Below are 288,358 nucleotides of genomic sequence, written 5' to 3' on the forward strand. Positions count from 1 at the left end.
GTTGTCACACAGGTTGTCACACAGAGATCTCTTCTCGATCCTCCCAGAGTGCAGGACACGAAATAATGGGCTCAAGTTAAAGGAAGCCAGATTCCAGCTGGACATCAGGAAAAACTTCCTGACTGTTGGAGCAGTACGACAAGGGAATCAGTTACCTAGGGAGGTTGTGGGCTCTCCCACACTAGAGGCCTTCAAGAGGCAGCTGGACAACCATCTGTCAGGGATGCTTTAGGGTGGATTCCTGCACTGAGCAGGGGGTTGGACTCGATGGCCTTGCAGGCCCCTTCCAACTCTGCTATTCTGATTCTATGATTCTGCAGTCCAGATGTCTTCCTTCAAATGCGCTTCTGAAGTGAGGATGCTGTTCTTGCATGTGATAGCAAATGCAATTGCTGCCATCGCTATCATGTGGAATGTAGTTGAGTGAATGTTATTTCAGTGAAGTAAACAAACCACTTGACAGTTTTTAGTCAAGGGAACTTACCTTTATAACTACGGCTGTTCAGTGAAATTAGACTTTCACTCAGTTTTACAAACGTCAATGCGATTAAACCAGTCAAGTGTTCACTGAATAGAAGTCTATCAATTTCCCCCACAGAACTCTTGCCATAGAAATCATCACCTCACAAAGACTCCAATAAATGAAATTTTTATTAAATATAGTCTTCTCCCTCTAAAATATAAATATTTTAAACTAAATTCTTATAAATCTGGAGTAGCTCCATAGAGTTCATTCTATCAACCTCAACCAAATATGAGTCGGTCCAAAATCTGTATTTAATTTGTCTATAAATATATAACAATTTTTCTCTTTGCAAACTAGTTATTCACTTATTCTTCATATTGTAATCTGAGCACCGTAAATTACATGACATACTGTGTCACTTAATAATTGATAACTAGTAGATGAACTTTGATTATTTACAATGCAGATAAATCTATAATATTCCAGTGATTTTTGTTAAGTGTTTAAAGAAGTAGTGCAGTATAATTTACATATGCATTGAGTTTCCCTACAATACAACGTTCTGGTTTTATTCTCTGACTTTCTGTCACTCAATTTCATAAATACCTTCCGTTCGTGACTGAAGATATCTCGAGGGAAGAACTTGTAATTCCTGCTAGGTTGGTAAGCATGTAAGTTGGTATTCCTCTGCATTTGTATATTTGCATGTTCCTTAATTTCTCGCAAAAGGCAATTTAAACAAAAATCACATACCCACTATCATCCCTTAACTGACGGACATTGACATTTTCTAATGCATTTATGCAGAGCGTCTGCCTGCAAAGACGTTCCTATTTACTTCAGTGTAAGGAAGAAATCTATCTCTGGGTGCATGGCTGCTTTAATTCCCTTGAATTGAAATGTGGAAGCCCATTCCAAAACAAACGCCATGTGCACAATGAAGTGATACACTAGATCCAACAACACTTTCTTAAATTAATTTATCTCAATGTCACAAGAATCATGCTAGTTCATTTATGGAAGACAAGCTAAGTCATATAACTACCTAACAGGGCTGGTGCACATGTCTTGCTCCCGCTACCTTAATCATATTTAAGAGATCAATCCCTCTGTGGTTTTCCCACGTCTACCTTAACCCACAGTTAAGAATTAAACAACGTCAATGGTAGCCATTATTAATGCTGACCGAGTTCTCTCAATCAGCATTCAATAATAACCAGCTTCAAACTCTGATTGAAAGGAAATCCTGGCTAATGCTAAAACCAGAGGGCGTAAGATCTTTTTACTGTGGTTAAGAAGAGCAGGAATGTTATATCTGCCATGACCTTATCCCCAAAGTTATATTGCACAGTTATCATTGGAGTAATATGGATTCAGCTTGGTGTCTTCGGTATGCAGAACAAGATAGTTTCCCAATTTAGCATAAGTACAAAAACAACCCTATAGAGCAGATTGGATTTATTTACTGCATCCCGCTTCCAGAGAACGCAATTAAAATGAAACATAACTGAGTTCCCCTTTGTCTACCAATCAAAGGCCATAAATAGTGAAATCTTAGTAGAGTTTCCCAAAAGTGTGAATAACAAGGATAACTATAACACTTCAACACACACCCACCCCAATATTTTCTTCCTTTTTTGTGTACAAAATAGGGTTTTAGTGTTGATGGCTTTGGGAGCTGTCATTCAAACAATACTGCTTTTGAGTAATATGAAACAATAAACATGACACTTAATCATGAGGGTAGGCAGCTTCCCTGGTGCTGTCGCTGTTCTTAGCTGTCCAAATCTATATTTTGGGACAAGAAACAAGCAAATGGGAGTGACCTGTATAAAAGAGGGAGGGTGCTGCTTAAGCTCCTGTTGCTCTGCAGATTGGGGAGGGAGGGGTTAACAGGGCTTTTTCCTGTGTCAACTCTTGCGAGAGGCAGTCAGTCAGTAGAGAGGACCACTGTTGCTGGGCTTTTGGCCCATGCCAGGGTTGGCCAATGTTTTAGTCCTGCTGAACTGCACACCACGACCTTCAAGAGAACCCTAACCCTTTACACACACATTACATATTTTTTAATCTTAATTAAAAACAGTATTAATGTCACAGCTAATTAGAGGTAGAGGCCTTGTGGGTCTTCATGCTGGTTATATACCTTTTGAAGGCCAGTTGATAAGGGGAAAGGGAGGGAACTGATTCAATGCTTCCTTTCCTAGGTGAAGCCTGCAGAGCATGTGCTGAGCGGAAAGTCCTAGAGAAGGTTCAAATTCATCCTTCCTCATCTAATGCCCTGTGAAATGGGAAAAGGCCTTGAAGGGAGTGCATTAATCCCTCCCTCCATTCCCAGGCGAGGCTTACAGAGCATGAGTGGAGGAGAAGGCCCCATTATCCCGGTCCTAATTCACGTCAGGTGACTGCGGGTACCCCAAAACAAGCAATACTGATTATCTTCACTGTTCTCCAGGCCTTAGTGGCCTCCTCCTTTTTCTCTGTGCACTGTGCACATTGATGGTGCTATATAAATAAATAATAATAATAATGGGTTCATTTGTTCCTTTTTGGCTGAGCCTCCCCTCCCCTCTCCACACTGTTCACAACTCTTGAGCAGTCTTTGGCAGCCAACAACCCCTCTCCTTCCCATGTTCTCCACACCTCTTTGGCAGCTGCTTGCCTCCTCTCCCTCCATGCAACTTTAACAGTCTCCCCCCCCTCTTTTTCCACCTGCATACTGGCCAAGCCTCTTCAACTACTTCTAGGTGGCTGCAGAGGGCAGGGATGGGATGGTCTCTGGGCATCTCAAGGAGCTACAAACAGCACAGATGCCTTTGGGGGCTTAAGAGCTGCAACTGAACTGTCAAAAGAACCACACAGGACTCCTGAACCAGTTTAGCCATCCCAGCCTATCCTCAATTCAAAATACAGACCCTCTTTTAGAATTTCTCCAAAAGGCCTTATCATTTCAGCTGCCTTCATTGTATTTCCTTGATTTCAAATGCATCATGTACCTCAGTGATACTGGGGTGGGTGTGTCTGTTAATGCACACAGTATCGCTATTAACTGAGCAGTTCCATTTCGGAAAAGTAAGCTTGGTTCATTTTATCAAGTGAATGTGCATGGCAGCTCCTCCAACCCAATCATTCACTGTGCCCATTGTAACCCTATGGACAATTTCAAGGTCCTCTTCTGTGTTTGTGTGTGTATGTGTCTCTGTGTCTGTATGCCCCCCTTGGCAGTATTGCCTTTCTGCAGCAACTCTGACCCTTGGCCCTGGGAACTGTGCCGTTTTATAAGATGCTCACAGAGCCCTGGGAAAACACACAAACATGGTGGACTTCCAAACCATTTCCACTTCGTATTGCATTCATTGTCTGGATGAGCAAACCACTCAACCTGTACGTTAATGGAGGGAAAGTGGTATTTTCCTGGTGCTTTTGGAAAACAGAAAGGATGGCTCAGTGGAGAAAAAACCTTCCATTGTACACAGGATCTGACAACTCTGGTTATCAAATCCTATGTGGATGAATGCTCACTATATTGCTCTATCTGCTTAGACCTTACTTATAGTGGTTTTGAAATTTCCTACCCTCAAGGATCGCTACCTGCATCACATTGTCTGTCAGGGCACACTGTCGGTTCACACTCCCTGATCTGTGTGTGTGGGGGGGGGAGGGGGGCAGCAGCAGTCACCCCACATGAACAGAGAGCGCACACTGGCTATGCATTGCGGGAGAATATATGAATTGGTGGGCATGCTTTTTGTTCAGGGAAACTTGCCCACCATTATCAGTCTCTTCACTGAGGAACCCAGGAGTTTCTCAGAACCTACTTACTGCTCTGTAACACTAATATAGGCACAGTTAAGAATCTCAAAATGCCACCGTGTAGTATTAAGCTATTACTCCTTCAATACTCCATTTTGCCTTTATTTACAGTGATCCATGTTGTTTCCCTTGCAATAAGCGTTAGTTGAAGCAAACGTTCCTGAATTTTAAGCTTCTCGATAACTCTTATTCTTCTGTGTCTAATTTTTATAGCTGTTCCAAACATGGGCTTTGCCCAGAGCTTAAGCCCCTGTGCAGAATAGTTACATGTCTCAGCAGTTCCAAGTGTTGACAACTTTAGTTTGGGCAAGTAGCTCTACTTTTTTTCCTTGCAAAACTGATGGACGGTACTTATGCTACCAACCCAAGTCTTGTAATCTTGGCTGAAAGGAATGAATGAATGATGAACACAATTGGCTTTGGACAAGAGTGGAGGTCCAGTTGCTGAAATTAAGAGAGAGAGAGAATGAGTTTGTGAGTGGACTAAGCTAAGAACATACATAGAATAAACTTTGGGTTTGATCCGAAAATGTTCTGCTCATGGAAAGAACCCTTTTGACCCAATCCACTAAATGTATTTGTTTAATCACAAAAATCTGTTTTTTGCAGTATCACGAGAGTAAGGCCACAGCCAGCGTGAGAATATCATTTTCAAGTATTTGTACATTATATGGGGCTGGGGATGCTAAATCAGACAGGTGGGGCCCTATAACCTTGCTAACAATGTAGCCCCAGGATTGTACATATGCAGCCCTGTTAGAAAAGTAGCAACTGGGGGGGGGACTAAATGTAGCATTTTTAATTCCCCTCACAAACAGTTCATCTTGCTCTTGCTGATCTTTTGACAGAGCTCCGCTTATCCAGCATTGACAGTTGGATCGAGCGGGTGAGAAGGAAAGAGAAGTCTGTTTCCAACCTAGCATCTGGTTTCAAGGAAAATGTACCCCCACTGGTTTGTGGCAGCAGCTGCCCGTCTAGCTAGCGATAGCTGCAGCAGCCTGCTTCCGGATGTATATTGCCTTTAGCTGAAAGGAGGTGTATACTGGTCCCTTGGATAATCACCCCAGCCCTTCCTAAGGAAAGTTCAACATATCTTCTTAAGCAAACTCTATTATATGGTTGCTGTTTTTTACCCTTAAAAACACACACGTCCCTCTCGACTGTTCATTCCCCCTGTATAGTGGTGGAGCAAACTTTAAAACGGCTAATTAATTAACTTTGTTAAAGGGCAACCTGTAGAGAAGCAATGCAGATTTGGTTCCTTTGCATAACTTACTTAGGTTGCCGTTTTCCTTGGTGCAGAATTTGGGTTGGCCGAATATAGAATTTTCTTCTTTTTAAAAGTGCGAAGTATGCATAGTCTTGAATACTAACTGCAGTGATGCAAGGATCCGTTTCCTGGTGCCTAGGAATTGTGGCATGGAATTTGTTGTTCCGAGTCTTTCCTACATTCCTAAGCACCTGGCTAAGGGCACAGCTGCCTTCCCCAGCCTCATGCCTTCCAGATGTTTGGGCTGCAACTGTAATCATCTCCAGCCAGTTGTAGTCCAAAACAACTGAAAGGCACCAGTTTGGGGAAGGCTAGACCACAGCGATACCCTAACTCTGTAACAAAACTGGTGAAATGCTGAAAATGATAACAATCCATATCCAGAGCTATGTGGAAAAATAAATATCCACTTACCATTTCGCCTTCTTTTCCTCCAAAGTCTAAATAAAGCATCCGAATCCCATCGTCTGAGGACATTTTTAGCTTCTCATAGGGAAACTGTAGAATAGTTTTGGGAAAGGCACCATCTTGAGGTTCAGTTGTGAGAGAGAATCCGTGGTCATAATGGATGGTCAAGCGGCACTCCTGGTTTTTGTATGTGCAAGCTGGACAAGGAGAAGGACAACATCCACCAGTGGATTTGGTGCCCATCAGAAGCAACAGTAGCAATAACAAAAGACGATGAACCCAATATGACAAGGGCTTTGAACCCTTTGGCTCTACATGGCACAGTAGCTTGGAGATGGGGGACTAATTATATTTAATCTTGTCAATTGTTGTGAACCGCCCAGAGAGGAGCTGAAGAAGGAGGAGGAGGAGGGAAGACGGGTAAAGTTCCAGATGACTGGAGGGGGGGGGTTAATGTTGTCCCTATCTTCAAAAAGGGCAAAAAGCAAAAAGGAAGCACATGGGAACTTTAGACCAGTTAGTCTGACATCAATCCCTGGGAAATTTTTGGAGCAGATTATAAAGAAGTCAATCTGTAAGCACCTTGAAAACAATGCAGTGATTACTAGACGCCAGCATGGATTTGTCAAGAACAAATCCTGCAAGATTAATCTGATCTCATTCTTTGATCGGGTAACCTCCCTTGTGGACTGTGGGAATGCTGTGGACACAATATATCTTTATTTTAGCAAAGCTTTTGCAAAGTACCACATGACATTCTGATCAACAAACTAGTTAAAAGTGGGCTAGATGGAACAACTATTTGGTGGATCCACAGTTAGCTACTGGTTCCCATCTATTCAGCACTCATCTTGAATATTGTGTCCAGTTCTATGCACCACACTTCAAGAAGGATGCAGACAAGCTGGAGGGGGTTCAGAGGAGGGCAACAAGGATGATCAGGGGTCTGGAAACAAAGCCCTATGAAGAGATACTGAAAGAATTAGGCATGTTTAGCCCTGAGAAGAAAAGATTGAGGGGAGACATGATAGCACTCTTCAAATACTTGAAAGGTTGTCACACAGGTCTAGGATCTCTTCTTGATCCTCCCAGAGTGCAGGACACGGAATAATGGGCTCAAGTTATAGGAAACCAGATTCCGGCTGGACATCAGGAAAAACTTCTTGACTGTTAGAGCAGTACAACAATGGAACCAATGACCCAGGGAGGTTGTGGGCTCTCCCACACTAGAGGCCTTCAAGAGGCAGCTGGACAGCCATCTATCAGGCATGCCTTAAGGTGGATTAGATTCGATGGCCATATAGGTCCCTTCCAACTCTATTATTCAAGGAGGAGGAGGAGGAGGACCCTAGCTGAAAATAGGTTCCAGTGATTGCAACAAGAAGACAACACGGTACAAAAATTTCAGCATATTTGATTGATCACCAATGAGAACGGAGGAGAAAAATGGAAGGCAGCTAGTAGCACTGAATGCAGCTATATTTTGTTTAAAAGGCTGGGAGAGGGGAGTGTCTAATAGCCTTACTGAATATGGGTTTATATGGCTTTCCTCAGACACTATAATGTTTTTGGGCCAACATTAGTTTTAGGTGTGGCTATGGGAGAGGTTTCAGTCTATAGGCTAAAAATTGGCACCTGTTAGGATACCCGGGTTTCAAACCAGGAATATCCTGGTCTGCACACTAGAGTCTTTTATGGCAACTGCCAGCTCAGGACTTCAGTTCAGCCCATAAGGACTTCCTCTGTGACATTCAGCATATCCTCTGATCTCAAGGACTCACCTTTTATTATTCTGTTTGTCTGCAGAAGGGGAGAAGGAAGCAGGGCTATTCCATCCGCTCCTTTTCTCCCTCATCTGTCACCTAGGGCCAAAGCAGACATTACTTTAAATCTATATCTAGCAACTGTGTGGCTTTTCATTTTTACCCTTGAGTAGATACAGGGGACCCAATCCAAATCTTAAAAGTTGTCTCCCCCCGCCCACTGCTCACACTAGGGTCCTGACCCAGATCAGGTCATCTATGCCTACTGTAGAGTAAAAAATTGGGGAGAAATATAGCTGCTAGATACAGATTTAAAGTAACGTCTGTTTTGACCTCTTGTAGTAGCCATTCCATCAGGCTGCCTGAATTGTTTCTATCCCAGAACTGTTAACTTTTAAAACTGGTGCCTGACACTGCTTTTCCCCCTCTTCTTTCTCACTCCCTAATCTACACCAAGCAGGATATTGCACTATGAAAGTGGTATGAAAGCAGTATATGCTATGTGTCAATGGGCCCCAACTGTTGTCAGTGTACTTCAATACCGCTATAAAGCAGTAGTGTGCCTCCTGCCTCTTATAGACCGCTTTCATAGTGGAATATCCTGCTTGGTGTAGATTAGGCCTCAGTGTGTTGTGTCTTTTAGACAGCAAATCTGAAGACAAAGAATGACTTGGGTTTTTAAAATCCATCTGTAAGCCTCGGAGCCTTTTGGCGAGGCAAAAGGCTCTTTAACCCCTTCCTCATCAGTATGAAGAGCAACTGATGCTTTGACAGAGCCCTCCTTTTTGCACCTTGGACAGTCACTCCAGGAAATAACAGACCAAGGGAGCCTTTAATACCCCCTTGCCCATGAGGACAGCAACTGAGAAATGCAATCCTATACATGCCTACTCAGAAGTAAGTTTTATTTTTTATTACATATATATCCCACCTTTTTTCCTCCAAGGAACCCAAGGCGGTGTACATAATCCTCCTCTCCATGTTATCCTCACTACAACAACTCTGTGAGGTAGGTTGGGCTGAGAGTCTGTGAGTGGCCCAAAGTCACCCAGTGGGTTTCCATGGCCAAGTGGGGACTAGAATCTGGATCTCCTGACTTCCAGTCCAACACCTTAGCTTTCATCCCAGGCAGATGTGTACAGGATTGCAGCTTTAACCTGCTTTATTTATTTATTACACTTATATACCGCTCCCATAGCCAGGGCTCTCTGGGCGCTTTCCTTTGGGAGATGCACCTGCAGTTCCTAAGAGTTCTACCAAAGTCTCTGCTGCTGTCAGACTGATTACCAGCCAGGGTTCTATGACTTTGACTCACCGGTTGTGATTTCCGTGGAGAGCTCTGCTGCATTGTGGCAACCCTGAACTATGCTCCGAGTCCACAGAGAGAGGTCTCTGCTAGTATCCGTCTTGAAGAGATGGCTTTCGATCCCTTGCCGCGTGCCTGTACGAGTAGCGAAGGACAGGTCCACCCCGGACTGTGGCGAGCCTTTCCCAGGCCCTGAATGCACCAACCTGAAGACAAATTAATGAAAGAAGACATTACCACTAGAGGAAGGGACCATAACATAGTGGCAGACCACATGTTTGGCATGCAAAAGGCTCCAGGTTCAATCCGTGGCATCTCAAGTTAAAAAAGATTAGGTAGGAACAGCCAATTGGGAAAGACTCTACTCATTAAGGTAAATCCAGGTCCCTGAGGGATACCATTTGGACCCCTGTAGCCAACTCAGAAGGAATAAATAAAAGTGTCAAGGACCTCAAAGGGACTTCCTTCTATTGCCTTTTCAAAACAGCACTCAAGCAAAGCTGGCTGTTCTTCAGGGATGTAACTGGCTGGTTGAGTTACATCTCCCATTTATAACACGGTTTCTCCACTGGGTGAGATGAGGATTCTCATCAGCTGAAACAATACTCCATTTGGAAAGGCAAAAGAGCTGATCGACTGGTTCAAAAAAGTTGTGCCTGAAAAAAGCTGGGTCTCCTTGGCAGCTTACTGAGGTTCTTCAGGGAGAAGATCGATAATGGAGGACAAAGTTCCGCAAAACACACCTTGTCCACTCCCTATCAATCTTCCTCTGCAGTGTACGGCTGCAAGGATACTGGATGCATTAAAGGGTGTGCCCTGTATGAACAAGGCGTGTGACCTAGCATATGAGTATGGGTCTGGATTTATATCCTTTAGTATTAGATTTCATACTAAAGTTTTGTGATGTCAAGATGTAAAGCTAGACATTTCTGTTCCCTAAAGGCCCTATAGGTTCCTGTCAAGCACCTGAAATATATTGTCTATTACAATCAACGTTTACCTTGGAGGTTGCATCAGGCAGTCAAGATCTGACTGCTGAACAGAGATTATTCTAGGTTTTCTTACAAAAGCTGTTATAATATCTAGAAGTGGTGTAACAATGGCTTGAGAAAGTGGAACATTTCCTGGAGCACTAACGAACTCAGAAGCTGCAACTGAAATGATTAATTGGGACTGTTAGGAAAAATGCTTCTCCCAGTTTCTGAAGTGTCGTTTAATTTAAAGATGATTTCCTCAATGCAGAATGTGTAAGTTTCTTAAGTATATGCCAACTGATCAAAGCTATGTAGTAATCATTCTGCTCCAAGTCGACCGGCTGTGCCTTGCAAACCCTCATATGTAATTTTAATAAGTAATCTAAAAGCTGATTTGCGCTCTCCACACCAAGGTACATGCATGTGCCAGAAATGGGGAGAAGTGTGCATGGTCTCCTCTGCATCACTCTCTGAATAAATAAGCTTTATCTATATATAATTTGAAGTCTCTGTTTGAATGCCTCTCTTTCATATAGAGGGAGCCCTGTGGCTGTAAATCAGGCATCATGAAAGACCCTAGAGCATAACAGACAGACTGGGTTCAGACAACACCACAGTCCACCGTTGTTTAAATAGTCTACCATTGACTATTGTGTTGTCTGTCGAGCCTTTCCCAGAACTAACCAATGCACATAATCAACGGTTGCAGAGTTGACTATCTGCACAATCATTGATTATTGTGTTGTGTGGCGAGCTCCATTGACTATTTCACATGCCTACAGAGTCGCGAGGCAAGGCAGAAACCCCTGTTGCTCTTGCCCAGAGGGGCTCTGTAGGCATGTGTCTGCCGTCCCGGGGTGCGTGTGCAGAGCCACTGGGTGCGCCACTCCAGTATGCAGCTCCCCATGTGCTCCCAGGGACATGCATGTCAGGCCCTGGGTGGAGCAGGGTGCCGCGATTGGTGGAAGGATTTCTCTCATGGTTTGATGTTACATGTCAAGCTGTGGGAGACATCCTTCGCCGCCCCGATTGATCCATTTTGAAATGGGGTCAGGGGGATGGCAGGAGAGCTTTTTCCATCCAGGCGGGGTGGTGGTAGAAACGTCTCTCCTGCTTCTGACACAAAGACTGGGCAGGCGGTGGCGCAACGATCTCTCTTGAAGCTGTCACAAGCAGGACAGATGCCCTAATGGCCATCCTAGCTGGGGATTGTGGAGGTTGTTGTCCAACCCATCTGGAGTCCCGTCAGGTTTGAGACGGCTCTGTTTCATTTTTAGGAAACTTTCCTTTTCAATCTAAATCTTCCTTCCTGCAATTTTAATCCCGTTGCAAAGCAACGCGAAAGATATAAATGGGAAGATTTCAAGAAAACTTTTTGGCTGATAGTGCTACTCCCTATGACTTTCTGGAAACAACGAGCTGTTAGAAAAGAGACTCCACCTCGTTTTACAACATCTTTCCTCACAAGCTGATGCTTTTTTAAAAATAAAAGGCCAGAGAGGCAGCTGGGATCATGTTTCTGTAGCCACTCAAGGTAGTCAAACCAATTTAAAACTGTTTTGGGGTGGGGTGGGGTTTGGGGGGGATTCATAGCATATGAAAAATAGCTACAAACATTTGCGCATGAGTAGAACAGCATTAAAGAAAGTCGGAGCATTGATTACTCTGTGTAGGAGCTGTGTGTACTTTTTTAGCTGTTCAAGGAAACAGAGGCCATTTGAAGATCACTGAAGAATGGATTAGGGATGTGCTCCGCTCCGATTAGGAGCGTAGAAGCAGTAGCGGATTGGCCTGCTCCGCCTTACCCAGAGGCGGAGTAGGAGCGGACCGCGGACCCCCTAGAAGCAAGGCGAAGAGAAGCGCCCATTTTTCGGAGCTCCTAGTTCAGGCGGAGCGCTCCGGTCGCCATCTTGAAAACATTTCGCCATAGGATTGCATTGCGGCAAATAATCGCGCATAACTACGTTGTTTTTGAAGCTATCATTCTGAAAATTCTTGTGCACAGAGAGTCGTGGATGGGGGTCATTTTGAGACCACTCTCACCTCTCTGCATTGTCTGGGTCGCGTGCTATATTTTTGTGAAAATCGGGTCAACCGCGCGGCTCAAACGGCGTTTTCGGCTTTTCGCCCATAGGATTGCATTGAGGGAAAGAATCGGGGATAACTGGGGGGGGGTTTAAGCTATCATTCTGAAAATTCTTGTGCACAGAGAGTCATGGATGGGGGTCATTTTGAGACCACTCTCAACTTTCTGCATCGTACGGGTCGCGGGCTAGACGTTTCTAAAAAATCGGCGGGAAAAATACCTTTTTCAAAGGGCTGAGGGGCAGAGTCAGCTCCTGGTCATGATGATCCCAAAGTTGGAGGAGGGCATAGGCAAAACAGGTAACTTGGGATTCTGGGAAACTTCTCTTTCTTCATCTGAACGGGCTTTTCCCCGTGTTTTTTAACACAGTAGCCCCACCAAATGCACAAACACAACCTGAAATCATATACTAAGCCAAGAATAAGAGATAGAAACACAGCACTGCTCCCCACCCTAACCTTGGTGAACAACTGAATAGATGTGGTGCAAGGGGATGAGCTCCCCTAGGGCATCTCATCGTGGACGTGCCCCCACTCTCTCCTGCACTGGAAGGCCATTAGAGCCTTCCAAAGAGAGTAAAACGGTGGAGCAATGCCTATCATGAGTTGAAGTGAATGGTCACTTTTCAGTGGTGGAGCAATGCCTGTTATGAGTCAAAGTGAGCGTTTTACTTCTTCTCAGAGCTGTTGGTGGCTGTCAGTGTCTTGAACTGGCAGCTACTTCCCCCTCCCCCGGGCACGTCCCCCTATTGCTGGTAAAAGACAGATATAGCCTTTTTAAAAAAATTCTTCTTGCTGTTTATTGAGCAACACTGCTGCTTTTAATTCCACCCCTCCTTTGTTTATTGATTGATTTATTCCATTTTATATGCATTACTGGCTTATTCTTGGCTCACTTCCTTATGCCCCCAGAAATGCCAGCTGCATGCCTGCCTGCCTTCCCCCCTGCCCACCTCGCAGGGATGTTGGGTGTGGGGTGCCCGATTTTCAAAAATTCGCCAAAAATCAGGGGATGATGGGATTGCTTTGAAACTTGGCGTGCGTGTGTATATCCCCATGAGGTGTCATGGTGCCAAACATGAGGTTTCTAACTTGAACAGAAAAAAAGTTGTATAATTTTTTAGCTTTCAATGCAAGCCTATGGGGGGGGGGAAACGGAGCTCCGGATCCGGATCCGGAGCTCCGGGCGGAGCGGAGCGGAAGTGGGCGGAGCGGGGGCGGAACGGAGCGGCCCGATCCGGAAAATGGCGGATCTGCAAGTGAAGCGGAGCGGGGGGTCCGTGCACACCCCTAGAATGGATGTAGTACAGAGAACTAGTGGTTGAGAATAAAGGAGCTGATGATTGGGTACAGACCTCAGATTTCACCTGAAGGTTACTCAGCTGGAGAGGCTTTCCCAGGTAGAAGCATTTCCCCCAACAGGCTGAAATGTGCATTCTGGAACTAACACATGCCAGTAGAGGGCACAGGAGAGCTAAATGTTCATTTTATTTGGTGGGTATCCTAAGAAGAGACTTGTAGGCTGCGCATTCTTAAACTTGAAAGGGAAGGATGAATCATTCTCTTTCCAATCCATGTCACCCTTTCCTGTGGTTCACCTGCATTAATCTGCAATTTTAAAAAATCTGCACAAAAGTTTGCATTTCATAGAATCATAGAATAGCAGAGTTTGAAGGGGCCTGCAAGGCCATCGAGTCCAACCCCCTGCTCAATGCAGGAATCCACCCTAAGAGATCCTGGCCCTCCTCTGTGTGACAACCTTTTAAGTATTTGAAGAGTGCTATCATGAGCGAGGAGGAGCTGAGGAGCCTTATGACAAAGGTGAAAGAAGAAAGTGCAAAAGCTGGGTTGCAGCTAAACCTCCAAAAAACCAAGATTATGGCAACCAGCTTGATTGATAACGGGCAAATAGAGGGAGAAAACGTGGAGGCAGTGACAGACTTTGTATTTCTGGGCGCAAAGATTACTGCAGATGCTGACTGCAGCCAGGAAATCAGAAGACGTTGACTTCTTGGGAGGAGAGCAATGACAAATCTTGATAAAATAGTTAAGAGCAGAGACACCACATTGACAACAAAGGTCCACATAGTTCTATGGCTGCGAGAGCTGGACCATAAGGAAAGCTGAGCGAAGGAAGATAGATGCTTTTGAACTGTGGTGTTGGAGGAAAATTCTGAGAGTGCCTTGGACTGCAAGAAGATCAAACCAGTCCATACTCCAGGAAATAAAGCCAGACTGCTCACTTGAGGGAATGGTATTAAAGGCAAAACTGAAGTACTTTGGCCACATAATGAGAAGACAGGATACCCTGGAGAAGAGGCTGATGCTAGGGAAAGTGGAAGGCAAAAGGAAGAGGGGCCAACCAAGGGCAAGATGGATGGATGATATTCTGGAGGGGACAGACTTGACCTTGGGGGAGCTAGGGGTGGCGACAGCCGGCAGAAAGCTCTGGTGTGGGCTGGTCCATGAAGTCACGAAGAGTCGGAAGCGACTGAACGAATAAACAACAAATCATGTCTCCCCTCAAACTTCTCTTCTCCAGGCTAAACATGCCCAGTTGTTTCAGTCTCTCTTCATGGGGCTTTTTTTCCAGACCCCTGATCATCCTGGTTAAATACATCCTTTTAATATAATTTCTGTCAAAACTATTCATTTCTAGATTTGTCTCTCAAAAGACACATTTTGATTTTTTTTAAGAAATCACTGAGTGAAAACATTCAGGAATTGTAAAAACTGATGGATAACTTAAGTTCTAATCCACATCCTAGTCAGGGTAGTGCAGATCAGGTCAGTTCATATTTGAATCCTCAAAGACTGGAACTCCTCAAGCATCTCTACATGCAAAGGATTTGGAACATGGTTAGGAAACTGATGTGTTGCCTATCTTCATTTTGCCTGCATCCTGGAGTTTCCAACATTTTTACAAACATTTATGGTTCAAATTAAATGCATCTTTGCAATAAATGCAATTAGCATCAGCTGGACCACGGTGGAGTGGAAATTTAACCCTTTCCCTCTCCCCATTGGGGTCCTGAAGAAAAATGCTTGTTGTGATGCTGGCATTTGCTTTGATAGGGGGGTGGTGGTCCCCCATTGGCATCAATGGGGGATTTCTTCCCAATGTAAATAGCACCTCAAGAGTAGAAATTTTCCTCAGGCTTGGGGGAAAAGGAAAGGGTTAATTTCCCCCTCGATGCCTGCTATGACCCAAAAATGATCACCCACCCAGTTGTTGTTTGCATTTTTAATACCTGCCTGTTAAATGCAAGGACAAATTCTAAACAAACTTTTTAAGAAAATCAACAAACTTTTTGTAATAATAAAAACAGTGACAACTTCTGATCTACCAAGTCAAAGGCCACGTTTTGTGGCCTGATCAGTGACTAACAAGACTTTGTTTAGGTCCCAGGTAGGCAGCAAAACCAGGAGGTTTAGTGAACTCCAGAAAGCAGCCACGGAGCTGGTGGGCTGTGTTCAACTGGATGGGATAATGGGGGCTTTAGTTTATTGGCCGAGCACTTCAAACCCTAACAGGAGTAAGCATTCTTACACTTGCATTCACACACACACACACACACACACACACACACACACACACACACGCTGTCGCACATGACATGACATGTACAATGTGGGGCACATGCATTAAACTACTCTTTGCCTTATCCCTCACCCTTCTCTTTTCCTGCGATGCTCAAACTTTGAACTGTTCTGGAATTTCAAAATTTTCTGCACATCTACACACTGCTCAAGCTTTGGTTTAAAACTAAAATGAGCAAAATTGAACTGTAGATCTCTATTCATAAGCCCTACACTACCATATTCTTATATAACGTTGAATTTTAAATTATTTCTTGCTGCAAGCTACCCTGAGAACTCTGTTCTAGGGCAGCCTTTGGGTATTTCTAATAAAAGAAACAGACAAACTAATAAACAGATCGATAAATAAAGTGATATTTTTTTAAAGTATTAATATTATCTACATTTATTTTCACCAGTATGGCCAATCCAGTTGTTCTGTTTTGTTGATCTGCAAATCACTCCAGAGATCTATCAGTGCATCCCAATCTACCTTCTTACCTTCACTAGGAAAAAAAAAATCTTATCACAAGCATGCTTTTCCGAAGGAAATGGCTGGCAGAGGGAAGAGCATGAAAATGTCAAAAAGGAAGATCCAATATGAGGAAAGTTTCTGGAGGACTTGTCGATGCCCAGAGCCAGGCTGCTTCAGCAGTGCCAGCAGTCTTAATTCCAGAAAGTGAGCTGTAATAACATGTGGAATGCTCTCAAGCGGAACTACGTACACATCAAAATAACGTTACAGAATCAAGCACTAAAAGCACGGTTCCAAAAGCAACACTACCACCCAAAGAAAGCAAAGTTTATAGGCTTATATGAAGTGTTTTGAGAGAATAAATACAGATTTTTCTCTCTCTCCCTCTGTTACATGACACACACACACACACACACACACACACGATGTCAGGTTCTTTGCATGGATAAGGAAAATGCACACAGCAGGGAGTAGCAGGCTGAGTCTCTGCCACATGTTCAAATGCATATCTGCTTGTATGTGATAAGGAGCGCTTTTTCATGAAGACATTCAACTCTTCATAGAATCATAGAATAGCAGAGTTGGAAGGGGCCTACAAGGCCATCGAGTCCAACCCTCTGCTCAATGCAGGAATCCACCCTAAAGCATCCCCGACAGATGCTTGTCCAGCTGCCTCTTGAAGGCCTCTAGTGTGGGAGAATCCAGCAAGACAATTTTTATGTTCTCAGATGAAGATACATCCCAGTGAAACCAATGGGGCACATGGTGCAATCTTATACTCACTTACCCAGGAGTAACTGCCAATGAACTCAATCTTACTTTAGAGTACACATATATAGGATTGTGCTGTTAAATATTCAGTAAAAAAAACAACTAAGTCCTATTGATGTCAATGGGAATTAAACACACTCAGTACTGTGAAGGCTGTACCCAAAGATAGATGACTGCCGGGTGAAATTCCACACCCAGGAATATTTAATTCTGCAAGTTTGCTGTGAGCAAATGTATGCAAATTAAACAAATGGCATAGTTCTGGGATCCCCAATGCAGTACCCGCAGGGCCCTCCAATAGTACCCACAAAGTTCTACACCCCCTGTTCCCCTCAAAAACTTGAAAAATGTTAGGGTACTCTTTATTCTCTCCCTTTCTAGACTCTAGCCTTGCTCTTTCTCTCCCCTCTCACCCTTTGCCTTGCTATTTATCCGCCCCTCTCTATCAGCTTCTAGACTCAGTACTTCTCTCCCCCACCCCCTGCCCCTCCTTAGCTCACTTTTGACTAGCCAGGCCCTCATGGCAGCCATTATGTGACTAGCCACATCTTCTGTGGGATCTATTTTGTGGTGGCAGCACTTTCTCAAATTCCCAAATGTCCCCACGGATCCAAAAGTGGGTACGCCTGACATAAATGTTACTTGATTCCTCTTTCCCCAACAACGCCCCACCCACTTAACATCACATGATGAGGAGGATCCAGAAGAGGGCCTCAGATGAAGAACCACAGTGATGAAATTAGATGTCCTTGCACACATCACATCCATCTAGCCCAGCATTCTGTTCACACCCAAGCAGGACATGAGTGAAACAGCACCACTCAGCTCAAGTTGATAGTTGCCCTGAGACTGCAGAGCTGGAGGGAAGCCAACTCTGGCCTCATCCGTTGGTCAGAGAGGACCAAAGGCCACTGTGAGGCTGCCTTAAAGGTAGAACATTGTCAACATTATCATTCTTATTTGCATTTATATCCCAATTTTCTCCTCCAAGGGAACCCAAGGCGGCGTACATAATCCTCTTCATTTTATCCTCACAACAACAACCCTGTGAGGTAGGTTGGGTTGAGAGTCCGTGACTGTCCCAAAGTCACCCAGTGAGCTTCCATGGCTGAGTGGGGACTAGAACTCGGATCTCCCGACTCCCAGTCCAACACTTTAGCCACTACACCACACTGGCTCATCAGGACGAAAGGGAGACCAACCTCACCCTGTACATCAGCCAAATAAGGAACAGCTGCAAGGAGCTTGCTTCACCCTTATTATTATTTTATTTATTATTATTTATATAGCACCATCAATGTACATGGTGCTATATAAGGGTACATGTACCCTTCCCTTCCAGAAAGAACACCTAGAAACAACTTTGAAACTAAGAACTAGTGTTTGAGTTTGTTTGTTTTCTCCTCCCTCCGAATTCCTTTTCCTTTTGTGTCGTGCCTTTTCGACTATAATCCTGAAGGCAGGGATTCTCTTATTATTAATCTTTGTAAACTTCTCTGCTCTTTTCCGACTTAAGAGCAGGATAAAAATGCTTTAAATAAAGAAATAATAATAAATATATTATTTCTTTTTAAAAAAATCCAAAACGAAAAAGAAAAAAAAAAAAAAGGAAAAGAAAGGTAAAAAAAAGGAAGGTACCTGGTAGCCAGCAGAGGATAGGAATGAAGAGGACTAAACCACGCTTCCTTGATTCGTGGCATGCTGTCATACATCAAGAGATCCTTCTCCGTCAGTACAACAAGCGCTGCCTTCCAATGCTTGTCGTTCTCTCCCAGGACCTGGGGAAAAACAGAACAAGGAAAGATATGAGGAAATTGCAGCTGCCAGTCAGAAGCAAGAACGTGCTTCTGGGAAGGCAACCGGTTTAAGTGAGAAGGGCTATTTCAATGACTAAACCCCTGTTTAGAAAACAAATTCATTTATTGGCAAGCTCAATTCGTCAGCAACCATTCAAGCTATGGGAATTTAAACAAAGTGCTTTTCGGTTTATAAAGGGTATACTTCCTAAGAGGTACCCTATTTCTTTGATTCTAAGATGCACTCCCCCCCCCATAAACACCTCTAAAAACGGGCTGCGTCTTAGAATCGCGGCTGTGTCTTAGGTTTTTTTTTCCTGTTGGTGGTACTGAAATTAGTGTGTACCTTACAATCGATAGTGACTTACAATCGAACAAATACAGTAGTTGTATTTCTGGGGGAAATGTGTGTGTGTGTATAATATTTCAATGTATCCACAGACCAACTATAAAGAGAAACACACAGAGAGAGACAAACACAGACACAATTTGGCTGTTTGAAAGAAAAGAGTCTATGACACATGGTGCGAAATATTTTGATTATGTATTATTTTTAATCTCTTTGCCATTCGATGATTGATTGCATCCAAACTTCTTTCTTTCTTTCTTTCTTTCTTTCTTTCTTTCTTTCTTTCTTTCTTTCTTTCTAAACTTGTTTCAAGCCCAGGAGATAGTTGTCAAATTCTAAATACGAAACTAATGGAGTTCTTATTGGCTGAAGTAAAGGAAGCTGCAATGCAGAAATACATAACACAAATCTACATTTCTCCACCCCTCTCCCAGCTACATTTATAATCACCCAAACTCACTGAAAGCAAGGTAATTTCCAGTGCTGAAGTTGATTAGCACAGACAGCCGTAAACACAGGATGTTGGCACTTTCAACACAGCAGGAAATTGGGCTGCGTTATACCTTTGACCCTGATAGCAATGAAGGAGGCAATACTCGAGAATTATTTCAAGAGGAAAACGAAAAGAAATGAGCTGCTGCGTTTTCATTTCTAATCTCTTCCTGATCCCAATATGCTTGACAATGCCGGCTTGTGCCGCTATCAGATCTGGGCGTTAGCCAAGGCATCCCAAATCCCCCACAGGGCACAATATGAACTGCTGTACATACCTAACAAAAACAAGCAATGCAAATAGGGACGGCAGGGGACGGGAGCTCACGCAGCTTCGGCTGTGGGGCCATTTCTGTGCTAGGAGCCTGAACGCTGAGGGAGACATCAAGAGGAGCGGGAGATAAAGCGTGGCGTCCTTTTGTCTTGAGCTGTAGAGCAAGTGGCGTTGAGGCCCTGAGGCAGTTGCTGGAGATGGTCCCAGGCTGGTAATTCCAGTGGGGCATGAGGACGTCAAGTCCCTGCCTTGTCACACTTGTGCTGACTGAACTAGAAAAGGCCTATCGTGCCAACTGGAGGAGGAAAGAGCAAAAGAGGTCGGAGCAGAGGCCTTGGGGACGTTCTCCACCTGGAGATGCAAAGGGTGTTGGGTGGGGTTGAGATAAGGACATGGTGAACCTGGGGGGTTGAGCAGGAAAGACGGAGCAGCCGCAGCAGGATGAGGAAAAGAACTGCAGCAAGGATGATTGAAAGAAAATGAGCTTTCTCATTAAATGAAGCACGAGGAGGAAGAATATTTCAAAACGACTTCTGGGCTAAAAACCTCAACATTTGGTGGACATTTAAGACCCCATCACGCATGGCAGGGCTGGTCCTACCATGAAGTGAGCGGATGCGAGCACAGCAGGCGGCGGAGTCTGGGAAGAGTGGCGCTCTCCCTCTCCAAAGGGTCTGCCGCTTCTTTTGGACCTGCCGGCTGCCTGCATGGCGGGCCAGCTGGCTTGCCCATGCAGGCAGCCGGCAGGACCAAGAAGCAGCTACTCGCTCACTCCTTTGTGCAGAGCCCCCTCTCTCTCCACACTCTTCCTCTCCACACCGCTCAACCCAGCAGGCCCCACCGGCCTGGCTGCTGGCCATCTTTCTTTTCTTTCCACATGTACATGCGCTCGCCTCCCCAACAGGCTGCCTGTAAGGTGTTTCCACCTTCAGGAGCTGCGCGGCCCCTGCACGAGGTCGGGCAAAGTCTCATGAGAGGTCCTGGAAGTTCCCTGTCATTGCATGTCTTCTCTGGTCTGGCCCTCAACACCCATGCATTTAGCATAAACATCTGCATAGGTGAAGTTTGAGCATAGATTTACAACTCTTGTTGAGGTCTATGCGCATAGGCTTCACTTATGCAAGCATCCACGCTAAACACATGGAGGTTAAGGAGAGAGCCAAGGAGGCAAGTGACCTTGCAGGTGAGGACAATGCCAAGGCCCCAATTTCCTTTGTCCATGTGGAGCACCTTCCCACATTGGATGTGTGAAGGGGGCTCCAGTATATCACAGAAACCCAACTTATTGCAGGTGATTCCAAGACATATTTGGGCGTTGGCACAGTTTCTAGGGGGCACTGCCCAGGCCTGTTGGACCACACTGTCCTGTTTCAACCGAGGTCTGTTTCTATAGATATGAAGTGTTTCTTTTGTGGGGGGTGGGGTGAGATGGGGTGGGGTGGTAATGCAAGCATTTGGTCCCCCATCTATAGGCTGCAGTGCAATAATCATGAAACAGACTTGCCACCCCATCTGCTGCTGAGCAGAACTAGGCCTAAGGGTGTGACCTAAGGCACACCTATCTCTTGCCTGATAAACTTCAATAAGCTTCCCTGAACACCGCTGAATGAGAGATTGTTAACGGGGATTGGTCAATATGAAAACATTACATGAGTGCTTTGTTGTCTGCACTGGCTTCCAGTCTATTTCTTGGCCTATTTCAAAGTGCTGCTATTAACCTTCAAAGCCCAGAGAGCCTCATGTGTCACCTACACTGTGGTCTTTTGGGCACCAGGTGAAAACATTTTCCCAGCCATTTTTGTTCTTTAGTTGTTTTTAAATCTATCATCTATCTGTCTTATTACATTGCTACTGTTTTTTCTTTAGTTTTATACTATAGTGTGTATGGTTTTAATTGTGAATCTCCCACAGTGCTTTGGCTTTGGGCAGTATAGAAATGTAATAAATAAATAAATAAATAAATAATAGAGATGTAAAATTTACTATTATCGTTGTTGTTGTTAATAATATTCCTCCACCCCCTGCCTTTTTGGGAGATCTTCTAGAGACAGGATTCCTCTGCTACTTGGCATATGAGAGATGACAAGGCTGCCCCAAAACTGACATGTACATTCCTATTAAATTTAAAGTGCAATCGTATGCAGCTCTACTCAGAAGTAAGGCCCATTGAGTTCAATGTCACTTACTCCTAGGTAAGTGTGTATAGGATTGTCGCCTTAGGGCTGGGGCATGCTGGAAATTATAGGATTTTTTCCCCTGTCTAAACAAGCATAAGACTGCGCCCTTAATGCATTATCAGAGACAAACATCCATCCTTCCATTATTTGAAAAGTAATGACAGACAACTCTTGATGTTTAGCAGAAATCTATGTAATGCACTAGGTGTTTTACAAAAATCATTTCCTACCTGACATTTATGTGGAGTTCTTAAAATTCAATATGCACACCACAGACAGATCGAGTGAAGTGCAGTATTATTTCCTCCAGATTACTGAACGATGGAAGATTGTTAAGGTTGTCAATCACTAAACCGGAATCCTATTAAGAAATTACATGCTATCTGCAATGGAAACTTGAAAGTTTGATGCTTTTAACTTGTATTTCCATACTTCAGGGTGTTATCCATATTTTTTGTTACGCTGTTCCATGTCCTGAAAGACCATAACCCTGTTACATGTGGATCATCTGAAGAACACAGGTAGATGCCTTATACAGAGTCAGACCATTTGTCCAGCTAGCTCAGTACTGATTGGTAGTGGTTTTCCAGTGTTTCAGACAGGGTTTTCTCCTATCTCTACCTGGAGATGCTGGGAACTGAACATGGGACCATCTCCATGCAAAGCAGGTGTTCTAACACTGAGCTATTTACAAACTATGTTCAGAGCAGGGCAACGAGGATGATCAGGGGTCTGGAAACAAAGCCCTGTGAGGAGAGACTGAAAGAACTGGGCAAGTATTCTTCAAATACTTGAAAGGCTGTCACACAGAGGAGGGCCAGGATCTCTTCTCGAGCATCCCAGTGTGCAGGACATGGAATAATGGGCTCAAGTTACAGGAAGCCAGATTTCGGCTGGACAGCAGGAAAAACTTCCTGACTGTTAGAGCAGTATGACAATGCAATCAATGACTTAGGGAGGTCATGGGCTCTCCCACACTAGAGGCATTCAAGAGGCAGCCGGACAGCCATCTGTCAGGCATGCTTTAAGGTGGATTCCTGCATTGAGCAAGGGGTTGGACTCGATGGCCCCTTCCAACGCTACTATTCTATTTTCCTTCCTGAGCACAAAGGAGGTGAGCTTGAAAAAAGTTCCCCTCTGGCAAGTAAATATCAACTGAACTTGGCCTTCTCCTTTGTCCTTATAGTTGTGGGCAGACAGGTAAGGGAAAATCAGAAGGGAAGAGTGATCTGTCTCAGGCCCCACAGTTTGACCATCAAAGCTCCCTTCTCTCTTCTGCCTCCCATTGAATGTGCGTATTCTCTCCTGGTTCACAGTAACTTTAGCTTGATGTTACATCTGAATCAAGCAAACTATGGTAAGTATAACCAATAGTTTTGGAAACCCGGTTTAAACGATATGCCCAGTTCAGACATAACTCACAGCCATCACAAACAATAGTTTAGCAGTGTCATCTGAACAGGCCATAACCTTCCCCCCGCTTTTTTTTTCATTCCCCCTTACAATAACAACAACGCATAGCAAGCATTCATAGCATTTTACATTCACTGGGTTAGATCCAGGATCTGCCTTCTGAGAGAGAAAGGGCTCTATTCGCGCAAGATCCTTCCACACAATTTTGGCTTTGGCTTAATTATGTTGGAAAGTCTGCTGCAACTTACAGCCTTATATAGATCAATCCTGATAAGATGGAAGCTCTGTGGATTGGTGGTTCCCGAGTCTGGGAATTGGGTAAGCAATCTGTTCTGGATGGGGTTGCACTCCCTCTGAAGAAGCAGGTGCGTAGCTTGGGAGTACTCCTAGATCCCTCTTTGTCACTAGAGGCCCAGGTGGACTCCATGGCCCGGAGTACTTGGGGTTAGTTTTGGCTGATCCACCAGCTACGGCTTTTCTTGGACAGGGATAACCTAGCCACAGAAGTGCACACACTCATAACTTCCCAATTAGACTACTGCAACACACTCTACATGGGGCTGCCCTTGAAGATGACTTGGAAGTTGCAGCTAGTGCAAAATGCAGCAGCAACACTGCTAACTGCTTTATATTGGGGAGACCATGTAACACTGGTCTTAAAGGAATTGCACTGGCTGGCTATACACTTCCGGTCAGAATTCAAAGTGTTGGTGATGACATTTAAAGCCCTAAATGGCTTGGGACCTCGATACTTGAGGGAGCGTCTCTCCCTATACATGGCTGCCCGAGACTTGAGATCTTTTGGAGAAGCTCTCCTCTGAGTCCCACCAGTGTGACACATACACTATGGTGGGACGTGGGAGAGGGCTTTCTCTGTTGTGGCACCCCGGCTGTGGAATGCCCTCCCCTTGGAGGCCCGACTGGCGCCAGCATTGGCTTCATTTCTGTGCCAAGTTAAGACATGGCTTTTTAACAAAGCCTTTGAGGGCTAAATTCACCAAGCCTGGACATAGTTTTAACTGTTTCAATTGGTTTTACTGTTTTTAAATTCTATACTGGTTTTAGCTTATTAATGGTTTAATTTGTCTTTAGCTGTGTATATTTATTGTTTTATATTGTTTGTATGATTTTACCTGTACGCCGCCCTGAGATCCTTGTGGTATAGGGCAGGATACAATTATTTTAATAAATAAATAAATAAATATAGAGAAATGTAATACATTTTTCCGCTTTGTTTTTATGGTATGGGACCTCTGGATCTTGATAAGGCTTAGGACCTCAGTCCATCTTAATCAAGCCCTGCCCTTACCCCTTTCAGCAGGGCCTCCTAACACTCTGTGCAGCATTTTCATGGGGCTGGAGAAGCTACCATGGAAAGGAGGGGGCGTGGAAGTCCACGTCTGCCACTGCAGTTGAACCAGTGTAAATCTGGATCCAACCCTTTATCTCACTCTTTCTGGAACACACTAGCCTTCATAATAAACAAGCATGCTCTTCCATCTCAACCCTACCAATTAAAATGTCTTCCCAAAGCTTCAGTTGATTAATCTACCAATTAAATAGAGCAGCACTAATCCCCATATTTGTAAAGTTAAATATATACATATACACATACTTTAAAAAAAGTAAAACTGCTGGGATGGGCAGAGCGTTTCCTTCTCCTTTACTTGTGTTTAGATCTCTGAGTCAGATCTTCTTTTGGAGCCAACTTGCTGGTCACGAGTCATTTGAGGTAACAGGTGCATAACAATTATCAGATGGCATTTGGTTCCTACTTTAAATATTTGGGGGATTGTTCATTCCTCTGGATATGATCCCAAACCGCATCCCAGGCCCGCTGATTACTCTAGTAAATATTCAGGCAGCAGTAAAATGTGCTTTTGAATGGTCTAAGGAGGAACTCATGCTAGGTGCTTTTCTGGGCTAAATGAAAAAGGCTGTGTGTAACCAAATGTCAAATGGATGGGGTGGGGAACCAAGGTAGAAAGCATCCTCCTGTAAAGATAAGCCGGCCGTAACCTATGTCTGTTTTGGCTGCAATGGTTAAACATGTCATTCTGGAAAAAACTGCCGGAAGCTGAATGGTCTCCTTTGGATGGACTCTTCAAATACTTAAAAGGTTGTCACACAGAGGAGGGCCAGGATCTCTTCTCGGACCTCCCAGAGTGCAGGACACGGAATAACTGGCTCAAGTTACAGGAAGTCAGATTCCAACTGGACATCAGGAAAAACTTCCTGACTGTTAGAGCAGTACGACAATGGAATCAGTTACCTAGGGAGGTTGTGGGCTCTCCCACACTAGAGGCATTCAAGAGGCAGCTGGACAACCATCTGTCACGGATGCTTTAGGGTGGATTCCTGCATTGAGCAGGGGGTTGGACTTGATGGCCTTGTAGGCCCCTTCCAACTCTGCTATTCTATGATTCTATGATTCTATGAAATAAATGAAATAAGGATCCCAGAGGGACAGACTGATCCACAAACCTTTTAAGCCACTATGCTTACATCTAAGCTCAGCTTGCTCCTATTAAAGTCAATGGGGCTATTCAGACAACACGCTAAGCCATGGTCAGGCTGCTAACCCTTTTGCAACAAATGGCTAGTGAGCATGTTTAAACTGTGTTTATGCAGCCACCGTGGTTAGGAATGGTTCACAAGACACACTAAGCCATAATGTTTAGTTCAAAATGTTTAAACACTGTGGGTCTGTGTGCCATCTGAACAAGGTCAATGAAAGTGCATTGGGTAGTATCCAGTTGCTGGCAATACACCAGCATTAAATGCATCATACCATTTGGAATGACCATTACCACAGCAGGTAGCTAGCACAACCCAGGAAACTACCTGAAACTACAGCTTCCAGAATGGGACAAGCCAGTGGAACTCCCTTCCACAAGTTCCACTGACTTGTCCTGTTACAAAAGTTGTAGTTTTGGCTTGTTTCTGGTTGTGCTGGTTGCCGTTTCTGCTAGTGCACTGGCAGTGTTGCATACTGCCCTTCGTCTTAAAACCAAACAACTCGAATTTATTGAATGGCGGAAATTCTTGACAGCTTCGCAAGCCATGAAGTTGGAATAGTGACCCTCAACAAATAATGCCCCTGGGTAAATCTTCAGACTTGGTTCATGCTCAGCCATCCACTGGGATTCCCCTTTTCACATTAATTAAAGAATTTGCCAAAGAAGTTTATTTCTGGCCTCATTCACAATTGGCAGTGTACTCTTAATTGTGCAACAGTCTAGGCAGAAGATTCTAGAAGGGGATAACATTTCCCAACCTCCAATCTCTCTCCTGGCATCATTAAGAAACATATTCAGGGCAGGACCATAGGTGTGTGTGCATGTGTGCCAATTGTAACTTTTTGCTTTGTGTGTGTGATGTTTAAGGCCAAGTGCTGACAATTGTCCTCTGCTGTAATCAGCCTTATTCCCGCTTCATTTTTTCCATGTTCAAGTTTCTCTAGCTTTTTCTTCATGAGGCCAAGATCTTCCTGGGGGCTGCTTAACATGCTCCTTCAAAGACTTCTTTCACTGCTCCTTGCTTCTCTGTTCCTAAAATATATTTGAGCCATTGAAATGCCTTTGCTTCATCTTGCCCCCATTATGCTCGCTGCTCATAGGTCCGGCGTTATTTCTTCATCTGCCCTCCTTTCAAAGGTTTCATGGGGAGAGATCATAACTCAGCCATGTCAAAGGGCTCAGGTTCAAACCTCTGAGTGAAGGATGTCAGAGACTGAGAAAGACCTCTGGATGAGCTCCATTTCAAAGGATTCTGAACTGGGCAAGGCACCGTTTTCCTTCTCTTACTGATGGGTGCTTTCATGCTGCCTGCTTTGCTTGTCTCCTCCAAGTCCCTGTGTCCCACTTTCTGGCTTTGTGCCCATGTGAGTCTATGAAAATAGCTTAGGAAAGCTTAGCTAGAGAGCTTCCTATTACATCCATTTGTTACTGCAGGCTTTTCAGTTTTAGTTCCTGTTTCGAGAAGCCACATTCTTTGGTCCTTATCAGTCACTGTGGGCAGCACAGGCACAGTGGCCTGGAACGGCATTTGGCACGCCGGCATTGTGCTTATTCTAACCTTTGCGTGTCTGACATTCTGCTGCCGTCAGATTGTTTCAGCCCAGCCTCGTGGCTCCTTCCCTGTGTGGTTAAGCACACAGTGTTTGTTTCCTTTCCTAATCCTTAAATCGAGGTAAATGTCAGAGAGGAGGACGTTGTTGTGTGCGCCGGGATTCTAGCCTGGATCTTGTTGTGCGGTGGTGAGCCAGCTGACGTCTGGAGGTTTCTACGTGGGGATCAGTCATCTTTTTATTAGAGGATGTCTGGATTTACAAGCTAAAAGATAGGCGGTGAAGCAATGTTATCTCATTTTCTGGAAACGGGGGCTGCATGCATAGGGGAGTGAGGCAGGGAGGAATGACAACGATAAGGATCCAGGTCTGGAAGGGGAGACTCCAAAGACTGAGAGTGGGACAGGCCCTATCTCACCTTGTATATGGCATCGGTGGCTGGCCCAGTCTTCCTCTGCTGCTTGCAGCCTCCAATTGTAAATCCTCAATGATGGGGGTACGTCACCAAGCCTGGGGGTCCTCTGAGGACATTTGCTGTGTTTGTCATTGGCATGTCCAGCCACTCTTCTAGCACAGTGGGCTTAGGCATGCAAGCACGCGTCGCTGCATTTAATGGTTCCCCGAGCACAAGATTATACACCAAGCGAAGCACAGAAAGAATAGTACACTATGGATAAGTAGGGTTGTAAGATGGTTTGGAAGGATCAGAATGTTGGTAGGTGCGAGAGTTTGTTTGGTACAGGGTCTATGGTTGGTTCCCGGAGATCCTCCTCTGGGCAGTGGTGGTGCGTCCTCTGAGTGTTTCCGAAGCATGCAAATTCTCAGCTATCTCACGTCTTCAAGAGGGCTCAACATCTGCCCGAACTTCAGGCCAAGCCAGATCGTGCAGCTTTTTAGCAAGCAATTTTTCTCCTTCTCCTTTCAGTCAGAGTCATTGGCCTACTTCCGACATAATGCTAAACCGTAGTTTCGTATAGAATCATAGAATCATAGAATAGCAGAGTTGGAAGGGGCCTATAAGGCCATCGAGTCCAACCCCCTGCTCAATGCAGGAATCCACCCTAAAGCATTCCTGACAGATGGTTGTCCAGCTGCCTCTTGAAGGCCTCTAGTGTGGGAGAGCCCACAACCTCCCTAGGTAACTGATTCCATTGTCGTACTGCAATAACAGTCAGGAAGTTTTTCCTGATGTCCAGTTGGAATCTGGCTTCCTATAACTTGAGCCAGTTATTCCGTGTCCTGCACTCTGGGAGGATCGAGAAGAGATCCTGGCCCTCCTCTGTGTGACAACCTTTTAAGTATTTGAAGAGTGCTATCATGTCTCCCCTCATTATTAAATGAGTAAGCAGTAGCGTGGCTTGGGCTGGCACACTATCCCCCTCCCTTCTCGCTATGTTCAAACTGGGGGAGGAGGGCGGAAGAGACACTGGTTGCTTTAAATTACTGTTTGTTCAAACCAGCCAAGAGGCTCAAACTGTGGTTTAAGATCCTGGCTTGTTAACAAATCAGAGTTTAAACTAACCAGAGCTCACCCCAGTTTGGATGTAAGTGGAAATCCTAGTTAGTTTAAAAGTGGGAAGAGATGCCTTCAATCTTCTTCAGCTAAAGGGGGCGGGCAGATTCCTGCCTGTGAAATGAGAGCTTTGAAATATATCAAAATTATGCCTACTCAAGTCATTTGTAACCTTTGCTTCTATACCCAAGCACGAGTCAACATAATTTGTCTGTGCTGATTAGTTTCCCCTTTGGATCCAACTCTTCTTTTCTCCGATCAGGGCTAGAATTACACTAGTGCTTTTTATTGATATTGAACTGCACTGATAACCTTGGTGGCACATGACACATTCTGTGTGCCGCGTTTCTAGCATGATTTCCCATTTTTTATTCCGTATTATCCAAAATGCTGCAACAGATGTCATTGTGTGTGCTACGTGAGGGATAGAGCGTCACCACAATTGGATTGCATTGTAGCGTCATGATACAAGGTTTAGATCTGGCCCTGGAGACTGAGATCCAATTCATGTTTGGTTTGAGGCATGCTTGCTTCTCTCCTGGGGGCAGCTCTCATATTGTGTTGGTATGCATAAATGTCCTGTATTCTGTGGGCTGTCTGAGAGCGTCATCAGACAAGCACTCAAATAAGGGCCTCCACTGAAGTTGTTGAGGAGGTAACCTTAAATTATCCTTGTCTCTTGATATTGCAATTATTATGAGTTTGCACATGCAAAGAAGCCCAAAGCTTTCAGTGTGTGTGGAGGAGAGAGAACTTAAAAAAATATCTAGGAATTCCATGGTTGTGTGCTACACTCAGCTTGAAGTCAAACATTAGCCAATGGAAAATATATGCACCATCTCCATTGGCGGTAAAGCCAATGAAGATAATGCTGACCTACGACTTAGTATTGCATGTGGGAGACTCAGGGTTCCCCCATTCCTCCAACATGGTTGCAAGGAGGAGATCAGAAGCTTTCACTTCCGTCTTCAACTAGTTGCAATTATTCGCTATACCTGGATCCTGATAAACTGTGAAAAGTGTTAACCACAGTTAGCAAAACAAACCAACTTCAAACATGGTTTCTGATATTGGCTTGTTTCAATAAGCTATTGTTTAAATCAGTGGTCTTCAACTGCTCCAGACCTGAGACCCACCTCGGATTCTCAACCTGCAACCACTTTCACAATTTCTCCATGCCTAACATGGTGGCAACAGCTTTGCCACAATCCATGTGGACCGATCTCACAATCTATTTTTGGGTTGTGACCCACCAGCTGAAGACCACTGGTAAACTACCCACAGCTTGGCTTGGTTTGTACATAACAATGAATTGTAGTTCATTTTTAAACCAGGAAGCAGATGGTTCCAATCTTCTTGTAGTGGCTATGCCAGAGGAGGAGAGGGAGAGCTTGAGCACAAAGCTATCCAATCCTGTCCCCAAACTATGGCTTAACATCACGTCTGGATGCAGCTATTGTCTTACTATATCTAACATTCAAGTTCTCCTTCCTATTTCACAGCCGATAAATTCCCTCTATGATGTAATCATCTAAAAAAAAAAGTCATAAGAGAACAAGGGACAGAAAATGGCTTGTTTTCTCTCCCTTGATTACACTGCACAAGCAGTAAACCTGCGTGCTGCATCACTATTTCAATGGCCCACTTCAATTAACGTGCCAGTGTGGTGTGTCTTTCTTTCTTTCTTCTTTAAAGCCCTCAGGTGATCTTGCAAAGTGCTTTGCATCTAAACCACCTGAGGTCTGAAGTTAATGTGCACACCATACAGCCCATTAGCTGCACATTACTGTCCAAGCCGAAAATAATAATATTTTCCCCGTATATGATTGATCCAACAACACATTTAGTCTTGGGACTCATTCTCAAATGAGAGTTTGTCAAAAGAAAAGAAAAGAAAAGAAAAAGCAAAGGTCAGCACCTTGGCAGAATGTGTGTGTGGGGTTTTTTTTTGCTCTGCATATTGAAAGCTTTTGCTTTTCAAACTAATCACCCGGGGGACGTAAGAATGACAAGTAATACAGAGCCTCATTAAAAATTGAGAAAAGAGATACAGGGGGGAGGGAAAGAGGCTCTGTTGTTATCAATTCCTTTATTTTTTTCTTATCTTCATTCAAGTACATTTCATGTGAAAACTAGTGAACAGACCAGGATTTACATGGGGGCTGTCTAAGCGTTTGGAAAGCCCCGGGGTGGGGGTGGGTGGGTGGCGGCGTGATGTCAATTATGCAACGCCACTGCAATCGCGCACCCACCCCGAGGCTTTCCGCCAAAGCTGCGGAGAATAAAAGACAGGGACTTACCCAAGAAAGCCCCAAAACTTTGCTCCAGAATCGCAATGGAGGCATGGCCAGGCAGTGCCTGGTGCAAGGCGACCTCGATTCGCCTTCCACCAGGAAGGGGGGGGATCCGGTGCCTGGAGGGCCACCTAGAAACCCCGTGCTCCTTCCTCGGCCTCAGGATGACCTGATGCCACCCTAGAGTAGAGAAAGTGTGGGGTTGAGGAGTGAGGCGGCGCCAACCCGGCACTGTGAAGACCCCCCCCCCCCGCTGGATTGGAATAGCGCTTAATTTGGTAAAGTGAAGCCTTCAAGCAAATGTACACAGCTGTCAGATTGGCCACAGTGTGCCTGCCTCATCTGAGTGAAGGCACGCCCACGGGTATGGCCCCTACCATGGTGTACTCCCATAGTCCCCTTATTTATTTATTATGTTTTATACTGCCTGATAGCCGAGGCTCTCTGGACAGTGCACAATTAAAACCATTTTTTAAAAGCATACAATAAATTTAAAACTTTAAAAGCTAAGAGAGCAATATAAAATCAGATAAATTACAGTCCAGGGAAAGGCTGTGTGAAGAGGCACATTTTTAGGAGGCGTTTCAAAGCGATTACATTTCCGCCTCCCGAACCGCACCAGGGAGGGTTTTCCAGAGGGGGTCTGGCCACTCCATTCTCCTGAGGCAGGATGTCCCCACAGCAGGGGAGACGGGGCAACCTTATGACTGTGTCCCTTGGCCTACTAATCTCCTGTAGCTTTGAACTGCATGCAAAGGTATGTGCTGGTTAGGGGAAATTGCGTTAGTGGCTGAAGATATTACTGCAGGTTTCAGAAACGTAGGCACTTTGAAAGTAGTTAACATGAATTAATGTCTTTTAAAACCAAAACCAAAATAAACCTGAGGTTCACATATTTGGGGTCCCCTTAGTATGCATGCCATGTTTCAGGTTTCTAGTTTTCATGGTGTTGATGGACAGACAGACAACCTCTTTTATTGTTATAGATCAGTGGTTCCCAAACTTTTTCAGGTAACCGCCCCCTTGGTTCCACAAACTCATTACAGCAGCTAAAACTGCAGGAGCCCTGCCTTCTTTTGTACCTGAAAAACAACACATCCCTGCTGAAATGTGGATTCACATACTTTTTTCAGTCTGTGTGTTGCTTGCCCAACACCTTAATATATTTTAAAATGAGTTTATGATGATGTATTTATTTATTAACATTTGTGTACCCCCTCATTTGCTGAAAACCCATCAAGGCAATTTGCTATGTTCTAGGCTTTATGGAGCAACTGTCAATAAGTTAGTCCAGTTTGTAACCATTATTGACGTGACCTTTAATATGTATATTTTTACCAGTTCATAATTGCTAACATTTCTGCCATGGCTTGAAATCCTGCTGTAAAAGAGGCTAACACTAGCCACAGCAAAGGGCCACTATCCAGCAAAGCTACAAGACGCAGCGCTCTCTCTTTCTCTCCCTCTCCACTATCATAATAAAGACCCAGTAGGAAATGGGTTTAAAAGGAACGAATCCTTGCAATCCACCAGGGCAGGATTTCTTTGAATTATTATTATTATTTATTTATATAGCACCATCAGTGTACATGGTGCTGTACAGAGTAAAACAATAAAATAGCAAAACCCTTCCACATAGGCTTACATTCTAATAAAATCACAATAAATCAATAAGAAGGGGAAGAGAATGCACCAAACAAGCACAGGGTAGAGTAAAACTAACAGTATAAAAGTCAGATCAAGATCAAGTTTTAAAAGCTTTAGAAAAAAGAAAAGTTTTTAGCTGAGCTTTAAAGACTGCGATTGAACTTGTAGTTCGCAAATGTTCTGGAAGAGCGTTCCAGGCATAAGGAGCAGCAGAATAAAATGGACGATGCCGAGCAAGGGAAGTAGAGACCCTTGGGCAGGTACGAAACATGGCATCAGAAGAGCGAAGAGCACTCCGCCAGGTTTTCCTTTTGGAATCATGAAAGCTAGAAACAGAGCAGAATCCAAGGGGGCTCTTCTTCCCACACTGATCATAAGAACATAAGAAGTGTCATGCTGGATCAGACCGAGGGTCCATCTAGTCCAGCACTCTGTTCACACAATGACCAACCAGCCATCGGCCAGGGATGAACGAGCAGGACAGGGTGCAACAGCACCCTCCCACCCATGTTCCCCAGCAACTTGTGCACACAGGCTTACCGCCTCGAACACTGGAGATAGCACACAACCATCAGGGCTAGTAGCCATTGATAGCCTTCGCCTCCAGGAATTTATCCAACCCTCTTTTAAAGCCATCCAAATTGGTGGTCATCACCACATCCTGTGGTAGTGAGTTCCATCATTTAACTATGTGCTGTGTGAAGAAGTACTTCCTTTTATTTGTCCTGGATCTCCCACCAATCAGCTTCAAGGGATGACCCCAGGTTCTAGCATTCTGAGAGAGGGAGAAAAATGTCTCCCTATCCACATTCTCCATACTATGCATAATTATGTACACCTCTATCCTGTTCCATCCCATCAATTTCATTGAGCAAGTGTCCATCATCCTTTGTGCAGCAGCAATTTAGCTCTTCCAGGGCAACCCGAAAGTGCTTGTTTCTGGAAGGAGGCAAGTCAGTGGAGCTCACATAAGGGAGTGCCGCTGACCTATCTCCTTCCAGAAACAAGCGTTTCTACTCATTTGGGGGCTTCCCCTAAGTGCTAAATCTCTCTTGCATCAACAGAATTGGTGGGACCTACCACTTTCAGAAGGGAATCAACAGGGCAGAAAATAATCGGAAGGCGCATAAGCACCCTGTTAGATTCTGCCCATAGTAGTATTTTAAAAAAAAAAATCAGGCCTTTAAAGCCCTTTAAAAAAAGACTGTCAAAGATGATAGCTGTAGCAATAAATAATGGGAAAACCCCACTCTAGTTTGTTTGTGACGAAGAATTTCTGACATTCTGTGCTCAATACCATTTTAACAGCATTGACCTCCAAGAAGATCTGAATGGCACAAGTCACTTGAACTTGGAGTTGAACTACAAACACGAGATGCATGCCACACAAAGGGCAACACCTCCCTCCTCCGAACCAAAGTGTGAAAGCATCACACTTTGGCATCAGCTTTCAATTCTGGGTCCTGTCCAAGTTCCATACCTCTCAAAGCCCTAAATAGGCAAAGAGCTCCATGGCCGCAGGGACCAGCTTTCTCATGCTAAGCTGCTAATCAAGAACACCGAGTCCGCAGACCCAGGGCAGTAAGAACAGCTGAGATACCTTGAAGTTTCAACGGGATCATTGCTATTTATACCACCACCTCCGACTGCAAACCCTGAACAGTCTCATCAGGATATTTTAAAAAAATGCATGCTACCCTGACTATTAATGCAACAACAATGCATCAGAACGGATGCCAAGCACCAGGGCCATTTTGCAAATATTAATCCAGCAGAGTCTTATTCTTTCTTATGGGGAGTTCAGTATTTTGCCTTTGGAGTCCATGGACAAACCATTCAGGCATTAGAAAAAATTGCAGGAAGCTGAAAGAAAGCCATAGAACCAATAGTAAAGTATTTCTAGAGGAGCGGCTGCCATGTTAGTCTGTTGCAGCAAAAACAACAGAGAGTCCTGTGGCACTTAATAGGGCAGTGGGGAACCTATGGTTCTCCAGATGCTGTTGGACTCCTATTGTATCAACCCCAGCTAGATTCATGGTAGTTCAACAACATCTGAAGCTGCCTTTAAAGCTTATAAATTCATTCAGGCATAAGCTTCCATAGACTAAAGCTCATTTCATCAAATGCATTTAGTGGTGGGTATATATAAAACATGGCTTGTGCCATAATAACATGCGGAGGGAAGCATCAGCCTTACCTTTTCTGCGAGCCAACCGAGATGCCTGATCTCTCGGCCTCCAGCAATTCCCGCTTTGCCCAGCTGATCTTTGACCTCTGAGATGACCTTAGGAATGAGGTCACTGATGCATGAGTGGATAGCATGGAACCAGGCTTGGGCTGTGGCTGAATCCTTACTCCTTAAAACCAGGGTGTGCTTTGCATCGGGCGAATGGACCTCAACAAGCCTGGAGAAGGAAAATAGGAGAAACAGGAGGGAGGTGAGAGTTATTCTCAAAATCACTGAAAAGCAGCCCAATGCTATGAGCAGCTTTGCTGGGCATATAAGCACATAAAACCTGCTGCACGGTGTCCTTCTGCATGACTGGTGATTTCAGAGAGATCAGCCTTGCAAAGCCGCCATCCATGTTTATGTGATGCCAGCATCTAGAACACTTTAGTAATGAACAAATCAAATTGGGGAAGGGGCATAGCTCTGTGACAGTACTTTGCATGTAAAAGGTCCTGTGATCAAATCCTTGGCATCTCTAGTTAAAAAGTGGACCAGAATACTTGAGAGTATACTTTCTCCCTTGTTCCGTCACTGAGGTCATCAGATGAGGCACTCTTGGTAGGTCCACATGTGTAGAGCATTTAGTGTAGAAGCTCCCTCTCTGTAGAATTCAGTGTTCAGCGTGTTCCAACATTGCTCTGTTTTCAGCATCTGCTAAAGCAGGAGTGGGCAGAAGGTGAAAGATTTTGCTGTTTTAGATTTCAGCTCCCAGCATTCCTGACCATTTGGCCATGCTGACAGGGACTTCTGGGAGGTAAACTCCAAAACATCTGGAGATCTATCTTTTCTACCCAGCCCTGTGCTAAAGTCATTCTTATTTAAACAAACTTTCCCCGACTGAAGGCCCATCCATGGTTTTATTGATATAATTGCTATATTGTAAATATTTTTACATTTTGTATTTTGATATCGTTATTGTTGTTCACTCCTCTGGAATTGTTTAGATGTAGAGTGGTCTGTAAAATGAATTAATCAATCAATGAATCAAACAATCAGGGATCAGGTCTCTGATTGAAAAAGTGTCTCTTCTACACCTAAGGGTTATCCCAGGAAAATGGAGAGATCTTCCCTGCCTGCTCCTGGGATCCCCTGTGTGGCATTTGGATGCATAGGAACGATCCCGGGATGATCCCGGTATATAGGGCTGGCGTAGACATGCCCGAAGTCTAAGATCCTGGACAGTCATTGTTAGTCAAAGCAAATCCTACTGGGCTAGATAGATAAATAGGTTGAGTCTGAGTACTATCTGAAGTTAGTCCTTTGTAGAATAGACCAATTACAATGAATGAGACTTAAGTAGATCATGACTAACCTAAGTTAGTTGTGACTAACTTAAGTCTCATTCATTTCAATGGGTCAACTCTACATCAGACTAACATTGGATACTACCCCTTGTATAAGGCAGCTTTCTATGAACCCTAAGAGAACAATCTTACACCTGTCTATGCAGAAGTAAGTGCTATTGAGTTCAATGTGGCTTACATTGAAAGTGCAGGATTGCAATCTAAATGTTTTGAAGCATAGAATTACTGTCCTGTATAACTGAACTTCCAGATGATAGTTACTTGGGTTCTTTATATATATATATATATATATATATATATATATACACACACACACACACACACACACACACTAGCTGTACCCTGCCACGCGTTGCTGTGGCTCAGTCTGGTTAAATTGAAAAGAAAGAAAAGACAAAGCAGATGTTTCTAATATGTTTAATTTCACAATGCTTGTGGATATACAATATTTTTAGTTGTTCCATTGTCTGTGTAGATATAGAGATTGTCTGGTTTGCTGACTCTAGAACACGCAACATATAATTGTCCATGTGAGAAGCAATCTGTGTCTAGATCTAAACCGCACAATTCTAAAGATTGGCCCTGAGCTTTGTTGATGGTGATTGCAAAGGCCAATCGAATTGGGAATTGCAATCTCTTAAATTGAAATGGCATATCTGTTGGAATCATAGGAATGCGAGGAATGAGGACATCTTCACCTTTGAAAGGTCCTGTCAAGATTGATCTCCGACTATAACAATTGCCACTTCGTCTATAGTTGGAGCATTGAATCTTCGCACATGTTCTCCAGCTGTCACCATGAATAACAATCTTGTGTGTATCAGATGGCATCATGTCAACTGCTGTTTTGAACAAATGTACTAAATTGTTTTTTTCGTGAAGTAGCTGTTGCAGTTTTGAAACGACGGACCTTTTTATGCCGGTATAAATTCCGCAGCGTGCATTCAATTCATCATTGCCATCACCAATGAAATACATTTGTAGGAATTTATGTTGACTACCTTGAAACGGAAGGAAGGAGCCGGCTTTATGATAAATTTGTCCTTTGACTTTGAAAGTTGGCATAAATGGAGCTGGGATGATTTCTGCGCCAAACGACGTCATTTGGAAGCATGAGTTGTATTTCCTGATGTTAGATAGGAAGTGCTTTGATTCTGCGGTATATCCGGCAAGCAAAGTTTGTAATGGCTCTGGTGGTTCTCCAAGTTGAGGCAGTTTAATTTTTCCAGCAGCGCAACACATTCCTTTTGTTTCTCCATTAAATTTAAGAGCCTTGCAATAAGGACACACTTCAGTCACAGTGCCGATGAGAACATGCCGCCTCAAACTATAATCATCAGCTGGGTTGTACCGGAATGCAAGGCGATTGTAATCGTGTGATTGTTTACCACGGAGTCGTGTTTGACGCTGATGTGCTGTTTCTCGTTGACGTCTTTCAGCCACTCTCAGCCTGTCGCGTTCATTCTGTTGAGAACAAAGCAGATCTGAAGCTGTAGAACGCAATTGCCGTGCTTGCAACCGTGCATCCTCAAGTCTGGCTGAACGTTGCTTGGCTGGTTCCTTGGCACGTATTTGAGGCATTCTTTTTCTTTTTTTCTCGTTTGCTGATGCCCGTTCTTCCTCAGTCTGATTTGCAATTTCTCGTCGCAGTGCTTCCGCTCCGCGAGTACGACGACCTAAGTGTGATCTTCTGTGAGGCATTATTTGGATGAAGTAAAGCAGATTGTTTGGTTTTTAAAAAAGGATGTTTTTACGGTGAGAGGGTTAGTGGAAACTCCTGGCAGTTACCTTTCTTCAGAACGTGTAACTGTCACAGGTGTGACATCTATATTCACTCAGCCAATTGCGAGAGTACATGCAAATAGGAAAGGAGGCAGAGGGAGCGGATTGGCCTACTGGTTGGTGATGTCACAATGATCAGCAGGACTGGTTTTGAGGAGGCCTATTTCTTCGATTTTAAGATAAACCTTTGACCCCATAGAGAACATAGTTACATAACAACGCTCGCGTATTCGAATGCAACATTGTGTCAAAATTTCAAAGCAATCGGTGAAGAACTTTCGGAGATATAACGTCTGTTTCGAATGGACATTTTTCCAATCTCCTACGAAAGAGTGGTAAAATATTAACATTATACAGACCCTGCCAAGAAAGAATCCTGAGAACCAAGTTTTCTGTACTCTGGAGCTGGAAATACAAGTTAGATGGCTAGTTTTACACTGTGTTCACTTCTTCCCTGAAAAGCATAAGAACATAAGAAGAGCCCTGATGCTGGATCAGACCAAGGGCCCATCTAGTCCAGCACTCTGTTCACCCAGTGGCCAACCAGCTGTCAACCGGGGACCAATAAAGCAGGACATGGTGCAACAGCACCCTCCCACCCATGATCCCAAACAACTGGAGCACACAGGTTTACTGCCTCGGATACTGGAGGCAGTAAGCTCACAACCATCAGCAGCACCAGGAATGGTTGATGGCATGGCAAAATAGCAATTCGGAGGAGGGGTGGCCACACAAAAATCTAGAGCAGCCTTCCGCAAACCATTCCCCTCCAGATGTGTTGGACTGCAAACCCCATCATTCCCAATCAGCACTGGGAATTGTAATCCAAAACATCTGGAGGGCACCAGGTTAGAGAAGCCTGTTATAGATCATTCTTCTACCTGGCTTTCCAGTACAAATACATGAGTATACTGAAGAAAGTCACCCATGTGATGTGCAAAGGCTTTGTACATAGGGAGAACTTGCCAACTGATGGGACAACTCCCAGTCTTAAGTTACCTGAGATGTGGTGTGCCTTTTTGTAAGACTGATTGGCTCTCTGTCCAAGCCGGCTACAGAAACACGACGTTATGTTTATCTGCAATTTGGCGCTAAAAGTTCTCTTTTTAATCCCACCTCCCACCCTCTTGCCTGGACATATTTAAAGCTGTAGCACAGCTGTGTTTATTCACACACTCCACTGCAGTTATGTAAACACTGCATATAGAACGGTTTCTGATAAAGCCCACGTCGACCCAAAGGAATTATACGTTTAAGCATTACATGATGTATGCCGTGCTCTAGTCTGGCCATCCATATGAATGATATCACATTTTCACAGAGACCATTTGGCTAGCCTCATACGAAAAGGAGAGCGGGGGAGGGGGGATCCTCTGTTTCTGTAAAAGCACAGTTACCAATGGAAATTTCCCAACATTCCTTCTTCCTGCTTACAAACAACTCACTTAACTTTATTTGTTGCATTTTTATATTGCCCAATAGCCGAAGCTCTCTGGGCGGTTCACAAAAATTCCGAAAGAATTTTTTCCATTAAAATCCAAAAGACTTCCAAATGCCCTGTGACAGATAAGAAGGGCCAAATGTCACTCAAACTCAACTCTGAGGAATCAGAATTCTGAATTCTAACTTCTAGCTGTGCATTACAAAGACCTTTTCTGGAAGGTAGATACACATTTAAACATAATCCTGTGACACTATAACTAAAAATTCCCAAATCTCTTACCAAAGGCCAGTTGCCATGTTGACTTCCTTTCTCTGCTACAGAGATGCCACCAGTTAGTAACTCACCTGACCAGGATAAAGCCCTTTTTCTAGGTCTACCTGTTTTTCTACTATCAAACATAGGGAGAGACTATAAAACAGCCTTCCCTAAGCCTGGTTCCCCACCCCCACCCCAGATGTATTGGACTGCATCTCCCATAATTCCCAGACAGCATGGCCTGGGTTATCTAACATGTGGTCTTCAACTGGTGACTCATGACTGATAACTAAGTTCTATGTTGGGCTCTGCTCAAAGATGGTCCAGAAGCCACAGCTTCTTTGGAATGCTGCTGCCTGGGGGCTGGTAGGAGGGATCCAGTTACACCTATCCTAAAAGTGCTGCACTGGCTGCCCATGAGTTACTGAGCCCAATTTAAGGTCTAGCTTTTAGCACAGAAAGTCCTCAATGAAAGCAGTATGAAAGTGGTATATAAGAGGCAGGAGCCACACCAAGCTAGATATAGCACTATGAAAGTGGCATGAAAGCGGTATATGGTATGTGTCATGGGCCTCAACACTTGTCAGTGCACTTCAATACCACTATAAAGCAGTAGTGTGGATCCTGCCTCTTATATACTGCTTTCATACCACTTTCATCATGCTATATCCTGCTTGGTGTACATCTGGCCCTAGTCTGCAAGTTAAAGGAATGAGTTAACTGGTTAACGGATGGGAATTTGGGGGCAAAGGTAGCCTTAGGATCTCTATAACCTCTCACACGCTTGCTTGAGTAATGGCACACAAAACGGACTGATCAAACTGTTCTTGAAACACTATGCTGTACCTACATCTTATGTGCAAGAATATTGTGAGTAAGAGCTGCTTTTCTTTCTTCACTAAAGAAAGGTGTGTTGTTGTGTGTCTTTAGCCTTTTGTGTGCACATGGAACTGATGAACGTTCATCCTATTCTGACTTTTGTTTTTTCTGCTAACTGCCTTTTTAATAAGATGCATCAATATCAAATAATTCCCATCAGTACCTGAAGGAATGCCTCCCCATTACCAGCTGACTAGGGCTCTCCGATCTGCAGGAGATGCCCTGTTCATGGTCCACCCACCATGAATGAGGTGAGGAGGGCAGTGACTTGAGAGAGGGCTTTCTTAGGGCCAGTTCTGATAACATGCAAACCCACCATGGATCGCTCAAAAATGCGATTCAAGTTGGATTAGCAGGTGGTGTGGAAGGAGAATTCTCTGAGTGCCCACGCCTGCTACCCACCTTCTGCAGGATGGTTAGCGGGCATCCATGGTGGTTCCTGTGTTGTCTGGAGGGAAATCCATGGGGTTTTGGCTTTGTTTCACTGGATGAGTGGAGAATGGTGGCGACCATAGAGTCCATCGGCAAGAGCGACTGTCAAAAGGGCTGAGTTTTCCTTGTGTTAATGGAAAACAAGCTGTGGTTTGTTGCCGAGATTCAGTGACGTAGCGGCAAAACAGGAAAAAAACAGCCCTTGTTTGCTGCTGCACTGCTGAATTCCTTCTGCTGAATTTCTTCAGCAAGTCCAGCAGTGTGCCAGTGGGGAGGGGGAATGCAACCCCCAGTGAGTTTGGGGGGGGGCAGAATTGGCCCCCGGACGCCTGGAACTTCCCCACCCCTGGTTTATTGTAACCTGCAAATGAGTCATCAGATTCAAGCACCTGCCGTACGATAGGATATCCTGTATGTAAAGCAACAGCTACTTCGCTACTAACGAGATGCTGCGATGCACAGAACTTTTCTGCGTAGAACAGCAGCAGGCAGGAATACAGACGCTGTTTTCACAACAGAGGCATTGATATTATGACCAATGCTATTTAACGTGTTCATACATGATCTGATGTCCTCCGGAATGAACAACGCTGTAGCCAAGCTTGCAAATCACGCCAAATTATTCAGGATAGTGAAATTTCAAGGAGGCCACAAAGAGTTCGAAAAAGATCTTTCCAACTGGGTGAACGGGCAATAGAAAGGCAGATGAAATTCAACGTTAAGTGACTGCAAATTGATGCACGTTAAAATGTCTATGTAGCCATACCTACACAGACACACACACACACACGTTGGAAAGAGAAAAAGGAGGAAGTAATTCTTTAAACATCACTTATTCATATCATGTTAAGCAAACTTAGTGGGACTGAGTGCCCATTAGTTTGGATGGCTTTTAAAAAGCCAGTGTGGTGTAGCAGCTCCAGTGTTGGACTAGGACTTGAGAGACCCAGTTTCAAATCTCCACTCACGTTATATAGCTCATTGGGTGACCTTGGGCCAGTCACCATCTCTCAGACTAGCCTTCCCAACAGGCTGGTTGTGAGGATAAAACATGGTGAAGGGGAGAACCATGCACACTGCCTTAACCTCCTTAGAGCTAAGGTGAGATATAAAAGAAAGAAATAAGTAAATAAACAAATACGTTTTATTCATTTTTTGAAAAATTGTACCCTGCCTTTCTTACGAAGCTTCCTTATATCAGGCCAGAATCTTTATCCATCTAGCCCAATGTTCTTCACTGTAATGCCCAAGAGTCACAGGTGGCTCCTCAATCCTGTCAAATGTAGCTCTCCACCTCTCTCTTTCTCTCTGTGTCTCCTTGTGGTGGAGCTTCTAAGGCCTCATCTACACCAAGCAGGATATTGCACTATGAAAGTGGTATATAAAAGGCAGGAGCCACACCAGGCAGGATATAGCAGTATGAAAGCAGTATATGGGATGTGTCAATGGACCCCAACAGTGCACTTCTATATCGCTATAAAGCAGTAGTGTGGCTCCTGCCTTTTATATACCGCTTTCATAGTTCAATATCCTGCTTGGTGTAGATTAGGCCAGGGCTCTTTAGCTTTGCCTTGCCGTCTGCTTTAGTGCTGAGCTGGTTGCTGTGATCTGGGCTTCCTGAGGAGGCTTTAGGGGTGGGGAATCAGGATACCTGCCGCTTGGGAGGGGGAAGGGAAAATGGAGGAACAATTAGCCAATTAATTGTGGTGGAGAAAGAGTCCAAGAGGCAAAGCAATCATGGCTGGATAGTTAAAGTTCTGCACTGTACAGGTGTTGGAGGTAAAACTGAATGTGTGGCCCAAGAGTCAGCTACGTGGACCTTTGCTGGGAGATTTTGCAGCAGTGAGTAGGGCAGAAGACACTCTCAGTGATGAGAAAAAGATCTACCCCAACCCAAGGGCCAGGTAAGCCTGCTGGAATTTGCATTCCCAGTGACTTGGTGGCTGACTGTTGAGGACTTGCTTGGACAAAGTGTGTGTGTCTGTGTGTGGGGGGGATGAATAAGAGAGACTGGAAAAAGCCTACAGCCATGTCTGGTGCAGAGAGTAGCTTATTACACCATTTTCAGAGGTCCTAGTACAGAGGTAGCCAATTAAAAACAAAACAGCCTTCTAAATTTCATTACTGAGCTCTATTCTAACAGTGGCTAGGATCTGTTGCCTGGTTACTGCCTTCTACTGGTGCATTCGGAAGCGCCGAAAGCAAAGGCAGTCACACTCACACTGCCTTGGATGACCATGCCGCCAACAGCGTCTGGGAGCAGTTGAATCAGATCAAAAACCCTGTAGAGAAACACAGCTCCAATCCAAGACTATGAAAGCAAGAACTCCAAAACTGCCCAAATAAGAACACACAACTCGAAGGTGGAGGAAGACGACACGGACAAACACAAGGAGAAACCCGGTTTGCCAAAGAGGCAACATACCCACTAGCAGATAGAGATGGAAAGCCACCCAAAGGCACACAAGACACCTGAACTGGACGGACAAACAAACAAGACAACCAGGACTTGGAACGTGCACAGAGTTTAAACCAAATGCTATATTGTTTATGAATGGGGGAGAGAAAGGAGACACACCCACCCCAACACACACAGCACCCTAGAGGCATTGTGGCTCTTGCTTGAAAAAAAGAGAAGATCACAGATCTACCATCCCAGGACTGTTTGTCCTGACTGCCAGCGGCTTTTTAGGATATTGGGCAGATGCCCTTCCCATCACATCACCTACTTTCAATTCGAGATGCCAAGGACTGAACCAGAGCCTGTCTACATTCAGCAAAGCAGGTGTATCTCCACTCAGCTAGAGTGGAGAATAATGAATAATGATAATGGGAGGACTTGTTCTCCAATGAGTGTTTATATAAAAAAAAAGATGAAGAAGAAGAAGAAGAAGTAAAGGTCAGCACCTTGGCAGAATGCTTTTGCTATACATGTTGAAAGCCTTCGCTTTTCAATCTGATCACTGGGGAAGGTAAGAATGACAAGCAATACAGAGCTTCATTAAAAATTGAGGAGAGAGATGAGGGGGTGGACGGGGAGGAAAGATGCTCAGTGGCGATCAGTTCCTTTTTTTATTGTCTTCGTTCAAGTACATTTTATAATATACTAAGCATACAAAGCTGTCTTATATCAAAGCACTGTAGTGATAAAATTTGAAGCCCAGCCGTCATCATGATAGTACCCATAGCTATGACCCAAAGGCCAAAATACAGGCAGTTGTGTTGATATATATCTACAAACCAATTCTAGCAGTTTTCTTCTCCATTTATTTAAAATATTTCTCGGCCGCCTTTCAGCCTACCCAAGGCGACATACAACAATAAAACGTAATGAAATCGATGCGGTATTAGAAACGATAAATACACAGTAAAAACTGTAAGAATACAATAGAACAACCAACATATCAGAGGAGAGCTAGGGCAGCATCCAAGAGGCCTCCCGGTCTTTTAGGAGGAGTGCAACCCCCTCGCCACCAGGCCTTTAATAAAGCAGTTGGGTCTTAACTGCCCATTCAAGACCAGGAGCGGATCTACACGTCGTACTGAAGGTGCTTGCGTGCGCCTCCAGTGCACCCCAAAACGATTGTGTAGATCCTGCAGAAGAGACGGAGGAAGAGGCGGAGGAGGAGGCGGCCCTGCATCGCCCCTTGCGAGGAGGAACGGCTCCGAGTGATTGACATCGTTGGGGCCTAGAGCGTCCTTGCCGCCGCCACCCACCTCCCCGCCGCCCTCCTGCTGCCAGCGAAAGAGCCATCCGGGGCAGAGAGCTCGGCGGAAGAAGCCGCCGCCCCGCCTTCTTCCGCCCCGGGTGGCTCTTTCGCCGGCAGCAGGAGGCCGGCGGGGAGGTGGGCGGCGGCGGCAAGGACGCTCTAGGCCCCAACGATGCCAATCACTCGGAGCCGTTCCTCCTCGTGAGGGGCAACGCGGGGCCGCCGCTGCCTCCTCTGCCTCTTCTGCAGGATCTACACAATCGTTTTGGGGGCGCACTGGAGGCGCACGCAAGCGCCTTCAGTACGACGTGTAGATCCGCTCCTGGCCTCCTGAAAATACTTTGCGTTACAACAGGGACAGCTATATACTGTTGCTGAGAAAATCCAATTCCCACCTCCACTCCCAGCTATTGTGAGGATTGCAGCTAAACTCAGAGGGAACAGGGAAGCCTGAGGGAGTGGCAGATGATGTCAGCACCCCTGCTAATAAAACAGAGTTGGTACTGCATCCCGGTGAGGCCCGGCTCCGCTACATCACTGCTCATACCAGGTTAGACTATTTGTCTACCTGGCCCGGTATTGTCTGCTCCGACAGGCAGAGACTCACTCAGGTGGTCTTTCACAAACACCTGCAACCTTTTAACTAGAGATGCCAGGGAGCGAAACAGAGCTCTCTTGCACACAATGCAAAGCAGGTGTTCTAACACTGAGCGATGGGCCCTCGCTGGATGAAAACGAGCAAGCTTCAGCCCAGCTCCCAGAAGTCTCTATCACTTAGCTGCGTCTCCTCCCCAAGGATTATTAGATCATGGGTGAGATGGACTAGAACCGTAGCCTCCCATAATCAAAGCAAGATAGTATTCATCCTCCCTGGCTTTTTTTATTTCAAAAACAGTATGGGTATTGGTGTGACAGTGCAAATTTAGTTTTCGTTCTCCTCCCCACATCAAATGAACACTTGATTCTGAGAGGCAGGATCACAGCCTCCCCCAAACACACACACACACACACACACACACACACACACACACACACAGAAACATTGTTTCCTAACGTGATTGCATTTCAGATGGGGTCACCAAAAACTGTTCATACCCATTTATGGATGCAACCATACTTCGAAGATATATCAAAGACAATTTCCAGACGTATTATTATGTGCATAACTTGACTGTAGGCTCTGCCAGCCAGCCGATTTTGCTTTTATGGACATGGCCAAGTTGCATTACTAGAGAGAAATTTGTGTCAAGGGCCGTATTCCAAAATAGCAGTGCTCTCCTCCTAGGAATAGCATGGTGTGCTTAGGGGCATTGAGGCAAGACAAAAACCCAAGTTCTACGCCAAGAACATTATGCAGATTAAGCAACATGATTTGCGTTGGCTGTGCAAATAATTTATTTTGATTCCAGTGTTTGGGATTTCACTGGATGGGTTCCTCTTTTAAATGCTTCTAGAGCATAGTGGCAAAAGTAGGAGTAATTTGCATATCGCCTCCTATGTTACCACCTCCCCTCATCCAGCCCATTACAGAGTCTAGGCACTGGTCCAGGATCTGCACAGCCTCACCTGATTCAGTTGTCACAGGAAGATAGAGTTGTGTGTATAATCAGCATATTGCTAGCATTTAGCTCCAAATCTCCTAATGACCGCTCCCAGTGACTTCATATAGATGTTAAATAACATTGGGGACAAGATGGTACCCTGCACCACCCCATAGCTCAAATGCCAAGGGGCCAAGGAATGCTACTCTCTGAAAATGACACCGTAGGTAGGACCAGGACCATTGAAGCACAGTGCCTCCGATACCCATCCCACAGAGTCGATCCAGGAGGATACCATGGTCAATGGTATCAAAAGCCGATGAAAGATCGAGAAGAATTAACAAGGTTGCACTCCCCCTGTCCCTCTCTTGACAAAGGCCATCCATCAGGGTGACCAAGGCTGATTCAGTCCCGTGACCAGATCAAAACCAAGACTGGAATGGGTCTAGAATAATCAGTATCCTCCATGAGTGCCTGTAGTTGCTCTGCCACAACCCTCTCAAGTACCTTCCCTAAAAATGGGGTGGTTTGCGAATGGACAGCAGTTGTCTAGTACCATCTAGTACATAGAAGGGTGGACTTCTTCAGAAGTGTTCGCAGTACTGCCTTCTTAAGATCGCACTACATGTGTGAGTGTGTGTGAATAGAAGCACAATTTGACCCCATTCAACATTCTGCACTTTGTTGTGACAATCCCTGATGGACCAAGGAAGGTTAGAAAGCCAAGAACAAGGGTAGACAATCTGATGCCCTCTAGGTGTTGCAGACTTCAACCACCACAATTCCTAACCATTGGCCATGCTGGCTGGGGCTGATGGGAGTTGTAGTCCAAAACATCTGAAGGGTATCATGTTGCCTACCGCTGGCCTAAAACAAATGGATCAGGAAAAGTTCCCTCCCTAAAGGTGGACACAACTGAGGCCATCAAACAGAAAATAAATTCATCCATAAATGTAATGATCTCCATTAACAATAGAATTATCAATATCTTAACTAGCATCAGCAGATCCTGGCAACTGAATACTGATCTGGAGTAGCTGTATAAGCTTCAGGAGTCACTTGAAGAGTTTTGTAAAGACTTTGCCCCTCTTACGTGGAAAAAATATCAATATAGAGCAGAGCAAGGTTTTGCATACTTTTTGATGTTGACCAGAGAACATCAATTAAGAACTCATAGTTTCCACAGGAAATAAAAGCTACAAGAACTGATAAACCATCTTAACGCGTGGGAGAGTCAAAGCACTTATTTCCTGCTAATTGCAAAGGTTATTAAAGTTAGTAAAGGTTGTACGTAAGACAGAGTATTGCCTCAGGCTTGTTAGAGAGGTAAGCTTTATGTGCATTCTTGTCTAGGTCTGGGGAGCCAAGTTAAATTTTGGACAACAGAAGGGCAGAGCAGGGCCTTATTTGGGGAAAAAATAGACCTGGCTCCACCTTTGTTCCACTCATGGCAATAGCCTCAATAATGGATTGGAACAACAGGGCTCCACCCACACCTCATTCCCAGGTGGTCTCCCCTCTAAGCACTGACCAGACCCCAAACTGCTTAGCTTCAGCAAAGCGGCTGCTCCATGTGCTTTCAGACCATGACCTGGGACAACGTCCACTGCAGTAGGCAGGGCAAAGGGCTGGGTAAGAACAGTGTTTCTGCTTGGGGAATGTGGCTGCTGTGGATGTGTGGCATGCAAGTGGGTGTAGCTGGAAAAGGACAGCTACACTTCAGCCTTCTGTCCTTGCCTCCAAACCTTTAGCTAGTTCAGCCATTCCCAACGTGAGCCCTCCAGTTGTGTTGGACTACAACTCCCATAATCCCATTGGGAAATTGTAGGCCAACACATCTGAAGGGCCCCAGGTTGGGAAACGTTGAACAAGTTGTTGGGCCTGTTCAGACAACACGCTAAACCATGGTTAGGTCGCTACCCCACTTGCAGCAAATAGTGAGCGTGTTTAAAACCATGGTTATGTGGCCACCATGGTTAGGAAAGGAAAGGTTCACATGACACACTATGCCATAATGTTGAGCTCAAAATGCTTTAAAGGTTGTTATACAGAGGAGGGCCAGGATCTCTTCTCGATCCTCCCAGAGTGCAGGACACGGAATAACGGGCTCAAGTTAAAGGAAGCCAGATTCCAGTTGGACATCAGGAAAAACTTCCTGACTGTTAGAGCAGTACGACAATGGAACCAGTTACCTAGGGAGGTTGTGGGCTCTCCCACACTAGAGGCGTTCAAGAGGCAGCTGGACAACCATCTGTCAGGGATGCTTTAGGGTGGATTCCTGCACTGAACAGGGGGTTGGACTCGATGGCCTTGTAGGCCCCTTCCAACTCTGCTATTCTGTGATTCTACTATGGCTTAGTGTGTTGTCTCAACAGGGTTATTAAGAATAGATTTAAAAAATGGCAGCTGAGTCAAAGACGTGCTAAAGCTTTGCAATATACAGCTGTTCTACTAGCAAAGCTCTGAGAACAGCTGCTTTTTACCTTCCTGACCTTCTCCTCAAATGGGAAATAGTTCAGCTTTCGCATCCTTTGCCCAGAGAAGTGTTGAAAGACAGTGGGTTCCAAGCCAATTTCTTTAAAAGCCTTTGTGCTAGTCACAAACAAAAAGCCCATTGATGTGAAGGCAAGAGAGGGGGGTGTTCTCTTTTCACACACACCCCTTCCCTGGCTTCAGTGGTTCCTTCCACCCCACCCACCCCACATCTTTTTGTTCAGCAACTGTGGAAGAGAGCATCATGTTGAGCTGCCATGTGGTGTAATGCAGCTGGTTCCACACATGTTACAAATAAGGGTCAATGAGTTTGCCCTATTTTTAGTGCCGGGAAGCAAATGCTATGGAAGTCTCATGCACCTGGCAAAACACCCTCTTCATCACAACAGTTAAAGCTGCAGGAGCCTTGCCCTCTTTTGTATCTGGTCACCATAATATAGCTTCTGCAGCTTTAACTGTTGTGATGAAGAGGGAATTTCACCAGGTGCTGCATGCATCCAAATGACACCTGCTGAAATTCCCTTTTCTAAACAACTGTTAGAAACAGGAGCCCTGTCCTCCTTTCCATGTGGCCACCCTATTATTAACCTTTCAGCAGCTAAAAAGTTCTTTTAGGGGTGCTTTAAAATTTGTACATTCACTTGTATGGATAATATCCCTGTATAGGAAAGATCACAAGGACTATGTGTGAACCAAAACATGTGATGCTTGTACATCTATTTTACATGTGCTGAGAAACTTCAGCCAGTGACAACTTCTTTGTGTGTATGTTCACACAGTGAAAGAGACACATGTCTGCATCACATGGTCTGGATTCTTTTTCTTACGTGCAAATCCTATGTAAGAAATTTTTGAAGTATCCTAGTCTTAAGAAACTCACTCAGCAGTGATGAAGCTACCTGTATTTCTTAAGATATGTCATTTCCTTTTAAACTGGAGTCAAAAACTTGCCAAACCGGCTGCAAAGAACACCAAGAAATTTTTAAAGAACACCAAGAAATTCTCGAATAGTGGGTTGTTAAAGCATTACATGATTTACACCCAATTAAATTAATCTGGTGAATTACTTTCATCTGACTGACTTAAACCAGTGTAATGACACTCCCTCCTTGCCAGTTTTCAGGGTTCTGACACTCAAAATGTGTGAATTCCAATTTACCGACACTTTAAGTGTAAGGTGTAGATAAATTCATATACAGCTTTTCAGTGTTAGAAATAAGAATACTTTATCCTATGTAAACCACCCAGAGAGCTTCAGCTATGGGGCAGTATACAAATGTAATAATTAATAATATAATAATACAGCAAAACTCCTGCAAGTCCCAGAATTCCCCAGCCAATAAAGAATATGATGAATACAACCAAAAAGAATATGATGTCTACTCCAGTTGTATTTCCTACTCCACCGCTGCCTCCAAGAGGCAGTTCTCTCCCTTGTTATCACATAATGTACCAAGGTTTTAGGTACAAACTTTGCATCTAAAATCCACATGAGAATCAGTGAGCGTCTACATATTCCACCGAGGAAAACTGGAACACAAGAAACTGCCTTAGACTGATTCAGAACACTGCTCTATCTAGTTCAATTTCTCCTGCTGAAGGGAGGGTTTCAGATAGGAACCTTCTCCAGCCCTACCTAGGGCTTCTTCACACAAGTGAAATAAGGCACGCTCATGACTGGCTATTCACGGAAGTTTGTGGGTCCTTTTGATGATGACGTGAACCTCCTGCACATCTCCCGCTCCTTCCCCCAGTTATTCTGTTTTTTTAAAAAACCTTGGATATCCCAATTCTTCTGAAATATCTCGGGATTTTCTCCTATGTGCAGAGGAAGTTGTGCTACAAAACACCCACTAGAGGGCACTGTCCCATTCAATACTATGAGCATTGAGAGGAGGGGAAGTTTTCAATTACAGACTACATGGTTGCCCCTCTCTTCCATGTAATTCAGCTCATCACAATTGAGGAAGAGAAGCAAGAAGCAAAGCACCGGTAAGCAAATGTGGTTTCCCTTCCATCTAAAGAAGCCCTTAAAGATGCCATGAATTAAATTTGGGACCTTTTGCATGTGAAGCTTGCGTTCACCCATTAACAATCGTCTTTCCCCTTTACTGTACATTGCCATCACGCACCTTTCATAGGACACCCTCACCTACCTGCAATGTCTGGCTGTGTTGACATGGTGGGGAGAGATGCCAGGTTTACTGCAAAGGGCCAAGCAAGACATGACAGCAGCAGTTCTACAAATTTAAACTCAGAGTTGCCCCAATCCCATAGAAGGAGGGGGTGATGGATCCAATTTTAAAGGCAAAAGAAGAAGGCTGAATCCACAAGTCAGTTCCTCAGGACGACCCTTCCTAAAGGCAACCCAAGAGCTGAAATTTTGCATCTCATGGAGAAGATTATTCCATACCTTCTCCAACCCGCCCACCACTACCCTCAAACAGCCTAGCTGGGGAGAGTCCAGCAATCCAAAACATAAAAGAGCTGTGCTGGATCAGACCAAAGACCAATCTCAGCCTTCTACAGCCTGGTCTCCTCCAGATGTGTTGGCTGGGAATTATGAGAGTTGCAGTTCAACACATCTGGAGGGCACCAAGTTGAGGAAGGCCGGCATATCTAATCCAGCATTCAGTTCCCACTGTAGCCAACTAGACACCTATGGGAAGCCTACAAGCTTCAAGGAATGAGGATCCTGCAAACAGCCCTCCTGCTGGGGGCTTCTGTCAGGGAAGGAGTAGGGCTTTACTCTCCCCCAGCTGAGGAAGGTGCTGGGGATGGGGAAAACCCAGACTGGGGAAGGATGTAGCTCAAGGTCACTGTGGCGTTACACCCCACAAGTCAATTCCCAAAGGTATGTCTGAGTTTGTAAGTCTGTGGTTTTTAGAATGTTGGCCTGAGTGGGCGGAGTTAGAATGTCTTGGGAGTGGGGAGGAGTGATATATAAGGGAATGACGGAGGGGATTGAGGGTTCTTGTTCTTTTCAGGGAAACTTTTCAGGGAGACTTGTTAGGGACTCTTAGAGTCTTTAGTGCTCTCTGTATTTATGGTACTTAAGTTCTGGGAAATTTGAGAGTCAGTGTAGTGAGTGGTGTCTTTAGAGTGTGGTGTGCACGTAGTGGATTATATTAATCAATACTGATAATAAAGAAAGTTCAAGAGTGATTGTGTGAGAAAAAGGAAAGCGCGAATGTGAATGAGTGACAGGATTGTATGAAAGGGTTCAAAAAGGTTTTTAAATGTTGTTAGTTGAAACAAAGCTTGTGAACTTTTAAAAATAAATTTTGATTGTTTTGTTTTTAAAACTACCACAAAAATCCCACGTGTCTGTTTGGCATTTATCATCTTACGTTTACACATATAACGCCCACTCTGACAATCATTCACGTAAGCAGATATAACTCACAGCGCATTATTATATATATTAAAATCCTTTCTCCAATTTAAACCCCTTTCTCCACATAGTTTAGAGGAAGGTGGGTTTTATCCCTTGCCTCAGGCGTATCAAGTGGTGGTGCTTGGCTTGAGTAGGGAGTAGCCTCGGCCAGGTCTGTTGTTCAGAGCCTGTGTCACCCCATAATAAGTGGTGGCAGCCGTGAGGTCTGTTGTTCAGAGCCTGTGTCGTGGCAGTCACCTCTGTTATAAGATATGCACTCTAAATCAATTTTTAAGTGTTTAAAAGGGGTCAAATGCTTTCTGACTCCCACCTCTGCAACTCCCCTTACCTGTTTTCTGGATCCGACACAGTCATGTTCCGTGTAACGTAGCACATTTTGAGTGGGATTGTTTTCTTGTCTCTGTGGATGGAGAGAGACACCTGAGACAGGGGATCGGTGGATGCGTTTCCCAGACGGGGAGACTCAGGCGGGGGAGTCTCCCATCCGATTTCGGAAACTGGCGAGCCTTTCTTCACGTAGGGGGTGGCTTCACGCATGTACTTCACTGTAAAAGAAAAATATAAAAAGAAAGGTTAGGAAAGAAGGGAGAACGAATAAATGTTAAGCAAACACAGAAATGCTCTGCAAGCTATCAAATCAAACACTACTTCACCAAATCATTAGATTAGCCTTCACTGACCTTGTGCCATAAAAACATAGGAGGCTGCATTGTACAGAGTCAGTTCATTGGTCCATTTAGCCCAGTATTATCAACACTGGCTGGCAGCAGCTCTCCAGGGTTTCAGGCAGCTATTTTTCCAGCCCTACTTGGGAGATGCCAGCAATTGAACCTGGGACCTTCTGCCTGAAAAGTATGTTCTCTATCACTGAGCCATGGCCATGCTGGCTGAGAATTAAGTTAGGGAAGGCTGCATTAAATTAATGATTGCTTGCCATGAGTAGAGCTGTGCCATGCTGCCCACTATTGGCCTGGATGTTCTTCCTCTTCTCTGTCTCTCAAGACACTTCCTTTCTCCTCAGGGCACAATCCTATGCATGTTAGACAGGAAAAAAAGTCCTTCAACTCCCAGCATGCCTCAGTCAGCATGGCTGGCTAGGGTAAACTAGAAGTTGTAGGACTTTTTTTGTCTAAACATGCATAGGATTGTGCCTTCGGATATTTTTGCAGTAAAGTGTCAAAATGATGCAAACTCTCCTCTTACTGCCACCACAATGGACTGGATCTCTCTTTTTTTAAAAAAAATCCTCCTACACTTATAAAAGCACTCTTTCAATTTATTATCATGGACTCCAATGAAGTCCAACGAGGAAATAGTAAGATGCAGTTGACCATGAGTATAATGTAATGCAAAAATACAAACTATGGTACGACGTGGACTACTTTTTAATAGAAAAAGGGGTACAATTGTACAGGGATCATATCTGGAATCTGTTATGATGAATCCCAGTTTTAATTACACGGGGCCCAGCTACCTTACTCATTCTCTTCAGCTCAACAACTCTTGAAGATACGGATTTTCAAAAGCCTTACTGAACTGCAACGTTTTTAGGGGATTTTATTGGGCAGTGGGGTTGATGTAGAGTTCAGCTAGTGCAATGGCTAACAGCATAAACTAAGAGCATAAGTTCTTGCTTCAAATTTCAGCTCAGACATGAGTATATTTAAGCCTCAATGTCCATAAAAGTTTTGCATAATGAGGATAACAAACTAGCATATGTGGAGGAGTATTATAAAAAGCCATTTTGTTGTGAAAACAGTATTACTTAGACCTGGAGGGAAAGAAAACCACTAATGTCAGAACTGTTGCTGAACCTGCTAGTAATTTAGCAAACCTAAGTTATCAAACAGACTACTGCATATTACTTTATTTTAATATTGCCTTACTGATAAAACTTAAAAGCAGTGTGCAGTGCATGTTCACACATACACACAATTAATGGACTCCAGAATTGTTTTTTACTTTGTTAGCCAGCTCAGCAGCAGTTCTAACAGGCAAGAATTTATCTTCCTACAAGCGAATCAAACTGGCATTCAGAATGGATGTCTTCATTTAAAACGTAACAACCGTACAAACACAAAGGAGACACGCTTCTGGCCTCACAAAGCTTAATGCTTCATGAAATAACTTGGACCAGGCTCTTTAAAATGCAGAAGATGAGAGGCAGAGGGAAAAATGGAGGGAGGGCATGGAAGCTGGAGTGATAGATCGAAATCTAAACAACGGGCTGGAACATTCAGATGTGAATGCAGTTCCCAGGACATCATGAACAAGAGGAAAGATTGTTCCATTTTACCCTGCCAAGAAGCCCAGTTTCCATATAATTCAGGAGTGACACCACTAGAGCAAGGAGGCCTTGTGAAAAGACGGTAAAGATGCTTTAAGGCAGGCAGGTGAGGTAGAAAACAAACGCTTTCAATTAAATGTAAGCTGAAAGCTGTCCCAGAGGGCATGCTGTTCCTGCCCTTTGAGGGAATGTATAGCGCCCATGTACCATAAACTACAAATACAGTTATGCTACCTAAACACGGCATATAGATATGCTCTTGCCCATAAATTTGTTCAGAGATTTTTGCATCTTCGTCTTGATGCTGTAGCACTGTCAAGGCCTCAGGAAGGGTCAGGCTTCAAGCAGTTGGGATCCAGGGCCGGGGTTTCAGAGACGAGGCACCAACTGGGCCAGAAGTAGGTGTGTACAGTGGAGGCCAGTGGCTCCAGTGTCAGTGAATCCACTCCAGGTTTCAGTCAGAACTGCTCAGAACTTCTGACTGGTTCTGACTGACGCAGCAGATTAAATAACCATCCAACTGATATGGAGCCACTATCAACAACCCATGGTTAAAAAAAATGTGCCATGTTTTCAACATGTGAACCAGGGCAATATATACACATCAGAGACAAGTTGTTTAGACAAGAACAAACTCTGAGACTAGGCCTTGACAGGACCTTGTGGACCTTCAAGGCATATGTGGTGGGTGGGGTTGCAGGGCCATATAGGTGGAGTTCTACATGTATAGTTCCTTCTCATGCACATAACAGAGGGGAGGGTAGCCTGTGCAGACAGGCCCAAATGCTTGGTAGGAAACAAGGGGCCAATCCCTCTGTGTTCTGGAGACTTCTGCACATTATAGAGAATTCATGGGAAGGCCAGAGTCTGTCTTTTCCCTCAGCCTCTTCTGAATTCTCTGCAATGCACGGGAAAAACAATGGGAGGAGAGGAGTTTCTCATAACGCTTGTTCACAAAATAGGGTTGCCAGAAAAAGTTTCCTGGTTGCCATGTTACCTGGAGACCACATTTGTGAAACATTGGCCTTAGCTAGACCTAAGGATTATCCCTGGCAAATGGAGGGGTCGTCCCTGCCTGCTCCCGGGATCCCCTGTGTGTCATTTGGATGCACAGGGATGATCCTGGGACAATCCCAGGATATAGGCCTGGTCTAGCCATGGCCAAAGTCTCTATGTCCGATAAAAGTAAGTGAGACACCACGAGAAAGTTAGCAATAGAACAAATATATTGGATATATGCAGTTCACATAGAAAACACAACACAGATCCATAATACAAAAATGTTGGCAATAAAATTACTATAAACCAGGATTAAGTGTAACAAACAGCTCTGAAGGTTCATAGAAATCCAGTGAAGAAATATATTGTTGACAGCTAGCCAATATTTTTATCACCTCAAAGAATCTACATTTACCCATCCATCCATCCATCCATCCATCCTGCCTTTCCACTTTAAAAGCATCCAATGTGGTAAGCAACAGTTTAAAAACCAGATTAAGATCCATCACACAACACTTAAAACACACATGGCATAATCAACACAGACAGAGAGAGCAGATAAAACTAATAAAACCCCAACAAAATGATTGTACGTGATGGGATTGAGGTATGTGGGTTGGTAGCTGCCCATGTTACAAGTTTGTACCGGGCCCAAAGTTGAGTAAATCGGAAAACAAGAAAGAGGATGTAGCTCAGTGGTAGAGCACATACTTTGTGTGCAGAAGGCCCCAGGTTCAATCCCCAGCAGGTCCAAGTAAGGCTGGAGAAATAACTGCTTGAAACTGCTGCCAGCCAGTGTCGATGATAATTCAGATATTCTTGAAAACCACAATACATCTAGCTCACATTCCTGAGCTAGATGGACCAAAGTCTGACTCAGTAAAATAGGGTGCCCATATGGAAAGGAGGACAGAGCTCCTGTATCTTTAGCAGTTGAATAGAAAAGGGAATTTTAGTAGGTGTCATTTGTACGCATGCAGTTAAAGCTGCAGGAGGATAGCTAGAGTTACCAGATACAAAAGAGGGCAGGGCTCCTGCAGCTGTAACTGCTGTGATGAAGAGGGAATTTTACCAGGTGCTGCATGCATACAAATGACACATGCTGAAATTCATCTTTCAATACAACTGCTAAAGATACAGGAGCTCTGTCTTCCTTTCCATATGGGCACCCCAGGTAAAAGGCATCTGCCTATGTTTCTAAGTTCTAAACAATTATTACATTCACTGAGATCTTTTAATTTTTTAAAAGGGAACATCTAAAAGTGCAAGGCTAGGAAATTGGTTAACAACAACAACAACTACACACACTCAAACTGATTAGCCCCAAAGGGCCAATTTCCACTTTAAAAGCTGAAACTCCATACTACAAATTCCACAGGCTGACATGTATTGATGGCCACACTTTGGTTTCCTATCACCTGGATTCTTGTTCCATCAGGAAGTGATGCATTGTGGTTTTTGAGGTTTTAAGTTCAATAAAGTTGATCAGGCGGGGCAGGAATCATGATAGACTATCTCACACCAAGTCTTTTGACAGCAAAACGTATCAGAAAATGTCACAGTAGATGTCTACCCTTAGCATGTAATTTGTAGAAAGAGATTATCTAGCACAGTGGTCTTCAACTGGTGGTTCGCGACCCAAAAGTGGGTCTGAGATCAGTCCGGATGGGTTGTGGTAAAGCTGTTGCTGCCATGTTGGGCAATTATGAAATTGTGAAAGTGGGTCTCATGTTGCAGGTTGAGAATCTGGACCAGTTGACCATTTACTCAATCTAGCATTTACTCAATTTTTACCTGATCTAGTGGCACACAACCACGTTTAGTAAAAAGTGCTGTCTAAAACTCACACAGCTGATCCTGCAACCCCTTCTTGGCTGAGGCTTGAAGCATCACATACTAATTAATAATCCATGGTCTCTTTGTGTATGGCAAATTAAAATCTGCGGTCAAGCAATTAAAATTCCAGCGTTCCGTTCGTTCCCCCCACCACTCTGAAAATGACAGGAAACAAGCAAGCGGCAGTTGAACGAATTAATCTGCTGGCATATGTTGAGAGCTTTGTATTTGTTGTTTGATTTGCGAGGCAGCCAGCATAGTGTTCAAAAGAGCACTTCATTTGCGCACAATTCTGCCAAGCCCTCATCTCCACAATTAATCCTTTGTTACTATTCACAGATGACATTTTGAAAAAGCAGAAGGAAGAAAAAGCATGCTTCTAGCAGGGGAAGTCAAACTGGCAAATCTGATCAAATCTATCAAGTGCCTTTTTCTAAGAGGCTTCTGGAACGTCTTATATGACTCATGCAGGTTAGCCGAAAACAAAAATGGGGGGGGGGGAACCAAGAAAGAAAGACTTCGGGCTACCATGGATCATCTTTGTTCTTATGGTATGAAAGCAAAAGGAACAAAGCACCTTAATTTGATCAAAGAGGATCCAGGATTTTCAAGCGCTGCAGGTGAAGTAAGGAGAGAAGTACATTCTTCGTTTCAGAATCTCCACTTCACCATCAAGTTTATGAAGTGTCAAAATAACATTTTAAATAAACGCTGGGAAGATTTCCATTCCAAGGTGTGTGTAAACTAATGAAAAATGTAGTCAAACAAAAACCTTCGCTGAACACACATACCTGGTGTTCACTCATTCAAGTTCCTCTCTGCTGGTAAACACTTTCTAAGGGTGCAATCCTATGACCACTAGACGTTGTATGGTTTTCTGCCAAACCAACTGGTACATATATACATTTTATGTTCCTAAAGTAACATAGGGCCTTGCTAGACCCAGTCGAAAATCTGGGGGAGAGGAGGGGAGAACTCGTGTTATGACTAACGCGAGATCTCGCCCTTATGCACACGTGAGCCGTGACGAGGAGGAGAGCCGTCGCGGCCGCCATTTTTTATAAAAAAGCGGCAGCAGCCAGGAAAGGTAAGTAGGGGGTTTTATTTTTAAAAAAATTATTCTCCCCCCCATCCCCAATCTCGTCGCCCTGTCCCCCTTCTCCTTCCCCCCCATCTCTCCCGCCGGGTCTGCTCTTTACCCCCCCGGCCCCCATCTCCCTCCCGTGATTTCTCCCCCCCCCAGCCTGATGGGCACAGCGCTCCTATGGGAAAAGCAGCGGACCGGTCCACACACCCGCAGTCCCAGCCTCAGCCCGACCTGAGGCCGGGACCGCAGGAAGAACCGCACTACAAACGGTTCCGGTTAGCGTGGAGCCAGGGCGGCTCGAGTCCTGGCTGAGGCCGGGATCCCCTGTGTGTCATCTGGACGCACAGGGACAAGTACGGGCCTCGCACCACACTAGCCTGTGGTCTAGCAACAGCCATAGTGACTTTCAATCTGTAAAACGTGCTAATATTGCATTTTTTCAATTTCCCCCCAAAAATCCTTTTTTTTCCCTGGGGGGCGGGGGGGGGGGAACAGACACCCGCCCACACACGTTTTTTCCCATGGCTTCAAAATTTCCAGAAATTTTACATCTCTACGCCATGCCTATACAGGCGATGCATGACAGCGGGAGCATGGAGGAGAGGATCCCCTCCATGTTCCAGCTACATAGCATAGTTGGCAGCTTCCAATTTTGGAGGCTGGTGACGATCCGGATAGGATTATACCCTAAGATACCCCCTCCCCAAATAACCATACCTTAACGTGCTGCAGATGGCCTGCGTATGGCCATATCATAAAAAATATACACGAATTATGTTATGGCAAAATCTTTTGTTCTATTGAAGCCAGATGTCAAAACGAAATCCAATCACCATGGGATTCCGACAAACACATGGAGTTCCAAACCGGGGGCTACGTTTTCTTTCTTGAAATGGGGGAATATTCAGTATTCCAAACCAGTGTAACCCAATCTTCCTTAAGATGGTGCCCTTTAACACCATCAGCCCCAGCCAGCATGACCAATGGTCAAGAATAGTGGGAGTTATAGTCCAAAACATCAATAAGACACCAAACCAAACAATCCACCTTTCCCCACACCATGCTCTAAATCAGGGGTAGGCTACCTTTTTTTGACCTGTGGGCACATTTTTAAATTTGAGAAACTGTCCTTGGCACTACCACAACATGGCTGCCATGGGAGACATGGCAAAGGACAAGTAACCTGCGCAAAAGACTGCGTACAAGCCAACACACAAAACAACTCCTTTGAACCCTCAGTTTTCTGCACCAGATGGGGAACACATCTTCTTAAACCAGAGTCTAAAAGCCTGCCTATATAGACGATACCTTCCATTGACCTTTGGTGCATGACAGAAATGTGTAGACTAGCGAAACCCCAACCGTTACAGAAGGCCAAGTATGCTGCTACCTTAGCAAAGTATTCTGAGTCAGAGGCCCCCAGTACTGGGTAGTTAAGAGACTGCTAACGCTACACAAGTGCTACACAAAACCTATTTCTGTTCCACCTAGTCAGATCAGCAATTTGATTATTCACCAGGGACTTGTCCTTTGCTTAATAGAAATGCCATAAACCAGGAGATGAAACATATTAGTTTCAGTATGTTTGAATGAATCTCAAATATTTGCAGAGCAGCATGGTATAGAATGATAGAAGTTACAAAACAGGACAAAACGGAGCCGAAGATAAAATTTTCTATTCATGGGTCTCCAGCAGTAAATTCAAACTCTTTCTTGGTTGCAAAGCAATTAATTGTTCCTGCAACTGCAGTGCTGGTATTTTATTTAAGCATTTGATTTAACGTTTTTCTCCCAAGGTGGCAGATTAGAGAATCTCCTTTCTCCATGCCAAGAGAGACCATGCCTGTCTGTACTGAGAGTTTCTCCATGCAGTGAGAGGCAAGAGCGATCTTTGTGCATGGAGAAAGTGTCCCTCATGACATCAGAGGGTGGGAGGAAGGGAGGGAGGGGCTGCCCCTGACATCACCTGGCCCCTTGGTGGATGAACTAGAAGGCAATCCGTCCCTGGGGCCAGAACAGTTACCCACCCTTGCTGTAGATAAAATAGTACACAATTATTTTATTATGACTATATAATAATAAATAACGTATATAAAATCACACAGAACAATAGCTTCAGCAACCTTGGGCAGACAACAGCAGAAACATTATGGTAAAAAAAACTTTCAGAGACAGAGGAAGAGCGAGAGCAAGAGAGAGAAAGAGAGAGAGAGAGATTCTAATAAAAACACCCCTCAAACGTTTGGCCAAACAGGATTGCTTTGATTCTTGAATAATAATGATGAAATGGCCTGGGAAGGGTATTCCACAAATGAGGTGCCACCACAGAAAAGGCCTTTTCTTTGGTTGCTGCCTGCCTAATTTCCAAAGACCAGGAGAACCAGAGAAAGACCTCAGAACACGATCTTAAAAGTTGGGCAGGTTCATGTGGAAGAAGATGGTCCTTCAAATGGTGTGGTCCTAGGCTGTTTCATGGAATAATCTGCATCCCACAAACTTCACCATGAGTTCCAGAAAGCAGAACGAGGAAAAGAATAGGAAAATGTGCCCGGCTAAGTAAATCTAGGCAGGTTTTCATTCTCTACAAACACATTATGCAATGTGAGTGTTTTACTAAGGTTGAGTCCTGCTGTTACGGTAACCCATGGTCCTTCTTCCTGATCTTTGCACACGGTAGGCTCTTTATCTGTATTATATGAGCTAACACGTCTGAGCATGGAGGCACCTGCCATTCCATATCAAAAAGACTTCTTGGCAATGAGTCAATATTTATCTTGCCCTCTGGCAATCTCCATTTATCTCAATTAGCCTTGCTGTATGTTAGAAATACTGACATAGGTTACAGATAAACCATTATTACAATGTACATATAGTAATAGCTAGCAAATTTCATTATTAATTAAACGTGTCTTGCTTGGTCATCTCAAGGACTAGGAAAAATGACTTTTGGAGTATTATTACGAAATACATTCAGACTGCTTGAAGATAACCCATTAGGTAAAATATTAATTGATTAAGAGGGGGAAAGGTAGCTAAACCCTTCCTCTCACTCTACTCTCCTTTTATCTCTTCTTTTTTCTTTCCTTTTTTAAGACGCTGACACTGCAAGCAGGAATTTCAATCACTGAATAAAATTTTGTACAGTGCCTAGCCAGGGTCCCTGCCCCTCTCGATTTTAAATTTATTTCATAAGTTTATTTTTAGTACTAAAAAATTAAATGAGGGGGGTTGTCTATACATCTTCTTTGCCCCAAGGTGGCTGCGTGGTAGCACTGCATTGGTTATATGACACAGCCGCCACCGCACAAGGTGGAGTATAAAGTGATGCTTTCCCCTGGAGCTCCGTATTTAAAAAGTCAGGGACTTATCCCAACTTTTCCCTTTGAAGTGATGTCACCACGGCCCTTCCACCATGTAAACTCACCCCAGTGTTAAGCTGGGAGTGTTCTGGGGTGGATGGTGACCACTTATTGGTCACCAGAATCCGGGAAGACAGCATATGGCAGGCCTGATGCACCGGAAAGCCTGCACTGCCTCTGCAATGAAAATTACCCACTGCCACCCCGCAGCCAAACTGCAGGATTTAGCACAAGTGTGTGTAAGAGTGCAATAGATGGAACTGCTCCCATTGAATAGGATAGTGTCCAGCATTAGTTAAAATAGCCCAAACACTTTCTTTATCCCTTGCCAACTAGAAAAGACATTAGAAGAAAAGAACAACGCATCGGTTGTCATGTGCAAGATGACCTTTAGGGTCCTTGCCACAGTAAATCAGTGTTCCAGTTTTTAAAGGACAACACTGAAACCCTAGCTTTCAGCAAATGTCACAATGAGATAAACAATTTAACATTTATAATGTGTCTCATCGCTAATGTTTCAAATTTCACTCACCTGCAGACACACACACACACAAGCGAACGCACATGCACACACAGACACTCTCTTGTAAAACAAGTCTAGGGGCAATAAAAGGTTGACACACTGCACTACTGACCCGTTACTAATAAACAAATGGGCTGTAGCAGACATGGTTTGGGTACGGATGGTCCCAGGTTCTATCCCCAGGACCAGTCAGCAGATTTCTGCGTGATATCTAAAATGGCCAAGCCCAGTCAATTGACAGTAATGGGTAGTATAGTATCTTATTCAACCATATAACTCAGTTTCAAACCATCGTTTAAACCTGGTTTATGAATCTTTGCTTGCTTGGGAGCAATTAACTTTAGTTCCTGGTTCACATAGAAGGGGAAGCTATTAGCCAGGATATGCACGAGAATTGTGTGGGTGCACCCAGGTCCCTAGCCCCGTCCCTTCACATGCAAGGGGAAACTAGCTAGGAAGCTGCACACTGCTCATGCATATCCTGGCTTACTTAAGCCAGGATATTTGGCTCAGTGTTACATGCTAACACGGCCAGGTTTTTCCCAGTCAACATTTTGTTTTTGCTTTTGAAAAAATATGTGGCTGCAATAATTGAACGTGATCCAATTGTGTTCAAAGAGATGTAAGCCCAGGAGGTATTCACAAGGGAAAATAGGAACTAGGCAATGTTTCAGCAGCTCTCTGAACTGCCTTAAGTGGGATTACGAAACACCTCTTTGCATGCTTTTTTGGAAAGGTTCTGTGCCCATTCTTCTTCTTGTATATTAGCAGTTAAGAGTTATTTACTTATAAAATGTCTTAGCCACTTTTCCAGAGTTTGCTCGAGGGATATACAATACAAAACATAAAACTATCATGAAACAAGCACTCTGCTCTGCAAATCACAATCACTTTAGCAGGGATTTCTGCCCAACTCATGGCTTCCCAGTGCCATCCTAAACATAAGAATACATTTCTCTGTCCCACGTTGTTGTCTCTCATCTGTTAAAAATAATTTTATTTCTTCCACCAAGTTCTAAAAATGATACTGTAACGTCCACATAATCCAGCTTGTTGTGCCACTGTCCCTTATCAGAAAATCACTGCAATGCAAAGTCCTTTAACACCTGTCCTTCCCAAATCTTATCTTGCTATTATTATAAGGTTGATAGTTCTGGGTGTTGCATTCCATGTGAAAAAAAACTTATGTGTAACTTTCTCGACAAAGAATACAGAAGGCTAGTGCCATGAATAAGAATCAAGCGGGAATGCTTTTCCTGGACTGTACATCTAACTGCTGCAGATGGAAGGACTGCGTGACTGAATGTTAGGCTTCTTGTCAGAAAGGGGGGAACCCTCCCTGCATGTAGAAAATTAGTATGCCCTTCACCCTGACATGTCACTTCTCTATGTGCAGGGAGAGTTTTCTGCATGTGAGAAACAAACATGTAACCCCTGCATCTGGACCCCAAAGTGGGCCATTAAAAGTGTTGCCTCTTGATACTGGTGACTGAATTAATACGTCAAAAGTCAGAGTCAGAAGAGACAAAAACAAAAGATGTCCAATCTCCTCCCCAAAAGCAAGAAGAGTTACCTAATGGCCAAAATAGTCATGATGCAAGGAAGCCACAGCTGTTTATTTATACATCTGCAAAGAGGGGATGGGGTCTTTTAACATCAAAAGGGGTATATTCATGAGAGGGTAAAGTAGGGTGAACAAATGAAAAGGAGGGCAGGGCTCCTGCATCTTTAACAGTTGTATTGAAAAGGGAATTTCAGCATGTGTCATTTGTATGCATGCAGCACCTGGTGAAATTCCCTCTTCATCACAACAGTTAAAGCTGCAGGAGCCCTGCCCTTTTTTGTATCTGGTCACTCTAGCATAGCTCCTGCAGCTTTAACTGTTGTGATGAAGAGGGAATTTCACCAGGTGCTGCATGCATACAAATGACACATGCTGAAATTCCCTTTTCAATACAACTGTTAAAGATACAGGAGCCCTGTCCTCCTTTCCATATGGTCACCCTGGGGGAAGGGAACCCTCTCCTGCCTCCATCTTACCTTTCTGTGCTTCATCAATTTAGGCACAGGCACTTTTTCCCCAGGCCAGTTCTGAAAACAGACGTGAAAAGAGCTGGGGAGTTAGGTACCAAAAGTGATTCAAGTGCCTATTTTGGTTGCCACAAGAAAGTTCAGGAGCACCACCTCACACTCTGTGTAATGGTAATCCTCCAAACAAAAACAAGCATAAAATGCCACGTTTCAGCCTCATGCCTGTGATCTCATGGTTGACCTGAATCCAGTAACTCTGAGCATGAGATCAAGAATACCAGAGATGTCAAAAATCAGCAGGTTGAGCATTGCATTTCTAGTGCCTGTATGCATTCACACCCCTTTTGATACGAAAAGCAGAAATTGTACTCTTCACTTTATATATAAACAGAACAGAACAGGTTTGGCACAGAGTCAGTCTTGATTGTCCTGATGCATGACCTTTCTTGGAAGAGAGGAAAAGGAATCTCCTTGATCTCTCAGCGGCTTTTGATACCATCAACCATAGTATCTTGTTCAACTGGTGATGTGGGCTGCCGCTTGGGGCTATGGTGATACACTGGTTCTGCATAGCTGAAGGGGTGGTTTCAGAAAGTAGGGATTAAGGGATTATTGCTTGACTCCATGGCATTGGAGCTGTGGAGTCCCACAAGGTTCTAACATCGCCCATGCTCTTTAACATCTACATGAGGCCGCTGGGTAAGGTCATCTGAGGATTTGGCATAAGGTGTCATCCGTACGCACATAACGCCCAGCTCTACTTCTGTTTGTCATCAGAGTTGGGTGAGTTTGTGGAGGGGATGAGTTGTTGGCTGGTCTTGGTAATGGACTGGATGAGGGCCAATAAATGGAAGCTGAATCCTAACAAAAATGGTACGCGGTTCCTGGATCCGGGAAGGTGGCGTTCAACCTGTTCTGCATGGGGTTGCACTCCCCCTGAAGGAGCAGTTATACGACTTCGGGGTACACTTGGATCTAACACTGCAACGAGCCAGAGCACCTTTTTCTACCTCTAGCCTGGTTTGACAGCAGACAGCATACCTGGATAGGCCTGGCTACAGAGATCCATGCTCTGGTAATCTCCAGGTTGGATTACTGCTATGCGTTATACATGGGGTTGCCCTTGAAAACAATTCGGAAACTCCAACAGAATTTGGCTGCTAGAGTTTTGGCTGCTTTGTCTAGGTGGAGCCATATTACATCAGTTCAGAATGAGCAACAAACGAGTTATTCATTAAAAGTTCTAAAGTTCTAGTATCTGAAGGAATGCTTCTTTCTTCATCAGCCTGCTTGTGCTTTAAGATAATCAGAGAAGGCCCTTTTCTGTATGTCACCTATAAGGAAAGTACATGTATCATTTACTAAAGAGTTCTCTGTGGTGGCACCCCGGCTGTGGGTATTCCAAAGTTGTACAGTTTTGGGGATCAGCTTAAAATCTTTTGCTGAGTCATTTTAAATTTTAAATGGTACTTTTAACCTGGTTGAAATGGTTTCTATGCCTCTCAATTTTTCCGTATTTAAGTGTGCCACTCTGAAATCCTCTTTTGGATGAAGGTGCAGTCCATACATTTTAATAACGAACAAATGAAATAAATAAAATAGCTGCGTCTTGGTTTTGATGCCTGTGAGAGTGAGTGAAAGAGAGCGCGGGGGAAAACATGCATGGAATTTGGGCCCATATTATTACTTCTTCTGCTCATGTCCCATTTTAGAACAAAAACCCAGCTGTAGTGTTAGTTCAACCAATCAGGAGTGTTGGTAAAGCTGCACCCTGTTCAGGAAGGGAAAAAAAGGCTTTTTTTTTATGGTTCAATCAAACGTTGTGTGAATCTTTATGACACTATCTAAATCAGTCTTATCTTTGTTCTTTCCCACATGCTGTACCTCATCCTCCGTGCCTCATCCTCGCATTGTGTTAAAGATGAAGTCAAAATCTCTCCAGAGTCATTTAAAAGACAAAAAAAAAAAAAAAGAAAGAGAGAAGGGGAGAGGATGTCGGAATGCATCCAGGCAGATAGCAGAGTTCCACTTTTGCTTTCCCTTCTGGAAATTTTGCTGGTTACAAATTCATTTAGAGAAAGGCACAGAGGCAGGTTTGGCATCTAAGGTGTGCCAAATACAGAAGGTTATGTGTAAACCTCCTCATTTCCCAATTCCCCTCTAAGCACACTGCCCTTACTGTTTGAAACAAATGCCACGGACATGTCGTATTCCACAATTCCATACACACAAACAGCATAAATTGCAGCTGAAAATCCCATCTCTCTCCCCCCCCCCCCCCGCTTTTTTAAAAAAGAAGTAAAGACCAAGTTTCTAGCCCTTATGGTCGAGACAGGTTTAACAGCGGCCCGGTCTGAACGTAACAATAAATCATACTTAAGCGAAGTCACATGGACCAAATCCAGCCCTCCCTGGTTCCCAGAGGACTACACTCCCCGGCCCTGGTCGAAGCCCCCTTTCCCAACCACTGAACATTTGGTGGTTTCCTGGCTTTTGTTCAGTTTTTTCCCATTCCCAAAGCTTGAAACATCTTTCCCAAGGCTTAGTTACTGGCAGTAAGAGCTTCAAGTAAGAGCCTCCATGTTGTTTAGGTTTTTTTATCTTGTACGGGTTTCAACTTTAAAGGTGGCTTAGAAATAATGTTCGATGGATAGATGAATTAAGTTATAATATGCTTGGGTTTCTTGGTGGGGTTTTTTGTATTTTTTTCCCCCTTTGCCTTCAGCAACCTCGCCGCCACCACTGGAATGCAGACCCCGAGAACTTCTCTAAAACTGAATTTAGCCCATTTTCCACCCTTGATTCAGCATTACATGCTCAAGCTTGCTCTCTCTGTCTGGCTCATCTCTCTGGCCTTTGCTAGACTACCTGGAAATCCGGGCGGGAGGAGGGGCGAGCCCCGCGATACAACTTTCGTGGGCTGTCGCCCTAGTCTTCACGTCAGACGCGACGGGCTAAAGGAAAGCCCTGTCGCGTTCGCCATTTTTTAAAAAAAATTAAAGGGCAGGGTGCTCAGAAGTGAGAAAAGGTAAGTTGTTTTTTTTTTTAAAAAAACCAACTATTTCCCTGCTCCCCCTACCCTGCCCCGAGCGCTGTGGACCGTGCGCGGCTTCTCTTGGCTCCTTGCAAGTAATCGCCGAAGCCGGGAGAAGCCACAGAATGGGCCACATGCTTGTGGTCTGCCCGAGACTGTGGGAAATATCGGGCTACAAGTGGTGCCTGTTATCCCGGGGCAAGGGAGGGTTCATCCCTGCCTGAGCCCGGGATCCCCTGTGCATCAGCCCAGGATAACCCCTCGTCTAGCTACTGTCTCTCTCTCTCTCTCTCTCTCTCTCTCTCTCTCTCTCTCTCTCTCTCTCTCTCTGGCCTTTCTTTCTTTCTTTTTCACTGACTCCTAATTTCTTCCTTCCTTCCTTCCTTCCATCTCTGGTTCCTCTCCCTCTCTTTTTCCTCCCTGTTAATCCAATGGAGCGATTCAACTATTGCTTCTAACGGGGAAAGGAAAAGAGAGAGAATTGGCTGGAGGAAGGCCAAGGGCACCCTCTGTCAAGTATACATTTGCCTCAAGGGTCCTTAGTGTGAGGGGGTGGGGATGGTGGATTTTGTTCCTCCTCTAGCCATTTTTTGGCAGGGGGGCATTTCCACACTTCCCCAGCCGCTGTGCAAATAAAGGAGGGAAATAGCTGGGTGGGTGCATCAGCCTAGTTTGCGGATGTAGTGACACCTGCAGGTGCCTGCATTGGGGACCCCTACACTAAACTATGGCTTGGTGTTACATCTGAACATAGCCAATGTATAAGCCAAATGGTATCGGAATACGTTTTCCAGGGGGTAGAGTTTCAGTGCCATGCACAGCTCCTTGCAGTTTCCCCTAACTAACGGAACAAGTTGTGGAAAATAAGCACACAAATAGGCAAATTAGTTCAGTTTGCATAAATTATACAGGATACAGAATTTAGCTTTTCTTGGTGCCAAATGTGAATTTCAGTTTAGCTCAGAGTACACATAGCCCTTATAATGGCTATGCACTTTTACTCTGATGAGAGAGGGATGAAATTCCATTGAAAGACACAATGTTTTAAGCTCATGGTTTTAGATGGTCATTTCCGAATGAATTAAGCAACAAATCCATTTCTTCTGGAATATTTTATTGGTGTTGATAGGAACCATTTCTTTTCTCTGGATGAGAAAACAAACACAGAATAATAATAATAATAATAATAATAATAATAATAATAATAATAATAATAATAATTGTCTTCCAACACTTTCCAGAGGGAAACCGAGGCCTGATTTATACAGGATACAGGCTATGGAGAAAGTCTTTAGTTGTGAAAGCAATCCATGTGAACCAAACCATGTTATACATAAATGGGCCAGCAAAGAGCATGCAAACATTACACACAGATAGCAAGTGCATGTAAATGTGTTCATGTATAAAAAAGCTTATGCAGTTAAGGGCATGTAGCCCACAACCTGTATATATCAGATCTGATCCTCAGTCCACCAAATGCAGTGGGGATAAAGTGGCAGAATGCCAGGGGTGAGAGAATAAACAGTGCCATTTCAAGACTATAGATAAGGAATACCTCCCTTGAATAGTCCCTTGCCCAAGAAACTCCCTGCAAATAGAAAATTAGCAGGATCAGGGAGGAAGTCTCTTTCCCTGATGTACTGTTTGTGGGTCCGGTGTTGTGGTTTTTTTAAAAATGGAACATATATATATATAAACCCACTCACCTGCATTTTGAAGTGGGGTACTTCATTCCTCCATCTTGGCATTTATTTATACCCTGCCTTTCCTCCAAGGAGCATAAGACAGTGTGCTTGGTTCTTCCCTCATTTTATCCTCATAACTCTGTGAGGGAGGGAGGCTAAGATGAGAGATAATGACTGGCACAAGGTCTGAGCATCATGGCTGAGTGAGGATTTGAACGTGGCTCTTCCCAGTCCTAGCCCAATATTCCAACCATTATACCCCACTGTTTTTCAGCATTCTCCCACTTCATTCTCCTGAATGTGCAGACCAGGCTGATACACCTGATGAGATGTGGTGAGAACAGTGGAGAAACATAGCTAGCAAGAAGCAGCCAGTATTTTGCTTCCACCACCGCAGTCCCTTCTCCCTCTCGGTTTACCTCTCTTAAGTAATCTATGCAGGTTCTGCTTAAGGAGTATAATTTATACAGGACACAAAAATCATCTTTCCTTGGGGTAATTTGGGATGCAGTGGCAAAAAAAAATATGTTTGTGACTCCCTTAGGATTGTCACATATTTCCATTAATCTAACCACATAATCCTAGATAAAGAACAATATATAACCTGATTAAACAAATGGCACACAAAAATGATGCTTTTTCAACATTTATTTATCCACAACTGATTCAACATTCAAAATCCATATGTGAAAAAGTATGTGAACCTTTAGATTCAGTACCTGGTGGCGCTCCCTTGAGGATCAATGACTTCAAGTAAGAGTTTCCTGTAAATCTTGGTCAGTCTTTTACATTGGTTTTCAGGAATTTTGGCCCATTCCTTCTTACAGAACTGTGTCAATTCAGTGACATTTGAGGGCTTCTTTGCATGAACAGCTTGCTTCAGGTTCTGCCACAACATTTCAATGGCACTTAGGTCCGGACTTTGACTACGCCATTCTAAGACATGGAATTTCTTATTCTGCAGCCATTCTTTTGCAGATCTGCTTGTATGTTTAGGATCAACATCAAACATTCAATTTCCATGTGTGAAAATGGTATGCAAACCTTGTTGCATGACCCACCTTTGGTTAAGTTCAGCTCACGGATGGATGGCCTAATATTCTCCTCTAGAATCTTGATACATTGCAGAATTCATGGTTGTGTCAATGATGGCAAACTGTCCTGATTCTGAGGCAGCAAAGCAGGCCCAAACCATCACATTACCACCACCATGCTTGACAGTTCGGATGAGGTTCTTCTGTTCAAATTCAATTTGTTTTTAGCCAAACATAACGTTCCTCATTGAGGCCAAAAAGTTCTACCTTTGATTTGTCTGTCCAGAGAACATTGTTCCAGAAGTCTTGGGGATTATCTATGTGATCTTTAGCAAACTTCACATGGGCAGCTATGTTCTTTTTTGAGTGTAGTGGTTTCCTCCCAGCTATCCTCTCATGAATAACATTCTTGTTCAGTCTTTTTTCTGATTGTTGAGTCATGAACACTCATATTAGCCAATACAGGAGTGGCCTGCAGATCCTTGGATGTTACTCTGGAGTTCTTCTTGACTTTCCTGTATGATGCACTCATTTGTTCTTGGAGGGATTTTGGTAGGACAACCGTTCCTGGGTAAAGTGACTGTGACCTTGAACCTTCTCCATTTGTATATTATCTGTCTGACATTGGATTGCTAGAGCTCCAGATCCATAGAAATGGTTTTATAACCTTTTCTAGACTGATGAGCAGCAGTATAGCCTCAGAGAGATGTATTTTGATCCTGGCATGACGTGTTTCCACACAACCATATGATGAAGACCAAATTCAGAAGTTTTCTGACCTTTTATAGGTTGTGGCCTCCCAAACTCATCCCTGAAGATCTACCTAATTACTTAAACACCTGATTCTAATTAATACCTTTAATTCAGCAGATGCAACCAGAAGTTACTTATTTTTGCACATACCTTGACTCTTTCGTACTCATTGTTTGCCTAATTTATATGTTGTTTTATTTCGCAAGGCATGGAATTGGTTAATATAAACCCTATTGGATATTAGAAAATGACTGGTTTTGATTCACAAAGGCTATCATGGTAAAACTATGGAATTTCCATAATTATCATTAGGGTTCACGAACTTTTTCTCACTATAGTACCTTAAAAACAGTGATTTATTTTATCGCAGTATACTTACATCACTGGCTATAAGCTGTAATGACAGAAGACATTAGTGCCCTTGTGCCCTTGTTTATAACAAACGCTAGGTACTCAGTACATCATCTGAAGCAGAGGACAAGAAGAGTTATGGAACATACAGTGATAAAGCCAAAACAAAAGGCAGTGGGAGACTAATGCTGAGTTATGATTACCAACTCATACCAATTATTGACTACTAAATCCTGAAGAATCACTAAAATTACACCAAAGTAAAAATAATAACAACAATGCAGGGCCTCCCACTGCTGCTAATTTAAGACACTGCCCCTGTGACTAATCAATATGAGCAATTTCTAGAACATAAGAGGGATGTGTGAAATATTCACTCCATCATTTTTTATGGCTTTATACAATTTGCACCTCCCAGACCCAACATAGATACAAACGCAAATTATAGTCGGAAATCTATAAATTTCCAAGCTGGTGATATGTTCCACCAAAATAGAATAAATGCATTCGACTACATGCACACATCTGAGAAATGTGCAGAGAAAAAGGCGTCCATTTCCAAATTGTGCACTAACACACTTTAGGGGCATGCAACCAAAAAATATGTATGATCAAAAATGCACACAAAAATATATACATTTAGGTATGCATTAATGCATACATTACAAAATATGTGCATTAAATTATATGTGCATTTGCGGGAACTGGCCAGATCAAGCTTGACTTTCAAAACCCAACCATCTCTGAAAGACTAAAATTAAAAGTTCATCCACTCCGAGGCTCAGGCAGCCAGAGACGGAGCTGACGTGGTTGATGACATGAAACTGGGGCAACATAATAGAGAATCATCTGGCCAACCCTGAAGTCTGGGGATGATATCAGAAGCACATAATGGGTGGTACAATGGAATGCATTAACAACAGAACAACAACTGGGCAGGCAAGGGAAGGGAAGGAATGGAGCAGTGCCAATGGGATGCCTTGGGAAAATGCCAGGCGCCCTCAAGAGATGAGCCACCAGAATTTGAAGTGAAGAAAGTTAGGGCCTTGCTAGACCTGCCGGCTTACACCGGCAGGGAGGCAGGGCCAAGGCGCGCGACCGTTAGTGCGTCTCCCCCAGGCTTCCACACGTCGGATGCGCAGGGATGTCGCGTCCCTGCGGCGTCCGCCATTTTTTTTTTGCTTAAAGGGGCCGGGTGCGGCCCGAAGACTCCAGAGACGGTGAGTGTTTTTTGGGGGGGGTTGTACGGGGGGGGGGGCGAAGGATGGCAGGGTGGGTGGCAAGGGGGCAGGGCGGGTGCGATCGCGCCGCGCGCCACCCAAGCAAGCAGCCGAGCGGTGCTTGCCCGGGCAATGCCTGGCATGGGGCGGCATTGCCCGGGCAAGTGCCGCTCGGCTGCTTGCTCGGGCGGCGCGCGGCACGATTGCACCCCCCCTCCCCCCTTGCCACCCACCCTGCCATCCTTCGCCCTCCCCTCTCTTCCCTCCCCCGGGCCGATGGGCACAGCGCTCGTATGAATCTGGCGGCAGGTCCGCAGCTTAAGCGAGGAGCCGCAAAAAGCCGCGGAAGTCCCTAGATGTTCCCCAGCTCCGGCCTGAGGCCGGAGCTGGGGAAAAGGCGCGCCATAAGCGCATTCGCTTATGGCGCATTGGAGGAGGCCTCAGCGCGGCCTGCCGCCGGATTCCCCTGTGCGTCATCTGGACGCACAGCAGGGAAACCGGGTCAGAAGGCGCGCTAAGGCCTCGTCTAGTAACGCCCTTAGAAAGTCGTCTGGATTCCCAACAGATAACTGAGGCCAGTATTAAATCAGCAACCAGGCAGGCCACTTTTTCTTCTCTACAGCCAAAGACCTGGGTTGAGGGTGCTTGACATGGAAGAATCTCTCCCATTTCTTGAAGAATGTTTTCCAGAACAAAGTCCCTTTAGAGACTATCCTTCAACGGAAATGGGTCCCCCATGCAGCCATCCCATTTTGAGATGCAGGCTTTTGGGATAATAAAATCTTTTCAGAACATAATGCAAGGATGCAGAACCTCTTTCATATTGAGGACTGAATTCCATTTCGGCTAAGCTCTTGGTGCCACATTCCAATGGTGGGCAGGGCCAAAAAAGAGAGACACCTGGATAGTTTAAGCTTTTAGGAGAGGCATTTCACTCTTTTAAAATGGGGTGGGGGAAAACTGCACAAAAGCCAGGAAACACCAAATGATTAATAGCCGGGAGAAAGGGTTGGGGCCAGGAGAAGGGGGCATGGACTTTTTGGGACCCTCCAGAGAACCAGACTGGGATTCCCATTGGGCTGGATTTGGCCCAAGGACTGAGGTTCTGGACCCTTGATGTAAAGGCTAAGCTAGGTATCAAATACACACACACACACACACACACGATTACTAAAAACTACCAGGCCATGTGAGTATCATCCATTCAATAAACAGGAAGCTTAGCATATGCAGTAAAATGGAAGATGCAGAACAAAAATGCCAGTTATCAATGGAGGTCTTGGGTGCTTCCAGATGAGTTTTTTTATTATGCAATTGCCTTCTTTATTTACAGAATTTTACCGGAGGGGTGGGGTGGGGCTGTTTACTCAATGACATCTTTCACTTGTAACCTTGCTGTATTTTCCTACCAATTCTTCCATCTTTTTTCTTACCACAAATAAATAAATAAATAAATAATAATGGCAACAGGAAAAAGTCACAATTATTCTGTTAGTCATGTCAGTCACCGGCACCACATCAAAAAACTATGCAGAATACCTTCAGAAACTGGGCCTATCAAAATACATCCACACCGACATACAGAAAGCAATCATACTTAAAACATGTTCAACGGTCAGAAGACTTTTGAATCAGTAAAAAACAGTATGATTTGGCAAAGCCCGTCATGTCCATCTAGAAAAACCATCACAAGTGAAAAAAGCGAAATAATAATAAAATATGTTTAGGAGAAAAAGACAGAACTGCTGCACAATGCTTTTGGCTTGGTAGTGCCAGGAGCCATCTGTCTGCAAGCACCCTTTTAGATCAGAGAATCTCAGTCATGACAATCAGATTCACAAAACATTGTGGTTTTTCTGGCCACTACTGCAAAGAAAGCTGCTTTGGCTCAATTCAAAGGTAACAACGATGAACTTTGCTATTTTAAGAACAAGCAGCAACCAGTTTCAGGCTGATACACTCCGCCTTTTCCTTCTTCTTTCCCTCATGCATGAGAGGAGCAAATCAGAACTTCCACTTCCAGTTTCATGGTTTGTTTCATCCAAGTGCAGAAAACTATGGTTTGTGCAAGCCGTGGTTTGAGGCCCTGATTTGAGGGCAAACTTATAGTCTGATGTGACATTACAACTGAACCTTTAGCATGCATTAGGAAAAAGTCTTTCACCTGTTTCTTCAAATGGGAAGGCAGGTAGGTAGGCAGGCAGGAAAGAGGGAAAACAATCCTAAAATAATCTATATTCCCAGAAAAATACTGTTTAAAATCAATAGCCAACAATACCTTGTGAGTCTCATATATAAAACATCATATATTTTCCCGTGTGCAAACCACACTGTACGCAGTCATCCTGTTTAATGTCAGGGCAAACAGATCTAAGAAAAGGGCAGATGCTATCCATTAATACAAAAGCATTTATATGCAGTAAAACACATTATTCCAAGGCAGACCTGTTGGGACCCACCAAGCCAAACTCTGTTATTCAGCCTGCTAGGTGCTTAACAACTACTTTGGTTTTATACCTCTCAGCAGGGTTATTCACCCTGGGTGGGCTGCCATGCTTGGCCAGTGCATCAAATTTAGTTTGGAGGGTTACAAATTCTGTGGGCCTGATATATGGAAACAGTGGTAACAACAAAACATCTAGTGATATTACATCCACAATATTATTATCACTTTGATATGTGTGGTGGCACTATTATGTATTGTATTTCTTAGGAAAATCTCAGATCACCATTTCTTGGTAGCTGGAAGTGCCCTACAAAGATAAGAACACTTGAAGGGAAGTTGGACAACAAACAATGTAAAAAACAAACAATTAAACACTATGGTCAGTTTACCATATTTCTTTTGAAGTGCTACATACCCCTGCTACTAAGGCACAATGCAATCATAAGGCTTAACCATGGCTAATGCTAGCCATGGTTTGCTGCCTTACTTCTGATTAGGTTTCAAAGCATACAGTGAACCTATGGCTTCGTTTGCCAGGCTAGTGTGCCTTTTCCCGAGACAAATGCAATACTGAACCCGGTTAAAGAAAACAAACCATGATTAAGCATCATGTCTGCAACATGTGACCTAAATATAGTTGAAAAGATGTGCCTCTTGGCAAAATGAAAATTATTTCTCTTTTTCTCTAACTCCAGGGGACAGTGTTAAGTGGATTCAGTGCTTTGGTGCAGTTCCTTCTGAAGTATTTTGTTGACATATTAATGCTGCTCTTTAATACCAAGCCCAGCATAATCAATTTTCAGTTGAAGTGATGACTCATGGAAAATATCTGCTAACATAAAATAGAACAACTGCTGTGCTGTACATGGAGTGGAACAGTGGACAAAGCAGACATGAAAGGCTCAGCGGATTCCACTGGATCAGAATGTGTTTCGATTTCAACTTGAAAGACATTTTTTTAAAAAAAAAATCTAAGAAATTGCCAGCTAATTTACACAGTCTTAAAATGCGGACTTTGAGGATCTAGAAAACAGTAAAATTGGAGTAATTATAGATAATAAAGTTTCCAGAACATAGCTGGTGTAGCATAGTGGCCACAAGCATGAGAGATATGTTGGCTGTAACTCTGTACAGGAGCTCCCCCTACTACAACATTTTGTTGCAGGTCCTAAGTGTCAATAGGTAGTAGCCCTTACAGCTAAGAATGGAACCATGATTGGAGGCAGTATCACCTCTGATTGCCAGATGTTGAGGATAAAAGAAAGCAGGGGGTAGCTATGTCAGTCATGCTATGCTATGCATTTTTGTATACATTTTTGCCTTAGGCAGACTTTTTTTTTTGCAAGCAAGCTTCCTAATATAATGTCTCTTTGAATGCTCTGATTCATTTTTTTATTGTAGAATTCCATTGCAATATTCAGAGAAGAGCGAAGTTTGACAGATAATTTTCAACTTGCATGCAGCTTCAAAAGTGTGAAATTATACAATTCCTATGCTACGTTTGTAAGCATCCTAGAGGCTTACTGGCTACCAAGATGAATTTTCCTGACTGCCCACATACATATATTCAAAATTGGGACTTAGCTGGTCATTCTTTTTTGACTGCTTTCCCATTGACCAATTCTCATGAAACACAAGGAAAGCTTTTGACAAAGATTCCACAAATAACAACGGTTTCACTATAATTCAAAGTCAGGAGTTTATAGTCTGTAAAGTTTTTTTTAAAAAGAATCTTCTATAACAATGTATAATAAAGAATTATTTTTAATATCAAAAACATGTCAAATATATTTAAACAAACATAATTAATTGCAAAGCGGAGCAAAATGAAATAGGAACATAAAAATTCTCTGTATACTTTAATAAAAACAGGTGCAGGCCAAAGTACATTGATATGCCATTAACGTACAGCCTACAAGCAAATCATGAAGGGGTTACGAGATACCTACAGTTAAAAGTAACCCAGTCAGAATTTAGTTATTGCTTAGAAAGGTAATGCCTAGCTGTTGAATTTAACAAAACAACATTTAAAAGTCTCTATACACCCTAATAAAAACCTGTGCAGCCCAAAGTACAATAATATGCTAGGAACATAAAACCTATAAACAAACCAGGGACAGACTGTGGAGCAACTTGGCATCTATCTCCCTACAACTACCTTTTGCCACGAAAAACTCTACATTGCTATGAATCATGCGTGCTCATTGGCAAACCTCAAGATTCAAGTCATCGATGGACCAGAACAAAGACATTACAGTGGTCACGCTGGAGTTTATACCAAGTACATTTACGGAAGTATTGTAAAGATAAATGGAAGTTTTGTATTTTAGGAAGTTTTGTAAAGATAAAAAGATATAATGCTTTGAACGTTACAACAAACGCAGTTAGTTAAGTTAAACCTTTCATTAGATTTGATTTTTTTTTGGCCATGAAAATTCTGATCAAGCAAGGGAATCATTTACATACAAGAAAACTCCCCATAGCAGAGGGGCACCAACCTGAAAAGAAACAGAATCAATCCATGTTTATTTTCTTTTTAATTTTTTTGTGGTGATTGCGCTAAATTTTAAGTCCTCAGTCATTGAAGTCTTGTCCAAAGTGCAGCCCATTATTTATAACAGACAGTGTGGGTCTTCGTTTCAACAGGGAAAAATACAGAACAACAGGACGAAATGAAAAATAAAGGGTCTTTTTTACGCGCCTTTGATGTATGAAGGCTGGCAGCCCAAATTCCCTAAACCAATATCACAACTGTAATTCTTATGTGGTTTCTTGATAGTCAAAAAGCCTCGTGTGGCGCAGAGCGGTAAAGCAGCAGTTTCTGCAGCTGAAACTCTCCCCACAGCCTGAGTTCGATCCCAGCGGAAGCTGGTTTCAGGCAGCCGGCTTGGGTCGACTCAGCCTTCCATCCTCCCGAGGTCGGTAAAATGAGTACCCAGTTAGCTGGGGGAAAGGTATTCACGGCTGGGGAAGGCAACGGCAAACCACCCCGCTATAAGGCCTGCCAAGAAAACGTCAGTGAAAGCTGGCGTCCCTCCAAGAGTCAGTAATGACTCAGTGCTTGCATGAGAAGTTCCTTTCCTTTTTCTTTTCTTGACAGTCACTTTCAGTGTTGCATTAAGACATTTCCACAACCATCAGTAGGATGCCAAGGGATGTCGACTTGGAGTCAACTTGCAGCAAATACAAATTTGTGGAGATCTGGTGGACGGGCTGCTCTCATGCTCCAGGACTAACTAATCACCCAGGGTCACAAAACGTATTTACCAGCAGTTCAAACCTGGGGCAATTTTGTCTACCTTGGAGCTCTTTTGTCTCACCCTTGCGATGCATGCCTTAGCTTGCTTTCAGCAGAACCCAACGGTTATCAGTGAACTTCAATACATCTATAAAGCAGTAGTGTAGATTGAGCCTGGGTTTGGTAACATTTCTTGACTAAGGAAAGCATACATCATCCTTCCACAACCTGGTGCCCTTCAAATGTGTTGGGCGACAACTTCCATCATCCCCAGCCAGCATGGCCAATGACCATGCTACCTGGGGCTGATGAGTTAAGTGTATCACCTCTGCAGGATGTTAACTTGGGGAAGGCTGAAATGCACAATTTTCTCTGCTAGTTAGCAGGGGGCAGGAATGTCTGAATTATGAGGATACACACACACAATTGTGGCCCCTTTACAGTCGATATCACAAAATAAATTTATTACAAACATTTCTTCAATTAACACCTGTTCAATGTTTCAGCTTTTGGTCATTGGATTGTTAATATATATGAAGATACTTTAGGCTGACCATATGAAAAGGAGGACAGGTCTCCTATATCTTTAACAGTTGCATAGAAAAGGGAATTTCAGCAGGTGTCATTTGTATATATGGAGAACCTGGTGAAATTCCCTCTTTATCACAGCAGTTAAAGCTGCAGGAGCTATACTAGTGACCAGATTTAAAAGAGGGGAGGGCACCTGCAGCTTTAACTGGTGTGATTTCACCAGGTTCTCCATATATACAAATGACACCAGCTGAACTTCCCTTTTCAATACAACTGTTAAAGATACAGGAGCCCTGTCCTCCTTTTCATATGGTCACCCTAGATACTTGATAAATGTATGTATAACACACACACACACACCCCACATATATGCGTGCATAGTTCTTTATAGTTGGGATAATGGATAAATAGATATACCCAACTACAAAGAAACAATCCAAAATCTTTAAGAGGGCAGGGCTCCTGCAGCTTTAACTGTTGTGAAGCAGAGGGAATTTCACCAGGTGCTGCATGCATACAAATGACACCTGATGAAATTCCCTGTCCTGCTTGTCATATAGTTACCCTAGACTTGTGGCTTCAACATCGGACCATGGCTTGTATTCTCCACTCTGCCCTCTGCCTTGCTTAATATTCTGCCTGATGAAGAATTCTGGAGAATTTGAAAGCTTGCTAGCTATTTTGCATCATTTTGGTTAGTTGTAATAAAGGTATTGCCAGACTGTGGATTTTGCTTCTTGTTTGTTACAGATTGACACAGCTTCCTTTGTTTTGTTTTGTTTTAATAAAAGAACAATTGCTGATGTTTCAACTTGCAGTTTGGGGGGGGGTTCTTTAGAAAAGGGCAATTCAGGCAGTTTTGCTACCTAGTCCTCAACAAAGAGCATCATCAACAAGATTATGATGCTTCCTTATTCCCACTGGATCATTAAGTGCTAGCATTGTGCTGCAAACATAGTTCATAAAATGGAAACTTTGCTGTTCTTTAATTGTCTCCTTTTGAAGGGGGTGCCTGGATCTAATCCATAAAGCCATTTTTAAAAAGCAAACTTTAAAGAACTCCAGGCTTGCATAGAAAAGGAACACTGATGCCATAGCTAGACGAGGGGGTAAAAGGGCAACGAGCTCAGGATTTTATGATCGCGAGATCGTCATCCCCGGTTACACCCAGCACGCAACATTGGAGCCGCCATTTTGTTTTTATCGGAGAGGGAGTGCACAAGCGCTCTTCTGCAAAACGGTAAGTTTTTTTTAAAAAAAATAATAATTTCCTCGCTCTCCCCCACCCCACCCCCGATGGGCACAGAGCTCCTGATGCTATTCGTGAGGAGCCAGGAAAAACCACGACAGCGGGCCACACTTTCTGCGATCTTGGGATCATCCCGAGACTGTGGAAAAACCGCGAAAAAAGGGTAGGGTGATATCCCGGGAAAAGGGAAGGATCATCCCTCCCTGCTCTTGGAATCCCCTGTGCATCATCTGGACGCACAAGGACGATCCAGGGACGATACCCAGGGTATCACCCCGTCTAGCTATGCCCCAACTCAAGAATTACCTACACAACCCCAGGGAGCAACATTCAGATTCACATTTCGTTCCAGGAGGTGCTAACTGGGTAAATTTTGGTCAAAAACAAACTGAAACAAATGTCTCATGCATCCCTAGTTATCATGTTCTCTCTGGCTCCAGAGTGAGCCCACCAACCAGTCAACCTATTGGTTTCCCCTGACCTCTTGGAGCTAGAAAGGTGGTTGCAGTGCTGCCCTGCCAAGGATATCTGAAGTGCCTTTCAGAGATTTAATGCACTAGAAACAAATAGTGGTGGGTGAATGTAAGATGGTGGCTATCTGGCAGAACAGCTTCTTCAGTTGGTCGTTGGGTCCTTTTTGGGTCCTTTTGGGTTCTTTTTGGGTCCCAGTGCATGGTCTTCTGAAGCCACATGATGCAGCAACCATACAGAAGCTAAGCAGGTCTGGTCTCTGCCTGGGAGCTCCATGGACACCACCTTGCACTTCACAATGGAAGAAAGTTGGGATATACATAGAAGAAATAAATAGAAGCTCTACTGCTCCCTCCCCTTAACCCTGCATCACAAGCTCTGCTGGTTGAGAATGGGTGTAGTATAAAGGGAACTGTGAGCCACTAAGTTCTTAGTTCAAATCTCACTGCAGCCACAAACTCAATAGGTAGCCTCAGGCAACCTAGGCTGTAGCTAGACCTAAGGTTTATCCCAGGATTGTCCTGGGGTCAAACCTGTTCATCTAAGTGCCACACAGGGCATCCAGCACTCAGGCAGGGACGAACCCGGGATGATCCTGGGATAAACCTTAGGTCTAGCTATGGCCCTAGTCTATCCTCAGCCTCAGTTCACCCAACTGCAGAACAGAGATGGTAACAACACTGGGTCTTTTTAAAAATGGACTGAATCTCAGTTTGGAGTGGGAATCTCTCAATACAAATTGTACTTTTGCATGGCAGGAAACTAGGCCCAATATCAAAATTTAACACCTGCTCCACCATTTAAATTGCCAACATGCCTTATGTACAATATGCAAAATTATTTAATCAATTAATTACTTAAAAGTCAGATAATCCATTAAGAAGGCTCTACTGAGTTGTCAACATTCATTTTCTAATAATTGTTTTAAATCTGCTGCTGCTTCCTGCCCAGAGTCTTTCTTCTACAAGTACAAAAAGGTATGGCAAATCACATACAATATCACTTGACAGAAGTGTTTAATGAATTCATGGAGGCGATGTGGAGGAAGATCAGACACATGCACAAAATCAGACATGCTGTGATGACTGTACTCAGTTATTTTATTTGGAAAAGCTACCCATTGTGATGAACTCAAAAGTTACAGAAGTACACCCAATGTAATAAACAGTATTAAACAAATACTATTGTAATGGACCATAATGTACACAGTGCACAGAGATTAAATATTAAATGTTTAAACAATATTTAACACCTATAATGTACTATATGCATAAGTAATAAAAACCCTTAGTTTTCCAAATATCACAATCATATGAAATTTATTACTTTGGAAAAAGCATAAAAACTGTTTTTTTCTTGTAACTTTTAATATATGTATGTATGTATTTATTTGTAATAAAACTCAAAACTTGCATAATGCTTCTTAATAAAAATTGCTTGCGACAAGCTTTCTGCTAAATGCCACTTAAGAGGACTAAAATGCCTTCGACCCAAAAGAGTATTATCAAGTTTTCCCGTGATCCAGATCTCTATAACTAAACTGTACCATATTCCTTCTCTGATCCTTAAGGGTTCTGCATTGTTTAACTGTTGGCTTTGATATTCTGAAAAACAGAGAATCAGAGCCATTGTGTATGTTTCTTTGTCCCAGCATCTCCAGAACCTTATGCACGAACTATTCACATGTAGGACATTTGTGTGGTGCCACTACATTGTAATGCTCCTAGGTTTAGCAATGCCCCACAACCTCCCAAGCACAGAGGTTTGAATTTCTACTTGTCAGAAACTGCTCTCACATTGAGGCTCCATGCGATCCGGACACCCAACATCACAGGTATCCAGATCATATTCAGTCCCAACATTTTTATTTATTTTATTGCATTTATATCCCACCTTTTCTCCTCCAAGGAACCCAAGGCGGTGTACCTAATCCTCCTCCTCTGCTCCAGTTTGTCCTCACAACAACAACCTTATGAGGTAGGTTGGAATGAGAGCCTGTGACTGGCCCAAAGTGAGCTTCCATGGCTGAGTGGGGACTAGAACCCGGATCTCCCAACTCCCAGTCCAACACTTTAGCCACTACACCACACAATCGCCTTCGCACAAGTAGAACTTCCTATTCAGACATATGGACTCAACAAAGGAGCAGAAGCACGACATCAGGGTTTGAGTTGGAGCATGTCCTTCTTCTGGGCTACATATGATTGCCTTACATGCAAGTAACATGTGCACAGTACTTAGATGTAATCTGAAAAACAGCATAGGACCTATGAAAGCATTATCAAACTATGTCTGCCATCTCACACTCCATCTTAAGAGTGTGACTAGACTTCATGGCTTTAACACCAAGCCAACTTCTTCCACCTCACCTTCCCACTTTTACTTAGCATTCAGCCAGGATTGGCCCTACCATTAGACAGAGGGAAGCAGTTGCCTCAGTTGGTAGATGCTAAGAGGCAGCAGCAAGGTAGTAGAGGAAAAACGTGTGTGCCATATAGCCTGCTGAGTGCTTCCTAAGTTAGCCTGCTGCACTCAGGTGCAATGTAGGATTCTGTCCCATCACCAATATTGAGGAAGATTCAACTGCCATTCCAGTTGGCTTTTGTAGATGGAATGGGAGGGGGCACCATCTTGGCCTTCGTTCAGGCATCAAAATGTTTTGGGCCATCACTGCATCCAGCCTGATAGACAGTTCTAGAGAACCCAAAAGCTTGCTCACTGTTTTATGACATTTCAGTTGGTCCTAATAAAAGTACTGCCCTACTGTGGATTCTGGTTTCAGGGATAACTGCATATATACCATATGTGTGTATGTGCGTGCATGCACCCTCTTTTCCAACTGCTGGCAAAGTACTGGGGATAAGAAAGCAGAACTAGTCTTACAATAACGAACAAGATTATGAAAATAAAATACAGTATTCAGAAATGTTTCCCTAGCAAACTAAAAGTGAAGGAATAAAAGGGGGAATATACGAAGCAAAGTCATGGCTAAAACAATGGAACCATTCTGCTTTTCAATGTATCCAACAAGAATCCGCAACATATATCAATGTCCGATCAGCCCAGCCAGATCAAATGAAAGAGAAGATATTCTATACTACGCATTTCATTCCCCTTGGAGTTCATTTTTCCGATACATGCATTTTTTAATACATCTAACCTAAGCTTCCTCTGGATTCATTCCTGTTCGTATGCTTCATCTTATGATGTTTTTACACTGATCAACTTCTGCACTGACAGAAAACACAATGAAAAGCACAGTTTAGGCTTAACATTTGAACAAGGGTGATATTCTAAATGTGCATGTAATTCCAATCCATTTTAAAGGTTTGAAACGCTGAATTACTTCTCCTCGCTCCAGGCTTCCTTTTGTTCTTTAATGGATTATTTACTAAAACTATAAGATAGCACCAGATGACTTGTAGATATTTAAAAAGGAAACCAATTAACTTAATGTAGTCACCACCTTTGAAGTCTCTGAAGTTGGCAACATGGCCCTTTTATCTTTTATATAAATATATATGAACTAAAGACAGTTGCAAAAGCTGGTCTGTTTGTTTTTCCTAACCCGGAAATTAAGAAACATAGGAAATTAAATCAGAAATCCTACTAATGGATTTTAAGGTCAGTGGTTTCAAAAGTGCCCTTTGATATTTCTGTGCTGGCAGGGCATAAAGTGATCTATTGTTTTCTCTGCTATCTGAAATATTATGTCCATGTCGGTCACAGGTTCAACATCCGTAAAGAGAGATGTAGCATTACGGAGCTGTGGGGCTGATTTAGAAATGTTTTCACTGTCTTGTTTGGATGTAATGCTAAACCAAGGGTAAACCCGGTGCCTTCCAGATGTTTAGGAGTACAGCTCCCATAAGCCCTGACCACTGGCCATACCAGCTAGGGTTTAGTTTGCTGCGAATACATATGTTGGGGAAACCATGGCCCTTTCTACACCTAAGGATTATCCCAGGAAAATGGAGGGATCTTCTCTGCCTGATCCCGAGATCCCCTGTGTGTCATTTGCATGCGCAGGGATGATCCCGGAATGATCCCTGGAAAAAAGGCAGATGTAGAAATGGCCTATGTCAGCCAATACTTCTTGCTAATGTACTGATGGAAATCCTCATCTGACTTTTTGGAAACCCTGGGGAAGAAGGCTCTGGCTATAAGCATTCTCATTTGTCAGCAGGGTGTATGAAGCTTCAGGCACTGGCTTATTGTTACCTCACTTCAAATCACACATTATTGGGAGAGGGAGATGATGAGCCATCACTCCTTAATTAGGCTGGAAACCATTTAAATGTATTTGATGCAGTCCTTCCAGGACTATATCACTTCAGAATGCAAGTGGGATAGATGACATTACATGTGTGAATGCCCTAACATGATGTCAAAATCTCCCTGCCCTATGCAAAAGGTAGCACATCAGGGACAAGACTGGCTTCGAACCTTCTTCCAAGGTAAATAGCTTTCTACAAGCAAAGAACTTTTGACCAGAGGGAACAGTCAAACCGGCCATCCTCCATCATTAACTATTTCTGAAACAGTTTCAAGTAGACTCTACCACATTCTTTTGCTGAACATTTGAACTAGCTTAAAGCTAGAACTCCCAAAGCTGTTGCTTAATGTTTATATAGCACCAACCGGGTTCTTGGCACTGTTACTTAGTTAAATACTTCAGCTTAACTTGGATCAAATGGTATGCTACACCCAGAGGCCCCAAACCCTCTACAATCAACAAAAGAATGTCAGAAAAGGAATACAACTAGCTGGCTAAAGAAACATGAAAGTACATTACTGGCCACACTAGAAGGATAAAGAAAAGCACACATAGCCCATGTTCCTTTTGCATTTGCTACTGTAGTTTACTTACTTTATTCTTCTTGCTCAATGACCTCACAATGGAATAAACGTAAGCAGAAAGGAGAGTTCAGAATCCTCATAACAAATTAAATGATACTCCTAAAACAAGAAGTGGTTGGGATTTGACTGCAAACAATATTTTTCAATGGAGAAAATCCATACATTTGGCTGAAACTCATAAAGAGTTGATGTCATAAGAGAAAGGCTCTTTCTACACCTAAGGATTATCCCAGGAAAATGGAGGGATCGTCCCTGCCTGCTCCCGGGATCCCCTGTGTGTCATTTGGATGCACAGGGATGATCCCAGGAAAAAAGGCAGGTGTAGAAATGGCCGAAGAGTGGGTATTGGTTAAGATAAGGAAAACTGTGGAATACTTTTTGGATGGTCCCAAAAAAGGCCTACACTCTGACAGGGCCGGCCTTACCACAAGGCAGAATGAGGCAGCTGTCTCAGGGAGTGGGTGTCTGGTGCCGTGACAAGGTGTTGGAGGTCATGGCTGTGTTTACCTCATGGCCTATCTTGAGCCCCAAAGCTAGCCTGCTGCCCTCAGGTGCAATGGAGAACTCTGTCCCATCACCAGTGCTGAAGTTGGATTCAACTTCTAGTACAGAATTCTGTACATGAAAGAGAGGCAACATTTTGTCCTTTACCTCAGACAGCAAAATGTCTCCTGCTAGCCCTCTATAAAGTCATCTGAAGATGCTCCTGTGTTCTCCTCCACTCTACTTCCTAGATAGGAAGTAGTAATTTCTCCATGATCAAATGATAAGGTCCATATGAAGAAAGAAATCAAGAGCAGGGTTATTGAGGAATCCAGGGTTATTCCCTTATTCAGGAATCATAGGGCAGCTTCTAATGGTGTCATTCCACAAACTCAAATAGTGCTAGCAGACCTCTGCCAAATCTTTCCATTGCACAAGCAGCTGCCCATTGACCCTGCACAACTGGTTGCACAATGAGGTGCACAAGTGTAAAACACCACCAGTTGCACAGTATACTGCTATAAACATAATGTTCAACTGCTTGCACAACACTTTGCACAAATCCCGGGGTCGTCCCTGCCTGCTCCTGGGATATCCTGTGTGTCATTCACATGAACAGGGATGACCCCAGGACGATCTCGGGATGAACCTTAGGTCTAGCTAAGGCCATATACAGTACATCATAATTCTTGTGACATGCACCCAAATGCCTTTCTTATGAAAAGGCCTCAAGATTGGATTAGAATTTCATTTATGTGGAATCCAATTCTGCTCCTGGTTGAAATATTGATATTATGTGCTGAGTGAAACGGCTGAGAATTCTCCAGAACTGTGGTTTAAAACAAAACAATTTCTGCCTTCGGGGAAACACTTCTGCATTAACCCATCTTCAGCAAAACCTTTGAAAATTACAGAGAATTCTGGGGCATATTCTAAGGCAGGTTCGAGCAGACTTCAGGCTTTTGGGATCTATTAGAACCCTGAGGTCCATTAACTGTAAATAATGGCAGGGGAAGCCAAACAGAAAAATATTGACTCATGGGGCAGGGACAATTACCTTCTATATGCACCCCATAAGCCAGGGGTGTATCATGTAAAACAACTCAGCTGGCACATAACTCCAGCTGAGTTATCTCCAATCTCAGGGGGGTCGGGATTCCTCCAGGGAACAGGGCATGGAGGCCAAGCCCTGCCTCTAAGAGCAGGGATGGGCAACTTGCAGCCCTCCAGATGTGTTGGTCTATAACTCCCATAATCCCTTGCCATTGATTTTGATGGCTAGGGCCAAAACAGTCCAAAACATCTGGAGGGCCACAACTTCCTGCCATAGAGGTGTTGGGAATATTGCAATCTCATCTGCAAGTTACAGTAAAGAAGTAGTTTGGCAGTTAGGTAGTTCATGCATAGGATTTTTGCAACATAGCTAGCCTACATGTGATTTCTTGCTCCGAGCTGCCTCCTACCCCCTACACACACAAAGGCCGTAGCTAGACCTAGGGTTTATCTCAGGATTGCCCTGGGGTCAAACCTGTTCATCTAAGTGCCACACAGGGCATCCAGCACTCAGGCAGGGATGAACCCAGGATGATCCTGGGATAAACTTTAGGTCTAGCTATGCCCACCCACCCACCCACAGAGCCTTCCTCCGTTACTGGGAGCACATGCTTGCTCTCTGTCCTGCCTGCATTATAGAACACAAACAAAATGGACTGAACAAACTCTGATTTGAAACTATACACGGTGACTGCATGATGTGCAAGAATATTCATAAGTAAAGCTGCTCTCTTCCTTTAATAAAGAAGTGTATGGCCTCTTTTTATTGTAGCCTTTCAAGTGCATGTGGCACTGGTAACTGCTCATTCTGTTTTGCCTTTTGTTTTTCTCCGCTAACTGCCTTTCTAACAAGAAGCAGCAATACCACATAATCCCATGAAGAGGAACCTCAGGAGGCTCTGTGGGCTGCGTTGGTGGTAGGCCGGATGAGACCTGCAGGCCAAGGATTCTGAACTCCTGCCATAAGCCTTACCCCTAGGACAACCTACATAAACAGCATTTCTACAGAAAAAAATCCTGCTTCTTGTTGTTGTTATTGCTAAAACAACTGGGAGACAGAAAGTCTTGCCAATCTAGTACAAATCACCCAGTGTGCTACTTGCAGAGCCTACACTATCTTTTGTCCAACTCTGTCTAAAGTACATGGTCAGTTGAAATGGGGCCCTGTCCAAGCTCATTGGGCCTCACTGTTGCCTTGATTAAATTGAAAGCAAAGTGCAACCGCACACCCAGGGCACCCTTGTGGCTGCATTTTGCTGGTGAAGGTCACTAACAGAACAAGCTGCCTTTCTGGGAAGCATGAGTGCTATTGACAAAGTCCTGATAAACTTCGGAGGAATTGCAGCATTTCCTAGAAAATAGTTTAGAAAAGCAACAACAACAAAAATAGTTGTCTAGAAATGTAGGCGCTTGAGTGTAGTGATGGGGATTTGCCCTACTTCTTACAAACATTTATAGGATGCCCTAGCTTGGCCAACAGATATCTCGTACTAATTGGAGAGGGGAGGGGGTTTCCTCTTGGGATGCGCCACTTTTCTTGCATGAAAATAGTGACTTTTAAAGGAACAATTAGATAAATACACAGAGGAAAGTCTGTTGGTGACTGCTAGCTGTGACTGACAGATCTGCAAACTTCATTTCAGTAACCACAGACCTTTGGCCACCAAATGGCTGAGTCTAGGACAAAATGGTCAAACAAGGCCTCAGCTGTGGCTGCAGGATGGCCAATGTGCATGCACTGTAGCAGGTTTGGCCACATCAAAAACACTGACATGATAAAACTTCTACGTGCAGGGATTTATTTATTTTTTTATTTATTTATTGAATGAAGGCTCAGTCATGTGAGCACCCATCTATAGTCTCAATTGATATAGCCTACACACAGATGTTGCAAGAACTAGGCTTTCATTTATCAGGGGGGCTGCCATCTTTTTGGGTTCTCAATTTTGAGAGGGTGTCATGGGCACTCTCACAAAATGGCTGCCAGGGTGGCCATACCCCATCACAAAACACTTGTTTCCCATAAGGCAAACTGGAGAGATTAAAGCAAACGTGATTTGCCTAAAAATCTTAGTATAAGGTCTGAGCTCCAAAACAAAAAACGACGGTTTTGAACCCAAATAAAGATGGTGCTGGAGAGCAGCCATGCACTTTTCAGTATGACAGCATCCCAGTTAAAAAATAATATGCTTTTAAAATCTTAAGAAATGTAATAAAAATCAGGAGAGGCAGAGAGCCAGGCAGGCACTAAGAGAGGTCTCCGTGGACACATGGGTGCCAAAACAGAGACCCCAGATCTATCTTATAGCTATTTGTCCAGTCACCACTGACAAGCAAGAATTGACTCCAGGCATCCATTCCGGTAAGCATTGGTTTCTTTTCCTGCCTCCAATTGCAGGCAATCAACTGACTACAAATGACTAGGGCCGTTTCTACACCTGCCTTTTTTCCAGGGATCGTCCTGGGATCATCCCTGTGCATGCAAATGACACACACACGGGATCCCGGGAGCAGGCAGGGACGATCTCTCCATTTTCCTGGGATAATTCTTAGGTGTAGAAAGGGCCTCAGATAGGTATGTCCGGGCAAGTATGCTTACAGGCCATGCAGACATGGTAAGGATAAATAATTTCCCCCTGTTTTCTCCCTCACTCTGTTACAATTAGTTAGCAAACGATGCTAACCTCGCTAATTTCCCTCCAGTTACTGTATTTTCCAGCAATGATTTTTACTACCTTTATCTGCAGAACAAGCTGTCACTTCCTTCGCTTGGGGTTCAAGATCCAACAGCGTAATACCATGTTACTGACAGGAAATACTGCATTATATCAGACAGCTTTTGGCCCTGACAACGCAAACATTCCACAGTTTATTACAACTGGCTTATGCTTATTCATTCTCACCAACTTCCCATGCGATAACTGGGTGGCTTAAGATCTAACCGCATTAAGAGGAGGATTCCAGAAATTCCACAAGGACAGAAAAACACAGAAAAGTGTGGCTGAGAAAGTTATGCCTGGTGCTTTCTGCAGCTTCTGACAACAGTACCTATTTCCAATCTGCAAGAAATCAACCAAGGAATTCACAAAGTGGCTTATCTATGTATTTATTTACAACATTGCTACACCGTCCCCTAACATAATGTTCTCTGAGCTGCCTACAATAAACAAACATAGAAAGAATTTAAACACAAAGTAGAGCATAAGAATAAAACGTCACAGCAAATATATATAAAAGAAAACTCACAGCACCCCAAAGATTTTAAAGCTCAGCACCCCAAACTGCACGAATGATTTAAGAGGCTTGGGTGAACAGAAAGGTCCTCGTATGAACTGAACAATTTTCCAATGAAAATTAGGTTAATTTACATCTGGTCATTTGCATGGCGGGGGGGGGGGGGGGACAGTTTTGTGACATATCTCTAGGATTTTAGCTGCATTGGAATTGCTGGGAATGCTATTGAGAAATTGCTAACCCATTTCTCTCGTAGAAATATAAGTTGTTTTTTATCAAATGCCAAGTGAAAAACCATTCAAAATGTTTAATGATACATAAGTAAAAACAGTGATTGTACTAAAGAGAAGACACACAAGAAAGTCCACAATGAATTCTGGGGGATTGATATAAAAAACTAATTGGCAAAGAGCTCTGCATAATTTCTAAAGAAGAATGCAGAGTGACTGCCCATTACTCAAGGTCAAGGGTTATTTGAGGAATGAAGAGTGTTGGATGGTAAAACAAAATTACTTTATTGATTATAGCAAAAGCTGTGCTTAGTGTTTACTTATCAGTTAATGGTTGATAATTAATGGGCAATAAATATTGTACAAGATATACACTATCAAATCTAAAATACAGATGTTTTAAAAGGTTATACAATTAGATTTTAAGTAGTAAATTTTTGAGATGGGAGTTGTTTCCCCAAAGATATGAATTAGAATCAATCTTGTCTAACATGAAATATATATGTTAACCTTAAGCCTTGTTCTTTTGGATCTCCGACTTCCCTTCTGAGGTTGGAGAGCTGTCTCCAATGGCCGAGGGATTTTATGAGCAATCCTATGGTCCTTGGGACGCTCTCCCAGGGACAACAGGATTGCTCTTTAAGTTATTATAAATAGTTAACTGGAAGCCCAGTGCTTCTTAATTAAAGAATTGTAGCTCAGTTATACTTAACAAACTCTACAACTGTTTGCATTGGAATGTTTTCTATTACAAATTAGGTTAATTTGAGAAGGGTCATTTGCATAAAATCTTCCGATGCTCTCGTGTAGAGAGATCTAATATACTATGTTTATTTTATTTATGTTTAGTAAACAAAGCACCCCATGTTAATGTGGAAATGAGACCAAACAGACTTAGGAATGAACATATGTCACAGACCAGAAATAGACTGATCCATCCATCTAGCCCTAGCCTAGTTGAAATGTAACAATGGTTTAGCATTATGAGAATGAGCATGCACAAGTCTCAGGCTTGTATGCTCCCGGGCCCCTTGCCTCCTTCATATTCAAGTACCTTGAAAGCATCTGCTTTTGAAGTAGTTCCTGTGCAATGGCCAAATGTGGGGAATTGTGGTTAGTTATCAAACCAGGATTGTGACCAGATTCCAAATAATCTAGTGAGCTTCTGTAACTGAATAGTATTTGAACCGAAGTACCTTCCTATACTGAGGTCAGCACTATTCACTGTACTATACTGGATCAGAGCTTCAATGCCCTACACAGAAAGCAGAAATATGAAACATGCAAAGCAGGATTCCCCAATCTTTTTGAGTCGGTGAGCATATTTGGAATTTTGAGAGAATTCCAGGAATGCTCTCACAAAATGGCTGCTATAGGAAGAGGTAGCCCCTTCATAAAATAGCTGCTGTGGTGGACAGGACCCACCACAGAACTCTTATTCCCCATAAGACAAATTGGTGAGGCTAAAAGAAAAGTAACTTGCCCAAGAACCTACGTACAAGGCAGAGGTGGGGATCTGAGCTCAAAAACACAAAGCCATTCTTTTGAATTCAAATAAAGATGGTGCTGGAAGGCACCCCTTCGCTTTGCAGCATGCCAGTCTCCCACTGAAAAACAATTAATTTAAAAAAGATCTCAAGAAATAAAATTAAAATCAGGAGAGTTAAGGCATCTAGTGGGTGCCAAGGAAGGTGTCTATGGGCTCACTGGTGCCTGCAGACACAGGCCATAGCTAGACCTAAGGTTTATCCCTGGATCGTCCAGGGGTCAAACCTGTTCATCTAGGTGACACACAGGGGATCCAGTGCTCAGGCAGGGGCGAACCCTGGATGATCCCAGGATAAACCTTAGGTCTAGCAGTGGCCACAATGTTGGAGATCCCAAACGCAAAGGATGCAGACATATGCAAGTTTGCCTGTCTTGTATTATTCATACCAGTCACTGAATCTGTTACCCAGGCACATAATGTTTTAATCTTCTTTCTAAAATCCACACACAAATCCACTAGCAGCAATGCTAATAACTCAATGTAAGGCAACTCCTAAAAGTCTTAACTGGTTTCTCAGCATTTATTAAGTATGTAGGCCCATGCCCCCCACACAAGAAAAAAGGAGGGAAATAATGTAAAGAAACAAAGGCAGCTCTGCAAATTAGTGCAATGCCTATGTATAACACAGTGTTCCATAAGCCAAACAACAAAGCAGGGGTAATTCAAATTCAGACAGGCTGTTCTGGGTCTCTTAACTGAGAACAAAAACCTTAGCAATTAGAGGGCCCTGCACAATCTTAGGATGCAGCTGAACAATTCTGCATATGGCATAAACCATGGACTAGTATATATAGTTTACATTCAGGGCTGGCCTTCTGCACCTTAATAGCAACGCACCCTGATCCTATTCAAGTTTAAATCAGAAGTCAGCCCCACTGAGTTCAATGGATCTACCTCCCTACCCATGCGTAGGACGAATGGAGCCTTAGGCAATGTAAACATAGTTTCTTCATGTATCTATATCCTGCTTTCCTTCCATTATGAAATTTAAGGGGGGCTCTCTAGCATTGTACTTCTCGGTACAGGTAAGTGGACTGCTTTTAATCTTTCTCTTCTTGGTAGAATTAATGCCATAAATAAGAATATTAGTCCTAACTTTAATTTTTTCTTACCCCAAAGGTCCCTGTTTTATACATCTGATACAATATGAAATGAGTGGGGGAAAACATTATCAAACTTAGTATGGAAAACTAAGAAACTGAGGTTAACAATTTAATAATAAGAGTGGGGCTACAAGTGGTCTTAGTATATTAAAACCTAAATAACAATAATGAAAGAAATGGTTAGTTAGTACCTCTTTCTGAAAGAAATGAGAAAGACTTCTATCTTGATAGACATTTAGGTGATTTTTCAATTAATATGACTGATATACGACAATATTTGAAAAAGATGTATTATCTTATGAACAAATAATACAGCCTCCCTCAACCTGTTGCCTACTAGATATTTTGGATTTCAACTCCCATCAGCCCCAGCCAGAATGGCCAAATGGAGTTTTAATCCAAAACATATCCACCTTTCAAACTACATCTTTCATTCAAAAACCAAAGGGAAGACATAATGGCTACATTTGGACAACACAATAGTCAACGTGGGGTAGTCAACACAACAGTTGTTTTTCTAGGGAGTACTCCCCACGCAGCATAATAATCAACTGTAGTACAGATTATGATCAGCGTTGAGTTAACTATTAGTCCATGCGGAGTTGACTCACACATTCCCCCTCTCTCCCCCCTCAGTCTTCCCGCTAGTATCCCATCAGCCATTGCTGCAGAAAATCTATCCTGCTGGCTGGATTAGAGTGACAACCACTGCTTTTACTGTTCTTGCCTTGCGACTCTATGGCTAACAAAATAACCAATGGTGCCTTCCACACAACACAATAACAAACAGTGGCTCAAATAGCCAACTCTGCACAGCATTGGTTATTTGCATTTATTATTTCGGGCAAATAACCAACAATTGGTTAAGAAACTACCTCCACACAACACGATAGCCCATGGTGGGTTAAATAACCAGCCATCGACTATTTAAACCAACACGGGTTATCACGCTGTCTGAACCCAGTCAATATTTTAAGGGTGCAATCTTATACATGTACTGGGAGTTGTAGCACTTTTTCTCTTTGAACATGCACTGGATTTTGCCATAAGACGACTATTTAAATTTGTAAAACAACAACAGCTGTTTCAAGCAATAATATATATTGTTTCAAAAATGTATAATATCCTTTTATTCATTTTTATTTATTCATTTGTATAGATAGTTATATCCCAGTTTTCAAGTCTGAGACCTACACAAAGCATCTCACAATATAATAAATAATGCTAAGAACAGTAAAAACAAAAAAAACCCTAAGGTAATAAACAAACATAATCTAACTGTAAGAGCAAAACGAATCTAGAGAGCCAGGAATAAATATGTATCAAGAGCTTGTGATGGAGTGACACATTCAGGAGGTCTATTCAAGACTTGCTGAACATGAGCCAACAGTGCGATATGGCTGCAAGAAAGGCAAATGCTATTTTGGGCTGCATTAATAGAAGTATAGCTTCCAAATCACGTGAGGTACTGGTTCCTCTCTATTCGGCCCTGGTTAGGCCTCATCTAGAGTACTGTGTCCAGTTCTGGGCTCCACAATTCAAGAAGGACGCAGAGAAGCTGCAGCGTGTTCAGAGGAGGGCAACCAGGATGATCAGGGGTCAGGAAACAAAGCCCTATGAAGAGAGACTGAAAGAACTGGGCATGTTTAGCCTGGAGAAGAGAAGATTGAGGGGAGACATGATAGCAGTCTTCAAATACTTAAAAGGTTGTCACACAGAGGAGGGCCAGGATCTCTTCTCGATTCTCCCAGAGTGCAGGACACGGAATAACGGGCTCAAGTTAAAGGAAGCCAGATTCCGGCTGGACATCAGAAAAACTTCCTAACTGTTAGAGCAGTGCGACGGTGGAATCAGTTACCTAGGGAGGTTGTAGGCTCTCCCACACTAGAGGCATTCAAGAGGCAGCTGGACAACCATCTGTCAGGGATGCTTTAATGTGGATTCCTGCATTGAGCAGGGGATTAGACTCGATGGCCTTGTAGGCCCCTTCCAACTCTGCTATTCTATGATTCTATGATTCTAAGTATACAAACACATGATGAATGATTCTTGACCTTACACTAAAAGAGTAACATCAGATACGGAGCCAAAATGGAAGAACTCTGTTCTTTTTTATTTAGGAAAGGTTCACTATATTCTTTTTCTTATTCATAGAAGCATTGTTTTAAAATGGCAGGCCAGGGACACCTGACATCTTGGAAGATAAACAAAATGCATAAGACCAGAAATGGGCGCTGCTGCTCTCAAAGCTGCATTTTCCATATGTGATGGAAAGCAAATGCAAGCAAGCTTGCTGATTTTGGAAATTGAGTACTTCAATTAAAATTTGATCCATTTTTAACTTAATTATGTTTAAAACTGTATATACCTTCTGTCAGTACCCTAGAATCTCTTCTTTATATTTTAATGGCAGCACAAATAATATATGCAAAGATCTAGAAATCTGAAACTAAGTTTAGAAAGAATGAGTTAATCAGTAAGATATGGAAGCTACTTAGCCTGATAAAGTAATCAGCTTATCAAAAATCGAAGGCTTAATATATGAAAGTCTTACATAATTTGAAACATCTGTGTGTGAGTGTGTGAGTGAAAGAGATATCTAATACTGTATTCTCAAGTACAGATTTTGATTATTTAAAATGTAACATATTTTTTTACATAAGAACTTAAGACAAGCCATGCTGGAGTGCACTTCTAATGCCTACCTATTGTCACCTTTTGTTCCCACCAGGGTGGATTTGATTTAAATCAATTTGATTTAAATCATGATTTAAATCACAACTCAGAAATACTTGATTTAATCATGTGACTCCCCCACCCCAAAGTGCACTCTATTCATTGAATTTTTTGTAACTTAGCACTTAAGAGGTAAGGGGTTGATTATGTATACATAGATTTGCAAGGGAACAATGGGATTGTGATCTCTGCAGACACAAATTCACAGTTTTGAAAACTGTAAAACCAAGCATCTGTGATACTGTCTTCTAGGTAGAAAAATTGCCCAATAATCTTACAGAAACCTCTGGAAGAGCATAACATTGTGAATGGATTAATGGAATTCATTTACCAAAAAATTTAAACATTTCATGAATATACAGCCTCATGCTACATAATTAAAAACTAATCCCTATTTCATGATGAATAACCTTTGGACTATAATGTATCTTAAACAGAAAACTATCTTTAGATAGATTTGTCCTCAAAAAGCATTTTATTTAAAAAAATCTGATTTAAATTTTTTAAAAATCTGATTTTAATTTTTTTTAAAAAAAAAATTCATTGATTTTTATCCACCCTGGTTCCCACAGTGTCCAAGCAATGGGAAGCCCACAAGCAGAATGTGAGGGCAATAGTACCTTTCCATTCCTATTCCATAGCAAGTGGCACTGAGAGGCATACTGCCTCTGATATTGGAGGTAATAGTTAGCCATTGCAACTAGTACCACTGATAGCATCCTCCATGAATTTGTCTAATCTCCTTTTGAAGTTGTCCAAGTTGGCGGCCATTGCTACGTCCTGTACTAGCAAATTCCCGTCTAACTGCACTTTGTGGAGAAGTACTTCCTTTTATCAGTTATGAATCTCTCACCATCCAGCTTCATTGGACTATCCCAGGTTCTAGTAATGGTGCCCACCAAGCTCCCTGACCTTCCTGATGTTTATTTTATTTCTAAATATTTAAAACTGAGAGGCTAGCATGCTGCAAAGTGAAGAGCCTGGCAGTGTCTTTCCCGACCTTACCTGGAGATATCAGGGATTGAATTTGGGGGATTCTGCATTCAAAGCATGTGCTCTAGCACTGATTTATCAATAATAGCAAAAACTTCCTCTCAGCTCTAGATTCAACATCTACCAAAGAATTTATTTTTTCCATGACTGGTTGTTCATGAGAAACCACTCTGTCAAGGAATTGTGAGTCTGCCATTTATAACAAGGATGGGCAATCTGAGCCCTTGGACAAATTTCAAAACCCATCCGCAAGCAATCAGTTCAGACCTCTGGAAAGAGCAATTTGTCACTTCCCCAGCAGGCCACTGGGTGGGGAGGAAGAGAAAAAGGGGTGACAAAAAGAAGGAAAGAAAGAAAGAAGAGGGAGGGAGGGAGAAAAATGGTGGTCTGCCCTCTTTTGGCTCCAACCCTACCCACCCGCTAGTAACATGGGGGCCCCAAAAGTTTAGCCCTGAGGGAATTCAGCTCACGACAGAAAACAGAACCTTTGTTCTAAATGTTCCCTTCTCTTGCCAATCACATCCACCTAGTACCCAATGATTTAGTTGGTTTAGTAAAGCAGACTTAGGGCCTTGCTAGATGAGGCTTTAGCCCGGTGCGAGCCCCGGGCTCACCCCTGTGCGTCCAGATGACGCACAGGGTATCCCGGGCTCAGGCAGGGGTGAACCCTCCCTGGGCCCGGGGTAACCGGCACCGCTTCTGGCCTGGTTTTTCATGCGTGTAGCCAGGTCCGCCGCTTTTCCCGGCTACCGCATTTACTCCCGAGTAGCTGGGGAAAGCGGTGGATGGGCAAGCGCTGCGGCCATCAGGGCTACGGTGGGGACATGGGGGGACGGAAATCGTGGCCTACAGGACATGGGGGCAGGAAACGGAGGCCATGGGGAGATCGGGGGTGGGAAATGGAGGCCAGGGGAGATTGGGGGGCGGGAAACAGAAGCCAGGGGAGATCAAGGGGGAATCACGGCCCAGGGGCGATGGGGAGGGGCATCGGACATGGCGGGCGGGTGGGATCGGACATGGCGGGCGGGAATTTTCCTAGAAAGGTGCCTAGTTTGTGTTACAGTGTTAATCACTTGCAATAAAGCTTTGTGGATTGGCCTAGGAACTTTCCTTGGTTTTGTCTCCTTGGGGACGCCTGAGCAGCTATAGCACACGACAGCGGGCGTGCGGGTGGCAGGTGGATCGGACATGGCGGGCGGGCGGCAGATCAGACATGGCGGGTGGGCGGGATTGGACATCGTGGGCGTGTGGGGGGCATCAGACATCATGGGGAGGAAATCGGGGGAGCGGGGAATCCTTTAAAAAAAAAAACACCTACCTTTCTTGTTGGTGCGTTCCTGTGCATATGGCCCCTTTAAACAAACAACCCCTAATACTCCTCAGAGATGCCTTTTGTTAAGAGTGTCTAGAAGGGAATGAGATCCCCAACCCCAGAACACAGCACTATGTTCTATTGAGTTTCCAGGCAATTACGTGGCCTAAAGCACAAAAATCCACTAGGTCCCCGGTGTGAGAAGCCATTCATATGACCCTCTGAGGCTATTCTTTTGTACTAACAGAGTTCTCTTCGTGCGCCATTACAGAAGTTTTCTACAGCTTCAAAGTTTCCATAATATTGGGACATAGGAGGGGAAGACGGCCAAAGCACAACAGAATGAGGGTTAGTGTGAAGATTTACAGAACATGGGATGAGGGAAGAGAGCAAGAGAGAGAGATTTATACTATCACTCAGCAATATAGACTGGCTTGAAAAGGCATAGAAGTACACTTATTTGGAAAATATGTCAGAATGCAACAGGGAAGGAAAGAGACAGCGTCTTTCAGGATACTCCATTCCAGTGTTTCTCAAACTGTGGGCCAGGACCCACCAGTAGTTCTCAGCCAACATTCAGGTAGGTCTCAGTGCTACAGACTGCCTACTGCCCCTGTGCATGACTGCCCTATGCCATTGCTGCACCAGGCACATTGCATAGGCAGGTGTGGCAGTGGGAATTTGGAATTTTGAGAGAGTGTCATGGAACTCTCACACAATGGCTGTCATGGAGGGGCTTGCTCATTCATAAAATGGCTCCCATGATGGGCACGGGCAGTCACAAACTTTTGTTTCCCAGAAACCAAACTGGTGAGACTTGTAGAAAAGTACCTTGCCCAAGAACCCAAGTACATGGCAGAGGTGGGGTTCTGAGCTTCAAAATACAAGACCACTCTTCTGAACCTAAATAAAGATTTTGAACCCTAATAAAGGGAAGCACTTTGTTTTTCAGCATGGTAATCTCCCAGTTAAAAATATATATATTAAAATAATCTTAAGAAACAATATTAAAATCAGAAGAGACATGGATCCTGGTGAGCATTAAAACAGATCTCTGTGGACACACTGACACTCACAGACACCATGTTGGAAATCCAGATTTGGAGTCTTTGGAAATCCAGATTTACAGCCTCCCGAATTCTTCCCAAAATGGGGAGTAATGATATCTCCAGAAACAGTATCAGGACTTGAGGAAAGCTGAATTATGGAATTTCAAGGAAATAGCTATGACAAAGAATTTAGCCATTTTTAAAAGAGCGATTAGATAGCAATATAAAACGATATCAACCTCTTCGACACCAAAAATGCTGATTAGTTTCCTACCTTTGCAGTTCTAAGGAGTAGAAATCTGCTCTCTCTCTTTGTTTTTTAAAGAAACTGAATTTTGCACCCAACAACAAATTCTGTGCTTGCACAGTTTAACTGTGGAATTGTGAAGTATGCATAGCCCTGCACTTGATATACTCTCTAATGGGGTGGGGAGGATGGGGAGAAGAGACATTGCTGGTGGGGAATGCACTCTATCCTGCCTTTGAACAACATCTGCCACTCAGAAGTGAGCAATGTCCTCTATATAATCTCATCAGCACACATACCATAAGAGTCACCAACTTCATGGGGTTTCTGGTTCAAGTGAGCTAACAGTACAGGCCAGTCAGGCCGTAGCTAGACCTAAAGTTTATCCCAGGATCATCCTGGGTTCATCCCTGCCTGAGCACTGGATGCCCTGTGTGGCACTTAGATGAACAGGTTTGACCCCAGGACAATCCTGGGATAAACCTTAGGTCTAGCTATGGCCTCAGTGACAGGGAATAAAATGTCCTTTGTAAAAGCAAAGCTAGTTTCCATAAATGCATTACAGACTACTGAGGATCATTTAAGAAAGCAAATAGAGTAAGCCATGCAACAGCAGCATTAGGGAAGACGAATTCCATCTCTGTTACCAGTATGAAACACATCTTTCACATTTTTAGTTAGCAGAAGCTGTGTATGAATAAAGCTGAGAAGTGCAGGAATTTACAAGAGTGAGTTTGGATTTGGAATGGAAGAATATGGCTTTAAGAACAAAATCCAGAAATCTACTCCAAATTACAGAAATCTTGTGTGCCTTCGGGGGGGGGGGAAACACATTTGTTTCAGGAACACACATACACACACCTGAAAATGAGCGGACTGCACTCGATTAAGGTTTAGAAAGCTGAAGAGGTCTAGATCAGTTTTTGAAAAGTCAACAAGACTTTTTTAAATTTTTGTGAACCGCCCAGAGAGCTTCAGCTATTGGGCGGTATAAAAATGTAATAAATAAATAAATAAATAAATAAATAAACAAGATATATTTATATACAGAGGGCACATCTACATCAAGCAGGATATTCCACTATGAAAGTGGTATATAAAAGGCAGGAGCCACACTACTGCTTTATAGTGGTATTGAAGTGCACTGACCACTATTGGGGCCCTTTGACACATACCATATACCGCTTTCATACAGCTATATATTGCTTGGTGTGGCTCCTGCCTTTTATATACTACTTTCATAGTGGAATATCCAGCGTGGTGTAAATGAGCCCTCAGTTGCTTCAGGGCCTGCCATTTAGCCCAGAGACTAAATGGTTGAATGCTAAAATTCCCAGAGGGCAATAGGAAAAGGCATATCCATATGGCAACAAAGGAAGTGAGGCAGGTAGCTACCAGGAGGAGGGCCTTCTCTGCTGTGACACCCCGGCTGTGGAATGAGCTCCCTAAGGAGGTTCGCTTGGCACCTACATTATATGCTTTTAGACGCCAGGTGAAGACCTTTTTATTCTTCCAGCATTTTAAGTCTATAAATAAATTTTAACTTGGTGTTTTAAATTTGTAATTTTGCATTGCTGCTGTTTTTATCTGGTTGAGCTTTTATATTGTATTTTATATTATGGTTTTATAGTGTTGTTTTATACTTTGAATGTTTTTAATTTTTGTGAACCGCCCAGAGAGCTCCGGCTATTGGGAGGTATAGAAATGTAATAAATAAATAAAAAATAAACAAACAATACAAGCTAGAAAAGAACTGTCAAGAAAACAGGTTTGCTTTTTGTTCTGATTGTTCTCCAAGAAAGCATGTAAATATCATAATTAAAATGATCTCAATTTCCTACTCGGTTACTCCCGTAACTTTTTTTTAATGCTTAACTTTGACTTCCATTAGGTCAGTAAGAGGACAAACAATATTTCAGTTGGGATCATTTTGCAATCAAATTTCCCATTTAATGTGGTAGCTCATTGCCCTATAATTGAGAACAGCACTTCCTACCTCCCACTCACTCCTCACCCCTGCCCAAAAGATTGCTAATATAGCTAAGCTGCTTCAGATACAGTAAGTAGACCATGCAACATTTGTTCAGTCAACGTGGACGCTAAACTGAAGCTTGTCGGTTTAGAAATCTGAAAACCCGGAGGGGTAAAAAAATATACAGCAGCAGGGAACAGTCTGTCTTTGCTTATTATGGGACAAAAGAAAATAAAGAGTCCCTGACATGAACCATTGCATTAAAAATTAAATCAATCATTGACCAAAAGAACAATAAAGATGTCTTATAAAATTAACCTGAAGAGAACAGTTCTTTTTTCTTCTTCCACAAATTGCATTTATTTTTTATTTTTTATTTATTTATCATACTTATACCCCGCTCCTCAGCCAAAAAAGGTTCTCGGAGCGGCTTACACTTAGCAAAAAAGACATTTGGTAAAGGAGAGAATAAACTCAGCGTTAGGAAGGACAGAAAGCTTCATTATACCGAGTCAGACCATTAGTCCATCTAGCCCAGTATTGTCAACACTGACTGGCAGCAGCTCTTCAGCATTTCAATCCGGAGCCCTACCTGGAGATGATAACGACTGAACCTGAGACCTTCAACCTGCAAATCAGCTGCACTACCACTGAGTATGATGCGAAGGCCCAAGTCATACAACAATTTCTGGGGTGCAAATTTTACCACGAGCTGACCTTTTCCCACCCTCACATCATCTGAACATACAAAGTTCAGTGGTGACTGGTATCAGGGGGGTGTCTACATGAGAACACAATGAGAATTGTGTTGGGGTATAATCCGGATTTTCATGAAATCGGTTTTGGTCTGTTAGCGGCACACAAAGCAAGAAAAGTGGAGTAACCAGTACCTAAAAGCCCACTTTTCAAAGGTCAGTCTCCGTTGAGGCCCTTTCTACACCTAAGGGCCTTTGGGGAGGGGAGGGGACAATCCTAGACTTACCTGCTTCTGGGATTATACCTGGCCGTCTAAGCGGAAGCACAACGTCCCAGAAGGGAAGAGGAATGTCACACCCGCCATTTAAAACAAAACAACAGGAGCCGGAGCACACTTGCGCTCCAGCGAAAAGTAAGTGGGGGGGAAGCCCTGACTCCGCTCCCCCCCCCCAATGTCCCTGGACTCTCTCTGGCCTGGTTCCTTCCCTCTGCTGACTCCCACTACTCGTGGGGAAGAGGGAAGAAGCTGGGATGGGCACCCACACTGCCTGCGGTCTTTGGGATCGGCCCAGGACTGCTGGAAAACTGGGATACCCTAGGTCTCCGTTATCTTGGGGAAATGGACAAATCATCCCTGCCTGCTCCCGGGATCCCCTGTGTGTCATTTGGACGCACAGGGACAATCCAGGGAAAGAAGGCAGGTGTAGAAAGGGCCTGAGACTGCAGAGGTTAACCACAGATCCTTTTAGAAAAGCAAATGTAGATATTTAATATTCAGTGGATAATTGCCTGACAGGATTGAGTTCTGGCACCCTTTCCAGTGAGCCATGCAGAAACAAATATTCAAGGCTCAAGATTCATACGGTACAACTTGTAGAAGCCTCTCCCAAAATGCTTGAGGGCAGTACTTGCAGTTTTTCTACACATGGTTAGTGTGGACTACAGCTTCCGCCCTCCCAATTACTTTTTCTGACAATGAGGATGAATCACACGGAAACTCATATATTGTGTGGGCCTTTTATTTGCTTAGTTCTCCTCATCTGCACACAACCCTGTTTGGTCTTGAACTTTTCCTTTTCTTTAAGAACTCCTTGTTTTAGATTCAGACCCCTAGAACTGTTGTGAATGCTATGAACACAAAAGGAAAATGAACTCTGGTTGCATTTATTATTTTTAATATTTTTTTAAAAAAATTGCAAGCACTTTTGGAAACCTGGCGGGAGCAGTATGGCAATTTTTTTGGTTACTTGTTGGTCAATTGTGCTCTGCCATTTCCCCCCACACACACATACAGCACCAAACAGATGTCTAATTACAGGGGTGGGCCAACACATAGCCCACAAACCACATACAGTCCATAAGGAACTTTGATGTGGCAAAATTACAGCTTGTTCAAATCACAGTCAGAAACCCTCAGGCTATTGCAATGATCCCAAGATGCACATTTACGTTCCAAAGTCAACGAGACGTATTCCTCAGAAGACATGTTTAGGATAGGCTGTAAGTCCATTTCATTTAAAAAGAGCCTGCTAGTAAGTATGGTTAGGATTAAAACCTAAGGCTTACAATTAAGCACTCATATCAAGCCTAGAGAAAGAACTCCACTGAAGACAATTGCAAAACATCCACTACCCTGCACATCCTCCCAATCACAAATTCACATGTCTGAATCACCCCATTGCCTCTGGAGAAGCAATAATATTTAGCATTTCTGTAGCACTTTAGTGTTCAAGTCTCCTAACATACATTAGTTCAGTCATCCTTACAACAACCAAATGAGGTAGGACAGCAATATTGTCCTCATACTGTATATCTCCGCCATACAAGAGGCTAAGAGGTAATGGTTGTGTTTGGATGTCACGTTACATCTTGGTTTAGTGCAATGTGAACAGCTGTGCAAGGTGGAGTTCAGAAGCTTTCATGTCCACAATTTAAAACTTAGGCCTTAGCTAGACCTAAGGTTTATCCCAGGGTCGTCCCTGCCTGCTCCTGGGATATCCTGTGTGTCATTTACATGAACAGGGATGACCCCGGGATAAACCTTAGGTCTAGCTAAGGCCTTAAATTCAACTTGTCCTTGCATCTGAAAATCGTGATTTAACATGAACTATAGTTTCAACAAGCCAATTTCATTACCCATATGAAAATAAAAGCTTCTAAGGCTGCAATGCTATGCATGATCAAAACAAAGAAAGTCCTACAACTCCCAGCATTCCTCCAGGCCTGCTGTCTAAACACGCATAGGATTGCATCCTAAAATCCTCTTCCAGGCTACACATGAGAGGGGAAGGGGGTACATGCAAGCGCAGGAGGAGGCTACACTCATTGTCCAAATGTGGCCAATGAGTTGCTTAAGGTCACTGAGATCATAGCTACACCAGGCAATATCACAGTGATTGCCCCGTGATCATCCCGGGAGCAGGGAGAGATGATCCCTCCCTTGGCCCAGGATATCGCCCTACTCTTTCCCCCCACTTTTTCCGTGGTCTCGGGATGATCCTGAGACCGTGGAACATGTGGCCGGGCGTCTTGGGTTGTCCTGGCTCCTCACGAGTAACTGCGAGGAGCTGGGAGCTGGGTACGGGGCACAGAGCTCCTCAGGAACTCTGTGCCCATCAGGGGTGGGGTGGGGTGAACGGGGAATTTTATTTTTATTTATTTTTTAAACTAACCTTTTGCGCATGAGCGCTTGTCTCCAATTGAAAAGAATATGGTGGCCAAGACGTCATCTTCCTCCTTGGACTTCGCATGCCGCGTGTAGACGAGGACGACAATCTCACGTTCATAAAATTGCGAGATTGTCGCCCTCCAACACCCTCCCTCATTTAGCCACGGTCTGAGAGTGTTCATGGCAGCAGCAAGTTTTTTACTGGAGACTTTCTGGTTCATAGTTCAGTCTCTATGCTATAAGTGCTCTAAATGGGCTGGGGATTGCTGTCCATGCTAGAAGAGGACAGAGAAATAAAATACATTGTGGTGATTTGCCATGCACCTATACATTAGTAACAGAAATAAAAGAAACTATAAACATAAATAGTACTACATAACCAGATGCTAAGGAATGTTAAGCTTTTTTCCCCTCCTTGGGGTTCCTCACTAAGATATGCACTACCCCCGTTACTATGACATTATTTCTTTTCTTTTCCAAAGTTTACAGACAAGGACTTTGTTGAAAATGCTGCTAATCAGAAGGTACGCCGATTTGTATCTGCCAAAGGACACACAAGAGACAAAGAATGACAGGCTTTGAAATCTTAATCTAATCAATGAAAGAGCTCCAACTCTATTGAAGAGGAATCATTGAAAACTCTTCAAAATAATGAATAGGCAAACAAGTATGTTCACAGCTTCCTGCAAACAGACATTAGAGAAAGAGAGAATATGCTTCTCTTTTTCCATTATGTAGTCATTTCATATTCAAACAGGGAAATGTAAAAGGTATCTAATGGGGGCACAGCTCATTGGTAGAGCACCTGCTTTGCATGCAGAACAAGTTTGATCTCTGACATCAGGCAGCAGAGTTTGAAAATACCATGCTAGATGGGGCTTCATCCCTGGGTGATCCCTGGGATCATCCTTGTGCGTTCACATGACGCACAGGGGATCCCGGGATCAGGGAGTGATGATCCCTCCCTTGCCCCGGGATCTCGCCCTCGCCTTTGGCCCCAGGTTTTCCACGGTCCCAGGCTGAGCCCAAGACCGCGGAATGTGTGGCCGGGCGCTGTGGCTTGACCCAGCTCCGCGCGATTCCTTGTGAGGAGCCGGGAGCTGTGCATGGGATGAAGGGCTCCTCAGGAGTGCTGCGCCCATCGGGGGTAGGGTGGGGGGAGCGGGGTAAGTAATTTACATTAAAAAAATTACTTACCTTTAGCGCACGAGCATTCGTGCACTGCTGCCCCTTTAAGTTAAAAAAATGGCGGGCGCAACGCCTCTTCTTCTGAAGTTCTCGCGCCTCGCGTGTAAACAGAGAAGGGATCTCGCGTTAAACACAATGCGAGATCTTCCCTCCTCCATCGTGGGCTAATAGGTAGGTCTAGCTAAGGCCTTGGAGAGTTTCCACCAGTGACTGTGCTGGGTTGGCCAATATTCAGATTTGGTAGAAAACATCGGATTAGCGAGCAAAAAGTCCCATACAGCAACATGTGTTTGGTTTTGCAGCACCGATGCTGCACAGCAAAACATGCACAACATTGCACTGATGAAGAAATAATAATCCAGGATTATGCAGTCGCCTTGGTACCAATGCACCATATCAGTCAATGCATGCGACAGTGCAAATTTCCATAAAAGTTAACTTTCAAAATATGAGTCAAGGAGCATAGCTCACACAAACCAGAGGATGCCAACTACCTCATTCTGTCACCTCAGAACAGAGTTGGGGAACTACATCTCTGAATGCTCTCCTATGTTTAAAACAGATCTGTTGCATGGAAATCAAACATCAATACATCAGAGAGGAAGTTTCAAGTCTACCCCTCCACATGATCTCCTGTTTGTGTAGCTCAGCTGTCACAAGATGATGGGTATTCACTTCTCCTGGCTTTATGGAAACTGAAAATGCCACTACCTTCCACAGTATATGTAGCGTAAAGAAGAAAGTGAGGGTGTTGTACAGCTTGATTGTCATCAGCCCATATTGTACAAATAACGAACACGACCGTGACGAGACACATCCTCAGGGCCAAAACTGGGAGAGACACCATTCTCACATTTAGAAAATGTGTGAATAGCTTTTGAAAAATAAATAGCAAGCACGGGGAGGTGCGATCTGGATCAGAACACTGGTGTGTGGGGGGGGGGGCAATCCAGATTGGTGGGGGGTATGTTGGAAGAGCAGTTCCCATTCACACCAATAGAAGCTTGACTTCCAGTGCAAGGGGCACAGATATGGGGGGGCGGAGTGTCACAGCCCCTGACTCCCATGGCAATAGCCCAATCCTGATTGAGGCCCTATCCCTGCTAGGTTCCTTTAAAAACAACCAAACACATACATACAACTTTGGAGCAAGCTGCCATCAGAGATCCACCATGCTCCGCCACTGCAGACTTTTAAGAATATTATTTTACAATTTTACTGTGGCCTTTTTGTGATATGACATTGCTGCTATTGCCGCTGTTGCTGCTGGCTTTATTGTTGGTTTTTCTTGCTGGTTTTCTTGCTATTTTCTTGTGTTTATGTTTTTATTGCTTCTAATATTCTAACTTTTTAATGTATTTTATTGCTGAAGCTGTCTTGGCAGGGCTTCTGCCCTGAAAGGCGGCCAAGATATGTTTTAAATAAATAAATAAACTACTAATTGTGTGAATGGTGTCTCATCTAGTTTGGATCTCAGAAGGAAGGCTATAATAAAACAGCCCTCCCCAACCTGGTATCTTCCAGATGTGTTAGACTGCAACTGCCATAATTCCCAGCATGGATGGGAATTATGGGAGTGGCAGCCTAAAACATCTGGATGGCTCCAGGTTGGGAGGAAGCCTGCTATGATATCAGTCGTTCCCTTGGGAGATTTTTCTTCGTCTTGCAACGAAAACCCATTCCCTCCTACCTAATCAGACGCACACTTAAAATGCCTAAAAATGAGGAAGGGCAAAAGCCACCATGGGTCTCTTCAGTAAATATTGTATGGGAACTGAGTATGATAAAGACCGAAGTCAGATGTGCATTCCTTGGCTAGCAGAAGAGGCCTGGGAATAACTTAGGATGTCTTCCTGTCCCTTGCGTGTATATAACTGACTTATAAGGAAATACTTCAGTCATGTAAATACTATTGCTATGCATTCTTTGCCGTACTGGCTTCTTACTGCATTGTCCTCCCTAAGCTGGCCAAACACCGTTCTGAGCGGTGATCTAAATTCCATTCCCTGGTTCTTTACATACCTTCTGCATTTCTCGCTTCCAATTCCTTATGGCCAGCAACTTTGCCTGTTCTTGTATCCTTTCACCAGCATTTTATTCTTCGTTAAGTATTTTTCCACAGGATTTCCTCTGCCACCCACCCCTCAAATCTCTAGCCTTTGAAGTTTTGAAGAAAAGCCTGACAGGGTAGTCTGTGAAGACTCCACAACCAAAAAGTAGTTAATATCCTCCGCTGCTTTGGTTGAATTTCTCCCTCAGACAGCTTTAAAGAAACAAGAGCCTCCACCAGGAAGCACATTAGCAACCATCATTGCCACATGCTCTAAAACCCATCACAGCGAATTCACCTACACAGGCCCCAATGAAATGAATGCATAAGTGCATAGTAGGTTTTCCTTCATCGTAACCACAGATGACTTGTTCTCCCTTCCTTATCTGTCCCATCCAGAAGAAATGGGCTATTTATAGGAAGGTAGCCACAGTTTGGGGGAGAAATGTATATCATTTCCCTACCAGTTCATTTTTCAAGAGTCTCTACTAATAGCAGAGATTCTTTCCCGTTTTGTCTGAATTCCTCACTTGTCATCCTCCACTGTCCAAGTGGATGGACCAAGGCTGCTGATAGACTATACAATAGTCAGCACCTTACAATTATCACATATTTACTATTGCAATCTAGTCCAGAAGGTGTGGTCTAGATTACATGATCTGTAATGGTTCAAGGGGCTGGAGCAACTCCCCTATGAAGAAAGATTACAATGTCTGGGATTGTCTAGTTAGAAAAAAGGTAAGTAAGGCCAGGGTGGGTGGATTCGTAGAATAAAATTATGCATAGAATGGAGAAAGCGGATAGGGAGATAGTTTTCTTCTTCTCTCATAATACTAAAACCCAATAAGGTCATCCAATGAGGCTGATTGGCAAGAGATTTGGGACAAATAAATGGATTTACTTTCACCTAGGGCTTACTTAAATTGTGGATTTTGCAGCCACAAGATATGGGCCTCATCTAGACCAAGCAGGATATTTATTTATTTATTTATTACACTTATATACCACCCCCATAGCCAGGGCTCTCTGGGTGGTTTACAGGAATTCTAAAATTAAGATAAAAAAGAGGATACAAAATTTAAAATTCTAAAACACAGAACATACACACATAAAGCATTAAAAACCATTAAAAAACTAAACATGTGGGTGATTAAGATGTGCCGCCATATGCCTGGGCAAAGAGGAAAGTCTTAACCTGGCACCGGAAAGATAGCAGCATTGGTGCCAGGCGAGCCTCGTCAGGGAGATCGTTCCATAGTCTGGGGGCCACCACTGAAAAGGCCCTGTCCCTCGTTGCCACACTCTGAGCCTCTCTTGGAGTAGGCACCCAGAGGAGGACCTTAGATGTGGAACGTAGTGACCGGGTATATTCACGTCGGATATTGCACTGTGAAAGCAGTATATAAAAGGCAGGAGCCACAACAAGCAGGATATAGTGGTATGAAAGCAGTAGCAGTATATTGCATGTGTCAATGGGCCCCCAGTTGTCAGTGTCCTTCAATACCGCTGTAATGCAGTAGTGTGGCTCCTGCCTTTTATATACCGTTTTCATAGTGCAATATCCTGCTGGTGTAGATGAGGCCATAGTGATGGCCATAGACAGCTGACCAGTGCGGTCAAACAGGGTAGAGGATTCTGCCTCCCTTTCTCGTCTTCCCAGTCCCCGGCCCTAGAACTGAAACAGCTAGACCTCAGTAGTATCAACACCATGTCCCTCTCTTCTTCCTCTCATTGCTAGCTAGAGGGAAGTTCTGAGCATGCGGGATAGCCCCTGCTCAAAATGTCACACTAGGGTCTCAGAAACCACTAGGATCTCAGTTAATTTTTTCCTCAATGGGCAACAGGAGGCTCAGATCTCTCTTTGTCGAGGGAATGTTTTTTGTGCAGGGTGACACATTCAGTGCTGTCATGAAAGCCTGAAAAATTCAGGAGTTTTCCCTGGTGGTGAGCCAGAGAGCAAAATCCAATAGGCTGTTCCCCAGCATCCTAAAGTTGATGGGTGCAGGTGCGCCATACTGTAATGAAAAGCACAGAGCTAGCTCACAGCCAATCATATACAGTAAAAAATAAATAAAATTTTAAAAATCACCCCATCACAGAGCACCTCAGAGCAGGCACAGTTGGAGAGCTCAGCATGTTGCCGGTTGAGTGATGGAAGTAGGGAGGGAGTAATTTATTACTGACTTAATTTTTCTTGCAAACCGGTATGATGATGCAGCCTTAAGGCTTATCCCTCCGTCACGGAGGGGAGAGCAGATTTGCAGAAGGGAAGGGGGAAATGTTTTCCCTTGGAAGTAGCTCTGTTAAAACTCCCTTCCTTTTCCCCCTTCCCAAGAGGGCTGAATCTGACCCACGAAACTTGCTTATATTTATTTATTTATTACATTTTTATACCACCCAATAGCCGAAGCTCTCTGGGCAGTTCACAAAAGTTAAAACCATTAAGAACATAATAAAACATCCAACAATCTAAAAATCCAAATACAAAATACAATATAAAAAGCACAACCAGGATAAAACCACATAGCAGAAATTGATACAGGATTAAAATACAGAATTAAAACAGTAAAGTTTAAATTTAGGTATTAAAATACTGAGAAAATAAAAAGGTCTTCAGCTGGCGAAGAAAAGAATACAGTGTAGGCGCCAGGCAGACCTCTCTGGGGAGCTCGTTCCACAGCCGGGGTGCTACAACAGAGAAAACCCTCCTCCTAGTAGCCACCTGCCTTACTTCCTTTGGCAGGGGCTCACGGAGAAGGACCCCTGTGAATGATCTTAATGTCTGGGCAGGTACATATGAGAGGAGGCGTTACTTCAAATAACCTGGCCCCAAGCCATTTAGGGCTTTGTATGTTAGTACCAGCACTTTGAATCAGGCCCGGACCTGGACTGGCAGCCAATGAAGTTGTAAAAGGACTGGCGTGATGTGATCTTGCTGGCCAGTCCCAGTTAGTAAACGGGCTGCCCTATTTTGTACCAGCTGAAGTTTCCGGACCGTTTTCAAAGGTCCCAACTACGGACCCGATCCTTTAGGGAGAGTGCAATCCTATCCAGGACAGGGCAAACATCACCTCGCCGGACAGATGAACCACCCGCTAACAGTACCTCCATCTTGTCTGGATTGAGTCTCAGTTTGTTAGCCCTCATCCAGTCCATTACCGTGCCCAAGCACTGGTTCAGAACAGCCACTGCCTCACCTGGTTTTGATGAAAAGCAGAAGTAGAGCTGGGTATCATCCGCATATTGATGACACCTCAGTCCACTTCTCTGGATAACCTCCCCCAGCGGTTTCATGTATATGTTGAACAGCATAGGGGATAAAATAGAGCCCTGTGGAACCCCATGTCTTAGGAGCCACGGCACAGAGCAATAATCCCCCAGCACCACCTTCTGGAATCGGCCATCCAAGTAGGAGCGGAACCACTGCAACGCAGTACCTCCAACTCCCAGCTCAGACAACCTATCCAGAAGGATACCATGGTTGATGGTATCGAAGGCCGCTGAGAGGTTCAGGAGAACCAACAGGGTTGCACTCCCCCTGTCTCTCTCCCGACAGAGGTCATCCCACAGGGCGACCAAGGCAGTTTCCATTCCAAAACCAGGCCTGAAACCTGATTGAAATGGATCTAGATAATCCGTTTCATTCAAGAGTGTCTGGAGTTGTCCTGCAACCACCTGCTCAAGCACCTTGCCCAGGTATAAGCATAGTGTACGTCTTCGTGAATGCAGAATGCCTTCCTCTCACCTGCCCCTATGTAGCAATCAGACGGAAATTCACTTCTAGGGGAAAGGCTGGCTCGTTGTTTGGAACTCATGGAACTCGTTTGGAGACATGGTTCTGCCTCTGGTTGCCCACCCCACAGTGGGCATTAGTGGAGAACACCAGCTTGGGTGGCTTTAAAGGAATATTAGACAAATTAATGGAGGATAAGGGTATCAATGGGTACTAGCTGTGATGGCTAGATGCCACTTGCTGCCTTTGTATTATACCAGTTGCTGAGAAACATGAGCAGGATGGTGTTATTGCATTCATGGGAGTTTCCCATAGCTGGTTGGCCACTATGTGAACAGGATGTTGGACTAGGTGGGCACGTGATCAGATTCAGCATGGCTCTTGTTAAGAACATAAGATGTGTCATGCTGGATCAGACCAAGGGTCTATCTGGTCAAGCACTCTGTTCACCCAGCTGTTGACCAGGGACCAACAAAGCAGACATGGTGCAACAACACCCTCCCACCCATGTTCCCCAGCAGCTGGTGCACACAGTCCTATTGCCTCGAATACTGGAGATAGCACATGTTCTTACATGATTTATGCACAGAAACACTGGGTCCACACACAGAGGTCTGTTGTTGTACACAAACATAGCGCCCATTGCAGCAACTCTTGGCAGCCACATGAAGAGGGTGCACGCACTGGAACGGGTCAGTGAAGCTAGCACAATCCCAATCCCCCACTTCACATTTTATCAAATACCTGCACAGGGCTTGTGTCTCATTCGGTCTTCCTCATATGAGGATATGCTTGATATATTCTCACTGATAAATCTCAAACAGTTTTATACAGACAGCTCCGTACAGTTTTGCATTTTAATGTAATCAGTGAGTCCCATTTCTGATACATTTCCTTCCCAGAAGATTTTCACAAGTCAGGTGTCCTCTGTTACATTTCTTGTGGACAACACGAATATAAACCACTAATATCAGCTGATGTGGCACAATGCGTTCCATCGTAACAAATTCCAGAAGGGATTGTTTTATTATAGCCACAAAACTCTTGTTGGTTTTGCTGCAAAGCCAAGTAGCAATGTTTATTGTGACATACGCTTTCATGCATCTGACTAAAGCCAGTGTCATGGGATTCTTGGCTGCTTCTGCTCCACAATGGTTGAGGGTCTCCAACGCCCACTAACTCCTTCGGACATTGGAAGGCTGTTCTCACACCATTCACAAAGGTTAAGGATTAAAGCAGCACTTTGCACTGGACCTTGTGCCACTGATCTTACTGTAAGGCAGGCATAACACACTTCATTGCTTCCTTCATTGCAAAAGCGCAAGGTATCATGAAAACAAGTAATACGTTGGCACAGCGGTTGGTGGTATCCCTTTGTCCTGCCAATTTTTTTTCTAATCAGGGAAGACTTTCTGGGGGATTATTTGACTTCTGCCCATATCTATGTACAAGTTTCCCACAGTGCTGAGTGTTTTTAATATGTAACTCTGCAGGAGGCCACTTTTAGGGAACTGGAAGGGAAAAGAAAGATATAAGGCACCAATACCAAAATTGCCATCTACTGAAATGGGAGCTAGATCGTTCTCAGTGTGAGGTCTGATCTAGCTCCCTCTTTGCCCAAACTTTTAGAAAAACACAGAAGATATAACTTTTGCTTGTCCTTTCTTCAGTAACAAAAGAGCATTTCAAAACAGCCTTGGCAAAGAGTAGGGTGGTGGTTTTTTCAATGTGGAGAAACCAGATCTCATCAAAAAATTGTTTTGAAGAAACTTCCTATTTTGCACAAGACTTTTCATACACAGATCATTACCCAATCCCTCTCCACTTCCAGCACACCCTCTCAAGCCTTGAACTCTGTGGCTGTAGCTAGACCTAAGGTTTATCCTAGGATTGTCCTGGGGTCAAACCTGTTCACCTAAGTGCCACACAGGGCATCCAGTGCTCAGGCAGGGACAAACCCGGGATGATCCTGGGATAAACCTTAGGTCTAGCTAAGGCCTGTATGTGCCCTGTGGAAGTGAATGGAGGCCGTTCACCACTAGTGCTAGATGGCTTTGTTCAGGCCTGTAGCCAAAATCATGGTAGTGAGAGAACCTAAAGGTACATGGGAGGCAGAACCCAAGTATAGGTAGTCTAATATGTGTAATGGTATTTAATGGGAAACATTTAAAATTAATAATATTTCAAAAGCAAGTGGCTCTAGAGGAGCGTTCACCAACCTTATACATACCCAGGCGACCTTTAAGATCAGCAGAGAATGTCTTGCTGGTCATTCCAAAATGGACAGAATGTTGTCATGAAGTGCCCAGACAACAAGCCTTCTCTGTAGCGGCACCCACCATTTGGAAAAACCTCCCTCGTGTAGTTCGGGAGGCAGAAAATGTAGCATCATTCAAACGCCTCCTGAAGACACACATGTTCACCCAGGCCTTCCCTGGGCCTTAAATAAATTAACTATGCCACTCCATTCAGCTGACCCATTTTACTGGTCTTTAATTGTTCTTGGAAATGTTTTAATACTGTGCTTTTATGGTATGTTTTAATATTGTGTTTTATTATTGTACTCTAGTGCTGTGAACCTCTGGGAGATTCTATTATAATCAGAGGAATAAAAATGTTACAAATAAATAATACATAAATAAATAAACCTGGTGCCCTCCAGAGGTGTTAAGACTCCAACCCCCAGCCAGCATTAGCCAGAACACTAAAAGGCAGGGTCAGAGCAAGCCGCCTTCGTAACAAGCAACCTGGCAGAAAAATGACTGCTTTTCCTTTTATTCACTTTGTTTTATTTATTACATTAATGTACTACCTAACAGCCAAAGCTTTCTGAGCAGTTTACAAAGATTATCTCCACAAGTAAAAAGAAACGGTGACTTGGTTATCTGGTTTTAGTCTTTTTTAAAAAAATGAAATCCAGAAATCCAGGTGAAGGGTCTGAAATATCCAGGGAGAGGGGGGCAGCTTCCCATAAGCTTGTGGGTGGATTTAACCCTGCTTCTGTCCATTTTATTCTTCACCAGGAACACAAAGCATGGCCAATTTTTGGAAGTTTGCTCAAAATCTTGCCCTTCTCAAGGTGTGGCCCTCCAGATACTGCTGGATTGCAATTCTCATTATCTCTAACCATTGGCTACGCTGGCCAGGGATTATGATGTTGCAGCCCAACAACATCTCACAGCAAAAGAAAGCTTTTATACACTGAAAGAGGAGTTAGTTTCCTCCTATTCACCCATTTCACAGTCTTCGGCTTTTGCACCAAGTGACTGACATAGGTAGATATGCTATTTATTTATTTGTGGGGACAGGGTGGGTCCTTTTGTGGTCTGATTTGCAATACTTGGATAGTTTAATGAATATTCAATTGTATAGTTTAAAGATGCCAATGCACAGTTTTCCAAGTTTTTCACCTTCAGCCACTTTCCTACTCAGACTGGAAGCAAAGAACAGTTATGAAAGGAGCAGCACTTAGAGTCTGATTCATATTTAACACCACTCTATAACACCTGTGTGAAAGAACCACGTGGGAAGGACCAAGGATATAGTTCTTTCCCACACAAATGCATTATGAACATATTTACAGTATATCCCACACTTTCAGTTCCACCTAAGGAAGGCTCAAGGCAGCTTATAATAGTTCCATTAAAACACAAAGGTCTTTTTATATATATAAATAATAATACAAGCCACAACAACACAAATTACCTGGAAGAGAGGGTGATGTTTTCTATGTAGTTAAGACTTGCCCACAGGAGTAGGAAGTAGTGCAGCAAGAAGCCAGGAAGAAGTAAGTGGCTTCCACTCTGCTGCCACTAACTGCAAATTGTTCTTTAGTCTCGTAGACTAAGGGCAACTGTGGCCTGGTTCACACGTAACGCAAACCTATGGTTTGTTGCCCCATCCAGGGTTTGTCTAGCTGGCAAACGATCAAAGAAACTGCAGTCTGTCTTCTCAATCCCCCAATGGTTTGTTTCACTCCTCTTTCACCCACTCCCTGCCTGTACCCCAAATGCCTTTGCAGTGTTGTTGTACTGGCATAGAGAACAGCTCGGGGAAAGGGGGGTATTGTTCTTGCCCACCACCTCTGTAGCCTGGCAAAACGACCAACAGTTCTGGATTCGCACATAACAACAACCCACGGTTTATACAACCCAGAGTTCACAACCCAACAACCAACCATGGATGCTTCTGTAGACTATGCCAATTCCCATGTTCATTGCTGCTAGCCCCAGATATACAACAGGATCAGCACAGATTGTGCAGCAGCTCTTGCATAAAACTAACTAGGGGTGCTTCCAGCTATGCTTTTATCGTGCAATTGCCCTACCTTATTCCTGGAATTTTAGAGTCCAGACAATTTCATCTTCCTTTTAACCATCCCGTGTTCTCCCAGTGTTTCTTGTATCTTTTATCATTCTACAAAAAAATCCATTAAGGTGGAGAAACTGGAGTAGCTATACAACGTATTTGAATGACGTATTTATTTATTACATTTTTTATACCGCCCAATAGCTGAAGCTCTCTGGACGGTTTAGTGTGGAGCGAAAGCACATCATGGTCATTCGTGACACATGACGTTGTAGCTTCTCCACAGCAACCATGCAGCTTCCCTCTGATAAAAGCACATTTTTGCAAAGTTGTTTTACTGCGTCTTTTTTCCTTAAATGCTGCTCCCATGCAGTGTGCCATCCCCATGAATGAAACTCTGCTTATGAGGCATGCCTAGGGGTGTGTCTATAACATGGTCAAGGGGTGTTTTTCTGTTGTGTCACCAGGCCTACCCAGTCAAATTTTAAGATGTCTGGCTGTTATTTTAATAATGTATTAGTTTTATATGTTTTTTATCAGTTTTATGTATTTTACAGTATTTTTGTATTTGATGTTCCCGGCCTTGATCCAGAGGGAGAGGCGGGTAAGAAATAAATATTATTATTTAATATTATTTATTATTATTATTGTGGGGGGCCACCCCTCCCCCCATTCCCTTTTTTCTCCATTCACAATAGTGCACTTTACACACAGGCTTCCTTTCCTGCTTCCCTTAGCACTATTTCGCAGTAGCGCTGTTCCACTCTTTACTACTGCACTATCTTGCAGTTGTTCATAGGGCCAACATAGGGCTTTCCTACTCCTTTTTCTATTTTTACTTTGTAATATTGCGCTGTTGTGCTGTTTCAGTTTCAGGGACCATGTTAGAGCTTTTGTGATTCACTTTCTTTACCTGGCTTCTACTTCAAAGTTGCGTACTTTCGTTTTGGGAGCTTTAAGAACTTTTCTTGCAGCACCTTTGCAGCTACTTCACTGCTACCCTGTTTCCCTGAAAATAACTTATATTAATTTTTGCTCCCAAAGATGCGCTAGGTCTTATTTTCAGGGGATGTCTTATTTTTCCATGAAAAAGAATACGGTACACATTTATTGTTGAACAAAAAAAAAGGTCTTATTTTCGGGGGGGATACCTTATATTACAGCGAGAGGCAAAACTGGAAGTAGGTCTTATTTTCGGGGGATGTCTTACTTTCGGGGAAACAGGGTACTTACAATGGCGGTGGCAGAGTCACTCAGCAAAGGCCATGGGGTTTCATGGAAACACATTGAAATCATTGATCTCTTAGATTTGTACTAGGTGGTAATTCATTCTCCACCATTACAATAACCAAGGCTGCGGGGAGCAGGGTGTTTAATAACACCATAATGCATCTCTGGCTTTGGCTGTGCACAGCTTCATATCAAAGAAAGCATTCTGGAAGCAGAGCACATTTCACTTCTGGAGATAAATGGTAGATGTAAGAGAAAAGGTGTGGGGTAAATGACAGGGGTGTCATTCCTTCTTCCATTATATTTCCCTGAGAAGGGGAGCATAGAGAGGGGTAGGGAGCAAACCTCACTCATTCTTTGAGCAGCACCTATGGTACTAATGATGTCCAGTCCTACTCGTGGGACTCCACCCACCCAAACCTGAAGTATGGTGCTTTCAAGTGCTGTTTGACCCGTTTTTAGGTGATGTATACTCCGCTTTTCTTGCTTTATGTGCCACTGATAGACCAAACCAAGTTCATGACTCCATGTAGATGGGATCTAGCCTATGTTAATAAAGTCCCAACATGAATATCTTGCAATTTTCTCCTCTGATCAGCAACTCCAATAGCACTTCCCCACACAGCGCATAGTAAAACTATGGAATTCACGATGTAGTGACGGCCACCAATTTGGATGGCTTTAAAAGGGGGTTATTTATTTATTTCTGTATCACTCAATAGCCAAAGCTCTCTGGATTAGATAAATTCCTGGAGAAGGGTATCAATGGCTGCTAGCTATACCTCCAGAATCAGAGGCAGTAAGTGTATGTGCACCAGTTGCTGGGGAATATGGGTGAGAGGGTGCTGTTGCACTTGTGCCCCACTTCTGGTTCCTGGTAAGCTGCTGGTTAGCCACTCTATGAACAGAGTGCTGGACTAGATGGACCTTGGTCTGATCCAGCATGGCTCTTCTTATGTTCACAGGGAACAAGAAGCCAATGCCTGATCCACAAGACTCCAAGTTCAAGAACCATAACACCTTAACACTGTCAGGTGCTAAACCTGCATGCTAATTTTCACCCTGTGTCCTCATCACTTAGCAAAGCCACTGTCACTTGGCAAAGCAGCTATCAGGAAGTGTCATTATTTTGGTTTGCCTTGGTTACCTTTTGGTCCCTTAAGGTCTTCTGCAGTGTTTTGTACGCCTGGAGGAGGAGGAGGAGGAGGAAGAGAAAGTCTCCTCTTAAGCTGACTAATCTTTGCTCACATAGGAAACAAAACTGCTATTTGGAAAACTCAAAGTTCCAACATGTCCAGACTGGCTTGTGACTGATACAGCTGTGGAAAAGTAGTTAAGAAAATTGTGTTTGTCTGTGTCAATCATCGACTTACCACAAAGACCAAATTCTCTCCAAGGCTTTTATTTATTTATTTATTTCATTTTTATACTGCCCAATAGCCAAAGCTCCCTGGGAGGTTCACAAACTGGGCTACTCTCACATACACATACTCATAGGGTTATGTCAGAAGTTGGTGACCAAATCTCTTCTCCTTCTGCTCCCCAACATAGCAGATATTCCCATGAAATCTGTTACTCACCAGAAGGAAGTAGCAGGCAGTCAAATTAAGTATACCATAATAAGACAACATTCAAATGAATGGGGGGGGAAGTCAGCTAGCAAATTATTACTATCACTTTTCACTGTCACAGCATGCAAAGTTCATTCTCCTGGGCTGCCAATAGCTAAAATGCTCATTCTTGTCTTGAGTTTTGATATGGACCAAAACAAAGGACTTTAAAAAATGCCTTCAGTACACGATCAGTTGTCCACAGCAATTTAATTTAATTATTCCTTCACATTGGCTCTTGTGGCAGACACTCAGAATTGTGTGGTGTGTGCAGAAATCCTGCATATGTAGATTTGCAAGCTGAGAAAGAGCAACAGAAATGACATCGTTGGGCATAAAGTAAGTACGGTGGACCATTTTATCTATAGGAAGTTGCCGGGAATCTCTTAAGATTTTAATGGGATGTAAGCAAACGACTTGGGGTGGTGCATCTGGGCTATATTATATAAGACAGCTTATTTATTATTTATTATTTATTTAAAATATTTATATACCACTTCATATCTCAAATAGATTCCAGGGCAGTAAACATAGGAATAAACAGTTAAAAGAAAATTAAAAACAGCAAATTAAAATTGTTCACTTTAAAACAGTGGCTGGTCAGTTAAGGAATGCTGCTTGAAAAAGAGGTGCCAGTGGTAGCATAGTGTTGGCGCCTGCCTGACCTCCAGGGGCAGGGAGTTCCAAAGAGAAGGGGCCACCACACTAAAGGCTCTTCTCTTGGTGGACTCCAATCGGACCAAAGCTCCATGCCCTCCAATGACCTCAGTGACCGGGCAGGTTGGTAAGGGAGAAGGCCCTCTCTGGTCCATATTGGTAGGGCTTTGTACACTTGTACCAAAACCTTAAACCTGACCCGGTAGTAGGGTGACCATATGAAAAGGAGGACAGGGCTCCTGTATCTTTAACAGTTACATAGAAAAGGGAATTTCAGCAGGTGTCATTTGTATGCATGTCGCACCTGGTGAAATTCCCTCTTCATTACAACAGCTAAAGCTGCAGGAGCTATACTAGAGTGACCAGATTTAAAAGAGGGCAGGGCACCTGCAGCTTTAACTATTGTGATGAAGAGGAAATTTCACCAGATTCTCCAAATATACAAATGACACCTGCTGAAATTCCCTTTTCTATGCAACTGTTAAAGATACGGAAGCCCTGTCCTCCTTTTCATATGGTCACCCTACCCGGTAGCCAATAGGTAGCCAGCAAAGGAGTTACATACTGAGAAGAGGCAGCTCCTGACAACAACTCCAGTTCGGTTTCGCCTCTCCATTTTATCCTCACAACAACCCTTGTTGAGGTAGGTTAGGCTGTGAGCTGGTGAGTGGCCCAAAGTCATCCAGTGAACTTCATAGTCAAGTGGTTACTAGACCCCGAATTTCCCAAGTCCCAATCCAATGCTGTAACCACTACACCACACATGGTCTTGTACTGCAGGAATGTTGAATTGTTTTAAGTATCAATCACTCATTATTTTGGAGCTGACTGAAACAGTAAGAGGTCAATATTTCCTCAAAAAGCTCAAGAAACAGGAGGGGGTGTTTTGTAGGAGCAGAACCTCACCTCAGTTGAGTCTATCGACTCAGCTGTGCAGAGAAGGCACCCTTTTTTCTTTTTTTAAAAAACTCTCAAGCAAAGGCAAACAGGCAGCTGAACTGAACTGTTATGCACTGAAACTCATGCTGTGGCAGCCATGTCCTTTTCCTTTCAATTGAAATTTATTTCAATGAACTGGTTCGCACAATCAAAACAGCCCACAATGGCTTATTTAAGCCAAGGCGGGCTGCAGTATGGGCTGGACAGGATTTGCCTATTCAATGGCTACACCCGCAACAACAGACCATGTGAGGTTTGTTTAATCCTTGGTTAACCCACGTTCCCCGAGTTTGCATAACAGGCCAAGCTGCAGCCGGGTGTTGAATATTTAAAATGGCTGCACAGATGTGCCGGCATGCACCACAGCCCACCAATGGCTTCAATAAGACACAGTGGGCTGCTCGACCATGCAAACCAGCCCAGTGTATTGAAAAAAATATGGGTTACATGGATGGATAATTAATTGGCTTGCCTTCTGTGAAATGTAAATTCTAGTAATTATTTCACAGTTTGGATGTATACACTGGCACATGCAAATTGTATACAATTTTGTGTCTATGGGCCAGGGCCCTGGACCTTTTAAGTACTCATCAACACCTCTGCCAAGAAGGTTTTAAAAAGAACCTCAAATGTATGGTGTCCTCTCTAAGCCAATCTTATATCACGACTTCAACAAGTTTGTTTTTTGATTCTGAACATCACAAGTCACCGATACCTGGGCTCTGGGTCATGCCAACCAGGCGAGAGGCTTTGCCTAGGAAAACTTCCCATCCTGCCAAGAATTGCTATGGAACACCACACAGACCTTGGTTTAGCTGTTTGCACATCTGCTTAGCAAACACTCTACTTGCCAAAGTTCCAACTGGAATCAGCAATGCTGATCCCTAGTTTGAACTCTAGAACCAGATTCAGGCTTCTGAAAAGAACAGCCCCAGAGGGGTATGTGGAAGGAAGAGAGGGCAGGGCTCACACGGCTTGCTGGTAGTGTGAAGAGTGGGGGGTGGGGGGTTAGCTGCCATCTTCCGTGTTCTATCTTTTCCTCCCTTAACTATTAGTCATTCCAGCAGGCTGTACTGAATGAGATGAGCGAGGGAAGTGGGGATATTCCAACAGCCCTACTTAAATACTTTACGCTTTTCCTCTTTCCTCCCAATTCCCTTTTCGTTGGGTGTCATGTCTTTTTAGACTGGAAGCCTGTAGGAAGAACTGGCTTATTTTACTGATGATATGTAAGTCCCTCCAGGAGCCTTTGTGGCTCAGAAACGGGGTTAAAAAATACTTTAAATAAACATCTCATTGGGCTGCATAAAAGAGGCCATGATTCCTCTTCTTCCTCACTCAATCAAATTTGTGTAAATCATGCTGATTATTTTGTGAGTGAATCATTCAAGCTAACTGTAGCCCTCCAATTCATATGTTTTCATTGAACAAAGTTTCCCAATGTCGGTGAGTGGGCTACATAACTAATTTCCCCCCTTATGTATTACTGTACTCTGCCTACTAGTTAAGCTACATGAGGGTTGGCAACTTTTTTATTGCCTAGTACATAAGTCTCTGCCTGTTGAAGAGTTCTGTTAAACTCTAAAGCTTGCAAACTCCTACATAAAATTCAGTTGGCCCAACAAGAGATATTTTTGTGTGCGCTTTGCAACTTCTACATTCCATTGGTCTCTTCCAATCATTTTAAAGGCAACCCATTATAAAAGATAAACGGGCACACATATTTGAGCAAAACCTTTCCAAAAGAAGGCAGGAGCCAAACCTTTTCTTCACAGATGCAAACAAACTAAAGGTCAAGAACATTTGGCACAATGAACTTGCATATGCAATCAACCTATCACCAAGGGCATTTTGTTTTTATACAAATATAGAACGTACATTTGCTTCCATGACTTTCTGCTGTTTATTTCCTACAGGTTTGCATTTGTAACTTACTTTGACAAACACTTAGAAGAGCAGCAGCAACTTTGAGATATAACTTCTCTTCAAAAACATTTAAGCTTTAATATCTGATCCATCATCTTCAAAATTGAGGTGAGAGCAATTATGATGTTCTCCACAACTTCTTGCAGGTTGACGTAGCTCCATTTCTGTGGAAGACTGCTCTGTACTGTTACACACAAAGTTGTAACTCAGCATTAAGGCTTAGGAACGGGGGTTCTGTCCAATGTTAGCTCTACTTAGAGTACATCAATTGAAATGAATGGGACTTAAGTTGGGCTAGCAACGGATACAATCTAGGAGGAACACGCACAGGGACATTGTTAACGTTTACTTAGTACACAGATTGCTCCAGATCAAATACATATAATTGAGTTTGGCAACCTAGTCAGTCACCTCCAATCAAGCTTTGAATAGAGAAGTTGCACAATCCATAATCTCTGTGACTTTGAAGAGAAGAGGTATGGGCACTTCTTTGCATTAGTTAACCGTTTATTTCTTTCACTCTCACACAAAGAACTTAATGTGGGACCTGAATGCTCTCCATAAGATTGTATTCTCCTTCGGGACTTTGCAAAAATTCCACTGTAAAGCTGCAAACTGACATGCTGTTACTTGGAAGCAAGTGTTGTGCTTTAGGGTGCTCAGGTGCAAAAGACGACATGGCCAGTCACACAAGCCACACCTGCTGAAATACCCTCTTCTATTAAAGGTGCAGGAGCACTGCCCTCTTTTGTATCTGGCTACCTTGACTTGCTTGCAAGTCAATATGGCTAGGATCAGTTAAACAGGACATTTTAGTGTGGGATGCCTCTTACGGATTTCGTTGCTACAAGACACAAAGGAGAAAGCAGTCATGTACAATATTCTAGCCCTGCCTTCCGCAACATAGCACCCTTCAGATATTTGGACTACAACCCCATCCCCCCTTACCATTGAATATGCTTGCTGGGACTAATGGGAGTTGTAGTCCAAAACATCTGGAGGCTGTTCTAATCTATACAGTTTTCTTTGGTTTTTTTACATTCACAATTTCAGATGCAGGGAAATGCTGATATAAATGTGAGAAAACAACCTATTGTTAGCGTAGTTTAAAGAAACAGCGCTTCTGACAGAAGAAAGTGGGGCGGGGGGGGGGGGGGAGAGTAACCAAGCAGTTTGCTTTCTGGTTTTATTTACACATCTTGCCAGGGAGTCCTGATCTGACCCGCTGTTCACTGTTGGAATAGATAAGGTGGCAAAGTTCTAGTAGATGAAAAAATGGAGGAATGACTCCTGGGGTATATTTAACCCCTTATAACCCACAAGATGATACATGTGCCAGGCAGGGGAGGTAGGTAGAAGAAACTCTCAGAATCATCCCCCAATTTTCACCCTGGATCTGAACCTTTTTTTTAAAAAAAAAAAAAAAGTTTCTTTCGTTACCTTTGCAAAGCCCCTAATCCTGTTTTTCTAGCTCTTCTCACAACCGGCTGCTAGAGGATATTCAGCCTGTCAAACTACCACAGAAGGTGTCTTTGCTCAGCTGCTACCCTCTTCAGATATGACAGACTCCCAAGATCCACATCCTTGCACACAATCTAACACACAGAGATCTCTTGACAAAGCATGCCTCATTAGTTTCAATATTCATAGGTTTGAAAGTTCATGAAGCATGTCTCATGTTCCGGCAGATTTTACCTCGGGTTGTCCCTAATTTTAGGGCCAAACTAGATGGTGTTACACACAGAAGCATGCAACTTTCCCTGATCTCTCTCTCTTCTTTTTAAAAAATGTAAATAAATCCAAAAGCAGTTTCTGGAATGAGCAACCGAGGGCAGAGGTTGAGATGGGAAGAGTGGGAGGCACTTCTGCTCAAAGTGAGGCTCTGCAAATTGACTCTTCCCAAGCCCCGCGCAACACAGAGTTATTATTATTATTATTTATTTATATAGCACCATCAAGATTGCAGCATGCGATCCTATTTACCTACTAGTAAATCTCATCGTGTTTAGTGGGGCTTACTCCCAGTTAAGCCTAAAATTGCGGATTAGCCCCAGAACCAGTTTTCAGTATTTTTTGGCTCAACCCTGAAACATATAATTGGGACTTGCAGAGCACACCAGTTCCCCACCTATGCAGATACCTCCTAGGATCAGAGAAAAGGGGCAGAGTACACGCCAGGCGACAGATATTATAGAGCTGGGAAAAGTAAAGAAAGGGAAAACCAAAATGATCAGTGGGACAGAGCATCTCCCCTATGAGGGAAGGTTACAGCAGCTGGGATTGTTTAGCTTGGAAAAAAGGAGGCTAAGGGGAGACATGATAGAGGTGTACAAAATTATGCATGGTGTGGAGAATGTAGATAGGGAGACATTTTTCTCCCTCTCCCCTAATACTAGAACCCAGGGTCATCCCATGAAGCTGATTGGTGGGAGATTCAGGACAAATAAAAGGAAGTACTTCTTCACACAGCACATAGTTAAACTATGAAATTCACTACCACAACATATAGTGATGGCCACCAATTTGGATGGCTTTAAAAGGGGGTTGGATAAATTCCTGGAGAAGGCTATCAATGGCGATGTGCTACCCTGATGGCTAAGTGCTACCTCCAGTATCCAAGGCAATAAGCCTATATGCACCAGTTGCTGGGGAACATGGGTGGGAGGGTGCTGTTGCACCGTGTACTACTTATGGGTCCCTGGCTGACAGTTGGTTGGCCACCATGTGGACAGAGAGCTGGGCCATTTCTACACTTGCCTTTTTCCCCGGGATCGTCCCTGGATCGTTCCTGTGCATACAAATGCCACACGGGGGATCCAGTGAGCAGGCAGGGACGATCCCTCCATTTTCTTGGGATAACCCTTAGGTGTAGAAAGGGCCCCGGACTAGATGAATCCTTGGTCTAATCCAGCACGTCATTTCTTATGTTCTTATGACAGTTCTACTACTCTTCCAGTACCTCCAACAGTTAACCATTATATCAAATCGTAGCCCTGGAATGTGTTTTCAGGGCTAAGGCTCAATCCTGCCAAAGAGTGACAGAGATGCTCAGCAAGCCTTGGCAAGCAGTAGTCCTAAAGCAGCTTCTCATCAATCCCCACCCCAAATCCAAACAGCTCCGAGAGCAGCAAAATCCAACCATTTCTTTAAAACAAACACTCTTAGGCAGCAATCCTATACCCACTCCGAGAATAAATCACATTGGACTCCATGGGAGTTACTTCAGAGTAGACATGTATAGGATTGTACTGCAAGGCTGCCATAGGATGCATCCTTACTCGGGATAAAGTCCCACCGAACTTGCGGGACTTCCTTGTGAGTAAACACACATAGCGACAAGAGGCTGCAGACACGCCATGCTTTTATATAGTAAGAGTCGAGTTCCCAGAGCGAACTCCATCACGTGCACGTGTCTGAAAACACACAGTAAACAAGAGGCCAGCAACACACCATAACCTTGAGATGCCGTCCCCACTAACTCGCGTTCCCTCACCGCCCCTGACTGGTGGAGCAGAGGCTTCCAAGTCTATCCCAGGTACCTGGGAGTCGCGCCCAACTTAATATCACGTAAAAACCACAAGGCAAGAGCGCGTGTGAGCATGTGCCGAGCGCCTCTGACTCCCCACCCCCACCCCCACCCCGAGTTAAAGAAGCGAGTGAAACCACAAACATTTGGAGAGGATGAGAGGCCGAGGCTCCGAGCTCCGCCAGTTCCAAAGAAACTTTCCAAGAGTTGGACCTGTTCGCCTCTTACCTTCCAGCACCACCTCCTTGCCGGCCCTTTTGAGCGCCTGCACGGCTTCGTCGTGGGTGGCGTCCCGCAGGTCCGCGCCGTTGACGGCCAGGATGGCATCGCCGACGTACAGCGCCTGGGTCTGGTCGGCCGCCAGCCCTTTGAAGATCTTGCTGATGAGGATGGGCATCTTGTTCTCTTTGCCCCCCTTGATGCTGATGCCCAAGCCGCCCATCTCCTGCTTCAGCACCTTGACGCACCGCTTCTTGTTGGAGATGGCTTCGGGGACTTGCTCGGGCAGGTCGGTGAAAGCCGTGCGCACCCCGCTCATCAAACCCGACTTGGGGCTGCTGCTGTTGCTGCCCGCCGACGGGGATTCGGGCGATCCCGCTCCGGAGAGGTTGCAGGCGGCGGCGCCCCCCGACGACACCGCCGCCGCCGCCGCCGCAGTAGCTGCCCCTCTGCCGCAGAAAGTCCCATTGCCGTTACTGCCTGCCGCAGCTGCCCCGATGCCGTTGTAAGCGGCGAGGGCGCCTCCTGCTCCTTCCTCGCAGCTCAGCACCAGCGCCTCGTCGCTGAGGTTCACCAGAACCCGGTGCCACCGGTCGCGCACCAAAACTTCCAGCGCGCCACTCCGCTGTACCCGGCCGCCAACGCCTCCCCCTCCGGCCGCCGCTACCGCCATCTTTGGAGCATTTCTTAAAACACCATGTGATTTAGTGCGCGCACTCACACACCAAAAAAGAGAGAGAGAGGGTGAAAGAGAGAGAAGGAGAGATCAGAGAAGCGCGCAGGACTCCCCCCCCGCCTCCGATCCGGAGAGACTCTAGTAGAGAGCGAGAGGAGGAGGGACAAGGGACTAGGGAGAGCCCCTGAGCACTCCCAAGCGTATAGCGTGGCGAGCAAAGGGGAGGAGCAGGGAAAAGAGAAGACGAAAAAGAAGTAGGAACTCCGGCGCAAGGTCGCAGGACTTAGAGTTTGGAGACCGGCGAGGGCGAATTAATCGTTGGTAAAAACCATTCAAAAGCGTCCCGGATCCCCTCGAAGAATTAAAACGATTCCTAGAAAGGCAGCTCGTTGTGCCTTAGAAAATGAGGGCTGCTGGTGCTTAACCAACCAGCGTTTCATTGGCCCGCCATGGGTTCAAATCCTAGCTCAGTCAGGAAGCAACCCGGAGTGACCTTGGGTTTGTTGTTCGGTCTCAAAGTTAATCCGCTTCACGTTACTGTATGGAAATAGTGGGACGCTGAAACTTTCCCGCCCCTCTGCCCCAGGCATTGCTCTGAGTGAGTTCCTTGGAAAAGGGGTGGGCGTAACAGATTATTTTATTCATTTCCAGAGGGATAGCTGCGTTAGTCTGTAGCAGCAAAAACAACAGAGAGTCCTGTGGCACCTTAAAGACTAATAAATTTAATTATTTTGGCACAAACTTTTTTGACGGTGTCCACAAAAGCTTATGTGAGAATAAATAAATGTTTAGTGTTTAAAGTGACACAAGACTCTTGATTATTTGATATTTTACTTCTAGGAAACTTGGAAAACTTGCACATTACTTTGTAAAATGCTTTAGTTGGTCCTAAGGCATTGCCTTACTGTAATAACCTGCTCTTACTTTTGGAGGTTTTCTGTTGAACCATCAAAGCATTATTAGGATTATTAAGATCATTATTATATTTCATTTTAATATATAATACTTTGAAAACAGTTAGGTGACTGGCAGTGACTTCTAAAAAAAAAAACCCCAAAACCCAGTACACTCCAGAATTTGCCAGGCTGCACCCATAATTTAATAGATTTCGTTCTCTCAATAGGGGTGTTCAAACAAACACTCTCGTGCATTGAATGGATGTGTGAAGGTATAAAAGGAACATACCTGTTGGCCACACCTTTCACATACTGATGCAGCAAGCCACTGGCTGGCATACTACTAGGTTCCTGCATGTCTATACTATGGGAGGGAGCGGGGAGGATCTCGCGATATGCTGATCACGAGATCCTCCCCCTCAGTACACATGAGCCATGCGACGTCCTGAACATCGTGCCCCACAGCGGCCTTTTTTTTTGTTAAAGAGAGAAGAGCTGGAGCGCACTTGCACTCCAGCAAAAATTAAGGTAAAAAAAAAAAGCCCCGCTCCCCACCCCACCCCCAATAGCCCTGGACTCTTCCCATCCCAGCTCCTTCCCTCTGATGACCCCCGCTACTCGTGGGTAAGAGGGAAGAAGCCGGGATGGGCAGCCACACCACCCTCAGTCCTTGGGATTGTCTCGAGACTGTGGGAAAAGCCGGGGGGAAAGGGCCTAAAAATATCCCAGGAAATGAAGGGATCATGCCTCCCTGCTCCCGGGATGCCCTGTGCATCATGTGGATGCACAGGGATGATCCCGGGGACGATCCCCAGGATATCAACTGGTGTAGACATGCCCTCAGTCATACTACAATGGTAAATCAAGCCATCCTATGTATGCTTAAAGCTCCATCACACCTAGGAAGAAACACTGGCTCCCGACACTTCTCCGTCGTCACTCAGTTACTTCCTGTTTGAAAACAAGTAAACAATGAGCATGAGGCTCATTCAGTCCGGCAGGAGAGAGCAGCAACCGGACTTTTTCTTGTGGCGCAAGGAAGGCCAAAAGGGGCGTAAGAGGCAACATCATGTGAGGGACCTCCGAGCAATCCGTGAGTGTCCAGTAACGAGCATGCAATAAAACTCTCATCAGATGGAGCTCTTACTTAGGAACAAGATATATCATGAAGAATTCTTCTCACATCCAAATTGACTTACTGTAACGCACTCCACCTGGAGCTGCCCTTGAATGAAAAGTGTTAGATGCTTCAGTGTGTGCGAAATATAGCAGCCAGATTGATCTTGAGCCCACTTTTCTGATCACATTACTGTCTCCATTGACTCTAATGGGGCCTTTCCCTTTTTTAAACGGCCCCCCTCTGCAGTGGGGCATGAATTTTTTTAGACAAAAACGAGTGGGGAAAAGGTTAAAAAAAAAACACCCAAGAGTGCCATGGTCCCATCCGAATTAGGGTCATGTGTATTCAAGAGTAAATAAGCAATCATGCATAGCTACAGTATGTGTGATTGGATGAATGTTTCGTTTGGGCCTAATTTTGCTTCACGTGCACTGGTCTCCAGTTCATTTCTGGCACAATTCAAACAAAACTAAATGGTATGGGACCAGGATATTTCAAGGACTCTTTTACCATCCTGTCCACCTGCTGAGTTCCCCATCAGAAGACTTGCTCTGCATTCCACCTCCTTTGGAGCGTCAGCTGTTTGTGAAACACAGTCTTTTTTAATGCAGCACCTATTGCAGGGAGATTAGATTGGCTCCTTCCCTTTTAAGAGGTTTAATTGCCCTCTGCCTTTTAAGTGAGCTATTAAGACCTTTAAAAAAAAAGTATAGATTTTCGTCTATTTATTTATTTATTAAACTTATATACTGCTCCCATAGTCAGGGCTCTCTGGGCGGTTTACAGAAATTCTAAAATTGAGGTAAAAACAAGTATACAAAATTTAAAACTCTAAAACACAGAACATACATACATAAAGCATTAAAAACCGATTAAAAACTAAACATGTGGGTAATTAGGATGTGCCGCCATATGCCTGGGCAAAGAGGAAAGTCTTAACCTGGCGCCGGAAAGATAGCAGCGTTGGCGCCAGGCGAGCCTCATCAGGGAGATCATTCTACAGTCGGGGGGCCACCACCGAAAAGGCCCTATCCCTTGTTGCCACTACTCTTGGAGTAGGCACCCGGAGGAGGACCTTAGATGTTGAACGTAGTGACCGGGTATATTCACGTCGGGAGAGGCGTTCCGTCAGGTATTGTGGTCCCAAGCCGTGTAAGGCTTTATAGGTCAAAACCAGCACCTTGAATTGGGCTCGGAAACATACAGGCAGCCAGTGCAAGCGGACCAGAGCAGGTGTTATATGGTCAAACCTTCTGGTTCCCGAAATCAATCTGGCCGCTGCATTTTGCACGAGCTGCAGCTTCCGAACCGTCTTCAAAGGCAGCCCTACGTAGAGCGCATTGCAGTAATCTAACTTGGAGGTTACCAGAGCATGGACAACTGAAGCCAGGTTATCCCAAACTTCCATGGCCGGGGAATTCCATAACCAGGGTGGCACTGACCCCCCAAAAAGCCCTGCCTTCTTTGTGTCACCTGCTTGCATGTGATATATCTTTACTTTTTCTTTGACAGTAGTGTCGAGCATTTCTTTCGTCTTTTTTTTTTTAGACAGACTCATGAATTACTCCCTCCTCATTTTTCTTTTTCCTCCTACACTTCTGTGTCACTCTGCTTTGAAGTATTATAAGTACTTTGTGACATAACTTGAACACAGTTATTTCTCTTTCCTCTGCCTTTCCTCTATAAGTATACAGGAAAGGCACTGAAAAGGGAACGAATAGTGCTCGCCTTCCCCCCACAAATTATATAAACCTACTTATTTTCCTTCTCCCCCCTCCCAACCCCTCACTCATGGGTCTTCATATTTTTCTTCTTCTTTGCAGTCTGTTGTAGTTGCTACCTGTTCCCATTCTGGGAAATACCCACTACCGTCAACAACTTTCCCCCCTCTCAGTTATAAAAAAACCAATTGTATTAAACGATTTCAGAAACTGATTTCTCACCACATAGCAAGTTTATTTTCCTCACAGGGTGTTTCAAGTTGTGTGTGTAGACTTCTCCCCATATTTTATACAGAATTCTCTTTCATCCTCAAGGACCTGAATTCAACGGGACTTGCTTCTGAGTACACATGCATAGGGTTGACTGTCAATGTGCTTATTTTAGTAACCTTCTAAATCTCTAGCTGTTCCTTTTCTCACACAAATCATCCTTTCTCTTACAAAGTATAGTATTATTTGTCTATTTATTTCATTTCTATTCAGTCCAATAGCCATTGTATTTAGCTTCAGTTTTTCAAATTTACTGTATATGCCTGTCAGATTACTTTCTCAACAATCTAATCTTTGCCAAAATCTTTCTGCTATATTTTTCCTATTTTCTGCATGTTCTTATATTTTCTTTCTTGTTCCCCGCTATTTCTGCACATATGCGGAAATATGGACGTGCGCACTCTATCTTTTCTGTTTGGGTACTTCCAGATGGATCATTTCAACTGTTTAGGGCAATCCCAGGCAGGGTGAGGCAATCACCTCAGGAAGCTGATGCTGGGGGGCACCAGGAGCCATTAAAAATGACTGCTGTCTTCAGGCATGGTGGAGGACACTGTCCCATCACCTGTATTGAAGAGAGATTCAGTCCAGTTGGCTTCTTAATTTGGAATGGGAGGGGTGCCATCTTGTGCTTTGCCTCAGGTAGCAAAATGTCTTTGGCCAGCGTGCTACCATTACCAATAAAAAGATATTGTGGAGCTATTCCATTTTTCCTCCTTAATTAATTTCCTGTAATAAGAAAAAAGACAGAAGTGGTGGGAAAACATGGGTTACAAATGCAAGATGACAATATCGGCTCCCCTTCACGTAAAAATCCATAAAAGAGGCAGGCGATTGTACAATCAAAGTCTTGCCTGGACTCATCTTTAATGTTACATGTTTTGCTTTTTTTTAAAGCCTGTGAACTCTTGAGGGTCAAATGACAGCCACCACTATCATAGGATGTTAGAACAGGGTGCAGAACCTTTTCCAGACCGAAAATCAAATCCACTTCAAAGAAGTTCTTGAGGGCCGCATTTCTGTGGTGGGCAGGTCCAAAGGCAAAAGGAGCAGGGCAAAATTTCCAAAAATAACAGCATATTTTAGCTTAAAGCTCTTACTACCAGTAACTAACCCTTGGGAGAAGCATTTCAAACTTTTAGAATGGGAAAACACTGCACAAAACTGTTCACTGTACATTTTGCTTCTTTTAAAATCTATTTTAAAGCGGTTTATTCTGATTTTATTTTATTTAATCTTGTACACCACTCTGAAATTTTGAATGGGGAGGGGTATATAAATATTATAAATAAATGGTGGGAAACCAGGGCCAAATCTACCCCTTGTGTCATTTCATTACAATCCCATCATGGTAACGCTATATCTCTCTTGCGTATTTATACCTCATAGGACACTCAATGGCATTTGTTGTGGTATTTTGGATATTGTGGAATAAGACAGCAGGAAGTAATGTTATGAAAGCGGTATATGGGATGTGCAATGTGCCCCAACAGTTATCAATGCACTTCAATACCGCTATAAAACGGTATAAGAGACGAGTGTTTTATCACAGGCTTGCTACTGCCCACTTATGGATGTGTGCATGACGCACGCTTTAGACGATGATGTGCACTTCCTGCTCCTTCTGCTCATTCTTCTGTCGCAAAATAGACCCCATTTAGTCCAATTTTTTTTTTAAAAAAAACAGAATGTGCTGTGATCTGCTGTGTGCAGGAAAAGCAGCGTGATACAAACAGCCCCTGAATGCACCATGTGGTCGTTGTTTACTTCCTCTTTTCCCTCTGGGCAGAAAGAGGAAGTAATGAGGGACAAAAGTGGGGGCAAAGAAGCAACGGTAAGGAAACACATTTTTTCCATGTGTGATGACACTCTAGATCTAGCACATAAAACAATTGGTTGTTGGGGACAAGAGGGTGTGCCCAGGAGAAGAATTTGTGGCCTTCTGGGGAACCCTGGTAGGCCAGATTGGGACCTCTAAAGGGACATATTGGTTACTATGCCTAATATTCTGCACCCTTGTTTTAGATGATGAAGGAAGGAGATTTTCCTCACTCTGCATCAGTATTCATTATAAATATGAGCAAAATTGTAGCAGACTGATCTCACAGACTGATCTCCTATGAATGAGGTTGATGTGTCACACAACCTCTGAAAGTTATGGTTTTCCCTCACATGTTTGTAGACTTTGATCCTCTCTCACATCAGCAAAGGTACAATTGGCTCACAACAGACAATTTGGTACCACCAGGCTCTTCTAGGCAATCTGCAAAATAACATGAGAAAAGAAAGTGTGAGTCATCTCATTTTGGAAGTAAAGATCCTGGCACAATAAGTGTTAGCCAACATTAAAAGAATTATTATTGAGGCTTCTAAAGTCTCTCGAAACCTAATTGAGACTGCAGCATGTTTTGTTTCAACATCCAGCAAAACTTAGATATTTCTCTTTGTAGTTTAAAAAAGCCTCAGGGTTTTTTACACCAATTATTATAATATAAACCAATACAATTTTTCCGTGCTGCTGCAGTCTACAGTTTTTAGAGACTGAGGGCCTTTTAGCATATGCAGGAAATTGTTCTTTTGTGTGTTGGACCAGGATCATGACAGGGTTTCAGCTCACATGGTTTAAATATCATGACTCTCCCCATTGGAGGCTCTTTAGCAACATGGCGTCACCTAGCTTGCAATTAAAACAATAAAAAGGAGGCAAATGCTCCAGTACTCAGCATGCCACAACTAGGAGTGGTTTTTCATCTCAAATCAAAGTAGGCATTATATTAAAGCCCTAGATAGCCATGTGTGCTGTCCTGGGAGCCTTGCTGATGGCTCTCTGGAGGAGATGGCTAATATTTTATTTATTTATTTATTTATTACACTGACGCCCTGTTTTTACTCTGAGGTTGTGCAATTGGAACAGCTGCATTTCTGTGGTGAGCGTGGTGGTCTAGAAGCAGAGCCAAGGTCTGAGCAAGCAAAAGAGAATGCAGACAAGCAGGCATGATCTTCTGCAAGCGGAGGGGTCAAAGGTAGTCATGGTTGGGCACCTGCTCAAGGCCCATATTCCAGCCCACTGACAAGAAGCCATAAGAGCATAAGAAGAGCAATGCTGGATCAGACTGAGGGTCCATCTAGACCAGCACTTTGTTCACACAATGGCCAACCAGCTGTTGACCAGGGAACAACAAAGCAAGACATGGTGCAACATCACTCTGGAGTAACTTCTCTTCTTCAACACGGGCTGTAGCTAGACCTAAGGTTTATCCCAGGATTGTCCTGAGGTCAAACCTGTTCATCGAAGTGCCACACAGGGCATCCAGTGCTCAGGCAGGGACGAACCCAGGATGATCCTGGGATAAACCTTAGGTCTAGCTACGGCCATGGTAACTTCCTTGTTCACCTGCTTCTCACTCAGGTCCAGGCAAAGGTGGCGGTGAGAAGGAGAAACAGTAGATGCTACTGCTTACTTAGCTCTCTGCCTGTCAAGCAAGCAAGAGGTAGCATCAGTGATGGGAAAGAGAAGGAGGAGGAGAAGCAACATCAGCTGGTCCCAAAAGGGGTGAGAAAGTAGACTCATTGAGGGAAGGGGACCCAATGGGAATGTCTTGCCGATGGGCCTTCAAAAACCTGGATCTCACACTGGTGTGCTGAAAGCAGTTTGATCTTAATTCCATTGTTCCTTAGGCAAGGCAGGGTCCTATTAGCCCCTTGTGTCACCTGACAGTGCTGAGCTAGTAGATCTAGTACCTTGATGTCACTTCAACACAGCAGCAGAGAGGGGCCAGCTGCTCCCACTTCTGTTGCAGGTATTAAGATGCCTGAGTTTAACTGCCAGAATTTTCTTTTTTGTTTCCCTAGGGCAATTGTTGCAACCGTGCATGTATGTAAGTTGTCTGAGGCTTATCTTAATTCATGGGGTGGCCAATAATGCATTGCCCCAAAAGAGGAAATGCATCACCAAAAAAGGACACCAATTTTCCTAAAATTTGCATGAACTCATTTATATATAGAGAGAGATGCAAATTTAAGGGAGGGGCAGGAATGCTATACTTTAAGTAAAAACATACGTTTTTATTTAAAGTTTACATTTCCCCCCTAAATTTCTCACCCTACTAGGGAAGACTGTGTGCTTGCTCGATCTGCTGTCCAAGTGCTAAATGTTCATGAGTAATCTCAAGGCCAGTGCTAGCTCTCCCTACTAGGGGTTCTATATTATCTTTAACCACAGCTTAAACTGGACAGCCCTTCAAACAGCGATCACTTTGAAAAAGAGGACTACCCTCAGAGATCCGTTCAAATAGAGGATGGTCTTTTGTAAAATAGAGCACTTAACCACACTAGCTGGGCAACATTTGGTCCTCTAGATGTTTGGCCCTCTAACTTTCATCATCCCCAGCCAGCATAGGCAGTGGTGAGGCATGATGGGAGTTACAGGTCAAAACATCTGGAGGGTCACAAGTTGACCATCTCTGCCTTCGTCCTTGTGTGTCGAATAGGTGTGTAGGGTCACTGTCAACCTCTGCTGCTTCCCCAACAGTTTGCCCTGGATCTCATCTTTAATGATTTTTGGACCCAATACTCCCGGAAACACCAGGTGGCTGCCTCTAGCTGCCATTTTAATTTCCCACAATGCCCCCAGCATAGCAGTAATCGAGAGCATTGCAGGAAATTAACATAGCAGACCCTATCTGCTGCCTGCACTTGCCCACCTCTGCTGCCAAAAAAGCTTACTAGGGCTCATCAGTACAGAATTGGGCCCACCAGAGGGCACGTTACCCAAATGCTTTCAAGCCTGGAGCCAACCCTGTAGGGGTGTGTGTGTGCGTGTGTGCACAAAAGCAGATAGAAAAATGAGGCTTTGTCCTGGTTCTACTCAGTGAATAGGGGTGGGAAGAGCTTTCATTCTGTTTCAGTGAGAATTACGATCCTACCCAAAGTATTGTAATTTACATTTGAGCCTTGGGCAAATTTTGTGGTTGAAGAAAAAACAAGCAGTCCTAAAAATAAAGGGCTGTAACTAAAGTGTTGGCATATGCTTAGCTACAGCAACATTCCATCCTTTCCCCATTGGCCTGATTTGCTCTGCTCGTCTATTTCAGCATTGATAGCTTCACAAGGCACCAAGACAGCTAACAGTTGTGTTTCTAAGTGTGTGGGGGATATGTTTTGTTATATGGTATATATTTAATAAAATGAATGTGTTGCTCTGTTAAGAGGCTAGTTACTTTAAATGTCCAGATCAAATGTTGAGGTTGCCACCAGTTGCTGAACAAATCAGAATTCATAGACTAGTTTGTACGGGAGAATATGAGAAATTATTAAGAACATAGGAAACTGCCTTATATTGAGTCAGACTGTTTGCCCATCTAACCCACCATTCTTGACACTGAGTGGCAGCGGCTCTCTAGGGTTTCATGCAGGATTTTTTCCACCACCCTACTTGGAGATGCCAGAGTCGCATCTTCCTTTGTCTGCATGTGGGAGGACTTGTCTAGAAAACAATGTACTGCTACGCAAACCTCCCATTGCAGTTTGCAGGAGCAGAATCACAACCTGAATTTCACCGAAAGTGAGACATCAACTAGGGCTGAATCTAGGGGCCAAATTCTAGGGCCCCGCAGCTTAGGAGTTCCCAAATGACCGCCCAGAGGGTGGGTAGGTGATGGGGGCAATGGCAAACAGGCTGGCCTGGTGTCAGCACAAGAGGTGTTATGTGTGTGCTTGGCGCTCAGGCTCACCACTGCAGCATTCTTTCATTCTTCTTTTTTAAATACACACACAGGCCTTAGCTAGACCTAAAGTTTATCCTGGGGTCGTCCCTGCCTGCTCCCGGGATATCCTGTGTGTCATTTACATGAACAGGGATGACCCCTGGACGATCCTGGGATAAACCTTAGGTCTAGCTAAGGCCACAGTGTCAAACAGCCGTGTACTGTACATGGTTACAATTGCTCATTTTATTATTTTTAGTTTACTGCAAAAACTGTTCATATTCCCAAGTAACTGTTTAGGGCAACAGAAGCAAACTCTATTTTATACCTATAGTTGTGATGATGCTACAATTTAGGTGAGTTTAAGCACTTGTAAAGCCTGAAATGGCGGTGGAACGGGGACGGGAGAATTGCCATCTTTATACCAACTCTAAAAGGTGTATAAGACCATTACATCTAGGGTCTATAATGACCCAGCTGTACTAATGGTCCTTTATGGGAAGCGAGATATTGGAAAACGAGTAGCCATGGTCTGACCTAGCAGGACTTTCTTATGTTCTCTTGCCCATTCCTGTTCTAAAGATTGCACACTCTGGGACTCATTTAAGTGTGGCAGCAGTCCCAAGGAAAAAGTGGGAGGGCAGGGACTGAGACAAGGGGGCAGAGCTGTGGACAGTCCTGAAACCAAGACATGAATTTGCTTCATCTACAAAGTGTTTAAGCACTGCCACTTCCATTCAAACAGCACAATAAGATAAACAAGAGTGTGACAGTGAAAGATGAATGAGAAACTAGTTCCCTTAGCATCTGGGCATTTCCAGTGGCAAGATGTTTTTCTCAACAATGGCCTCTATTGAGGGTATGAGTGCCTGCATTGTGTCTCCTCCCTGTCAAATAGGCATCACTTTCTTTTGAGCAGCTGCGCACTCTAATTGGACAAGAAAAGGCTCCAAAACACATAAAAGGGACTCTGATCGCACTGCTGAAAATCATTTTGGAGCAGAACTGATTCAACTGCCCCTGTGTAGCTTTCTTGCTTTCTACTTTGTCAGTGTCAGTATGATGACCCAGCCGCTGCTCATACAGCAGTAAATAGAGGTTGCATTTTAAGACCTTCACATATTTGAAAGAGTATGTGTATTTTATCCATGGATTTTCACATAATAGCCTTAAAAAACCACAAGTATTCTGGCCACTGAGAAGATGTCGTGTTTGGTAGAAATCACCCCTGAGCATGTGCAAGGTGCTTTCCCCTCATCACTAAGCAAATGCAGCCTGTCTCCACACACTTGGCACTAAGGGACAGGGCAGAAGCCTACAGCCCAAGAACCCTTCTCCCTGTTCCATTGACAGCAGCCTAAGACCACAATTCCCTTTTAAAAACAACATGCCAAATCCTTCAGAGGCTGTATAGCTGTGAGCACCAGCTGCTCAGGAACATGGGCTAGAGGGTGTTGTTGCACACACTTATTTGCATCTGAACGTATCAGAATGTAAGCTTATGTGGCAGGGAGTTGCTGTTTTATTGTTTTACTATGTACAGCACCATGTGCATTGATGGTGCTATATAAATAAATCATCATAATCATGTCCTGCTTGTGAGTTTTCCATGGGCAGCTGGTTGTCCACTATGGAAACAGAATGCTGGAGTAGATGGACCCTTGGTCTGATCCAGCAAGGCTCTTCTTATGTTCTCATGTTCTTTACAGCTTATCCCATGCTCCTGTTCCACAGCTAAAACCTATCCTGCTACTGTACCAAGGACACTGCCTTATATGGAGTCAAACCATTGATCTCTCTAGCCCTGTACTATCTGTTCTCATGGCAGTGACTTTCTAGGGTTGCAGAGTCCCTCTCAATCTTGCTACCTGGCTTAATAAAAAAATGAGTTGCCAAGGATTGAATCTGGAACATTATGCACGCAAAACGAGCTTCGATCACCAAGCTCTGGATCATTTTATGTAAGAAAAATGTCTACGGTGTACACCTTCTTCACCCTCTTACCCAGTAGTATCTGTCTCTGTTCACTTTCACCATTTACTATGGTTTAATTTTTTGGTAACTGATCTCTGCTTTTTATGTGTCCTTCCAACTGCAGCCCCTTGTTGCCATAGCTATCCATAAATAACACACTTGTTTGTATCTGAACTTCTCATGCTTTACTTACATTAGCATTCCACCCATATGTTTCTGCCAACTTTTGGAGCCTGCTACTTCTTAAGTCTTTCTCAAGATGTGGTGAAATACCAGCCATCTTTGTCTAGGGGTGCTTTCACATTAACACACAAAATCACTACATGGAGTAGATATGATGAAACAATCATGATGCCTTTATTAAATCAAAAATAAATATAGGAATCAGTTAATATTCTTTCAGATATGTAGGGTAGCAACCATCTGTATTTAGAGATAAATCAAGCATTAAAAAAGACATGCTACAATTCTCTATGGGTTATACTACCTCTGGATACAGGTGGGAAATTGTTGGGATTTTCCTTCCTCCCAATTAAAACTGTCTGTAGGTAAAAGTCAAGTAGAAGTCTAGGCTAGATCCTTATTCCATCATGTCTGAACTCTCCAAATGCAGGGAGGCGTATGATTTCCCACCTGCATCCTGTAGTAGAATGATATTAGAAACACAGTACCAAACACTTTTTCATATTCTTTTAATTGGATCTTATTTGTAAGCAGGAAAGAAGAACATTTGTCACATTTCTTATTTTGCTAAAGTTGTACAACCAAACAGTATAAGCAAAATGGAGCTCCATCTCGTTGAATTTTCAGCCTGCTATGCAGGTGTGTGTACTCCCCCTTCCCCCATTATATATCTTGCTATGTGCCTGAAGGAAGTGGCTAAGCAAAGTCCTCACTATGCTCCAGTATGAAATGGCCAAAAGGAAGAAGTAGCTGCAAGCGCGTATCAACAAATGGCCAGGTTATTTGAAGGAACGCCTCCTCCCATATGTACCTGCCCGGACCTTAAGATCATCTACAGGGGCCCTTGTCCGTGAGCCCTGCCAAAGGAAGTGAGGCAGGTGGCTACTAGGAGGAGGGCTTTCTCCGCTGTGGCACCCCGGTTGTGGAATGAGCTCCCCAGAGAGGTCCGCCTGGCGCCTACACTGTACTCCTTTCGTCGCCAGCTGAAGACCTTTTTATTCTCTCAGTATTTTAACACTTAATTTTAACTTAAATTTAAATTTTACTGTTCTAACTCTATTTTAATCTTATATCAATTTTGCTGTGTGGTTTTATCCTGGTTGTGCTTTTTATAATGTATTTTATAATGTGCTTTTAACCTGTTGGTTGTTTTATTATGGTTTTAATTTTTGTGAACCGCCCAGAGAGCTTCGGCTATTGGGTAGTATAAAAATGTAATAAATAACAATAACAACAACAACAACAACAACAACAACAAGAAGTACAATCTCCAGGATCCCCCGAGACAATGCAGAGAATGCTGGGATACGAATCTTGGCTCACACTCTTTGTCCCCAACATTGGCACTCTGTGTCACATCTTATATGGTGTGTCTGGCCCAAACTCCTTGTGGCCCATGGAAGAAGCTCACATAGACTCTCAGGTCATTTGGGGGAAGCTGAGGGACAGTACCAGGCTTGTGCATAACTAATCCAGGAGATTCTGGTATGTGACTGGATAATCAAGATGACAAAAGTCTTCAGATCATGATTAGAGTCCACACTTCTTCCTTTCCCTCTCCTCTCTCTCTCTCTCTTTCTCTCTCTTTTTCTTGTCAGAAGCATTAGTATTGTTAAAATCCTAACGAAACGTTCAAACAATAATGGCGACAAAATCAGTTCAGCCCACCACCTCCCTTCTGAAGTGGTGTTATTTAGCCTTCCAGCAATACACCCAGATCTATCTGCCAGCCCCCAACCACAAATCTGATGACATTTGGCAGCCCATGTTTTGTGAAATGCTTCTCTGCAAAGTGACAGGCATCTCGCTGGCCGACCTTCTCATTCTGACATACGACGCGGACTACTCCTTGCCTTTTAAAACAAACAGCTGTTTGTGTGTGCTTCCCTCCTTCTCCACGTGTCCTTGTGGCACCTTCCCAAAGACGGTGTGCCTGTCTCCTGACATTTGTAAGCACTTGCTATGCCACCCTCTGCTTCTGTCTTAAATTTGTGAAAGAGTTCGTTTTGTCTTCTTTTTCTCAATTAGAAACACACTGCACTTTATTCCTCTTCTGTAGCAAATATCTGCTTAAAGAAAAACTTGTCGGGAAGGCTTTAGGGTGGATTCCTGCATTGAGCAGGGGGTTGGACTAGATGGCCTTGTAGGCCCCTTCCAACTCTGCTATTCTATGATTCTATGTCACCATGTAAGAGGCAGTGGTTACAGTGGTGTACTGGAGCCAGAGCCCGCAGCGATGTAGCACCAGCACTTTCTTATTAGTAGGGATGCTGACATTATCTGCCACCACCCTCAAAACTCCATGTTCCTGCTGAGTTTAGCTGCAATCCTCACAGTAACTGGAGGTAATGAATTTTCCCAGGAAGTATATTGTTTCTTGTAATGCAAAGAATTTTGGGGTGGATTGGTCTGGAATGGACATTTAAGACCAATTAGCTTTACAAAAGATCTGCTCCTGGTCTGGTTGAGATGAAAACAGCTAGAACTGGTTTGTTTATATGGATCAACACAGCTGCCCCATGGACTCTTCATGGGGGCATTGCTATGGGGACTGTCAAAATGAGCACCTACACCTCAAAATTTACTGCTATACTGCTGCTACTATTGTTCTCCGGAACTCGCCAGATAACTTAATATTGTTGACAAACACTCACTAAAAGTAGCACTTGGAGTAATTTTAAATGAGGTTTTCAAACTCTTCCCCAGAAACTGTGGGCATAGCTCGATGGAGTGATATCCTGGGGATTGCGCCAGGATTGTCCCTGTGCATTCACATGACACACAGGGAATCCTGAGAGCAGGGAGGGATGATTCCTCCCAGGGCCGGCGCTACTATTAGGCCAACTAGGCAGGCGCCTAGGGCGCAGACCTCAGAGGGGCGCAGTACTGACCTTTAAGGGTTACAGTTTTATACAAATTAGCTGGTTTAAGAAAAAAAAACATAATAAAAGGAAAATATAATAGTTCAGAAACTCTTCTCGAACAGCTGAATCGAAGTTGGCAATGTTTTTGGGTGGTGGTGGTGGTGCAAGTAGCCTTGCCTAGGGTGCAAAATAGTCTGGCACTGGCCCTGATTTCTCCCTTTCCCCAGGATATCGCCCTACCCTTCCATCCCGCTTTTTCCACGGTCTCGTTTGTGCATGAGTGCTCGTGCGCTCCGTCTTCTTTAAAAAACAAAAACGGGCGCAATGTCCTCGTCCTCCTGGGACGTCACATGCCGCATGTAGACAGAGGGGGAGATCTCTCAATAACCACATCGTGAGATCCTTCCCCCTCTGTCGCTCTAGACCCGGTAGGTCTAGCCATGGCCTGTGTCTGTGTGAGTGTGTTTCTCCTTTCCTAATTTACAAGAGAGGGGGAGTCAGATGAATGCAGTCAAATCTGCAATCTCATGATGAGTGCTTACACTTCAACATTTACTACTGCACCACTGGTCAACTCTCACTGGCAGCAGCACTCCAAAGTCTCAGATAGGGATCTTTCCCAGCCACGTGACAGATATTTTTGGGTGGAAATGTTAGGGACTAAACCTGGGACCTTAAGCATGGAAAGCATGCAATTTACCAATTATGGCAACACCAATACCCCAGATGTGTCTTGCCAGACAGAGTGGAATGCTATGCAGAAGGCATTTAATCAGTATGGCCTCCCACAATAATGAGAAGGACAAGGAAAACCTTACAACAGAGATAGCTAGACTGGAAGCCAAATGCAAAGGCAATCCATGCAATCAGATTTACAAGCAACTAATTGCTGCGTAAAAGAAATTATCCTTACTGGACACTGCCAAAGCCGAGAAAGCTTTAATTTACCTAACCAAAATCATTATGAAAAGGACCTCCTGCCATGGAAACTAAATTCCCAAACAAAGCAAGTCTGATGATACAGCAATACATAGTGCTCCTGCAGAAATAAATCTACATTCACAGACATCGTGTAACTTCTTAAAACTTTCCTTTGTAATTTATACTCAGGCTGTTTCTACACCAGTCCAAAAATGTGGGCTGGTCACAGCTGAGTCCCTGTGCGTTCAAATGATGCACAGGGACTCCCGGCAGGAAGGAGGACGAGAACAGGTTTCCCCAAGGATAAGTACTCCCTGGGAAAACCCAATTCTTCCCGCGGTCTCGGGATCATCCCGAGACCACGGGAGCTGTGGCTGCCCCTCCTGGCTTCTTCTCTCCTCACCGCGAGTAGCGGGGATCAGTAGAGGGAAGGAACCGGGCCAGGAGGAATCTGGGGTGGGGTGGGTGGGGTTGGGGCTTATTTATTTATTTATTTATTTATTTATTTTATTACATTTCTATACCGCCCAATAGCCAGAGCTCTCTGGGCGGTTCACAAAAATTAAAAACATTCAAAGTATAAAACAACACTATAAAACCAAATATAAAATTCAATATAAAAGCGCAACCAGATAAAAACAGCAGCAATGCAAAATTACAAATTTAAAACACCAAGTTAAAATTTATTTATAGACTGTTAAAATGCTGGGAGAATAAAAAGGTCTTCACCTGGCGTCTAAAAGCATATAATGTAGGTGCTTAGGGAACCTCCTTTAAAAAAACACACAACAATAACTTACATTTAGTTGGAGCGCATGTGCGCTCATCTCCTTTTTTAAAAAATGGCAGGCGTGACACCTTCCTTCTTCCCAGGATGTCATACCTGCATATGGACTAAGGGGAGGATCTCGCGATTAGGATATTGCGAGATCCTTCCCCCCCTCCCTCTACACCAGTATGGCTGAAAACCTGGATTTAGATTAAGCTGACAATGGTATGTTGCACAGCTCAAAGTAGGAATAGGAACAGACTTTTTTTCCCTTTCTTTTTTTTAAGAAAGATGTTACCAATGTGGAAATCACAGTCAGGCAGTGCTGAAGAGGAAATCACTGCCAAAACAGTTAAAGAACTAGGAGACTCCTCTCTTTGGATGTGTTTCCCTATCAGAAGCATAAAAGTCATATTAAAACCAGATAATGTAATGATCGTTTAAAAAGAGATACATATTGACCAATTTCTCTTCTTAACTAGAATATAAAGTGTTCCCCCTCCCCATATTGGCTAAAATAGAGAATTATTAATTTCATGCTATATTGACAATGACAGATGAGCAAACATCTACTTCTTTCCTTTTATCTAGAGGTACAAAATAGAGATGCCACTTGTTCCCTATTTTATTTGGTGATCTGTTTATCACCTTCTTGTGCCCTGGCCCTCTTGACCAGATACAAAACAGGGCAGAGCTCCTGCAGCTTTAACTGTAGTGATGAAGAGGGGATTTCACCAGGTGCTGAGTGCATACAAATGACACCTGCTGAAATTCCCTTTTCAATGCAACTGTTAAAGATACAGAAGCCCTGTGCTCCTTTTCATATGATCGCCTTACAGTGTTAAACTGTAAACCTCCCTGAGTTCATTTACAGAATGGTGGTACAAACATGTAGTAAGGAAATCAATAAATCAAAACGTGATTGTGAGACCTCTGGAAGGATTTTTCAGGAACATTTTAATGCTAGAACACTATGAAAGAGTTAGATAGTTCTCACATGTGTCAATCTTCCTTCCTAACTTCTATTTGTAGATTTGTTTTCTATTTTTCATAAATGTAAATTAACTTGTTATCTGTATTTCTGCTCTTGCAGAAAGCCATAGAAGCTTGACAACAGGTTACTAGATCTTGCTGTAGTTGCAGGCCTTCAGGCATATAATACAGTACATGATATCTTGATGCACTGGGAAGTTTTATCTGCTCTGAGGAATTTTCTCAGCGGGAACCAGTGAATCCATGTTAATCACTGCTTGCCTATAAATCACCAAAACATGTAAAAGCTCTAGGACCAAAGAGCTCCTGCAGAATTATCTTTTTAAAGCAGCAGTAGGAGACAAGAAATTGCCCAAGGTATCTGAAAGGCCAGTATTGGGGGGTTGCCATGGAAACATCAGTGGCCAAAATTTTCTGTCCTAGCTTCCAAACACGCAACATGGTCTCAGTAAAGGAATTAGCTAATTTAGGACACGTTACATTTAACTGCCCAGTGACCAGATCAGATTCTGCAAACTCCCTTCTAGTATCATGCTATCTTCTGGCTTAATCCAATGTTGTAGTCTTGGTTTAATTACGAAGAATAGTAATATATTCCTTCATTTGTAATGACAGACTGGGAAATGCCAAAACTCCTTTACAAACAGACCTGTGCAGCATAAACCTTGGTGGTGGTTTTTTATGATTTCATATGAATCTGTCAATTGGTTAATTGACATTCTTTCAGTTTGGAGGTTGTGATGTATATTGACAAATGACCTGAAAAGAAAAGCAAGCCTGGGCAAAACATTCATTTTGTATCTTAACTGTCTTGCCCATCCAAAGTAGACAGAGTGTGTCCCATCTATTCAAGACCTCTGCAGGGCTGGACAACCAAGATATTTTGCTGCCTGAGATGAAGGACAAAATGTCCCCCCACACACATTCCATATACACAAGTTGACCAGACTGGTAGTTGAATGCTGGCAATGGGACAGTGTCATCCATCTCACCGGGGGACAGCCGGTTAGTGCAGGGCAGGCCACGCTACGTTGTCCTCCAACACCTCACCACCATTCTTTATTTTTCTACATCTATCTAATGGTCACCTCACTGCGGTTAATGGTAGGGCTCGCTTTGCTTTGACTGACTTTTGTAGAAGCTGATAGTTACTTTGGTATAATTCCCTCCAATCAGGTATGAACTGCATTCCTATATCTCTCTACGATATGAGTATGTTTGACCAGTGATTGGATTGTATTCAGTAACAGTGAGTTAATGGTGCATTGTCCCCATAAATACAAGCTAGTTACTAAACTCCCCACTTCCACTCTCTCCTTGGCCCCAGAGAAACTGCCAGCTTGTCTTTAGACACTTTTAAAGAATTTGCATTGAACTCTATTAATATACCAGTTAAGTCACTATCACCTATGTGAAGTCCAAATTAATTAAGTTCAACAAACAACACAGAAATAGCTGCTGCAAGTACTTTGTTTCTTCTACCAGAATGTTAATTATAATAGCTGGGAGTGTTGGCTATGTGAAGCCAGAGACTGTTTTTTAGAGATCAAGTTAACGTTAAAGAACAGGAAGCTGAGATTTAGGGTTAAAAGACTGGGCTGATGGAGGGGAAGAGGTGAAATGAGTGCAGGACAGGGACGATGTCATGTGAGTATAGGGCTGCAATACCGCATACCAGGCATGGCGAATGTGCGCTAAATCGCTGGTGTGATGGAGCTCATAGTTAGATCGTTCAAGCTCTACTCTAGAGATATCCACATTCTTCCCCTCTTTACCCCTGCGTCCATTTCACTTTGCTTCCTCTGTTGTCTCCCCTGCTGCAACCACTCCCATGTTTGAAAGTAGATGCAATAAAAGCTATACTAAAGCAGTGATTAGCATTATCCCCTATAACTCCTTAATTATGAGGACTGAGTATAGTAATCAAGAAAGTATAATTACTTGAAACTGTTTATAATTAATTTTGTAGCATTGGTGCTGCAGTAATGCTTCTAGGCATGTACTTCCAGTTTTAGTTTAAATTACCTGAAGGTAATCCATATTTTTGCAGAGTAAAGAGAGTGATATCTACAATTTTTTATTGCTCATTTTCTTCTCCACATAGAACCAGAGACTCTGGGCTAGTATTTTGCTTGATGTAGGGCTCATCCAGGTTAAAGGATGGTTGTTTTACGTTGTTCAAAAATGCCCCTCTTTTCGTCCAATAGAGTGTTCCTCTATGATACTACATTTGGAAATAATTCTTATAATTTAAATAGAAATGCAATACATCTCACCATAGTGGGAAAGACTGTGGCCAGATGATCCATGTGCCTGCTCTATGTGCTGTCCAAGTGTGATGCCTTGATGGGCAACTTCAAGACCACCCTGCTTTCCCTTTTATTGCTGCCTGCCCCTCCAGTATCTGCTGACTGAAGCAATTGCCTCACTCTACCTAATGGTAGAGCCAGCCCCGAGGCGAGGGGAAATTGTTTAGTATGGGGTGAGTGAAATGCATCATGGTCCAAATCACATTTCTTCCCAAAAAGAATATTTTAAGAGGATTTGTTTTAATATTTTAATGTCTATTAATAATTAATATAGCAACCAGAACAGCCACACTTTTTAAAACAAAACAAAACAAAATTGCAAAGGAATTTGTGGTTTTCACAGGCCTATTGAGTCTACTATACGCACATTTAATTTTGCAAAATGACCACAGTCCCTCAGTTTGCAACCCTGTGCACACTTTCTTGAGAATAAACCAGAGTTGTATGGAGTAAACCTCCATACAGCTTGGCTGTCAGTGTAGCACTAGTGAGCTGGGCAGAGTGAGATATAGGAATAATCCACATGTTGTATGATTTCTCCCCATTGCCCTCCCTGAGTGAGACTCCCACCTTCACATTTGATACAAAAGGATATCTTTATCCATTGATGACTTGTTAAAAAGAACTGGTAGCATTCACCTGGCGAGCAGTCCAACCCCAGTCCAACAAAAACACTAACTGCACTTCATTTCATTTCAACAGGATGCTTAAGTGCTTTTCTGGATGGGATTCATTTTCAAGTCAGGGCTGTTGAATTGTACCCCTGTCTCTAGAGATGTACACGAATTTGCATTTTTAGCTTTCCCTGACACTATCGCTAGATCAGGCAGGATGTGGGCTGGCTGAAATCAAAAGAGCTTTCCTATTGAATATCCCAATCAGTATACCCATTGAAATCTTATACGTCAGATAAACCCCTGTGGTGGGAATGTATTTGGTGGTAGGGCATATGCATGACAACATGGAGCGACCTTCTGCCCGTTGAAGTAGATCATGAGTTCAGAGCTTCAGACCCATAGACTAAATGCAGACACAGAGATAAGGAAGAGTGACTAACCCCAAACTTCATTGTTGTGGAGTTAAAGAGCCTTCTGCCTAGGCCTAGTTTTAAATTTAACTCAGCTGAAAAGTAAGCAGAGAGATATAATACTGAAAATTCCTTGACCTCCTTTTTCTCCCCTATTCCAATTTGGACGACTTCTTCTTCTTCTTCTTCTTCTTCTTCTTCTTCTTCTTCTTCTTCTTCTTCTATTATTATTATTATTATTATTATTATTATTATTATTATTTTATTTATTTGTGTCCTGCCTTTTGCCCAATACCGGGCCTCAAGGCGGTCTTACAAAATTTAAAACATATACATTTTAAAACCTATGAAAAGAAATGTACAAAAGTTTTTTTTTAATTAAATACATTACAATATTAAAACATTAAATATTTAAAAAATACCACAATTTTACAAGTTCTTAACATAGACAGAGGACCAGATTATTCACCAAAGGCCTGCTAGAACAAAGAAGTTTTTGCCTGCTTCCGAAAGCCCATCAAGGAGGGAGCCAGTCTAGCTTCCCCGGGAAGAGAGTTCCAGAGCACTGGAGCAGCCACTGAGAAGGCCCTCTCCCATGTTCCCACCAGGTTCGCCTGTGAAGATGGTGGGACTGAAAGAAGGGCTTCCCCAGAAGATCTCAAAGCATGGGCAGGTTCATAAGGGAGAATACAATATTTCAGAAAACCTGGACCCGAGCCATAGAAATAGAACAGAAATGTTCTGGATTTTTAGATGCACTATTGAGTGTCTTCATGGGCACCAGCTGTGCTCCGTAATTACTTGGCAAAATATTTGCACGATAGGAGAAAATCCTGTGCTGATGGTTGAGATAACATGCCTAATGATCTGTCTTCCAACCTGGGTATTGTGCCAAGTCAGGGTATAACGTTACAGGTAAGTAGTAGTGTGCTACTACTAGTAGTGTGGGTATGGCTGGCACACGGGCAGCCATACCCAAACTCAGACCTGGTAGAGCTAGTGTTAAGGGTTGGGATGGTTTGGCAATTGCCTAGGCCAGAAACCTGGCATAGGGCCAATGCTGACCCAAGACACTGGACCCGGCCTCCATTTCTCAGTGACAGAAGTGGCAGCAGAAGGAACAGAATGCAGGAGTCCGGTTCCCCAAGGTACCCCTGGTACGGGGCAATGTGAGCTTGCCCCTGAGGCATCATTGAAGATGCCTCTGCTTCCCAACGGGAGAGGCACCTCGCACCTGGAGGCTATAGAGCAATGATTTGCATGTGTGCCACCGTGATTAACAAAACTCCCAGCAACCCTAAAACAGGCCATGGTTTCTGTGTGGTTTGTTAACCACCACCCCAACCAACCATTCTTGCTAGGTTTGGATGTCACAAGTTGTGCTAGCAAGGATAATTATGTAAATCTGGCCAGCATGCATGGTTTACAAGCTATCTTGTCTTATTAACCACCTTGTGATCATGTGAACTGGCCCATTGTCTGCTGGATTGCATGGCCTCAGCTGGCTGCCTCTCTGCCAAGGGTAAATGCTATCTTTGCCCAACTGGTGGGCTGGACGTCCTCACAATATGCTGACTCACCATAAATTATGCTGAATGAAGTGGTTGGCTGGACCTGTAGAATAATTTTAGAGAGTTCCTATGTTTGAATGCTTTCCCCAAGTAAAAAGCAACTTGCATGTAAGTAAGCTAACCTAGTTGACTGGCTACAATCAACATTTGCAAGAAAGACAAATGCTATTTTGGGCTGCATTAATAGAAGTATAGCTTCCAAATCACGTGAGGTCCTGGTTCCTCTCTATTTGGCCCTGGTTAGGCCTCATCTAGAGTATTGTGTCCAGTTCTGGGCTCCACAATTCAAGAAGGATGCAGACAAGCTGGAGCGTGTTCAGAGGAGGGCAACCAGGATGATCAGGGGTCTAGAAACAAAGCCCTATGAAGAGAGAATGAAAGAACTGGGCATGTTTAGCCTGGAGAAGAGAAGATTGAGGGGAGACATGATAGCAGTCTTCAAATACTTAAAAGGTTGTCACACAGAGGAGGGCCAGGATCTCTTCTCGATCCTCCCAGAGTGCAGGACATGGAATAACGGGCTCAAGTTAAAGGAAGCCAGATTCCTGCTGGACATCAGGAAAAACTTCCTGACTGTTAGAGCAGTGTGACGGTGGAATCAGTTACCTAGGGAGGTTGTGGGCTCTCTCACACTAGAGGCATTCAAGAGGCAGCTGGACAACCATCTGTCAGGGATGCTTTAGGGTGGATTCCTGCATTGAGCAGGGGGTTGGACTCGATGGCCTTGTAGGCCCCTTCCAACTCTGCTATTCTATGATTCTATGAACTTTTCTCCCTGATGTCCTAGTTTTCTACATGAAAGGAGCTTTTTGTATTTGAGGGTGGGGGGAGCACTCAGAAATGCAGTCCTCCACCTGAAGTCCTCCACTCTTGAGTTTTATTACTTCTCATTCTGCCTAACTTGCAGAGCAGCTCTCAGACAACATTAAGAATGTTCTTCTTGGTTCTTACCAAGCGGTTTAACCTTCACATGTGTTCTAGAGAAAGCCTGTCAAGGATTTTCCTCATATTTTTAAAAGGCAGAAAATATTTAACAGCTCTTGAAATAATACTTGGCTCAAGTAAAGAATGCCAAGGCATGTGGGAGTGCAAAGAACAAGAACTGTGGTTACAGCAGCCCGTGAATTGCTGACATTTTAAAGTAGTCCTCTCGACTTAAGTTGCAAACTTTATTGCAGCTTGGAGATTACAAGAATTATAATTTCAGTGAATGCCAAAAACAGATAAAAGGTGGAAGACCTTTGATCAGACCTCCTGATGTTTATATTATATGGATTTCTGTATTTATTAAAGCTATATCCTGCCTGTCTTAGACGGAACTCAAAGCTGGAATGAGGTTTGCATTCAGGCACTGGCCAGACCCAGATCTGCTTAGCTTCAGCAAGGTTGCTGCACTATGTTCCTTCAGGTTTCCTGCTGTGAGGGTCTCAAATAGGATCTGTACAATAGTGGTGGAAGAGGGGAAAGATTTAACTTTTACCCCTACTTAACTTTTCATTGGGCCTGTTCAGACAACACACTAAGCCATAGTTATGCTGCTACCCCTTTTGCAACAAATGGTTAGTGAGTGTGTTTAAACCGTGGTTATGTTGCCATCATGGTTAGGAATGGTTCACATGCCACATTAAGTTATTTATTTATTTATTACATTTTTATACCGCCCAATAGCTGAAGCTCTCTGGGCGGTTCACAAAAATTAAAACCATAGTAAAACAACCAACAGGTTAAAAGCACAAATACAAAATACAGTATAAAAAGCACAACTAGGATAAAAACCACACAGCAAAATTGATATAAAATTAAAATACAAAGTTAAAACAGCAAAGTTCAAATTCAAGTTAAAATTAAGTGTTAAAATACTGAGAGAATAAAAAAGTCTTCAGCTGGCGACGAAAGGAATACAGTGTAGACGCCAGGCAGACCTCTCTGGGGAGCTCATTCCACAATGAGCCACAGTGGATGCCACAGTGGAGAAATCCCTCCTCCTAGTAGACATTTTTCTCCCTCTCTCAAAATACTAGAATCCAGGGTCATACCAAGAAGCTGATTGGTGGGAGATCCAGGACAAATAAAAGGAAGTACCATCACTTGCCTCCCTGCTTCTTTGCCAGCACTTGCCTCCCTGCTTCTGTCCCATGATACTTCCTCTTTGTTCACACAGGGGAAGAAAGAGGAAGTAAACAATGATCATGTGGCCAATTCAGTGGCCATTTTTATTGTGTCGCTTTTCCTACATACAGCAGGAAATGGTGGAACATTTCATTTTAAAAAATTGGATATACCGGGGTCTTATTTGTGGCCGAGAGAAGACCAGAAGGAGCGGGAGACACACGGGAGGCGGACAGCATCGTCTAAAGGACGCAGGGAAAACTGTGAGTGGGCAGTAACGAGCATGTGATAAAAACGCTCATCAGATGATGCCCTATAATGTTCCCCAACTAGTAGTTATGGTTCATTTGACATGATAAACCATAATGTTTCGCTCAAAATGCTTAACCACTATGGCTTAGCGTGTAATCTGAATAGGGTCATTGATCCATAACACCCCCACCAGGTACCTATATGGTTTCCCAAGTTGCGCAAGTTGTGTGCTTGTGTGTGTGTGAGAGAATTTATATTGGAGAGACAAGTGGGACCTGCAACAAAATGTTGCAGCACGGAGCACCTCTACTTAGTGTTCTAGTCCATCAGCCATGCCCCCCTCCAGGATTTTATTCCTCCCCCTGCCTCGCAAAAGTGCAACAAATTCCATTCTTATATTCAGTGTTTAAGGTTTCTTTTTCACCATGATTTTTGTACTTCTGCAATCTTCGGGCTCTGCAGATACCCCCCTCTTGTGGGTGGGTGGTGTCATTTTATCAATATAAGCATTGACATTTGTGCTTGAACATTAGAAATAGAGAAAATGATGGAAATTATGCCGTAGAAACAAATAAACAAACAAACAAGCAAGCAACAGCCAGCTGTACAGATTGGTAGTTGCGAAAACACTTCAAAACTGTTTCTTTATCAAGGGAGATTTATTTGTACCCCTTAATAAAAATTGCAGTTTTGGTTTTTCAAGGCATGTTGAAAACTACCAACCTGCGCAGCTGCCTTGCGTTGCTGTTTTTACAGCTGTATATTATCTGCTGGTTTTACCTGGAAATTACACCCGGCATCCTAAGTGCTGATATTGCTTTCCTTTGACATTCATTGGTGCTTTAGGTGGAGGGGAAAAAAGTGGAAAGATCTGATCAGAGGCGCCCTTCCCCTCCCCATTTTTTTTTACTCCCTCCCCAGGCCTCCCCATGGAATGAAGTGAGAGAGGAAAGAATTGTTAGAGCGCAATCCTATGCATGTTTAGACAGATTTTTTTTTGCATGTTTCTGTCTAGACATGCATAGGGTTAGGCCCTTAGCAGATAACTGCAAGCATCCTAAAATGAGGACAGGAGACAGTACAGATCTGATCTCTATCTGCACTAAAAATTAGGGCATCCTCATACAAAGCAACACCCAAGAAGAGGACAAATGAGGATATCAACTTGCATAACGTTTCCATATGCTAACTAATATCAATAGACACAAATTTAGAAAGAATATCTATGACTTAAATAGAAATGCAATATATTTCGGCATATGAGAAAAGTAGTGACCAGGACTAGATTTACACTATCGTTTTAAGAGCAGTATTGAAGTGCACTGATAACAGTTGGGGAACATTATAGGGCATCATCTGATGAGCGTTTTTATCACATGCTCGTTACTGCCCACTCACGGTGTCCGTCTCCCGTGTGTCTCCCGATCCTTCTGGTCTTCTCTCTGCCACAAATAAAACCCTGGTATATCCAATTTTTTAAAATGAAATGTTCCACCATTTCCTGCTCTATGTAGGAAAAGCGACACAATAAAAATGGCCACTGAATTGGCCACATGATCATTGTTTACTTCCTCTTTCTTCCCCTGTGTGAACAAAGAGGAAGTATCATGGGACAGAAGCGGGGAGGCAAGTGATGGCAAAGAAGCAGGGAGGCAAGTGATGGTACTTCCTTTTATTTGTCCTGGATCTCCCACCAATCAGCTTCTTGGTATGACCCTGGATTCTAGTATTTTGAGAGAGGGAGAAAAATGTCTCCCTGTCCACATTCTCTATACCATGCATAATTTTGTACACCTCTACCATGTCTCCCCTTAGTCTCCTTTTTTCCAAGCTAAACAATCCCAGATGATGTAACCTTCCCTCAAAAGGCAGATGCTCCAGCCCCTTAATCATTTTAGTTGCCCTTTTCTGCACTTTTTCCAGCTCTATAATATCCTTTTTTAGGTGTGGTGACCAGAACTGCACACAGTATTCTAAGTGTGCATAAGATCTGTCTGCACAAGAGAAGTAATAGAGCAATCATGAGTTTGGCAGGGCAGGTGGCAATGAAGCTAATCTACTATCTTATACACAGCCCTGTGGGCTTGCACTGGGCAAGGCAGAAAGCGGGGGCATTTCTTTTTCTCCCCACCCCTCACCACATCCATTGGAGCAGAATTTAAATAAAATTTCCCTTCCATTGATCACAATGGAAGAGAATTTTCCTACAACAGCTGTACACTGGCATAGGAGAGGGGATCAGATCAGGCCCCTCTACAGGGAATGAAACAGTTTTGGAACCACTGGATCCACATCTGACTCTAACCCATCTTCAGAATGCCCCATTTGGGGGCTTTCCACTGGACGGAGAGCCACTGATAGTAGCTTTCTGCCAATCTCAGCACAGCAGGACTGTCCACAGGGGCAGAGCCCTCCTCGCCAGCAATGTTCCTCCCCACAGGTGGAAGCCAGCAGTGAAAGACTGATGGGACATCCTAACTCTTCCAGCCATCAGCATAAGGTGATTGGGATTGTGCTCTAAGGGCCTTGCTAGACCTGCCGGATAATCCAGCTGGGAGTCGGGGCAACAGCGCGCTGCAACTAACGCGCGCCGTCGCCCTTTTCCACACGTAAAACTCAACGGGGCAAGGGGAAGCCCCGTCGTGTCCACCATTTTATTTAAACCTTAAAGGGCCATGTGCGCAGGAGTGCACCGCCGCCGGACAAGGTAAGTTTTTTTAAAAATAAATATAGGGTCCCCCGCTCCCCCTACGCCTGATTTCCCCCCCACACAATTCCTGATGCCCCCCTGCCCGCTCGCTTGCCCGTCCTCCCCGCTTCCCCGATGTCTGATGTCCTGTCCTTCTTTCCCCCATCCCCCTTCCCCGATGCCCGATGCCCTGGCCTTCTTTCCCCCCATCCCCCTTCCCCGATGCCTGATACCCTGTCCTTCTTTCCCCCCCATCCCCCTTCCCTGATGCCCGTGCCCGTTCTTCTTCTCCCCCCCTCTCCTGCTGGGTCCGGCCTTTCCCCTGGCCTCTATCTCCACCCCCACCCCTGGCCCGATGGGTACAGCGCTCCTATGAGCGCTGTGCCCAGTCCGTGGCTTCTCCCGGCTACTCGTAAGCCGGGCCATAAGCGAATCCGCTTATCCTGGCTTAAGAGAGGCACTAGCCCAGCCTGATCCCGGAATCCCCTGTGTGTCATCTGGATGCACAGGAGGGAGACCAGGCCTCACACCTGGTCTAGCAAAGGCCTAAGTCAGCAAGAGCCATTTTTAAAGTGTAAATGGAAAGCCACTGAAATATCGGCTTTGTAGGCAATACCTCCTGTTGTTGATACCATTTGAAGACAGCTAAAAATGGCATACATTCTTTATGGGTGGAGGTATCTCCTCCAAGACAATGCAGCCCATCATTTGTAAACGTGTCGTACTACATTCCAACTGATGTTTCAGTATGGCTCCCCATCAATCTAAAGAAGAAAAGTAGCTCTTGAGTATTGTAAATTCAAGGCCAGAGCAAATAATACAGCAAATAATATTTTATTGAGGCCACTTCTCTTAGCTACCTTGACCACCTTAGCTAGTGTCCAATTACATTTATGATGTTCTCTCCCCCGCCTTCGTAAATAGTAGTAGTTCTGCTTCACTGCTTTAGACAGGGGGCAGATCTACTCCAAGCAGGATATTCCACTATGAAAGTGGTATGAAAGCACTATATAAGAGGCAGGAGCCATGCTACTGCTTTACAGCGGTATTGAAGTGCACTGAACGGTTGTGGCCCATTGACACATACCATATACCACTTCCATACCACCATATCCTGCTTGGTGTAGATCTGGCCAGGGCATTGTTTCAGGAGAAGAGACCTCAGAAAACCAAACTTATTCGGAAAGCACAAACATTTTTATAAAAATTCCTGACATTTGGGGAACCCTCATTCAATTTCTGTAAATCCAAAATACATCCAAAGTTTTAGATTTGCTGATCTGAAGTTTGGGTGCAAATCCTTTGAAGAACATCAGCGTTTCCCTTCTTTCAGTGCTGCACTCTGGGTTATACGTGAGTAATGCCATCTCTTCTGGAGTCTCCCCCTCCCTCCAAGAATAAAATGAGCATTATTTCCTCAAAAAGAAAGCCGATGCTCTTAAATTTACTTAATGCTCGAGTTAACTTCCCAGCAGTAGGTGTTAACCTCAGAAACTACAGGCATACGTGCAGATAATCCTATCAGTTTCTTGGAGGAGAGCGAAGCTTTTGGAAGAGAGTCAGAAACAATCCCTCGTGCCTCTGACAAGAAAAGAACATCCTCGTATTCAGATGAGATGTAATTGAAAACAAATCAGCAGTGGTGATTTGCTAATCATACCTCCTTCAAAGCTCATATTACTTTAACCCTCTGTTGCAGTTCCAGCTTCATGTTTTTGAGTGCCCTTGTGTAAGACACCCTCAATGGACCCTCTCGCTCCATGTGTCTCTTTTCATTGCCATTATTGTCACCAGCTGTTATTGCTTCTCCTTCTTTTTGAGTGTCTCTACATTAAGGGAGAACCTGCAACCTTACAATTTCGTCTTCTTCTGAGGTATTTCCATGTTGACTATGGCTCCTTTAGACAGCAACCAACAATGACCACATGATTTGTCACTGAAAACTTCCCCTCTCAGCAATTTTCCAGAAAGGCAAATGAAATACTGCCATCTAGTGGCCCGCAATAATTTAAAATAGTGCATTACCTCTGATCTTTTAAAAGTGAGATTACTGGGGGGAAGGCTCAGGAGATGTCCTGGAGGTTGATGGCGCCATGCAAAGAACCAGCAAAACTCCATGAGTGACCAACCACAAGCATGCAATGAATTGCTCATGTAGAGCAGCTCTTTCTCGTTATTCTTACCACTACTTGCAGAGAGCCTGTGAGCAAGATGGCAGGGGCATCTTCTGCTTCTCCTGCTCACTACCTACGTTGTCTGGGCCAGAGCAAGAGGCAGGGAAACAAGCAGGTTGCAGTGGTTCAGAGAAGTAGCAACTCTAGGAAGATGTTGTTGGTGGGCTCCTGCTGAGGTACAGGCCCTCTGCAGCGGCCTGACCATGTCTGTCTTTGATGCCAGCCCTGCTCTCTTGCCACCTCTCCCATATTTTGCTAGTATTGGAAGATAACTGTCCCCTCTTCAAACCTGCTTGTTGATTCAATGCTGGCTGAGCAGTGACGGGTTGGGATGGAATTACCCTGTTTCCCCGAAAATAAGACAGTGTCTTATATTAATTTTTGCTCCCAAAGATGCGCTAGGTCTTATTTTCAGGGGATGTCTTATTTTTCCATGAAGAAGAATACGGTACACATTTATTGTTGAACAAAAAAAAAAGGTCTTATTTTCGGGGGGATGCCTTATATTACAGTGAGAGTCAAAACTGGAAGTAGGTCTTATTTTCGGGGGATGTCTTACTTTCGGGGAAACAGGATAGACTCAGAATGAGCAGAGTGACATCCCAGAAGAATGCAAATTCTTAGCATACAAACTCATGTTGCACTCACGTCCTGCCTGCTTGTAGCTCTGATGGCTCTGATGTCAGTGAGGCAGTGAATCTGTTCTGGTCTTCAGTCACAACTAGTCAGAACTCTAAAGGAGCTGTCCAAGGTGCATAGCCTCTTTAAAGTTCTGACTGGTTCTGACTGAAACCTGGAGTGGATTCACTGTCTCACTGACATTGATGCCACCAGTCTCCTCTTGTGGGCTTTCCGTAGGCATATGGCTGGGCATTGTACAAGCAGATTGCTGGACTAGATAGAGCTTTTCTTGAGTTCTTGACTCAGATTCTCCTTCCAGCCTGCTTGTTGGGTGGGAACCTCCTCCTTCTACCTGTATTTCTGTGTTGATTTGTATTTGCATAAATTTCATTATACTGGGGAAGTTCTGAAGACAAGCACCCAATGGTGGATTCTACAAACCTGGAGAGTGTGAATAGGGAGACATTTTTCTCCCTCTCTCAAAATACTAGAACCCAGTTGGGTCATCCCATGAAGCTGATTGGTGGGAGATTCAGGACAAATAAAAGGAAGGACTTCTTCATACAGCGCATCGTTACACAGTGGAATTCACTACCACAAGATGTAGTGATGGCCACCACTTTGGATGGCTTTAAAAGGGGGTTGGATAAATTCCTGGAGGAGAAGGCTAGCAATGGTTACTAGTCCTGGTGGTTATGTGCTACCTCCAGTATCTGAGGCAGTAAGCCTATATGCACCAGTTGCTGGGGAACATTATTACTGTATTCTAATAATTGGAGAGCCAGTGTGGTGTGATGGTTAAAGTGTTGGCCTGGGACTTGAGAGATCCAGGTTCTAGTCCCCACTCAAGCCATGAAGCTCACTGGGAGACTTTGGGCTGGTTACTGACTCTCGACCCAACCTCCCTCACAGGGTTACTGTGAAGATAAAACAGAGAAGAGAGGAGGAAGACCATATAAGAAAAAAATGATACATAAAAGTAATAATTATATAAATAAATAAATAAATAAATAAATAAATAAAGGAGGAGGAGAAGGAAAATTCTGTCATGCAAGCCACTACCTGCAGTATGAAAAAGGAAAAGTGCAGCACAGCTCTCAGCAAGAACTGGGATCCAAAGTGATTAGGGTGACCAGTTGCTGGGAGTGTGGAGAAGAAGCCTGATACATGTGCTGCTGGAGTTTATACATACTTGTCTGGAATGCAGCCATTATTTGGAAGTGAGTCCCATCAATTTTGTGAGACTTTCCTTTCACATTATTGAACTGTGGAACAGCCATGTCCTTTTGGATTGTAACGTTAGGAATGTAAGTGGAAGAAGTTGGAAAGAGTTAACTGGAAAGTTTTCAGTCCCAAAGTGCAAGACGTCAAGATTTGGGCCTTGGGACAAATTTGTCTACAACAATGTACACAGTTCTGCCATCATCAATAGTTCTTTAGCATCCCCTTTTATAGGATGCACCATCAACTATAATCCACAACTCTCTAAACCAGTCTCTCCCAACCTGGTGCCCTCCAGATGTTTTGGACTTCAACTGCCCCAATCAGCATAGCCAATGGTCGGACTGGAATGCTTGGAGCTGTTGTTTAACAGCTTAGGATCACCTCCCCCTGGGTTCAGGGAATGAGTAATGCTGTACAGATTTTAGGAACAAGAGTTAAATGCTGCCATCTAGTGAAATAAGTTGTTTCTTCAACTCTTCCCCCTCCCATCCCTTCCAGTCTTTCTGAAGGACAGGAAAAAGTGAACCGAAAGAAGTAGCACTTTAACAAATACTTGACTTCAAATTCAGTTTCTAGCAGTGTGCAACTGAAAGCCAATCCTGATTGACGATGAATTGTGTGCCTGCCATGAGTTTGGGGTGGTCACAGGAATGGGCACAGATTAAATACCGCAGACAGTATTTAGGTTGTAGTTTGAGCACAGGCTCAGTTCCAGAGATTGTTTGGAATGCTAGAGCTTAGCCCTGGCATGACAGAGACCTTTCCATAGATGGAAGCACTTAGGAAGCCGCCTTATCTAGCCCGGTATTGATTTCTCTCATTGCTACCTGCTACCTGATCCGTATGATCTTGCTTGCAAAACAGCCCTTGCTAAGCTGCCAGAGAAGCCCTGTGGGTTGAAAAAGATGGGATATGTTCTATTCATACAGGTGTTGGCTTCTCAAATGTACCTCAAAATACTATAGCCCAATGGGGTCATCCCATGAGGCTGATTGGTGGGAGATTCAGGACAAATAAAAGGAAGTACTTCTTCACACAGTGCATAGCTAAACTATGGAATTCACTACCACAAGATGTAGTGATGGCCACCACTTTGGATGGCTTTAAAAGAGGGTTGGATAAATTCCTGGACGAGAAAGCTATCAATGGCTACTAGCCCTGATGGCTATGTGCTACCTCAATTATCCGAGGCAGTAAGCCTATATCCCCCAGTTGCTGGGGAACATAAGTGGGAGGGTGCTGTTGCTTGTGGTTCCCTGGTCAACAGCTGGTTGGCCACTTTGTGAACAGAGTGCTGGACTAGATGGACCCTCAGTCTGATCCAGCATGGCACTTATATTCTTATGTTCTTAAATGTCAGTGTGACTAGATGAACTAGACTAAAGTATGCCTAAAACTCTGCTACTTCTGCAGCTGCACAGGAAGAATTGGTTTTTTTGAGGTTTTTTTTAATACTATTTATTTATTTATTTATTTATTTATTATATTTTTATACCGCCCAATAGCCGAAGCTCTCTGGGCGGTTCACAAAAATTAAAACCACAAAAAACATCCAACAGGTTAAAAACACAATTACGAAATACAGTATAAAAAGCGCAACCAGGATAAAACCACACAGCAAAGTTGATTATACAGAGTTAGAACAGTAAAATTTAAATTTAAGTTAAAATTAAGTGTTGAAATACTGAGAGAATAAAAAGGTCTGCAGCTGGCGACGAAAGGAGTACAGTGTAGGCGCGAGGCGGACCTCTCTGGGGAGCTCATTCCACAGCCGGGGTGCCACAGCAGAGAAGGCCCTCCTCCTAGTAGCCACCTGCCTCACTTCCTTTGGCAGGGGCTCACGGAGAAGGGCCCCTGTAGATGATCTTAAGGTCCAGGCAGGTACATATGGGAGGAGGCGTTCCTTTCAGATCGGGAGGATGGGAATCGCATTTCCTTACTGTCGCTGTGCTTCATTATTCTCTTCCGCATTTGAAACGAGCAGAATTACATGAAGAAGAGAGCAGCGACCACATGGCCCATAAAATTCAATGGGACCTCGCCCTCTAGTGGGCATTTTATAGTGCAATCTCACCTGCACACAACAGGAAATCCTGAGAAACCTGACATATCTCAGAAGAATTGGGTTTTTTTAGGGTTTTTTTTAATGCTAAAACTGGGGAAAGAATGGGAGACACGCAGGAAGCTCACTGCATCATCAAACTGACCCGCAAACATCCATGAGTGGCCAATCCCAAGTGTGCTATAAATCACTCGTTTAAAGAAGCTCCATATCTTTAAGATATGTTGTCAGGTGTGGCATTTTCCCTGCACAGTGCTACAGAAAATTAACAGGACCTGCACTACAAGACCTCTAAGGTCACTTCTGACTCTATGATTCTATGAAAGAAAGAATGATACATAGTTCAAGATGCCAGAAGTAATAAAAGCGTCTTGTGTCACATTTTGCATTGCATCTGAACGTTAACGCGCTTTTACCTCATTTGTTAATTCAGACATAAGAAGTGTTCTAAACTAGTTGTTGCCAAATTAGACTTGATGCAGCATATATGTAGAATGTTTATATTTTTAATTTGCTGGTGCCATGAGAAGCTCCAAATTTGGCTAGAGCAGCTGGTGTGGGGAAGAGTGATCTACAAAAGCACCCTTTTCCTTTACCACTGTTCTAAGTAAATTTGGAGATGTCCTCAACCGCATTAAAGTAAAAAAGAAATATGTTTGGGATCCACTCCATGAGGCTCCCGAATTATGACTAGTTTCGCCCTTGATTGTCCTACAATAATTAAGCATCTCTGCTGTCTTACATTTTCCCATTGAGTCTAATCGGAAGATTGGAAAATGGAAAGTTCCAGTCCTTTGGTTCAAAAGAGACCAATAATTTAAGTCCGCAGGAAAGACAAAGCTTAAATTATAGTATGGAGGCAGTAGCGCACAGAAATATTGCTTAATGGCTTGCATCTTAATTGTGGATGTGTGTGTTTGTGCATGTATGAACACTGAATGGCAAAACGGCTTTCAACTTAACTGTGCCTTTCTTTTCGCAAATCACTTTATTTCTGCAATGATTGTTGCTAAATTATGATCCTTTTAGAACTGGGATGCCGGATGGCCTTAGGAAATCCCTTAATTAAACATGCCTTGCTTCTAAATATTATAAAATAGGCTGCTGCAGAAATGCTTTAATATGTTTGAAACAATAAATAAATCAGTCAACAAAGGCGGAATGCTAACAGCAGCTAAAAATAAAACTTTAGAAAAAGTCAAGTGTTGAAATTATTATTATTATTATTAATTTATATAGCACCATCAATGTACATGGTGCTGTACAGAGTAAAACAAAAAAACAACTGGGGAACCAATGTGGTTAGTTTGAAGAGTGTACGGTGTTAAAATAAGAGCCAGTGTGGTATAGTGGCTAGAGTGTTGGACCGGGAGTCAGGAGATCTGGGTTCTAGGCCCCACTCGGCCACTGGGTGACTTTGGGCCAGTCACAGACTCTCAGGCCTTAGCTAGGTCTAAGCTTTATCCTGGGATCGTCCCAGGGTCATCCCTGTTCATGACACACAGGGGATCCCGGGAGCAAGCAGGGACGACCCCAGGACGATCCCAGGATAAACCTTAGGTCTAGCTAAGGCCTCAGCCTAACCTACCTCACAAGGTTGTTGTGAGGATATAATGGAGAGGTACACCGCCTTGAGTTCCTTGGAGGAAAAAAGGTGAGATATCGGAGCCACCAGCTTCCACTGCCAAGTGCTTGGAAGAAAGGCAAGCTATGAACATAATAAACAAACTCTGAGGGAGAGCTGGCTAGCGAATAAAGCAAGGCTGTGTGTAACCTGGGTGTAGTTGGCTAAACGATCCTCATTTACTCATGAAATCCATTCTGGAGAAAAATGAACTTCTAAACAATCAACAAACAATTTTGTTTGGATTAATCTCATTGAAGGTGAACTGACGTCTGTGGGAGAGCTCTGGATTAATTGCAGCCCAAACACCATTATTCTTGAGACTGATCAAACACCTCAAAACCGAAGACAGACAAATCTCTGCATTGCACTCATGAACTGGATGATTTATATTAGCGATGTGTGAGGTAAGCAAGGGGAGAAATATAAATTACCCCTGTTCATCACATTCACTTATTTTAATATTTCCCACATGTTTCTATGACAACATTCAAGGCGTACATATTTTAATTTTACTGGCGCAAGGGAAAGCTTGTCAGAGTTGCAGAGTTCCCTTGATTTTATGGCTGAATGCAATCTCTAATGTACATTATAAATCTTCTCAGAAAAATATGTGGGTGGGGCTTTCATCGCAAGCAGCGCTCACGGCAACCTTGACGATGTTTTAATATGTGCAGCCGAAGTTTAAAGGAAACTTTAAAAACCCCTAGACGTTGCACCAACTTCAGATGTGGGGATAAGGGGGCCTTGCATACAACAGGCTGCAACTGTGACAACAATTGTTGAGCGGGTTAGGCAGTAAAACACCTTGTTAAAGCCCTTAACCCTGTACGTGCACTGGAAAAACCCACCGTCTATGCAAATGAGGAAATTTCGAGATGAAGGTTCCATGACATCACCTGGCAGCTTTTCCAACAAGTTTCAGAATGCCCAGTCGAAACGATAAGATATCTTGTTGACATTTAAAGCCGGTGGATAGCGTAATTAACATGTGCTTAGGGACAAAAATAAAATAAAATAAAATTACTTTCTTAACTCAATCAGCACATAATTTTAGAAGAGTGGTTTCCAAAAATTTCTACCTTTAGGTGATACTTTCTGCATCCATCAATTGATTAAAGCAGGCTTGTTCCTCCGCCAGAGAAACCTGTGTCTTGGAACACATATGGGTAACCCACGGGCTGCAATCTGTGTGGCCCGCAAAGCCATAGAGTTTACTGCCTGCTTTCCCCACGCTGATCAATCATCAGCGGTGGGGTGGCCAACAGACAGTGATGCAATGGAGCCACGGCTTGGAGGAGTTCAACTGCACAAATGCCCTCTGCTACCTTGGAGCTTAGGTGCGATCCTCAAAGTAATGGGGGAGGGGAGGGGTAATGAATTTCCCCAGCAACATTATATGGTTCCTTGTTGTAATATAAAGTAATTTGGGGAGGCCTGGTCTTAAGACTCATTGGGCCTGTTCAGACAACCGGCTAAGCCATGGAGAGGCCGCTAACCCTTGGGCAGCAAATGGTTAGTGAGTCTGTTTAAACCATAGTTATGCAGCGGCCATGGTTAGGGTTCACACGACACGCTAAGCCATAGTGTTTAGCTCAAAATGCTAAACACCACGTGACACCACGTGGCTTAGCGTGTCATCAGAACTCACGGTTTAAACACTTTCACTAACCATTTGCTGAACTCAGACGACATGCTAAACCATGGTGATTAAGCATTTTGAGCTCATTAGTCTCAACATCTAAGGTCCTCCTCTGGGTGCCTACTCCCTGGTCTAGGCTTTGGACAGAAAGCGTCCCACAGGTATAGATTCTTATTCCACAGGTATAGATTCTTCTTCTTCTTATTTATTTATTTATTTATTTATTTATTTATTTATTTATATAGCACCATCAATGTACATGGTGCTGTACAGAGTAAAACAGTAAATAGCAAGACCCTGCCGCATGGGCTTACATTCTAATAAAATCATAGTAAAGCAATAAGGAGCGGAAGAGAATGCAAACAGGCACTGGGTAGGGTAAACAGGCACAGGGTAGGGTAAACTAACAGTATAGAGTCCAAACAACATCAGGTATTAAAAGCTTTAGGAAAAAGAAAAGTTTTTAGCTGAGCTTTAAAAGCTGCAATTGAACTTGTGGATCTCAGATGTTCTGGAAGAGCGTTCCAGGCGTAAGGGGCAGCAGAAGAAAATGGACGAAGCCGAGCAAGGGAAGTAGAGACCCTTGGGCAGGTGAGAAACATGGCATCAGAGGAACGAAGAGCACTTATCACACTGCCAAATCTAAAAAAAATAACACACCAAGAGCATATTTTAAGATGATGATGATGATATTTTAAACTAGCGAATAGACTCAGCTTCACACAGGTTGGAATAGCCCAGAGTTGATACAGTGACGCTTTCAAGCAAATTTACACAGCTGTGCTCACCCTGTCCTGTCTACATCCTTCTTGCAGTCTGGGCACCACACTTCAAAAAGGATGCAGATCAGCTGGAGGGGGTTCAGAGGAGGGTGATCAGGGTTCTGGAAACAAAGCCCTATGAGGAGAGACTGAAAGAACTGGGCATGTTTAGCCTGGAGAAGAGAAGGCTGAGGGGAGACACGGTAGCACTCTTCAAGTACTTGAAAAGGTTGTCACACAGAGGAGGGCCAGGATCTCTTCTCAATCATCTCAGAGAGCAGGCCACGAAATAATGGGCTCAAGTTACAGGAACATCAGGAAAAATGTCCTGACTGTAAGAGCAGTACGGCAATGGAAGCAGTTACCAAGGGAGGTTGTGGGCTCTCCCACACTAGAGGCCTTCAAGAGGCAGCTGGACAACCATCTGTCAGGTATGCTTTAAGGTGGATTTCTGCATTGAGCAGGGGGTTGGACTTGATGGCCTTATAGGCCCCTTCCAACTTAACTATTCTATGATTCTTAGGGAAGCCATATATGCTGGCATGCCCCCTGCTATGATGCACCCCATAGCCCTCTGAGGGTAGGGTCTGTCCACACCTCTCCCTTGAGGGGCATGCTAATCCAGACCAGGATGGGGGTGGGGGAGTGGGGCAGTCTAATAACAATCCCTGGCTTCAAACTGTTGAAGATGTTATTGCAACCTTCAACCACACAGTCACATTTAAATTAATTTTAATTAATGGTTTTTTTAAAAAAAGCCTGAGGTGCACACTGTTAGGGTCTCCTTAGTATAAATGCCGATGTCTCAGGTATCTAGTTTTCACAGTCTTGGGGCTATGACACTAATAGATGGACAGAAGGACACAAATCTTCTTTGATTATCATAGATAGTAGTATTTTGTCCTTTCTATCTACCAAGACTTTACCGGGGGGATTCCACACGTCGTACTGAGGCCGCTTCCATGCGGCCCCAGTGCGCCCCCAAAGCGATCGTGTAACTTGCCTGGAGAAGCGACGAGGAAGAGGCGTCCTTGCCGCCACCACCCACCTACCTCCGACCCGGCCGGGTCGGAGAGCTCAGTGGAAGAAGGTGGGGAAGCTCTCCACTCCGCCTTCTTCCGCCGAGCTCTCCATCCCGGCCGACGAGGAAGTAGGTGGGTGGTGGCAGCGGCGGCAAGGACGCCTCTTCCTCGTCGCTTCTCCAGGCAAGTTACACGATCGCTTTGGGGGCGCACTGGGGGTGCATGGAAGCGGCCTCAGTACGGCGTGTAGAATCCCCCCAGATAGATTACAGAATTTAGACTATGAAGAATAATAAAAGGAAAATAAAGGAAAAATGAATAAAAACAGCCAGCAGAGACATTGCCTATTCCCCTCTGCTAATGGCACCCCCTCCTAATGGAGCTTCAATGTGCAGAAATTGCACCTGTTGAATTTGTTAATGGCATTGTTGTTGATGGCACAAAAATCACTGCTAGGAAGTGGCTAATGGAAAGGCTGTGTGTGTGTATGTGTGTGTATATATATTTGGTCATTTGTGGGTGCCTTCACTAACTTGATCATGTGTTGCATTTGTTTCATTACAGTAAACGTCCAGTTGTAGTGTGTCTTGAAAGGCTGTCATTCCATCAACTTCTCCAAAAGACCTTGTCTTAGTTTTCCATTGTTGTTGTTATGTTTAGAATTCCTCAGGGTACCCAAAGGCTCTTTTTGTTATGGGTATTTATAATGGAAAATATCTGCTTTATGCTGCGTCCAGTTTTATAATAGGGCCTTTGTGGCACAGCAGGTCACACCCCACATAGCCAGTAACATTGTAAAATGGACCCCGCAGAACAAACACTGTTGCCGTTTGCAGAAAGTGCATGGCGTGCAGTTAATAGTGTGAATGGTATTGAAATGATTTAGGGACTGTGCAAACCTCATCGGACTGTCCTAGTGGAGTAATAAACCATCTGAAGCGTGAGATCATGAGCAAGACTATATTGAACTGCCCTTTATTACTGGTACCTGGCTTTGCCAGATGGAAACAGAGGGCTATTGCTTAACAATCCACTGGGTGATTCTATCTTATATGAAAAGGGCGATACCAGCTGGTTGTTGAGGTCACTCAGATCCTATGTTCATTGCCACATGGTACACAGTCAGCAATAAGGTTCGGACACATCTATGAATGCAAGAAAAATGATAGTTCATTTCTGTATAGTTTGTGAACTACAGCAGAGGTTGGCAGATTTCAAGCTAACGGGTTCTACCCTTTTCTTTTTTGGGGGAAAAAAAGAGTATTGCAGACCCAAGTTCAAATTAGTGGCCTGGACAGATAGTGGCCCGCTAAGAACTAAGGAACAAGATGCCTCTGAGCACATGCTTAGCCCAGGAATTTGTGATCAACTTAACTTACAAACATCTTGGGGAAAACCACTTCTGTGTCCCACCTCCGCAAGCATTACCTTTTCAGCAACCTAATTTAGAAGGGAAATGTCTTTTTAGTTGTTGCTATTGTTATAAACTGAGAAACCCTTATTGACCTACTGCAAACCATCCAGAGATCTACCAGTAAATTCAGATCTAATCTTCTGCCTGCTACAATTTTTGCTGAAATGGGTCAGTCCTGAATTTCCCTATTTTCAAGCTGTATTGGGGGCAGGCTGAAGAGCCAAGAAGCAGGAATGAATGGTGAGAAGGTTTATCTCTCATTCTCTTTTGCTTTTGGATGAATTAGAAATTGCCAGCAGTCCAGGCCATTGGGTTGCATCCTTTGCAGTACAGCAGGAATGGATTTAGGGGAGCATTAGGGCTGAAGTTAAGAGATGCACCAGAAGAGATCAGAGTTTCTGAACTGGAACTGAGAAACCATACAGCTTATCCTACAGTTACCCTGACATCCAAGTCAGCCTACTTGAGTGCCAAGAATATTTGATGTGTTACAGGGGACAGAGGACATTTGGATATGCAGTAACAAGAAGTACAGTTTTACATTGGCAGGGAAGCCTACATGAATACATTACTATAAATATAATTGTTATATTTATACTACTGCACCATCAATGTACATGATAGAAGACACAGACGCCCACCTCAAGGAGTTTACAATCTACATTTTAACAGTGAGTAGAGATAGTAAGAGAAGGGAGAAAGCAAGGGTAGCAAGCAACAGAGTGAGGGTAGGCCTCCATCATCTAAGCATGATCTATATTTGCTGGAACATCAAGGTATGAATACTGAACAATTACTCTAACTTTCCAACAAAAGATGTAAAAGGACTTGAGGATGTAGGTACGTGGGTCACTTAGGGTTGGGTGACCATATGAAAAAGAGGACAGGGCTTCTGTATCTTTAATGTTTGCACTGAAAAGGGAATGTGTATGCGTGCAGCACCTGGTGAAATTCCCTCTTCATCACAACAGTTAAAGCTGCTGGAGGCCTGCCTAGTGTGACAAGATACTAAAGAGGGCAGGACTCTTGTAATTAACTGTTGTGATGAAGAGGCAATTTCACCAGGTGTTGCATGCATAAAAATGGCACCTGCTGAAATTCCTTTTTCAATACAACTGTTAAAGATAGAGAAGCCCTGTCCTCCTTTCCATATGGTCACCCTATATGTTATACAGTTAAAAAAATCCTGGATTGATCTGTAAAAATGGGGTGGTTTAGAGGGGTGGCAGATTTCTCTTTCCATTTTGGGGTAGTTTTAGGAGAGTGAGGGAAGGCTGCACTTAAAGAAAAAACTTCTATGGTGTAGCGTCGCAAAGTGGCTCCTTCCTTGTCTCTGTGTATTTATGGAGTAAATGTATGTGTGTGTGGCGGGGGGTGTGTGAGTTCCCTGGACAGGCGAGGAGGCAGCAGGGCTGACTTACGTAAGGCCCAAACTACGCTAATCATGTAGCCTGTAATGGAGGCTTGTCTTATAGTTTAGTGTAAGCATGCACAGTCCAAATTCAGATTGGGACTTTCACACAATGGAAGGGTTGAACCTTTCCCCTTCCACCATTTCCCTCCTGAAATCCTGGTGGAGTTGTTAGATAAACAAGTTGATCTTCCCTCACTGTGGACAATCAAACCATTGAGCTGAAGAGATGCTCAAATACAAAAGCACAACTTGCCCTGTAGGTGTCTCCATTTTCCTAAAAAAGGGGGTTTAAATTTTAAAAAAATAATCTTCTGACCACATGTGTTTCTAGAAACAAGAGGCTCCCTCAGTCAGCCTGTTGGGATCTCACCGTAAATCAATACACTATTTTCCCATTTCCAGCTACATAGGTGTTATGGTACTTGGGTATTATGTCCACTATTAAGTTCCCTTTTCCAAAATTGTTGTTGGCTGCTGTGCAGTATTTTGTCATATATGACAAACATACATAGCATAAAATGAAGGTTAAAACCATGGGGGATATGCTGACCACTTTTTAAAAAAATATTTACAGGGATTTCAGAAAGAAGAGAGGGAGCTTTGTACCAGTAGCGTCTGGTGCTAAGGATGCTGTAGAAATTTGAGACAGATAAATGCTATTTGGGGATGCATTAATAGAAGTATGACATCCAAATTGCACAAATCATCTTGAGTATTGCGTCCAGTTCTAGGCACCAGACTTCAAGAAGGATGCAGACAAGCTGGAGGGGCTTCAGAGGAGGGCAACAAGGATGATGAGGGTTCTGGAAACAAATCCCTATGAGGAGATACTGAAAGAAATGGGAATGTTTAGGCTTGAGAAGAGAAGGCTGAGGGGAGACATGATAGCACTCTTCAAGTACTTGAGAGGTTGTCACACAGAGGAGGGCCAGGATCTCTTCTCGATCCTCCCAGAGTGCAGGACATGGACTAATGGGCTCAAGTTACAGGAAGCCAGATTCCGGCTGGACATCAGAAAAAACTTCCTGACTGTAAGGGCAGTGACAATAGAACCAATGACCTAGGGAGGTCGTGGGCTCTCCCACACTAGAGGCATTCAAGAGGCAGCTGGTCAACCATCTGTCAGGGATGCTTTAGGGTGGATTCCTGCATTGAGGAGGGGGCCTATAAGACTCAATGGCCTTATAAGCCCCTTCCAACTCCACTATTCTATGATTCTATGATATGACTAAAATGAGTTCGGATTTCTTAGAATCCAACCTGAGGAATCTGCTGCTGACTGGCCTCCCCAAGTTGCGCAGAGTCTGTGGACCTTTGGGTGTTTTTTTTTTACTTTCCTGAAATTCATGCAAATTTATTTACAGGAAAATACGCAAGTTTCTCCAGAGATATATACCATACTGGAAAATATATGTGAAGTAAAATTGAATCATCGTCATCAATTTATTGAAGGCAACCAAATACAGGTTTTAGCTGATTACGTACACAAAAGATATAGACAGAGTATAAAAACGTGTCATATACAAAAGAATAGATACAATATTATAAAATGTTAAAACATACATGCACATACAGCTAAAACCTTACATCTCAAGGCAGGCCACATGAGTTTGTTTAAGCTGAGCAGCCTTCACAGAAAATTTGCCTGGCCGGTGCTTCCATTAAGGCCACCTAGGCCACCGCCTAGAGCGCCAAGTTCGGCGCCCCCGGAAGTCGCCCTCCCACTCCCAGAGCCGCTCTGGCCAAGTGAGGGCAGCTTCCGGGTGCGCCATTCGCCCTGCTCCCCAGAGTCCCTGGCTTGGCTTCAGCCGGGCGCCCGCCCAGCAGCCGAAGCCAACCTGGGACACTGGGGGGCGGGGGCAGGGGCGGGCGGCTCCACGTTCTGAGTTCCAGCGTGCGCCGGACATCAGCACGTGGAGCCGCCTGGTGGAGAGGGGTGAAAGTCCGCCTTACCTGCTCGGCGCTGGCGGCTCCTTTGCCCGACGTGATTGCCGCCTCCTCCTCCTCCCCCTCCTCCCCTCCCCCCCCGCCGCCCTCCCTTCCCTCCACCCAGCCATGTGGCCTGCGTCCCGCTTGCCACTCCAACCCGGAGGACGGAGGCAAAGGGCAGCAGCCCCTCAATGAAACTCCGCCGCCGCGTCCGGGCGGCCAGAGGAGTCGGGCGCCACGCGTAGCGCTCCTGCTGCCCAGCTCGCTCGCCTCGGGCCGGATCGAGGCGCCAGCAGCCACCCGCCTGCCAATGGTAAGCCCCATCCCTGGCCCCGGGATGAGCGGGCCTCGTGGAGCGTGTGTGTGTGTGTGTGTGTGTGGGATACGGTGGGTGGGTGGGGGTGAAAGCAGCTCACCTTGCCTAGGGCGCAAAAAAGCCTGGCACCGGCCCTGTCTGTACTGGACAGTAGATATTTGACTTTATTCATATCATTGAAAGTAGGAATCACCCCTAAGAGCTTCTCTAAACATTTCCCCCTAGGTGTTTCATACAGTTTACCGTGGATGTCACAGATGCATAGGTGCTGCCACAGGTGCTGATTTCTTTGGATTTTCTTGAATCTGCCTTCCATAAAGTTCGATTTCATTGCCTGGCAGCGCAGGGCAGTGAATGCCCTGTGGAGAGGGGGATTTAGTTCAGACAAGTGTTCCTCTGTCCTGGGGTGTCATTTTAAAAAAGGATAGGTATTAGAAAATCTGGATAGACAAATCACGTCCATATACTTTTGTGCAAATAGCTCTTGGAGATGCACTTTAGTTTTATGTCTGTTGGACTGAGTTCCAGCGACAAGAAGGGCATCTGGATCAAGCCCATATTTCTGTAGTAAATATACTGCCCTTTACAAGGGTATAACTAGACTTTCCAATCCCATAGCTGCCTCCAACATACAAAATGGATGTTGGGAATAATGGAGCACTGACACATGTGGCAAAGGGCATAACTACAGCCTTTCTGAGTGGGGGGTTGGACTCGATGGCCTTATAGGCCCCTTCCAACTCTACTATTCTATGATTCTATGATTCTAAGGCTGTTGCTACACGATAGGTTAGCCTGGTGTGAGCCCCGGGCTCACCCCTGTGCATCCAGATGATACACAGGGTATCCCGGGCTCAGGCAGGGGTAACCCCCCCTTGGCCCAGGATAACCGGCACCACTTGTGGCTCGGTATTCCCTGCAGTCTTGGGCTGAGCCCGAGACCACGGGTGTGTAGACCGGTCCGCCGCTTTTCCCGGCTACCGCAATTACTCGCGAGTAGCTGTGAAAAGCGGCAGACGGGGCGCAGGAGTGCTGTGCCATCAGGGCAGGGGGAGAGATCGGGGGTGGGGAGATCGCGGGGGGAACCAGAGATGGGGGGAATTGCAGCTGGGGGGGGGAATCGGAGCTGGGGGGGGAGCAGGGAACCCTTTTTAAAAAAACACAACTTACTGGTCGATGGTGTGCTCCTGCACACTCGGCCCTTTAAAAATAAAAAAAATGGCGGACGCGACGGGTCCTTCCTGCAGCCCGTCGCATCTGACGTGTAGACTGGGGCGATAGCCCGCACTACTTGTAGCACAGGCTGGCCCCTCCTCCCACACGGATTATCAGGTAGGTCTAGCAAGGCCCTATGTGTCAGGAATCACATGCAGCTGCTTCATATGGTGAATCACAGAACTGCAAGTGGCATCCCAGGACCATTCCAGACCTGCATGCACTGTTCTCAATCAGGCCTGCTATTGGATCCTTCTGGGGAGGACAAAGTATAAAGGGCTTCTGGTTGCAGCTGAGCTTTGCTCAAGCAACAAAGTTTACATAAGCTATGGCTTTGTCCTTCAGTCCTGACTTGTTCTCTGGTTCTGCCTGTTGGTTTGCCTACTGTTGTAGCTCTTGTCTTACTCCAGACTGCTATCCATGACCTGGCCTTGACAGGAGGGTGGGATTTGCATGAGGGACATGGTGGGAGGGAGGGCGTGCTTAACCTTTTCCGTGCCAGCTGCTTTTCCTCTGCAATTATCCCCTGGACACCATTCTCCATCAAGCGGTGGAAAGTAACCCTATGGGGGGTGGGGATTGCAGAGGAAAAAATGATGGATAGAGGGAGGGTTAAGGACACCACTCCTGCTTGCTATTTTGCTGCTTAAAATCCCCCTCTCCTGTGTGTCAGGTGAACACAACTCGAAATCCATACAGCAGTGGAGGCTGGTGACTCTGATGTCAATGATGCCATGAAACTGCTCTGGGTTTCAGTCAGAACCAGTCAAAATTTCAATAGTTTCATCACCTTGGACAGCTCCTTTAAAGTTCTGACTGGTTCTGATTGAAAGCCAGAGCGGATTCAAGGTGATATGGCAGACCTACCATATAACAGAAAATGCATATACTGCAGATGCAAATCAGTGCAGATGATTCTTACTCAAGGGATTATCTGTATATTATCCAACAAAAGCTGCAGACAAGAGATCTTGGGCATTTGCAGACAACTAATTTTCTTAAGGGAGAATATTTAATACTCTCTAGTCCCCGCCCTTAAACATTTCTATTGCTTTTCAAGTAGCAATTATGGTGAACATGATTAGAAGGACTACCTTACATAAAATCATCATCCATTAATTCAAACATTATTTTGCATCTGTCTGGAATTCCACATGATATTCATTATATAATCAACATGATTAAACATACATGGAGCCTTGTGTAACTAGGACAAAATACAAGAAAGCAATTAAATTGAAGGGGGGAGGGAGGAAAAGATTGGACAAAATAAACCTGCAATCAGGAAGTCCAAATTTACCTTCTCAATTGCTTGATGCTTTAAATATTGGTATTCCAAGGGGGTTAGTTTGAAATCAAAGAGAAGACGATGGAAGAAAGGGATTTCAGCAGGGGGTATTGCACTGAATGGTAAATGAGCCCAGTTGGCTTGAATGAAGATGACTCCTTGTCTACTTGGAGAATCAAAAGAATCACCTAGTTCTGAATAGTCATATCCAGTCCTTTGTTACATGACTACACTTTAAGTACCATATTTAACCCTGAGATGGAAGGAAAACATTGAAGGTTGTGTGCCCTCAAAGTCTTATCCAAATCCTACTTAAACTAACGGAAAGGTTTTCTTTGATGTTGATGGGAACTGAATTGGCACTAGACCAGCAGACCACTTATGTCCTACGTTAACCCCGTTCAAGGATTGAAGGGATATAACATGGTCCTTTATTCTTCAGGCTGGTTTATAACTATACACATAGTCTCACATATATATCTACATACATATAACTGGAATGAAACTCTCGCCAAAACTAAGCCCCCAGTTGAAGAAGGAATAGTTTCTTTAGAGATATCCTTAAATCTTGCTAAGGGCAAGTTAAGGATAGGACAGAAGTGATCTCCCATGCTTTTAGAGTTTCCAGATGTCTCTTCTTTTAAGGCAAGCCTAACAAAACTAGTAGCCCAGCAAAGTTATTCTGTAGTAAACTCATTAAAAAGCTGTCACTGTAACAAGGCCCAAACAGGGCACTATTAGAACAGTCATTAAAGGATGAACAAAGGCGTTGCTAGGCATAGGCCCATGGGTCCCCATCCTTGAATCTATTTCTCAGTGCCCCAAATATATTCCCCAGAGCCCTGTGTGCCCATTGATGCCAATGGAAGGTCCTTGTTTCTAAATTGCAATACAGGGGTGATTTTTAAGGGGAATTGCAGCTGGGGAAGGAAGGGTGAACCATCCCCACCTCACATGCTGGCCTGGTGCCTGATGGGAGGTGAGACTTTTGTTTTTGACTGAATTAGTATCCAGGGAACCCAACTGGGAAGGGTGAATCCTCCTCTCCTTATATGCATCTCCCCAATCCCCTGTCCCGTATTACAATTAAAGTTAGGGGGCAAAATTCCCATTGGTGCCAATAAAAGATTTTCTTCTAAGCTTGATTGAATGGGATGGGGGGCATTTTCCTCCAGAATGAAGAGAAAGAAGTGGGGGAAAGGACAGTGAGGGATTGCAAATTAATTGTAACAGAAGAAGAACTACTGATTTGGAATGATCTGGGGCAAGGTGCAAATAAATTAAAGTATTTATTTTATTTGAAGTGATTTGCTTGAGGAGTTAATTGGCTGGCTTTGTCCTCTGTGAAATTTAAACGAACGAGTTGGTTCCCCGTGAACACAGTTCATGGAGAAAAGTCAAATGTAATGAAAGGTTTAACTTGACTAAAAGTGTACAGAGACGTTTAAAAGTTATTTTGTTACATTTAACAGGGATTCCTTTTTGAGCAATAATGAAACTTTGACTGGGTTACTTTTAACTGTAGGTGTCTCTTAACCCCAACATGATTTGTTTATAGGCTGTATGTTACTGGCATATCATTGCGCTTTGGCCTGCATCTGTGTTTATAAAAGTATACAGAAACGTTTTTGTGTTCAAATTTCATTTTGCTCCAAATTGCAATTAATTATGTTTGTTTAATTATACTTGGCATTTCTTGATATTAAAAAAAACTTTATAGTACACTGTTATAGAAGACAGCCTAATTCTTAAAAAAAAAAGGTTTATGGACATGAATAAACTCCCAGCTTTGAATTATATTGAAGACCATTGGTATTCATGGAATCTGTATGTCCAGAGCTTTCCAGTGAAATGTGTTTCATGAGAATTGGTCCAAAGGAAGATGGTTAGAAAGAGATGACCAACTAACTCCTGAGTTTGAATTATATAGGCTGACTATATGGAAAGGAGGACAGGACTCCTGTATCTTTAATAGTTGTATAGAAAAGGGTAAATCAGCAGGTGTCATTCGCATGCATGCAGCACCTGGTGAAATTCCCTCTTCATCACAACAGTTAAAGCTGCAGGAGACCTGCTGTCTTTTGAATCTCATAACTGGAGGGCAGGGCTCCTGCAGCTTTAACTGTTGTGATGAAGAAGGAATTTCACCAGGTGCTGCATCCATACAAATGGTGCCTCCTGAAATTCCCTTTTCTATACAACTGTTAAAAGATACAGGATTCCCGTGTCCTCCATTCCATATGGTCACCCTAGAATTCTATATATAATCTATTTCTAAAGTTGCATATATAGGTATGAATTAGCAATATAGAATTTTCATGCAGATTTGTGTCCTATGGGCTTGGGTCCTGAATCTTTTTGGTGCCCGGCAATGCACTTGAAGATACAGCTAACAATTAATTTGCAATCCCTTACTCTGGTCTGACCATGGAGGGATATTTTATGTTCTTAACAGTCCTGTAAAATTACTGCACCACCTGGGACTGAGAACATTTGAATCTCCTCTGTGAAATTAAAACAAGGTGAGCATCCCCAGATTTAACTATATTTTTTTCGACCTCCCTCTGCCCTTCAAGTCTAGTCCTGGGTGTCAGGGGCAGATCTGGCTGTATAGAAATGTAATAAATAAATAAACAAATAAATAAATAAATAAATAAATAAATAAATATCCCAAATCAGATTCAGGGTGTTTGTCAACCCAGGGCTGATGTACTCTTTGATAATTGTACAATCTCATAATTGTTCTGTGCAATGTGATAATTGTTCTGTTGTTGCTCTGTGACAAGGGTAACTCCTAAAATTTATACGAGTTCTGGTCAATTCAGAAGCTTTATACTGCTTGCAAATTACAGAGGTCAATTTTGTACATGGTTGTTCCCTTCCATGCTTGAAGAGAGCTTTAAGATCTGAGCACTCACAGTCCCTATTATTGGACCTAGCTTATTATTAGGCTAGGTCCAATGGCCAGGTTTATGAGGTTCCTTGTGTGGCGTTACACCCCACAAGTCAGTTCCCAAATGTATGTCCGCAGTTTGTAAGTCTGTGGTGAGTTTAGAATGTTGGCCTGAGTGGGTGGAGTTAGAATGTCTTGGGAGGGGAGGAGTGATATATAAGGGAATGACTGAGGGGATTGATGGGGACTTGTTAAGTACTCTTCAGTGCTCTCTGTGTTTAGAGTACTTAAGTTCTGGGAAATTTGAGGGTCAGTGTAGAGAGTGGTGTCTTTGGAGTGTGGTGTGCACGTAGTTGATGTATATTAATCAATACTGATAATAAAGAAAGTTCAAGAGTGATTGAGAGAAAGGGAAGCGCGTATGTGAATGAGTGAAAGGATTGGATGAAAGGTTTCAAAAAGGTTTTTAAATGTTTTATTTGAAACAAAGCTTGTGAACTTTTGAAAATAAATTTTAATCAATTTGTTTTTAACTACCACAATAATCTCACATGTCTGTTTGGCATTTATCATTTGAAGTTTGCACATTTAGCACCCACTCTGACAATCATTCCCCTCAGCACATATAACTCACAGTGTTTTATTTTATATATTGAAATCCTTCTCCATTTAAACCCCTTTCTCCACATAGTTTGGAGGAAGGTGGTTTTTATCCCTTGACTCAGGCGTATCAAGCGGTAGTGCTTGGCTTGAGCAGGGAGTAGCTGCGGCCGGGTCTGTTGTTCAGAGCCTGTGTCGTGGCACCTTGGAGTCCCCATTGGTGGGGTAAAGAGAGGAGCCTTCCTTCCTGCCACACCCCACATCTTGCTCTGGAGAGATCATACACGGGTGGAGTAAGATGATTGTCACTTGTCAATCCTCACACAAACATCTGCTTTACAATGATTGGGAAGGATTAGGGTGAAGCTCAAACCTCATCAGAAACCAAGAACAGATGCTCTCAGGCTAGTCTGATCTTATTTCTACCAGTATTCATCTTTTCTAATGCCAAGGAGGAAGAAATATCAATTTTATGGTTTGTCTTGTATTCAATATTTACTACTGGCCGGAACTATTTGTGACCCACCAAGCCAAACATATTATTATATAATTATACATATTATGCTGATTTATACAGAGTAGCACAGTACTGTCTATGGTTATGAGCAAAGGCACTGCAACAGCCCAGTGGAGTTCCCTTTGACATTTGGGACAGAATGTTCCATTGGAAGGATGGAATGGCATTCCCATGCAACATATATTCATATTAAGAAAAATTAAATATAACCCAAACTACATTAAATGTAACCCAAACTACATAATACAATTAGTTCTTCCCACCCACCCCATGATAGATTTCCATAACAACCAGTTTGTTACTAAAACTATAAAGTTCATCAGTCTACTTTTCGAACAAAGTTATTTAGGATAATATATCTCCCAAGAATGATCTCTGCTGAATTGGTGATCTAAAGACACCATCCCCTTTATTCAGAATAGATAGAAATGGGAACCATATTTCTATGAAATTATCTTGTTTGGATACTTCTGGCCCACTTACTATGATGATTCATGTGATTTGTCTGATGACACTATTTGTCACATTCTTCTATAGTACCCTTGAATAGTGTGGTCTGACTTGTTTTTTGCTACTTTTATCTGGACTGAAACTAATCCGGGGAGCATTCAGTCCCAAATTTCAGAGGGATCACCACCCAACGGCCAAGGGCAGCAAAGTTTTTTTTCTTGTTTAAAAACAAACAAAACTCTCGACCACATCATATTTAAATGCAAGTCCACCCTGTCTGAAAGTTCTTTGATTTCATCCCCGAAAGTCACAGATATTCCTCCCACCCTCCACTTTTGTGGGGGACAAATGGTCCCATGAAAGTGAGAGGAGGGAAGGGATATTCAGCCCAACTTGATTCAAAACAGGAAGTTTATGAAGCCATCGGTTGGTCACCATAGATGGCTGGTAATATGAGCTGTGTTTCGGTTGGGCTGGGCTGGGGGTCACAAGTTAGGAAGGCCTGGTAAATCAGAGTCACACTTTCTATTCTTACCAGCACACGGAAAGAGAAAGTGAACTGGTTTAGCTGGTGAATAAGTTATCGGCACTCAGTCCAAAGTAGAAGAACAGATGTTCCATTGCATTCGTTTCCTCTTAAACACTTCACTATGGTGATAACAGCTCTATCAATATCCTCCTTTCAGTTGCCTGCTGTGTGTAGCCTTTTTGTTTTGAGTGTTGCCAGGTCAGTCCTCTTTGGTAAAAAGCAGCTGTAGGCTTGAATTCTGGGTGGTAGCAGGGGAGGAAGGACAGTGTTTATTTCATCCTTATTTTAAGATTATGCATCTCATCATTCTTAAAGAGTACAAAAAAGGCCATAATCTTGTCATAGTGATGCTAGAGATCATATGGAACACTTAAAATGTATTTCTCGGCCAGGTCATTGAAGTCACTTTTTCATATGTCTGAAGCGCCACTTGCATTTTTAACAGTAAAAATAGTAGAGGCACATGGATCCCTCATATTGCTGAAGCTCTTTGTGCTTTGATAGTCACAGAAAACGACAACTCCTTTTGTGATCTGTCCACACCACTCCGTCCTGTGACATTTCCTGTGAGATCTCAAATCTGTATTCAGCTTGCTTGAGGCTTCATTGCAAAAACTATGTTCCCGATTGGAGAGATATTGAGAGATTACGCGATGCGATTGGAGAATGGGGTGGGGTATTGCCCTGACCTAGAGAAGCCAATCTGCTTGAAGAAACAGATTGCTCATGTAGATAAGCTCTAGCACTAGTGCAAGACCCCATAATCCAAGGCATTTTGCCACTTGAACCATGGCATCCCCCCATCATTCCACCTACAAAAGCCATTGGAAGTGGTACTTGGATCTTACTTCGACACTGGTGATGGGACACCATTCTCTACTTCACTGGAAGGCAGCATACTAGCCGACTGGAACACATAGCTCTGGCCTTCAACAGACGAGGACAGCCAGGGGCCTGCAGTTGCTGTTGCCCCATCCACATCGCCCAGCTTCTGCACACCGAAGCAACTGCTTCACTTTGCCTAATCACTTGGCTCATGGCCTAATCTATACCAAGAAGGATATTGCGCTATGAAAGCGGTATGAAAGTCATCATGAAAAACAATGCAATAAAGTTTGTAAAGTGTGAGAGGTGCCCTGGAGGATGATGGCATCATGTACACAACCCGCAAATCTCCATGCTTGGCCAATCCTGAGTGCATGATAAATGCCTCGAGTAGAAATGGCCTGGGATAGCACTGGCAAGGCACCACCCTCTGCCCTTAATGAGAAATTGCCTGTCTACCGCACTCAGCATTTTCTTAATGAAGACATTCATCTGTGCCATCTGCACTTTAAAAAAAACCAACTAAAAATTGGCTGATTATCCTTTACAAAACCACACCGAGCCCAAATCCAAAACTTTAGACTTAATGGGATATGATTCCAGGCTGGCAGAAGAAAGTGGTTTTCAAACACAGTGGAAACTTGGTTGCCCTTTAAATGTTACTTTAGCTGTGTGGCAGATGTTTTTCCATGACCCAATTGCACATGGAGCTTCCCAGAGAACTGGCACCTCCCTCCCAACAGAACCTCCATGGTTAGCCCCTTGCCCATGTAGATGAGTCATTATCCTGCATCTTCCCAGCGGGAGTCACTCACAGAAAAGCAGCACCTGTGCAGCTTGGATAGACCCTCTAGCCGTTCACCTGCCTCTCACTCCAGCCCAGACAACAGAAGTGGTGAGAAGCAGGGGCAGTAGGTGCCACGGTCTACTTTCTCCCTGATTCTCTGCACAACAAGCAAGCAAATGGTAGCAATGATGAGAAAGAGGACGAGAAGGGTATCAATGGCTGCTAGCTATCTGCTATCTGCTCAGATGAACAAAAGAAGCACTTCAAGTTCATCTGATGATTTCAGGGAAGTGTTGCAACTTCCACTCCCTAATATATTTTCTCAGTTACTGGTACGATTGAGCGGTTCGTGGATTTGAATCTTCTTTTTAAATGATGGAATAAGGACTTGAGACTTCACAAAGGCAAATGATATATGTTTAGCAAATGGGGGAAATGTGTTTGTTGTAGTGTTTTTCTTTTTAACTTAATGTAGCTAGAGAAGAGAACTTGGGCATTAACTATTCCCCCCCCCCCATATATTTTACTTCTTTGGTTCATGTTTATTGAAAAATAAAACATGGCAAACCTGTTGCAAGTCATTGTTAAGAATGCAAAACAGATTTACAAACAGAGTTCATAATATATTTTCTAACTTCTTTTTTTCCATTGCACTCTTCTCATTAAAAATTATTGCTCCCAACCCATGCCTTGCCACAGGCAAGTAGTCACACAGAACCAGTACTGGCCATGGATCCCCATTTGTATCAAGCCACTTCGGGGCGGTCTAGATGATGCAGGTGCAGGATCGCAGCCACCGTGGGGCGTCCCTGCTTTGGTGTGTTTTGAAAAAGTTGGGGATTTACCCCAACATTTTCAAAGAGAGCGACGTCAACAAGGCGACCTGTGATTGGTCACTTTCCACCAGGAAGAGGCGGGGTCAGCTCCGGTCCCTGGATGGCTGCCCAGAAACCCTGTGATCCCTCTTCGGCATCATGATTACCCTGGAGGAAGGGAAAGTGCAAGGTTTTCGAGGGATGCAGCACCAACCTGGTGCCGTGAAGACACCCCCTCAGAGACAACTTCTCCCAGCAAGGGAGAAGTCTGAGGCCCTTTCTACACCTCCCAGCCTTCCGGGAGGGAAGGGGGAGGATCTTGTAATATTCTGCTCACAAAGTCCTCCCCCTGGATCCATACATGCGCGCAACATCCCGGGAGGAAGGAGGGATTTCGCACCCACCATTTTAAAAACAACAACACCCAGGGGAGATGAGCACAATTACGCTCCAAACAAAAATGTAAAGTTTTATTTAAAAAACACTATTATTATTATTATTATTATTATTATTATTATTATTATTATTATTATTTATATAGCACCATCAATGTACATGGTGCTGTACAGAGTAAAACAGTAAATAGCAAGACCCTGCCGCATAGGCTTACATTCTAATAAAATCATAATAAAACAATAAGGAGGGGAAGAGAATGCACCAAACAGGCACAGGGTAGGGTAAAACTAACAGTATAAAGTCAGAGCAAAATCAAGTTTTAAAAGCTTTAGGAAAAAGAAAGGTTTTTAGCCGAGCTTTAAAAGCTGCGATTGAACTTGTAGTTCTCAAATGTTCTGGAAGAGCGTTCCAGGCGTAAGGGGCAGCTGAAGAAAATGGACGAAGCCGAGCAAGGGAAGTAGAGACCCTTGGGCACTAGACTCCGCTCCCTTCCTGATGGGCACAGAGTGTCCAAAGAGCTCCGTGCCCCATGCCCGTTTCCCACCTCCTCGCATTTACTTGAGAGGAAATGGGATGAAGCAGGGGCTGGTGCCCACACATCGCCCACAGTCCCGCAGAAAAAACAGGAAATCCCTGTTTTCCGTTTTCCCAGGGTTTCCCGGGGGTTGTCCCTAGATGACCCTGGGATCCCCTGTGCATCATTTGGATGCACAGGGATGACCCTGGGGAAAAACAACGGTGTAGAAAGGGCCTGAGAAAACACAGGAAAATAACTAGGAAGAAATGGATGGCAGCAATTTGACAACAAAATTAGTGGGAGTGCACATGATACATGAGTGAGTTAAAGATAGCAGTTCCAGAAAAAAGGGCTGGTGTGGAAGCAATCCGAATTACCATTTTATCTACTACGCTTGCAAAATCGATTCATGGCAGATGTAATACAGGGCTCATCTACACCAAGCAGATATTCCACTATGAAAGTGGTATGAAAGCGGTATATAAAAGGCATGAGCCACATTACTGCTTTATAGTGGTACTGACATGTGCTGACGACTGTGTGGGGCCCATGACACACAACATATACTGCTTTCATACCACTTTCATAGTATTATATCCTGCTTGGTGTAGATGTGTCATGGGCCCCAACAGTTGTCAGTGCACTTCAATATCACTATAAAGCAGTAGTCTGGCTCCTGCCTTTTATATACTACTTTCATACCGCTTTCATAGTGGAATATCCTGCTTGGTGTAGATGAGCCCATGGACAAAAGAGCATCTGACCTTGCCGATGGCCTGTTTACCTCAGTTCTGGATTTGTCACTGAGCACTGAGTCAGCTTGGCAACAGACAGCAACGTTGCATCCTTTATACAACCGTTTCTGACATTTATAAATAAGAACCAAGTGAAGAACGGGCCTCTCCCATCCTTCTTGGCAATGTCTTGCATAAAGAATTTGTATTGCAATCTAAAACATAAGTGTGTGTGTGTGTGTGTGTGGGAAAGCCCACCCAAATACTCCCTTTTCCTCAGACTAATGTCCTGCCCAGACGATTGTCAAATCTTTCCTAATTACAGGCGGAATGTCTGTAGGGTGCATCAGTGTGAGAGCACTTGAAGAGACAGCCTCAAACCTCTTACCACTGGAGCATGAATGGGCCTGCTAACAAAGCATCCATGTTGGTAACAAATGATGGCCTCACAGGCCTGTCAAGTGGTATCTCCATCAGGGTGGGGGCCTCCCTTTGCAGAACAGAACTCCCTCACTGATGGCTCTGCTATGCCAAATGGATTGCATGAAGCGTCTCTGCCTTTTCTCTTTCGTCTTCTCCCCCATGTTTCTTTGGAAATCAGTTCTGTTGACAAACACAGCTAATAGGTTGCACATTGCGGCACGGAACTTAAAGCCTGGAGGAACAATGAGAACCTTCAGAAATTACAACTGGAAACACTATTTTTCTTGGCAGCATGCCTATAACTATTCTCAGCCTGGTATAAATCAGAAGGAGCTCTCTGAAGTTGGGAGGGCTAAACCGGTGTCAAACCACTTAAGGTACAAGTCAGAATATTTTGAAAGAGATTCATCTTTTTTTGATGAAACCACTCCCTTCCTCAGTTTTTAACTATATAGTGGCTGTCACGGAGTGACAGCCAGGGCACATTAATGGGCAGCGCAAGTTGACAGATCACGCCTTAAAAATTAAGCTACCATGTAGGATCCATCCAGCGCTCTATGGAGGTCAAAGGTCTGTGTCACATCAGCCAGCTAGCCTTCTCTGCTGGTTGTAACTATGAATGGATGGATATGGGTTTCACTCAGTTTAAAACCGATGACCCACTGTTCTGTGCAGATCATAAGACTGGGCACAAGAGTCTAGGGCCATTTCTACATCTGCTTTTTTTCCTGGGATCATCCTGGGACTATCCCTGTGCATGCAAATGACACACAGGGGATCCCAGGAGCAGGCAGAGATGATCCCTCCATTTTCTTGGGATAATCCTTAGGTGTAGAAAGGGCCTAGGTATGAGTACAAGGGAATAGGTCATGCACTGGTAATGAGAGGGAACAAGCTTTACTCCCTGTGTTGGGGAGCAGACGCTATGGCCCTGTTCAGAAGATACCTTAAACCAAGGCTTTAACCACAGTAAATAAGGCTTTTTGCTTTATTCACCATGGTTAAAGCTGTGATTTAAGGTGTCTTCTGAACAGGGCCTATCAGCATTGCTACATCAGTGTTCCAAGAGACCCCTAAAGTGTCCTATTTGTGTCTAGCAAGGGACTTTTTTGGGCAGAAGAAAGGAGGTGCCCCCCCCCCCGATTGGCCAAAGATGGGAACTGGATGCTGGAGTAGATGGCTGTTGGTCTGATCTACCAGGACTCTTACATCCTTGGCCAAGGGCAGGCTGGTGGGTAAAATGCAGGCAGTATGTGATCTCCTTTTGTGTGGTCCCTGCTGCTGCTGAATTTTACATAGAAGCAGTGGCAACCCCCTTGCCAAATTTGCTTGTTTACGAGAAGGAGAAAAGCAGTGTGCTCAAATGAGAGAACATCTGAGAATCTTCTGGGGGTGGCAGATGATTCTGAGTTGCTTTCTCACTTGATGGAGGCTTTGATCAACATGATGGCACTGAGGCCGTAGCTAGACCTAAGGTTTATCTCTGGATCGTCCAGGGGTCAAACCTGTTCATCTAGGTGACACACAGGGGATCCAGTGCTCAGGCAGGGGCGAACCCTGGATGATCCCAGGATAAACCTTAGGTCTAGCTGTGGCCTGAGTGTCATAAGACGAGTGTTTGATTACATACTCACTACTGCCCACTTATGGATGTCCACGTGTTCTTTAGATGAAGTCATCAGCCTACCAAGCAGCTCCAGCTCCTTCCACTCATTTTTCCATTGCAAAATAGACCCCCTTTAATCTGTCTTTTTTTTTAGAAAAACAACAACACCCGGAATGTCCCGCCATTTTCTGCTGTGTGCAGGAAAAGCGGCACAATATAAACGGCCCCTGAATGGGCCAAGTGGTCGTTGCTGCTTCCTCTTTCTCTCCCTGTGTAAAGAGACCTTTGCTATTGTGGGTCAGCAGCAGGAGGCCATAGCGATGGTAGGGAAATGCAAAAATCTCTTGGACAGTGATCACCTTAATAGGTTTGAGTTCAAGCAACAGTCCAAGCTTACTGATCTTGGGCCCTACATAGGACATTGTTTTTTGTTGTTAGCGGCGGAAGCTTCTACTTACAGCACAGCAGAGAAATCAAGACATTAGCCTGTCACACAGAAGCTAGGTATAAAAAGAAGACCTTTTGTTTTGATACACAGATGTTTCGGTGAACATCAAAGGGAGGCAGGAAGAGAAATTCAGCAGAAACTCTCCTTTCTTCATTCTCTTTTGTAAAATGTTTGGCAGAACACTCTGAACCCGATGATTAGGGGTCCATGGGATGAGCAGCTGCTGTAAAAGGAGTAATGAGTTAGACATCCGCTTACTCTGTTGTCTTCTGCTTTGGACCACAATAGAGCTTGATAGTTAGAGAGAGACTCAGAATTCTTCCTCTTAAAGAAGATTTCTGATAGTGTCTCTATATAACCGAAACTGAAAGAACAGCTCAAGGTGATATGATGATGATGATGATTATTATTATTATTTATTTATATAGCACCATCAATGTACATGGTGCTGTACAGAGTAAAACAGTAAATAGCAAGACTCTGCCGCATAGGCTTACAATCTAATAAAATCATAGTAAAACAATGAGGAGGGGAAGAGAATGCAAACAGGCCCAGGGTAGGGTAAGCAGGCACAGGGTAGGGTAAAACTAACAGTATAAAGTCTGCACAACATCAAGTTTTAAAAGCTTTAGGAAAAAGAAAAGTTTTTAGTTGAGCTTTAAAAGCTGCGATTGAAGTTGTAGTTCTCAAATGTTCTGGAAGAGCGTTCCAGGCGTAAGGGGCAGCAGAAGAAAATGGACGGAGCTGAGCAAGGGAAGTAGAGGCCCTTGGGCAGGCGAGAAACATGGCATCAGAGGAGCGAAGAGCACGAGCGGGGCAATAGTGTGAGATGAGAGAGGAGAGATAGGAAGGAGCTAGACCGTGAAAAGCTTTGAAGGTTAACAGGAGAAGTTTATATTGGATTCTGAAGTGAATTGGAAGCCAATGAAGAGATTTCAGAAGTGGAGTAACATGGTCAGAGCGGCGAGCCAAGAAGATGATCTTTGCGGCAGAGTGGTGAACAGAAACCAACGGACTGATGTGAGAAGAAGGAAGGCCATAATATGGACAAACCAACAAGTAACACACACACACACCACACATTTCTTTGTCTGCATTGATTGGCTCCTTCAGCTAGATCTGAATGAAGCCTATGCAAGGACTTGGTATACAAGAACTCAATGCACACAGCAAAATGTATATGGGGTTCTTCTTTCCTACCTCTGACGTGCAAGTATGTACAACAGTTCTGATTTTCAATTTGGACAATTGCCATTGCTTGAGAAGATAAAGGAGTTAGGTATACCTCAAATATGGCTAAGTCAACATATTTCAAGGAATGTCTGTTCTCATATGAACCTTCCTGTGGTGCTTAAAGTCATCTTGCGAGCTGCTCCTACAAGTTCAGCTGCCTAGGTAGCTGGTGACCAGGGATCAGACATTCTCAATGGTGCAGCCTGTCTTTAGAATGGCCTCACTAGGTCTATATGCCTGGTACCTACCTTAATCCTTCTGGATGTCAAGTAAAGATATTTTTATTTGGCCAGGTTTTTAAATTTCATTTTCTTATCTGCTGCTATGGAAGTTTTTAATCAGCAGCTGTTTTAGGGTTTACAGCCCAATCCCATGCATTTTTATCCAAAACAAATCCCAGTGAATTACTCCAAAATAACTGAGTTTAGGATTGCAACTTTAGCTTCCATTTAGTTTTAAAGTTCTGCTGCTGTTTCATGGTGTTTTAATAGTTACATTGTACCTTTTCTTTTTTTTTTACTGTTCATAATTTGTAAGCCATATCAAAATCCCTCTCAATGAGATAGGAGCTAATGCTCTTAAAAAGCTAAACAAACTAACAACACAGATCAGTACTTGTTTTTATTACAGTTTTTGTATATTTGTTTTTAATGTTCACTGGTTTTTAACTTCTGTAAACCACCCAGAGAGCTTTGGCTGTGGGGCGGTATATAAATGTAATAAATAAATAAATAAATAAATATTAAATATCACTATGAAGATAATCATATAAAATATACTGTTAAATAAACTACAGTATGGTGCAGTGGTTAGAGTGTTGGATTGGGACTCTGGAAATTCGGCTTTTAGTCTTCACTCAATCATGAAGCTTGCTTGGAGCATCAGCACACAGGGGAAAATTGCGTTTGCTTACCCTTGCTTCTCCACCTGCGCATTTGTCCTTCGTTACTTCCGAATCATAAAATAACCCTCCTATTGGTCTGTGATTATACCATAAAGTTTGATTTGAAAACAACAGTCATTTGAAATCCCAATTGCTCAGCATCCCACTAAAGTTATTGAAGTCTACTTGGGTTATTTCTTGCTGCAGGGCTCTATATCCTTAAACAGCCATACTCAAACATGCGTTGGATAAATGTATCCCTAATCATTGCTACACATCTCAAAAGTTGGGACCAGTCATGCTGGAAATGTAGACACAGATGCACACAGTTGGAGAGAGAATGCTACATCACCATACCCTTGATGTGAAAGGGAAAGGAGGATCACACTGAAGAACGCCTTCCTTAGTAGAGCAAGAATCACATTGATTAATATAGTAACATAGGAAGCTGCCTTTTATCAGATCATCTACCCCAATTTTGTCTACTTTCTGAAAATGAGCTCTTTCACACACCCTGCTCCCCGCTCTTTTTAACTGAAGATGTTAGTCTACATGCAAAGCATGTGCTCTAACCTTCACTCTGGAACTTCAAAAGGAAACTATGAATTGGGCCTAAGTGCACAACTACAGGACAAAGTGGTTTCTCCAAGTCTGAAGTAGGTTGGGGAGCTCACATGTGGACCTGACCAAAAGCCTGAGAGTCCCGTCTCTTAACCTGAATTACTCATTTCAGTACCTGCCATTCTCTGCAGTATACACCTCCATTGTCATAGATCTGTTATTACTGGAAAGAGGGAAGAGCCTAATCTGAAATCCTCTGTGTATGTGAAAGTGGATTTGCCCAATAGGTTTTCATTGGGAAGTGTAAAATAAAGCTGAAACAAAGATGTTGTTTGGACAGAGTCCCACAAACCCCACATGCACAGGATTCAGTGGGAAGTCATGAGGAGTTCAACTGAAAAAGGACTTGCAGGATCGAACTTCATCCCTAGTCTTGGAGAATATTTTATAGGTTAACTGCATCCCTTGGACCACTGAAAGAAATGTGTGAATATGGAGATTATCCAGAGGTCTTTGCCAGAGCATCACTTAGCTTCTCTGAACATCTGTCTGGCTGCTGTTTGAAGAAGATGGTTGTGGAACTTCTTGATTTGATCAGGAAGGCCTCATTCTAAAAAGGCACCTGCCCCTGTTTCAAGACATGCTGCTGTGAACTATTGTGGCACCCTATCAACAGTCAACAGACAACTATTGTGGACCTGTTTGGAATGTGTCAACCATCCCTCTTCCTGGTTTGTTACATTATATTTATTTATTTATTTATAAATATTGCTTGAGTCATGCCATTGTGTTATGATAGATCAGGGGTGGGCAACTTGTGACCCCAAAATATTTTGGCCTACAACTCCCGTGGTCCCTCATCATTGGCTGTGCTGGCTAGGGATGAGTTGTAGGCCAAAATATCTGGGGAGTCACAAGTTGCCCACCCCTGTGATAGGTTGTTCCCCAATCCATTAAGGTGAGCTGCATCGTAGATCTCATCTGACATGTAATAATATCTTTTATATTTTTGATGGTTTTCAGTTTTGAATACTTTTTAATGTTCACTGTTTTTAACTTTTGTAAACTGCCCAGAGAGCTTTGGCTATGGGGCGGTATATAAATTTAATAAATAAATAAAATAAAATAAATAATAATTAAAAAAACCAAAAAAACGGAATACACAGCTCCAAGTCAAAGCCACAAGGGAGGAGTCAGAGCAGCAATCCTGTAAACATCATCTGTAGCAAACTTTACAAACCATTGTAACAAGATCTCTGCTTTCTTAAATAATCAAGATACTGTTGAAACAGATGGTTTTTAGAGTTGGATGCAATTGTCTACTGGCAGCCTTGCAGGCTCATAGCCAGAAATTCCGTGTGTGGGAAGGCTTCAGGGTACATTGGCAGAAGGGCATAATCGTGCTAGAATTAAGTTTGTTATTTATTAAGTAATGTGAGCAAAATAAAATTAAATCTTAATATATATATGTTTTAAATATGTGCCAATCACTTGTCAGTCATCCCAGTATGTTTATTGGCCAAGGCTATGGAACTGTGGAGCTTACTTTGTATTTTGCAGTTGGGTAAAATCTGCCTGCATGTACTTCCCTATGTTTCTGTAAGTAAAACAGATAGACACATTCTTCTTTCTTTTTTAAATAAATAAATAAATATGAAAGCACAACATGCATGGGAGGACTTTACAATATTCTTGAGAGCCCCCACAAGTCCTGCAAGTCCTCATCCTTCCAACTTCATCCCTTTCTCCATCCTAAAAAGAAAAGCCCCAGTACTGAGCAACTATACTATACAGATGCTTTTGCCAAATGCTGGACCAGTCTTACAGATCAAAGTGAGAGCCAGTGTGATATAGTGATTAGAGAATAGGACCAGGACTGGGGAACTCCAGTTTCTAGTTGCCACTCTGCCATGAAGCCCATTGGGCGATTTTGGGCCAGTGACTGATTCTCAGTCTAACCTACCTCACTGGGTTGGTGCGAGGATAAAATTAAGAGGAAAGGCAGGTTATAAATGTAATAAATAAATAAATAAATACTGCCCCAGTGTAGCATGTGTGGGAGTGGTTCTCAGCACTGGTCCTGTCACATAGAGAGTTTGATCTGCCGGATCCCAGGTTGCAGCTGAAAAATGTACCACTGTGAGTGCAGCTGGGAAACAGTGGATATTACCCAGGATTCTTCTAGTCAGACATGACTTCCTCCATATTGCTACGTCCCTGGTCAATATGAACTATTCTACATGGAAGAAGTAGGAACCACCTGAATCAGCGTTTAGTTATACGTGCCTTGGCTACTGTCATAGTTCAAAGAGACTGCACCGTTCAATATGAATCCCACATCTTGTAAGGTCTTCAGGATAGGCACTACTTCCAATACCATCACAATGGCCTTAGCTAGACCTACCTGATAGTCCACAACAGAGGAGGGAAGATCTCGCGTTGTGATTAAAGTGAGATCCCTCCTCCGTTTACACGTGAGGCGTGACAACCTCAGGAAGAGAAGCATCGCACCTGCCATTTTTTATTTTTAAAGAAGACGGAGTGCACGAACGGTTGTACGCAAAGGTAGGTGCTTTTTTAAAAAATAATTTAATTTCCCCACTCCCCCCACCCTACCCCCGATGGGCGCAGCTTCTGGCTCCACGTGAGGAATTGTGCGGAGCCAGGTCAACCCATGGCAACGGAACACATGTTCCGCGGTCTCGGGCTCAGCCTGAGACTGCAGAAAAAGCGGGCCAAAAGGGGAGGGTGAGATCACGGGGCAAGGGAGGGATCATCCCTCCCTGATCCCGGGATCCCCTGTGCGTCATGTGGACGCACAGGGATGATTCTGGGGTTCGTCCCAGGATTTCGCCTGGTCTAGCTAAGGTCAGACTCAGATAAAGTGTAACTATGTGGCTTGGGCCACATTGGCCTGGTTCAGACAACATGCTAAAGCATGCTGCTTAACCACAAAATGGCTAAGGGGATGCATAATGCATTTTGTTAACCATTTTTTGGTTAAGCAGCATGGTCGAGTGTGTGGTCTGAAGCAGGCCACTGTTGTTAACCATTTTTGGTCAGGAGAGCATTTGGTTGTGATGGTCTTTGGTAGCAAGTTTGCTGGTTTTTGATTATCCTTATAAGATGTCTTGGGGTTAAGGAGAGAATACATATACATTCTGAATAAATACAGCCACAAACTGTCTCGAGTAAATGGTTGCCTCGGTAAAGACAATAGTATGATAAGTAAATAGTGATTTGGTGGCTGGAGTTGCTGCTCACCAAACAAAAGGAGGCCAGTTCAAGCCAAAAACAAACCCATCAATTGCTCAGCAATTTGCCCCTGGCAATTTTGTTAAGCAAAAATCACAATGCCTGTGTTCAACCATCACCATTCACCCATGCACATAAGCAAAATCACGGTCTTGTCAAATTAGAGCAATATGCGATTTTGTGTTGTTTGATCACTGCAGCAAACCTAACAATTGGCCTTGCTAGACCTAAGTGAGAATCCAGGGGAGAGGAGGGGAGACCACGCATTATGAATAACGCGAGATCTCACCCTTATTCCGATGCGAGCCACGACGAGCCCTGGAGGAGAGCCGTCGCGGCCGCCATTTTGTGTTTTTAAAGCGGCAGGAGGTAGGAAAGGTAAGTAGGTTTTTTAAAAAAATTCTCCTTCCCCCCATCCTTGATCTCCCCCCTGGCCCCATTCTCCTTCCCCTGCCCGCCCACCTGCCTGCGATGTCCGATCCCCGCCCGCCCCCTGGCCCTGTTCTCCTGCCCCTGCCCGCCCACCTGCCTGCGATGTCCGATCCCCACCCGCCCCCTGGCCCTGTTCTCCTTCCCCCGCCTGCCCCCCGCCCGTGATGTCTGATTCCCTGCCCGATGTCGCCCCCCGCCCTCAATTCCCCTCTGATGTCCCCTGGGCTGCGATTTCCCCCAATCTCCCTGGCCTCCGTTTCCCGACCCCCCCCATGTCCCCACAGTAGCCCTGATGGCTGCAGCACTCCTGTGGAGTGCTGCAGCCCATCCGCTGCTTTTCACGGCTACTTGGGAGTAAATTTGGTAGCCGGGAAAAGTGGTGGACCTGGCTACATGCCCGCGGTCCCGGCCTCAGCCTGACCTGAGGCTGGGACCGTGGGAAGAACTGCGCTACAAGTGGTTCCTGTTAGCGCGGTGCCAGGTCGTCTTGATGCCTGGCTGAGGCCAGGATCCCGTGCGTCACCTGGACGCACAGGGACGAGCATGGGCCTCACACCATGCTAACCCTTGGTCTAGCAAGGCTCAATGTCAACAATGTGAGGAAGCATCTGTTTATTAGTCAAGGAAAGGGCACTGATGACTTACCTACCTACCACGTAGCACTGCATCAGAATTCTGAATGTGACTAGCAGTAGGAGAATGCATCCATGAAATGTGCACACACAAAAAATGGACAACTGTGTGCTAGATTATGTCACTGTAGCGGTGATTGCAGTAACTCCACTTTGTATTATTATTAAGTGGCAACATTGTCTCGGATAAAGCTGCAGTGCAACATATTATAGTTTAGCTGAGTTTATGTGATGGTTTTGTTACGATATAGTTGTAGAAGTCATAGATTGTGAGGTAAACTTTGGCCTAGCAATGATTTTCGTGTCCATACCGTAAACATTTTATGCTGAGCTAGTTGTTCCCTTGCATATAAAAGCGTTCTGTATGTATGTATGTATGTGCAATCCTGTAAACTGTGGTGCATTAGGTTAAATGAGTATAAAAAAATTTCAAGTCCTTTACATGGGATGATATTATCAGAGTAGTCTTCCATTCGATATACTGAAAAAGGATTAGTATTATGCAAACTTGGTGGGGACTCCACATCTGAGATAGTTTATAATGTTGTGAGGTACACTTCCATCAAGTTTCATGCTTGAATTGCAAAAGGAAAAACCCAGTTTAAAATGGTACCTATCTCCACTTATAGAGAAAGTCTCAGATTCAGTCCCCTGGCACATCCACTTAAAAGGATCAGTTGCAGATGATGGGAAAGTCAGAATAGACAGGCCCGGGTTCAATGTGCACATGATTTATTATTATTATTATTATTATTATTATTATTATTATTATTATTATTATTAAAACCAATCATACAATATCTATAGCAAAAAGTGCAATATAGGCAAGTAATCTAACTATAAGGCACCTTGCTGCGTTCCTAAATATACATAAATGAAACCTTTTTAAAAATAAGTAAGACATCACTTAGAAACATGTTTTCCATTTTCTCTTCATGCATCTCTCTGATTTTTTCCCCTCTTTTGAGGCACAGATGTTTCCTACATCCCAGTTTGGCCCCTACCTCATTCCACCTGTTTCCTCCTGCAGCTCCTGCCAATAAAACTTTTCACCCACAGTGTGTAGTAACTTGGCATAAAGCAAACATGTTCTGAAAACAAGCTGTGGTACTTGACCCCAATGGAACACCCTCCCACATAACACCATAAGGTCAGAGCCACCTCCCCTGAATGGTTCAGTGCTGTATTCGAACTAAAAATGCCGATGAGTGCTCCTCCTGCCCACACTGTCCATGGCAAATGGCTAAGATCACAATAATAATCACAGTTGGGCCAACTAATTCTGGGAAGGGGGGAGTTATGAAATTTGAAGAAAAATCTGGATTTTTCCCATCCTCCCCACCCAAAGGGCAGCTCAACTTTAATGGGAATTAACAAAAGTGCTTACAACACTGCCATTTTTAAAGATAAAGAAATAAACCTTAGCATGATGTTAGCTCTTATGTAGGGAATCCAAGTTTGAAGCAGATCTGTTCATCCTTTAATTTTTAGGATTTTTTTTTAAGTTTATGGTTTTAAAATTATTATCTTTAAAAACTGCTGGAGCCATATCCTTCAAAGTCCACTTGTCAAACCTCCTCTTTGGGGTATGCACCTTGAAAAGTTACAGCCTTTGGCATCAAGGGGAGCTCCAGTTTTTAGCTAAGAAGTGCTGGGCGAGCACCTTTCCCATTGCAGATTTGGTGGGCAGTTGGGCACCTGGAGCTCAGCAGAGGCAAGGTGTATGATTGTCACAAGTTTCTCTACTCTAACATTAGGGTGGGTATTGTGGGCAGCGGACACTACTTTGCTCCAGCAGTTTTTAAAAAAACAATTTAAAAACCTCAAACTTTAAACAACTTCTAAAAATGAAAGGATGAATGGATCTGCTTTAAACTTGGCATGGCTAAAACCCTACTTAAGAGCTATAATGATGCCAAGTTTCATCTCTTTATCTTTAAAAATGATAGCTTATTTAATTTTTTCTAAAACCACAAACTTTTTTTAAAAAATCCTAAAAATCAACGGATGAACAGATCTGTTTCAAATTTGGCATGGTTAAAGCCCTATTAAGAGCTATTGGGGTGCCAAGTTTCATCTCTATCTTTAAAAATTGCGGAGTTGTAAGCATTTTTTTTAAAAAAAATCCCATTAATGTAGAGCCGACCTTTGGGTGGGGAGGATGGGAAAATCCAGATTTTTCTTCAAATTTCATAACCCCCCCACACTTCCCAGATTTGTTACCAAAAATCCTAACAAATCTGGGTTTTCTTGTCACACTACCCCCCCCCCCCCCACTGCCAGCTGCTTTTACTCTTAAGTCATTTCAGACACATGTTTACCTGGGGCCTTGGAGGACTTCCAGGCAGGATTGGCTTGGGATTTTCAGGGGGGAAATGGTGGAAGGGGAGGGTTATTTCTGTCTAGAAAAAGTATGATGAAGGTACAGAAATGTCTTATATAGACCACTGATGCACAACATTGTCTGCTTTGACTGGCAGTGGGTCTCTAGGATTGAGGTCATTTAACTGGATATGTTGAGATAAAACACAGAAATTTAAGCATACAAAGCATGTGTCCTACCATAGAGCTGTGGTACTTTCCTTACTCAATACCTCCCTGGCCTAATCTGCACCAAGCAGGGTATTGCACAATGAAAGCAGAATATAAAAGGCAGGAGCCACGCTACTGCTTTATAGCAGTATTAAAGTGCACTGTTGGGGCCCATTAACACATACCATATACCGCTTTCATAACCCTTTCATAGTGCAATATCCTGCTTGTTGTAGATTAGGCTCCTGTCATATCAGTTCTTATGAATGTGAATGCATGAAGTGGTCCTAACTCTATAAACAACAGCAGGAATATTAGGATGGAGGTGGGAAAATCAACTCAGTCTGGATTAGAAAAAGAATTTTAACTCTTTGAAATGATTGTCTGGAAATTATTTGCCAGCAACAGCTGCTTGCAATTACTATGGGCACTACTAAATTCGGAGCCTGTGAACTAGCACTTGATTAAGAGCAATTTTAGAAAGAATAATCCTAGTAACACTTGCAAATAACCAGGCCTATTTCCCTCCTCTCAATTAGAGTCTTTCCTCTTTGTTATAGCAATCCATTATTTGAACATTGTGGTCAGTTCCAAAATATAAAGTTGTCAGCATGGCTACAGATTTGGCCTTTTTCTTCTAACTGCCATAACTCTCAAATTATTTAAACCAAGTATAATAATGTTGTTTTTCCTCTTTGGCCTTTTGCCATTGTGATAGGTTGAGAATTGGTTCAAACTACCAAGTCAAATTTTGCAATTAAGCTGAAAGGTGTGTTTTGTCCCACTGCTGGCAGTCCTGAGTAGGAGTAATGTATGCTATAACATGAAAGACTCAATACAGGGCTCCATCACACGTAATATCCCACCCCCCTGATTTGTCTCCGTGTTTTTTACCTCCGATGCTAATTTGCTCATTTGCTCTTCCACTCCACTCCACTCCACTCCACCCCTTCTCTTTCTCCCTCCAGTTCATTGGTTGCTCCTCCCCCCCTTAACAAGACAGGTCCTGTCAGATGAGTACTTCAACAAGACCGCCTTTCTGCCTGGCAAAAATGGAATGACCCTTTAGTCTGGCTCTTTGGGGCATCAAGGGAGTACAATCCTGTCTCTGCAGAGATTTGGGCATTGTATGATTTTAGAAAATGCTTTTGAGCCTGGGATGTAAGGTTTGGGTTTTATGTTGAGGCTTGTAGCCAGCTGCTGGGAGAGATCACCTTTTCCTGCCAAGACCTGATGCAATCCATTCAAGCCAACAACAAGGCTCCTGCCACAGCACACACACCCAACAAAGGAAAACATGTTTAAGGAAAATAATCCAGACTTTAGGCGTTCTAGGAAAAGACAGAAGAGGCTGGGGAAGAGGCGGGGTGTCAGCAGGACAGGCATGGTGTCATGTGAGTACCGTGCTGCAAATCCGCACACCAGGCATAGTGAGAGTGCACAAAATTGCTAGTATGATGGAGCTCACGGACCAATGGGAAAGTGTGATATTGGTGTCCGAATTCAAATCCCAGTGAATCGCTTCATTTTCAGATGAAGCCCCATTGACTTCAGTGGGACTTGGGATTACATAACTTTCTCTGGATTGGGTTTGCTGTGTGGTGCAGTTATTATATTCTTTACTGTTGAACTTGGTAGTCACATTCACACTAGGGGCTTAAACTGTTTTAAATTTATTTTCTCTTCCCAGGGAATTGTAGTTCTGCAGCCACCTTTGATACCAGGTACAGCACCCTACAACTTCCCCAGAATTCTTTGCAGCCCCCTAGGGCAGGGATAGATAAACCTTTTGCAATTTGAAAAAGTGTCCTGGGCACCACCACAAAATGACGGTCATGGGAGGCATGGGAAAAGACAAGTATCCTGCCCAAAAGTCTGAGTACAATGAGACAGAGGTGGGGGTCTGAGTCCCAACAGAGTAAACAATTCTCTTGAACCCACAGATTTTTCAGCACCAACAGAAACCTATTTCACAGCACTCCCAGCTGCCAGTAAGTAAATGTGTTAATTTAAAAGACATTGGAGGGCTAGGACACTTAGGTGGACACCAAGATAAGTATCCAGGGGTGTGCACTGGGGCCCAGGGAAGCCATGTTACCTAGGGTGCCATATGAAAAGGAGGACAGGGCTTCTGTATCTTTAACAGTTGTATTGAAAAGGGAATTTCAGCAGGTGTCATTTGTATATATGGGGAACCTGGTGAAATTTCCTCTTCATCACAACAGTTAAAGCTGCGGGTGCCCTGCCCTCTTTTAAATCTGGTCACTCTAGTATAGCTCCTGCAGCTTTTAGCTATGGTGATGAAGAGGGAATTTCACCAGGTTCTCCATATATACAAATGATATCTGCTGAAATTCCCTTTTCTATGCAACTGTTAAAGATGCAGGAGCTCTGTCCTCCTTTTCATATGGTCACCCTAATGTTACCTTCTCTCGCCCATGGCTTCCATGGCAGGTTAGTTGCTCTGGAAAGGTTCCTTGACTATAGAAAGCTTGAAAGCCATGACTGAACGACCTGTTGTACTAGGAAGCTCCCACCTCTGTGAAACAATTTTCTGATTTTGGGGGGCTCTGGCATAAGTATCAGTTGATGACAGTGTGGCACAAGGTCCACTCTTGCAGTTTCATGACTACCTCTGTAGGCATAGAAAGCAGCAGGCAGCTGGCTTGTTTGCTCCCTGTTATATTAAAATGTTCAACGATAGCAGCAAACACGAATGTTATTTTCATAATGCTGTTGTTGTGGACACTGGGTAGAAGCCGGCTTCTAATTTTCTGCAGTTTACACAAAGGGTGGAGGCTCCCTGCCTGTGTGTTCGCATGCCAAAGTCAGCAAATGTGTCTCCTTGTTGAAAATGAGCTTGCAAAAAAGCGGCGAGGCCAGGCTCCCACCTCATTGCAGGCAAGTCGGAACTGTCCATTTGCACCCACTGGGACTGCAGATGTTGACTAAAAACTGTTGTTTGGGTCACTCGACGATGAACGTTTGTGGTAAAAGGGAAACAAAATAATCCAACAATTTCACAACAAGGATTTCTCAATTTTCCCTTCAGTGTTTTTGTAGTGGTGCTTGAACATGTGTGTGCAATCATGGGGGCTGGATTCAGAATGCTCTCTTTAAAGTGCAGAGTTCAGGCCGTTGTCCACCCATGCAGCATAAGGAGGTGGTAGAAACCTGAGATAAATTGTGCTGTTTTAGATTGCAGATGAACTATCGCATTTCTGAATGCTCATGCAACTGGAAAAGCAGCAAAATAAGGAGACAGTTGGCACAGAAACTTTAACTCTGATGGGCTAGTTGTCTGTTTGCAGGGAGTTATTTTTGTTATTTGTTTTACCTGGGTGAATATTAAAAAAAGAAAAGAAGGTATCCCCCACTTGCGGTCCAATGTGGTGCAGTTTAGGATTCTGCCACCTGGTTGTGGGGAAAAAGGAACGTATTTATGTGGTGGGAATGCAAATATGTACAAAGATTGTGGAAGATGGTGTTTTTGGAGATTGAAGAAATAGTGGGAATGAAGATAGAACAAACACCAAAAGTTGCGTTACTGTCACTATTTGAAGATTTAAAATGTGGAAAAGAAATTAAAGAATTGATATTGAGTTTGCTGACTGCAGCACGATTGATGGTAGCTAGGAACTGGAAGATTCAAGGGGAATATTCTATTGAAGAATGGTATAAAGAAGTATGGGATATAGCTATTAATGATAAATTGACTTGTAATATTAAGTGGAGAAGAGGTATAGCTAAAACAAAGGATTTTGAAGGAATTTGGAAACAGTTCCTAATATTTGTGTTTTCTAAGGGAAGTGGGAAACTGCCAGCAGAAGAAAGTATGAGATTTTGGAATCAGGAATGAGATCCCGAGGTGGGGGGTGCACTTATATGTTAAGACTGATTATGTTATGATATGATATTCTGTAATCAACATTTATTCAACATGTATGTAGTATGTTTTTTTAATTGTAATGATGTATGTTTAAGTAATGTGGAAAAGCAATAATAATAATAAAAAAGGATTCCGCCACCCTATTCTGCTAAATGTGTAAAAGAGCATTAGGACTGCTTAGGCCTAATCTGCACCAAGCAGGATGTTGCACTATGAAAGCGGTATGAAAGTAGTATATAAAAGGCAGGAGCCACACTATTGCTTTATAGCGGTATTGAAGTGCACGGACAACTGTTGGGTCCATTGACACATACAATATACTGCTTTCATACTGCTATATCCTGCTTGGTGTGGCTCCTGCCTTTTATATACTGCTTTCATAGCGCAATATCCTGTTTGGTGTAGATTAGGCCTTAGTTTTACATGTTACTTTTTTAAAAAAATCATACACCTCAAAAATCATGGGATGACTGAATCAGTCCACCAACCTGCAAAAGCCTCAAATGGGTAGACGTCAGATATGGGTCTAGGCCAGAGAGGGGGCTGGATATAGGAGATATAAAAAACAGGGAATTCATGTGTGAAACAGGGAATTCATGTGTGAAATCTGTTTAAGGTCTGGAAGCTATTCCAACCATTGCTGCTGGTCTTAGATTGAATACAAAAGAGGAAAGACATCACCAAAAAAGAGGATACCAATTAGCATTAAATTTGCTGCATAGCCATTGCTGCATAGTATTTTTTTCTCCTGCTTGCAAGTAATTGATTTTAGTATATTTTAAATTGTTCATTATTATGGGATGCTTTGGATGCTATTTTTAGGGCTGAACAAATGAAATGCAAATACCATAATAAATAAATATAACATAAAAATATTTACCTGCGGAGGAAATGAAACTTTCAAACAAAATTATCTTTGTGGGAAGCTTCACATGTAAAGTGTGAAAGCGACAAACTAGGGTTTTGGAATACATGTCACAGAGACAGGTATCTTGAGTTTTCTGATTTTAACTGATGACGATTTGTATATATTGTCATGATATTTCACATTTTAATATCTGTTTTGGTTTCTTTTATTGTAAACTGCTTTGAAATATCTTTTCCAGATATGGCCTGCATTCTATACGTTAAGTAAATAAATAAATTTGGTTGCAGCGGGCTTCCTCTTGAGTGTGTACTTGGGTGGCAAACCCAGGTTTGCTGCAGTGCAATGTGTGAAATGGCCCCCGAGTGAAGAATGCAAGGACCGTTTAAGGGCCCAATAGCAAGGAAATGCAAAATCGAGTCATTCTGGCTCTTAATAGCCAACATGTGCTGTTAATGTGTGATAAGAAAAAGTAGCAGAGCTCTGCATAGGCCCATAAAAGCATTTACTAACATCACCGATTATTCATGAACGATTGAATGAGAACACGATGTACGACTGCACACAACGTCTGTTAATTTTCAGCACTAACTGCTTTCTGAACAGAAGCATACTCTCCAACACTGCACAGATGAAAACGAGGACAGACTGGAATTACATTAACAGAATTAATGACATGGCTAAATAAGTATATGTGCCAGATTTCTTGCCCCTGTTTCTCACTGGTGTTCGGCAGGAGTTCTTTTGTAAAGATTGCAATGCCTTTTACAACCTGATGCCCCAACACAAAAGCTAAAGCTGAGGGCAGAAATGGTTCCATCTGACATATGTTTGCAGTATGGTGTGCTGTAACAGAGTGAAGTACCTTATCCCTCTGGAGGCTGGTGGCTCTGATTTTGGTGGGGCTGTGGATTCATTCTGGGTTTCAGTCAGAACCATCCAGAACACTAAAGCAGCTATCCAAGGTGCTAAAACCCACCCCCAAAATAGGCTCAGTAACTGGATAGCTCCTTTAAAGTCCTGGCTGGTTCGGAGTGAAAATCAGAATGGATTTATAGCCCCACTGAAATGGGAGCCATCACCATCCCATGTCAGGCTGTTTTCCCATAAGGCTCAGTAATGTCTTCTCTGACTGACAGTGGCTGTCTGGGATGTCAGAGACATCATTTTACATCACCTGGGGTCCTTTTAACTGGAGATGCTAGGAATTGAACTGGGCGTCTTTTGTATGCAAAGCAGGCCCTCTACCACTAAGCTATAATATTCCATGGACCGGTAGTGATCCCTGAAGGGTCGCAGTTTAGGGCCACAGCTAGACCTAAGGTTTATCCCACCCCTGCCTGAACACTGGATCCCCTGTGTGTCACCTAGATGAACAGGTTTGACCCCTGGACGATCCAGGGATAAACCTTAGGTCTAGCTATGGCCTTGGATTCACTTTACCAGGCCAGGAAGTCTTTGGCGTGTGATCTGCCATGCAGGTACATGCAGGAAACCTGCTGATAACAGCCGACTTGTGTGTGATTTTTGATTCACAAATAAAATAAAATTAAGAAATAATAACAATGTTGGAAGTAACATCAATTCCGTTTAGGGGCCTCGGTCTCCACCATACACTGTGCAAAAAGCCTTCAAGCTTGGCTTAGCTAGAATGGCCTTAAGTAAAGTATTAGAGAGAAGCATGTCACAAGAGCAGAGGTCTATCAACAGCTGCCAGATGTTGTGTTATAGCTAAATGAAACTTTCACACTCAGAGAAAATATATTTCTGAACACCAGAAGCAGGGAATACACAAGGGAGACCATCATGCCCTGCATATGATCTTTCAGAGGCTAATGGTTGGATGCAGTTGAAAAATTTACAATGCTGGACTAGATGCAGGGCCAGCCCTACCAGTAGGCAGAATGAAGCAATTGCCTCAGGCAGCAGATGATGGGGAGGGGGCAGCAGCAAGAACCCCATGGCTTTTCCTCCTGACCCCCCAGCCATTCTTCATTGTTGGAGGACAGAGCTGTGTGCACCATGCAGCCTGCCCTGTGCCCCCTAAGCTAACCTGCTGTCCTCAGGGGTGGTAGAGCAGGAGTTGGCAGAAGGTAGATATCCAGATGCTTTGGACTTCAATTCCCAAAAGTCCCTGTGAGCATGGTGAATGGTCAGGAATGCTGGTAGATGAAGTCTCAACCATCTGGGGATCTATTTGTACTCATCTTCTGGTAGAGGACACTGTCCCATCACCTGCATTGAAATGAGATTGAATTGTCAGTTGAATGTGGAATTTTGATCTGATCCAGCAGGTCAGGTCTTATATTTTTAAGTTCTATTTTTAATTTTGCAGCATAGGGTAGGGTGACCCTATGAAAAGGAGGACAGGGCTCCTGTATCTTTAACAGTTGCATAGAAAAGGAAATTTCAGCAGGTGTCATTTGTATATATGGAGAACCTGGAGAAATTCCCTCTTCATCACAGCAGTTAAAGGTGCAGGAGCTATACTAGAGTGACCAGATTTAAAAGAGGACAGGGCACCTGCAGCTTTAACTGTTGTGATGAAAGGGAAATTTCACCAGGTTCTTCATACATACAAGTGACACCTGCTGAAATTTCCTTTTCAACAAAACTGTTAAAGATACAGGAGCCCTGAGCTCCTTTTCATAGGGTCACCCTAGAATAGGGGGAAGCACAGGTGTGTGGGGGGGAAATGCGGTGTTTTATCCCCCCCCCCGATTCTTCTCTCCTTTTTTCCCCAGACCCAGCCAGGGTGAAAAACTTTGTGTTTTTTTTTATGGAGGCCCTATTTGGCCTGCGGCCTTTGCTTGGCTTGGTGTGTCAGAAGCTGGGCAGCCGTAGCCTAAAGGAATATATGAAGCCCTCCCCCTCCACCACTCCTTAGTGAGTTCCAAATGGTTGATGCTGAATGTAAAGCAAAGCAAGTGATTCAAAATCGGATCCACTTCACTGAAAGACTGATATCATGTAATGCTTCACTCACCGTTAAATATTAGCCACAGGATATGAATTTTCAAGGGTTCTTCAAGCACTTGAAAAACTTCCTCGGCTTGAGTTCCTCATGTACCATCTTTTTTTTATTTGGACATGAAAAGCCGAGGTGCCTTTGTCACAGTCATTTATTTTTCTTATCACAGGAAAAAAAAATGCACACAGAGCATCTGGATTTCAGCGAGGTCTTGCCTCTTTCCTATTTTTTCCAGCTGTTCAGGCCTCATTGTTTAGCAGGCCTCATTGTTTAGCAGGCTTCTCATTTAGCAATCCCAGAAGATGAGATTTTTCACTGTCCCCTGGACATTTTCCCATTTAAAAAGCTGGGGGGGGGGGAGAGGAGTCATTTACCACACAAGAATTGTCCTATGGGAGCAGATCTGTTCCTTCCACTTTTTGCATCTATTATCCCCAAATCCAACCCTGTCACAAAAAAGAAAAAGAAAAAAAGGCTGGTAAGCACCATTTAAATCAGGAGTCTCCAACCTTTGTGAATCTGTGGGCACATTTGGGAATTTGAGAAACTGCTGTGGGCACCAGCACAAAATGGCTTCCATGGAGAATGTGGCTAGTCATGTAATGGCTGCCCGGCTAGACGTAAGTGAGCTAAAGAGATGTGTGTGTGTGTGTGGCTGGGAGAAAACTAGTGAGGCTAGAGGCTGGGAATGAGGGAGAAATAGCAAGGCTTAGGGATACAGTGGAGAAAAAGAGCAAGTCTAGAAGCTTGGGCAGGGGAGAAACAGCAAGGTGAAGAGGCGGAGAGAGAAACAGCAAAGCTAGAAACTGGGAGAGCAGAGGAAACAGCAAGGCAATGGGGTAGAAGGGAGAGTAAGAGCAAGGCAAGGGGCTAGAAGAGGAGAGGAAGAAGACTGACCTAACAGTTTCCAGGTTTTAATTTAAAAAAATGTTATTTTGAAGGGGACATGAAGTGCAGAGCTTTGTGGGTGCTGTTAGAGGTCCATGCAGGGTGTCAGGATTGGGGCCCCTGAATTTATTTATTTATTTTTGAAACTTATCCCGCCACAAAGTTAGGAATAAGGAATCAAACCATTTGTGCATCTAGCTGAGTATGGCTTACACTGATTGGCAGCAGCTCTCCAGGGATTCAGACAGGGAACTTTCCCAATCCTACCTGGAGATGCCAGGGATTGAACCTGGGGCCTTCTCCGTGCAAAGTACATGCTCTACCACTGAGCTACGTTTTTGGAGAACCTTAAGAAAATACACTAGGGTTCTACCAGCTTAAGGTCACTCACAGTAGTGGAATCTTTGGGTTTCTCTAAACAAGCAATTTATAACATGCTCGTGACTGGCCACTCACAGAAGTTTGCGGGTCATTTTGATGATGTTGTGAACCTCCTGCAGGTCTCTTGCTCCTTCCCCTGGTTATTCTGTTAAAAACAAACAGACTTGGATATCCTGATCCTTCTGAATATCTCAGGATTTCTTAGCGTGTGCAGCTGAAGTTGTGCTACAAAACACCCACTAGAGGGTGTTGTCCTGCTCAATACTATGAGCACCGAGAGGAAGGGAAGTTTTCAATTACAGACCACATTTCTATACTGCCCAATACTCGCCCAATACTCTTTGGGCGATTCACAAGAATTAAAACCGTGAGGTACAGCATAAAAGCTTAAAACCACAATATAAAAGTACTAGGGGTGTGATCCGCTCCGATTAGGAGTGTAGAAGCAGTAGCGGATTGGCCTGCTCCGCCTTACCCAGTGGCGGAGTAGGAGCGGACCGCGGACCCCTAGAAGCAAGGCGAAGAGAAGCGACCATTTTTCGGAGCTCCTAGTTCAGGCGGAGCGCTCCGGTCACCATCTTGAAAACATTTCGCCATAGGATTGCATTGCGGCAAATAATCGCGGATAACTACGTTCTTTTTGAAGCTATCATTCTGGAAATTCTTGTGCTCAGAGAGTCGTGGATGGGGGTCATTTTGAGACCACTCTCACCTCTCTGTGTCATGCGGGTCGCGTGCTATTTTTTTTTTGAAAATCGGGTCAACCGCGCGGTTCAAACGGCGTTTTCGGCTTTTCGCCCATAGGATTGCATTGAGGGAAAGACTCGGGCATAACTGGGTTGGTTTTTAAGCTATCGTTCTGAAAATTCTTGTGCACAGAGAGTCGTGGATGGGGGTCATTTTGAGACTACTCTCAACTTTCTGCGTCGTGCGGGTCGCGCGCTAGAAGTTTTTAAAAAATCGGCGGGAAAAATACCTTTTTCAAAGGGCTGAGGGGCAGAGTCAGCTCCCGGTCATGATCACATGATCCCAAAGTTAGAGGAGGGCATAGGCAAAATGGGTAACTTGGGATTCTGGGAAACTTCTCTTTCTTCATCTGAACGGACTTTTCCCAGTGTTTTTTTAAAACAGTAGCCCCACCAAATGCACAAACACAACCTGAAATCATATACTAAGCCAAGAATAAGAGATAGAAACACAGCACTGCTACCCACCCTAACTTTGGGGAACAACTGAAAAGATGTGGTGCAAGGGGATGAGCTCCCCTAGGGCATCTCATCGTGGACGTGCCCCCACTCTCTCCTGCACTGGAAGGCCATTAGAGCCTTCCAAAGAGAGTAAAACGGTGGAGCAATGCCTATTATGAGTCGAAGTGAGCGTTTACTTCTTAGTGGTGGAGCGATGCCTGTTATGAGTTGAAGTGAGCGTTTACTTCTTAATCTCAGAGCTGTTGGTGGCTGTCTTGAGTTGAACTGGCAGCTGCTTCCCCCTCCCCCGGGCACGTCCCCCTATTGCTGGTAAAAGACAGATATAGCCTTTTTTAAAAAGTTCTTCTTGCTGTTTATTGAGCAACACTGCTGCTTTTAATTCCACCCCTCCTTTGTTTATTTATTGATTTATTCCATTTTATATGCATTACTGGCTTATCCTTGGCTCACTTCCTTATGCCCCCAGAAATGCCAGCTGCATGCCTGCCTGCCTTCCCTCTCTCCTCCCCTGCCCACCTCGCAGGGATGTTGTGTGTGTGTGGCTTTGACTCAGGGGAGAAGTCCTTCCTGCGCTCACTTGGAGTTTTGGAAGTTCCAAATTTTGCAGGTTTAAGCCCCGCCAAAAAACAGGGGATGATGGGACTGCCTTGAGTCTCGGCGTGCGTATGTATCCCTGGATAAGCTGTCATGGTGGTGAGTTTGAGGTTTTTTTTTAACGTGCAAAATTGATGGAGCTATGGAAAGGGGTGTTGAATTTTCATAAATTCCCCAAAAATCAGGGGATGATGGGACTGCCTTGAGTCTCGGCGTGCGTATGTATCCCTGGATAAGCTTTCATGGTGGCGAGTTTGAGGTTTCTAACGTGCAAATTGACGGAGCTATGGAAAGGGGTGTGAATGGGGTGCCCGATTTTCAAAAATTCCCCAAAAATCAGGGGATGATGGGATTGCTTTGAAACTTGGCATGCGTGTGTATACCCCCATGAGGTGTCATGGTGCCAAACGTGAGGTTTCTAACTTGAACAGAAAAAAAGTTGTATAATTTTTTAGCTTTCAATGCAAGCCTATGGGGGGGGAAACGGAGCGGAGCGGAAGTGGGCGGAGCGGCCCGATCCGGAAAATGGCGGATCTGCAAGTGAAGCGGAGCGGGGGGTCCGTGCACACCCCTAAAAAGTACAACCAAAATCAAACCAAGCAGAAATGCAGAGATTTAAAATACTAATTTTAAACAGCAGAGTTAAAAGAACAGGATATGAAAATATTGGGAAAATAAAACAGTCTTCATTTTGTGCCAAAAGGAGTACAACGTAGTGTACTCCATAGGTTCTCCATAGAGAACCTCTCTACGGAGCTCATTCCACAGCTGGGGTGCCACAGCAGAAAAGGTCCTCTTCCTAGTAGCCTGTCTCACTTCTTTGGCAGGGCTCACAGTTGGAAGGGATCTACAGGATTATCTAGTCCACCCCCCACCCAATACCACATTCCTGACATCCAGCTGTGCTTAAATACCTCCAGAGAAGGGGATCCCACCCAGCTCCAGAGGCAATCTGTTGCACTGTTCAATTGCTTGCTCTCTTAGGAAGTTTCTCCTAATATTTAGCCAAAATCTGCTTCCCTACAATTTCCACCCATTGGTTCTAGTTGTTTGCTTCTGGAGCAAACAGAGAACGTTTTAGGAGAGGTTAGATTTTAGAATACTTTTGTGCATTACAAATTAGTCATCATAAATAAAGACAATGGCCAAAGAAAAACTACTTAGCCTCTGATACAATAACACATTAGCAGCAAATAGCAGGATCATTTAAAACATGTGGAAACGCATGAAAATTGATGCCCAGAAATCTCGGAACAGAGTTGGCGGTCGGAGGACAGCCAAACCTTTATTGTCCTCAGATTGTGTTATTCCATTTCCCCTCAAGCAGTGGAGAGCCTGATTATATATTGTTAACTGCCCAACGTTTTAATATTGTCAGCATATCCTTCCTTGGCGGTCTTTTTTTCCTAGGCTAAGCACCTCCTGTTCTTTCAGACTTTCTTCATAGGTCCAGGATATGGCTGGTGGGTGCTCTAGCATACATTGCTAGAGCAATGATGAGGATGATCTAGCATACATTGACTGCTTCCCCTTCTTACATTCTTTTTGAGCTCTGTTAGAAAACCCCCAGTGAAACAGACTGAGGGGCCAAAAAATACCTTCCCCCTACCCAACGTTCCAAATATTGTATGATCTTGTATTTAGAGCTGGTGGCGGTGTGGGTGGGAAGGTTTTAGAAGCATTGAATCCGGCAAGTTGATATTCAGTGTTCCTGCCTTAAAATTCATCTGGAGTTTGGGTTTCTGTTTAGCAAGATATGTCCTTCAAAGTGGAATTTCAAAAATAAAAAAAAAAAACCTGAAAAGTTTGAAACTTAAAAAGCTAAATTGGAATGTATTTCATTGGGGCCTGTGTGCAGAAGAAGATGTTGCATCAGTGAAAGAAATTAAAGGTCAAAAATAAATGGTGGAGGAGTGGGAGTTAGGGAATCATCATAAAACAACGTATTTATTTATTTATTGCATTTATATCCTGCCTTTTTTCCTCCAAGGAACCCAAGGTGGCATACATAATCCTCTTCCTCTGCTCCATTTTATCCTCAGAACAACAACCTTGTGAGGTAGGTTGGGCTGATAGTCTGTGACTGGCCTAAAGTCACTCAGCGAGCTTCCATGGCCGAGTAAGGACTAAAACCCGGATTTCCCGACTCCCAGTCCAACACTTTAGCCACAACACCACACTGTGGGCTCATCTACACCAAGCAGGATATTCCACTATGAAAGTGGTATGAAAGCAGTATGTAAAAGGCAAGAGCCACACAAAGCCGGATATAGTGGTATGAAAGCAGTATATGCTATGTGTCAATGGGCCCCAACAGTTGTCAGTGCACTTCAATACCACAATAAAGCAGCAGTGTGGATCCTACATTTTATATACCACTTTCATACCACTTTCATATTGGATTATCTCCTTGGTATAGATGATCCCTGGCTCTCTTTGGCATACTAGATGTTTTCTGTATAGATTTTGACGGATAAAGGATGCGGTATCTCTTCTGAATTAAAAACCCATGATTTTAATATGTATTCTGAGTTTAAAACATTTGAATCATCTCCAGAAAGATCAAAAGATACCATAGTTTTGTATAATATCAACACTCTTTCCTCCTTGTTTATTTGTTAGCAGTCTCTGGATAGGAGTGATGTGGCTCTCAGTAAAGGTAGTAGAGCAGGGGTGGGCAAACTGGTTTCTTCCAATTGTTGTTGGACCACAATCCCCATCATCCTTGCCCATTGGCCATGCTGGCTGAGGCTGATGGGTATTGGAGTCCAGCAAGATCAGGAGAGCTACAAGCTCCCCAGCCCTGCAGTAAAGTGTGATCTTTCAGAATTCAGAGAAGGGCAAGAAGATGATCAAGGGACTAGAAAGGAAGTCTTACAAGGAAAGACTGAAGGAATTGGACGTGACTTTCTCACCAGAGACCTCTGAGGCAGAATTTGTGTTAGAATAGTTTGTTTGTTTAGTTTTTGCTTTGGCAAGCAGTCAGTTGCAAAACAGTTTTCCTATCCCTAAAGCTCAAAATACACCCACAGGTTACATCCAAGAGAACAACAGTCCCTAAAAAGTTAAAATTCAAAATTTAAAACCATTCCGTCTTGGCCTGACTTGGTTTAAAAAAATGTAATTTATCTGGGGGTTTGAATTCAAAACCCTTGTCTCACTTTCAAAGCAGATTTAACATATTTCGCCGACCCAATTAATAACGTAAGCACCTTTTCCCTTGCTCTTTCTAATTTGTGTTAGAATAATGTTTCGATTAATTGGAGTTCTTGTTTTTCTTGTTTCAGAGTAATATAGATCTGGATTAGGGATGAATGTGTGTGTCCGTTTCAGTTTCTTTCTGTTTCTCATTTCTCCAGTCCTAAATTTGATTTGACCTGAACTTTGAGACTTTTTCTTTAAGTTTGCAGGAAAATTCATAAGCATTTCCATGCACATTTCTTCTAATACTTGCAGTTTTGTCTAATAGACACATTTTTGTCAAGGATTTTTCCAAATATATTGCATTTTTTAATATTGCTTTTTCTTAACAGATACATTTTGTATGCATTTTTTAAATTGGAGTACTCCATTCCAGAAGTTGGAGAAGTGCAAATATCAAAGAATGAGTGAGTTTCACTTTGTATATGTGATTTGAAAATGCGAAACTGGAACTGAATTAATTTCTCTCTCATCCCCAATTAGCAATAAATAGGCTACGCTACATAGTATGTACATCAAACATTCCATCTCTCAACAAGATACCGCTGGATTAGACATAGGAGCTCCAGGTCATTCTGACTTAAGTTTGCTAAGAGCCTGTGGGTGGTCTTTAAGCATTAGTTATGATTGGGAGGCTCTAAATTAGAAATACAGGCCCAGAGGCATCAGTAAAAATGAGAAGAAATGTCAAGTGGATGAGAACTGATCTGCACATTCAGTGCTTCTGGTTTTCAGAATGCTGTTGCGGAATTGCATGTTTAAATTACCCATTTACACCTTCCCCTCAAGTAAAAATTCACTGCATGCTGAAAGCTAGCACATCAGGGAGATTTTTTTATTATTGACATTTATCTACTGCCCAAGAGAGTGGGGGCAACGAGAGGCTCAACGAGAGGCCTTCAAATGCTGCTGAGGGCTCAGAAGGGCCCAGCCCTGCCTGTGTACGTGCCGGAGCTGTCACTTCCCTCTTCCTCGCCCTCACTGGTGAATGGAATCGCTGTGGCTGAGCCTACAGATCTCACAGCACCTCATTTTGAAATATCCTTCCACCCAACTTGCATCTTGAGTAGCAGCAATTTGAACCAATCCGACACTGTCTTTGGGAACATCACAGCGGAGGTGGGTAGGTGGGGGCCTTTGGCAGCAGGCAGGGAGCTTAGGTGGTGTTGAGTTTTGGTGAAGGGGGAGTGGTAGCAGCTGACTGGCTGCACTATGCTGAGGGCCCACTGGCGTCATAATTCTGGAGGAAGCACATTTCATAAGAACATAAGAGGAGCCATGTGGGATCAGACCAAGGGTCCATCTTGTCCAGCATTCAGTTCACACAGTGGCCAACCAGTTGTTGACCAGGGACCAACAAAGCAGGACACAAGTGCAATAGCACCCTCCCATCCCTATCCCCCACAGCAACTAGTGTACATAGGCCATGGCTAGACCTGGCCTATATCCTGGGATTGTCCCGAGATCATCCCTGTGCATCCAAATGCCACACAGGGGATCCCGGGAGCAGGCAGGGACGACCCCTCCATTTGCCTGGGATAATCCTTAGGTCTAGCTCAGGCCATAGTCTTATTTAGGGTGGCCATATGAAAAGGAGGACAGGGCTCTGTATCTTTAACAGTTGTATTGAAAAGGAAATTTCAGCAGGTGTCATTTGTATATATGGAGAACTTGGTGAAATTTCCTCTTCATCACAACATTATTATTATTATTATTATTATTATTATTATTATTAATTTATTTATTTATATAGCACCATCAATGTACATGGTGCTGTACAGAGTAAAACAGTAAATAGCAAGACTCTGCCGCATAGGCTTACAATCTAATAAAATCATAGTAAAACAATAAGGAGGGGAAGAGAATGCAAACAGGCACAGGGTAGGGTAAGCAGGCACAGGGTAGGGTAAAACTAATAGTATAAAGTCTGCACAACATCAAGTTTTAAAAGCTTTAGGAAAAAGAGAAGTTTTTAGTTGAGCTTTAAAAGCTGCGATTGAACTTGTAGTTCTCAAATGTTCTGGAAGAGCATTCCAGGCGTAAGGGGCAGCAGAAGAAAATGGACGGAGCCGAGCAAGGGAAGTAGAGGCCCTTGGGCAGGCGAGAAACATGGCATCAGAGGAGCGAAGAGCACGAGCGGGGCAATAGTGTGAGATGAGAGAGGAGAGATAGGAAGGAGCTAGACCGTGAAAAGCTTTGTAGGTTAACAGGAGAAGTTTATATTGGATTCTGAAGTGAATTGGAAGCCAATGAACAGTTAAAGCTCCCTCTTTTAAATCTGGTCACTCTAGTATAACTCCTGCACTTTAAGTGTTGTGATGAAGAGGGAATTTCACCATGTTCTCAATATATACAAATGACACCTGCTGAAATTCCATTTTCTATGCTACTGACTGCTCACTTGAGGGAATGGTGTTAAAGGCAAAACTGAAGTACTTTGGCCACATAATGAGAAGACAGGATACCCTGGAGAAGAGGCTGATGCTAGGGAAAGTGGAAGGCAAAAGGAAGAGGGGCCGACCAAGGGCAAGATGGATGGATGATATTCTGGAGGGGACAGACTTGACCTTGGGGGAGCTGTGGATGGCAACGGCCGACAGAAAGCTCTGGCGTGGGCTGGTCCATGAAGTCACGAAGAGTCGGAAATGACTGAACGAATAAACAACACAACAATCGAGATAAGTAGCCATTGATAGTCTTCTCATCCAGGAATTTATCTAACTCCTTTTTAAAGCCATCCAAATTGGTGGCCATCACTACATCTTGTGGTAGTGAATTCCATAGTTTAACTATGCGTTGTGTGAAGAAGTGCGTAGCTTGGGGCAACACAGCAGGAACAGGAAGCCCTTTCATGCCTGCCCAATACAATGAAAAGGCCCTCTCCTTAACAGGCAGGTTCATAGCAAGACAGGTCAGCCCTTTACACCAGGTTACAACCGTTCTCCCAGCTAAGCTAGCTTTCCATTAGAAGGGTTTTAAAAGAAGTAATAATTGGGGAGCATTCAAACCAACAACCCTTCCATCTGCTTTCTAACATGGCATTATTCCATGCCTCTCCTGAGGTGCTTTTTCTGAATGTGCAGACTGAACTGAATGTGTAAACAGGTAGGCAATTTTTTTTTAAAAAAAGTTAATATTGAAAGATTAGAACTAGAATCCAGAATTCTTTCCTTCAAACCAAACCAAACCAAACCTGCCCTACTCTATGGCTAGGAGTAATATTACTAGAAACATATTTACACATTATTACGTCGCTATGTATTTTGGATTAGTATCACTTTCTGCTTAGCTTTCTGAATTAACAGTTCTAAAAGCACAAGAAATATTATGCTAGGCATGGATATTTTATATATCAAAGTCGGTGGCTTTTGGTTAACTGACATAAGAACTTTTTCTTAGCTTTTGGAAAAGTTTCCTGGAGTTGGTTTTGGTCAAGTTCGACAAATCCATAGCTGAAACTTGAAGACCCATTCAAAAATATTGTGCAGTGAAGAGGAAGTTTGTTTTTTTAAAAATACATATTTTAGGACTTAATCAGAGCAATGTTACCCTTATCACTGTGAGAGATCAGTAACTAGAAAAGTAGGTGGCATGTGTATTTAGTTAGGTCTTGTTCACATTACCGTGGTGTAAAAAATCCCCCAATTTGCCTATATCTCTTAATCCTATGCATGTTTAGACAGAAAAATGCAATCCTATGTGTGTTTAGACAGAAAAAGTCCTACAATTCCAGGCATGCCCCAGCCAATATGGGAGTTGTAGCACTTTTTTTCTGTCTAAACATGCATAGGATTGTGCCTTTATTTGCTTTAACAATCACAGGATTAGCTGAGGCTGAAACACACTGTAGAAAAAGAGAATGTGAATGCACTTCTACCTCCTCCTACAACAGGTGATTGTGTAATAAATAAATAAATAGCTCATTTTCCTGGGTGTGCAGAGGGATACTATGGTAACAAACCCTGCTCCACCAAACTTGTGTAGAATTGCATATCTGCAACTTATAGTTAAATTATGGAACTCACCACCACAGGATGTAGCGATGACCACCAATTTGGATGGCTTTAAAAGGGGGGTTGGATAAATTACTGGAGGTGAAGGCTATCAATGGCTACTAGCCCTGATGGTTGTGTGCTATCTCTAGTATTCAAGGAAATAAGCCTATATGCACCAGTTGCTGGGGAACATGGGTGGGAGGGTGCTGTTGCACCATGTCCTGCTTGTTCATCCCTGGCCAATGGCTTGTTGGCCACTGTGTGAACAGAGTTCTGGACTAGATGGACCCTTGGTTTGATCTAGCATGGCACTTCTCATGTTCTTATGCCTCCATATGTACAAAACTGTATGCATGGAGGGTTTTATGTGTGGTTGGGGACTTTTTTGCAGGATCTGCAAGGAGATGTACAACACTATGAGAGTAGAGTTTGTAAGTGTGTAGTCCGATCGCAGACATGCAACAGTATGCGTGTATGATGGGGTGGAGCTTGGCATTGTGGTTCTATGCAGTACATAGATTTGTTGGATGTGGATAGGGTCATCTGAACAATGTTAAAGTTCTTTCTGAAGTGGGTATAGCACATCATTAAACTACAGAATTCACTACCGTGAGATGTAAGACCTTGCTAGACCTACCTGAAAATCAGTGCTTCAGGCGCGGCGAGGCCGTGCTACAATTAGCACAGGCCGTCGCGCCTATCTACATGTCAGACACGACGAAGCCCCGTCACGTCCGCCATTTTTTTTGTTAAAGGGGCTGGTGTGCGCAGGAGCGCACCACCGGAAAGGTAAGGAGTTTTTTTTAAAAAAAAAATAGGGTCCCCCCCATTCCCATCCCCATCCCCCGATTTCCCCCCACGACCTCCCCTGGCCTGCGATCCCCCTCTGTGCCTATCTCCTGTGTCCTGCCACCACCATGCCGCCGATGTCCCCAGCCGGTGTTTCCTGTTGTTGCCATATCCGGCCTGTGATGCCTGCTGTCTCCATGTCCTGCAGGCCGGACATGGCGACAACAGGAAACGCCGGCTGGGGACAGTGGCTGCGATGGCAGCAGAACACAAGAGGTGGGGACGGGGGGGGGTGAGACATGGACGTGGGGACAGGGGGGGATCGGAGGCCAGGGGAGGTCGTGGGGGAGAGCCGGGGGAAGGGGGCCGGGAGCGTGTGGCCCATCCACTGCTTTACCTGGCTACTTGTGCGTAAGTGCGGTAGCTGGGAAAAGCGGCGGAACAGTCCTGAGGCCGGGACTGCGGGAAAAACTGGGCTAAATGGGGTTTCATTTACCCCGCGCCCAGGGAGGTTTCACCCCTGCCTGACCCCGGGATCCCCTGTGCGTCATCTGGACGCACAGTGGCGAGCCCGGGGCGAGCACCAGGCTAAACTTCCATCTAGCAAGGCCCGAAGTGATGGTTACCAAATTAGATGGCTTTAAAAGGGTCTTAGACAAATTTCTGGAGGAGAAAGCTATCAGGGGCGACTAGTCTTGATGGCTAAATGCTACCTCCAGTATCAGAGACAGTATGCTGGGGAACAAGAGCAGGTGGTGCTATTGCATTCATGCTCTACTTGGGGCATTTGGTTGGCCCCTCTGCTGGAATGCTGGACAAGATGGACCCCTGGTCTGATCCAACAAGGCTCCTCTTACATTCTTATGTGTCTTGGCCCAATAGCCATTGTTAACACATGTAGAAAATCCTGGAACATTGTTCCTGGCTACAATTATTCTTAAACCACTGGGGTTCACTGTATGCACGTACAATAAGTTAAACAGTGCTAACGTTGTATTCCTAATTACGTATACATCCCAAACGCACAAAGTCCTCTCTTTATGCAAACAAAACATTTCTGATTTGGAAACTACTAGGACTACTGTTTTAATGTGATTTTAGATTGTAAGCCTCTGCCAGGATATTGTTGCTGTTTTATTTGTACATACTGTACAGCACCAAGTATATTAATAATTATTAATAATAATACGAGGTGGTGAGGTGCTGAGAAATGGGGAGCAACTAATATATTTAAACCCGGGCTCTAAATCCTAGTGAAAAACTGGAAACATCAATGACATGTTTATGATTCCCACTGTATTATAGCAAGAGATTTTCTCTGCTAGTTCTTTGCTCTTGTAGTGGGCATGAAAAAGCAGTGTGAGGAAATGAAACCATGGTTGCAAGAAACACAAAGTTAGCAAAGTTTAGATTATAATATAACAAGCTTAAGTAATATTTTGAATGCAAAGACCAAGGCCTTAGCTAGACCTAAGGTTTATCCTGGGATCGTCCCGGGATCGTCCCTGCCTGCTCCCAGGATCCCGTGTGTCACTTACATGAACAGGGATGACCCTGGAACAATCCCAGGATAAACCTTAGGTCTAGCTAAGGCCCAAGTGTACATTGTAAGCACAATTGCTTTCAAAACATTACTAATTATTTTGAGTATAATTTAATACAACAAACAAGGTAGCCATTGTGCATAATACAATGGTCTGGTTCAGATGCTCAATTCCTGGTTTGCTAAACCTTGGCCAGGAATGAGTGACAAGGGCCAGGCACCCCCCTCCCACAACTCCATTTCGTCCCCTTGGGGCTTATATCCTGCTTTTATTAAAACAAAGTTACCTGTTATGTCCAAATGGGGAACTGTAATTTCATGTCAGTTTACTAACCAGGACCTTAACATCCAGGTCATGATGAATTCAATTTATTTATTAATTACATTTCTATCCCCCCCAACAGCCGGAGCTCTCTGGGCGGTTCACAAAAATTAAAAACATTCAAAGTATGAATGAGCAGAACTACTGCGTGAGGCTGGGGATGTGCGAATCAGGAAAACCTGAGCTTGCTGAGGTGCTCGAATTCCACCTCAGAACTCATTCCCACCCAGCAGTAATGGTGAACTTTGTTGTTTTTCTTTACACATGATAATATGTGTGTATATGCATGTGTTTCCCCCCAGATGTATGCAGGTGTTCTCCCCCCATGCATTTTTGTACGCATCAAATAACAGGATCTTGTCAACTAACCATGCCTCTGATCTTGTCCACTGCCATGCCCCTTGTTGGCTCCGTCTTTGGCATTAGTGTGAACCCAGTCTGGTGACCAGGAGTGGGCGAATGAGTGATGTTCGAGCTTGTCAAGATTCTCCAAACATCAGCTCACTGCTCAATTTGTGCTCGCATTTGCCATCATTGCACATTTTGCACAAATGGAAAAATTGCACACAACAGTTATTGAACGTGAACATTGTGCAACTTCCCCAAATTTGCATTTTTTTTCAAAATTTACTTCAATGTGCCCCATGTTTGACTTGTTCCACCTACATTGCAGATGGGGCTGTCATGGCTGCCAGCATAGCTGGCAAGAGAGAAACTACTGTGTATACGTGTCTCTTCATGCATCTGATAACCCACATTGGCCCTATTTGCATGTAGCAGAGGCAAATAATAGGTTAAACCTCATGAAATTAACCTAACAACTAATTGTAGATTAACTTTGGGTTGTTTAATCCACAATTAACCCATAGTGTCCAATTCATATGTCATAGAGCATCCTCCCATCAGGCCAATTGGAGGTTGCATATTCACAATGACAGCGCTATGCAAACCTGGGAAATTGTGGGTTAATTAACATACAGTTTCCCACCATTATGGGCAAACCAGGTCCTTGTCTTTGTAAGGTCATGCCACAGCTCTTAGAATCCAGGTCTTACAATCTCCCCACGTAGGGGTAGGGAAATGGTCATTGGAATTGCATGCACCTGACGTTGGGTATGCAACATCATGTGTGGACATGCACGAACGTAGAGATGGCTATCTCTTGCACAAACTAAAAGGCAAAATGGGTGAGCCTGTAAGGATTACAAACCAAAAATGGCAATGCGTAATGCATGCAAAATATAAAGATGACCACAAATTGCATTGTGTTATCATTAGGTGGAATGTAAATAATAGGCACCTGCCTATTATTGAGCACCTGCTCAAGTTCTGAAGATTGCTGGTCACTTAACCCATTTCATGGAGACTTCATGAAGGACAACTTTCAGTGCAAAACTTCAGCAGTCCTTGATATGTAGCATGTAGCTACGTATCAGGTTTTTCTTCGACTAATTGCAGGCATATACACGGAGAAGAGAGAACCCTCCCCATGTGTGCTGGTGGTGAGGCAGAATTTGGGGTGGGGAGGAAATGACTGGAGGGTTTTTTTAAGCTCCCCTACCTGGGGGTGCCTTGATGAGGGGAAAGCCCTGCGGTGGCTCCACAGTGGCGCTAGGTCCTTTATATGATGCAGCAGCCATTGAGGAGCCATCCCAGGGCTTTCCCCTGAAGCTCTGAATTAAAAAAGGCAGGGACTTAACCGAACTTTTTTTCTTTGGAGCAAGGCAACAACAGCACATCCACGTCTGTCACCTTGCTCCAGTGTTGCAGCACAGGTGTGGCTGGCCGATGGCGATCCCTGATTGGTCGCCATCGGCTGGACAGGAAGGAGGGGGCAGGCCAGCGAACCCAATGGCCTCCTCCATGCCTCTGCACCTCCTCTGATAGTGTGGGGAGAAGGGCTTGGAAAGCCCCATGAGGTAGGAGGTAGGAGAGGGAACCAGTGAGGGACACGACGAGGCTCAGCAGCGCTTGTGTGGCAGAGCGTGGGGCGACAGTGGCTCTTCTTCCCCCTCCCATTAATGGCTACAACCCCTGCGCTCGCTCCTTGGCATGGGGACAACCCCCAAGGAGGACAAGCATGGGGTTTGGGTGGCTTGCAGCGCCAATGCTCCCCCTCCGGTGTGTGATGGTCCCAATCCAGATCTGGGCCCTGTTTGCTGACTTGAAAGTAAAAAAAAAAGTGAGTCCCATCTGCCCTCTTTGTATTTGATGTAGCATCTAGTTTTGCCCTGAATCTAGCCTGAAAGGTTTTGGTTAAGTGCACTTTTTCAGCTGCCTAAGGAGACATAGGGGACGACACTTCCAGATAAGCTGTTCTTCTGAGCTCTTGAACAAGCTGCAATGTGAAGTCTTTGCATGTTGTTTGTTGATCTCTAAGTTAAAGCAGCTGCATCTGTATACTTTAGAGTTAATTGGAACATCTGGCCCGTATATCTCCCGAGAAAGCTAGGATCATAAATGTTTAAAGAAGAGCTTTCCCATATTATCACAACTGGTAGTTCTATATCAGTGATGTTGCCAGAAGGTACTGCTGTTTGCTGACTCATCAGTGTGTGTTGTCAATGGCTTTTGCTGCCAAGCCTGCTTATCAAGGAGTCCCGTCACACTTCAGTGCAAAGTCACTACGGCTTTCTTGCATGATCCAAAATGTTGTGCTTAGATCTGCTCCTTTGGTCTCATCAGTGACTCCATAAATCACCAGTGACCCCATTCTTCAGCAGCATGCTTGTTGTTACATGCAGAGCACATGGCTTCCAATAAAGTTTGCTTTAGAACATCCATCGGTCTCCGATCCAATAAACCACTTGCCATGTGTCAGCAGGGTCTGTCACTGTATTTTTTTAAACACACAATCTTATATCCCTCTTCGCAGAAAAAGACTTAATTTTGTTTAAAAGGTTTGGAAAGTTTGCATTTGAAGGACCCCAGCACACAGAGCTCCCATACTGGGAGCTGTAGGACTTTTCTCTCCCTAACCCTGCATAAGATTGCACCCTTCATTTTTCAAAAAATGGGATGGGATGAGTTCTACTCTCTCTCCCATTGTTTGGAAAATTGAAAACCTTATAGGGGATCTATATTCAGCGTAAGTCGACCCTACTCATGTGAACAATGGTGAACATCCTTTTAAAAAAAGAAGCAAAAAAGCAACAATTTCCCCAAGTTAGAGGAATTTCCCCTTATTTATCAGACTTGACTCCCCCTTTGCACCTGAAATTGGGGATGTAGCAAGGACTATAAGGTAGCCCTCTTGAACACTTGAAACATGCTATATAGATGCTAAGTAGTGATAATAGTTATTGAACTTGACCCTAATCCCCCCCCTTTCCAGGAAATAAGATTTCCAAATCATGGAGATTTTTGGATTTTTCCCACTCAAGAGGCTTCATACTTGTGGATGAACTTGAACTGCCAAGTTTCAATGTCTTAGTTTGCCTGTAGGTATGTGGATATTCAACTATTGCAGTGCCAGCTTCAGTTTTTTGAGGGCCTTTGGGCAAAGTACTCCCTGGTGGGATCTACACTAATGGTTTAAAATGTTAAGGAAGGGTTGTGATAACTTATTGGGTCACATGATGCTATGGTTCTTATGTTTTAGCGTCATTGTATTTTCCTTCCTTCTTTCGTTGCATTTCTTCTGTTGTGACGTTTTAATAGCATTGCAAGTGTTCCTCTGTGCCCCCTTACATCGTAATAGCTGTATCTCACTGACTTTGGAATCATTGATGGTCAGCCAATCACTTTCCTGGGGGCATGGATACTTCTTTTCAGCGCCTAAAACCAGTGCACTATAAGCTCCAAAGGGCTTGAGGGAGGAAATTTAAAAACAAAAATATCATAACAAATCAACAGATGACCCAATCTGATTAAAATTTGGTATGCTGAAAGCCCTCATTAAGACCTGCCACTGTGCCGATTTTGTACTCTTTATCTTTAAAACTTACACAGATGTAAGCATTTATTTAATTTCCATTAAAAAATTATAAAAAATCAACGGGGGTGGTGGAAGGCAAAACCAGGAGATCAGGAAGTGGGCGGAGCAAAGAGACCAGCCACGAAGAGGAAGTACAAGCTACAACGATAAAAGAAACAGTGTGTCCTGCTCTAATCAATACTGGGAAAGCAAAAGGTTAGTAACGTGACATTACTGGAGTGTGCCCCGTGACGTTTAAAAACGACACAAATTAAAACGTTTCCAGTTGTAGGAAAAAACGTAATAAGCACTAGTGTAGATCCGCCCCCAGTGTTCTCCTATCATTCCCCAGTGAGTCCACCTTCCTACTAATATTGTTGCCAATTCCTCCTCCTCCCCTTCCTTATAAGTGCTACCACCTGCTTACTTTCAAGGCAGAGGGCCAGTGAGTAAATAGTGGCTTCTACTGTTCCTCCTTCCTTCTCAGCATCACTACCATTTCCTGGGCCAGAGAGAAAGGCAGGTGAACAAGCAGGTTGCAATGGTGAAGAGGATGAGCAACTCCAAGGGGCTCTTGTCTATGGGCTCCTGCTGAGTTGTGGGCCCTCAGCGGGTGCCTAATTATGCCTACCCTTAACACTGGCCCTGAATTGTTGTTCTGAATCGCAGAAGGACCTTCTTATTGTTCCATAATATGGCATTTTTCTTAAGGGCCAGACTATATATTTAACCCTAACATTGAGCCATCAACAAAAATGGAAGACATGCCTCTAGTTCCTTAGGTGTGCCCTCCCATCAATGTGTTTCATGTGTGTGTGTGTGTACGTACATGTAGGGAGCAGAACATGCAGATAGCAGCACATAGATAAAGGCTGTTTCCAGATGGAGGACACTGAGTGCGAAAAAGCAAGAAGGCATTGTTCCATCTTTCCCCCCCATAATGGGACAGTATAAAATGGAGAGGATGACAACTATGTAAGCCTTGCCCTGAAGCACCCCAAAACACATAGCTGCCATTTTCAGCAGCAATCATGCATTTAGAGCAAAGTCAACCTTGGCCTGCATGGACCATTCCCCCACCCCCCGACTTGTAGAATTCAGGTATATCATTCTCCACTTCCTCTGAATATAAGATAGAATTATTTATACACTATAAAGCGGAGCAGGGCAACGTGTAGTCTGTACGCAGCATGCACCTGCAGCTGATTTTTGGGGACCCACTACCGCCCCACCCCCGCTTGCACTGCTGAATTTGCTGCTGAAACTCAGCAATGCAATAACAGGAAAAGAAAAACACTGATTTCCCTTTAAAGCAAAATCACACTTGTGGAAGTCTAGAATTTTGGTGGCAAATTTGGAAGCGTGGCAGCAGGTTATAGTTCCCGATGTTATCTGTGAAAGTGAGTTGAGGATTCTTTTATTACCTGAAACTGTGGCCAGATGATTCAGCAGTTAAAAAAAAAAGCTTTGTTACAGGTTTCCGAGTGCAAACCAATATTCATATTTACCATGTTTTTGGTACATTGTATTGATTTGCCTAATCTGTGTTCAGTGCAACATTTGAGTTTTATGGACCAAAAATTCCTTATTGAATTCTGACAGTAGGATGAGTACGTATTTCACTTTGTATTCAAAGTATGTTTTCAAGAACTTTATCTTCTAAAGTTTTATGCATTCACATGAATCAAGTTCAACAGGGATATTGCAAATTTAGATTTTACTTGATGTGACATGCTTTCTTTTTACTCATTTTTTTTAAAAAAAACCACTGTAATAATCTTGTAAAGAAAGAGTCTGAAAAGTCAATTATTTCCCTGACTTTCTTCTGAAGTTTTCATTAAAATGACAGAAGAGATTAACCTTTGCCTCCAGGCTAAATAATAATAATAATAATAATAATAATAATAATAATAATATCGTCATTACCATATGACTGGCCATTTTGGAAATCTGAAAGTAATTCTTGGATGACTGCAATTTGAATGAATTAGAAATCTTTTTTTTCATACAAAAGAAAAGATGAAAGCTGGAGTCCCATGCATGTTTACCCGGGAGCAAGCACCATTGAACACAATGGGTCTTCCGTCTGAGTAAACATGCATATGGTGCACTGCTAATCTGCTGTACAACAGAAGTGGGTAGATCTCACTACACTCTGACATCCTTTAAAGCTGTACTGATCGTATGACTGAGGGCAGCTATACATGTTCCAGGGCAAATGTTATTGTTTCAAGTCCACTGGTGTTATACTATTGTTTCCTGAAACAGTTGCAGGATTTTAATCAGGTGATAATCAATGTACACATCCTGTGGGTCATGTTGCAGCTTAATAAAACAAGATAGGAATAAATTTTGGGCCCTGCAGGCAGCTGCTTAGCTCCTTCCTTTGCACAAGTGAGCAGACAAGCCAGGAAGTCTTCAGTTTATACTTTCCTGTTATGTCTGAACTGGGAAACTAAAACCATCTATATGCCAATAATGAGGGAGCCAACCTAACTTTTCTAGGGAGTGAAGCCTTAGCTAGACCTACCGGTCTATCGCGATGGAGGGGTGAAGATCTCACAATATTTTTATCACGAGATCTCCCCCTCTGTCTACACGTGGTTTGTGATGACCTCAGAGGGAGAGGATGTCACGGCCGCCTTTTTTTTTCTTAAAGAGGAAGCAGTGCATGAGCGCTCATGCGCAAAAGGTAAGTGTTTTTTATAAGTTAAAAATTTCCCCCGCTCCCCCTACCCCACTCCTGATGGGCGCAGAGCTCCTGAGGAGCTCTGTGCCCCATGCGCGGGTCTCAGCTCCTCGCAAGTAACTGGTGGGCCACACTTTCTGCGGTCTCGTGATCAGCCCAAGACCGCGGAAAAAACGGGCCTAAAGTGTAGGGCGAGATCCCCGGGCAAGGGCGGGACATCCCTCCCTGATCTTGGGATCTCTTGTGCATCATGTGAACACACAGGGACGATCCTGGGGATCGCCCTGGGATAAAGCCACATGTAGCTATGGCCTGAGTTCCACAACCAGGACACTGCTACACAAACGGCCCAGTCAGTGACCTGCAGTCCGGGTTCAGCTAACAAAATACACTCACACACATGCATTATCAGTGCATTATCAACCGCATTATCACATGCGGTTGTGGAATGAGCTCCCCAGAGAGGTTCGCCTGGCGCCTACACTGTACTCCTTTCATCGCCAGCTGAAGACCTTTTTATTCACTCAGTATTTTAACACTTAATTTTAACTTAAATTTAAATTATACTGTTTTAACTCTGTATTTTAACCTTATATCAATTTTGCTGCATGGTTTTATCCTGGTTGTGCTTTTTATATTGTATTTTGTATTTGTGTTTTTAACTTGTTGGTTGTTTTATGATGGTTTTAATTTTTGTGAACTGCCCAGAGAGCTTCGGCTATTGGGCGGTATAAAAATGTAATAAATAAATAAATAAATAAATAAAATAATAAATCAGTATACCTGTAGATATATTGCATCTATTGTTAATTGTTGCTAATTGGTCTGTTTCTATACCAAATTAGAATCTACTACGCCAAAAATCCAGTTGATTAAATGGAAGCCCATCTTTTGTATTCAGCTTGGAAAAAAAAATTAAGAATGGGTGCCAAGTTACTACAAAACCATCTTCCCAAAAATTATCTTACTTTATTTCTCCTCTAGCCCTCTAGCTCTGTTTTTTTTAAACCATGTTCTGCACTAAATGGGGCTCTGGAGTTCCTTAAAACAGTATTGTTTAGTTACAGACTGCACATGCTCAGAAGCTCGCAATCAATTCTGAGCTGAACAACAAATTCATAAAACAATGGCCCATGCTTTTTACAAAAGTGAGCATTGCAAGCAGGCGAATTCTGACCAGTGAGCCAATTCAATATGACATTGGCGGCATCGTTAATTATGACCAGAAGCCTATCGAACCTGGGGTAGTCATTGCCCTATGTGTGGACCTCTAAGTAATTGAGAACAACCAGGAAGTGCACTCCTTTGTTTTCTCTGAAACAGGCAAATATACCCACTCCGACTCTCAGAATCTCTCACTTCGGCTATTGGGTGGTATAAACATGTAATAAAATAAATACTATACAATTATTTAGAGCAAAAACAAAAACAAAATAGCTGTAATGATAAGAGAAGGCACCCTAAGAAGAACTGTTGTCCCCTACTCATTGGCCAACTAGGTCCAATATGTAGCCAGAGTAGAGAAGGGATGGAGAACCTCTTTGAACTCCAGGGTCAATTTGGATGTTGCGTTCCAGTGGTGGGTGGGGTTGAATGAAAAGTGGGTGGAGGGAAAAGCAAAAGGAGTGGGCCTCCCAAAAATTAACAAATCCAGCAAATTTTAGCTTATAGCTCCTTCTACCAGTAACTTCACCTTAGAGGCATTTCAACTTTTAGAATGTGGAAAGAACTGGAGAAAAGCCAAGAAACCAACAAACTATCAATGGTTGGGGGGAAGGCATTGAGTCCAGGGGAAAGGTGTGTGGTCATTTGGTGAACCCCAGAGGTCCAGATTTCCCATTTCTGAAGGTTTCCCATACTTGTAGTAGAGCCTTCAGACAGCGGTACCATTAAAGTTGGACTTTGCAGCAGAAATCCAGGGCTCCACTCAGATGAATGTGCAAGAGGAGCCCCAAATGCAACAGGGCAGGCTTGGTACATTTTGAAGTCATAGATATTACCATTTGCAGATGGAGGCCTCTATGACTAACTGCAGCATGGCCTTCAGCAATGGCTAAATACCAATAGGAGTTCTTTAAAAAAAGAGTGTGTCATTGTTTTCGTCTGTAAAATATTGGAAGGAATGCAAAACCCTCTGCAGCCAGCCGGGCTCATTGGCATTTATTCCACTGACTTCTCTTGAAAAAGGTGAAGGATCTGCAGTCCAGAGAGCTATGGATAGGGGACCCCTGTATCTACTCCCACAAGGCCGGTTCTGTGGCCATATCTGCTGCCACAGGTAAAACCCATTTGGAAGTATTGCACTAAAGGCATCTGCAGGCATGTACTCACCCCGCATAACAAGAGTTGTTGGAAGGAACGCTTTCAGCAGCTCAGCCCCCTGGATTTCGGCTCGCTTCCTCATCCACAGATTTTCCATTCCCCCCACCCCCATCAATAAAAAGTTGTGCACATTGTGGGTGCAATTTGCATAATTTGCCCAAATTCTGGTCATAATTTGCTTAATTTGTGAAAAATTTATCCACAATTTGGGCAGTTTGGGCAAATTCCTGCTGCAATTTGGGCAAGTAAAGTGAATTACTGCTGGAATTTATGCAAATTATTATTAATGAGAAGGGGTGGGGGAAAGCAACCAATGCAAAAGGTCTCTGCATTTCAAGAACAGCCTGCGGCTCATGAATGCAAGCTGAACCGAACAGGCAGTGGGGATTTGTCAAGCCCCAAATGGCTGGATTTTGATGGGAATCCTTTCATTTGTTTTTTGCTGTGTGTCTTATTTTCTACTATGCATACAAGTTCACATTCAAATCAAGTCCCTATTTCTACCAAGTGCTCCTTCAGTGGCATGTTGTTTTAAACAAACTATCAGAAAAAGCTGCTTTGAACACATGTTTGAGCATGGGAAGCAGCCCTCTCCTGCTTGCCTTTAGCACATCAAGGCCATAGCTAGATCTAAAGTTTATCCCTGGATTGTCCAGGGTTTGCCCCTGCCTGAGCACTGGATCCCCTGTGTGTCACCTAAATGGACAGGTTTGACCCCTGGACGATCCAGGGATAAACCTTAGGTCTAGCTATGGCCCTAGTGTACATGTGAAGCCGATCCAACTTATTGAAAGCATGTGTATTTATTTATTTATTTATTTATTGCTCATATGTCTAGACGAAAACTCTTGAAGAGGCTTGGAGTAAAAATAAATTGAAACAGCAATCAAAAGGAATAAAAATCAATGCCACATTGTAATAAATGACATAAAAGAGAATCAAAGTATGAGAAATAGCACAATAAATCAGGAGGCAGAATAAAACTGCCTCTTCAAAAAGCTCTGATAGGCCAAAAGCTCTGGTAGGCCAAACACCATCCAGAAAAGTTCTGAAGGGCTGTTCACACAACATGCTTACAACCTATGGTTCAGCAATAACCCACACCCAACTACTGAGAGTGGGTTGTTGCTGAACCATGGGTTATTTGTTGAACGATGGGTTAGCATTTTGTCTGAACCCAGGGTATTCTCTGCAGGGTGGCTTGTTAACATGCAGTTTGGCTTGTTAGCCACCCTGAGCAACCCAACAACAAACCATGGATTCTCAAGGTGGCTTGTTCAAGAAAAATAAGCCACACTGCATGGTTAAAAACACACTAACCCATGGTTCAACAAAGAACCCACAGTTCAACTACAATAGCATTCTGTGTGAACCCACTCTCTGTTTTTCTAAAAACAAAGAGTAAGTTGGCCAGGTAAATCTCCCTGGCCATGCAGTTCTACAGCTGCGGTGCCACCACTGTTGAGGACCTAGGTCTTATTGTCTCTTGCTTTTCCTTTGATGAAAAGGGCCCAAAGGCTAGAAGTGATGTCACCATACATATTTTGGAGCTCCTGCTACCATTGGTCAATTGGAAAGGTGAAGCCATTCTGCACATAAGGAACGTCCTGCTGGATCAAATCAGAGGTCTATCTAGTCCAGAGGTGTTGATATTCAGGCCAATGGACTAAATTTGACCCATCTGTGATCTCAGTCTGATCCTTTCGGGTTCCCCAGAGGTCCACATTCCCTTCCTCTGGCCCCATCCTTCTCCCCAATCCCCAATTTTTTTGTGGTCTCCCATTGTTCCCCAGCAAGTAGTAATTTAGAAGCAAAAGTGACTTTAACTTCATAGGCCATAGCTAGACCTAAGGTTTATCCTTGGATCGTCCAGGGGTCAAACCTGTTCATCTAGGTGACACACAGGGGATCCAGTGCTCAGGCGGGGGCGAACCCTGGATGATCCCAGGATAAACCTTAGGTCTAGCTGTGGCCATAGTCTCCTGTCCCCAAGAGGTTGGAAATAAATGAGACCCTGGAAATCATTCCTAGCTGCACCACTCTGATCCAGTTCCACAAGGCACCATTTTATTTCAGCTGGGGTTGTCAGGTTTTCCAATGAGCTCATGATCACGCCTTCCATCATGCCTTCAATATCCAGCAGCTGTAATTAAAAGAGAGAGAGAGAAAGAGAGAGAAAGAAGAAGGATTAACTCAGCTTGTAGCTAAGACAAATTTACAACCTATATCTCATGGCTCCCAAGTTGTCTAATTGCTTTGAAGATGAAGAGAGCATTTTCATAAGGGTGAGAAAACCAAATTTAATAAACAAAGTATCCATAGTGTGACATCAGAGCATGATTGCCCTTGAATAACATTTTCCATCATACTACACTAGACATGGCGGGGGGGGGGGGGCGGGGAGAGAATGTATTGCAGTGGTACTAACAATTAGCTATACTTGGCACAAGGGACTGAAAGAACAGCTCTAGCGGCAGATGAAATCATAGAACCTCAAAGAACACTGTATAACTTAAAAGAAGTAGATGTAAGTTTATGGGAATGCTGCTCGTAACATCAGTCCCTTGGCACAGGCAGAGTTAATGTTTGCATCCTTCTGGGTTTACACATTTCCAGTAAAAGATCTTGCTAGTTTGGGAAGGCAATTCAGTGCTGGCAATATGGAATGTTTGAGGGATATAAACTTATGTATCAATATATTTAGAGGCAAATTAGCTGACTTAGTGATAAAAAGAAAGATAAAATGTTTTCATACATTAGGGGCGCTGCGCTATATGTTTAATAGGGATGTTCGTCACCAGGAAATCTGGGCCTTTTTGGTTCACTGGATTTCCACAGCATCTGCAACTCGGCTTATATTTGCAAGCTGACCCACAGATTTCTTCCTGAAATCCAGAACTTTAATTTTTTGGGGCGCAAATTACAGCTGCAATTTGGGGGAAATGCCACAAATTTTGGCCGAAATTTGCAGAAATTATGCAAATTTGTGCCAATTGTTATTTACTTCTTTTTTTAAAAAAAAGCCATGAAAATCTGCAAACTGGCCAAACTTGATGCAGACTGAGTCAGGCCAACTTGTGGGAAAACAAGCCAAAGTCCAGGGGGCGGAGCTGATCATAGCTCCACCCACTGGACGTATTCCTCTGACATCCCTAGTATTCATTGAATGTGTCATCACTGCTACATCCTCTTTGCACCAGAGCCCTCACATGGTCCTACATGTTCAACGGCATGAATCGGTTTTTAGCAGAGCAGACAACCCCCCTCTACTAGCGATGGGTGAGACGTTTTTTGTTTTGTTTTTTCATTTTAATGCAAGTGTAGCCTATTTGCACTTCCCAAACCAGAACACCCTGAAAGACCAACATTCATACTTCCCCAAATTTTGCAACATGTGCAACATGCACATGCAATGTGGTTCGCATGTGCATGAAATATGAAATGAACAGGGGAAAGGCCCACAAAAACGCATGCAACAGGGAAAAGTGTCTACAAACCTGCATTTTATTTAGAAAGTCCACACAGAAATATGTAAATTTATAAAATTGCATACAAAAAAATGTGTACATTTAGATGTAGGTATGCATTTCCGTGCTGTCTTTAGAAAATTTGCCAACTGATGCCAAAATGGGATGGAGCCTAGTTAAAGTAGGGAAAAAGAGAAACTGCACAGAATTGAACCTGACCGATTAGTCCATCCCCACCCTGCCCATCTGCTCATTGAATTCGTAGAGGAGAGCCAGCAGTATCTGAAAGGGCCACTGCTGCCTTGTGGCTTATGCATGGGAAAGTGTGTGGAGATGTCCCTCCGTTCCAGTCTGTGATCTTGTCCTACTTCTCCAGAGTGAAGGGTAAGGTGCAAAGTAGGGCTGTGCACCCCCTCCCCGAACCGCTTCGGATCCTGATCCGGACCTCCCTTGATCCACTCCGGAACCAGATCTGGAGCGACATCTGGAGGTCTGGATTGATATTCAGCCCCCATTTTGCCCCCTCTTCCCCACTTACTTGCCTCCGTGGTGGACAGCAGAGGCAGGTAAGTGGGGAGGGGGGAGGACAAAATGGGGGGCGAATAAGCCCCCCTCCCCCACTTACCTGGCTCCGTTGTCCGTCGTGGTCCGGGTATCAGCTTCAACTACGGCCCAGGCCTGAGGCTGAATTGGGCCACTAGTGCCCAAGAGAGTTCATTTTCCCCAGCAGACGGCCTACAATCCAAAGGCATTCAAATAGAGACGGGGCAATTCTACTCCACTCAATTCAGAATTGGCTCTCTGCTTATGAATTTTCTTGGCCAGCATTTGGGGGGAAAAAATCTGTTTCCGCGAGTTCTCTCCTGGCTTGTAATGTTGGCACGTGCATAAATGCTGACGACACTCTATTTGGTTGTGTTTGTTGCATTTCCTCCTGGGAAGTGTAGTTCTCACCACCTGTCATGGCTGAGAGCCAGTTGGAAATTCAACATACACACATACCCACTGCCAAAAAACACATGTCTAGAAACAAGAGAGAGTTTTAGATCTGGAGGACACTTAACCACATAAAACATTTGCATGGAACAATCAAGAGAAACTAGAGATGTTTGAGAAATTCATTTCAGTTTGGTTTTGATCACACCTTCTGGACCGAACATGGACTCGGATGCAATCTGCACTCTGAGTCTGTACATTTCTGAGCTTGAAGATCCTCTCCCACCCCAAAAAGTGTTTGACAGCATGCATATATTTGAAAAATGCGCGCGCGCACACACACAAATATGTAGTTTTGGAAAATGCAGACAAATACGCTTCAATCAATGGATGAAAATGCGTACATTCCCAAGTTATGCTCTATTTTCTTAAAGCTCAAGGAGTGGGAGAGTGGGAGCTTCTAGGCCTTTCCCCACCTGTAATAGTCCGTCTCCCACAATCATTTTCACCTCAGGTGACCTCCAGTGGGCTCAGTTGGACCATGGACAGTTTAACAGCAGGTATGGGGAGGTTTATCACCCCTTGCCTGCATGCCCACCCATGTCGCCCTAAAAAAAAAGACCCTACCCCCTTCTTTATATGTGAGTGGGACTGATTTTTGTGAACCGCCCAGAGAGCTTCGGCTATTGGGCGGTATAGTAATGTACTAAATAAATAAATAAATAAATAAATAAATAAATAAATAAATCCAGTTTGCTGTGGTGTCATCTGCTTTGGTCATGGTGTGTTAAGATGCCCACATTATTATTATTTTTAAAATCCATCAAAGATATTAGAGCAGGGGTGTACAGCCTCAGCCCTACGGGCCGTATCCAGCCCTCCATGGGTTCCACCTGAGCCCTTTGGGGTTCTACAGATGCTCGCACTCCTTTCCCTCCAGAAAAAAAGCACAAAGCTTGCAATCCGATACAGACTCGAGTCAGAACAAGGTTTGAGATGGTATTCAGAGATCCTTGTGATATTGAGTGGGATATCAATGTTTTAATAAATAAATAAACAAACTTCAGTGAGCTTGAATTCTGCTGATTTCCACATTCCTGGAAATGACACAATAGAAAGAAGTTGCTCGCCAAACCATACAAAAGGCCGTATATGCAGCTGATCTTGTTAGTCAGCTTCATATAGGTCTTAGCTAGACCTACTTCATAGCATGCGATGGTGGAGGGAAGATCTCGCGTTGTGATTAACGCAAGATCCCTCCTCCGTTTACACGTGAGGCGCGATGACCTCAGGAGGAGAGGCGTCGCACCCGCCATTTTTTTTAAAGAGGAAGAAGCGCACAAACGCTTGTGCACTAAAGGTAAGGTTTTTTTTAAAAAAATTAATTACTTTTCCTGCTTCCCCACCCTACCCCCGCTCTTCCAGAACATTTGAGAACTACAAGTTCAATCGCAGCTTTTAAAGCTCAACTAAAAACTTTTCTTTTTCCTAAAGCTTTTAAAACTTGATGTTGTGCAGACTTTATACTGTTAGTTTTACCCTACCCTGTGCCTGCTTACCCTACCCTGTGCCTGTTTGCCTTCTCTTCCCCTCCTTATTGTTTTACTATGATTTTATTAGATTGTAAGCCTATGCGGCAGAGTCTTGCTATTTACTGTTTTACTCTGTACAGCACCATGTACATTGATGGTGCTATATAAATAAATAAATAATAATAATAATAATAATAATAATAATAATAATAATAATAATGATGGACGCAGTGGCTCTTGGCTCCGAGTGAGGAATCGCTCGGAGCCGGGTCAACCCATGGCAACAGGCTGCAAGTTCCGCGGTCTTGGGCTCAGCCCGGGTCCACGGAAAAAGCGGGCCCAAAGGGGAGGGTGAGATCCCGAGGCAAAGGAGGGATCAACCCTCCCTGATCCTGGGATCCCCTGTGCATTGTGTGGACACACAGGGATTTCGCCCGGGGATTTCGCCCGGTCTAGCTAAGGCCATAGTCATCCACCATAGCTTCCTTATAAGTAAGGTAACATGGCAGGATTTTTTTTTTTTTTGCACATGTAATTTCACAATAATCCATGAGTTTCAGCTAGGAATTTGTCAAAAATAAAGAGCTATCTGATCAGTCTGACAGCTGACCATGTATGGACAGAATCTCATTTTATATTCCAAGCTAGAGAAGATCATCTTGGAGAAGGGAACTGATGCTTGATTCATAATATATCTGAGGATTACAAACGGAAGGAGCATTTCCTCCTGCCCAGACCCAAAGATCATCTTCAGAGTCTTCTTCATCTTCATTTGCCCCTGCCAAATGAGTGAGCTGCTAAAGAGATGGCCTTTTCAGCGGTGGCACTCCGGTTGTGAAAGCACGTCCCTGCAGAAGCTCACCTTTGTGGTCTTTTTGGTATCAGGTGAAGAACTTTTTATTTTCCCAGGATTTTTAATCCTTCATTTTTGTTTTAAATTAGTTATTGTGTTATTTATCTTATTGTATTGTATTGTACTGTATTGTATTGTATTGTATTGTATTGTATTGTATTGTATTGCATTATAAATCTGCTTCTCCAGGCAGACTACAAGCAGTTAAATGACTAAAATGCAATACAAACAGTTAAAAGACAATGCAAATATTTTAAACAATGAAAAATACAATACAAAAGTACAAACAGCACAGGAATAAATTAAGATATATAAGAATGGCCAAAAAAATCCAGAACTAGAACTTTTTAATATATTTATATTGTTGGGTGGTTGTTGTTTTTTACTTTTATTTTATTCTCTTTGAAATGTTATAAAGTTTTATATTTTATCATGCTGCATTTTGGAGTTTTACCTTTTGGGAACTGCCCAGAGAGCTTTGGATATTGAGCGGTACAGAAATGTAGTACATAAATTAATAAAAAGAAATAAATTACGGCTTGGGACCAGGCTACGTCAAAAGCCTGCCTGGCTTTTAAGAAAATGGGATAGCCCCTTTTCTTAGTCCTGCCACTATGGGTGGCACATTTGGGTGTGTGTGTGTGACACAAAACAGGGCCTTCTTGGTGGCTGCTCCCATGCTCTGGAACTCCCTGTTGAGGGAAGCTAGCTTGGCTTCCTCTCTGCTGTCCTTCTACCAGCAGGTGAAGATGTTTTTTTTATTATTTAAGCAGGCCTTTGGCATGTAAGTTGGGCTGTTGGACTGGATGCTGTTTTTATTCATTTATTGTTGTGTGTATGTTTTTTTTTAATTGTGGTTTTAATGTATTTGCTTTATGTTTGTTTTAATTAGGATCTTATTTGAAATGTTGGCCTTCATTGGTGTTAGCCAGCCTGAGTGCAATTTTCTGGTAGAAATTATTTTAATAAATACATTCATAATTCAAACAGGGTCACTGTACACCTTGGAGACCTCTCTCAAGTTCCGAACCCTTTAATGGGAAGCTTCAAGCCAAAGCACCGCACCCCCCTTTAAATCCCCTTCAACTTTGCTTGAAGGGCAGAGCTCTGGCCCTTGCCAGGCTCTACTTGGGGGATAGAAATGACTCTGTTCAGCTCCCCACTCCGTTGGATAAATATCTACCTCTTCTGGGAGCTTTCCCAGAGCCTGGTTTTTTTGGGAACCTGTCCTCTGGATCAGTGGTCTGGAACTTGTTTTTCTTGCTATTGAATAACTCCAGCTGAAGGCAGGACCCGCCATTTGGCTGAGTGCCCTGCAGTCTCCCAGCTTTGATGGAAAAGGATGCTCTTTGCCCAACCCTGGTGCAACCATGCCAGGACACCAGGAAAGCACCAGATCAGCCCTTCTGCTCTCCCCCACCATCTTTGTCAGTCTTCCAGCAACCAGGTTCTGTCCAGGGCCCCCCAGGGCTAGAACTCCCTCTCGCTTCTTGTGTGAGCAGCCTGTGCATAAATCAATCTTGTGGGCACCTCTCTGAGCTGCAAAAGCTGGCTTCATCCCTTTGGAGCAAATGGGACAAAGCCAATTCCAGTGTAATTCTGCAATGTAGGAGTTAGGTTGCATGGCCAAGATGAATGGTGGCAAGGTAAAGGTGAGTTTGGATGCAACCTGGATGCAACAGAGGCAATGTTCCCCTGAATGCTTCTCCATGACCAAAACTGCATGTGGATTCTCTGAAAAACATGATCATGTATATTGATCCCCACTAACTTGGTAAACCCACACGGTATTTGTAAAGACTTAGGTCTGCTTCCCCAGTACTCATCAACCAGGGATTTAAGATTGCTTGCGGTGCTCTTGAAGAATGTAGTCTGTGGAGCTATGACATGTGGCAGAGTTTTCTCTGTGGTGGCACCCTGGCAATGGCGATTCCCTTCCAGTAGAAATTCAGCTGTCCCCAACTTCGTTGTCATTCAGGAACCAGCTAAATATTTATTTATTTGTTCCCTCACTGAGGTTTGTCCCCTTCCTGATTGGTTCCGGCTCAGCTTCTAAGTGGTACTGTAGCAAACTCTTATTTGTGACTGAAGCTCGCGTTTTATATTGAATTTTTCACACTGTAAAAGTTATATACATGTATGCATTTTAAATTTTTTAATCTATACATTTATAAACTGTATGCACTACCGGTGGTTATTTGTTTTGACTTGTTTTGTTGTGCAGTCACTGTATCATGTGCATTGCATCCCCTGCATATCGACTTATTTATTTGTACGTTATTGGGGGAGTACAGGGAAGTGTTTTATATATTCCAGTGAGGGTGTTTACTGGATTTTTATTCGTGATTTTATGTTTATTTGTGGTATTGTTTATATCAGCTGTTAGCCATCCGGGGTGTCTTGTGAGGAAGGGTGGAGTACAAATCAAATCAGATTAATCGATCAGTCAATAAGGTGGTAAACCTCTGACTGCAGAATACCAGTTAAGATTATGTATATGCCATAGAGAAAGCTAGTATATCTAAGGTGACCATATGAAAAGGAGGACAGGGCTCCTGTATCTTTAACAGTTGTATTGAAAAGGAAATTTCAGCAGGAGTCATTTGTATATATGGAGAACCTGGTGAAATTCTCTCTTCATCACAACAGTTGAAGTTGCAGGTGCCCTGCCCTCTTTTAAATCTGGTCACTCTAGTATAGCTCCTGCAGCTTTAACTGCTGTGAAGAGAGAATTTCACCATGTTCTCCATATATACAAATGACACCTGCTGAAATTCCCTTTTCTATGCAACTGTTAAAGATACAGGAGCCCTGTCCTCCTTTTCATATGGTCACCCTATAATGGCTACACTGGAACCTTTCTTCCTGACTTACTGCGTGGTGGACCATTCTGTCATTTGAATATGCCCACCTATCGACTGAACTGGGACAGTGCAGACCGAATTTTTGCAAACTCAGTAAGAATTAGGTCTTACACAGAATGGACTGTTGAAGGTGTGAAGTGGTTAAGTAGAGCAGATTAAAAAGAAAAAAAAACCTATCCCCTGGTGTAGTTCACAACTCACTGAAACCAAAGGTAAAAATATGGTTGATTTAAAATAAATATAGGCTGAGACATGATGGTGGTAGACTGGAGTTTTAAAACCAGGGGTGGAAGCTTTAGTCTATTTCTGGTCCAAGTCAGTTTTGCATGTATTCATCTGTAAATCTGTTCTTTCCAGTGTCTGTATCAGTCTGCAATAAATAGAAAATTCACATGAAAATGTGCATTTTTCATATCCAATTTTCCTGAATGCACGTATTTTGTACTTAAATTTCTCTAATAGATGTAGTTTGTATCCCACTTTCTGTACTAGACCATTTTTGAACCACATTTTTCATTGCAAAATTAGGAGAAGTGCACAATCTGGAGGATAACTGTATTACAATCCACATATTAGTCTGGGAAGTGCAAATTAGGTTGGCTTGCTTAAAAATGTGGAGTGAACAAAATTCTTCACCATCTCTAAAGCCCAGGTGTGCTACAATTTTGAGCAGGGATGCAGAACATCCAGCCCATGGGCCTAATTTGGCCTCTGGAGGCTCTACATCTGGCCCACAATAGTTCGTGGCCCCTCCACAGGCCCCACCCCCTCTGCCCCTAAGCTCCTTCCCTCTACAATCCGTTCTTACTGGGGGCTGTGGATGATAAGGGGAGAGGGATATTCATTGTTATCTCCTATCACAGATCAGAAATAACAGCAGGGATTCCCTTTCACTGCTACACAGCCACGTTGGGTCACAGCTGCCTGCATCCACTTGACTTCTATGTTGGAAAAGTGAAGGGGATGCGACCAGTTCAGCTGCACCCATTTCGCTTCCTTCCTGCAGTGGGAAAGGCTGCATGAAACAAAGTGTGGTCTCTGGCACAAATGCTGAGTGGTAGATCCACCCGGCCCTTTGGCCAAAGAGCGGATGATGACAGGTGAGCGTGGCCATGCCCACTGATTTCAGGGGCACAACCATGCTCACCTGGCATCATACATCCCACGGAGGGCTGGCTGGTGGATCACCCCCTCATCCCTCTTTGGTGCTGAACCCCTGAAGTACGGGGTGAAGTCTGATTTTTTTAAGGCCAAGGATTGTGAGAGTGGGGGCTTCTAGGCCTTTCTCCACCTACGAACATAAGAACAAAAGGAGTGCCCTGATGCTGGATCAGACCAAAGGTCCATCTAGTCCAGCACTCTGTTCACACAGTGGCCAACCAGCCATCGGCCAGGGACCAACAAGGCAGGACACCTGTGACAGTCCTTCACCCCAATCATTTTCATCTCAGGTGACCTCTGATGCCTCCAGTGGGCTCAGTTGGACCATGGACAGTTTAGCAGCAGGTATGGGGAGGTTTATCACCCTTTGTCTGCATGCCCGCCCATGTCGTCCTAAAAAATGGAACTTACCCCCTTCTTTATATGTGATTGGGACTGATTCCGGTTTACTGTGGTCTCATCTACTTTGGTCTTGGTGTGTTAAGATGTCCACATTTAAAAAACCAAGCAAATCCATCCAAGTTATTAGAGCAGTGTTGTACAGCCTCAGTCCTAGAGGCCATATCCAGCCTTCCTGGGGTCCCAACTGAGCCCTTTAGGGTTCTACAGATGGTTCCACTCTTTCCCCTCAACCACCAGTTGTTTCATGGTTTCCTGCCTTTCATGTTGCTCCCCACATTCTAAAAAGTTGAAATGCCTTTCTCAAGGCTGAGTTACTGACAATCAGTTTTTACAATTTGGCTTTTTACAGAGTTACGTTTCCCTCTTCAATGTGAGCGGCATGTAAATGATCACAGTGGTGTAGCTGTAGCCAGTGTTTATGTACAGGAGGTTGTCTCCCTGAAAACATGACATTTAGAACTCAGAAAGCATCCTCTAATGTGAAAATGGATCGATAATAAACTTCACGTGGTTGGCGCTGACAGCACGGAACCTTGGCTTTTCATTCCTCATTAAGCTCCCATGTCCCCGGTTCATCAGCAGAAGCAGGGCAGCCTCAGCTTGGCAGGAAATGTATTTGTGGGGGCTTCAATTGTTAACATGTGCTACGTAATTGCAGATTTATTCAAATTAGAGGCAAAGGAGAGAGAAAACAGAGGCACTTGAAGTACCGTTCCCCAATCTGAAGTCCTGTGTGGCTCAGATCCACGCTGAAGGGCTGCTCTCTCAACTTGGATAATGTAATGTGATTATATGCAATGAGTTGTACAGTGCCTAGCACTGAAGCGGGATTGTATAATTGCACAGAGGCATTCAAAAATTATATTCCTATGTATTAAGAGTATTATGGGATAAGAGATCTCTTTGAAACTTGTTGTTCTCTGAAGGTACAAAGCGCACAGATAACGAATGATTGGAGATTTATTGAATGCAGGCAGCATTTTATTGGCAAAATATGGGAAACAAAATTAAACGCCATCAGTTGAGTTTTGGAATCGCAAAACATGGAATATTGTGTTGACGCACAAACAGACTTACTTCAAATACAATTGGGAATGGAAAGTTACTTGTAATGAGATATTATAAAAGCAATAAGGCGTCTTCATTCAGTACTGGAACAGGATGATGCCATCTGGGAATGTTAAAGAAGTTTCAGCTCTGATGAGATTTACTGATATAGGCTTATTCTGAATTATGATTGATATCCATGTCATTTTGGTCATTGTGTTTGACCTATTCTTACTTATCTTTATTATATATATATGAAAAAGCACACGTGCAGACATGTGTGCTTTTCTGCTCCAAAAATGACCCCTCTTGAGGTCTGTTTTCTTTGAGAAAAACAAGCTTATATGTTGTATGCCATTTGTTGTAAACCTAGATTCCAAGCACAGATTCAGAAGCTTGGGCACTGTAATAGGTTGAAGAGACATATTAGGAAAACACATAAAATCTGTTTAAAATAAGTCTTTCTTTCTTTCTTTCTTTCTTTCTTTCTTTCTTTCTTTCTTTCTTTCTTTCTTTGATACTCCTTCATCCCTGGTATTAGATATAAGCCACCCACAAAAATGTGATTAATTATAATGTACTGAATTTCTGCCAAAACTGTCTACCTTGTGCAGGTGATCTTTGCGGAGCATGGAGCTAATGCTTGGATGGAGTACAAGGTCTTTAATATGGGCATTGAGATGTCATTCTTCACCAGGAGGCAATTCCCACACTTTCCTGGATTGAAATTCTTTTCTTTCTTTCTTTTTTGCCTGGTGGAGGAATGTGTGCATCTACTTTCTCTCTCTACCACACCCTGACAGCAATTTATACACCATCAGTGGCCCTGTTTAGGCAACACGCTAAACCATGCTGCTTAACCACAAAATGGTTAATGGATGCATTCCGTTAACCATTTTGTGGTTAAGCAGCATGGTTTAGTGTGTTGTCTGAACGGGGCCTTTCTCTAAAATGTCCACGGTGGCTAACAACAATTAAAAACAGCAACCAATCAACCAATCGAGATGATGAAGAACAATCTATAAAAAAAACTGCAGATAAAATACAATAACACAATGACAGGCTGTCATGACTCCTGGTCCTTGGACCTTCCAGGGCACAGCAGAGGATTCTGATGAGGATAAGACGCAGAGGTAGGTCAGCAGGACCTTCTTCAGGGCCTTCCCAGTGAGAGAACACAGCCCTGATATCTTAACTCAGAGGATGAATCTCTGGCAGGGCCTCCATTCCCCCAGCCTTGCAGAAGACCCAGGCTACAAAATCAGGTGAGGGTCCTTTAACAGTCCAGATAGGTCCTTCAGGAGGGTGGAGATGATCAAACTATAGGTTATGTCAGCCTACTTATGATTTCAGTTGGAGCTAGTTCCCTGCTGAGACAAGATCCTCCTATTGTCTTAGGAGGAGAGAGTTCCAGTAGCCAGACCCACTTGGAGCTATCCAAGGTAACATATTCTTCTGCTCTGCCATGCCTATTTTGACCTCACTCTCCTTACTGGATGGGACTTCCCTTGTCTTCATCTGACTGCCATTAATTGCTTCCTCTTCCTTTGTGTGCCTGAAGTATCCACAAATTAGGACCAAGGCAGATGTTACACTGATCAATTCCCCCCTATGAAGCTGCAACACTAAAAGTAAACAAAAAGGTCACTAACACGATGTATCACTTCTTTAAGAGGCAAACCCCAGAGGCCTTGGCATAGGAACATAGGAAGCTGTCTCCTACTAAGTCAATCCCTTGCTCCATCTAGCTCAGTATTGTTGACACTAACTGGCAGCATTTCTCTGGGTTTCAGGGAGCCCTGCCTGGCCATGTCAGTGGTTGAACTTGTGACCTTCTGCATGCAAAAGCTGTGCTCTGCCACTGAGCTGTGACTTGCGCAAGCCATGTGATTGAATTAGAAGGAACTGTTTCACATTTGCAGCAGAAGCATATACGAGTGATTGGAGCTGTATAACGTTCAGGGGCTGGAACAAACCTGGCTTTAAATGGACCATTAACCCAGGACAATTCCCAGTTAAGAACCACTTGTTTCATTTCCTCCAATCCATCTTTTCCCCTGCCATGGCTTTTCCCAGTGAATTACAATAATAAACACTTGAGGTTTTGGAAGATGCGAATTTGTGCAAAAAGCAAGTTTGGGAAATTAAAAAAAAATCAGACTCTACCAATGAGCGGATGATTGAACAAAAGACATCTGACAATCCACAAAACATAGATGGAACAGATTTGGCAAAATCTGTAGACCCCCACCTGCCTGACATGCATTGTCATATGTGTCTGCTCTACCACCATGCAAATATAAATCCTCAGCCCCACACGGGTCACTGGCCTTGGGAAGAACTGTTTGCAGAATTGCATCTAAATATATATATTTTAGGCCGGACTATTCTGAAAGAGAACCATTTAATTCACGTAGCTTTAGAAAAGAATAGGCAAGAGTGACAAGACAGTCATAGGAAACCTCATCAGACAAGAGACAGAGCTAGATTTGTTCTCAACTGTCCGTCTGTCATTCAGCTCCCTCCATGTGATGATATGACCTAACTCTTGCTCCTTCGTTGCCCTGCATTGGGATTAGGATACTGAAGGAATACAGGAGGGGAATTGGGCGAAGGATGAGGGGGCAGGAAAAGCTGGAACATCCAAGACTCCGTCCCTTTTCCAAAATGCATCATCTGGTCCTTATTTGTTCCAACGGTTGTCCTTTCCTTCCTGCCCTATGCCTCTGTCTTCTGTCACTGCTTGTCCTGTCCTGTCTGTCTTGAGCTGTAAGCAGTTTAGATCTGGGAAGCTTCATTGCCAAGTAGTCTGCAAAGTGCCATCTGTCTCCATGAGGTCATATAAATAATGGTCTTGTGAAAATGGTAAACTTGCGTTTCATAATTGCAGAGATAAAGTCTAGAGTTTCACAGAGGGAGATAGACGAGCTAAGGAAGGAGAGGGTCAGAGGAAGGAACTCGCAAACTCTGCTTTCTGTCTAGGCTGTGAGGTTTCCAGGCTTCTTTTGCTTCCTTTAGATATTATTCAGCCTCCTGAATAGCTGACACTTACTCAGGATACTTCATATTTTTAAAAATATTATTAATAATTATAATTTAGTTATATTTAATTTCCTGTTCCATTCATACTCGTTTAGCCAAGTTGGTAAACACTGTATGTTGATCAGCTAACTTATGATCCCAATTTGGTTGTATTAATCAGCTTGCAGTGAAATTGCAGACTTTTGAATATGGCTGATCATCACTGGAAACATAAAGGTAAGGCGGCCTTCTGATGGTGCCTGGGTGGGCATCCCAGGGACCATAGTATGGTGAAGATTTCCTTCTCTGCCAGCAGAGAGCAAGATGTGCCCCTGCAAGCCTTTTCCTTGATAGCCTGCAAACCTCTATGACCATTGGAGCATCGCCATTAGTACTCCGAGGGAAGTACATGCAAAAAGGGGGCAGAGAGGATGGTGCAGATCCAGGTAGGTTTTGGATCTGCTGCATCCCAAGCCTGGCATACCTGTGGCATGAGGGGGAAAAAACAGTGGAGGCTGGTGGTTCCAATTTTGATGGGGCTGTGAATCCATTCTGGGTTTCAGTCAGAACCAGCCAGAACTCTAAAATAGATGCAGTACCTTGGATGGCTCCTTTAGAATTCTGGCTGGTTTTGACTAAAACCCAGACTGGATTCACAGCCTCACTAAAATCGGAGCCACCGAAAAACTGTGCTATGGGTTGACATGCTTGCATATCTTGTGCCCCCCCCCCCAAGTTTTGGCCCTAGAGGGACTTTGGATTTTGTGGAATCCTCTGCCATGGTTTTTCCCTCTCCTGCTGTCATTGGATTGTTCTTTCTCCTAGTATTCCTGTGCGGTCCCCACTTACAAATTGACATTGGGGCAGTGACCTGACTTTTTCTGATTGTGTTCTGCTGCAAAGCGTCGTGTACACTGATGGTGCCAGGTACATAATACATCTCTCTGTCGTTTGACAGTTTGCTATGGGAAGTGGGGAAAAGTGTGTGTGTGTGTGTGTAGCCAGGAGGCCCAAGCAAAATGTCACACGACTGGGCCTAATTCTGATTGAAGTTCATGGACATATAAAAAACACACCCAGTAACACCCTGAAACAATTTGAGTGTCTGTACCATAAAGTGCTTGTGATTTTTCTCATCTGGCTCTTGAGTTCAGAGGAATGAGGAGGAGGAGGAGGAGGAACCAAGAGGCTGACTTATGCTCTTGAACAGTGGAGGGACCCAGAAGGGCTTGAGCAGATGTTGTTGGCTTACTCAAGGCAAATACATGTGGGTTTGTGGTTTCTCTTAAGTGTTTGCTAATATTGACCACATTGTACAGTCAAACATCCTTTCTCAACTGAGCTGACTGTTTATAATGTAACACAGATGATTTCATCATTGGTTGGGCCTTTTTTCATTCTCTCTCTCTCTCTCTCTCTCTCTCTCTCTCTCTCTCTCTCTCTCTCTCTCTCTCTCTCTCAGAGATGTGTGAAATCAGATGCCCCACCCCCAATTCATTTACTCATTCTATTCAGACCACAGGTTTTCAAGTCAACTTTTGGGGGAAGCCTGGGTTTTCCTGGAAGCTAAGTAGGGCGTCCTTGGTGAAAAGATCAATAATGATGGCTATGATTTCATAGGAATCTAAGGGCACCACCCTATGCATGTTTAGATAAAAGCCCTTCGATTTCCAGCATTCTCCAGCCAGGGAACCCTGAGTTTTCCTGGAAGATACGTAGGGAATTCTTGATGAAAAGATCAATAATGACAGATACAGTTTCATAGGCATCTAATGGCACAATCCTATCAGTGTTTAGACAGAAAAAAAGTCTTACAACTCCCAGTTGTAAGAGTTGTAGGACTTTCTCTCTCTCTCTCTAAAAGTGCATAAGATTGTGTTCAAAGAAGAGCTCTGTTGGATCAGATTGAGGGCCATTGAATCCATCAGCAGGCTGTCTACAGTAGGCAACCAATTTTCTGCAGCAGGCTCAGGAGCAGGGCATTAGGCAGGGCATCTTTGAAGCAGTACATGTTTGATGCCATTGGTCCCCAGCCACTAATATTTGGTGCCATTCTGCTTCTGAATATTTATTTATTTAAATTAGCTTGCCCTCTTTGGTGCCTTCCAGATGTGTTGGGTTGCATCTCCCATGGTCCCCAGCAGCCTGGCCATGCTGATTTGGAATGATGAGAGGCACAGTTTGTGGCCTTTTCATTAAAATGCTCAAGGTGCTTTACCACAACAGATAAAATATGGACTGTCTTTTAAGCTGCTTGTAGGCCTTTCAACTGCCAAAGAATTGTAGTGGGGCTGAGATGGGGATTGCCAGGCCTGGACCAGATCTACACCAAGCAGGCTATGACACTTTGAAAACGTTTTGAGAACTGCATATGGAGTGTGTCCTGGGCCTCAACAGTTGTCACTACTGTTATAAACCGTTTTAAAGCAGTTGTGTAGATCCTGCCCTGGTGTCAGTCATGTGTCATCGGTCCCAGCTAGACATAAGGTTTATCCTGGGATCATCCAGGGTTCACCCCTGCCTGAGCACGGGATCCCCATGTAAATTTCCCACAGTGCTCTGGAATGATGCTACGTCCAAGGCAGTGTAGGAAACTCAAATGCTTCCCAGTTGCATGGTACTCATTCCGAGTGGTGTAGCTGTTGGGTAAGGGGCAGAGGGCATTTTGCCAAACCTGGAACCAGGCAATTTGTAAAGCCTCTTTGTGGCTTTTGCAGTTGGATTCTGGGAAGGATTAGTTCTAATTGGATATCCTAAAATGGTACAGGTGTAGTTGATTGGGTAGCTGCACATTGAGAACAGTGTGTTGGTAGGGGAGAATATTAAATATGTGTGCGGTAATAAGGTTTCCTTTTTTATTGACTTACAGGATTCATAAGCAGCCTTTTAGAATAAATCCTCCCAAAGCAGTGTACAACAAGACTTGTGTACAACAAAGTGAGCAGTGTACAACTAGCAGTATACAGCAAAGTGAGAGAATAACGTATTTTGTAACAATAACTGATGCATCTACTGATGCATTGCAGAATTGGCTTCTAACGACTGTCAGAAGACGGAAGGAGGGTTGGGCTGAGAAGAGGGAGAGCACATTTTCTACCCGACACAAAGTGAGATGGGGATTCATTTCCCAGGAAGGGGTGTTTCCGATAGGGCAAGATCTTGCCAATTAAATCCATGTCTTGATTGTTTTAGTGGCCACTCCAGTCTCAACCCTCGGCTGTGTTATCTCCAGAACAGCTGTCTTCAAACAAATGTTCAAAAAGGCCAGATGTGTTATCTTGGCTTATGCTAAACTAAAAGGGAAGGACTGGTGACATCACAGGCATGGATTAACTAATATTTCTTCTACAAAGATAGTGCTTCCAGACATTCCTGCCAAGTCGTGATTCCACCCATGCACCCCCGACAGAAATCAAAGCTTCAATTTTTGGCAGCAAACATGGATTTGCAATAGGGATGGGAGAATCTGTCACTTTTGATTCAATTCAGTTCAAGCTTTAAGTTCGGCACAGACTGATTTCTCCTTGATATCCGAATTTTATTTTTAAAAGTTCACCTGAAAATTTGCATGCATTTTTTTTAATCTCCTTTCCCCTAATATTCGCATTTTAATCTGCACTTTCCCCAAATGTTTGCATTTTTGCTCACAATCTTTGTTAATGCACACATTTTGCAACCTATTTTTTCCTACAATAATTATTGTTACATTTATATCCCTCCTTTCTTCCTTAGTAGGGGGCTACATGGGATTCTCAGAGGATCTCCCTTCCAAGTACTGACCAGACCCAGAGCTGCTTCACTTCAACAAGGTGGCAACTTCATGTAATTTTAGATAATGCATTTCTCTATGTTGTTTTATGTAGTTCATGCTTTTTGCACACACTTTCCCATGGCATATGAATTTTTGTGTGCACCTGTCCCTGGTGTGCACAATTCTTTATGCATTTTTTTAAAGTAAAGAACTGTAGCACTAAATTTGGGAAAGTGCAAATTTCAGTGTACCCCTCTATTCTGGTTCGGTAGTTGATTTGGCAGGTGGGGATTTGGTAAATTCATGGCAAAATGTGGACAGAACAAACTTCTCACCCATTCCTAGTTTACACTAGTGCAGTTGCAGCCAGCTCCTGGACCTGGAAGACAACATACTCATGCTCCTTGCACAGTACCCTGTGTGAGTTATCCTGAAGAAGAGAGGATTCTTTGTGAAGCATAGCAGTGTTCAACATTGTCAGCAATGGCCAGGTGGACCACAGTACATAGCAGCAGCCCACCTGGCTGAAGTCTGGTGGTTGGGAGGGGAAGGCTCAGTAGAAGGCCTATAAAGGTCCCCTCTGCGTGCACATAGTTACATGCATGGCACAATTTGAAGTCATGGAAGAGGCTGAATCATGCCATAGATGTGGGAAGTGTCCCACACTGGCCAGGTGGAAGGACAGTTGCCCTTTCTAACATGTTATATCATAGTCATAGCTAAGTCAAAAAGCAATTACCTTCTGATAATTTCCGGAATGGATCTTGTATACATACTGGCCCAGTTTCTTCCAGTGTTGGGCTATAACTACAACTGCCGTGTTATCCAGCATTGCCCATTGTTGGGATAGAGTTGAAGATGCAACCAGTAGTACTGGCATACTCCCTCTGGAATTGCGCTCTTGCAGTCATGGTGGTGGAATGAAAAAAGACTGAATATACACCTGTGCACATGCTCAGGAACAAAGGTCTAGGTTGGAGGGAGAAACCAAGGGAGCGAAAGGGATGATAAAGATGAATCCCATCTACATCCCATCATGCTATGCCTACTGGTGTGGATGGAACAAGGAGTAAAAAATAGCCAAAGGCAAGGGTGGAACCAAGTAATCTTCAAACATAAATATTAGCAAAAGTTTTATTAAAGAGCCAAGGTGCCTATGCGTTTCGAACGCAGTTGCATTCTTCCTCAGGGCTTTATCTAAAAAACAAAGAAGTCCTTTGTATCATAATATTTACAATTAGAGGCATTTTACAAGTATCTGCACCTTAAATTTTTTAAATATCTAATTAGAAAAACTTTAAAACCGTATGTATAACCCGACATACAAATTGCAATCAAAAAGTTGTAATGTTTTTCAGATAAAGCCCTGAGGAAGAACGCAACTGCGTTCGAAACGCGTAGGCACCTCGGCACTTTAATAAAACTTTTGCTAATATTTATGTTTGAAGATTACTTGGTTCCACCCTTGCCTTTGGCTATTTTTTACTCCCCCACGGGGTTTTCCTTGCTTTTGCACTTGTGGATGGAACAAAACAGGATGCAATGTTTCCTGATAGTGTGAACAGTCAATAGCAATTTACTCATTGCTTACCATGGAAAAACAATGGTTAATCATGCTAGGAGTCTTCTGTCTGGAACAGGTCTGGTAGTACACATGCTTTCTAAGCGTTTCCAGGTAGGTCTGGTGAAGAGTCCTGTATGAAAACCAGGAGAGCTTCTGCCAATCAGTGTAACCCAGGGGTGAGCAACTTGTGATCCTCTAAATGTCTTGGCCTACAATTCCCATGATCCTTCATCATTGGCTATGGGAGTTATAGGTCAAAACATCTCGGGTACCACAAGTTGCCCATCCCTGGTGTAAACAATGCTGACCTAGATGGACCAATGATGTGACGTGGTATGTCAACTTCCTGTTTATTATTGATGTATTTATTTAATTTATATCCCACCTTTCCTCCAAACAAAATGGTGCTCAAGTGGCTAACAGTAATAAAAACCAAGATTAAAATAAATGTAGTTAAAACAATAATAAAAAAACCAAATATATTAAAAACACACTTAAAAAAAGCACATCAAGAAATAAAACAGCACCCTATTAAACTTGCTTCAGCAATAGCTTATACGCCAACGGCCTGCTCAAGTAAAAATGTCTTGGCCTACTGGTGGAAGGACCACAGAAAGGGAGCAAACCTAGCTTTCCTCTGCAAGGAGTTCCAGAATCTGGGAGCTACAACCAAGAAGGCCCTGTCTGGGGTCCCCACCAAACTGTTGGCAGCAGGACTAAGAGAAAGACCTTCCCAGAATAAATTAAAACCTTAAAATCATAGAATAGTAGGGTTGGAAAGGGCCTATAAGGCCATCGAGTCCAACCACCTGCTAAGTGCAGGAATCCACCTTAAAGCATCCCTGACAGATGGCTGCCTCTTGAATGCCTCTAGTGTGGGAGAGCCCACAACCTCCCTAGGTCATTGGTTCCATTGCCATACTGCTCTTACAGTCAGGAAGTTTTTCCTGATATCCAGCTGGAATCTGGCTTCTTGTAACTTGAACCTTGGCAGACTTGTGTGGGAGACTGTGGTCTGTCAGCCTGGTCCGAAGTTGTATAGGGCTTTATAGGCCATTGCCACTTCGAATTGTGGGCAAAAAGAGATGGGCAGCCAGTGAAGCTGTTGTAAGAAGGGAGTTACATTCAGGAGATGCTGTGTGTATGCTTAGAACAGGCTTTCTTTTGAAGTTCTCTAAGGTCTTATGAGAAGAGGCCTTCCTTGAGGAAACAGAAGATGAAAACTCTTTAGGTCCAAGTTTTCTAAACTGACAAAAAGAAGTGAGAAATGGCAGGCCTTCACCAGGCGGAAGGAAGTTGCATCTATTTAGGCAAGGGTTGATCCTGACAGAAATGCTGAATATTCTAAAATCACTGTGAAGGAAAGCAAATTCATAGAGCTATGCTTTTGCCCAAGGAGAGTTTGACATTTATTTTAACATCTTTGCTAAAAAACAGAACCTCTTTTGAGATGTTAATCGTTTTTGACATGGACTTCTCTTGTGCTTAGATGTGGAGAGGAACCTGACTATGCATAATTGTCTCATTAGCTATGCGGAGGATTGGAACCAGCAGAAGCTGATAGTGAACAGATTTGCTGAAAACCTACATTCCTTTCCTCATGCTGATTGTCCTTTTTGTGAGATTTTCTCCTTCCTGCAACCTGGAAAGGAGATGCATTTGGAAAACCACTAGGCCATAGCTAGACCTAAGGTTTATCCCAGGATTGTCCAGGGGTTAAACCTGTTCATCCAAGTGCCACACAGGGCATCCAGCGCTCAGGCAGGGATGAACCCGGGATGATCCTGGGATAAACCTTAGGTCTACCTATGACCCTAGACATGATACAAGGAGATACACAAATAGGTTCTCCCATGAGTTCCTGAAGTGTTAACAGCAGCTGTAGGAGGGGGTGGCTCAGACAAGGAGGGGGTTTAACCCTTTTTGTGCCTATGCCATTTTCACAATTAAAATTCCTTCCCATCTGCTATCTGCCCTCTGGAAGAAACCTTATTGGTTCCCATATGATGCTTGTAGATTTTCTACTATGGGGCAAATAGCAGCTTCACAGACTGGCAATTGTAACTAGGAAAAAAATGGGTGGTGGTGGAAAGGGTTAAATCAGAAGTGCAGAATCTTTTAGTCCGAAGGCCGAATTCCATTTCAGAGAAGCACTCGGGGCGGGGGGGCTGGCTGCATTCCAGTGGTGGGTTAAAGCTCTTACTGTTGCTAACTAGGAGAGGCAGTTAGCAACAGTAGGAGAGGCATTTCGACCTTTTAGACTGGGCAGAAAACTAGGACGCCACCAAATGGCAGATGATTAAAGAAAGGGTGTGTGGGGAAAATGCATGGTCTGAGGAACCCTGGAGAGCCAGTTTGGGACCCCAGAAGGTCTGGATTAGGCCCCTGGACCTGAGCTTCTGCTCCTCTGTGTTAAATTATTATTACCATTTTAAAACATTTTTTTAAAACATGCATCTAATTTGGTCCTGAGGCACAATCAAACACTTCGCTGCATTCCCCCTTCTCTTTTGGCTTTTCCTAATTACTTTGGCCCAGTTTAAAAGAAACAATCCTGGGTCAATAAACCTTATTTATTTATTTATTTATTTATTTATTTGTATCCCACCCTATTATCACTAGGATCTCAGGGTGGCATACAGATAAAATCAAAACAATATAAACATAAATAATTTACCTGGCTAAAAGTGTATTAAATCGTTAACGAATTAAAACCAGTAGAATTTTTTTAAAGCAATAAAACAATTAAAACTAAGTGTAACCATGGAGAATTTAGCCCTTGAAGGCTTTGATAAAAAAACATGTTTTAACTTGGTGCCAAAAAGAAGCCAGTGTCGGCACCAGTCAGGCCTCCAAGGGGAAGGAATTCCACAAGCAGGGTGCCACAACAGAGAAAGCCCTCTCCCACGTCCCACCACAATGTATGTCTCGTGTTGGTGGGACGCAGAGGAGGGCTCCTCCCACAGATCTCAAATCTCGAGCAGGAATATATAGGGAGAGAGGCTCCATCAAGCACTGAGGTCCCAAGCTGTTTAGGGCTTTGAATGTCATTGCCAACACTTTGAGTTCCGACCAGAAGCATATAGGCAGCCAATGCAATTCCATTAAGACCGGTGTTATACGATCTTTATAAGATGTTCTGGTGAGCAGTCTAGCTGCTGCATTTTGCACCAGCTGCAGCTTCCAGGGTCATATTCAAGGGCAGCCCCACATAGAGTGCATTGCAGTAGGCTAATCAGGAAGTTACCATCGCATGCACTACTGTGGCTAGGTTGTCCTTGTCCAGGAAAGGCAGTAGCTGGCGGATTAGCCAAAGCTGGCCCCAAGTACTCCAGGCCACAGAGTCCACCTGGGCCTCCAGTGACAAGAATGGATCTAGGAGTACTCCCAACCCCATCCAGAACAGGTTGTTTGCCCAGTTCCCGGATTTGGGAACCACTAATCCACAGAGCTTCTGATTTATAAGGATTCAGATTCCGTTTATTAGCCCTCATGCAGCCCATTACAGCCTCCAGGCACTGGTCCAGCAACTTCACCACCCCAGCTGACAACAATGACAAGGAGAAATAGAGCTGATTATCATCAACATACTGATGGAACCCAACCCCCAAACCCTAATGACCTCTCCCAGTGGCTTCATATAGATGTTGAACAGCATGAGGGATGGAATAGAGCCCTGTGGCACCCCCGGCTTAATAGTCATGGTGTGGAACAGGAATCCCCCAATACCACTCTCTGGAATTGGCCCTGCAAGTAGGAATGGAACCACTGTAACACAGTGCCTCTTACTCCCATCTCTCAGAGTCGGTCCAGTAAGATACCATGATCAATGGTATCAAAAGCCATGGCTTATTGGGATAAGAATGAACTGTGTGCTCCCTTCTCTCATCTTCCTTCTTCCTTTGTATACCCAGATTTTGACCTGATATTGTGACTTGTTTGAAACAGTTGCTTTTTACACTCAGACCAAGGAACTGTAGGTTAAACGTTGCTTACTACTCTGGATATGAAACCAGGATCTGATCTTGGTTGGCCATGTGTCCTCCTTTACGGAGGACAGCCCTCTATTTGATGGGCAGCTAGAGGATGGTCATCTATTTGAAGGCTGTCCTGTCCAATTCTGGTTGAAAGATAATGAACCTTCAGAAGGAAGAGCTGGACCTTGAAGCTGACCATCAACAATATCTAGACAATGGACATAAGAGTCATGGTGGATCAGACAGAGGGTCCATCTAGCCCAGCATTCTGTTCGTACAGTGGCCAACCGGCTGTCGACCAGGGACCAGCTGGACAACCACCTGTCAGGGATGCTTTAGGGTGGATTCCTGCATTGAGCAGGGGGTTGGACTCGATGGCCTTGTAGGCCCCTTCCAACTCTGCTATTCTATGATTCTATGATTCTATGACCAACAAAGCAGGACATGGTGCAACAGCACCTTCCAACCCATGTTCCCCAGCAACTGGCATATATAAGCTTACTGCCTTGGATATGGAGGTAGCACATAGCGATCTGAGCTAGTAGCCACTGATCATCTTGTCACAGTCTTTGCTGTATTTCTTTTTGCTGTATTTCCATTTGCATCGTCGTCATTGTCATCATCATCACCATCATCATCATCATCATCATCATCATCTAAATTTGCATCTATATGCATAAATTGGCATATGCAAACATTTGCCCTCTTTTTTGTTGATTTGTTAATGGACACAGAAATCTAATCCTGTACCTTTATGCCTTTTATATTTTGAATTCTCCTGTATCTCTGATAATGGGCATTTAAACCTTCTGGAGTGTCTTGGCTTGAACTTGTGCAATCTGAAATGGAACGTTTGGACATAGGACACACTTTTAATGTGGAATATGGGAAAAAGAAAGCAAAGAAATCTCTTTCATTGGTTGCAAATTGGTTGAAAACAAACGTAAGTGCAGCCACTTATGCATTTCCCAAAGAGGAAATACATCACTAGAAAGTGCAAGAAAAAAAAGGAGAAACGTCTTAGGATGCTGTAGACAACTTTATTGTAAAAAAGCCCAACAAGTTTCAGCCTCTTGCTTTCAGCTATTTAGATGTAAAATATTGTTTTATTGTTTATAAGTATGCACAGGCCATGCCTGCCATGTGGTTTTTCAATTGTAATGATGTTAGTTCTGTGTTGTCCTATTCGTTTGTTCATGTAGGTATTGTTGCATCCCCTGCCTAACAGAAAGCAGGAGGCTGAAACATTGTCTACAGCATTCTGAAACATTTCTCCCTTTTTCTTGTTGGTTCCTGGATGTTTCCCCACCTTGTACCATCACTAGAAAGAGGACGCAGATTTGCCTAAAACATGCATGTTTTTATTTTTATGGATAGACGCACTTTAAGAAACAATTTAAATAGAGAAATACAATACATCCCACTCCATAATGGGGATGGCTATGGCCAGGTGATCTTTATGCCTGCTCTGTCCAGGTGCTTATTGTGGATGGGCAAGTGGAAGGCTTTCCTTTCCTATGGCTCTTTATCTTTAAACTGGACTTTACAGCCCTTCAAAGAGGGGACATTTTCAAATAGAGGTCCGCCATCCTAAGGGCATCTCAACACCAGCCTTTTTTCCTGGGGTTGTCCCGAGGTTGTTCCTGTGCATCTATGGCCATTTCTACACCTGCCTTTCCCCCCGGGATCGTCCCAGGATCATCCCTGTGCATCCAAATGACACACAGGGGATTCCAGGGGCAAGCAGCAATGACCCCTCCATTTTGCCCACGGTCCCGGAACCATACCGAGGACCACGGGTAATGTGGTGCCCACTCCCAGCTTCTCCCTCCCTGCGAGTAGCAGGACTGGGCACGGAGCTGCGCGGAGAGGCTCCATGCCCATGGGGTGGGTGTGGGGCAGCAATTTCACCATCCCAGGGATGGCGGGCTGGGTGGGGTCGGGCGTGTGTTTTTTAAAACTTATTTTTTGTTGTTGCGTGCGTGGCTCATCTTTTTTAAAAAATATTAAAAATGGCAGCCACCTCTTCCATTCTCGGACTTCGGGTAGCCAACTAGAAGCTGGGGGATGGTTGCAGAAGCAGGTAAGTCTGTGATCCTCCCCCTCCCTCCCTCTGCGCCCTTAGGTGTAGACATGCTCCAAGTCTCACCTCAATGCATGTACAAATCAACATCACACCAAATAAAAGCAAGGTAACATACAATGCGGATTTGATAAAAAGGAACACTTGTAAAATGTCGGATGCTGGTTTCCAGTACAATTCATGTAGGAAAAATCAGTTTTGAGAGAAAGACTTATCTGTGGCAGGATATAATTTATTGTTTCAACCACCAGCCTGCTTTTATCTAGGCTTGTAATCAATCAATGAAAGAAAGAAAGAAAGAAATACATGGGCCAAGTAGGAAGTCGATCTATTTAAGCATTGATTGGCTGCAGTCCCAGGCTGCAAACCAAGGGGGAGAGATAATGCAAAGATGAAAGCTACACAGTGTGTCAGTTGAAAAATGAAATCTTTTACCCAGGACTGCTAATGTAAACAAACTTTTTTTGTTGTTGTTAAATCCAAAACTCTCTACATGCAAAGAGTTCAGAATGTCTTTGTTGAATGAAAAGTTTTCAAGATTAATCACCCTGGATTGGGTATTGTATATTTACAGAAAACCCAGACTTCACATATGATATCTGAGGTTAGGCTCTTTTGCATAGAGCAACGGACAGAAAAGTTTCCGCACCAATCCAGCTAAGGGGCAATAATGTGCAGGAGAAGACGTCCTCATGCATATCCCAAGTGGGACGGGGAATCAGATGCTAAAGACACAATTCCTCACTCCAATCCTAAAAATATACAGGTTAAAGCAACAGGACAAACACTTGACACCTACATACATAGTGTTGTTAATACGTGCTGTTAAGGCTGAGCCAAAAATGGACCATCCAACTTTGCTACCCTGGTCAAGTTGTGGGGGGCATTTCAGTGATTTGAGGGAGTTGGAAATAAGGGTTGTATTCATGGATGATTAAAAAGCTGAAATTCCATCTATCTGCTAGTACTCTTCAAATACTTGAAAGGTTGTCACACAGAGGAGGACCAGGATCTCTTCTCAATCATCCCAGAGTGCAGGACATGGAATAATAGGCTCAAGTTACAGGAAGCCAGATTCCGGCTGGACATCAGGAAAAACTTCCTGACTGTTAGAGCAGTACGACAATGGAACCAATTCCCTAGGGATGGAGTGGGCTCTCCCACACTAGAGGCATTCAAGAGGCAGCTGGACAGCCATCTGTCAGGGATGCCTTAAGGTGGATTCTTGCATTGAGCAGGAGGTTGGACTCAATGGCCTTATAGGACCCTCCCAACTCTACTATTCTATGATTCTAAGGGGAAGCTCAATCCTGAATTATGTCCTCTTCATCCTCTTTAGCTGATGGGTACAATTCTAGCTTCCTTTGAAGCAGGGACTATTGACCCTCTTTTAGCCCCAGGGCTGAATTCCATTTTGGATAAATCTGGAAACTTCAGCTGGTACAAAACAGGGCAACATGTTTGTTTGTTAACAGGGTCAGGTCAATGAGACACCATCATGCCAGTCCTTTTCCAGCTTCACTGGCTGCCAGTCCAGGTCCAGGCCCAATTCAAAGTGCTGGTATTAACATTCAACACCCAGGTTATCTGAACGAACGCCTTCTCCCATATGTACCTGTCTGGACCCTAAGATCATCTTCAGGTGGCCTTCTACATGAGCCCCTGCCAAAGGCTACCAGGAGGAGGGCCTTCTTTGCTGTGGCACCCCGGCTGTGGAATGAGCTCCTTAGAGAGATGAACCTGGCACCTATGTTATCCTCTTTTTGATGCCAAATGAAGACCTTTTCATTTCCCCAGTATTTTATGAGTTTATCATCTTAGTCTTTTAACTTTGCTGTTTTTAATCTGTATAAATCTCTGCATTGCTGCTTGGTTTTATCCTGGTTATGCTTTTATATTGTACTTTTGTACTGTGTTTTTATACTGTTGTTTGTTTTATACTTTGAATTGTTCTTCATGGGTTTAGTTTTTGTGAACCGTCCAGAGAGCTTCGGCTATTGGGCGGTATAGAAATGCAATAAATACATAAGTATGCTCTCGGGGGATGGATTCCAGGGGTGGGTAGAGCTGAAGGCCAAAGTGGGAGGCTGATGGCAAAATGCGTAGAGCCCAAACACCATCATATTTTAGCTTAAAGCTCTGACTGCCAGTGAGAGCTTTAGGGATGGTGCAAACGTCCAAGTGGGTCCGCACACCCACCTCTCACAGACCCTGTCAGACATGTCCGGGTGCAAGGGTGGACCCATGCCCAAGCACTCATAAACACCTCCGCACGTGCTCGGACATGGGTCCGCTCCGTCTTCCAGGATTGTGCCCTTCCCCCTGCTGCATTAATGTTGGCCGCCAATAATGCAGCGAAAGTAATTGCGCACTTTCCGAAGGTTCTGGAAAGTGTGCTTCCCGCCTTGCTCCAATGGGGGCCTTAAATGCCCTCTTAATGCAAGGGTACCCTTAGTGGAGTAGGTTGGGGGGATGCACACTTTTGGGAGGTTCTGGAAAGGGTGCTTTTCCCTCTGCTCACCAATTTCACCCACCCCTGCCAGTGACTATGGGCTCATCTATACCAAGCAGGATATTCCACTATGAAAGCGGTATATAAAAGGCAGGAGCCACACCACTGCTTTATAGCGGTATTGAAGTGTACTGACAACTGTTGGGGCCCATTGACACATACCACATACTGCTTTCCTACCACTTTCATAGTGTTATATCCTGCTTGGTGTAGTTGTGTCATGGGCCCCACCAGTTGCCCGTGCACTTCAGTACCACTATAAAGCAGTAGTGTAGCTCCTGCAGTGCACTTCAATACTGTTATAAAGCCGTAGTGTGGCTCCTGCCTTTTATTTATTTATTTATTTATTACATTTTTATACTGCCCAATAGCCGAAGCTCTCTGGGCGGTTCACAAAAATTAAAACCATAATAAAACAACCAACAGTCTAAAAACACAAATACAAAATGCAGTATAAAAAGCACAACCAGGATAAAACCACGCAGCAGAAATTGATTTAAGATTAAAATACAGAATTAGAACAGTAAAATTTAAATTTAAGTTAAAATAAAGTGTTAAAATACTGAGAGAATAAAAAGGTCTTCTGCTGGCGATGAAAGGAAGTACAGTGTAGGCGCCAGGCAGACCTCTCTGGGGAGCTCATTCCACAGCCGGGGTGCCACAGTGGAGAAAGCCCACCGCTTTCATAGTGGAATATCCTGCTTGGTGTAGATGAGCCCTAAGTCTTACAAGAGGCATTTCAGTGTTTTAGAATCGGGGGAAATTGCAAAATGTTTTTAGGATGTTTTAATCCTAAAATTTTTGTGAACCGCCCAGAGAGCTTCGGCTATTGGGCGGTATAAAAATGTAATAAATAAATAAATAATAAATCATGTATACTATGTTTTTAATAAGCTTTTGTGTGTTTTATATTTGCTGTTGTTTCCCACCTTGATCCAAGTGGAGAGACGGGTAACAAATAAATTATTATTATTATTATTATTATTATTATTATTATTATTATTATTATTATTAAAAGATGGGAAACCACCAATTGATTGGTAGTTGTGGGAACTGGGGTGAGGCCAAAGGAACCCCAAAGGCCCCCAGGTGGCTGGATTTGGCCCATGGACTTGAGATGCTCTACTCCCACTTCAAAGGGATGCATTCATGCACTGTTGGATTAGGGCCATTGTGTACTACACAAAATTAATAGTTTCTTTTTTATTTCCAAGCAAGTCCATTTTTCCCCATGAGCAAAACTCAATAAATAAATCAGATAATACTAATATCAAAGAAGCAGCAGCAGCAATGACAACTCTCTTCCCGTCAGACTCCCCCCCCCCCCTGTTTGGCTTCCTCATATCCTTGGAGCAGTCTTTTAAAAGCACACATTTAATTATTTAATTTCCCTCTGACCTTCCTTTGAACTAAAATCAAGTTGACTTGCAAACATTGCACAAATGCATACATTAAATGTTATATACCACTCCTCTTGGATTTGATCTGGAATTAGGGCTAAGTTGAAATAGCTTACCCAATATTATTGTCCTCTTCATAAGTGAAATTTTGGGATCAGTTTGGTGATAGGGGGGTGTGTGTGTGTGTGTGTGTGTGTGTGTGTGTGTGTGTGAGAGAGAGAGAGAGAGAGAGAGAGAGAGAGAGAGAGAGAGAGAGTGAGTATTCACTTCACTTACCACTTAGGCCACAGCTAGACCTAAGGTTTATCCTGGGATCATCCAGGGTTCGCCCCTGCTTGAGCACTGGATCCCCTGTGTGTCACCTAGATGAACAGGTTTGACCCCTGGACGATCCAGGGATAAACCTTAGGTCTAGCTATGGCCCTAGTGGCATTGAGTTCCCATTTTGAATTAAAAACATTTCACAAAAGTACTTTCATCTTCCCTCTTCCTAGAATGCGCTCTAATGACCTTCTTTAAGTAAGATAGTTCAATGGTATAGGATCTCTTTTGTATGCAGAAGGTCCCAGGTTCAATACCTGGCATCTCCAATCAAGGCTGGAGAAGACCCTGGTAAAAACCCTGGAGAGGCTTTACTGAGTTAGATGGACCAATGCCATGACTTGGTCAATATAAGGTAGCTTTCTATAGCTAGTTATAGGCAATTAATATGAAACACAAACTTTCCATATTATTCCCTTGAATTTATTCTTTAGGGTTCTGAAACTGATGAAGCCTGCGTGGCCTACATCTGCTCAGAGACCTTTAGGACTTGACTGCATTGATGTTATTGGTATGCACCATCAGGGCAACAAACCTCAGAGATTTCTGTCAGCCTCCTGGCATTGATCAGGTCCTCTCTTTCTCCTTTAGTGTCAACAGCAGTGGTTCAAGTAGGTTTGGAGGCCATGAAAGCATGTCAATGGGGGACAGGTCAAATATCATTGTGGGAATAATAGTTTCCTTGCCAGCATGAACATAAGAACATTAGAAGAGCTGTACTGGATCAGCGCAAGGGTCCATCTAGTCCAGCATTCTGTTCATACAGTGGTCAACCAGCTGTGGAGTAGGGACAAGCAGGACACAAGTACAAAGCACCATCTTGCCCATGTTCCCCAGCATACTACCTCTAATACAAGGGTTAGTATATAGCCATCAGGGCTAGAAGACACTGATGGCCTATTTTTCCAGGAATTTGTTTAACCCCCGTTTAAAGCCATCCAAATTGGCAGCCATCACTACACCTTATGGCAGCAACTTTCATAGTTTAACAGAGATCTACACTGTAGCTTTATAGCGGTATTGAAGTGCACTGATAACTGTTGGGTCACAATCCACATTTCATACACCGTTTTCATAGTGTTACTTCCTGCTTTTTATTCTGCATTTGTAATGATTTGGCACAAGGTGTAGATCTGACCTATGTGCTGTGTAAAGAAGCTGTTCCTTTTATCTGTTCTGAATCTCCCACCAATCAGCTTCATGGGATGACCCCACTGGGTTCTAGTATTATGGGAGAGGGAGAAACATATCTCCTTATCCTCATTCTCCGCACCGTGCATAATTTTGTACAACTCTATCATGAACGCGGATTGTCTCAAATAGGGGATGGAGGACCCAAAGGCACAAGTAGGGCTACATCTGATTCAGAAGCTTTTCTAGAAACTGGTCCATATTGATGACTTTGGATTGGATACAATGCCAAAGTAGGATAGCCTGGTATCCTAGGCCTTAGCTAGACCTAAGGTTTATCCCGGGATCATCCCGGGGTCGTCCCTGCCAGCTCCCAGGATATCCTGTGTGTCATTTACATGAACAGGGATGACCCCGGGACAATCCTGGGATAAACCTTAGGTCTAGCTAAGGCCCTACTTTACAGACGGTGGTCCTCTATTTTGGAGAGGTGGATGAGAACATTGCTCTATTGGAAGGTCTCCTCTATGTCCAACCAAAGGGCTTGTCTACACCTGCCATTTATCCCAGGGTGGTCATGAGGTTGTCCCAGCACAGCCAAATGACACACAGCTGATACCAGGGTGAACCGGAAACAAGCACTCAGTTCTCGCGGGGTAGCTGGGACTGCTTATTTCCCATTTTTTCTGGCATCTTAAGACCATCCCGAGCTCCACAGGCAGTGTGGCTCTCCCTCCCGGGGTCCTCCCTCTTCCCCACAAGTAGCGGGGCTCAGGAAATTTGCACAGAGCTGTGCAGGGGGAGGCCATGGGCATCTTTGGGATGGTGCTCAGAGTCTTCCAGTGCTGAGTTGTTGTTTTTAAACCAAAATTGTTCCTTCACACAGGATCGTGCCTGAGCAATTATATAATTGTGCAAATGTCTCCTCTTAAAAAACAAAACAAAAAACGTTGCCCTGGAACATCCCCCTTTACTTCCGGGACAACTCACTGGCATGTGGTCCCTGGCATGTGGTCCCTGAGGGATGATCCCATAAGTGGAAAAGTCCGTGATCGTCCCTCCCCACTCCACAAAGGGCTGCAGGTGTAGACAAGGCCCAAGTCTGATCTAAAGTTGGAGGACCATGAGGAGGAAGAGAGCAGGGGCTTTGAAGCTGCCCGTCCACAGTGAGTCCCTGGACAGCAGGCTGAGCAGGCACACAGGTCACGGGGTTAGTCTTCTCCACCATAGTGAGATGTATCATGTTTCTATTTAAATTATTTTGTTTTTAAATTTGAACCTAACATTTCCATTTCCATGTACAAATGTTATGCAAATTGGTGTCCTCTTTTGTGGCGATGCAATTCCTCTTTTTTTTGGCAATACATAAATGGCCTACTCCAGATTTCCCTGTGGTGGGCTAGAGGGGCAGGGCCTTTTCAGTTGTGGTGCCAACTCTATGGAATCCCCCCAGAGAAGACCCCCTGGCCCTAGTTCTTTCTTTTTTTAATCCTGGGCCAAGACATGGTGTTTGGGGAAGGGTGTCTGTCTGCTGTTTTCAGTTGGCTCCTTTAGTAGCTCTTTTTTGCCTATGCTATTTTTGACTAGAGGTGAAGGTGGTTTGGTTTGGGGGTTTTTGGAAGTGGGGGAGCTCAAAATGCTATCTCCTTCCTCTTGAATAGGGCAGTTCCAATTTGGGTCTGGCGAACTTTGAGCATTACCAACTCAATTATGGTGCATGTTAAGGTACTAAAAATAAAACATTAGAAGAGCCAGTAAAAAACCCTCTCTGTTCAGTGACGGCCACTAATAGCACAAACCTATACATGTCTACTCATAAATAAGTCCTATTGACTTCAATGGGACTTACTCCCAGTTAACTATGCATAGGATTGCAGCCTAAGGGCACAATACTATACATGTTTAGACAGAAAAAAGCCCTAAAACTCCCAACGTGCTCCAGCTAGCCATGCTGACTGGGGAATGCTGGGAGCTGTAGGACATTTTTTCTCTCTAAACATACATAAGATTGCACCCTAAGTTGTCCAAACATTGAGTTGGATTCAGACATAGTCATACCTAGAGCAAACCCATTGAAAACAATGGAACTTAAGTTAACTGTGACTAACTTAAGTCCCATTGATTTCAATGGGTCTACTCTAAGGAATTTAGAGGGTATGACATGACAGCTCACTGTGGGTTAAATAATATTTAGTTTGAATATTTAACCCATGATGAGGCTGCAGCATATGCAGGGAGTATGCGGTCACCATTTTGAATATACAATCCCCACTTGAGGGTTATCTGGATGTGCAAATCTGCTCATTTATTTTATTTATTTATTATTGCATTTATATCCTGGCTTTTTTCCTCCATGGAACCCAAGGTGGTGTACATAATCCTCCTCCTCTCCATTTTTATCCTCACAATGACAACCCTGTGAGGTAGGTTGGGCTGAGAGTCTGTGAGTGGCCCAAAGTCAACCAGTGGGTTTCCATGGCTGAGTGGGGACTAGAACCCAGATCTCCTGACTCCCAGTCCAACACTTTAGCCACTACACCACACTGCTCATGCATTATGAGAGGGTTAAGCAAACCTTGCATAACCCAGGGTCTGTTTAAGGGTTATGTGACGATTGTTTAAGCTTTGCATAACCCGTGTTTGCTGGGTTAGCACAGTTCCCTGAGGGGGGTTAGATATGTAACCTGGAGCCCACAGTGTGTTGTCGAAATCCTGTCGAAATCTGTATCCAAACGCTTATGACATTTTATTTGTTTTATCATAGGGGAAACACCTGCATTTTAAAATAATATGACATGGTTTTGAAGAAACACCTTTGCAAATTTAAGGAAAACACCTTATGGGCCCCAAAATGAATTTTGCGAATTATACGAACTGGAAAATTAATTGTGCCAAGAAGTCACTTATGAGTGGCATTCGGAGAGATTCCACCAGAGGGCGAAATTGTGTTCCAAATTAATTTTGGTTTGTGGGAAAAGCTGTAGGTTCCAAAATCTAAACCTTTCAATGTGTTAACCCATGTTGCTTGTTGCTATGGAAACAGACCAAAGCAGAGGGTAAATAATTTGACAATAACAAGAGACAATTTTAATTTTCTTCCCAGTTTTCGCTGCTGCAGGGTTTTTTTTTGTATGCTTCTCCCTTTAAAACACTTAAATTTTCACATTCTCTGTTTGCCCGGCTGTAACCGGACACTTCATTTGTTGCCTAATCTGAGAGCAGTTCTATGAAGTCTAGCAAACACAAGACCCTCATTATTGTCAAATGGGATCACAGCACATAGGTCTGTTTAGACACTGTGAGTGATGTGTTCTAAAAGGCCTAGCTGCAGGGATGGCCATAAAAGCCTCCTTTTTTTTTTTTTACCCCCTCGGCCCCTCCAAATTAAAAAAGAGCAGTTGTATTCTTCACATGTGGGCAACTCATAGGACTGCTTGTCTTCGCCTCAGAAAGACTTTCTGAAGTCAAACGGATTTAGGGTCCTTGGCGGGAACTGAAATTTCAAAGCTGTCAAAAGCTTTGCTGGTTTTGTGCTAAAGGCAAACAGCTTCTTTAGCTGGTTGATGCTGGGGTTGCTGTTGGTGATGGTGGACAGAGCAATGTGGTCATGTAAGTATTGCCTGTGCGAAGGGGCTGTCTTTTGAGACACCATCTACTGGAAAGTTCTCTCTTTCTCCCCTTCTCTGCCCTTCCACCAGCTCCTTCTGCAAATGCTCATGTGTAAATCCAGGGACTTCGTGGATCGAGCCCTGTGGGATTCACCAGGCATGATGCCGCACCTGAAATCTTCCTTCCATTGTTGCCATGTTTGCTGGGACCTTTCAAAGCTCCTGTGAAATGAATTGAGGGTGCACAGCCATAATGTCCTGTGGATTGTGCCAATCATTTTTCAGATTTTATCTGGTCAGATCCAGATTTAGGCCATGGTTAGACCTACTGGCAGAGGGGGAAAGATCTCGCGATGTGGTGATTGCAAGATCTACCCCCTCAGTCCACATGCGGCACGTGGCGTTCCAGGAGGAAGAGGAAGTCACACCCACCATTTTGGATTTTTTTTTATTTAATAAAAAATGAGCACTTGAGTGCTCCATCAAAAAGGTAGGCTTTTTTTTTAGGAGCTCGGTGCCGGGTTTTTTGAGGACCTCGGTGTTTACTTGTGAGGAACTGAGAAGAAACTGGGATGGTTGCTCACACGTCCTGCAGTCTCAGGACAATCCTAAAACCTTTGAAAAAGTCAGGATTAAAGCCGTCCTGCCCCCGGGATCCCCTGTGTGTCATGTGGATGCACAGGGATGATCCCGGGGTGATCCCTCGGATAAGCCCTCATCTAGACATGCCCCTGGTTATGTTTAGAGTTGACCTACTGAAATCAGTGGGACTTAGTTTAGTCATGACTACATTCACATTAATTCCAGTGGGTCTGCTACTTTAGGCCTGACTTAAGCTAGATCTACACTACTGCTTTATAGTGGTATTGAAGTGCACTGATAACTATTGGAGCACATTACACATTCCATATGCCGCTTTCATAGTGTTATTTCCTGCTTTTTATTCTACGTTATCGAAAATACTGTAGCAAATGTTGTGTGTCCTACCAGGTATAAATGCGCAAGAGCAATATAGCATTATCATGATGGGATCATAATGGTGTAGATCTGGCCTAAGACTGGAGCTAACCCATTATCAGTGAATGTGTTCTAATTACGAATGTGTGCTAATTTAGCAAATGAGGTTTATTTGTTTATTTAATACATTGCTATCCTATCTTTCAGGAGAACCACCAATATATAAAAAACAAGAGTCAAATCAGGGCCTTTAAATAAATAAATAAATAAATAAATAAATATGATTGTAATAAATAACACAATCAGAACTGGGAGTGAGAATGGGAGGGAGGAGGTTTAGTGGCTCATTTCTTGTGATGTCACAGACATTGTCCAATCGGGTCAGACACAGCTACATTCTGCACAACACAGAGCAATGGATGCTCTTGATGGATGAAAATAAACCCTCCTTTCCCACAGCAAAATATTCTGTTTTAAGTGTTAGAAAAATGAGACTCAATCATTAAAAGGAAGAAAAAAAAATAGCCTAGAGATATTTTCTTTACTTCGGAAAGCATTTGATTGTATCTATAATGCCTAGAACAAACACAATACTCAGTTTTCTAAGAAACTCTTTGCTTTTAGTCGTTCAGAGATCTAAGCAACCTTTCTGGTAGCTCCGGGAAAGTTTTACAGTATAAACACACCTACAGCGTTCTGTGTTTTAGCCCACTAATTAGTCAATAATTATTCTCTCAATGTGTGACACAGAAGAACAAGGTCAGCCTTTGACTGCCTCGCTGCCTCACTTCTTAGCTGAAGAACAGCCCAATTATACCTGTTATAAAGCAAGGTCAAAGCATCAAGTTGGTGATATAAATAAATTAGATCCTGTTTGGGTTCTCAGATGGGGACACATTAATCGCTGAGCTCTGCGTCTGTGGGTTTGTTTGAATGCCTTCCTGAGAGATGGAAAAAGTGGTGCAAAATACAGTCTAGCCAGATCCTAGAGAGCGGATACCTTAGCAGGGCTAAAGCCAGACATTTTATGGGGTGGGGGTGGGGAAAGCTACAAGTGCATTGGGGGTGTCCATCATAAATCAATGTGAAACAGCAAAAAACTAATTCCAAGTCTGATACATTTAAATGCAGTAGTTCATCTTAACTCAGTTAAGGGGCATATGGTGCCCAGGGGTATGTTTAGACGATGCCTTCTCCCAGGGATCACCCCGGGATCATCCCTGTGCATCCACATGACGCACAGGGGATCCTGGGGACAGGGAGGGAAAATCCCTGCATTTCCCCAGGATTACCGGGATGGCTTTTAGCCCAATTTTTCCCGTGGTCTCGGGATCATCCCGATACTGTGGGAGGTGTGGGCAGTCATCCCGGTTTTGTCCTGGCTCCTCACGAGTAAATGCAAGGAGCTGGGAACCAGGCACAGAGCATGGAGCTCTTCAAGTGCTCCGTGCCCATCGGGGGTGGGGTGGGGGAAGCAGGGTCAGGGGATTGTTGTTATTATTATTATTATTATTATTATTATTATTATTATTATTATTATTATCTTTATAGCTGGAGCACAGGTGCACTCCTTTACCTTAAAAAAATGGCAGCCATGACATCCTCCTTCCTCTGGGGTCGTCGCACACCACATGTGGACTGAGGGGGAGGATCTCTTGATCAGCATATCGCGAGATCCTCCCCCCTCTGCTGGGAGGTGTAGACATACCCCTGGTTGCCACTAGCCACCCTTTGGCAATGGCCCTATAGTGTAGGGGGCTTCCAGAGGTCATCCAGCAAGTCAAACAGGAAGCACCTCAGAGATCTTGTTCACACAGTCATATTCACTGCAGCATCAATTGGTGATTTGGATGTGCGAATGAGCCATCCCCGATAAAAACACAGACAGAACGTCCATATGGGCTTATATCAGCTCCAACCAGGGGATGGGAGAATAGCTCAGGAGTAGAGCACCTGGTTTGCATGCAGACGATTCCAGGTTTCAGCCCCAGCTTCTCCTGGTAGCGCTAGGAAGAAATCCTGCCAGTTATGAGTATACTTTTCCATGCACATTTCTCCTAATAAATGTATTTTTGTATGCCATTTTTCTAGTGTGTGCACTTTATGCAAAGGGTTTTTCTCTTACAGAATGCATTTTTGTGTGCACCTTCCCCTAATATGCCCATTTGTGTATGCACTTTACTTTAACATATGCATTTTTGTATAATACCTGGGTTCAATTCCCTGGTCCACCATTAAGTTCACCTTGGGCCAGCCCATGTCTGAGCTTTTCCTACCTCACAGGGTTATGCTGAGCATGAAGTGTCCATGCAAAGCACTTTGGAGAGCTCCTTTTGAATTCTGACTGAAACCCGGAGTGGATTCAATGCCCCATTGACATCGGAGCCACCATCCTCCACTGATGCTGCCCTTCCACTGGTTAGCAAAACCCAGTTCTGCTGCTGCAACTACAAAAACAATGAAGTCCTTCTGCAGGAGAGTAGCGTTAATCCCTCAAAGATGCCCAGCAGTGCTTCCTTAGAATTGATATCTACCTGCTGGCATGTGATTACTGATCACTCTTTAAAGATAGTCACCAACCAAAAAGTCTTTTGCCTTTGGGCAGCTCCACCACATGTGAAAGTACATACCCCTATTGCCACAGCCTCTTCGGCATATGGAGGAGTACCTTTGTGTTACTTTCTAATATGCCTTCAATGTAAAGAACAAAAAACTTCAAATCTGAAAAGACATGGAAAGGCTCTCATCACGAAATCCATAAAATCCATGCTAGAGAACACAAAAAAAGCCACAAGCTCCTACTTCTCATTTCCTTTTAAATAGTAGGCAGCACACAATAGCAATGCACATAAGCCATAGCTAGACCGGGCAAAATCCTGGGGTGATCCCCGGGATCATCCCTGTGCATCCAAATGCACAGGGGATCCCGAGATCAGGGAGGGATGATTCCTCCCTTGTCCTGAGATCTTGCCCTCCCCTTTAGGCCCATTTTTCCATGGTCTCAGGCTGAGCCCGAGACCGCGGAACATGTTGCCGGACACTGCGGTTTGTCCCGGCTCCTCGCAAGAAGCCGGGACCTGCACCCATTGGGGGTGGGGTCGGGGGAGCAGGGAAAGTATTATTTTTTTTAAAAAAAACTTACATTTTGCGCACGAGGATTTGTGCGCTGCTGCTTCTTTAAGAAAAAATGGCAGGCGCAATGCCTCTCTGTCTGAGGTTGTCACGCTCCACGTGTAAACACAGGGGGGATCTCGAGATAAAACCATTGCAAGATCTTCACCCCTCCATCGCAGACTCACAGGTAGGTTTAGCTAAGGCCATAGAAGAATCACATCTTCATGGTTTCATTCAGGTAGGACAACCCAAACAGTGATGAGAGAAACAGGCAGGTCGACCAGCACACAGAGAGATATAAGAGCCACCTGGCTCCTGCTTTGCTGAGGAAGATTGCATGAAAAAGGAAAAGAGAGGGATGTGGCATATCATGAAACAGCACAAGACTCCCAGCTTCCGAGGTCTTTCTTTTCCTAGCATAGGGGAGTCGCACATCATCTCAGATCCCTTCTAGGTGTTTTCACCTCCATCAGGTGCAGATTATTTGCAAAGCATAATTCCCTATTCAAGATCAAGCCAACCCCGAAAACAATATGTTGTTGCTTATAAAATCCAACCCCGTCCAGCTACTGTGAGGATTGCAGTGAAACTCAGAGGGAACCGGGAAGCCTGAAAGGGGTGGCAGAAGATGTCAACGTCCATGCTAATAAAAAAGTACTAATATTTCGACCCGTGGATCCTGGCTTCAACGTTGCTCAACAGGATTAACCCAGTTAGCTCATTGCGTTCTGTCATTGTCTGAGAAATCCTCTTATGTTCTTTTCTTCCCCCTAAATTTGAATTGAAGTTATTTTGGGGTGATAAAAGACAATTGCGGCATGTGTGTGGACAGGAAAAGTGTTGTTAAAGCTTTTCCAGGCTCATGCACCTTTAAAGGGAATGTGTTATATTTAGTTCTGCCTGTTGATCTGGGATTAGGATTAGATAAATAATAGCCTCCGAATTTCCCCTCAAATTGCCCCAATATCAGTTTCCCTTCCCGTTTGGGGGTGGGGAGTTTTAATGATTCATTTCCTCTTTTCTTTTTCCCAATCCATGCAATTTTATTTATTTATTTATTTATTTATTTATTACATTTTTATACCGCCCAATAGCCGAAGCTCTCTGGGCGGTTCACAAAAATTAAAACCACAAAAAACATCCAACAGGTTAAAAACACAATTACGAAAAACAGTGTAAAAAGCGCAACCAGGATAAAACCACACAGCAAAGTTGATTATAAGATTAAAATACAGAGTTAAAACAGGAAAATTTAAATTTAAGTTAAAATTAAGTGTTAAAATACTGAATGAATAAAAAGGTCTTCAGCTGGCGACGAAAGCAGTACAGTGTAGGCACCAGGCGGACCTCTCTGGGGAGCTCGTTCCACAACCGGGGTGCCACAGCGGAGAAAGCCCTCCTCCTAGTAGCCACCTGCCTCACTTCCTTTGGCAGGGGCTCACGGAGAAGGGCCCCTGTAGATGATCTTAAGGTCCGGGCAGGTACATATGGGAGGAGGCGTTCCTTCAGATAACCTGGCCCCAAACCGTTTAGGGCTTTAAATGTCAATACCAGCACTTTGAATCGGGCCCGGACCTGGACTGGCAGCCAATGAAGCTGGAAAAGGACTGGCGTAATGTGATCTCGTCGGCCAGTCCCTGTTAGTAAACGGGCTGCCCTGTTTTGTACCAGTTGAAGCTTCCGGACCGTTTTCAAAGGCAGCCCCACGTATAACGCATTGCAGTAATCCAAGCGAGAGGTTATCAGAGCATGGATAACTGTAGCTAGGCTATCTCTGTCCAGATAAGGGCGTAGTTGGTATATTTTACTATTTACTGTGAGCGTTATTTTGCCATTTAACAAGGAAAATAAAAAAGAATGAGAGTAAAAAAGGCCTTCTGAGTTCTTTAGTTTGCTTGCAACTGTTCAGGATCATGAAGGAGCCAGGGTTTGCAAGAAAAACAAACAAACGAAGAAAGGGGAACAAGAAATAAGGTGACTTTTGGTGGAGATCATGGAATGGACGTGCATAAGCACTATCCTATTTTTTTAAAAAAAAAAAATTAGAGGGAGGTAAGGCAGAACCAGGGCTTGAGATGGAGGACATTGCAGTATATTTGCCACTGCACAAATATTCTGCTTTGAAATCTGGAAATGACCTCAATGGACCAGGAACTATTCTGTCCTAAAACAGGATAGATGAATCTATCAATTTTGTTTCCCCCACCCCAGTTTCTCATTTTTGCAGTCTTAAATTCAATTTATCCTGAATTTTTAAATTCACATGCATTTTTGTGGGCATTTCTTCTAATACCTGCATTTTTGTGCACAGTTTTGCCTAACATGCACATTTTTGCAAGCAATGTTCCCAGTATTGCTTTTACTAATATATGTATTGTTGTGTGCACATTTCCCAAATACATGCAATATTTGGTATACATTTTTGATGGGGAAACTCCAGTGCAAAATTCAGAGGAACTGTGAATTTTAAAGGATAATTGAGTTTCGGATCACATGTTGGTTTGCAAGTGTGAAATTAGATGAATTCATGTGAAGCAAATGAATCTCCCCACCCCCAATCTCTCATCCCAAGCTACTTGTGACACTTCCAGTTATAAATGGCATGAAAACAGGTTGTTGCAGACATATTCTGAGTTTCGGGGTGGGGGGAGGGCAATCATTCCCAAAGCTAAATGGGAGTTTCACAACAGAAGTATAAATCCACCCAGAAACGCAGCTGAGGTTCTCTTATTCCTGGAGCCAGGAGGTGACCTTTACTGAGCATGCCCATGAGGATTTGTCTTTGAGTCAGTTTGTGAGTCACAGCAGTGTTGGATTAATATTTTTTAAAGCAACCCCCCTCTTAGGCAGGCGAGCTGGGAGGCCATCAGGCTGCTTTCTCTCCAGCATCACTGGAAAGCTCAGGCTTTCAAACTTTACTCCAGGAAGAAACTTGACACATTGCGAGAACGTTCTTTGAAACTGATTCTCTCTCCCCCATTCTCCACCCCTCCTGCTTTTAAGGACAGTTGGAAGAAAATAGAATGGGAGGATTATCCTAGTTGGTGGCTTTGTAATTTATGAATTCATATAAATCCATAAAGTGATCCAATTAGTGGGCTTCTTATGGTTCTTTAGTGAGCTTTTTTTCCACAGCTGAGTTTGCATAAACTTTATAAGCAGGATTAAAAAACAACAACCCTACCAGCGATCAATGCTATGAATTAATTTAACAGGAGCTATCCTGTTTAGGCGGGTACATGAACAAGATGATTTAATCATGTCGAACATCTGTGGTTCTGAGCTAATCAGTATTTACATCTGTTCATGCAGTTTGCAAATCCAGCTGTATTATAGCCTGCAATGATATTTGCTTTGAATACAAGTTTAGGGATACAAAAGTTCTATGCAGGTTTTCAGCTTGCTCACATGAATGCTAAAAGTGGGAAGGGGACATAGTGTCGTTTGTGCAAGCCCCGGCCCCAGCACGCCTCCTCACCTACACAGGGCCTTCCTAGATGGGGCTTTAGCCCGGTGTGAGCCCCGGGCTCACCCCTGTGCGTCCAGATGACACACAGGGTATCCCAGGCTCACACAGGGGTGAACCCTCCCTGGGCCCGGGGTAACCAACACTGCTTGAGGCCCGGTTTTTCCTGTGGTCTTGGGCTGAGCCCAAGACCACAGATGTGTAGCCAGGTCCACCGCTTTTCCCAGTTACCTTATTTACTCCCAAGTAGCTGGGAAAAGCAGCGGATGGACCACAGCGCTCCATAGGAGTGCTGCGGCCATCAGGGCTACTGTGGGGACATGGAGGGGGGGAATTGCGGCCCAGGGGACATTGGGGGGAATCGCGGGTGGGGGACATAGGGCGGGGGATCGGGGGAAGGAGAACTGGGCCAGGGGGGGAGATTGCGGATGGAGGGGAAGGAGAATTTTTTTAAAAAAACACCCTACTTACCTTTTCTGGCTCCTGTGCTGCTGCTGCTTTAAAAATAAAAAAAATGGTGGCCGCAACAGCTCTCCTCCAGAGCTTGTTGCGGTTCGTATGTGAATAAGGGCAAGATCTTGCATTATTCATAACGCGAGGTGTCCCCTCCTCTCGCCCGGATTTTCCACGAGGTCTAGTAAGGCCCTCAGTCAGATGGACAAATCTGTCAATTTTGGTTTCTTTCATTTTCTCATTTTTCTAATCTTAAATTTGGTTCATTCTGTCTGAAGTATATGACCTGAAACATATACACCATTATCCCTAAGGAATGAATAATCCCAACACACACTGGATGCTGACCAGGTCCTGTTGGCTTTTTACAGAAGGTAATACTTTAGTTCATTACAACTCCTACTCCTAGTAGCATCTTACAAATGTAACTATATAACGTACTTTGCTCTGTACTTCTTCCAACCAATGTCTGGGATGTCTGCAAGAGGTAATTGAGGAAAATGAGGATGCTTTTCATTTTCTCATTAGACCAAACACCATAGTGTAAAGACATGGCAATTTTGAGGCTGTAGCCAAGGATACCTTATTATATGGGTGGGTGGCTGGACTTGTCATGAATATATAATTAAACATGTTTTTCCTCTCAGTTCCCTGTGGTGGTGCATTATTTTATTTCAAGTATGTAACAGTTACCTGATTCTCAGACACAACTGGCTTTTATTTTATTGACAGGCACTTGTAGTTAGCAACTATTCTTTGGCCAAAACAAGTCCAAGTTCCTGTCACTGCAAAAGTGAGTTTAAGAAATGTCTGTGATCTTGCTATATAAAGTGTCTTTTGTCTACTTTCTAACATCAAAAATGCCGTCGAGTGCCATTTTCAAGTGCACACACATGTGAACCATATTTAGTGGACTTACAAAATAGTGGACTTACTTTGTGTTGCTGTTAGGCCTTAATGCAGCAATGTGGAAAATCAATAGCCCCCCCTTGGGTCTCGTTTTGGTTTATGTGAGGAGAGAATTGTGGAAGACATTCCTTGTTAAAGGCTGCAAAATCCCATTTGCGAGGACATTCATTTTAAGTTGCTTTATCAGTTATAGTGGAAGGTCAATACATCTACTAGCAAACTCAGAGAAGGAGTTTGCCAGGTTAGTGACTACCTTTTCATTACCTGCACCTAAATCATGGCAGAAACATCACGGCAAAAATGTCTCCACACTTATGCAATTGACTGGACATTTGAGTTCAGATGAGATGGGTAACTCTTTCCTGTTCTGTCTGACTAGCTTGTTTCTCAAACTTGAACAGGTGTATCTGAGATACACCAAATCAAGAGAAAATACAATGGCTTTAAAGGACAGACTCCATTCAGTGATAGATTTATGAATCCAGCTGAGCGTTCTGGGCATCAAGAATTAATTTATATGGGTTGTAGTTCTTGAAACTTCTCTCAAGCTAAGTAACGCAAAGTGGTACCACAACATATATTGCTCAAACAGTATTAGAGAATAACAAATTATGCAATCATAAAACAAGCAAAACACATTATTACATACAATGCAATTAGGATGATTAGAAGTATAGTAAAAATCCTGGCTAGCATATTCTTTAGTAAAATTAAAGCAGTCATCATTAAGCAGTCATTATTAAGACCTTATAGTTACCAATCTGGTAAACATGGTTTGCAGAGCTTAGGTAATTGTGTTTGGTGGGTGTCTCGTTCTCCCAGGATCTCTCTTGGCAACCACATTTAACTGTTGCTTTTATAACTCTTTTGTGGATGACCTTATCTTAAGTTTTAGAGGTAGTCATACTACTATTCCCTTTTCTCTCAATGTAACCAGGTCTGCCACTGATACCAGTAACACCCAGCTGAAGGTATGTGCTGCTTCCAGCACATGACCAACCCACTGGCCTCCCTTCAATTCTAAGAATACTGTACATGCTATTCCTCATAGTTATCTCAGAACACACACAGAACACACTTAGAGTCAGAATGTGCAGGTAATTAGGAATAGCACTCCTATGAAATACAATGAGTGCTTATCAACAACACACATTGCAGTCATACTGTGTGACAGGGATGGTGGAGGGATTTGTTGAGTCCAACGTCTTAGGTGAACTCACCTGAGCTGCACCTCCTAGACCAGCTTTCCCCAATCTAGTGCTCTCCAGATATTTGCACTTCAACTCCCATCAGCCCCAACCAGCAAGGGCAATGGCCAAGAATGTTGGGTATTGTTCAAAACATTTGGAGGACACCAGGTCGGGGAAAAGTGTCCTGGACTGAGGTGTGAATCCAAACGCTCTTCACTAGAGGAATCTGCACTGCAACGAATTGTCCAAAGTGGTCCAAGTGCTGCCGTTTATATCTATTCCTCCTTCTTTCGTTAACAATGGAAGCTGTTCATTGGAGCAGCTAGCAAGCACAGCTGCTGCCCCGCATGTTGAAAAGTGGGATCACAAATGCCTCTGGGTCGTGACAGGTGCGATGATGTGCTGTCGCGTGGGACAGGATTAAAAGTGGCTGCCATCAGGGACAGCCATATCCTCCCCCACACATAATGTCTGTGTCAGGGGTGCAGCAACTCAATCTTGCCCTCTGGGGAGGTCCCCAGAAGGCCACAACCTTTCTCTGCCCCCACAACTTCCCCAGCTGCCAATCATTGGGTGGTTTCCTGGCTTTTGTGCAGTCCCCCCATTCTAAAAGGTTGAGATGCCTCTCCTAAGGCTTAAGAGCTGTAAGTGAAAATATGCTGGTATTTCGGACAGTTTGGAATCACCTCTTAGCCTTTGGCCCTGCTCATTACTGGAACTTGGCCCCTGAGATCTTCTCCTAAATGAAATTTGGCCTTTGGATTGAAAGAGGTTCTGCACCCCTGGTCTGTGTATTTGAAGGAGTCCTCTAGTTGCCTGGCTGTCCAGTCCAAGCCCAGTTTAAATCCCAGTCCAAGTCTAGTTTAAAGCCCAGCCCAAGTCCAGTTTAAAGCCCAGCCCAAGTCCAGTTTAAAGCCCAGCCCAAGTCCAGTTTAAAGCCCAGCCCAAGTCTAGTTTAAAGCCTAGCCCAAGACCAGTTTAAAGCTCAGTCCAAGTCCAGTTTAAAGTCTGGTCTATGTCCAGTTTAAAGCTCAGTCCAAGTCCAGTTTAAAGCCCAGTCCAAGTCTAGTTTAAAGTCTGGTCCAAGTCCAGTTTAAAGTCCAGTCCAAGTCCAGTTTAACTATTGGAAAGGAGAGCTGGGGCCTTGAAGTCACCCATCAATAGTTCCATGTGGACAGGTGACTGAGCAAGGCACACAGGTCAGCCAGTCACAGTCCTCTACACTATGGTGAAAAATATTGTATTTCTATTTAAATTACAGTCATTATTCTGAATGTGGATTATGCCAACACATTCTTTTATGCAAATCTGCGCCCTCTCTTGTTCTGCTCTTCTGGTGAAGCATTTCATCTTTTTTGGCAATGTTTCAGCGCTCACTATAAATACACCACTCCCCCCCCCCTTTTCCATTTTCATTTGAGTACCTCCAAGGGCAGGCTTTTGAAACCTTGCTGTGAATCCAGACCTTCCACCTGCTAAATTCCTTTTGCCTCCTCCTTTCTATCCAAACCTGAAATGGCGCCCATGATTAAGTGACTGATTAAACCAATTAAAGCTTGCAGCCCTGGCTGTTTGGCAGCATCGGAACACATTTTAGGCCAAACTTTAATTGGGTGTAATTAGTTCATCTTTTACTGAAATGGAGCAATTAAAAAATAAAAAGTTGTCACATGGGGGGGAAAATGGAATGCTGTCAGATGGAGAAGCCATTTTAATTCTATCCTTAAAGAAACCTGAATAAATTGGTAAAATAAAGAATGAAACTGTTTTGTCGAAGTGCTTAAATATTGTCTTCTTTTCACCTTCTCACTGTTTTGGAAGAATTAATTCTCATTTCCCTTTCTCACATCAGTAGTGCTGAACCTTCCCTTCCACCTTGATTGAAATGCCTTGATATCCAAACACAAATATATACAATTTGGCAACTCCCCTCGTATTTGTCTTTCATGCCAAGATTAAAGGGTCTGCCGGCTGTGCTCTTTTGAGCTTTTCAAAGTGAGCAGAAAGGCTCCAGAGTCTCTGATGACTGGGCTCACTATAGCTTTAATTCAAATCTGAAGCTCCTATGGAGTTCACGTTTGACGTTTTCCTATTCGTTAACCTCTTCAATGAACCGAATATTCCTCTGATTCTCTAATTAGGTACAGTCTAAGCTTTAGTAACATTTGGAGTTTCCTCTTAGAGAGCTCAAGGGACCACGGTTCAAAGAATGGGCTGGAAAGGATGGCATATCAGTCCCTATCTAGCCCCGGTTTGATTAGAGGACAAGACCCCCACTTTGGTGGGTGAAATAAGATAAAATGTGTAAAAGGTCTTTAAAAGCTTCATTTAAATCAGGTTCCTCCAAGCTGGTGCCCTCCAGATGTCATGGACTGCAATTTCCATCAACCCTGACCATTGGACCTGCAAGCTAGGGCTGATGGAAGTTGGGGTGAAAAACATCTGGAAGACTCCAGATTGGGGAAGGCTGCTTTAAACAGAGGAATAGACTCCCATTCAGTATAGTTTTCTTTTCTGAAAGTGCTTGTGGCCACCAAGAGATTTGATTGGCTACAGAGGCACATTTCCTTTTCATAGTTTATGGCAGAGCTACACCACATGTGACTCGCCACCACGTAGGGATGGATGAATCTGCCACTTTTGTTTTCTCACACGTTTGTATTTTTCCCGCAATCTCAAGCTCTTTCCATCCTGTTTACGAAGATATTTGTGAACGTCTGATCAAACAATAAACTGAAGAAAATTATCAGCCGTCTGCATAGGCGCAATAATTCCTAGCATGGAAAGTCGATGATCTATCTGCCCATCATGTAACTGTTAAAATTGAGGAGCCTGTTGGGAAAACAAAGAGGTGGCAAATCAGATTCAACACCACAAACATTACTAGGCACATAGAGGGCATGATCCAATACATTACAAATGCCAATGGGACCCACTGCTTGAGCAGTGGGGATTTAGTGCTTCAGATAGGAATTAGAAATGAGTGGAAATGCTCATTTCTGGATTGGGGCGGGTCAGAGGAGGTTGCATAACCAAGCTCCGCTTAGCTGTCCCAATCCGAAACTAGCCTTCCCATGCATTTCTTTATGAAGCACTATGCCCGCGTTGCACGAGCAGTGAGTCTCACCTGTGCAATGGAATGGGCAGGAGTGCAGCCGCCACATTGGATATACTATCCAGGGGTTCCTTCCCAATCTTTTAAGAGTGAAGCACTCGAAGTCCTCTGATGGGCTGGATGAATCTGTCAGATTCTCTTTTTCCTCCAGTTGCATTTTTTAATCTCACATCTTAACCTCACAGTTTCTAGGGATGTCCGTCATGTGCAGCTCTGCCCCCTTTCAGGACTGATGGATTCCTGCTGCTCACCTGGCTCAGCTGGCATTCTTGAGCTGAGCCGTGGGTCCTCCCCTCACCCCAAACATCAGGAATGTGTTTCTTTTTCTTCTTTGTAAATAGAAATTTGGGCAAATTTTTATTTGCAAAAAAGCCCCCTGAAAAACCTGTGAGCTGGCCCAACGTGATGCAGATTGATTTGGGGAATGCTGGGAACTGTAGGACTTTTTTCCCCCTGCCCAGACATGCATAGGATTCCACCCTTAGACTATTATGTAATTTTAGACTCTGGACTTAGTGGTCTTACTCCCCCTGCCCTCTTTAGATGGTAATGTGTAGGGATGTTGTGAGCAGCAGTTGGGGTTCAAGGCTCGACATTTTCTTGTTGGCTTGGACCCCCAGACTGGAGTCACAGACCCTCGCACTTGCCCGACATGGTGTTGTTCTGCCAAGCTACAAAATGACAGTTCAGGCTTTTCCAAATGGCGGCCATAAAGAAGCCCATTTATGCAAAATTACAGGCATGAATGGTCTAGGTCCACCTGTAATTTTGCATAAATGGCCTCTTTACAACCACAATCTGTACTTAATGGTTCTTTAAGGAAAAGCCTGAGTTGCCTTTTTTACCCAAAATGTCCTGGGTTCAGACAACATGCTAACTCATGGTTCAACAAACAACCCATGGTTCAACAACAATCCACACTCAACTGTCATTTGTGTCTGTGCCTTTGCTTTCCAAATCGTTCAGACGTAGCACTCCCCATCCAACAAACTAGGGTTTGCTGGAGGAGGAGTGAGTGCTGAGCTTGAACCGTGGTCCCTAAAACCAGGATTGCAAACTAGTATCAGACTGTGAAGAGATCCGTGTGTGCAGTCACAACCTATTACACCCTTACATGAGGGTTCCATGCAAACAGCTACATGCAACATGTGAAGTGGAACATTGTCTTTGGGGTCAATTGTTTCTTGGGGTGGATACCTGGTGGGCGATTCGGACCACCAACTTGCCTTTGTGTCCTAAGCCACTGCATATGGATCATATGGTAATTGTGTTTGTTCACTACCTAGCGGTGAAAGGCCTTATATCTTATTACGGATCCCTTGGGCTGTACAGTCTACTTGTTTAGAATTCTGTCAAAAGAAATCAGGGATGTTTTTACAACAGGGAGTGCAGAGAAGGGGGGAGGAGGGTGGGTCTAAAAGAAAAACAGAAGTGTGTGCAGGGACAGGCATGTCTGTTCCCCAAGCTACTATTAGTTTTGGAACAAGGCCAAGAAAAGGAGAGGTTACCTACTAACTTAACATCTGTGAACAAGAGGTCATACTGGGCACAAAAGTGAGATGCTAAATCCCAGCACTCTCTATCCCCCACCCACCCCCTGCCCCGGTTGATACTTTAGGTATGTTTGCCTGCTGGTTTTAAGTGAAAACTGGCCATTGCAGATGTTCCTAACTCTGATTTGGTCAACAGTGGTTAACCAATCAGCCAGCCAGCATCAGGAAAGTGCACATCCTATTGCTTTAATCACGTGTCAACACCACCATCCCACAAACAACCTCCTAAAAACACTAGCTAAGGACACAATCCTATGGCTGGCTGGGGCATGCTGGGAGTTGTAAGACTTTTTTTCCTGTCTAAACATGCATAGGATTGTGCCCTAAAGGGTCCATCACAAAAATTAAGGGAATTGGTCCCCCTGTAGTGTACTAGTGTATTTTCCTCATTGCCCCTTCCCTCCCGTATTTAACCAGGAATAAACCGTTGGTTGTAAGAACATGGTAGTACATGTTACTGTTGCCCCCCACCCCTCAAAACTAGGGTTGCCAAAAAAGAGGAAATGCATTCTCTGAGAAGAGGACAAAAGAGGATACCAATTTGCATAATATCTGCAAATAGAAATTTGTATGTTTAGGTGCACCTTTGGAAATATCAGCTATAATTAAAATAGAAATACAATACATCTCACCAGAGTGGAGATCCTTACACAAAGTTCTTTTTTGCTTTGCTGCTTTTCCATGTTTTCTGCTACATAACCTCTAGGTGGCACTGTGGTACAGTTGAACAAAGTATACCACAGTGTAGAGTTGTGCTTTCTTTCACAATTCCCCCAAATACTTCATTTTCCTTGTCACCATAAACCTGCAAAAGTTGTTGGACAGAAATTAGAGGATGGAGTAATCATTTAAAGCACCTTCAATCATCCACGACTGAGGAATGGTGAGCGCACAATAAATGCCCATCTAGAAAACCTCAAAGATGCTGTCTAGGCCAGATGCCAGGTTTTTCCACCCATCTTGCTCCTGTGCGTTTAAAAATCACTGTTAACCTAGAAAGGTAGCAGTGAAGAGTTTGTTTGTTTGTTTGTTTATAATGCTTGGTTTTGGTTTTCCGTGAAGATAAACAGCAGAGAAAGTTTTGCTTGCTTAATTGCTGTGTATCAGGGCCAGTATTAATTATTATTATTATTATTATTATTATTATTATTATTATTATTATTATTATTATTTTTAAAGAAGATATCCATTTGAATTGTGTAACCATACTCTGAAGTGCAGATCACGTACAGCTGTTTGTTGCACAGTTTTATAGCTTGTTGTCTCTCAGTTTGTTTGTAGGTGCTTATTTGTGCTGTTTTTGTAGGATACTACTTGTTATTTTGGATATTTATGTTTTCTGCACCAACCTAGAATCTGTTTGGATGAAGGCTGGTTTAGAAACATTTAAAATCAATCAATCAATCTTATTACTTCTTCTTCTTCTACTTAGGGTGACTATATGAAAAAGAGGACAGGGCTCCTGTATCTTTAACAGTTGTCTTGAAAAGGGAATTTCTGCAGGTGTCATTTGTATACATGGAGAACCTGGTGAAATTCCCTCTTCATCACAACAGTTAAAGCTGCAGGTGCCCTGCCCTCTTTTAAATCTAGTATAGCTCCTGCAGCTTTAACTGTTGTGATGAAGAGGAAATTTCTCTTCATCACAGGTTCTCCATATATACAAATGACACCTGCTGAAATTCCCTTTTCTATGCAACTGTTAAAGATACAGGAGCCCTGTCCTCCCTTTCATATGGTCACCCTACTTCTGCTATATTTCACTTCAGGTGAATACATGCATGTTTTATATTATTAGGGATAAATATAATTAATTCCTATATATTATACACACACACACACACAGAGTCTTTTGACCAGGTGGCCCTCAAGGTGTCTTAACAATAATTCTTCTTCTTAGGGTGCCTTCTCCTGTCAGAGGTTGGCTATCATTACAGCTATTTTTTGTTTTTAACACCACTGCTCTAAATAATTGTAAATTCAGCTATACCATTCTCTCAAGTCCTTTAGCCATGATGTTCATCCTTCTTCCCACTGATCTTTCCCCTTCAATTTTTCCTTTTATAATAAGTTGGAGTATGGTGTATTTTTCTCCTCGATTAATATGACCAAGATTTACAACAACAAACCAATATAATAATTTAAAGTACAGGTATGCCACATTTTTGTGCCATGTGCACATATATTATGGTTTTATACTGTTGTTTTATACTTTGAATGTTTTTAATTTTTGTGAACCGCCCAGAGAGCTCTGGCTATTGGGTGGTATAGAAATGTAATAAGTAAGTAAGTAAGTAAATAAATAAATAAATCTAGCAATTTGAGAAACTGTTCTGGGTACATCCACAAAATGGCTGCCATGGGAGGCATGGCAAAGAACAAGTAACCTCCCCAAAAGTCTGAGTATAAGGCAGAAGAATGGTCTGGGGCCATGTCTACACAGCATTCCGAAGGCGCCCCGAAGCCCCTTGAGGGCGCCCTGAAAACGCTCGTGTAGTACGCACCTTAATCGTCCCCAGAAGAGGCGGAGGAGGAGGCGTGCTTCGGCAGCGCGGACTGTGGGCGGGCTGCTCCAGGCTCCGTTTCCCTTTAGCCAGTAGGCCCTGCGAGAGCTCCCAGCAGCGGGGCTGGGTCGTGGGAGGGAAGAGAGCGGACGGGCAAGGAAAGGGGCGGCGGCGGCGGAGGCCCCTGCGCAGTCCCGGGGGCATGGGAGGTGCCCTCCCCTTTCCTCGCCCGTCCGCTCTCTTCCCTCCCACGACCCAGCCCTGCTGCTGGGAGCTCTCGCAGGGCCTGCTGGCTAAAGGGAAACGGAACGCTGTGTAGATGTCCCCTGGGTCCCAACGCACTAAACAACCCTTTTGGACCCCATTTTCATCCCAAACAGAGACTTATTTCACAACAATCAGTTGCCGGTAAGAAAATGTGTCCATTTTTTTAAAAATATAAAGCAGGTTGGGGAGGGCATCTTAGCAGGTGATAAGAAAGATGTTCAGGGGAGTATTGGGGCCTGTGGACACCATGGCCAGATCGACACCAAGGAGGATATAACACTTTGAAAGCAGTTTGAAAACGGCATACGGAGTGTGTCCTGGGCCCCAACAGTTGTCAATACTGTTAAAAGCAGATTTATTTATTTATTGCATTTTTATACCGCCCAATAGCCGAAGCTCCCTGGGTGGTTCACAAAAATTAAAACCATTCAAAGTATAAAACAAACAGAATAAAAACATAATATAAAATACAATGCAAAAGCACAACCAGGATAAAATCAGCAGCAGTGCAGAAATACAAATTTAAAATACAAATTTAAAACAGCAAAGTTAAAATTAAATTTATAGACTGTTACAATGTTGAGAGGATAAAAAGTAGTAGTGTAGATCCTGCCCCTGTTGCTCACTCCTGATTTAGAGCAATCAAGAAATCAAATAGTCACTGATAAAACCAAATCAAACTATAGCAATTATACAGCAGATCACCAAGGGGTGTGGGGTGGGGAAAGCCATCCCGTTTAAATGCTGCCAAAAGTGCAGCCGAAGGATTTCAAGTGGTGCCTAAACGCTAACAGAGTTATAGATAAAATCACTGACTATCAAAACAAGCTAAAGCCAGTAAGCCAAAGTCTTCCTTTCTCGGGAAATTTGGCTTTCAGACCTAATACTGCCTCATATGTTCCATGGCCCTTTGGCTCCTGTATTTACATTCCCCCCCTCTTTGTGCTCATGTATCTATACATCTGTCAACTGAACACAACACTTTTACGCATCTGACAAAGTGGATATGAGTGCCGCAATAAATCTGACGCCACCCAGTCCTATGCATGTTTCCTTGGGACAGGTCCTGCTGAATTAAACCAGATTTATTCCAAAATCACCTTTAAGGATGCATAGAATGACATTCTTCCCTTCACAACCCTATACAGGATTACTCAGAAATGAATCTCATTGTGTTCAGCAAGGTTTACCCCAAGGTAAGTCTGCATAGCCTTGCAGCCTTACAGTGCCTGCTCCTAAGTGTCTCCCACTGAATTCATGGGGACCCACTCCCAGAGAAGTGGGTACAGGGGTTGCACAAGTGAAAGATAGTTCTTGCTGTGAGTCACTAACTTGGGTGCTCCTCTGCAAGGTCGCTAGAAGACCCAGATGTTTGCAGATGTTTGCAGGGTGAGTCCCTGGCAGCACATTTCTTCGCAGAATAAGGTCATCAGCACAGCTGGAGTGGCTTGAAGGCCAGTGTGCATGGGTGGCCTAGTTGAGGAACAGAAGGCAAAGGTCAGGAAAGGGAACAGCGGCTTGGCCAGCAAGAGTTGTAGAGGGAAAAGATTCGGAAGAGGCTACTCTAGAAGGACACTGTGGACTCCTTGAGAGGCCTTTGCCTGCCAGAAGGACCAGACTTTTTCGCACCTAAAATCAAAACCCATCATGACGCTTCACCCCTCCCAGCCCACTCCGGCTTTGCGCTGGGGCTCACTTTAATTAAAGACTGATGAATCTGCCAGTTTTGGTCTCTCTCTGTTTCTTATCTTCCCAATCTTAAGTGCGGTTTGCTCTGAGTTTTGGTAAAAAAAAAAAAGATTTGCATGAAATTTGTATGCATTTTTGCGCACATTTTTTCTATGCACGAATGTATGCATTTTTGCTTAATATACACTTTTGGTTTTTTGCAAGCAATTCCCCTAATATTCTGCCACTGACAGAGCAATTGTATGGTCCCTGGGAAGGCATCCCAGAGACTTTGGTCTGGATTCCTCCCTCTCCCTGAGGCCATAGACTCAGCTATGACTTCGGGTGGAGGAGGAAGTCCAAGCAGGGATTGAACTCCCATCTCTTCCCAGCACATTCGGAAAGTTCCACAGTGGCTCCGCTTCTGACCCTGGAAGGGGAGGGGGGAAGGGGACATGATGGTGGGTGGGTGGGGTGGGGAGGGGAGAGGAGAGGCCGTGGGTCCACTGGGCCCATGTGCTTCTCCATTCTCATCTCTCCCCACTGAGAGTTAAGGTAGCTAGATGGGCTCAGGAGCCTGTCTAGTTAAATATGCTAAAAAGCAGGAACAGGAGGTGAAAACTCCTCTTTTGTTCCTCCCACACTACCGGCCCTGGCTTAGGATAAACAGAGAGCTCTGATCTAATGCCTTCAATCTATAGCATGGCAATCCCATAAGATTTCACTCTAACATGTGCAGCTTCCTATGTACATCCCCCTAATATACAATTCTTGATTGAAAAACTCCCTTGCAAAGTTTAGAGACGTGCAAATTTCAAAGGGTCACTGACTTCCAGTTTGCACATTGGTTCAAAAGTATGAAATTAGTGTGAATGAATGTCTCCCTCTTGCCTGGATTGAATGAAACAGGTTAGAAGCAGGAAAACGGATGCTCCCATTGGGATCTGCTGCCCCAAAGAACGGCTTCACATTGCTTTCTAATAAAGGTGGTACCACTGCCTGGCCACAAAGAACGATTCACACATTACGTGATGGTGAAGGCATGTTTGCCGCTTGCGCATGTACACACTTGGCCCAGATCTACACCAAGCAGCCTTGAAAGCAGTTTGAAAACGGTATATGGAATGTGTCCTGGGCCCCAGCAGTTGTCAATACAGTTATAAACTATTATAAAGCAGTAGTGGAGATCCTGTCCTGAGTTGCAGCCAAACTGCATGGGTAACTATATAATATTTTTTTAAAACTAAATCACAAACAAATAAAAGACCTTGTTGGCTAGTGTGACCATATGAAAAGGACGACAGGGCTCCTGTATCTTTAACAGTTGCATAGAAAAGGGAATTTCAGCAGGTGTCATTTGTATATATGGAGAACCTGGTGAAATTCCCTCTTCATCACAACAGTTAAACGTGCAGGAGCTATACTACAGTAACCAGATTTAAAAGAGGGCAGGGCACCTGCAGCTTTAACTGTTGTGATGAAGAGGAAATTTCCCCAGGTTCCCCATATATACAAATGACACCTGCTGAAATTTCCTTTTCAATACAACTGTTAAAGATACAAGAGCCCTGTCCTCCTTTTCATATGGTCACCCTGTTGTTGGCTCCTTCCAGACTAACATCTGATGATGTGGGCCCCAATCCACCAAAAAAAACCTCTGTCAGTCTTTTACAGTGCAATCTACAGTGCAATGTTGACGAAATCTGCAATAGATTCAAATAAGTTTGGTAGGGTGACCATATGAAAAGGAGGACAGGGCTCCTGTATCTTTAACAGTTGCATAGAAAAGGGATTTTCAGCAGGTGTCATTTGTATGCATGCAGCACCTGGTGAAATTCCCTCTTCATCACAATAGTTAAAGCTGCAGCAGCCCTGACCTCTTTTGTAGAGTGACGAGATACAAAAGAGGGCAGGGCTCCTGTAGCTTTAACTAGTTAATATTATGTTGCTGTGTGTACATATAACATAGTACAAGTTTAATCAATGAATAGGATCGAAAGGACTGCAAATGGAGTTCCACTTGCACAATGGGGATTTTCTGGCTCTTCAGTCCCCCTACGTTCACTAAAATAAACCAACGCTAACAGTTGCCTCCTGGAATAGCATAGAATGTGGTGTAGGAAGTTAGCACTGCAAGTGAATTGGTGAAAATCCAAGCCACCCTTTTCTGCTTGTGCAAGGGGCTCCTTGGAGTGCATCTCACATGTTTACACCTATGCATAGCCAACCCCTTGCAACACAACATGGCCTGGATCCATATTTAGTCATACTTAGAGTGGGCAACTTATGGGGTGGGTATCTCATGGCTTTCCAGATGTTTGAACCTACAACTCCAATAATTCCTCACCACTGCCTATGCTGGCTAAGGATGCTGGTGGATGCTGTAGGCCTAAACATCTGGAGAGCCACAAGTTGGAGGAAACTCATTGAAATGTATCTTTGTGTTGATTCTCTGCTCTTCTTCCTACGGAACCAGCAGATGTTCTGTATAAAGGATTTTTGCAGCACTTGAAAAGACTGACAGATTTCTTTTTTGGAGTGCGGGGGCATCATTTGCAATTGATCTGTCTGTCTTAAAGGTGCCACAGCTCTCTGCGTTATTCTTGCTGCAACTGCCTAACATAGCTGCTGACACTTCTGGAATATATAAAGGATAGGCCTAGTTGAGATAGGACCTGGACCCTTGCCCTTGAAAAAAAGGATTCTCCTCCTCCTCCTGGTATGATGTGAAAATGTGATAGCAATTCAAGTACTCCTTTTGACCTTAGCGAGAGGTAAAAGTTTACTTTATGAAGGTATTCATGAAGTTGGGAGGTGTTAATGATTGCTCAAGCACTGGAGCCCTTTGAGTTTTCTCTGAGCCTTCCCCCCCCCACAACCATCTGTTTTACTTTGCTTTGTTAACACAGCTGGAAAAAATTCATATGGAAAGGGGGGGAATGTCCAGTTGGTCCTAAACTCTTTAAAATCTAATCACTGTTCCCAGTGGTGCAGCTAAAACAATTAGAGAATGTGTTGTCCAAGAAACAAAGGCAATAAATGCATCCTTTTTGGAGGGGTGGGGTGGGGAATGCCTTGAACCTCTTGTGCGATCAATCCTGGTGTACTTGGAGAGGCAAAGAGGCAAGAAGACTGATGTTGAATAGGGTTGGAGGGGAGGAGGAAGAAAGGGTATTTGGGGAGACCCTGATCCCTGCAGAAATTCAAGATTAAGCAGCTTTATATCCCTGCTGGACTTCGAGATAACATTTAAAAATAAAATAAAAACAATGCCCTTTGTTTTCAATAAGTGCAGCTTCTACTAGCTGTAGGCCGGGTCACACCAACCTGGATATTAAGGCTGGCAGTGTGTTCATTTGCTAGTTAACTCTTGTGGTGGCAAGCATGAAGTTGAAGCTGCCATAACAAAGGTGAGCATATGGCAAGAAGGACAGGGCTCCTGTATCTTTAACTGTTGTATTGAAAAGCGAATTTCAGAGGATGTTATTTGTATGCATGCAGCACCTGGCAAAATTCCCTCTTCATCACAACAGTTAAAGCTGTAGGAGCTCTGCCCTCTTTTGTATCTGGCCGCTCTAGTATAGCTCCTGCAGCTTTACCTGTTGTGAGGAAGAGGGAATTTCGCCAGGTGCTGCCAAGCTTTGGAATTCTGAATCTGAATCTTACACAGTTCATAATATCAACTTATTTTTGTCCCATTTATGCCAATTTTGGTAAATGCTGACCTAATAATGGAATTGAAGGAAATTCTCAGCCATCCATAAGAAAGAGTGAGATGATGGCATCACAGTTGTTCAGGGATAGAGCCACAGGCTTAAGGGGCAGAGAGGAAGAGAGGCATCACTGAAGAGAACAGGAGACGTTTGATGGCTGAGGGTTGTAGATTAAGGAAATTCTTGTAGAAATATGACTCAAGCCTGAACCATGTTCAAGTTGTTATTGGAGGGTAATGAACTGCCTGAGGGCAGGAAGGGAGGAGGTGCAGACCTAATTGTCATTGCTTAATTAGATTTTGACATGAGAGAAGAGTTTAGCTTTGAACCTGGTCTGAGAAACCATGTGGATCTGAGACCATATTGTCTGTTTCTCTTACAGACAGATTCCCATGTTAAGAACACACACACAGAGAGCTCAGGGGAGGATTAGTTCTCATCCCGTTGTTTAAATCATGATGGCATCCAGATTTATTTGCCTTGTTAATTAACAACTATGATACTTGGGTTTACATCCATCTGCGTGGACAAAAGTGTAGCATTGCCAACTGACTGCACATGTTCACATCTGTTGGCTTGTGTGTGTTGGTCGCTGGGAAAGCATATATTCAGTATTTACTACTCTGTGGCTTGAGAGATGTGTGGCTGTTAAAACAGCTGGGGGGATTGTGACACCCTGAACCACATGATCCTTATGTTCCAGTTATAAGTTGTTCCCTTGGGAAATCATGGTATCTTTGGGACAAAAGAAAGCATGGTAAGCAAAAGAGCAGGAATCAGAAGCAGAAAAAGGTGAGTTGGAAAACTGGTCCATTTTAAAATCAATTAAAAACACATTATTTTGCAATGAGTTTTATCATTTTATCAACTGGTCCATTTTAAAAACAAACAAAAACACACCTTATTTTTCAATGATTTTTATCATTTCATCAACTGATCTATTTTAAAATCAAACAAAAACACACATTATTTTTCAATGGGTTTTATTTAGAATTTATACCTCTGTGGCAGGGAGTTGCTCTTTTATTGTTTTACCCTTTACAGTGCCATGTGCATTGATGGTGCTATCTAAACAAATAAACAAATAAATAATCTAGGGATGTGCGATTCTTGGAATTCCATTCCATTTAAATCAAATGCAATGCTGCAGCATTTCCATTCCAAGAAGTGGTGGTGGACTGCAGTGATTTTTTTTTCTAATTCTGGAAATATTTGTGCTTTTTTTTTCAGGTTCTGATTTTGTTTCCAGGAATTTGTGCAATTTTTTTTTTTGAAGGGGTGGGCAAGGTTCTTGAAATTTGCACAAATGGTGCCATTTTTTTTTAAAAAAATATTGGCTATCTTGTGCAAGTGCACATGATCGCAAGTCTGCAGGTTTGCTATGTAGCCCCACAGAAGCATATTCCCCTTTTGTCAATATCCTTATTCATTTCCTCCTTTCCATTACTTCATGTAGCTCAGCGGAGTCATATTCCATGCCTGTCAAAGAACTTGTCAATTTCATCCTCCACTACAGCTCTTCCCAAGTGAAGTGGGGTGGGTGGAAATTGGCAAGTTCCTTCACAAGTGCAGAATTTGGCTCTGCTGGGTTAAAGGAAGTAGTGCCTGGAGAGGATGAAACTGACAAGGATATTGACAAGAGGAGAAATATGCCTCTGCAGGGCCACATAGTGGACAGGTGGACTTGAGATCATGTACAATTCCGCAAGATCACAAATCATTTTTTTAAAAATGACATAATGTGCACAAATTTCAAAATCCCTCCCTGCAATAAAATATTTGTGCAAAATGCCACCATTAAAACAAAACTGGAATCCATGTGGAATCAACTTGCTACAGATCGAGTTGACATCAGTGGAGGGAAGCGGAACAAAAGCTGCACAGTAGAATTGGAAAAATCCATTCAGTTTTCACCTCCCCCAATGGATTTGTCACACACCCTTAGTTTTATCCAATATAAATTACTTTTAGTGACAGGCAGAATTGCCCCCATCCAAATCACAATTAAATCAGTTTAACTTGGAAAACATCTTTTGGACATTCAAAATTAACATGGTAATTCCACGAACACCCCATAAAAATGGAATGAAAACTGTATTAGAACAATGGCTGAACTTGCACTAAGTTTGATCCAACTTGTTTTCCACTGGTGGGAACTTTTCCTGAGCAGAATTCCACTTGTAGTTCTCCCGCCACTCAGAAAGGGCTGGGGGAGGTGATCTTCACTGACTGGCCCTCTCTCTGCAGCCCCTCACTGCTCTGGAGGTTCCCCCCCAATCCTTTAGAACAGATTTGGGGGTTCAGTGGGAATAGGGAATTTCTGGGGGAGGTGGAAATTGACAAAAGTGGGAAATCTTCCAGTGGGATTTCTCCACTCAGTCGGAAGCCTCCATGGTCTGAAGAAGCCCATCAGTTTGCAGGAGACCCTCTGATTCTATCCAGTGTCTTCTCTCCTGTTTCTCTATTGTATCCAGTCACTTTAGCAGGCTCTTGCAGCTTTAACTGTTGCAATGAAGAAAGAATTTCACCAGGTGCTGCATGCATACAAATGACACCTGCTGAAATTCCCTTTTCCACACAAATGTTAAAGATAAAGGAGCCCTGTCCTCCTTTTCATAGGGTCACCCTAGTTGCCACCTCCTTTTTCATTTTGTTTTGTTTTGAAAGGCTCCTCATCTCTCACAGCTATATGGCAGGCAGGTAAAACATGGTCCTCTCCATGCTGGAGGCTGGTGGCTCCTATTTCGGTGGGGCTGTGAACCCATTCAGTCCAAACCAGCTAGAACTCTAAAGAGTTCAGCACCTTGAATAGCTCCTGGAGAGTTCTAGCTGGATCTGACTGGAACCCAGAATGGAGCAACCAGTCTCCACTGCTGGGAATAACTGTACATTGGAGTAGAGGAGCGCCCCAATATACCTATTGAATTCAGCAGCTGCAAATAGGTGAGAATTTCATTTTGGCAAGTTTTTGATAAGAATGTATTAAAAATCCACAAATTTCTTCATAAGATGGGAAGACCTAAAAAAATCGAAGTTCGATTTTAAAAATTCAAATGCTGATGAAAGCAAAACTGATAGGTGCTTACATTCCCAGTTCACACCACTATCCTATGGCTTATTTAGCATACTGGTTAAAGTGGACCTGATGTTCTTTATAAATGTTTGCTTTCTCTCTCTCTTTCTTTCAGACATGAACTCCTCCTGCCTGGTGAAACCCTTCCAGTTCCATCAGGTACAGCAGCAAGCGTTAGCTGACGAATGTATAAACAGAGCCATCCAATTCATTGCTGCATTCTGAATGAGCCAGGCTTTTAACATGGAGGACACCGGCTTCTTTCTTTAATGCCCTTGTCTGGTCTGTACTGACATGTCTAAGCCAAGGAGACACCATCGTAGCATTCAGACTCAAGCCAGCTTCCACAGTGCAACAAAGTGCCATTTCATGTCATCCTAAGTTCTTGTTGTTCTGTATAAGATCTATCAATTAAGGAAGAAGGCCTCCAAGAGTCTCACTTCTGAATGCAAGCATTAATATATACTCAAATGCTTTAAAATGAGAAAAGAAGCCACAAGAGAAAATGCTACTGTGTGCCCGTCATGAAAAATAATCTTTGTTCCTTCCATTGCTGTCTGGCAAATGAATTTAAAAAAAAAAGAAAGAAAGAAAGAAAGAAGAAGACATAGAAACCAGAGCCAAATTTGTATTTGTGGAGTTTTGTTTTGTGACATAAGTAAAGGGAAAGGCTAATTTAGGTGAATCTGGGGAGGTGAATCTGGGGAGGTTCCTACCTTAATAAGACTTAAGGGTCCCTCTTGATTTGGAAGGGAGAAAAAGTTCTCTGCACGTTCTGATACCTCTGCTTCTGGCAGACAGAGAGAGGGGAAAGCTTAAATTGTCGTCTTGTAAGTTGGGCAGATCCAGAATGACAGATCATGGCTTTCCCTGCTTTGATATCTAGGATGGAGGGAGGGGGAGGAACATTCTGATAGACAGATGTGAAGGGGCTGATGCCACAGCTGGATTGCATTTTGCAGCAAAAGGTCTTGCTTTTACCCTTCATTGTTGAGGAATTACGAGTCAGAATGCATCCTCAGTAATAACGTCATAAGTTGGGAGTAAATCCATGGAACTCAATGGAGTTCCTCCCATATTACTAGAGTGCAAAACAGCCCAGGAGCTGGCATGCAGCGAGAAGGGTTGGACTGAATAATCTACGGATTGTGCTATTCATCAAAATTTGGAAACCAAAGCCCTCTGAGCTGGAGCCAAGAACCTGACGCTTGTACGTTTCCTGCATTATTTCAGACTACACTGATTTAGTTCTGCATGTCTTAAAATATTTTGTAATTAAATATATCAGCCTTTTCTGATTTGGGGGAAATGTTCTGATATATACTGGATGCTTTATGTTCTTTTTATGCTGCCAAATCCACTGGTAGCTATTAGCAACACGTTTTGTCTAGTCTAGTGCAATCCATGAATGGTATCAACAGTAGCCTTAGCTGCTGCCATCCTTTGTAAATGGTTGTTTAGTTTTGTCAGTTCTGAGTAGGGATGTCCATCACTGTGGAATCCAGCACTTTTTGGGCATGGCAGGCTCCTGGCAAGCACCTGACACAGCTCACATTTGTGGGCCAAGCTTTCTCCAAAATCCTGGAACTTTTTCTGTTTTGTTTTTTTAAGGCAAAAAGAAACCTGCTCAATTCGTGTGATTCATACAAATTCCAACCAGCTACAATTTGCATGATTTATGCAAATTATAGTGATGAATCGCATAATTTATGCAACTTATAGCTGCAAATTGCATAATTTATGAAAATTGTAGCTGAAAATTGCATAACATGCAAATTTTAGCTGCAGATTGCATAATTTATGCAAATTGCTGCTGCAATTTGCAGAAATAATGGCCAAAATTTGCATAAGCCATGCAAATTGCACCCCACAATTTGTGCACATTTCTATGTATATAAAGTTTGAAAACTCCAGAAATATCTGTGAGCTGGCCCAAGTCAATGCGGATTGAGTCAGGCAGCCCGAGGGGAAAAGAACCGAAGTCCAGGGGGCGGAGCCAATGAAAGTTCAGCAAGCTCCACCTACTGGACAGAGTCCTCCGACATCCCTAGTTCTGAGACCACAGGTCTCTGGATTGCACGCATCAGTCCTACGCTGACACTGTTCTCTGAAGTGTACCCATAACACCTTAGCTATCACAGGGCCAGTTACTGTGTGAATATAAACATCCTTGAGTTTACAAGATTGGAAATTAAGCCTTAAACTTTTGTTCTTGCAGCAAAATTGCATTTAATTCCATTTGTTGTATTTCCATACCGCCCCTTAGCCGAAACTCTCTGAGCAGTTCACAAAGATTAAAAACCGTTAAAAATACATTATACAAAGTGCAGAGCCATTTACATAAAAACATATCAATAAGACAGCACTCAGACAGACAACATATTTAAATGTCAGACTGGGAATCGGGAGATCCGGGTTCTAGTCCCCACTTGGCCATGGAAGCTAGTTGGTCTGAGAGTCACAGACTCTCAGCCCAACCTACCTCACAGGGTTGTTGTTGTGAGGATAAAATGGAGTGGAGGAGGAGGATTATGTTTGCCGCCTTGGGTTCCTTGGAGGAAAAAAGGCGGAATATAAATGCAATAATAAATAAATATATCTAAAAACATTTTTAAATAATCAACCAAAGACAATCCAGGACCTGATTAAAAACCATTATAGGCTGCCAAATGCCTGAGAGAAATGGGAAGTTTTAACTCGGCACCGAAAAGGTTATAAAGTTGGCGCCAGGCAGTCCTCATTTGGAGATCATTCTATAATTGGGGGGGGGGATACCACCAAGAAGGCCCTCTCCCTTATTGCCATTCTCTGAATCTCCCTCGGAGGAGGCAGCTGGAGGAGGGCCTTAGTTGCTATATGTAGTGTATGGGTTGATTCATGCCGAAAGAGGTGCTCCATCAGGTATTTCCATGACAAAATGTCCTAGAAATACCAATATGCATTGCACGGTCACCCCTTCTCTTTCCGTACCATAAGACATGATGTGTTGGTACAAAATATCTCTTATGGCTGAACCCAAATTGAATTTATATGCTAAAATATCCTCTGCCTGGGTAAGGAAAATTGGCTTGCTTAAGATGCCATTTTATAGTTATATTAAATATATCGTTTAATTATCACAGTATGCCTATGTATGCCAGTTACTGGGGAACATGGGTAGGAGGGTGCAAGTGTGAATTTGTGCAAATCCCCCCCAAAAGGGTTCTGTAAGTCTACAGAATCCACGTGACTCAGAAAAAGGCGGCCT

General features: G+C 43.6%; 1 protein-coding gene across 1 annotated transcript; it reads right to left on the bottom strand.

Annotated features, from left to right (window-relative positions):
- Positions 1-633: 633 nt before the first annotated feature.
- SNTB1 (syntrophin beta 1) lies at positions 634-127,113 on the bottom strand. Its single transcript, XM_063131125.1, has 7 exons — positions 126,113-127,113; positions 52,727-52,943; positions 35,129-35,336; positions 18,546-18,685; positions 9,033-9,229; positions 5,961-6,151; positions 634-4,720 (listed from the first exon to the last, which is right to left on the bottom strand). The coding sequence occupies exons 1-7, from the start codon at positions 126,774-126,776 to the stop codon at positions 4,628-4,630; spliced, it is 1,710 nt and encodes a 569-aa protein (XP_062987195.1). The 5' UTR covers positions 126,777-127,113; the 3' UTR covers positions 634-4,627.
- Positions 127,114-288,358: the final 161,245 nt, after the last annotated feature.

Source organism: Elgaria multicarinata, chromosome 7, assembly GCF_023053635.1.
Source record: "Elgaria multicarinata webbii isolate HBS135686 ecotype San Diego chromosome 7, rElgMul1.1.pri, whole genome shotgun sequence".
NCBI lineage: Eukaryota > Metazoa > Chordata > Lepidosauria > Squamata > Anguidae > Elgaria > Elgaria multicarinata.

Excerpts from the sequence above, each read along its gene's own strand:
- SNTB1 (XM_063131125.1), bottom strand. The coding sequence starts at position 126,776 with ATGGCGGTAGCGGCGGCCGGAGGGGGAGGCGTTGGCGGCCGGGTACAG. Across the intron at positions 18,686-35,128 it reads TCGGTTGGCTCGCAGAAAAG|GTCCTGGGAGAGAACGACAA; the intron begins GTAAGGCTGATG and ends GTTTTTCCCCAG. Across the intron at positions 6,152-9,032 it reads CTCCACGGAAATCACAACCG|CTTGCACATACAAAAACCAG; the intron begins GTGAGTCAAAGT and ends CTCCTTGTCCAG.